The sequence below is a fragment of the Anabrus simplex genome, chromosome 6 (genome assembly GCF_040414725.1).
Source record: "Anabrus simplex isolate iqAnaSimp1 chromosome 6, ASM4041472v1, whole genome shotgun sequence".
Taxonomy (NCBI): domain Eukaryota; kingdom Metazoa; phylum Arthropoda; class Insecta; order Orthoptera; family Tettigoniidae; genus Anabrus; species Anabrus simplex.
Window position 1 is genome coordinate 266897408 of NC_090270.1, and position 288358 is coordinate 267185765.

The 288358-nt window shown below is 39.2% G+C and overlaps 2 protein-coding genes and 1 pseudogene across 2 annotated transcripts; 2 read left to right on the forward strand and 1 right to left on the reverse strand.

Moving 5' to 3' along the window:
• The first annotated feature begins 2857 nt into the window (after nt 1–2857).
• Nucleotides 2858–42322, forward strand: LOC136876430 (uncharacterized). The gene is made up of 3 exons (XM_067150402.2): nt 2858–4174; nt 35414–35599; nt 40261–42322. The coding sequence occupies exons 1-3, from the start codon at nt 4114–4116 to the stop codon at nt 40611–40613; spliced, it is 600 nt and encodes a 199-aa protein (XP_067006503.1). The 5' UTR covers nt 2858–4113; the 3' UTR covers nt 40614–42322.
• Nucleotides 42323–63460: 21138 nt separating this feature from the next.
• LOC136875969 (uncharacterized) lies at nt 63461–237491 on the reverse strand. The gene is made up of 13 exons (XM_068228283.1): nt 237275–237491; nt 231105–231256; nt 189295–190524; nt 160498–161376; nt 141917–142119; nt 128653–128859; nt 104173–104284; nt 95348–95537; nt 70291–70461; nt 70097–70215; nt 64536–64604; nt 64375–64455; nt 63461–63800 (listed from the first exon to the last, which is right to left on the reverse strand). The coding sequence occupies exons 1-13, from the start codon at nt 237489–237491 to the stop codon at nt 63639–63641; spliced, it is 3792 nt and encodes a 1263-aa protein (XP_068084384.1). The 3' UTR covers nt 63461–63638.
• On the forward strand, nt 164494–165923 carry LOC137501188 (piggyBac transposable element-derived protein 3-like; annotated as a pseudogene).
• Nucleotides 237492–288358: the final 50867 nt, after the last annotated feature.

Here is a 288358-nt window from a genome sequence, read left to right on the forward strand (position 1 = left end):
TCTCTACGTTACGCTTAGCATGGGAAGTAGGCCCCGCTGCCTCTTTCAATACATTCTGAGCACCCCTCTTTCCAGGGGGTTCCCACTACTCTCGACAACAGTCTAAAGAGTTGTTCCATCCTTACCACATAAAACTGATCCCCTGGTGAAAATGAAGGAGATTTTACCAGTTCATGACCTCTCCCACCTCGCCCCCTTCCTCTTCAAACAGGTTGCCCGCTGCTAAGAGACCATCATCTGCTGCGAGATTGATCACGGATGGTTGAAGGAGTAACTGCGTCTGTCGTAGGTGCTAAGTTCACTGTGTGCATATTTTCATTAGCCGAATTACTATCACTATCTAATATATTATCACACTGTTAAGGTATAAAATCCTCATCGTCACTCATTGCATCTATATCTGATAATGTATCTTCATCACCTGATTCGTCTTCTAACTTTTCAAGTTCTGCCAATAATTGAACAGGAGTAAGTTTTTGGCATCAAGCCATTATTACTCACTATACTACACAAGGAATGGGCACTTACTTGTCCACTGGCGACCACAGCTAGAGCTATGCTATTTAGTTACATTATACGCCCCTATAGCGCCACTTGTAAATATATCACAGGAATCAAGCAGTGAACTGAATAGAACTCTCCGTATCAAGGAAGTGAAGCTGTCAAAATGACCGATTATGGCCTTCCTAGTATAATGGACAATATCGGCGTTCCCTTATTATCTACGGATGTAATTTTTTGTGTGAATATACATAACCCTAAAATATTAAAAGTCACAAAAGCACAACCTCGTGCATAAGAAAGTACGAGCGTGGGAATACCTTGAAATTGGCTAACAGTCAAAATGACCGCTCTGGCCGTTCTAGTGTTAAGAGTAATAATGTCATAATGTCCCATCTGGACTGTTTACATATTTATTTATTTTTATTTTACAATTTTGTTTTACGTTGTACTGGCACAGATATCGTGAATGCAAGCCAACAGCTACATGACTCAAACCATGGAGCCACTTGCTCAGTATTTATTCTTCATCTATTTTATAATATTGTATGAATTATCGTAAAATATTAGTACATTATAGCCTATTTTGCTAAAAATTATTTGGAAACAAGAATCCTATTTAGGAATATTTCATATTGATAGAATGCTCAAGCAAATTCATTTGCTAAGAAAGCAGGCAATATCCAATGTGATCTTTATCTACTTCCTTATCTTCAATCACCATAAATGTCAGGAATATCTGACAACCCAGAAGTGAAAATGATAATAAGTTAGTAGGTTAACCACCGGCAGGGTTGAAAAGATTTCAGAACTTATAATAAAAGGGTTATGGGGAAATGTAAATATTAAGATAATGGAGAAAAGTAGTGCAGCGGAAGCCAGGGCTTGTACTAAGAATCTCTAAGATCCTCTTTTTCTCTCTCAAGTATATTTGTTGTTAACATTATCGGGGGTTCACGGCATTTACTTCGAGTAATGATTGGGCCCCCCCGCTTGATTAACATGTGAAATGAGGAACAACCATTAATGCAAACATTTGTATATAATAACAATATTCACAAAGAAACAAAAACAAGACAAAAAGACAGAACAATAATAAAAGCTTCTTTCTTGAATACATTTTTGAACAAGTCTTATGCACGGAGTTTTCAGTAATATTCACAAGTAAACAGAAAAATTGAACTCGATTCATAAATACAGTAAATATTTTGAAGGAATGTTTTATGTACAAAGTTAAAATTATCAAAAATAATCACAAATAAACAAATTAGAACTTGCTTCATACATACATTTTCTTAATAAATATCCTGTTACCGTACTGTATATTATGCATTTCATGATATGAAATGTGAAAAGCTCTACCACCAGATGTACCGCCAGAATAGTCTCCATAGAGAAATGTAATTCTCTGAAGTAATGCCCGCTTTTTAATCTGATTTCTTGATATAAAACCATCTACCACCTTCTCCAGATTTAACGCCTAGGCAGCCTCCGAAGATTATGAAACTCCACATTTTAAGGGGACTTAACGTCCACGAGGAGAATTTTTGGGTGGGTAAAATGGCATTCTGCCCTCCTAAGATCATTTTTGGGGGGCAGAAAACACCTGGCCCTGCCAAAGTCGGCGCCACTGACCACCGGAATTAGTATATCTGGCAATAAACGTTTAGACAAATTGTAAACAGTCTTGCTGAGTCTTACCACTTATTTGTCAAGTTTTCAAGCCCAGTTTACACTAAATTGACCATCCATGTACATTGCAAACAAATTCCTATTTCAAAATGTAGGTACCTATCTTACTCTAAATTCTTTTAACTGTTTGAAAGAGGACATCAATTTAAAATAAACAGAAAGTAGTTACATAGCACAGCAATAGTACCATTCAAAATTCTTCCAAGTTTCCCTCCTGCCTATGCATAGAAAGAAACAGATCTAGTGAGTACAATAGTGTAGCCAGGATGGACCGATTGGGAGGGGGGGTTATACTCACAAAATTATAGAACATAATGAAGGTGCTTGCGCGTATGTGGTGCGAGCATGTATGAGTGCCATTATAAGGAGACTGATACAAGTCAATTATATTGATATTCAGATTGCAGTACCAGTACACTACAAAATCTTACATTAACATACAGAAGGGTCAATAGTTTACAGTGAATGGTATGTTCAGATTACTATCTAAAATCCAACTTTCAAGGCTTCTTAGAATATACAGTAGATTCAAGAGATCTTTCGGTTTTACAATTATGCCTCTGTGAATGTTCAAAAGAGCCAACCCACTAAGTCAACTTTCACTTTTTATTGTCAGTTTCTGTATATTTTCTTTTGTAAAAATTCCAGCGGGGGGGGGGGGGGTGGTGGTATAATCACCAGTAAACCCCCCTTGGTTACGCCGCTGAGTGAGTAGCACCTCAATGGGAATTGTCCCAGAGGTGAATATATAAATAAAGCGTTCGTAAATCCATAATCACTGTGGTTTACATATTCCTCATCAACCCAGATTCTTGTTTGCTCGACTGTACACCTCTTAATTGATTATAATGTTGTTGATTTTTGGTCACGCTACTTTTACGATTTTAGGAGACGTCGAGGAGCCTGAAATTTTATCCTGCAGTTTTGTTCTTTAAAAAAAAAATACGTGTTGGTAAATGCACCGACATTAGGCTATCGTAATTGAGCAAGCGAACTGCCAGAATCGAACCCGACAACTTCTGCTCAGGAAGAATGCTACTGCCTGATCCATTCATTCTAGCTCTATTTGACTATGGGATGAGAGTTGATCATATTACAAAAAGTCCGCGAAATCTCTACCGTGAGGAAGTACACACAACCTTTGCAGGAATATCCCGCCTAGAAATCTCCCGGACAATAATATTACGTTTCCAAGTTTTGACACGCATAGAGGCGCGCCGTCAACTTATTTCTTTTAAAAAATAAAACAGAGCTACGGTATAGTATAAATTGTCGCAAATGCAAATTATAACTCATTCGCACACGAAAACCGATTAGAACAAAACATTCTAGGTACGAACTGCGACCAATTTTACGGATGTGGTGGTTATTTTTGTTTCAAGAGGAAGTCAGTGGTCCGTGTACATCAGTGGTTTGCAAGTTAAGTTAACAACAGCCTATCTTAAACCACAGAGTATGTTTTGTAGTCGATGTCGTCGTATTCCCAAGGGTTCGATTCCGACATGGATTCTCGTTCCCGTGTATTCGGCTGTCGGTACAATAAGTCGACCGGCAATGAACTCGCTATCCGATGATAATAAATGGCTAAAATCGGACCGAAGTATGGATTAATGGTGGATTAAAATCAAGGTAGATTATTATTATTCATCTTCACTTGTTATTTTAATCTATGAAGCTCGTACTAGCGTTCCGCAACGCCAAGCAGCGATTAATACGGTACACGTTTCCGTCTACACTAGCTGTCATTCTTTCTGGCATGCCGAAGGTCCTGACCATTGTCAGGATCACAAATATAGATCTACTGACCTAGACACATTGAAAATGTACGTCAGAGAGCCTCTTGACCAAAAATATCCTAAGTCACAAGGCCGTCTGAACGACGGGTCCTAAGTTTCATTCATCTGAGCGCGCGGCGAGAGCATGAAGGCGGACGTCATGAATGATGATTCCAGACTAGAAGTAGTGTCTCTATTCAAACGAGGCAAGTAAACCCTTCGGAGAGCTTCACACTTGAGACAAATTGTTCTAAATGGAACTGAGCTGAAAATACGGTATTACAGACCCGAATTCTGAACCAGCAGGGGTGAAGAGTTCGCAACAATAGCATGAAGGAGTTCGGCTCCTGGGGTCAGTTAGACTAACATTTCGCTCAATTCTATTTAGATATCGATTTAGAATCTCGTTGCAACGAAGTGTGTTGTAATAAGGAAATTATTCTCTAGGAAAACTGGAGAAGACTGTGAGTGCCTTATATTTTTCAAACGTTCCTTTTTTTAAAACTTTCTTAGCCAGAGTAGGAAACTGTTCATCAGCTGATTTTGAGACCACTGTTTAATTTTTTTACACAGAGGAAATGTGCTGGATAGAAAAGAGGATAAACTATTTATAGCAATAACAATAGATGCCAGTTGTGGAATCCTGTTTCATGGAAGAATGTGAACAACTGTCTTATTATAATATTATTGGTTTTACATACCGCTAACTATATTTTTACATTTTTCGGTGACGCCGAAGTGCCGGAATTTTGTCCCACTGGAGGTTTTTGATGTGCCAGTAAATCTACCAACATGAGGCTCCAGTAGTGGGATGTTTGAGGATCTTCGTATATCACTAGACTGAGCAAGGATTGAACCCTCAGCCCAGCTGTTTTGACATTTAATATTATCAGTTCCCAAGCAAGTTACTCTCAGCATTTTGAGTTCGATTTTACTTCATAGCAGTGAATGCTCAGGTTTATGCAGTCTCAAAATTGAAATAAGGAAGAATATGATAAACATCAGGAAACAAAATTGAGTCCTACTTCTCTTATGATCATATGATCATAAGTCACTGTGCCATTAGTTTTACATGTTCGGTAATGCAAATGACCTGTACATTCCAAGCAGAAAATATTGCATTGGATGCGAAGCTCATCAAAATTAGAAAGAAAGCTGTCACATCTGTTGGCTAAAGAACATTCATCAGTTACATATTTATGTATCTAGCATCCCTGTAGAATTTGGTGATACTTCTGAGCGTTTGCTAATTGTTGTCAAGTTATGGACAGTGGAATAAATGTTCCTTAACAATCATGGAATCATGAACCTGGCACAGTGGGCACCCACTGGACTGATAAATGCCAATTCTTAAATGCACAGCAAAGCAGTTATATTCTATCCTGAGCCTAAAATTTTCCTACTACTGCCCTCCAAGGTTTTCCTGAATGTTTTCCTCCCTTTTCATGGATATTCCTCCTTTTTTGGTTTCAGACTGTGTGGCAGTTACTTTCTTGCGGATCATTGTTATCTTTTGAGCCAAGACTATTTCAGGGAATATATTTGTGGCATCTCCTATGTACGTATGTATGTATGTATGTATGTATGTATGTATGTATGTATGTATGTGTATATGTAAGTTGGTGTTTTCCTTAGCCAATGAATCTGCTATTTCATTTCCTTCCAATCCATCTTGGAAGGGAATCCACTGGAATGCACAGAGTATATTGAGACATTTATGGTCCTTGATCAACTGGATTAAATGAACTGCATTATTCAGAGATCCAAGGATCAAATTCCAGCAATGACAATCGAGTGTCTCGCATTTTCTACATTCACTTCATATAAAAGATAGAACAGCAATGTATTGAAAGTTCCAAAGCACCTACCCTAATCTTGGTACTTACATACTTTGTATGTGTACTATAGAGTTGTCTTGAAAGTTCACATCATTTCTGTAGCTGGAAATGAAACACATTTTATGCATTACAGATTTTTATCAAAGTATCATCCATTTTTTCATGGGTTTAGCCCACCTATCTGGTAAGTTTTAATGATCCCTGAGAAGAACTGCTTGATGAGTAGGAAGACGTCCAAATGCTCTGAGAGTAGAGAATGTAGTAAATGATTTATTGTTCAAAGCATTCTGTAGAAACCAGAACAAGCAGAAGTTGCCAGGTGTAATGACATGCCAATTTGGTGGTATGGGAAGTTCCAGTAGATCTCGTGCAACTTTCTGCAAGTAACCATAGCAGTTTGATCATAGGGTTATCTTACTATCATATCCCTAGGTTTGCCCTCTTCTGTTTATTTTGGTACTAGCTGATGTACCTGTGCTTCCCTACGGGATTCTCAGAAAGACTGACTTTCTGGTTTTCCTAACTTAAGTCAACATAGGCCATTACAAAAACGTCAGTAGGAATGTAGCGATTAAAAGCAATGCTATCATATAAAATCCTCGATCAAATTAAAAGCTGCACATTTTATCATTTAACAAACCAGTACAACGGTGCCAATCTAATAGTCCCAAGTTCCAGAGCTGGAATGACCAGGCTGCAGACTGCCGTGAACACTCCTCAGCCATTATTCCGTTAAATATGCACACTGCTCATTCCAATCGGTGCCTCAGAGTAGGGATCAAATAGCTCGAATGCTATGATATTTTTTTTTTTTTGCTAGAGGCTTTACGTCGCACCGACACAGATAGATCTTATTGCGACGATGGGATAGGAAAGTCCTAGGAGTTGGAAGGAAGCGGCCATAGCCTTAATTAAGGTACAGCCCCAGCATTTGCCTGGTGTGAAAATGGGAAACCACGGAAAACCATCTTCAGGGCTGCCAATAGTGGGATTCGAACCTACTATCTCCCGGATGCAAGCTCACAGCCATGCGCCTCTACGCGCACGGTCAACTCGCCCGGTGAATGTTATGATGAACCAGTGTGTTACGTAACAGATCTCCCAATAAAAAGAAAACTATATTACTCCTATAACAGCAGCCCTGCAGTGTCTTCTTACAAGACACCAGCGCTCTGTTATCTGTATAATTAAGTCAGAAGAGGTGAGGAAGTATATACAATGAGTAACGCATGGTTGATAGCAGTGGCGATCTGGTGGAACGAAGCCCAGCACAGCTATCACCCCGGTCCCAGCACCTATTCGAGAGACATCAGCAAGCCGCGTGAAGTGGGTCGAGGGAAGAGGGACGAGAGTCTGGGCTGCAATATCAGTCTCCGATGCCTTGCTCTCAGAAATACGTGCAACGTTTTTTTCTCACAGCTTTCAAGTTTTGTAAATGGAACAATGTGTCAGATGCTTACATTATAATGTGTTTTAGACTTCCATCATTCTGAACTGAGGTTTGGGCTTCACTGATAGCCTTGGTACTCCTCAGTATACGCCACTGTTGTATACCGATTTTCATTAAGATAAGACTACTAATAACATAAATATTTGAGAATTAAATTTTAGGCCTTCCCCTAAACTACCATTTTTCTCAGCGTGAATAGAATTATTTATAGCCTAGATTGTAGCAACTTATTCTCCGACTTTGCATATCGATTTTCATTAAAATACGACCACTAATAACATAAATATTTGAAAATTAAATTTTAAGCCTTCCCCTAAACTACCATTTCACTCAGCGTGAATACAATTATTTATGGCCTACATTGTAGCGGCTTATTCCCCGACTTTGCATTAAATTCTCTTCAGCCGCTTTCTCGTGATATGTGTGCATACAGACAGACAGAAATTACAGAAAATTAAAAAACGCTTCCTTGTTACTGTGGACATGACTGATTCAGAAATATCATCCTTTTTAAATTCTGAGCAATGTACAGACAAAACTCTTATTTTATATATATAGATAATTTTCCAGTGGATGACAGTGTGTGGTCCTGTTGTCGCATCCTAGTTTGTGAACCATGGGCACTTGGATGAGTAGCCTTGTACGTGGTCACAAGAGTCAAGATACCAGATGCTATGGGACAGAAGTGGGCATCCCGGACATATCCTGAGCCGTGGCTCTCCTTGTACTGAGGTGGCAGGTTCGATCCTAGCTCAGTCCAGTGGTATTTGAATGTGCTCAAATACGTCAGCCTCATGTCGGCAGATTTACCGGCACGTAAAAGAACTCCTGCGGGACTAAATTCCAGCACCTCTTTGTCTTCGAAAACCGTAAAAGTAGTTAGTGGGATATAAAGCCATAACATTATTACTAAGACTATGTGTATGTAAGGCTACCACCCTTCTTCATAGAAATTTACCAAAAACGTTCAGAATGTTTTAAATAAGCCTCAAATCTATGGGAGTGATGGAGTCCAACTACCATTTGACAGGCCAGGGATTCCTTGGAAATAAAATGGAATGGGGAGCTATGGAAGAAAGTAGAACTGGCTGATTCAGCAAATAGGAGGAGTCTTCAAGCATTAAGATATTCACTGTTATAAGAGGGAGGGTAGGCACACCAGATCCATAATAGGCTATATCATAAATGACTTGGAATTCAGGAAATCTAATAATGCATGGGTATCCTGGGGAGCCAAGTATCACTAGACATAGGATAGAGAAAGTTGTCAGACTGCAGATGGGTAAGGGTGAAGAATCTCCAGGACAAGGAAATTAGACAGAAGTACATGGATTTGATTGGTAAATAGTTGTAAATAACAGACAGCAAGCAGGTGCAGGATGTAGAATAGAGGTGCTGAGGCTAGCCCACTGCGGCCGGGCTGACGTAACGTAAATGTGGGCAGCTTACGTAGCAAGCACACGTAACAGAGAAGCGAGAGAGCGAACACACTTTGCAGGGAAAGGAACCGTGACGTTCGACTGTCATAACGAAGCTCTCCTCTATTACTCAGCAAAATGCTGAATGGGTTACAGTATTTAAGAAAAAAATGCTATAACCGCAATAAAACCAACCTTTTCAAGATATTCTGGTTTGATTTTATTACGCTTGATAAAAACAGTCAGTTTTATTTTCTTGTATTTATACATTCAAAGAAAACTAACATGTTATAATTTTTGTGTTACAATTTACAAAGGAAATGGATAAGCGTACAAGCTACGATTTACAATTGCTTGGATGGGAATGACAGTATTCCCATTTCTTAATTTGAAAATAGTATTTAAAAGTTATCAGGTGTCCGATGATAACAGCTAGCCTCAAAATATACAATATTAAATAGAAGGAAGGATCCACCTTTCAGTACTCTGTTATTAAGTTGAACCAAACAGAAGTAACAAAATGGCGAGGGAGTTTCATCACGAGTGAGGATATAGATATTTACTATCCAAGATACAACGACAATGTAAATGTATCTACCAAATAGATGCCTTAAAATAAATAACCTAACTGATGTTATTCCAGGTAAGCATGATTGGATTGTTGGTGAGTTTATCAGATAATTTAAACCCAAGCAAGCACCTCTTAAAATTTAACAGTGAAAATTGTAATTCATAACGTACATTATAAAGATATTTGAGGTTGTAGGCCTCTGTATTGTATCCAGTCAAAATACATAAACTGCAGTGAGCATAAACAATTTTATTTCTTACAATGTAAATTGGAAATTACATGGATTTCTGTCCTCTTTTTAAAATTATCTTCACCTCCATTTCAAACTCGTGTATCGCCGCAGTGATCGAGAGTGGGAGAACTTTGCCCAACCTTCACGGGCCTGTGATGTAACCACCTCAGCGTGGTGGCCGAATAGCATACGCTGACTGCCTGCCTACCCACCCACTTACAGTGCTGAGCAATCGCAGCATGAACACCTCTGATATAGAAGAAGAATGGGTGGCATACAGTAATGTTTTAGAAAAACAGCAATGGAATGCCTAGGAACAGTTGTAGGTAATGTTAGGAAAAAGTGTACATCTTGGTGGAATGATGAAGTCAGGGTTGCTTGTAATTGCAAAACGAAGGTGTATAAAAAATGGCTCCAAACAAGAACTTCTTCCCTAGTAACCATAAATTGTATTAATTCTATGTATTTGTTAACCTCGGTTTAGTGTAAGAGAAGGCTACATAGCCTTAACTATGCCAAGCAAAATAAGATAAATAAATAAAATTTTAAAATGTACATAGGAGATTGATGTAGATGAAAGAAATAGAGTGAAACCAATTATTGTACTGTGCAAGAAGAAAACATGGGAAGATTTTGGTAAGAACCTGGAAAGGCGTAGTCAAGCAGCAGAGAAACATTTCTGGACTGCTATAAAGAATCTTAGAAAGGAAGGGAAATTGGAAATAAACAGCATTTTGGGTAAAACAAGTGAGCCCATTCTAGATCATATGGAAACGATGAATAGAGAAAAGGAATCTTTTGAAAATCTTCTCAATGTGAAAGGAAATCTTTCTATTGAAGCCATGAACAACAGAGTTCTCTGGAAGGAGAAACATAATGGCAAATGAGAAAGCTTGAAAGAGCAGGAGAGGACCGTAAATAGATTTCAGTGTCACAAAGCTGCCGGAATACATGAAATTAGGCCTGAAAGGTTGAAATATTGCAAAAAGATAGGGATGAAATGGCATCATAAAGTAATAAGGTGATGGGCTAAGTGGCTCAGACGGTTAAGGCGCTGGCCTTCTAACCCCAACTTGGCAGGTTCGATCCTGGCTCAGTCCGGTGGTATCTGAAGGTGCTAAAATATGATAGCCTCGTGTCGGTAGATTTACTGGCACGTAAAAGAACTCCTGCGGGACTAAATTCCGGCACCTCGGCGTCTCCGAAGACCGTAAAAGTAGTTAGTGGGACGTAAAGCAAATAACATTATTATTTAGGGCAGTCGCCCAGGTGGCAGATTCCCTATCTGTTGTTTTCCTAGCCTTTTCTTTGGAAATTTATTGAACATCTCCCTTGGTAAGTTATTCCAATCCCTAACTCCCCTTCCTATAAATTAATATTTCCCCCAATCTGTCCTCTTGAATTCCAACTTTATCTTCATATTGTGATCTTTCCTACTTTTAAAGACACCACTTGAACTTCATCTACTAATGTCATTCTGCGCCATCACTTTGCTGACAGCTCGGAACATACCACTTAGAAAATTCTAAATTCCCATGGAGAGAATTAGATATTTTTCACCAATAGAGCATGTCAAAAATGTCTACCGTAGGGTCTGACACATCCCACTCAGACCTAAGACGAAACGCTGGTTAATAGAGCAAACGCCTGAAAAGTCTTACATCTGATATGTTTTTGACATACAACTTAGTCGAGCAGCTTGTCTTCTTTCCCTCAGTTCTTCCCAGCCCAAACTTTGCAACATTTTTGTAACGCTACTCTTTTGTTGGAAACCAACCAGAAGAAGAAATCGAGCTGCTTTCCTTTGGATTTTTTCCCGTTTTTGAATCAAGTAATCCTGGTGAGGGTCCCATACACTGGAACCATACTCTAGTTGGGGTCTTACTAAAGACTTATATGCCCTCTCCTTTACATCCTTACTACAACCCCTAAACACTCTCATAACCATGTGCAGAGATCTGTACCCTTTATTTACAATCCCATTTATGTGATTACCCCAATGAAGATCTTTCCTTATATTAACACCTAGATACTTACAATGATCCCCAAAAGGAACTTTCACCCCATCAACGCAGTAATTAAAACTGAGAGGACTTTTTCTATTTGTGAAATTCACAACCTGACTTTTAACCCCATTTATCAACATACCATTGCCTGCTGTCCATCTCACAACATTATCGAGGTCACGTTGCAGTTGCTCACAATCTTGTAACTTATTTATTACTCTATACAGAATAACATCATCCGCAAAAAGCCTTACCTCTGATTCCACTTGTTTATTCAAATCATTTATATATATAAGAAAACATAAAGGTCCAATAATACTGTCTTGGGGAATTCCCCTCTTAATTATTACAGGGTCAGATAAAGCTTCGCCTACTCTAATTCTTTGAGATCTATTTTCTAGAAATATAACAACCCATTCAGTCACTCTTTTGTCTAGTCCAATTGCACTCATTTTTGCCAGTAGTCTCCCACGATCCACCCTAACAAATGCTTTAGACAGGTCAATCGCAATACAGCCCATTTGACCTCCTGAATCCAAGATATCTGCTATATCTTGCTGGAATCCTACAAGTTGAGCTTCAGTGGAATTACCTTTCCTAAAACTTGAACTGCCTTCTATCGAACCAGTTATTAATTTCGCAAACATGCCTAATATAATCAGAAAGAATGCCTTCCCAAAGCTTACATGCAACGCATGTCAAACGTACTGGCCTGAAATTTTTGGCTTTATGTCTATCACCCTTTCCTTTATACACAGGGGCTACTATAGCAACTCTTAATTCATTTGGTATAGCTCCTTCAACCAAACAATAATCAAATAAGTACTTCAGATATGGTACTATATTGCAACCCATTGTCTTTAGTATATCCCCAGAATTCTTATCAATTCCAGCCACTTTTCTAGTTTTTAACTTTTGTATCTTATTGTAAATGTCATTGTTATCATATGTAAATTTTAATACTTCTTTAGCATTAGTCTCCTCCTCTATTTGGACATTATCCTTGTAACCAACAATCTTTATATATTGCTGACTGAATACTTCTGTCTTTTGAAGATCTTCACATGCACACTCCCCTTGTTCATTAACTATTCCTGGAATGTCCTTCTTGGAACCTGTTTCTGCCTTAAAATACCTATACATATCCTTTCATTTTTCACTAATATTTGTATGACTGCCAATCATGTTATGCTTAGCTGCCTTCTTTGCTAGATTCAATTTCCTAGTAAGTTCCTTCAATTTCTCCTTACTTCCACAGCCATTTCTAACTCTATTTCTTTCCAGTCTGCACCTTCTTCTTAGTCTCTTTATTTCTCTATTATAATAAGGTGGGTCTTTACCATTCCTTATCACCTTTTAAAGGTACAAACCTGTTTTCACATTCCTCAGCAATTGCTTTAAACCGATCCCAGAGTCTGTTTACATTTTTATTTATCGTTTTCCACCGATCATAGTTACTTTTTAGAAACTGCCTCACGCCTGCTTTATCAGCCATATGGTACTGCCTAATAGTCTTACTTTTAAGACCTTGCTTTCTATCACGTTTATTTTTAACTACGACAAAAACAGCTTCTTGATCACTAATACCATCTATTACTTTGGTTTCTCTATAGAGCTTATCTGGTTTTATCAGCACCGCATCCAAAATATTCTTCCCTCTAGTTGGTTCCATCACTTTCTGAATCAGCTGTCCTTCCCATATTAGCTTATTTGCCATTTGTTGGTCATGCTTCCTGTCGTTCGCATTTCCTTCCCAATTGACATAGGGTCAATTCATATCTCCCACTACAATCACATTTCTTTCCATGTCGTTTCCCACATAGCTGATTATCTTATCAAATAATTCTGAATCCGTGTCAGTGCTACCCTTTCCCAGTCTGTATACTCGAAAGACATCAAGTTGCCTATTATATTTAGAAATGAGCCTTACACCTAGAATTTCATGTTTCTCATCTTTAACTTTTTTGTAGCTTACAAATTCTTCTTTCACGAGAATGAATACTCCCCCTCCCACCATTCCTATCTCGACAATACACTCTCCAGTTCCGTGAGAAAATTTCTGCATCTATAATATAATTTCTCAGCCATGATTCAACTCCTATTACAATATCTGGTAAATAGATATATATTAAATTACTTAATTCTATTCCTTTCTTTACAATACTTCTACAGTTCAACACCAACACTTTTATGTCATCCCTACTTGACTTCCAGATCTCTGTACCCTTATCACCCCGTTCCCTGAATGTACCTCCCTATTACCCTTCCAAACAAATTTCCTAACTTATACGTACCACTGTGGTTTAAATGAAGGCCATCTGAGCGCAGATCCTTATCTCCTACCCACCCATTAGGATCTAGAAATTTCACTCCCAGTTTCCCACATACTCACTCCATAGTCTCATTTAAATCCCCAATCACCCTCCAGTCAGTATCCCTCCTACACAGTATTCCACTGATAACAATCTCCGCTTTCTTAAACTTCACTGGTGCTGCATTTACCAGATCCCACACATCCCCAACTATGTTGGTACTTATATCAGCTTGCCTTATGTTGTTGGTACCAAAGTGAAACACTACCACTTTCTCCTTCCCCTCCTCCCTCTCTTCTACTTTCCTCAACATCTGCCTCAACCTAATTCCTGGATAACACTCTACCCTGGTTCCCTTTCCTCCACACACTTTCCCCACGTGTCTAACGATAGAATCCCCCATGATCAGAGCCTCAACCCTACCTACCTCATTTGATCCCCTCCGCTCCTGCTCAGCCCTATATTTCCTGATAGCTGCAGAAGCTACTTCCTCCTCCCTTTTCTCCTTCCCATGACCCTGTTCCACCTGTCTTTTCTTACCCTCTACTCTACATTTCCCTTTCCTACCTTTTCCCTTCTTCCTACTTTCACACATCTCAGCAACAGTTCCCTGTTCCTCATCTTCCCTCTGTTGTTCTACCTGGGGTGATTTGTACCGATTTCGCACAGACACCTGTCCTGAATTCTAATCCTGAATAGAGCCCTTAGCCTGTAATCTCCTTCCCCTTAGAACATTAGACCACTTCTACAACTCCCCCCTTTCTTTCCTCTTCCTCTTGTACACCTACTGTATCCTGTATATTGCTTGAGGGAGGCCTATCTTCCTTCCTGTCTTCTGTGAGAATCCTAATTATCTCCCTCAAACTCTCCAACTCCTCTCTCATACCCTTCAGTGCCTTGCCACACCCACAGTTCCTACACTTGCACTCCTTAGCCATTCTTTATGGAGAAAATGAAAAGAAAAGGAAAAATAAAATAACTTATGTGCAAAAAAAAAATTAATGGAGGGATATATTGTCTGGGATAGTACTCAAAGATCACACAACAATAAGGTAATTAATATACTACTACACTACAATACTACTTAGTCGAACTCTACTTTTATCCTACAACACCCCAACAGGATAAAAAACTGATGTTAATTACTGAGTACCAAAAAGAATACACAAGAATTACACAATTCTAAACTGCAATAAAGCCTATCCTAATTACAACAACAAAATTTTAGTAACAGAGTTTCTACGGATACCTCTACTATACCGGTACTACACAAATATTTTACAATAATAAAATAAGCACACTAAATCCTAATAAGATATTACTCGTATACTACTGTACAGTACACTACAATAATTTTAAACTATGTTCAGACGTATCCTTATTACAATACTGGTACCGTATGTCACTACTAAGCACAAACAGAAATGAAAATTGCAAGTTTGAAATGCAAGAACTACTGTACTCAAAGATTACCAACAAAGCTCAATGCTTAGACAAGTTATTATTAGTACTATGCTCTAATAGATACACACGAATATAGCAAGCAAGATACGGTACTATCTAAATATACTGTATCTACACTACAATTCTCAGCTGAAATGTGGTTATATGAATTTTTACCGCTGGTGGATTACTATTATTTTCTCTACTATGCGGAACGGAGAATAAAAGTGTCCTTAAATGCTGAAAAATAAGAGGTTGTCTACAATAATTTCTGTCAAAACTATGCCGGGGGCTTGAACTGCAATATTATTGGGATATGGGAATTTTATTATTAACTTTTATTTGATAAATAAACGAAGGTGAAAAGTACAAAGTATGCAGGGAACTAAGACTACAAATTATCGGAATAAAGTAATCAGCTTTGTTTTGATTGGATGAAAGTAGTAATTGCACCAATTCATAAGTAAGGGAACAGAAAGGATTGTAACAGCTATCGAGGTATTTCATTGATAAGTACACCAGGCAAGTTGCTGACAGATGTTTTAGAAGAGAAGATGTGACCAATGGTGGAGTGTAAGTCGTTGGAAACAAGTGCAGTTTCTTATTACAAAGGGGCTTTGAAGACCAGATTTTCAGTATGAATCATCTGAAAGAAAATGCTATGAGCATTATGCTTATATTCTGTAGATACAGAAAAGGCTTGTGACAGAGTAATAACAGAAAATATGTGGCGACACTGAGGGATTACAGAATGAGGGATAGGTTGTTACAAGCAATCAAAGGCTTTTATGTTGACAATCAAGGTCGGAAGAGAACAAGAGTTGACCAAAAGAGGCCAGAGAAGAAAGATGAAGATGAGGAGCCTGACATAATTGGAAGCAATGCCAGACTCAGCCAATGGAACTGCAGTCGCTAACCCATGGTCCCAAGTTGAAAGCCCCTGGTCTGCCTTTTATGTCAGGCAGGGGTAACGGAGATAAATAAATGGAGATAGTTTGAACATTTAAACAGGCTGGAAGAGGAAAGGATATCAAAGCCAATGACGGAGGTTAAGTTTGAAGGAAGGAGAACAAGAAGTAGACCCGGACTGTAGTGATTGGATGTTTTAGGAAGGCAGTGAATGAAAGTACAATAACCATTCTGTGCTGTCAATATTTTTTTGCTCCTGTAAATGTATTAAGTTACCTTATGAGATATTACTTCTGTTTTAATAGTTTGAGTGATTGTATGTTACTGGGTTATAAATTTCATATTTTGAATAGTATTGGTGGTCTACAGAATTTTTTTGTTGGTAATATTAAGAAATCAGTGTCGGTGTGGGTTTATTGTTTATATATCCTATGGTGCTACTGGCCACTAAGGATCTTTGGTCTACCAAGTGACGGCTGTTCAGTCCAAAGGGATGAAGATTATGTGGTGACGCGAGGTCAGCGTAATGAATCCTCTCAGCTGTTATTCTTGGCTTTCTAGACCGGGGTCACCTTCTCACCATCAGATAGCTCCTCAACTGAAATCACGTAGGCTGAGAGGACCTCAGACCAACCCTTAGGCCCAGGTAAAAATGGCTGACCTGACCGGGAATCAAACCCAGGGCCTCCGGGTAAGAGGCAGACAAGAGGCTTATGCGATGCTTTCACCAGCAGGTGAAGTAATCCTTGCAGGAAAATATTCCGGTACCACTATGTCTCTAGAAAAACCACTTCCAATTGTTGGTATGTTAATATCCTGTCCACATTATTCTTGTTATTTACTCTGTTATTATTATTATTATTTAATTATTTATTAATTATCGCTGCAACAGATGTCTAATGTAATTATTGAGAGAAATCAGAAATACTTTTAAGAGGAGAAAGTTAAAAAAATGTTAGAGGTTCATTGCATCTCCTTTTCTCATTAGCTTCTTCACGACTGTGTTGAAAAGGTTTATACGTGTTCTGATATAATTTCATATTTTAGGATTCTAATAATAATCCAATGGGCTTCCAGTAGCAATAAAATATCTATTAAATAAACCAGAATGTTGTTGCTTCTTGTTACAGTTGCAAAATTCTAATGACTGATTCTTTTTTATTATTTCATTGGTTTCCGGTACCTAGAGGTCAATCTAATCACACCATTAGTTAAAATTATGAAACAGTATGTTAATATGACTCAAAATGGCCTAATGATGATGACTGCTGCCCACTCGTACAGCCTGCAGATATTAAGGTGTCACCTGGTCTCTGTCATGACTCCCTCAGCTGTATTACTGTACTTGGTATTCTCGACCGGGTTTGTTCTCTCATATCAGATAGTCCTTCAATTGACTCTTAGCTCAGAGTTGAAATTGAATCCAGGGCCTTCGGGTAAAAAAGGCAAACAAGTTATGTCTTCACTACGGGGCCAGCAATATTATGGCACATTATCATCAAAATAATGGAATATCTGCCTTTGGCCAGTCTTCTCATCTTGTCATATTAGCTGATTCAAATATCATCCTGGTCTCAAGAGCAAAGATGTAGCTAAAATACTAGGCAGCCGTCAACTAAACTATGGAGATCCAAGACTGCTATCTGGGTTAAAGGCACATTATGTACTGTATACCATTCTAACTTAGAGCTCCTCAACTAAGTATTTCAAAGTGAAAACATATTATTTTCAAAACTGATTGGTATAAGAATATTGTAAGTTTCTTAATCAAGAAATTTCCAAGGAAAATATGTTTTATTTCTAGATTTTGGTAATGAAAATTATGAAAAGATATCCTTGAAAAAAAAAAGCTTTAATTACAAGGAAATATTTAAATAAAATGGAGTTTTCATTTAAATTAAAAGAAAATACACTAGGATATTTGACACCTAAAATGAGGAAAAGATGAATAATGAACATTACATTCTTCTTCAAGAAAAATCAATACCACAGCTTCTCAAATAAGGAATGAATGAAAAAATAAAGGGGGACATTGAAAACAAGAGGTCTTTTTCTTCTTCAATAAGACAACTGCCATCCCTCGTTTTCCTAACTTAATTGGGTATCCCAGGGATGGAGAAGATCAGAGAGCTGCAAATACGAGGGTGCCTCCTAATGCTGTCCCAAAATTCAATGGTGCGTACCTGACACGACTCCCAAACCTGAACCATACAACATGCTTGATGGGATTGATACCTTTGGGTGCTCTTGGAGCGAAGGATATCTATATATAAAAAGAGGTTACTAAAAACAGCTTTGGCAAATCCATCCGTCCATTCTACTGGATCAATTTGCTTCATTTTTGGTTTATTCTCTCCAGAATTGCCTGCCGGTGAATCATGAGACACTGATAGGCCTCTAAAGTTCAGCCAACTTTGAGTAATCATAAAATCGAAACATTAAATGATCACTCCAATAATTGAAGGCGAAGGTTTACCCTAATCCACATTCTGTACTTAGCAGGTTGCTAAGCGACTATCACTTTCATTAATATTTTGATGTAATTTTTATCCTTAGTAATGTCATTGCATGCATCCATGTTTGATTACTACCTGTCAAGCCAGAGAGTACACACGTCCTCTGATCATGGAAGAATACTATTCCCTGCTAGATACTCTTTGATTCTCTAACCTTTTCCAGCTTCCAAATATATTCAACAGATGGCAAAGCGTTGCTAATAACTTACATGCTGCTAAGACAAAAAAGTCTACGTACAAACAGACCCCATCATGACATATGCCTTAGACATTATCTGGGAACACCTATTAAAAAACGCTCCTTCGAGACTAACCTATGAGCTCTCAACACAACCGTTCTATATAGAAGAACTGTGATTTAAAATACCATTGCTTTCTACAACACAATACCAAGCTTGACATCAAGTACTGCAGGATAAAAAAGCGAATACATGGGTAGATTTATTACCAAACAGACTGCATGATGACGTCAGAATGGATGACTTCCAACTACGAAATCTGGTATACCATAACACGCTTCTTATTAAATGTTCATAAAACCAATGAAAAAGGGCAGGCAAAAGAATATGACTAAGACAGGCACATCAAGATGAGTTACCTGACCTATTTATAATGAATGCTGCGGAACAGTACGGGTCCTCCAGTAAGTATATAAAGGAAATAAGGATATAAAAAATTCAAATGCTAAAAAGTTTTAAAAGTCATTAAAATATCACTTTTAGCAGTAGAGGCTTCTACGGCTGGTGCTATAAACAATGTCTGTATTTTCCAGGCTCCTGGACCATGGCCTACAAGCATGAAAAACACAGATATTGTTTAAAACATCACTTGATTAACAGGTGCCTGTATTCCATAAATGGACTGTAAATCAGAATGTGTTTTTAATGTGTATATGAATTATAATACACTCGTGACAAAAGAATTGAAGCACCCAGAAGAAATGGTCAGATGTCAATGTAACTTTGTTCACATACACATCATCAACAGGCATGTAAATGATTAGAGTTGCAATTCTCTGTGACAGGTAGAACGGCCATCAGAGTGCATTAGTGTTGTTAGCAGGCCTGGTAGGGTATACAAGGGGTGTGAACAACGTCACATGTTGAGTGATCATTGTGAAGGACACCAAGATGCTGCATACTCACGCAAGACAGCGTTATCAGCACCTGACAGAGTTTGAAAGAGGCCTCATTGTGGGTCTATATTTGGCCAATTAGTCGAATCATGCAATGTCCAGATTTGTGGGGCATTCAAATGTGACAGTGGCCTGATGTTGGATTGGATGGGAACATAAGGGCAAGCATACTCATCATCAAGATTTTGATCAACCAAGTCTGATCACCACAAGGGAGAATCGCCGTATTGTGAACCAAGCAAATTGTGACCCCTTGATATCTGTGCCTGCCATCCAAGAAGTAATGGACTCCCTGTATCATTCTGTGTCCTCCCGCACCATTGGTCAGAAACTAGCAGCAGCTGGACTAGGGAATTACCGTCCCATGTGTATGCTGCCATTCACACCACAGCACAAACGGGTGCGTTTGGAGTGGTGCCATGATCAGGAAGCATGGACTGCTGATGAAATAAATCACGGTTCTGCACTGCCTCGGATGGCCTTCGATTGCGAGTATGGTGGTGACCTGTGGAGAGGTCCCATTCTTCCAATGTTTTGGAGAGGAACAGTGGTGTTACTCCTGGCGTCATGGTGTAGGGAACCATCGGGTATTACTTCAGGTCTCGGCTGGTTGTAATTGTGGGAACTCTGATGACACAACGGTACATCATGGACATCCTGTGTCCTCATGTACAGTAGTGACTGATGTCACAGATCTCGAGACTGATTCTCTTGTGTTGCAAGCTGTGCGATGTCCCAGTAATCAAGAGTGTAAACTTGATAGTATATCATCAGCGGTTACTGTGTGATATAACGTTCTTATATGGAAACGTGTGTGCTGATAAATTTTGTCAAAATCCTGGAAAAGTACTGGATGTTCAACTATGAGCAACTTAATACAGTACCATTAACAAAAGTGAAAATAGAATGTCAATATCTAAAATGGTATGTGAGTTATTTGAGGTTAACATCTTAGCTGAATAACCCTCTATAATTTGTTAATAACGATACCTCGTAATTGTTGTCAGCAGGGTAGCTTCTTGTGATACAGACCAAGCCAGAGGTGTTCTCTGTGACAATTTTCTTTCAGTGATATTATGTGTTTTTAAGTGTTGGATCATCCCAGAAGTATTTCTGCTGATGTATTTTACTTCTTTTGAACAAACATAATGGGCTGGCATCTCTTCAAAATAATCCCACGTCCACGACATCGTCTTAAAGTTATCGTGTACAATTAGACACACTTACATATTGCACTATCATATACTGAAGTACCTAATTATGACGCAAATACTCTTTAACATTTTAAGGAATTATTTCCTTCGTCACCATGTGAAATGGATATCGAATATGAGGTCTGTTAAATTATGAGTGATAACGATGTAGACCTACAGTAGCCATCTGTTTCTGTACATAAGCTTCTCATTAGCTGCCTCTATGGATAAGTGGTAGAGTGTTGGCCTCCAGATCCCAAGATAGCGGGTTCAAACCCGGCAGAGGTAGTCGGATTATTAAAGGGCGGAAAAAGTCCATTCAACACTCCATGTCATACGATGTTGGCATGCAAAAGATATCTGGTGACAGATTTGGTGTTTACCCGACAAAATTCATTAAAATCTCAGCCATAGACGTCCAAGAGAGTATTGGTTTATTCGGTATGCCATCTAGTTGGCCTAGAGTAAAACGGAACATCGAAATTGATGAGCAGACAGCCAGATGGCGTCAAATTGAAATGTCTGCACATGGTAGCTGAGGCCATACGATTATTATTATTATTATTAGCTACTCATTCGTGCACTTACACTGCATACAATGCTAGAATGTGTATTATTTATAATTGTTAAACTGCATCAAAACAGTCCTTGGTAGAAATGGAAGAAATTAACACCCTAGTCGCTTCTTAACGCGTATTTACAGAATGGAGAAAGCCTGTGGTTGGCTATTCACATACTCTGCAGAAACATCATTCAGCTTCGTCTACTTGTAGGCTTACGACACGATGCTCCCTGCACAATGCACTTGAGATATCTCAAAATTTCTCGTGAGAAACAGTGCTTGCTCTAGTCTCAAAATCTCAAGACCCCATCTCAGACTGTCCATCCTTGTGTGCTACCTCTCATGCGACAGTATCATGTTGCCATTTTTCAACAGGACAATGCTCGTTCACACATGGCACGTGTCTCTACGAATTGTCTGTGTGATGCTGAGTTACCCCCATGGCCAGCAAGATCCCCAGATCTGTCCCCAATAGAACATGTGTGGGACCAGCTCAGACGTCTACCCCGTCCCAGTGACAGTTTACAGGATATCAAGGACCAGTTACAACAGTTGTGGACCATCTTGCCTCAGGAGAGGATACAATGGCTTTACGACACCCTTCCCAACCGAATCAGTGCATGCATCCAGGCCAAAGGGGGTGCAGCGTAATACTGATGAGTGGGCTCGTACTTCCAAGTTCTTTGTAAATATGACTCGATTTTGTAATCACTAAAATAACATCACACACCCTCTCAACATGTTAAGTTTCATTTAGTTTCCTCCTCCTCTCCTGAGTGCTTCAATTTTTTTGTCATGCAGTGTTTTGTTTGTTGTTGTATGACGTCTGACAACTGTAAGGTCAGTCCGGCTCCACGGTGTAGGGGGCAATGTGTCTGCCTGTCACCCGACGGCACCAGGTTCGATTCCTGGCCGGTCAGGGGTTTCTAATTGTAAACGATTAATATCCCTGGCCTGGGGACTGGGTGTTTGTGTCGTCCTTAACGTTCCTCTCCTCACTTTCAACACTTTACACTTCCGCCATTTACAAAATAGATTCACAATTAAGTATTTATTTATTTTCCACCTAGTCGATACAATGATTGCTTAAGGCAATTTAATGGTTAAAAGTGGTACATGTTTCGTATATTATCAACATCTTCAGCCACATAACACTATTTTTCATCTAAACAGTGTTATGTGGCTGAAGATGTTGATAATATACGAAACATGTACCACTTTTAACCATTAAATTGCCTTAAGCAATCACTGTATCGACTAGGTGGAAAATAAATAAATACTTAATTGTGAATCTATTGAAGTGCGATACGGACCATGAAGCTGATTTTATGTAATTTACAAAATACACGCAGGTTCCTCACACAGGGTGCAATGCCCCGAACAAATAGCATTCTTTTTTTAAGTGCTAGACATAAATAACAGTTGAACTTGAAAAACACTTCATTTCTGGCAGGCCTGCAATGGTGGATACCAGAAGCATGTAGATGTTGACAGACTGTCATTGGACACACTGGAAAATTGCAATTGCTATAACTGGGAAAAATGGATTCCTATTGCTGGCTTCAGCAACGATGCTATCCTGCACATCTCCTTACCCATAGCCTCCCAGTTTTTTCTAAGTGGCCAACTGCTTAGGAAATACTACTTTTTTTTTTCTTTTTACAGACTGCTGTATGTTGCACCAATACAGGTAGGTCCTATGTCAACAATGGGATAGGAAAGGGCTAGGAGTGGGAAGGAAGTGACCATGGCCTTAATTAAAGTACAGCCCAGCATTTGCCTTATAGTTTCTCATTTTCACACCAGGCAAATGCTGGAGCTGTACCTTAATTTAGGCCAACAGTCGAGTATCAGTCGAGTTTAGGAATTTTGATTATAGTACCAGGATCCCTTGCCTATTGCTATTCACAATCAAGTTCGAGAGTTTCTACTATACTGGCAGGTTCACTTGCCTACTGCCACTTAGTGATGGGATATTCGATTCATTTTACTAAATCATGCATTTGATTCCGTTCACATTACTGAATCGATACAGTGATCCGATTCACGGCATATTAGAGTCACTGTTCCTATTGCATCTGTGTAGTGTGTACTGTTAAGACAGCAGCAACAACATTCAATGCTTGCTGCTGCCATCTGGTCTTTTTTTCTATGAACTGCTTTCCCATGCGTCATCTGCCTTTCAGATTTAGGTTTCTCCCGCAGCCACCTCTTCAAATCACATCAAGTTTCGATATTACAAAGCCTTTTCCCCAAGTGCTAACTCCATTAAATAAATATATTGAATTAGATGAAAAAACATTTATACACACAATCATCAGTGACATCAATGATCTGCATTTAGAGCTGCCGCCCAGGTGGGAGATTCCCTATCAATTGTTTGCCTAGTCTTTTCTTAAATTATTTCAAAGAACATGGAAATTTCATAGTATTCAAGATAAGTAGATATTACACAACAAATAAGTTAAAAAATGAAATGCAGGAAAATATAGGTACTTGTGCAGTACTATACTGTAATATTACAGTACAACTCTTACATCATTAATAATAATAAAAACTAACAGACTCAAATTTTATACCTTCATTTGTGGTTTTACATGGTTCTCAGGAAGTAACAACTCCATTGAATATACAGACTTAGGAGTATAAATGTATGTATTCCCAATAATTAGCTTACGTATCAATATAAGACAAACAAGTTAAAATAAAGTACATGAAAAAATACCTATCTGGTATATCAATACCTTTCTCAGAGGACAACTCCACTAAATATAGAGAATTAGAGGTAAAAATATCTGTGTTTACAATAAGTAGCCTACATATTAATATAAAACAAATGTTAAAACCATCTTAATGGCTGCCAACCGCAGGATTCAAACTGACCATACCCCGCATGCAAACTCATAGCTATGCGACCCTAACCGCATGGCCAACTCGCTCGGTCATCTTTGAAAATACGTCTTTTTCTATCAGCAGAGGATTTTTTAAATCGTCATACTTTGTATAGGCTACTCGAGATGTACAGAAGCCCTCTGGTTTTCTGATTCAACATCTTTTTATTTAAGCTAGTACGTCAGTTGGCTCACTTACTCTCTGTCCACGTACACCAGTAATCTCGTGATTTGATTATTGATGTCTTGTGCAATTATGCGACATACGAACTGAGAGAATACTGAGCGATTCTTCCCAATATAAAACAGACATTCTGGAGTGGTCATGAGCATGACTCATAGTCATAGGGTAGGCTAGAGAGTTCTGCTAGGGGCTTTACGTCGCGCCGACACAGATAGGTCTTATGGCGACGATGGGATAGGAAAGGCCTAGGAGTTAGAAGGAAGCGGCCGTGGCCTTAATTAAGGTACAGCCCCAGCATTTGCCTGGTGTGAAAATGGGAAACCACGGAAAACCATTTTCAGGGCTGCCGATAGTGGGATTCGAACCTACTATCTCCCGGATGCAAGCTCACAGCCGCGCGCCTCTACGCGCACGGCCAACTCGCCCGGTAGGCTAGAGAGTTGGGTTCAATTAACTGTCAAATGTCAACTAAGGCATCTGATTCATTTATATATATATAAAATAAGAGTTTTGTCTGTACATTGCTCAGAATTTGAAAAAAATGGTACTTCTGTATCGGTCAATTCCATAGTAACAAGGAAATGCACTTTTTACTTTTCCGTAATTTCTGTCTGTCTGTCTGTCTGTCTGTCTGTCTGTCTGTCTGTCTGTATGTATGTATGTATGTATGTATGTATGTATGTATGTATGTATGTACGTATGTATGTATGTATGTACATGCATCACGAGAAAATGGCAGAAAGAATTTAATGAAAATCGGTATGTAAAGTCAGGGGATGAGTCACTACAATCTAGGCTATACATCATTTTATTCATGCTGAGTGAAATGGTAGTTTGGGGAAGGCCTAAAATTCAATTCTCAATATTTATATTATTAGTGTTCCTGTCAATACAACTACAGCCGGACTGAGTGGCTCAGACGGTTGAGGCGCTGGCCTTCTGACCCCAACTTGGCAGGTTCGATCCTGGCTCAGTCCGGTGGTATTTGAAGGTGCTCAAATACGTCAGTCTTGTGTTGGTAGATTTACTGGCATGTAAAAGAACTCCTGCGGGTCTAAATTCTGGCACCTCGGCGTCTCCGAAAACCGTAAAAGAGTAGTTAGTGGGACGTAAAGCAAATATCATTTTTTAAAAAAAGAAAATATAACTACATAACTAAAGTTACATAGAATTAAATTTCTGATCATTTATGTATTATACATTTTTACCGTACCGGCTATGATAAGACAGATATTCATGAATTTCGATTTTTGTTGCTAAGTCCATACCAACGCCGAACCTTGAGAAAATGGGTTAACAGAATTGAATAAAAATCGGTATATAGAGTTGGGGAATAAGAAACAACAGTCTAAGCTATAAAGAAATTTATTCACCCTGGATGAAATTGTAGTTTAGGGGAAGGAGCCTAAAATGTAATTTTTAATACCTATGTTATTGGTCCTATCGAAAAGTATTACATAACAAAAGTTATAGAAAATACAATTTCCGATCATTTACGTTTGATTCAGTTTTACCATACCGACTGTGGTAAGAGTGGTATTTCAGAGTCGGAATAAAACTAAATGTGAAGGCCACCAATATTTTTTTTTTTTGCTTTACGTCACACCGACACAGATAGGTCTTATGGCGACGATGGGATAGGGAAGGCCTAGGAATTGGAAGGAAGCAGCCATGGCCTTAATTAAGGTACTGCCCCGGCATTTGCCTGGTGTGAAAATGGGAAACCACAGAAAACCATCTTCAGGGCTGCCGGAAGTGGGGCTCGAACCCACTATCTCCCGATTACTGGATACTGGCCACACTTAAGCGACTGCAGCTATCGAGCTTGGTGCCAACAATATCGAAAGGGTGAGGGTGGTGGTGGTGGTGGTGGTGGTGGTGGTGGTGGTGGTGGTGGTGGTGGTGGTGGTGGTGGTGGTGGTGGTGGTGGTGGTATGGCCTGGTCTTGAATAACAATTTAGGCCTATTCCAAATTATAGCACCACAATTCACTAAATAACTCAAAATTCAACCCTGAAAAGAGCCGTTTCTTAAGAAAAGCTTCTTCCTCTTCACCTTTATTAAATTCTACATTCATTTTATTCCAAATTAGCAGTGAAGAGGGGGTTTCTCCTCTGGCTTGGAGGAAAAATTTGCCTCCAAGTCAGATATATTTTTCTGCCGCCAGTGTAGTGAATTTTTTCCGACTCATCGTATACTCCTAGGAAACAAATTAGTAGGATTTTGCCCTGAGAGTCACCCCTATTCGACCCCTACCCACCGAAAAAAAAACGAAGTGTTCACGGATCACGGCTGTCTGCGGCTTTGATCATTCCAGCTTTGGAACTTTGTACTGTTAGATTGACAGCATAGTCCTGTTCGTTAAAAGTAGAAAATTGTGGTTTTTCATTTGATCGAGTATTTCATATGAAGGCATTGTATTTAATCATGCCATTCCTACGGACGTCATTGTAGTGATGTATGTTCATTTCAGTTGGGAAAACCACTAAGACAGTCTTTCTGGGGATTTATATTAATGTAGGTGGAGAGTGAGTGTCTACCATTATAGACTAATGAAATCTCCCCAACCTGATTGTGACTGATGGTAGGCAAGCGGGCCTACCATTACAATGAAATTTCCCTATATCAGTCTTCATATGAGAAAAGATGTTTGGTGACTTCCCCGTCGCATTTCTAGGGTAACGTTAAAAGAGCTACGCAATTTGATACAATCTTGCTCACAACGTGTACACTACCTAACCTAGAATTCTGTATGCAACGTAAAATTCCGTAGCGAAGCACGGGTACATCAGCTAGTTAAACTAATAAATAGAATGCAATAACCTAATAGCCTACCTATTTACTAGCAAGGTACTTTGGAATTATGTTTTGACTACCTTTTTAACACTACAATTAAATCCATCTATTAATTAAACCTCACTGTACAAAGAGGACAATGAATGCAAGTGAGTATTATTTTCAAATGAGCTGAGAGCAGGAGTCCATTACAGCGTACGATTCTTCAGTGTGCCATGGCTCTGTATGTCTCGCTGCAGCAGGAAGTTTGGCTCCCCGCCAATGTCCAGTGTACCGATAATGAGTTGTGTGTGTCTTGTATCTCACTTATCCATGATTGCGTACGATTCTTTCTGTGTGTCATGGCTCTGTATGTCTCGCTGCAGCGGAAGTTCGGCTTCCTGCCAATGTCCAGTGTGCCGATAATGAACAGTGTGTGTGTGTTCTGTCTCACTGACCTGTGAGTGAGCCACTCAGCACTGTCTGCTCCCAGTCAGCTGAATCGTGTGCCGTGTGTCACCGTTCCTGTGAATCGATTCACTCGGACACTTGAATGAATCGATACACTGCTTTTAATCATACACTCATTAGCCAACACTACTGCCATTCACAATCGAGTTGGGAGTTTTCATTATAATGGCAAGCCCCCTTGCCTACTGCCAGTGATAATTGATTTGCGAAGTTTTCATTTCAATGGCAAGGATGGAACCTGCTGAAGACATTGTATGAAGACAAAAATACTATCACACATCCTAGACTCTTGTCTGCATGGTAAACTCTTAAAGCTATCCATGATTGAATTAGGAGCAAGATAGTGGCTTCTCTTTCTGAAAAGAATTATGAAGCTTCTGAGGAAGTTCACTGTTTTGATGATAACATAGTACAAGAAGAGTAGACATCATTGCAATTAACAAGAAAAACAAGTCTGGTTTCATAATCGATCCAACCATACAATTTAAAATATACTCTGGTAGCAGTCGAGTTTTGATTATAGTACCAGGACCCACTGTCTACTGCCACTGACAATGGAGTTCAGGCAGGCTCACTTGCGTATTGTCAATCATAATCGATTTGGGAAGTTTTAATGTCAATGGCAGGCCACCTTTCCTACTTCCAAACCCATTCCAGTTGAGGAATTTTCATTATAGTGGCAGGCCTTTTCCCTACTGCTAGTCAAAACTGAGTTGTTGTGTTATCATTATAATGAAAGGCTCTCTTTCCAAATGCCAGTCACAATCGAATTGGGGAGTTTTGATTATAATGGTAGGCACACTTACTTACTGTCAGTCACAACTGAGATGGGGAGTTTTGATTATAATGGCAGGCCTTCTTGCCTATTGCCAGTCACAATCAAGTTTAGTTTAGTTTAGATTATTGCCTTCCTTATACGGAGGAGCTCAGGCTATGAAGCCTGCTATTAGGCCAAACCATATTATACAACAGCTTTATACAATTTACAGAATAATGTACATAAAATCATTTTTTACATATATTTCTAAAACTCACTAAAATTAATTTACTTAACCCCTATAATTTTGTATCCTTATTGATAATTAAAAGCTAATTATTAATTTTTTATGTTAGTGAGATCTACTTTTTACATATTTGAGTACCACATTAAACATTTCCTTTTAAATAGCTCGGATTGCCTATGCCTCTAATTTCAGCTGGGATTGAGTTCGAGGAACGTATGGTAGCAGGTATGAATGAGTTGTTGTACGAGTTACTGTGGTGAATGGGAATGGACAAGAGGGAACGTGTGGATGACCTTGAGGGAGCTCTATCGAAAGGGGAGAGATATTTCAAGTCTGTTCTAAGATAGTCTGATTTGCTTGTTTGCAGAATACTGTGGAGAAGGGAAACAGCGTGGTATTTACGTCGTTCAGTCAATCTTAGCCATGACAGCTGAGAGAGGACAGGGCTAATATGAGTTTGGATTGGGATATTTAATACGAATCGAGCACAAGCATTAGCAGGCCCCCTTTTGTACTACCAGTTACTATCGAATTGGGGTGTCTTTGTTATAATGAGAGGCACTCTTTCCTACTGCCAGTCACAGTCGAGTTGGGGAGTTATCATTAGAACAGCAGGTCATCTTTCCTACTACCAGTCACAGTCAAGTTGGAGAGTTTTGATTATAATAGCAGGTCCCTTTGCCTACTGCCAGTCACAATCTGGTTGAGGAATTTTGTTTATAATGGTGGGCACCCTTGCCTGCTATCTTTCACAATCGGGCAGGGGAGTACTGACCGAAACTGCAGGCTCCCTTGCCAACTGGCAGTCGAACCGAGTTGGGGATTTTTCATTACAATGGCAGGCCCCCTTTCTTACTGCCAGTCACAGTCAATGTGGGGAGTTTTGATTTCAAATGCAGGCCCCCTATCCTACTGATAGTCACTATCAATTTAGGGCATTTTAATTATAATGGCAGCCCCACCCCCCTTTTTAGATTGCTACTAATTAACTTCCATTTCAGATATACAGAAGTACAGGGTGAGCAAGAAGTCCATGTACCCCTGTAACTGTTTAGTATCAAATGTTATTTAGGTTATGTTACTTACGTATTAAGTGTCCAATATACCTGTATGTTCCCCATCATGCTGTAAACACAGTTCTGTATGCCTCATGTTCTTCTTGACATATTTCTGAGCATGTCCAGTGTTATAATATGAAATGCATCCTCGACATCATTGCACAGTTCTTAGTTTGTAGCATAACGACATGCAGATGCATTCACCTTAACGACTCCCCATAACGAGTTGTTAGGTGTGGTGAGGTCAGGACTTCTTGGTGGCAATTTCAAGGGGGCTGGTGTTGCTAGTGAACCACAACTTCTCCACCATCCTGGGAAATGTTCGTTTAGAAACTTGCACACTCCAAAAGCGTAGTGGTCTTGCTGCAACCGTATGCTTTTTGTGAGGCCCCGTTCCTCAAGCTGGGGTATTAACCATGTTTGAACATGTGTAAATAATTTGCGCCATTCACAGTCCCTTCAAGAAAGTACAGTCCAAGCAGATGTTGTGATGTCATCGCTGTCCATGTCATTACGTGAGGTGGGTTCCTTTAGAACTCAACTCTGTAATGACGATTCTATTTTGCCCACGTGACAACATTTCTGGTACGTGAGCTGTGATGAATAGCACATCCGTCTGAAAACATAACCTTTGCACGTTTCACTGCATTTGGGAATTTAGTTAGCAAAGCATGGCATGCTAAAACGTGCTCATTCCAGTCTCTATCCGATAAGTTGTTAACGAACGTTGGTTGAAAAGGTCTGACTTAAGGTCTTTTTAATGCAATCTCACATTGTTGTCCTTGGTATATAGAATTCCAAAGCATGTTTACATGTTGACTTCATGGGAGATTGTTCAGTCAGAGCATAGACTCGAGCATGTTTCCTTTCGTATCTTTTTCCTTCCACTCCACGGCCTGTCTTTAACACTGCCTGAGACAAAAGCATGTCTGTCCCAATCGGCAAGTGTTGCTTTAAGCGGTGGAGCCTTATTAAATCTTTCCTGGAATGCACCCATAATCTGCCTCATTGTCTGCCCTGTGTGTTGTCATTCGTGCACCCACACACTTGCCACTAACCGCTCCTCAATAGTGTAACTCTTACCGCTCACATCTGCCATGGCTTCACACTAACACTTGACTGCGACATTTTGTATTTCAACACTTGATCTCTATAGGTTGACGCCCCGAACAAATAGCGTTTATTAAAATTTAAAAATTAAAAAAAAACTGTTCTACATTCTCTAACCGTTCTCCGTCTATGTTTACTTGGCTTATCTTTCTCTCTTTTCCACAGTGAATGACTACAGTTTTCTTTTTACTAATTACCGTTCCAAACTCCAGATTTTCATTCCAAATGTCCGGTGTCCTTTGTACTTCCTTTTCTCCCTTTCCCCAAATCACCACATCATCTGCAAATACCAAAGCATTCATTCATCACAAATGATACTCTGTTTTACACGTTTTATTATTTCACCCATCAATATAATAAACACTAATGGCCACAGTGCACTTGCTTGCTTGAGACCTTTTTTTGTATAAAATATTTCAGAGTCACTTTTACTCTCAAGATACAACATTTTAATCTTGTTAATTAATGATTTTGCTACATTCCTTTTCCATAGGCATTCCTGTACATGTTTTCTCTTAACTGTATCATAACCTTTTTTCAAATCAAAAAATACGAAGATAATTTCCTTCTTTCCTGATGTTTTCCCATTATCGTTTGCACTGTAAATATCAAGTCTATTGTTGATCTATTTGGTCTAAAGCCATATTGTTCTTCCTCTAACTGTGTTTCTATTATATCCCTCTGTCTTTTGTCTATGATTTTCTCCATTATTTTGATCCCATGTGATAATAGGGTTATACCTCTATAATTTTCACATTTCTTCCTATTTCCTTTTTTGAATAGTGGTACAGTGCTTCCTGGTTGCCAATCTTCAGGTATCCTTTCATACTTCCATATGGCATTGAGGGCTCGGTATAGCCACTGTAGTCCACTGTTTCCTGCTGCCTTAATCATATCAGCATTGAATTTGTCTTTTCCACTTGCTTTACCTTTGGTCATTGCTTTCACTGCCCTTTCAAATTCCAACTATGTTATCGGATTCTCTTTTTTTTCTCCATCTATTATTTCCATTTTCTTATCTCCTTCTTCCTCCGATCAGTCATCCTCATTATAAAGATTTTCAAAATATTTTGCCATCACCTTCTGAAGACCCTTTATGTCATGTACTGTGGATCCATCTTCTCTCTCTAATGCCTTGATTTTTTCTTGATTTATTATTTTCGATTTTATTACTGTGTATAATAGTTTATGATTTCCTCAACTATCTTACTCAATTTTGTTTGTAAACTCTCTCCAACATTTCTCCTTTTATTTCTTGATACTCCTCTTTACATGTACTTTCAATCTTTTGTATTCCACATGTAACCTTTCTATCTTATTCTTGTTCCTCTCATACATTATTTGCTTTTCCTTATTCATTTCTTTCTTCACTTTGTTCCTTTCTTTTATTTTGTCTGTCCACCACCATTCCCTTAACCTTTGCTTTTGTTTTCCCACATACCTCAATTGCTGCTTCCACAAATGTCTGTCTTAAATTGTCCCACTCTTCTTCTCCACTTCGTATTTCTGTGTTAGGCAACTTCCTTTTTATCCAATCTTGGAATGCCATTCTTTTATCCTCATCCTCCAATTTCCAAATCCTGATCTTTGGTTTCTTCTTCAGTACAATTTTAGAGATTTTTACGTGTTTTAATTCCACAATTAATAATCTACGATCACCTTCCATACTTTCACTGGGGATTATCTTCGTATTCATGACATCTCTTCCCCATTCTCGGTCTGTTGTTATAAAATCGATGAGTGTTCCATACTGTCCATCCCAACTATATCGGCTGATCTTATGGCTATTCCTCGTCATAAACCATGCGTTCTTTATTATCAGGTTATTTCTGATACAAAAGTCCAACAGTTTCTCTCTATCTTAATTTCTATTGCCATACCCATGTGGGCCCAGAACATTCTCATATGCATCCGGATCTCCCATTATCATGATTCCATCTCCAACAATGTGTGTTTCCAGTTCACTGAGGAAATCTTCTTTTTCTTTTTGCTATATCCTGCCTGTGGAGCATACACCTGTACTATCTTCAGTAGTTCCTTGTTTACATGTATGTGCATTATTATAATTCTTTCTTTTACATACTCAACTTCAGCTATTGGTTCAACATTCTGATTCACTATAAATCCCACTCCATTTCCTTTCTCTTTACTGTTACCCATCCGGTACAAGATGTACCCCTTTTTCGTTTCCATTTTACTTCACTTAATCCCAGGATGTCAAGTTTTCGTTTCTCCATTAGGTCAGTCAATTCATTTTCCTTCCCATTCATAGTTAAAATATTTATTGTTCCAAATCAGGTTTTGTTCTCTGATCTAACACTTGCACGAACATCAGCATTACCATCATACTGTGAAACTGTAGCCAAAGACATGTCAATTCCATTTCCATTTTTAAACTTCCATCTGAGGCTTGTATTATAGTTGAAAGCAAGTACAAATTTACTCATCTGCTGACCTGCTAAGCCTAACGCATTTGAGGATTTTCTCTAGGGGTTTACTTCCTTAGCCTTTGAAGATCCCTCTTCTCCACAAGGCAGTGATTTCCTCTTCTAATTTTCCCCAGAGAGGATGGGTTGCCTCATCCACCATCTTCACCATTCCGAAGGTCTCCTTCTCTGGCTAAGATGCTGTTAAGGTCTTCACCCGTAACCCTGGGCATGGGTTCCACGTTATACTCCGTGAGACTGTGTCCCTGCCTGAACATAGCTCTCTTTCACACCGGCCAACTGATGTGGAGGATACCCAACCCCGCAACGTGGATGTGCCAGACAGGAATTACTAAAGTGAAGGATAGGGAAAGTGACCCTATCTCCCTTGAGCCGGGTTAATGGTTGTGTAAGATGCCACAACCAATGTAAATGACTCAATGTCCACATTTCATGAAAATCCGTGCAGGGGTATAGGAGTTATTCCATGGAGGAGAGCCATCAGGTGATGTCAGTGCCAGAATCGTATTTAAGAGGGTCCTAGGATCGGATAGTCGGTATTTGTCGTTCAGCATCTGGAACGCCGTTTGTCAGGCTTGCCACATATCACCGCAATGCTGCTCAAAGTGCTAAAGTCTGCCGGAAAGTCTATCGAGTGAACCATCTTATGTGAGTACAGCGGAACTTATAAATTCAGATACCAACGTGAATGCAGAATATTTCCGAGTGCTTAAAACTTTCAATGAACTCAGGAACTTATAATTTTGTGCGCCAACGTGAACACAGAACATTCCAAGTGTTTAAAACTTTCAACGAACTGTGATACTTATAACTTGCACGATCAAGTGTTTGAACATGTTAAATTATTTCAAGTGAAATATAGAAATATTTCACATGACTCAGTGAACATAACTTAGCATGTTACAATTTAAGTAAAGAGAACTGTGACTTAACTGTTATAAATTAAAAAATTTCTTACACACTTGACATTAATTTCAAATTCAATTAGTTAGACATTACTGTCCGATTCAACAAGTACATATTTGAATAACACAAGTGATTTAAAAACAGTTGTATCATGAACAGTGATTATTATCAGATATATGAACTTGTTATTTTGTCCCTACAGCAGTGTCTAATCATGAATAAACTCTTATAAATCTAGCAGTGTTCATGTGAAAGATAAAAGCTTGCATTTTGTGATAGTTATCTGTTGTTCAACAACATTCGAACTTAGTCATTTTTCTTCATAAGGTGGTAAGGCACCACTACCATTTTCATATTTAATTTCAACATTTGTAGTCAAAGTGATTGTTTGAGTTCAGACAGTTAATTAAACATACAGTGAACCTGTTCAGGGGACTTGTATAAAGTGGACACTCATGCTAAATCATAATTGCGAGTGATGTGACACCGCATCAAGATCATCTGGAACTTCCCAGTCTTCGCTGAATCGGAATCCTGTGGTAGTGAATGGTCGCCAATGGATCATGGTGCCATGGTGATGGGCAACCTACGTGGGACCGTGGCACCATGGTGGGACAACTCCAGAGGAACCAGCTCAGAACACGAACAACAAACCTGTAGTGAGGTGATATGTGTTTATTATTGCCAGTCTTGAATAAATTGAAGTTCAGAAAAAACTGTAAAGGAATGTAGTTAGAAACTCTCCCTCTCTATCATGCACTAGCACACCCTGATTTAAATACGTGCTCTAAAAGCAAACTTTAAGCTAGTTCGGGCGATTTACTGGTACAATACTTAACGAACTCCATAAATTGATTGTATTTCTGACCAAAAAACTGGCAATTCCACTATTCTCTAACATATTATGAATCAGTATGACTTTACAATCTACATATTAGCTAATGTAAATCCTTAGCTCTGATGATGCCCTCATGCCTTCTTGCAAAATTAGTTTTGTATATTTTGTTGTTGCAGGTGACTGGCAAACACTTCTCAACCTAGTGTCAAGAGGTGAGTTAGGAGAACTCTACCTATGGGTTCACCCCACAGAGCAAGATCTTCACTACCTTGCCCGTGAACTGACATCTGCAGGGATTCAGAGTGTGCTCAGTGTAGGCTGTGGTACTGGACTCTTAGAATGGCTACTGCAGTCTGTGACAGGTATTATCAGGTTCTCATAAACCTTCCTTTATATGATTAAACACTGCTGGCAGTGGAATCAAGAAAGAAATATAATTTGCAAATTACATATCCCATAAATACTTCTTGGATGTATCTTTAATAGTTAGACAAACGTAGACTTTTGAGATATTTCCTAAGACTTCACCTAAGTCATACAGCGTAGGATACCACCTCATGCATATCCTTACTACTAGCAAAATGCATCTTCTTTGTTTTAGCCTTTGGATTTCTTTTCCCACATTCCTCTGTTAATATTGTGTAGTTTTGCTGTTTTCCTTGGTTTCTATTGGTTTTTATGTCTCAATAACTACTTTTACAGTTTTCAAAGCTGCGTCTCTGTTAAGTTCAGGGTTATTTTAAATTTTATCTGGGTCTTTTGCATCTATCTTCTCCCTGATTTTTCTTGTTTCTTTGCAATCTTGTAGTTGGTCTGCCACTTCCATATCTTCATTGCATGAAATACACTGACTTCCTTATTTTTCTTGTCAAAGGGCTCTAGTTCACTGGAAGTGATGAGGAGTTTGCAAGAAAGAAAATGGCTGAATGATTCAAATCACTGGAGTCAAGCTGAACTGTGTCTATTAGAATCATCAATGTCACTGAACACACAAATACCTTCGAACTGTGAAATATGCAGATTGGTTTGGATTTTTCAGATGAAGAGCTGTTTTTTGCTATGGATATTGACCAGCTGATACTCTTCGTACAAGATATGAAGCATTTATGCGACCAACGAGAGTCTAATTATCACATGTGGAATGTGCAGAAGAAGAAATTGAGTTAGATGGCAAGGGAAACGAATGAACTTAGTAAATTTCATTTTATATATTTTATTCACTTACTTATTTTTTAATGTTTAAAAGTTACAATTTGCTTCATGTTGCACCGAAACAGATAGGTCTTATGGCGACGATGAGATAGAAAAGGGCTAGGAGTGAAAAGGGAGTGACCGTGGCCTTAATTAAGGTACAGCCTGAGCATTTAACTGGTGTGAAAATGATCTTCAGGGCTGCCGACAGTGGGGTTCAAACCCACCCTGCAAGGCCAAGTGTTATATGCATCATAAACTTTAGCATTATCTCTATTTCATCTGGTGTGATGTCTCCACCAAATATTCAACCATATCTGAATCATCTTTTAGTTCTGACAGTGATACGATGTATTTTAATCACTATGAGTCTTTTAGTATTTTATTGTATTTTAGTCATTAATTTAATACATAATAACAAAGAAATTCATATAGGCTTATGTTGAAACATACCTGCTTTCTGAACACTTTACTTAAATCATTGTCACCAGTATCTGAATAAAAGAAAATGAAGTTTCAAACATGTTATAATTCTGTGACCTGCCAACAAAACTTCACAGATAATCCCGAGTGGTTGCAAAAACATACTCAGCCTGTAATAATATTTGAACATTCACTGGAAAAAGAGAATATTTCCTTTCCCTGATAAGAAGGAATGTTAAAATGGAGGAAGAAATAAGTAAGAGAGAAATTCCCCAGAATCCCCCCTTTAAAATGAACATTGCTTAAAGTTAGACATTTTTCAAGTGAAATACTTTCTCAAAAGTTACCGTACATCTTCAACTGATTTTGCGTTTTGTTTAATACGAAGGCCAATCAAATATAAACAGGATTTTTGTTCCTGAACATCAACAGTTGATAGGACTGGCCCCGCGCTTCTGCTATGCTTAGACGGGACCGTTAGGAGTGGGGAGAGCATGCTGTTGGATGTTTCCCACCATTTCATCAGTAACGCTCACGATGTCAGTGCAACAGGTGCACTCCTTCACTGCGCAACGCATAATTATAAAATTTCTTGCTCATGAAGGAGTTACAGCGGCGGAAATTTGCCTGAGATTGACTGCACAGTTCGGTGAGAAAACACTGTCAAGAATGTGTGTGTTTGCCTGGCATAAAAATTTCAAGGAAGGACGAGGACATGTGGAAAATCAGCAACACGATCATCGTCTTCGGACCAGCATTACAGATGAAAACATTAGTGTGGTTAAAGACATTATTGACAACAATTAACGTGCATGAGCAGCACACAATCATTGCTGCTTACTAATGCGAACTGTTGAACAAGGCGAGGGTTGCATATCATCACAAAAGATGAAACCAACCGTTTTGACAGGTCATCCTCCTCCACGACAATGCGCAGTCCCATACTGCAGCTCTAACTGTCTCCAAGCTACAGGAAATGCACTGGACTACACTTGATCATCCTCCTTACAGCCCGGACTTATCGCCCTGCGATTTCCATTTGTTCAGACCGCTTAAAGAAGCTCTAGGAGGGCAACGATTTGAAGGTGACGAGAGTGTGGAAGACTTCGTGCACAACTGGCTGGTGTCATGACCCTGTTCTTTTTATGATGAGGGTATTAAAAAGCTGCCCATACACTGGGAGGAATGCATTTCCAATGCAGGAAACGACCGGTATGCGGAAAAATAAATTTAAAAATTTAAAAATTGTAATTGCCTTGTTTTTCAATAAATGAATTTAAATAAAAAATAAAATTCAGTTTATATTTGATCCTCCCTTGTATGTAACAAAATGTTTCATATTTCAAGCAAAAATAACTGACGATGATGATTGTTGTTGTTTAAAGGGGCTTAACATCTAGCCCACAAAATTAACTAAAGTACTGTCTCTCATGCTTTTCTAGATCAGCTCATGTATGTGAAAATTCATCAAATATTTGTCTTTTGGATAAAATATGACTTACACCACTCCTGTCTCCTTTTTTTTGGGGCTCTTCTTCTTGTTAAGAGAGGTAAATTTAATACATAAAGACCACACAAATCATGAGGAAGCACCATTACTTCAGACAAATAATTTGGCCAAATACACAGCTAAAGAACACATATGGTACACACGACTGCAGACAGACAAACTTCGCACAGATTAGTCTGAACTCACAGGTTCCACTTCCAGTGAATGAGACACCTTATGGCTATATTCTTATACACTCCCATTAACTGTCACAATATACCTCTCATTTCCCTTTTAGCTACCATTTCAGTTGTTATTGTCATATTTTTACTTATTTTTGGAGAATTCTACTTGTGTTCTCTTGCCGGTATATTCAGTTCTTATTGTCTGTCTTTGTCTTTCTATGTCTCCCGATCTTTGGACCACATACTTGCACAATCTTCTGTGATTCGTTGATACATTTTTCTCCAGCAGTATCCAACTACTAATTAATCTTTGTTTGTTCACCTTTTTTCCACTCAGTTTCAATTGGTGCTGGTATGCCATCCTTAGAATTTCACCTCCTGTCCCTGTTTTTACTCTCACCCAGTACGGTACTTCACTACTCATTTAGGAACACCTTCCCATCAAACATTATTACCTCCATTGCTGTCTATCCATCGCAGTGCTTTAATTTCCTGTAGGACTTTTCCTGGATGTTGTCCAGCATTTAATTTCTTTTTAAAAAATCATTTATCATGCTTTTTATTCTATCCTTCAGCAAACATTCCCTTATCAAACGGAGTCCAGTTCCAATTCATTTTTCTCTTTCTAATAATTTGTATCATGGACCTTTTTTTCCCCAACTCCTTGCACAACCTCTTCATTCCTTGCTCTGTCCTCTTTGGCTGAATGGTCTGCATACTGGCCTTTGGTTCAAAGAGCCCCACGTTTGATTCCCGACTGGGCAAGGTTTTTTAATAGTAATGTTATTGGCTTTACATTCCGCTAACTACTTTTACGGTTTTCGGAGACACAGAGGTGCCAGAATTTAGTCCCGTAGGAGTTCTTTTACATGCCGGTAAATCTACCGGCACGAGGCTGTCATATTTGAACACCTTCAAATACCACCAGACTGAGCCAGGATCGAACCTGCCAAGTTGGGACCAGAAGGCCAGCACCTCAACCGTCTGAGCTATTCATCCCGGCAACATGCAATAGTGAATACATACTTTCACGTAGGGTTGGTGGTCAGGAAAGGCATCCGGCTACAAAACTAGGCCAAATCCACATCAAGTGCCAACCCCAATAAATTGGGAAAAAGGCCAGGTAAAAGAAAAGATTCCCCTTCATATCCATATCTCTGGTACTTCAGCATTTTCTTCATCTTCTTGCCTTAACATCTAAGTCTCTGCATCATACACTGCAAATACCCTAGTCATAAACACATCGCAAGCATCTTTTTAAAATTTTTATTCAATGGCCCACATACTAATTTCCTCTTCCTGCTGAAACCTTCCTTCACCATTGCAATCCTTTCCTTAATTTCCATTGTACATTGTACAGAACATACTTTCACTGATCATACTTCCCAAATACTTCAGGGTCTCTACTTGCTCTATATCCTCTCCTTCTATCTTTATCCAACTATACTACTTCTTCCTTTGACATCATTCTTTTGCTCTTTTTTCTGTCTTTTCATTTCATATTCTTTTAGATTAATGTTAAATCCAGTCATTTTTTCCAACTCTTGTTCACTTTTTACCAACACAACCATGTCATCTGCAAATATTATACATTCCACATTACTTACGACTACATGTTAAAATGAAAATAGCCATGAATAAAGATATAAATATGAAGCAGTATTTTGAGATCAAATTATCTTTGTTGCAAAATATGACTGCTTTGAAATAAAGACAACCTTCTGTATTGTGACAGGTCTGCAAGTACAGGGACTGGAAGTGGACCGCTCTTGGTGGGAGTCGCCCTATTCTCCTCCCACCTTCATCCCATTGCATTATGCTGACGAGGACGATGTGGTCTGCTCGCCCCAAACTGCTCTGCTCTTCTGTTACTTCAACAACAGGCCTGCCTTCTTGAACTACGTGGCCTCATTCACAGGAAAATGTGTGGTGGTGATTGGTCCAGACGAGGGGTCAGGCAGGCATACGGACCCCCAACCATTTGACTCCCAGCTGCACGACATGGGTTGGACCGTACAGAGTGCGACAAAGATTCAGAACACAGTGGACTACATTGTCATTTATAGGCCACAGTCATTACCACACTGATCTTGAAGTCACGTCTGGTATGAGACAAACATTCTCGTAATGGTTTTCTTCATGTATTATACCACACTTATTTAGTAAAGAAGTAAGCTGTAAGACAGTGGTCACAAAATATCACAAATTAATTATATATTATGAAATATTAACCACTCGACACAAAATGAAGGCTAAAGGTATTGATCTTTCGTTGTAGTGAGTGAGAACATAAATATGCACTGTGAACACCATCTCTACCATCAGTGTTTACAACAACGAGAAGAAAGGCATGAAAAACTGTTTTGTATTAGACCTATATTAGATTAATCTGTAATCACTGTAGGAGTTACCTCATTAGTAGCCACTGTTAGTTGTGCATTAAGGTTGGTATCTGCTAAGCAGGTTCTTCTTCATGATTTTAAAGTATTCATTTTTGAAAAAGAAAAAGATAAGGGAAAAATATTGCTCACAAATACAGGTGGTCCCAAACACACTTGTGATCCTGGTAGCAAATGACCTAAAAAATAGGTATTTAGAGGGTTCAATATTTTTAGAATATCTAAACCAATAGTCTTTACAACTTACTTTTTACAAGGTACAGTATTTTGTAGGTGAGCCACTTCCCATATAAGTCTAGTTGTATTGGTACATTTGCTATGTCTATAGCAAATGGATCTGCAAATTGCACAAAATCATTTTCCACTTGTTTGAAACTAGCAAATCATCTAACTTAAAATTCTGCAACTAAACTTTCCAAGATGTTGGCGTATTTATTTATTCTTGGTTCAGAAACATCTGTGAAAAGGATTTAGTAGTTTTCTTTTAGTTGCACTTTTAACCTTCTGTCATTATGGATAAAAATTTCACTGCATCGTACATGTGAGCTATGCTGATCATGTCTTTGAAGTTGAAGTGATTTTGACTCTTGCGCATGTCCTTACAATGAATTATTGAGAAATTCATGCCACCATGCCGTCAGGTCACAAATAGCCGATGCTCTGCATCACAAGCCCTATGTTATAAAGAAGGCAGTAATCGGAGGATTGACACACTTACAAGTGGTAAATCTCATACCTGGTTCCGTATTGACTTAACAATTTTTGATAAAATTCTTTAGAAGAATTTATTTGTAGTGGTTCACCTGTTCAATACAATGTTCATACAAGCCACTTAAAACTAAATGGTATGTACACTCATAAAACAAGAACATGTTTCAATCCTTTTTTTTTGGGGGGGGGGGGTAATTTTCAGCTAGTATATATAAAAAATGAAGACACCTTAAAATTCCCAAAATGAAATGTGTGGACAATGAAACATGATTAATGGAAAGGTTAAGTGTTGACGTATTAAAAGCCTTTCTTTTTTTTTTTTTTTTTTACAAAACATCATGCATTAAAATTCTAATGTGAGAAACATTAAGAATCCTGTAACTTTCTTATTTTTCAACCAAAATTCATGGTCCTTTTACTAAAAACCTGTTCATTCTCTGTAGTTTCCACTAATAAATTCAAAATCAATCCGTCACCAATATACTATGGACAGGAGAAAGAAGTTACTTTATGAGCAGTGTCCTTATTGTTCTGAACAACACTGTATGTTTAAGAGAGCTCCTTTACTCGCTGCATGAATAATGTCTAAATTCTGATTAATAGAAGAAAATGAATTACTGTATTCGCTCATATGTCTGGCCAATGAGGACAATTTTTGTGTTATATGTTCTTTTTATCGTACAAATGCAAATAAACATAGACGTTTTTTAACAAGTTTGACTCAAAACCAAAAACAATTCCCTGGTATGTTAAAGTCAAGAAAGATCTCAAAGAAGTGGGCCTATGACCAGAAGACACGCCCAAATGAGACCTTTTCTGAACAAGCATTGTGACTTTTGGGACTTTCCAAGATGAGAAGTGGACAACTGATGCAAATTGGACAAAAGAAATGCTGTGTTCGACACAGCGATTTAACGAAAACCTACTGGATCATATGAAAATTGAATAAACATCAGAATGTACAGGGAGAATAATTTAAGAGTTCAGACTTCTGCTCACATGCCATGGGAATTCCCGAGCGAGCGCCATATGGCTTGTGTTAATACTGGCGAGATAAGAAGTGTTCACTGCCAGCGCACAGCTGTTTAGCATTCTGTCCCTCAGTTCACTAGAAACTATTGGACTTTTAAGGTGTGTTGTATATTATCATGATGGCTAAATACATCATAGAGCAAAGAATATTTTTGGTCGAGTGTTATTTGCACAAGAAGAAAAAACCAGTTAAAAGGTGCCTTCGAAAATTCCGTAGACAATTTCCTGGTGCGACAGTACCATCAAAATGTTACGTACATCAGCTCGTTTACAGGTGGCATAGTACTGGTTCCGTAAGCAATAAGAAAAACAAGCGAAGGAGAACAGCTCTCACATGAAAAATGTTAGAAGATATACAGGCATGACTCCAGGTCAGTCCACATGAGTCGATAGGAGAGTAGCTCAGAAAAGTGGTACTTCACCTTCTTCAGCACATAATGCAACATTTACGATCTTATCGGACTCATTCAGTCCATAACATACTGCCTACAGATTTCAATGCAAGAATACGATTTTGCAATTGGCTAATGAATAGTGTCCATGACGGTATTGTGGATCCGAACTTTCTTTTTATGAGCGACGAAACCTGGTTTCATTTGAATGAATATGTCCATTCACAGAACAATAGAATCTGGGATACAGACAACTCGCATATTTTACAGCCGAGACCTCTGCACGATGTGAAGGTGGGTGTGTGGTGCGCTATCAGTGCCCGACGAGTTATCGGTCCAATATTTTTTCAGAACACAATTACTTCTGACCATTATATTCACAACATTCTGGAACCATTTTTTGCTGAACTGACTGAAGAAGAGAAAAGGTACGCCTATTTCCAGCAGGATAGTGTAACAGCCCATATGGCGTGTAGCTCTATGCGACAGTTACGGGAAGTGTTCGATGATGATCAGATCATCAGTAAAGGCTTATGGCCCCCTCGTTCGCCTGATTTAAGCACATGTGATTTTTATCTATGGGGAAATCTTAAAAGAAAAGTTTACAGGAATAATCCTCAAATTGCAGAAGAATTAAAAATTGAAATTAGGAATATTTTGCGTTCTATCGGTGTCCATGAACTACAAATCTCATTACAAGATGTGAAGCTTGCATTGCTGCTGAAGGAGATCAATTTCAGCATTGTCTATAAATACTGGTGAGTTTAGTTTAATTTCCTAGTTGATTTATTTATTTATTTATTTATTTAGTACTGGTGAGTTCAGTTTAATTTCCTAGTTGATTTATTTGTTTATTCAATTACTTATTCATTTACTTATTTGTCCAGAGCATCTATGTAGCCAGTGAGTTCAGTTTCGTTTAGTTTCTATAGGCGTAATCATGCCGCTTCTTTGAGCCGACTATGCCTGCTTGTCATTGCGGGCACTGCGCTCACTGTCTCCGCTTCCCAGCGCGCCTATTCCTCGGCACTCCGCTCTGAACTTTTAAATTAATCACCCTGTATAATGAAACTTATCGTGGTCCCCAGTTGGCTCATTAGTGAAGAATAATAATACATACATACATCATTATAGACCGTTATGCCTTTCAGCATTCAATCTGCAAGCTTCTGTGAATTTACTAAATGTCGTCGTAATCCTCTATTTGCAACTAGTGCTGGGGTGTCATTTAGTTCTATACCCCTTATCTTAAAATAGTTAGAAACTGAGTCTAACCATCGTTGTCTTGGTCTCCCTCTACTTCTCTTACCCTCCATACCAGAGTCCATTATTCTCCTACGCAACCTATCCTCCTCCATTCGCCTCACATGACCCCACCACCTAAGATGGTTTATGTGTACAGTTTCATCCATCAAGTTCATTCCTAACTTAGCCTTTATCTCCTCATTCTGAGTATCATCCTGCCATTGTTCCCACCTGGATGTACCAGCAATCATTCTCACAACGTTCATGTCTGTTACTTCTAACTTATGAATAATATATCCTAAGGCCACCCAGCTTTCGTTCCCGTAAAGCAAAATTGGTCTGAAAACAGACTGATATACAGATAGTTTCCTCCGGGAGCTGACTCCCTTCTTACAGAATACTGTTGATCGCAAATTTGAGCTCACTGTATTAGCTTTACTGCAACTTGATTCAATCTCACTTACTATATTACCAGCCTGGGAGAACACACATCCTAAATACTTGAAATTATCTACTTGTTCCAGCTTTCTATCATCAATCTGACATTCAATTCTCTTGGATTCCTTACCTACTGACATCAATTTAGTTTTGGAAAGGCTAATTTTCATACCATACTTATTGCACCTATTTTCAAGTTCCAAGATATTAGACTGCAAGCTCCCGGCACAATCTGACATTAAGATGAAGTCATCAGCATAGGCCCGACTGCTTACTACATTTCCACCTAAGTGAATCTCTCCCTGCCAGTTTCTTTCAGCAGATGATCCATGTAAACTATGAACAACAAAGGTGAAAGATTACAGTCTTGTCTAACCACTGTAAGTACCCTGAAACAACAACTCATTTTACAATCAATCCTCACTGCTGCCCAATTGTCAATGTAAATGCCTTTGTTTGATTTTAATAATCTATACTTAATTTCGTAGTCCCCCAGTATGGCAAACATTTTTTTCCCTTGGGACCCTGTCATATGCTTTCTCTATATCTACAAAACATAAACACACTTGTCTTTTCCTCACGTAGCATCTTTCAATTACCTGGGACATACTGAATATCTGACCTTGACAGCCGCCCTGTGGTTTGAAACCACACTGGTTTTCATTCAACTTCCTCTCAATCATTGACTGCACCCTCTCTTCCAAGATGCCAATGAATACTTTGCCTGGTATACTAACCAATGAGATACCTCGATAGTTGTTGCAATCCTTCCTGTTAGCTTGCTTATAGATAGGTGCAATTACTGCTTTTGTCCAGTCTGAAGGTACCTTATCAACACTCCATGCTAAAACATTATTCTGTGAAAACATTTCATCCCTGCCTTCCCACTATACTTCACCATTTCAGGTCTAATTTGATCTATTCCTGCTGCTTTGTGACAATGGAATTTATTTACCATTGTTTCCACTTCCTCAAGCGTAATTTCACCATCATTTTCCTCCTCCCATGAGATCCATTGTTCGCCACACCACCATGAAGATTTCCTTTTACGTTGAGAAGATTTTCAAGATATTCCTTCCACCTGTTCAGCGATTCCCTGGGATCTATTATGAATTCACCTGAATTACCCAAAACACTATTCATTTCCTTTTTCCCTCCCTTCCTAAGATTCTTTATTACAGTCTAGAAAGGTCTCCCTGTTGCTCGACCTAGACTTTCCAGGTTATTACCAAAATCTTTCCATGACTTCTTTTTGGATTCAACAACTATTTGTTTTGCTCTATTTCTTTCATCTACGTACAATTCCCTGTTTGGATCAGCTCTTGTTTGGAGCTGTTTCTGATAAGCCTTCTTTTTACGTTCACAAGCTGCTCTCATTTCATCGTTCCACCACGATGTTCACTTTTTCCCATCTTTACACACAGCTGTTCCTAGGCATTCCCTTGCTGTTTATATTACAGCATCCCTGTATGCCACCCATTCTCTTTATATATCCTGAACCTGCTTACTGTCCAGTGTTTGGAACTTCTCACTAATCATATCCATGTACTTCAGTCTAACTTCCAGGTCCTGGTTCTATTCTTATTCGTTTGCAGACAGATTTCACTTTCTCTATCCTAGGACTAGAGATATTTCGTTCTCTACAGATCAGACAGTGGTCCGTATCATCGAAAAATCCCCGAAAAACCCATATGTTCCTAACAGATTTCCTCAATTTGAAGTCGGTTAAGATGTAGTCTATTATGGATCTGGTACCCCTACCCTCCCATGTGCAGTGGTGAATAGCTTTATGCTTGAAGAATGTATTTGTAACTGCTAAACCCATACTAGCACAGAAGTCCAGTAAACACTTCTCATTCCTATTAGCTTCCATATCTTCCCCACATTTACCAATCACCCTTTCGTATCCTTCAGTTCTATTTCCAACTCTCACATTGAAATCTCCCATTAGCACTATCCTATCCTTGCTGTTGATCCTAACTACAATGTCACTCAATGCTTCATAAAACTTGTCAATTTCATCCTCCTCTGGACCCTCACATGGTGAATACACTGAGACAATTCTCGTCCTAATTCCTCCAACTGCCAAATCTACCCACATCATTCGCTCATAATTAAAAAATAAAATAATGTCCGACTCCTTGGCTGAATGGTCAGTGTTGAGGCCTTCGGTTCAGAGGGTTCTGGGTTCGATTCCCGGCCGGGTCGGGGATATTATTGCATGATTAATTCTTCTGGCTTGGGGACTGGTTGTTTGTGTCTGTTCCAACATTCATCATCATCATCATCATCATCATCATCAATGTCCCACTCCAGTCGCCCAGGTGTGGTTAACAAGCCTCCTCCACTCCTTTCTGTCCTTCCACTTTTCCTGCTCCATTACTTCTGCCACATCCAATCCAGCTTCTCTAATGTCCTTCCAAATCTGATCAATCCACCGTCTTCTTGGTCTTCCAACTGGTCTCTTTCCCTTAACTTCTCTTTCCAATTCCGTTCTTGCTACCTGTTCCTTACCCATTCTTTTTAGATGTCCGAACCATCTCAGTCCTGCTTTTTGTATGTTCTGTACTAACGGTTCTATATTTAGCTCTTCTCTGATTTTAATAATTTAATTCTATCTCTCCTTGTCTTTTTAACTGATGTTCTTAAAAATTTCATTTCTACTGCTTGGATCTTACTATCTTGTCTCCTATTAGTTACCAGCGTTTCTAGTCTGTATGTTACAATTGGTATGAAATACTGTTTATATAATGTTAATTTCGTTCTCTTGGGTACTTTGTCATCCCATAAAAGCTCTCTGACTTGATGATAAAATGTTGTACCTTTACTTAGTCTCCTCTTCATATCCATACAACACACTACACTACCAACCACCACAGAAACACTCAATAGTTAGTACATCCCTCCATATAGGGTTGGCGTCAGGCTGAGCATCCAGCCATAAAACAGGGCCAAATCCACAAGTGCGACACAGTTCGCACCCGCGACCCCACACGTAGTGGGAAAGGTGGTAGAAGAATAATTTAAAAAATAATAATAATAATGATAATAAACATTTTGGCTGCACAACATTCATATGCCATTTCACCACCTCTAAGTATCACTGGACTGAATTAGGATCAAAACTGTCATCTTGCACTCAGAAAACCAGAGTTCTACTATGTGAGCAAGGCTAAACACAACAAGAAGTCAGTGTCGGAAGAGACAGCACTGTAGTAACTTTCTTCTATTGCTCCTTCCTACATTGACCTGCCATTGTGTTTATCCTAATACTATGTTCCTATATCTCTCTTATTTAGTGGTTCTGCGCAACTGCAAAATTCTTAGAACAAAATTCTTTATGGAAACATCATGCTGATAAACTTAAAAGATAAAAATATGGAACAGAATAGAAAGCCACTTCTAGTTAGTTCAGGTGACTTACCAGTCAAGAACGCAAGGATGAATCTTGCTCCACTGTTGAGTTGTAAGAGTATAGAGCTCAGCTCTTGGCCACTGACTTTGAATGAGGTCTTCTCAGAGCAGGAGTCTGCATATGGTCTTGGTTATTTTTAATGATACACCATTGTGATGTGAATCAAAACTACATGCATATTACCAATTATCACACAGCCTTCTACACATTCTACAACATTATCTACACTTCCAATAGCCATAACATTCAGAGAAGTTATCTACAAATACGTAATGAAGTAGCTGATGAAAGGCAATGGAACACTGCAGTTATTTCCTGTCTTGAATTTCCTGTCTTCGGCCCTGCTGTTCTTGTCAATAAACTTTTATCACCGAGTCATATAAAATGAGACAATTTTTTGTGTATTAAATTAGGCAAAGCACGTACTAGCCATTAAATAGATGAATGATTATCAAATCATGCAACTAAAAAGATTTTCATTTTCAGCCAGCAGACACCTGGTGATAAATAATCATACTGATCCAACATGCATTTCGTTGAGATCACTTGTATTGGTGCTCTGTTACTAGGGAATAAATGAAGATATAAGGAAAGATTTTGTATTCAAGTTACTGAAGAGAAAGGAACATGATAGAAAATGTTTCAATTACTTCCACATGCGCAAAGAGAGTTTTGATAACTCTTGGACCTTGAATTATGCACCAGACTGCAGCAATCTATTCCCCCTAAAGATAGACTGGCTGTAACATTAACACAAGAAGTTATGACAATAATTCACTATTTATTACATAAAAGTAAGAACTGTACAGGTGTCTTTCATTGTTAAACACTAATAGACATCAATAACAAGATGGATGAAATTTCTGAGTTCTGGTCTTCTAAAATATCTGGAAGCCAATAGAAGATGAGACAACAGATGACATCACTTCACCTTGATTGCACAACACAAACTGCATGAACATTTGGATGGTGTTATGCATCACTTGACCAAGTGCAAAAATTGATAATTTTTATTATTATTGCTCCATTTGGTAGCTTTATGTGTAAACTTTATAATTTACTGTTTGGACTTTTGTTCTCAACATGGTTCTGCGGGAAATTAATTTTGATCAAACACCAACTCCTCAATCATTAAAATTTTGCATCAAGGACTAACTGCCATTTCTGAGATTGAATTATGCATCAAAATTACAGGCATTTGTGAACGAGGTCTGTAGATGAATATGATCAATATAACACATGATATGGCATTTGACAGAATAGAACTTGTACTAAAATGGGCAAAAGAATTTGTTGGAAAGTAACATTCTACATTGTACTGAATTTTTAAAGTCAAATCAAACCACGAAATGACAATTTTGTTGGTTCTTAAGTGATGCAAAACAAAAGAACTAAAGGTACCACAGTAAAACATCAAGTGACCAAGTGTCATTATCTAAGATTATGATAATATATTTTAAATATCACTAATGTTAATACATTAACAAGACAATTCATGTTTTTTATTGCATTTTGGTATATGACACTTTATCTTTCACAGGAAATATGAATTAATACAAAGGATTTTGTGTTTGTGTAAATATCTTTGAATCTATTTTTGGTGCTTGGCCAAGTGAGGCATAATACCACTGAATTGACAGCGCAAGAGCTCTGGACCGTCACTGAGCATGAGCAAGGACAATGAGTAACTAAACTATTACTAGTGTACACTGACACATAATAACCTGTGTTTTATTTCTGCAAGCAACAGCTCCATCATCAAAGAAATAGAAGAAGCAACATTTTAGTTGCTGTGATTACAAAGTTGTCAGTGCACGTCCTACCATCCATTTTGGTGTATTCTACAGTATATTGGCAAATAAACAGTAGCTCAATCAAGCAACTATTTAATCGCTAGTGCATGCTAGGTTATTATTTATTTATACTTCCCATAATTGTGGCCTGCCTACTATGGCAAAGTATACAAATTCATATTTGTATGTCTATTACAAAAGATTAAAAGATATTCTAAATAATTCAGTGCATGTGTAAAACTTGTGAAAACTGTTTCAAAATGGAATTTTAAAAGTGGCATTCAGCTAAGGGGGGAATATTAAATAAACTGATCCCTTAATAGCCAAAATAACTAGATCTAAACAAACAGATTTTGGTACTGTTACTGAGTTTAAGAAGTTAGCAACAGATCGTGGGTTTGTCGTCTGAGTGCCTGTTAACAGTCCAATTACTCAATATTATAAATGCGGTAAAGTTCTTTGAAATATTGAATTGTAGGCTTATAAATCACAAATGAATACATTCCAATGAGAATAGTCTCGGTCTCCGGCATAGTCAATGGTGGTTTCACAGTAAGTCAGTCATTACCCAGCAGAAGTCTTCATATACAGCTTTTACAATATTAAAGAGCAGAATGTGCTTCTTATGTACTGCTTGTCCTGGATAAGTGTACCCATCCAAAGAGCACGGGATTTGGATTTAACATGCTCAACAACATGCAGAAAAACGATCTACAAAACGTTTGAGAGGAAAGGCTGTTTTTGATGCACATCTCATGAATAATGTTCTGAATGAAATTTCGGTTCAAATCAAGTATATGACTAAATCTTCAAGCATATCTGATTCATCTTCAAAGAGAACACAAACTCAAATGTACCAGTTTTCCATGTCTTAACAGTATCATGTAAAGTCTCCCCCAGATGTACTGTATGTTAATTGACAGAAAATGTCTCTTTTACCTCACAAACATTCTCTATATGGATCCTGGAAGTAATCAATACTGATCTGCATTTAGGGCAGTCGCCCAGGTGGAAGATTCCCTATCTGTTGCTTTCCTAGCCTTTTCCGAAATGATTTCAAAGAAATTGGAAATTTATTGAACATCTCCCTTGGTAAGTTATTCCAATCCCTAACTCCCCTTCCTATAAATGAATATTTGCCCCAGTTTGTCCTCTTGAATTCCAACTTTATCTTCATATTGTGATCTTTCCTACTTTTATAGACGCCATTCAAACCTATTCGTCTACTAATGTCATTCCACGCCATCTCTCTGCTGACAGCTCGGAACATACCACTTAGTCGAGCAGCTCTTCTTCTTTCTCTCAATTCTTCCCAACCCAAACATTGCAACATTTTTGTAACGCTACTCTTTTGTCGGAAATCACCCAGAACAAATCGAGCTGCTTTTCTTTGGATTTTTTCCAGTTCTTGAATCAGGTAATCCTGGTGAGGGTCCCATACACTGGAACCATACTCTAGTTGGGGTCTTACCAGAGACTTATATGCACTCTCCTTTACATCCTTACTACAACCCCTAAACACCCTCATAACCATGTGCAGAGATCGGTACCCTTTATTTACAATCCCATTTATGTGATTACCCCAGTGAAGATCTTTCCTTATATTAACACCTAGATACTTACAATGATCCCCAAAAGGAACTTTCACCCCATCAATGCAGTAATTAAAACTGAGAGGACTTTTCCTATTTGTGAAACTCACAACCTGACTTTTAGCCCCGTTTATCAACATACCATTGCCTGCTGTCCATCTCACAATATTTTCGAGGTCACGTTGCAGTTGCTCACAATCTTTTAACTTATTTATCACTCTATAGAGAATAACATCATCCGCAAAAAGCCTTACCTCCAATTCCACTCCTTTACTCATATCATTTATATATACAAGAAAACATAAAGGTCCGATAACACTGCCCTGAGGAACTCCCCTCTCAACTATTACAGGGTCAGACAAAGCTTCACCTACTCTAACTCTCTGAGATCTACCTGTGCACTTGCCCACTCCATTCTTTCTGCATATTCTTAAACATAAAATATTTGCCATGATATGAGGCACTGTAGTAGAGATGTCTAACTGAACTCAGTAGATGGAGTGCGAGTCATTGTGCTCTCCCCTGAACTCCTGTTGTTATCTCTAACAGTGTCATAAAATAAAATTGTACTGCTAGCTTAAAGAAAGACTATTGATTTCAAAAGAGCAATAATTTTTATAAATCATAACTTTAAATAATTTATGAATATAAAAACAAAAAACAGTAAATTGAAATCAGAAACTTATGTATTGAAACTGTCAATAAGTGAGGATTTGCTTTTTGCTTTCCTGGCCAGAAAAATTTTGTCTGTGAGGAAAAATGTAGGAAAATGTCCAAATTAAATCTGCCTGAAACATATTTTCATGGGTCATTTTTAGTTTACCCAGAAATTAATCATCTAAATTTCATTAACTGAGGTCATTCACACAAGCCAGCACAAGACATGGTATTTTCATTATCCACTATTAATCTGTGTTGATATTATTAAAATACTGAACAATATGGTGATGATTGTTATTTTTTAAACAGGCTAAACAACACAGATCCTGGTAGCATCTAGGATCTGTGAGATGTACAGCAGACCACAGTATGATGGGAAACAGGTGGAGTAGTCAGGTTCTAAGTCTCACCAAGAGGAAAAGTCCTCTCAGTTTTAATTACTGTGTTGATGGGGTGATAGATAGTACCTCATGAGGATCATTGTAAGTACCTGGGTGTTAAGATAATGAATGATCTTCACTGGGGTAATCACATTAACGAGGTTGGATCTTCACTGGGGTAATCACATTAACAAGGTTGTGATCTTCATTGGGGTAATCACATTAATGAGCTTGTAGGTTACAGATATCTTCCATGATTATAAAGGTATTTTCAGCTTGTAGCAAGGATGTAAAGGAGAGGGCATATTAAGTCTCTGGTAAGACCCCAATTAGAGTATCATATCAAGTAATCTTCAACTGAAAGATTCAAGAATGTTATTTTAATTTAAACTGTATGAAGCAGCTGAAGATGTCTCCTAGGAGTGGAAACATGTACTGCATGTTTTTAGAAATATAATGAATCGCTAAGTGATTAAAAATGGTATTGATTGGGTGGAAATCCTCAAATCTCTATATATTCTGAAAAGAGTAGTGTTACAAAAATGTTGCAAACTTTGGACTGGGAACATTTTGAAGTAAGGAGACGAGCTGCTCGACTAAGCGGTATGTTCCAAGCTGTCAGTGGAGAGATGGCGTGGAATGTTATTAGTATACGAATGAGCTCGAGTGGAGCTTTTAAAAGTAGAAAAACTCATAATATGAAGATAAAGTTGGAATTCAAGAGGACAAATTGGAGCAAATATTCATTTATAGGATGAGGAATAAGGGATTGGAATAATTTATCACAGAAAATTTTCAATATTTTTCCAAGTTCTTTGAAAATATTTAAGATAGGGAATCTGCTACCTGGGCGATAGTCATAAATGCAGATTATGGATGACTGATTTGATTGACTGATGAGGTCATCAGTCCTTGAGCTTGCTTTTAAAATCTATTCAATCAGGCTAAAATAAAATGAAGTGAAACTATTGTTGAAAGTGGCAGAGGGCCCAATGAACACAAGATTCCTGTACTAATTAAAACATGAGGTTAAACAGATATAATAATAATATTAAGTGAGAAAGTGCCTTCTAGTGGTTACAGACATGAGAACCTATCGTAATGAGCATCATTTTCAAACAGACACGTATTCAGCACTACTCTTCACCCCTCTCCTACCACTGTGTTCCAAACAGCTAAGTGCACAGCTACTGCCAGGATCTGTACAACTTATAGCAAGACTACTATGACATTTTTACCATGTGCAGAATATGAAGTTGACTATGCTCCCACAAAATCATAGTTCAGGTACTTAGAAAACAGCATTCTATTTTTGTGACAGCCAGCTGCAGTTGTCATAGACTTACAAAATCTTAAATACAGTATATACAAATAGTTAATTAAAATACTGCAAGTAATATTTCAAGTAAACTACTGTTTAATGTACATTGTCTATTTATTTCTACATAAAATACAGTCTTACAAAAATAAGTTTAATACTTTGTTTAGTGTGCTAGCAACACAGTTCTGACACTTATTGCACAAAATGCAGGACCATATGACAGGATCTCCCACTTAAGCCAATATATAACTGTATGTACTCTTATGAGGAAAAAAGTTATAAAGTTTCTTACTGCTCCACCACATGAAGAAAAGAGTCATGTTTAAGAGCTAAAATTACTTTCAAGTGCAGAGTAAAAATTCTACTCACACCAGACTGAAACTTCCAGATACACGTTAGGTGCAGTTCTGTATGTTTCAACAGAGCAAACATAATTCAAAATCAAGGTGATGAGAAGTGGTTCAAATTAAGAATACACACGCATTTCGCTTCTGTTAGTTTTCTTGCCTGAACATTAATGTTTTGGAAAGTATGACATGATACTGATTGAGCAAAGGAATCTTCCATTGAGAGCAATTATGAAATATGTCTTGATATGTGATATTATTTGAAGTAAATTCTTTTCAGTTTCAACTCAGTCAATTTATAAGAGTTAGTTACTTCAGTCAAAACTAATTTATGGAATAAATAAATTTAGAAACTACCTGAAAAAGAAAATATATGATAGAATTATATCTGGAAAAGAAACATCTTAATCTATATGGTACAGTATATAAAATAAAAGTTTTGTCTGTACACTGCTCAGAATTTAAAAAGAATGGTATTTCTGTATCAGTCGTGTCCACAGTAACAAGGAAATGCACTTTTAAAATTTCCATCATCTCTGTCTGTCTGTACGTGTATCACGAGAAAATGGCCGAAGAGAATTTCATGAAAATCGGTATGCTCATTTTGGGAATAAAGCACTACAATCTAGGCTATAAATAATTTTATTCACATGAGTGAAATGGTAGTTTAGGGGAAGGTCTAAAATTTAATTCTCAAATATTTATGTTATTTAGTCGTTCTGTCGATAAATACAACATAATTAACATTACATAGAATTAAATTTCTTATACAATTTTCCCATACCGGCTATGATAACAGAAATATTCATGATTTTAGATTTTTGTTGCTAAGTCCATATCAACACCAAACCACAAGAAAATAAGTGTACAGAATTTAATGAAAATCAGTACATAAAGGCTGGGAATAAGCTGCTACAAACTAGGCTATACATCATTTTATTCACACTGGATAGTTTAGGGGAAGGGGCATAAAATGTTATAAATACCTACACTATGTGATCAAAAGTATCCAGACAGCCCCAAAAACATTAGTTTTTCATCTTAGGTGCATTGTGCTGCCATCTACTGTCAGGTACTCCATAGCAGCGACCTCAGTAGTCATTAGACATCATGAGAGAGCAGAATGGGGTGCTCCGCGGAACTCACAGACTTCGAACGTGGTCAGGTGATTGGGTGTCACTTGTGTCAGAAGTCTGTACGCGAGATTTTCACACTCCTAAACATCCCTAGATCCACTGTTTCTGGTGTGATAGTGAAGTGGAAACGTGAAGGGACATGTACAGCACAAAAGCGTACAGGCCGACCTCTTCTGTTGACTGACAGAGACCGCCAACAGTTGAAGAAGGTCATAAAATGTAATAGGCAGGCATCTATCCAGACCATCACACAGGAATTCCAAACTGCATCAGGATCCACTCCAAGTACTGTGACAGTTCGGTGGGAGGTGAGAAAACTTGGATTTCATGGTCGAGCGGCTGCCCATAAGCCACACATCATGCAGGTCAATGCCAAACGACGCTTCGCTTGGTGTAAGGAGCGTAAACGTTGGACGATTGAACAGTGGAAAAACGTTATGTGGAATGACAAATCATGGTACACAACGTGGCAATCCGATAGCAGGGTGTGGGTATGGTGAATGCCTGGTGAGCGTCATCTGCCAGCGTGTGTAGTGCCAACAGTAAAATTTGGAGGCGGTGGTGTTATGGTGTCGTCATGCTTTTCATGGAGGGGGCTTGCACCCCTTGTTGTTTTGCATGACACTATCACAGCACAGGCCTACAATGATGTTTTAAGCACCTTTTTGCTTCCCACTGTTGAAGAGCACTTCGGGGATGGCGATTGCATCTTTGAACACGATCGAGCACCTGTTCATAATGCACAGCCTGTGGCGAAGTGGTTACACGACAATAACATCTCTGTCATGGACTGGCCTACACAGAGTCCAGACCTGAATCATAGAACACCTTTGGGATGTTTTGGAATGCTGACTTTGTGCCAGGCCTCACCGACCAACATCGCTACTTCTCCTCAGTGCAGCGCTCTGTGAAGAATGGGCTGCCATTCCCCAAGCAACCTTCCGGTACCTGATTGAACGTATGCCTGCGAGAGTGGAAGCTGTCATCAAGGCTAAGGGTGAGCCAACACCATAATGAATTCCAGCATTACCGATGGAGGGCACCACGAACTTGTATGTCATGTTCAGCCAGGTGTCCAGATACTTTTGATCACATAGTGTATGTTATTGGTCCGATAGAAAAGTATTACATAACAAAAGTCATAGGGAATACAAGTTCCGATCATTTATGTCTTGCACAGTTTTACCATACCAACTATGATAACAGAATTCATGAATTTAGACTTTTGTTGCTTAGTCCATGTCAATGCCGAGCATTACTAACATGGAAATGTTGTTTAATCGTGTTAACTGGCGATGGTTTTTGTCATGATTGTCTTAAGGCGTAAAACTGCGTGGTCATTGGTCAATATCGACAAGAAAAATAATATAAAAGATGAGAAAAAATCGTAAAGGAACAATCGTTTGAAAAATAAGAAAGGAAGGACTCCCTTTACATTAGATGCCCTAATATCACAGATTCGAAAGAAAACTGAATGTGAAGGCCTACCATATCGATAGCTCACAAAACTGATCAACAATAACATTACATTGACCAATGTTGCAATGAGATTTCTCTCTTCTGCTGCCACTCATCTCTCATAGATGGGATTACTGCTGAGTCCCAAGTAAAACAGCACGCCTGAATATTGGCGTAAAGTAGCTGTGGAGTTAGATAACTTTGCTCATGCTATATGATTGTCCCATCAACGATGGGTACTACAGCTAATTAAAAATAAAATGACATGTTTCGTTCTTGAAAAATCATCATCAGATTCCATCAAATCACAAATTAAAATATTTAGAAATGTGTAAACATTTATGTTTAAATCCTTAAATACTTGAAATTTGAAACTTATCTTAATGAAGTCCTCAAATGCTAAAGTGGAGAGAAGTGAGAACGGAACATGACATTCTATTTTAAATTAAGCTGTCTCTTTTTCAGGTATAATTCTGATATGATATGTTTTCTTTTTCAAGTGGTTTCTAAATTTATTTATTCATAAATTAGTTTCGACAGATTGAATAATCTAACAGTTACAAAATATATCTGAGAACCATCATGTGATGAACTGATAACCATTTAATACATTCTTACAAAAGGTATTTACTGATTTATATCTATTAGAACAATAAAAAATTGACCGCTGTCATGGGAGAGCCATACCCTACAACACTCACTGTTGATAAAAATTATAGCAGAGGGCTACATTACTGGAAATAAACCAAGAGGAAGGCCAAGGAAAATATTCATAAACAGATCATGAAGGATATACGGACACAAATTAAGTACATAACAGTGAAGAGAGATGCCAATGATTGTGCCATCTGGAGAAATTTCATGGCAACAGACAAGTCTTAGGGCTGTATACAAAAAAAGGAGAAGGATAAATATGACATTTTTCTTTTTCTATAAAAAATGTACTGCATCTTGAAATCCAATGCAGATGACAAACTTCCTCAACAGTATTTTCTAAGCTATGACTTTTTTGTACCATGTGTAGAATATGAAGTTGACTATGCTCCCACAAAATCGTAGTTCAGGTACCTAGAAAAAAAGCAATTTTGGTGACATCCAGCTGTAATTATCACAGACATATAAAATCTTCAATACAGTAAATAATATTTCAAATAACTATCTCTGGTACTCATAGACAGTTTTGTAAACTTCACTGTTACTACAATCAGTTGGTGAAGAGAGAGCAGTTTAAGTGCTGTAACATCTTTAGTCGGGCCGATGACCTTCGATGTTAGGCCCCTTTAAACAACAAGCATCATCATCAACAAGCAAGCAACATCTTTAGTATAACATACAAACTGAATGTGACTGAGGTATGCTTTGCAGCCTTTAAATATATTTTATAATTACAAACAAAATTTGATAACACTGTCTGGTTACACCAGACTAATATATTTAAAAACTGAAATTGCATTTTACAATAGAAGCAAGTACCTATTGTAATGAAGGAGAGAGAAGGACCAGATAATGGGAAAATACGAATAATCTGTTCCACTTATTCTTACCGTATTTTTATCTTCTCAAAGAAGTTTGTAACAGCAGTTTTTCTTTGATATCCATCCTAATTCTCCAGAGTAAAATAAAGCCCAAGAATGTAGTGTCTGCTTCTTCCTCCATAAACTGGATGAAAGTTTCTGCTCATTCAAATACAGTTTGCAGAGGAATATGGGATTGAAGTACAGTCTCTTCTTCCTCAGCATTTCCACGGCGGGCAATTTGCCATTCTCAAATCTTTCAGTTGTTCTAATTTTAATAATTCATAAATTAATGTTATTTGTTTTACAATCCACTAAATGCTTTTACGGATATCAGAGACACCAAGATCCCACAGGAGTTCTTTTACATGCCTGTAAATCTACCGACATGAGTCTGACGTATCTGCGCACCTTCAAATAACATCGGACTGAGCCGAGATCAAACCCGTGAACTTGAGCTCAAAGGTCAGTGCTCTACCATCTGAGCTAATCAGCCCAGTTGTTCTAGTTTTAGTTTCAATGTCTAACAGTGTGTGTGTGTCCAACTCATTTCTCCAGAGAGTTGGATATGAAGTGAGATGAATCTTCATAGCAAGATTTTATGACTGAATGCCCTTCCTGACATTTATCTCATCAGAGGGGTTAATGAGATGAAATGAATTTTTTTATATATAGGACATGATAGGAAGGGAGAGGGTGAAACCCAGTGTCAGCAGACAGCCTACTTCTGTCAAATAGCACCAAGGGGCCTGCTCAAGGCTTAATGTCTCCATCCAACAGATAAATCACAATCTACACCATCATATGCCCTCACTCCAAGTGAACACTGCGGAGAGGTTTGGAATTGAATCGAGGCTTTTGGCATCCAATCTAGTGATCAGAATTGTATACCAACACCTCTTCTACCTTGCTGGTCAACATTCTGATGATGAAATTTTTTCGACCAACAGGACTTGAACCAAGAGATCCTATACACTTGACGCTTTAACGACCATGGCTATTAAGTGGGCTCAATGTCTGACACTTAGGTGTTTTTTCTTATTTAACTGTTTTGAAGACACTGTATTGCAGAAAGCATTTACAGTATGCTTAAAGCTGAACTGAGTATAGTTGATGAGATGAAAACTTGAAATCGACTTTTAAAAACATTTGTGATGATCGATGATGTTCAATAGGCTGATTTCAACAGTAACCAATAAAGCTTCTGTTCACTTACCAGGTGAGACTACCACTTGTTGTGAATTTGTGAGGAGATATGTTTTATGTAAGAATCAACCTGTTTAAGTCTCCAGAAATACATAAGCTAAGCTAAGTAGGAAGGATTTTAGAGAGAAAAAAATGCTGATGGTGAGTGATGAATAACTATCGTATCATTATTTTTCTCTTTCTTTTTTTTTTTTTTTCCATCATATGCTGAAGAACTTGATTTGTTGGTAAATTCAGATATGTTTTACTTCACATTCCATCTGCACACATACACTACTACTGAAAAGTTTCTGAGCACCTCTTATTCTCATGATTTATTTGAAAAATCAGGTTATCAGGGTTTTGTATTTATTGAATGCAACTAATGAAGAAAAGTTTTAAATTTTGCTTTCTTCAAAGTACGCTCTCTTTGCTTTGATCACTGATATCCTTTGATCCTTTCTATCAAGCATGCCGAAGTTTCTTTGGAAACGTCCCTCCATTCCATCTGCAAATGACTCCACAGTGCATGTACATTAATCAAGAGTTTCTTCCTGGCCTTTCTCTCCAAATGATTCCAGAGAAGTTATCAGATTGCAGCAAGGGCTCTGAGGGGGCCATACCATGTTTTTCAGTTCTTTTCTCACTTCTAATCGTTCAACGTACTTCCTGTATATTGAAGATGAATGTTTAGGATCATTACTTGCTGCAGTTGAAACCCTTACCAATTAAACGTATTGCAGATGAAAAACCCAAGTATATTCAAAAATGTTGAATAATGTACGTAACTTGTCAGTGGGAATAATAACTTGTCAATCATAGCATGTTAAGTTTATTCAGTGTTTTGTAAGAAAAAAACTTTGCCATTAACATTAAGTTGCAAATTATAAGAATTCTACTCACCTTACTTTTATATATTTTGTCACAGTATTTATGATAAATCATAATACATTTGCATAAATACTGTACACAAGTACACTATCTGATCAACAATATCTAGACATCCCTATACACTTTTGAACAACAACAAAGGAGGCAGGGAGTTTTTACCCCTCAGTGCAACTATGGAACAGCAACATGGGTAGGTCAGGGGAGCTTAGTGACTTTCAACGTGGAGTAATCAGTGTTACAAGAAATGAATGTCACTGTATTTGTCAACCTTGAACAAGTGTTAAAGGATTTTATTGAGAATAAATTCCACCTTTACAATACTTAATACTTAGGGTAATCATTGGTTGCCACATAAGCAAGAAATTTTTAAGGGACATTTCTAACCTTACAAATGTATTCCCATTGACTGTCAGAGTAAAGTGGAAATGTGAAGGTACAACTACAGAACAACCACAACCAGGTCAGCCACATATACATATACTGACACCCAGGGACCAATGAACATCAAATTAAAAAGTGTGGTACTAGAAAATCATCTGTTGTCTGTAGAAAGAATCCCCAGGGAATTTCAGTGTGCTACGCAAAGTACAGCCAGTCCCATGAATGTGCAACGGGAATTGAAAAGAATAGGGTTTCATGGTCAAGTAGCTGCCCATAAATCATCTTAATGAAACAAATAGTGCTGCATAGTGTGGTGTAAAGAATGAAACCACTGGACACTGGAACAGTGGAAACAGGTAAATTGGAGCGATGAACTGCGTTATAAATTGTGGCAATGTTCGGTGATGACTATTGCTTATACCAACATGATAACACTCAGGGTCATAAATTAGACTCCGTAAGCCAATGGTTTAAGGATAATAATATTGTACAACAGTACTTGCCCACCCAGAGTCCCGAAATAAACCCAATAGAACACCTGTGAGTTAGAATTCATTCCAGATCCCACCATGACAGGGCGAGTTGGCCGTGCGGTTAGGGCCGCGCAGCTGTGAGCCTGTCTCCGGGAGATAGTGGGTTCGAATCCCACTATCAGCAGCCCTGAAAATGGTTTTCCGTGGTTTCTCATTTTCTCACCAGGCTGTACCTTAATTAAGGCCACGGCCACTTCCTTCCAACTCCTAGGCCTTTCCTATCCCATCATACTATAAGACCTAACTGTGTCGGTGCGACGTAAAGCCGCTAGCAAAAAAAAAAAAAAGGTTCCCACCATGCAATACCAACATGTCCTCTGGCTATGACTCTTTGGTGAGAATGGGATGTCATTTCCGCAGAAATGTTTTAACATCTGTTGGAAAGTCTCCCCAACAGTATAACGGCTGTGATAAAGGCAAAAGGTAGGGGGTGTGTGTGTGTGTGTGTGTGTGTGTGTGTTTTTTATCAGCAAATTTTTTGTCTTCAGTTTGAGGTAGGTATCCAGATAGTTTTGATCACATAGTGTCATTTCTACAAATTTTATACTATTTTTCACAAATTTGAATTTCTTGCATAATTTATGCACCTAAATTTTGTTACCTTTCTGTTAAAGATTTGTAAATTTAATGAGTATTTACAACATTAATCTGTCGTTAGTTGATATATGAACATTTTGTTCACAATGAATTTGGAATTGCATTTTCAGGAAAATGGTGAAGGTCACAACTTTGTCTCTCCCTCTACCGGAATTCCATAATGTTGTCTAAAGATGAAAGAATGAAAGATTTGAGACAAATCCTTTTAACAATTAGACAACATTATGGAATTCTGGTAGAGGGAGAGACAAAGTTGTGAAGTAAATACTTTGTCTTTAGAATGCTACTTCTTTCAGTTAGAGGAGAAGTGTAAGTATTTTCCCCAGTGGACCAGTGGTGACTGTCTTCCTGCTTCCACAATTATATGTCCAATTTATATTAATATTTTTTATGTATTTTGATTTGCCATTATACTTTTCATGACACTTTCCTATTTTATCTAACATAACAAATGCAATGGTATATGTATACCAGTTCCAATTTACAGCCCTCTAAAATACTTTGTTATTCTGCTCACCATCTCCCACCAGGGGAAATTCATAATAATATTATTGGTTTCATACTCCACTAAGTACTTTTTGACAATTTTTGGAGATGCCTGGGCAATACATTTTGATGTTGGAGTCCGACAAATTTCCCAGATTACAAGCCCACCTGATGGCCATAATCGTTATGGCATAAAGTCTCTATGGTATTTTCACCATCAGAATGTTGGCCAGCGAGGTAGAAGAGGTGATGGTATACAATTTCTACTCACTAGATTGGATGCCAAAAGCATAGATTCAATAGTTCGAAACCTCTTTGCAGTGTTCATGAAGGCATAGGACGCTGTTGATGATGACTTGTCCGCCAGACACTCCTGACACTAAAAGGCATATGCTAAATAAATAGAAACAAATAAAAAATACAGGTTAAACATGAATATTACAATTAATAACTCTCATTATTGTTCCGTATTGAAGATGACGTTAGGCGTAGATATCAAGGATAATTTAATAAATAGGTGGTTTTTTATTAAATTATCCTTGATATCTACGCCTAAACATGAATATGTCGATAACTGTAAAAGGAAGGTTGAACTCCAGAAAAAAATAAGATTGTTATCACATTGGCTTATTCATCTAGGCCTAAGGGTTAAGAAATCCTTTGAAATATTGGAAGGATTTAATGTCTAAAGCTACTAGCTGTAGCCTTGGCAGCGGCAGCGGTGATGGTTTTAAGGGGAAGTACAAGTAGACAACTATCATCTATCTTGACGATGAAGTCCAAACAATGAAAAGTATGTTATTTGATCACCAATAGTTTAACCAGATAATAGCTGTAACTGATAAACCTCATAAAACTCACGTGGGACAAAAAGCTCACAGATGACGAATCACGCAACATTAGACACAACAGTAGGTTAATTTACCAGATAAGAATATTCGAGCAACCATTTTAAAGTGATGACCAACTGAAAAGTTACTTTTGGTAAGGCACCATTAAAAAACATGACTTCTGGTAGGAGTCCTTTCATATAATCCTGTTTTATTTTGCCTGTACTATAAAACATTAAGTAAAAGACCACATGTCCTATGGAATGGTTGGACAGTATCCTATACCCACTGAGCTAGTGATTTACAAGGCTTTCTTCTAACACTTTACACTGTACAACATACAAAATATGCCAAGAAATATTTTGTCACCTGTATTGCTACAGATCCTCCTCTTTACGGATTTTGAACTTGAGCTCGACAGGTTCTGAGACATTGCTTGATTCTTTAATGTCCCCTGTAATTTCTTCACTGGACTCGCATATATCTCCTGTGATCTGCTCAGTTTCCTCCATTTCATCCACTCCAAATGACACTGGGATCTTTAACAAAAGCAAGTTTCTAATTCTCTCACTTGTAATGAAAAATTAGTTACATTTATTATAACATTGAGCAGGAACTAGGAATAGAAGCAAAACACCAATGAACATATTTCAAGGTTTGGGCACAAAGGCAGATTATGGCTTTGAGGATCCAACCGGCCTTCGTGTTGAAGACTTTTTTTTTGCTATTTGCTTTACGTCGCACCGATACAGATAGGTCTTATGGCGACGACAGGATAGGAAAGGCCTAGGAATGGGAAGGAAGCGGCCGTGGCCTTAATTAAGGTACAGCCCCAGCATTTGCCTGGTGTGAAAATGGGAAACCACGGAAAACTATCTTCAGGGCCGCCGACAGTGGGGTTCGAACCCACTATCTCCCGATTACTGGATACTGGCCGCACTTAAGCGACTGCAGCTATCGAGCTCGGTTTGAAGACCTAACAGACGACAGCGCTGATGATGATGATGATGATGCTGATGAATGATGACAGGAAACAGTAACATTGTAGCATAAGTATGAGACAATTGATAGGAGTAAGATGAGGTACTATTAAAGACCCACAGAGCAACTTACCTCAGTAGGATTATCAAGGTCCTCACTCCTCAGCTCGGTGATGTAGGCCAGTCGAACATTCATGTCAGATTCCTGGAGGTGCTAGAACACAGGTAAACAGCTGTTCTTTCTATCCAATTATACACAGTACAAAATGCAAAAGTAACTGCTCAGATACTTACAATGACAGGCAGCTGAGCACTATTCTTCTTCTTCTGCTGTTGCTGTTTTTTCTTGGCATCCTCTTCACCCTGTAAGAATGTTGATATCAGGACAAAATGTCTGGAAGTCATGCTGTTTACCACGCAAATACAAGCATGGCTTAGTTTCATATTTACACTATAAAATTAACATATCATTAAAAGTTACTTGAATTAATTCTGTATTCTGTAAGAAGGAAGTTAGCTCCCGGACGAAACTATCTATTTTGGTCTGTTTTCAGACCAACTTTGCTTTACGGGAGTGAAAGCTGGGTGGACTCTTGATATCTTATTCATAAGCTAGAAGTAACAGATATGAAAGCAGCAAGAATGATTGCTGGTACAAAAGGTGGGAGCAATGGCAGGAGGGTAATTGGAATGAGAAAATAAAGGCTAAGTTAGGAGCAAACTCAATAGATGAAACTGTACGCATAAATCGGATTCGGTGGTGGGGTCATGTGAGGCGAATGGAGGAGGATAGGTTACCTAGGAAAATAATGGACTCTGTTATGGAGGGTAAGAGGTGTAGAGGGAGACCAAGACGACAGTTGTTAGACTCAGTTTCTAACAATTTAAGAGGTATAGAACCAAATGAGGTCATAGAACTTACAAATAGAGAATTGTGGCAGCGGTTAGTAAAGTCACAGTCACAGAGGCTTGCAGAGTGAATGCTGAAAGGCATAACAGTCTATAATGAAGATGGATGGACGGACGGATGGATGGATTAAGTCTCACTGTAGCCCAACAGTGAGCAGCAGTTATGCAATGTCAACCGGGCTGAAAGTGACTGCTGCTGTGCATGCAAGTACCATCAGAAGGCTGTAAAAAGCTATTTTTTGCTATCTGCTTTACGTCGCACCGACAGATATGTCTTACGGCGACGATGGGACGGAAAAGGCCTAGGAATTGGAAGGAAGCGGCCGTGGCCTTAATTAAGGTACAGCCCCGGCATTTGCCTGGTATGAAAATGGGAAACCACAGAAAACCATCTTCAGGACTGCCGACAGTGGGGCTCGAACCCACTATCTCCCGATTACTGGATACTGGCCGCACTTAAGCGACTGCAGCTGCTGTAAAAAGCAGTGTGTGACATGTGATCGGAGTGCAAAGAATACAAAGAACCTCACTGAAGATACTGGATTTCATACCCAAAAAAAAGATCATTTGTAGAAAGTACTTGCTTTCATCTCAAGAAATCTGCTGCTAGAAGTCACCATTTGCTAGGGAAGGGCAATGGGAGGCATGCTGTCAAAGATAATGATTTTTTCACAGTGGACAAAGAGCACCCTGGTCAGACATTAATGGAAGACGATTCCTATCCGATGCTCAAAGAGTCATCAGAAACACTACATGTCGATGAGTCAGCTGTTAGGAAACATTTTAAGTAATAGGAATGATCCAGAAGTTTGGTCCCACATGAATTGCAGGAAAGAGACATTGCAAAACGTTCAACCTTTCGTGAAATGCTGCTGCAAATACAAAAACGGAAGTCATTTTTGTACTGAATAGTAAGTGACAACAGAAAGTGGATTTATTACAGCAATCCTAAGCACAAGAAATCATGTGTGCATTGTGGTGAACTATCAATCTCAATGCCAAGTTAATGTTGTATATTATGAGCTGCTGCAACCAGGTGGAACCATTAATGTTGAGTGATACCAGTAACAGTTACAACAAGGTTATCCTTCTCCATGATAACACCAGAAAGCATACCACAATTTATGAATTTCATCTTTTTTATTATGCGTGCTGACTATGATATCAAATAATCAAATGAGAAGATCCGTCTAATTCAACACAATTTTTGTTACACTTTTCAATTATACATCATTCTACAATAATACAGGTTTCAACCCGTCATGGGGATGTCTTCATTTCCTTAATGCGAGACTCAATATTACAAAAAATACAACAAGCACATTTAAATACTTAAAATAGGTTTTTTTTGTGTGTGTTATATTGCACATGTAATACCTATGATTTTTTTTCCTGCGTTGTTGCTCTCCTGCAGTTGTCAAATAAGGTAAGTAGTACCAATAAGCACCAGTATTTGTAATGTGTGTAACACTTTGTCATATAATTTGTTGAAGAAGTTAATTAATTTATTATTAATAAAAATGAAGTGAATTGAAGGTATTAAAATCCTTAAAACAGCCGTCCATTAGGTGTGGTGTTATGTTCCATTAGAATTATAGTTAGTATACTAGCAAGGAAAAAATCTCAGATGATAATTATAATCTTCAGAAACACAAAAGCTGTGTTGTCAGCGATTTATTTTAGTATATAGAGAGTCTAGAAAAGAATGAATATTGTGTTAAAGGAAAAGTGTGAATGTGTAATGAGGTATTAATTGGTACTCACTTCCCCGCTGCTTCCTCCGCAAAGGTGATACATGTGCACTGTTATATGGCACTCATGATACTAACAGCCTGTCTCATCGAGTTGGAACAGCTATTAAGGGGGAGGTGATATATAAGCGGAAAGGGTGTGGTTACGATTGGGAGGAGCGTGAGGGGAGTTGTTGATGTCATTCATACATTTCTGTTGCGTGTATCTTTTGGTAATAATTTGTAAATTTCTTTGAATAATATATTAATGTTTTCTGTAATTTTGTTTATATTGTAATTGGGATTGGTTCTCTGATCTCGTTGTATACAAATTTAATTACTTTGCACATGGCAAATAAAGGTACCTTAATGAATAGCCTAGAAGACATTTATATACAACTATACTGCCTGATGAAAAAATTGAAACACCTATACTAGTAATAACAAAAGTTGGCGTTTGGCATTTCTTAGAGGGAGTCCGTTTACTGCCTGCTGGGGCGGGATAAAGGGAGTGGCAGTATGGTTGCCATGGAAACGAGGGTGGGACGACTGCAGTTGCCATGGAGATAAAACTTCTGGGCAGCTCGTCTTGCTGGGAGTTGCCAAACCTCTCACTTCACTTGTGAGTTAGATATTGTCGCAAGCAGTTCAGTGTGAGTGGCATTCTATTTCTGTTTTGTGGCCGATAGTAAGTTTCTGATTGTATTTTAAATACTATTTACGTACATACAATCATCGTATTTTAATTTATATTTCGAGTACGATGAAACGCACCAGGTACTCTACCGCTGGGTGGTGTGGAAAAGAGTACACATGATTTATGACTCCCCGTCCTCCCTGCGCACCCTTTTCCCCTTGAACTCACTTTTTCTTATTTGTTTTACATCCTGTACTTATGCCAATAAGGTGTACAGAGACAAAGTATAGGACAAAGGGCATGTTGAAGGATTTGTCAGGCTATAGGCACCACCCCTGTTAAAGAATAATAATGTTATCGATTTTACGTTCTGTAGCACTTTCAAATACCACAGGACTGAGCCAGGATCGAACCTGCTAAGTTGGGATCAGAAGGCCAGAGCTCTACTGTCTGAGCTTATCAGGCTGGTCCCTGTTAAAAACAACCAAGTCAGTCACAGCAAACTTTGTCCCATTTGCGATCACTCCCATTACAGTGGAAAACAAGAATGTGAAGAAAGACCAGTTCATGTCACAGCAGTCAGAATGAAGGAGGGAACAAGTGAGCCGGAAGCAAGGGGTAAGAGAATGTAGAAAGGAATGCTGGAATGTGGCAACATTGTGAAATGGCACGTGCAATGCTCCTCCCTCCAACCTTACCTGTCAAACGCCAACTTTAGTTAAGTCTAGTATAGAAGGGGAGGAGGAAACAAAATGAAACTTCATGTGTTGAGAGGGTATTTGTTATTGTAGTTTTCTCTAATTATTTTCATAACTTCTTGTGTAGAACTTATCAGTCGTATTTAACTACCAGTCTGAAACAAACATAATTTCTGAAAGATCCGACCACCACCTATCAAAGAATACATTCAAAGGTGGCAATTACAATGGTTCAGTCATCATTCTTGAAACGAAGACCACTTGACCATCACACCAACTCCTCCGGTGACAACAACCAACCCAATGGAAGATCCAACTAATTGTCACAAAAAAAAAAAAGTGGCTTAAGAACACTGAGAAAGATTTAAAGGACCAGAGTCTGAACATCAGTTACGGCAAGGGCCACCAACCACAAATAATGGAAGAACATTGTTAACATTGTTCAGAGGACAGTGGCATCCACAGCAGTGTGCAGGATACAGTACAGGGATTGACCCAACAGCCAGTCACCAGGTAGGGATCAACGAAGAAAAGACGAACTGCATCTCTGATGCACTGGTTAGTAGTCGAACATTATATAATACTGATACATCCTTGGAAGTGCCACTTCCAAAGGTAATACAATAAAACAAGAAATACTTAATAGGACTCAAAAAGCTCCTCAATTTTATTTTCAAGTGAGAAATCTACTTTGGGAAGATAAAACATCCCAGAAAACAAAATTGACCATGTTTCATTCCTCCTTCATTTCAATTCTCTCACCTATGGACTCGAAATATGTGCCCTACACAACAACGCTAATAGTAAAATCCAGTCAACAGAAATGAAATTCATCAGAACAATGGACCAATAGAATGGGAAAGACAAGATTAGAAATGAAGCGAACAGGAAGAAGGCTGGCATTAAAATACCTATTACCAAGCTTTAAGGAAGACACAGACCACAATGGTTTGGACATCTAATAAGGATGAACAGAAGGTGAACAGCAAGGAATTATTTTGACAGAGAAGTGAGAGGGAAGAGACCAATAGGGGGGCCAAGGAATCGAAGAATGCATACAGTGAAATCAGAGGTCAGCAAGAGAAAAGTCAAGTGGGAGGAAAAAGAGGAACAGAAACTATATTCTGACAGCAATAAGTGGTGAGTGCTTGAACACCACACCCGGGAAAGTAGAGCTGGAAATGATGATGATGATGATGATGATAATGATGACGATGACATCCTCACAACAAATCAAACTTTTAACATTTTTGAGAAATGTATGTGCCTGTCTTCCCTGTTTACAGATATCTTTCTCGTTTCCTCCACCTTCCCATCTATACTTCCTAAGTATTTGAAATGTTCCAATTTCTTCACACCTTCTCCTTCAAGAGGTCGACCTATCTTTCTAGTTATCACTTTTCTTCTGAACACTGAATTTCAGTCCATTCCGTGCTGTTCCACTACTTCTGCCCATACATTTAGCTGCTCCTGTACTTCTTCTTCTTTATTACTCTATACTATCACATCATATCCATCCCAATACAAAAAAAATTAAAAATTTAGAAAATAGAAAATAAAATTCCATCAACTATTGTATGCTGTAGCCCTTGAATGAGTCTACCTTTCTGATTGTCACCTGTAAAAAATACTGCTATGGCAAATTGTATTACAGTTATATCCAGGATCATTTTGAATGCCTTATATAACACAAAATGTGAACTAACATTACACATGAGAATTTACTTTTTCCCCTTATGTATATTTTAAAAAATAAGACATAAAGTTATGGAAATCAAAGAACAGTGAGATGGCTATACTCTTATATACAGGAAAGCAGTCATTTTAAGTTCAAATTTAGAGTCGTAAGAAAGTCTTCTGAGAATTGTATTTTAAAGTCACCTGTTTCAGTCTGACATTGGCACCAGGTTTGTGTTCTGCAAGATGTGCAAGGTAGTTCTTCTCCTTGATAGAGTGGAATGCACACATAGAACAGCTAAACATGAGACCATCATCCATACCTGTAAGGAGAACAGAGAATGGTAAAAGCGAGGTCCAAATATCTTCTCTCTCAACATCGTAGGAACACTTCTCACCTGGATGTTTAGTCTTCAGATGTGCCTTGTATGTGCTCGACTGGATGCAGGCATATGTACAGTGAGGGCACTTGTAGGGTTTGTCTCCAGAGTGTTGCATCTTGTGGCGACGTAAAGAGTTGTGGTCTGCAGTGCGGTAGGTGCACTGATCACACCGGAATGGCTTTTCGCCTGCAGAAATACACATCATTACACACCTAGTGCATTTTACAAACAAGAAAAAACATTCTATGTCTCACTTTATATGATTATCAGTGCTCTGCAATTAGTCTGGATAAAAAGAGGTGGTAAAATATGTCAAAACCAGTATTCTATAAAATAATACATAGTCATATACAGATTTTCTTTTCTTAGAATTTGCTTTACGTCACACTGACACACATAGGTCTTATGGCGACGAAGGGATAGGAAGGGGCTAGGAGCGGGAAGGAAGTGGCCATGGCCTTAATTAAGGTACAGCCCAAGCATTTGCCTGGTGTGAAAATAGGAAACCAGAGAAAACCATTATCAGGGCTGCCAACAGTGGGATTCAAACACACTATCTCCTGAATGCAAGCTGACAGCTACGTGCCCCAAACCACGTAGCCACTCGCTCGATCGAGGTAATATATATATCTGCCTTTGCTAGTGAGACCTAGTGTTTACTGTGCATTATGCCTTCTGGTATGGGCAAGAATAAATTTGATACTTTCATTGACCTATCTCATCCTTGAAATTGACAATATGTAAGTGACTGAGGTATGAGCAACGTTAGTAACATCGTTCCTTATGCAGCCAGTCCCTGCTATGAATGGTATAAAAACACCACTCATAGGGTTGGCTGGTGTGTGCATTTCAGTAGACTTGGCAGAGTGACATGTGACAAAGTGACATTATGTCTGAGCAAGGAATAGACAATATGAACACATTTACTCCCACAGATCACCAGAACATATCAAACTCTCTTCTCATCAAAGAAACGCCGCTTTGCTGCCAGTACACTTTTAACTATTCTCAGCATTCTCAGAACAAGTTTTTCTAACAATGATGCAGGTATATTTTGCCAGGCATTCTGCAAGATGTCCCACAGCTCTTTCGATGAAGGAGGACACTCTTTTTGGACTTGCTGATCCAACTGCTCCCACAGCAGCTCAATTGGATTTCAGTCCGAGGATTAGCGGGGGGGGGCATTCTATTAAAAACAATCCCCCAGAGCTCTGTTTGTTTTGCAGATAATTCATGAAATAATGAGATGTGTGCCTGGGGTCATTGTCTTGTTGGAGGGCAAACCAACGCTGCTGTCCAGACGGAAGAACATAACGAGATAGGATAGAATGGTAGTCGTTTCTGTCCAGTGTTCCTTGAATTTGGTGCAGTCTATCAGCTCTACTGAATGTGAAAAACAACCCAAACCATCACAGAGCCCCTCTCCATGTTTCACTGCAGGTGTTATACAGTAGGATGCATTTTTTCCGATGCTGAACATCGAACATAAATTCGTCACCGTTGCCCGAAAACCTTCGAGAATTGGTTACAGTAATATATTCTGTCATTAAACAATCATTAAACATATTTGTGCAGGTACATATGTTTTGTCCGGAAACTTTTGGCCGGCAGTGTACATACATATATACGTACATTACATACTTACAAACAAAATGACATCTAAGAACAAAAACCTTTAAGTCCAATTTGATTAATTTTACAGGATAAGCAAAGAACTGTTTTTCTTTATATTTCAAAGTCTCTTGTAACAGGTTTATTGATAATTACATTCCAAAATATCGTAGAAACATGCAGGTATTTACATCTTACAAATTCATCTGGACATACAAGTTTTTCATATTTTTGCAGTTGAGTGGTCCTAGGTTTGCATTATATTTAATTTAGGTGATTGCAGCAGGTAATTTGACAACTTTATATTTCATTAGTTGTTTTATTACAGACAACTAAATCTAAAATTAAAATGTTTCATCACTGGTCTGCGATGACTCTCCAGTCTTGGTGAAAATTAATCATTTCTATGAAAAACAGTGTTCTGATTTCAAAAAAGTAAACAGTTTTGTCTTAACACAAACAGGTTTTATGTAATTTGATATTAAATTAATTTTACTCGATACTATACATAGCTCGTCATTATTGTGGTAACAGTGATACAGTTATATCAAAATACAGTAGAAGTCCGTTATAGCGAGAATTCACAACCGCAGAAAATTTACTCGCTATAGCACATTGTCGTTATATCCAATTTTTTGTATAAAAGTCGGAAAATCCCCCATACACTTTAAAATCGGTAAGAAACGGCAATCAGTTTGGTTAAAACTTGCGTTTCCGCGGATAATATCCACACGATGACTTAATTGTTTGTTATTTTTCGAAATGCGATACTACGTGAAAGTGTACTTTTAATTTTATTCTGAAAAAATTAGTTCCGTATTTCTCGGAATCTAAGACGAACCCCACTTTTTCTTTCAAAAAGTTTAAATCAGGCTCAAAAAGTGCTTTGTAAAATCATATGAATGCCTTCGTTGTACAGTACGCATTTGTATACTATTTTAGACGCTGAACATTGGCTTTCGTTATGCCGCATTTTTTGCGACTGCAAAATTATTCTTTATTTCCGCGGGTTTAATGACCATTAACTTAAAATAGGCATCATAATACCGAACAGAACCCGTTGAAAATTTGCCGGCAGTACCTATTCCATGCGTCTCTACAATACGGCGATCCATCAGGAGAATATTAGTGCTGTCTATAAAACTGTAACGGTACTTTTACTCAGAGTCAGATATAACCGGCTGCCGCTACATGCACGTCTCGCTTGCCAGGTTCGGCTAACTTCAGCGGCTAGCGATGTATAGGCCTAATCGCGGACGTTAAAGGTCAACGAACGAGTTTATTGCGCCACGATATGGCCTTTCCGCCCTTGCGTTTTTCGTGCACATACCGGTACCTTACAATTTAATTTTCGACTTGTTTAAAGCATCCTTGTTACGGACCACTGAATGCATTTTTTGTATCTTTGCCTTCACGCTGACTCCAAATATTGGCTTTAGTTTGGCCTGTGCCATATTTTCTTGCGGCTGCACAATTATTCTACATTTCCGAGTGTTTCATAACCATTAAATTAAAATTGGCATCATAAAATCGACGGGAAACCGTTGAAAATTTGTTGGTAATACCTGTTCCACATAGGTATCTTTACGATTATCCATCACGAAAATATTCTTGCTGTCTATAAAACTTAATTTTACTAAGAGTCGGGTACAGTGGACGCATTATAACTCTGCCACTGAGTAGCCGTGGCCTTTCTAAGAATTCGAAGACTGGCATGTTTTGATGTCATTCTGCACATTTGAGAAACGTTTTTGTAGAGCCTAATAGAACGTCATTAGCTGGCCATACACGGACAGATTCTTTGGCAGGCCTCGCCTTTGGGGCCAGATCCGACAGACCGCTTGCCAGGCTTGACCTTCAGAGACCCGGCCCGCTGCTCGCCATCAACTGTGACACCAAGCCTCTCGTGTTGTGCAACATAATCTGTCAACATTCCAGACCCTCTCATTAATGGAATGATCCCTTTGTTCTCAGCAGGCCAAGCCTCATCTGCTGGCCTTTCAAACTAGTTTGAAATCCTTGCCGGTCGGGTCTGCCGTACTTAGAACTGTGCGATGGACATCGAAGCAGACGGTGTCCAGAGGGGAAAAAAATGCTGTTGCGGCTGTTGGAATGCGCATTTTGCTATATGTTAAATCATGAAAACAAAAAAATCGATCGAAGTGGATAAAATCATGGATAGGAGAGCGAGACAGCTTTAGTCACATGAGTCTGATACAACACCTGAGAGAAAATGAACCGGACGATTACAAGAATTACTTGCGAATGGACCACAGCGATTATGATATGCTGTTAGGTAAGCATGTACCGGGCGAGTTGGCCGTGTGGTCAGTGGCACGCGCCTGTGAGCTTGCATCCGGGAGATAGTGGGTTCGAATCCCACTGTCGGCAGCCCTGAAGATGGTTTTCCATGGTTTCCCATTTTCTCACCAGGCAAATACTGGGACTGTACCTTAATTAAGGCCACAGCCACTTTCTTCGAACTCCTACGCCTTTCCTATCCTATCGTCGCCATAACACCTATCTGTGTCGGTGCGACGTAAAGCAACTAGCAAGAAAAAAAAAAAGCACGAATGGATTTTTCTCATTATTACGTTAAATGTTTGATCCTTCTCAGTCTTATCCTTGGCTTTGACAATATGAAAGTGACTGAGGTACGAGCGATGCTAGTAATACCATTCCTTATGCAGCCAGTCCCTGTTATGAATGGTATGAAAATATCACGCATAGGGTCAACTGGTGCGTGCATTTCAGTGGGTTTGGCAGACTGATATGCGAGCAACTTCTGGCTCGGTGAGGAAAGCAACGGGAAGCTATCTCACTCCTCATTTCCCTAGTACGCATCTTCCAGTGATGCCTAGGCTTCTATGACAGCTGTTGGCATAACTGTGGAGGATCAGACCAGCCTTCGGACTGAATACCAAACATACACAACACATACATAATGGACTTGTTTACCGGGCGAGTTGGCCGTGCGGTTAGGGGTGCGCAGCTGTGAGCTTGCATCCGGGAGAGAGTGGGTTCGAATCCCACTGTCGGCAGCCCTGAAAATGGTTTTCCGTAGTTTCCTATTTTCACACCAGGCAAATGCTATGGGCTGTGCCTTAATTAAGGCCACGGCCGCTTCCTTCCAACTCCTAGCCCTTCCCTATCCCATCGTTGCTATAAGACCTATCTGTGTCGGTGCGACGTAAGCCACTAGTAAAAAATGACTTGTTTTGCGTAGCTCTTACTGGAGAACAGTCTAGTTGAAAGCGTATTTACCGTGGATATTGTAGCTTCTAAGCTGAAGAAGGATGAAAGGAGGATACTGAAGAAAGCTTGACTGCGACACCTCATGTTTTAATTGTCAGAGACACAGCCGCTCTTTGTACATTTCAATAAATTTCCCTAGCAGTGCCTTTGTCCACTCCAGGCTTTCCTTACAGGAGGCTTGATCTGTGAGGCGAGGTCTTTCCGTTGAGGTGCTGACAACAGATCTGGTCTGTAGCGGATAACGCCTCAAACTGACCTTGCTCACTAACGAGCAGCCCTAGCCTGTCGGTATGCGTCACAAAAGACCTCGCCTGTCAGAATTCCTTTCCGTGTATGGCCGGCTATTCTCTCTTCACTATTTCCCGAGATCCAGTGACATTACACACACAGGCATTGTACAACCGGTTGTCATGGCTAGCGATGTATAATAAAAGGCGGCCGTTTATTGTCAACGACTTTTGCGTGTGCGTGCGTGTGCGGGGGTGAAAAGAAGCAGCGTGGTTACCGCGAAAGTTTCCAGTGGTATCCATTTCTGTTAGGCCGCGAATGCAAGACGACCCTTGGTATTTCGCATGAGATTCTGAGGAATAAAACGCCGTCTTGGATTCGGAGAAATACGGTATCACTCCAGAGTTTTCTTCTTCAAATGGCATCACCTAACCCAACCGTATATGTGTCATGAAAACACAGAAATGAGTTATACTCGGTAACATTTACGTGTGAATAGCCTTTCCGAAATTTAACTAGACGCGAGAAAATATGAACTATCCTCTGAAATCAGTGATGTATTCTGCCATATCTTGAGGTGTATCACATTCTTACTTAATTTCAGTAGGCTACATAACATTAAAATTACGAGATCGTTTATAGTACGCGAATCTTTTCTTGAGCCTAAGTTCCCATTCAGCACTATGGAGCTCAGGGATCAAGAAAAGGTTTGCGTATTATACTTCAACCGTTATTTTGAATGAGTTAACAACTGCTATCGGCCACGTTATTTACGCATTTATTACGAAAACTTGTTATCCTCTTTCATTTCGAATTTTCTTTAGAGAATAGCAGGCGTTGGGTATTAGTAATCGACTCCCAACATCGCCTTCGAATGCAGACGAGAGAGCTCGCAAATGCACACAGTGAGAAAACTATACCGTACCAAAGATGATCGATCGCATTTTGTGGCAAACTATTCAGTTTCCTTATTCAAACAGCGTCACCTATCCTAACTTAAGCGTACTATACGTATGCTGAAAACATACTTCAAGCGCCATTAGAGAAATTATAACCTTCTCGCTATAAATTTACATGATAACAAGCCTTTCGTAACTTATCCAGACGCGAGAAAGTATAAACTAACCTATGAAATCACCTATGCACTCTGCCATATCTCCAGGTGTACCCCATTTTTACTTAATTGCAGTATTTAACATTAAAATTAAGCAATCGTTTAGTCAGCCTTTATTTTTAACGAGTTAAGAACTGTTAATATAGATGTTGATTCCCAAAGGGAATTTAAAATATTTGTCCCGAATGAGTAAATTTATAATACCATGGACATTATAAATTTTTTTCCAGCTAACTCATTCTTGGTTGCCTGCGTTTCGCCCTCGTGTGCTAAGTTAGGCTCATCAGTTGGGACTTAGCACACCACCCAAGACGCAAGGCTAGTGCATACCGTGGAGGCCACTGCATAGGCTACTTGAAGCCACCAGCAGTGCCAATGCACTATGAGAGCTATGTCTCATTTCCAAAATTTGATGCCTGCCTGGCCATCAGATAATATAGATGTTGATTCCCAAAGGGAATTTAAAATATTTGTCCCGAATGAGTAAATTTATAATACCATGGACATTATAAATTTTTTTCCAGCTAACTCATTCTTGGTTGCCTGCGTTTCGCCCTCGTGTGCTAAGTTAGGCTCATCAGTTGTGCACTATGAGAGCTATGTCTCATTTCCAAAATTTGATGCCTGCCTGGCCATCAGATAATATAGATGTTGATTCCCAAAGGGAATTTAAAATATTTGTCCCGAATGAGTAAATTTATAATACCAATATAATAATATAATAATATTATAAATTTACTCATTCGGGACAAATATTTTAAATTCCCTTTGGGAATCAACATCTATATTATCTGATGGCCAGGCAGGCATCAAATTTTGGAAATGAGACATAGCTCTCATAGTGCATTGGCACTGCTGGTGGCTTCAAGTAGCCTATGCAGTGGCCTCCACGGTATGCACTAGCCTTGCGTCTTGGGTGGTGTGCTAAGTCCCAACTGATGAGCCTAACTTAGCACACGAGGGCGAAACGCAGGCAACCAAGAATGAGTTAGCTGGAAAAAAATTTATAATGTCCAATAACAGACCATTATATTGGTATTAAGAACTGTTATCGGACACGTTATTTTTTACGAAAAAATGTTCTTCATGTCGAATTTACTTTACGGAACAGCAGTCGATGGGTATTACTAACAGACTCCAACATTTATTTATTTTTTGCTATTTGCTTTACGTCGCACCGACACAGATATGTCTTATGGCGACAATGGGATTGGAAAGACCTAGGAATGGGAAGGAAACGGCCGTGGCCTTAATTAAGGTACAGCCCCAGCATTTGCCTGGTGTGAAAATGGGAAACCACAGATCTTCAGGGCTGCCGACAGTGGGGTTCGAACCCACTATCTCCCGATTACTGGATACTGGCCGCACTTAAGCGACTGCAGCTATCGAGCACGCTGACTCCAACATCGCCATCGAATGTCGACGAGAGCACTCGCTAGTGAACATAGCGAGGAAACGGTACCGAAGATAATTGATTGCATATAATATAATCGCTGGGGTGCATAAATATCGATAACGGAAGAAATCGCGCGCGCATAATCGCTCGTAATAACGGATGCGTCAGTGATAGGGCTCTCGCTGTAACCAAATACACAGTTTAATATAGAAATTTTGAAGGGACAGCAAAATATTGTCGGTATAACGGGGTTCTCGTTATATGCCATACTCGCTATAGTGGACTTCTACTGTATAAATTATGTTAGTACACACAAGTGATACTTCATGTATGTATATGTCTGTACCGAACAAACCATCCCTCGTCTGCTTGCACATCATTGAATTGCTTATTTTTAAATTGCCATATGTTTAAAGTTTCAAAAGTGCATGTTATATTGTCAGTACATGACTAGGAAATGAGGAATAAATCTGTCAGGAGAAGAGTGCCGATCTTGTACATTTATCTGTTAAGATATTATAAACCCAGTCCTTAAAGGTAATTATGTCCTAGCATAATACCACAAAGCTCTCAGATGCATTCCATTACTTGCAGTTGTCGGTAGTGTAGTATCCTCTTATTAAATGTTAACTGTTTTGTGCTGTTTTTAGTCTTGTTTTGAGTTGTGCATGAAGTGCTATAGAGTTAACAATAATATGGCTTTTCTCAGTGGAAACAGCAGGAAACTTTTTTTTTTGCAAGTTGCTTAACGTCGCACCGACACAGATAGATCTTATGGCGACGATGGGACAGGGAAGGGCTAGGAGTGGGAAGGAAGCAGCCGTGGCTTTAATTAAGGTACAGCCTGGTGTGAAAATGGGAAACCACGGAAAACCATTTTCAGGGCTGCCGACAGTGGGGTTCGAACCCACGATCTCCCAAATACTGACAGCAGGAAGCAATGTATGAACAATCCCAATAATTTCTGTTACAGAATATGTGGTTCATATTTGTTATAAAGACAGAAAATAATTATTTACACAACTGCCGCGGAAAGTAATCTTTTATGTTATCAGTGAGATGTTTATGCCCGAGTAACGTAAACTTAACGAGTGAGATGTTTACGTCTAACGTAAACTGATCACTTCAGTGGCTGTTGCATATAATATTTTATTTCATACTATGGTGAATTTACTCATTTTAAATTAAATATTTAATTATAAATCAATTTGTCATGTCACGTAAATCATCCATGATTGACTCATGCAGTGACTTTTTTTGTTTCGTTGATAGTACTTTGCTAAGGAAGATATAAGAGGTGTATACATGGAGTTATGTGGTAATAAAACATCAAATTAATGTTATTTGAAGCAGTGAACAGTCTACTAAGCTACCAGAGTCTTAAACGTGATCATCTGGTCCAGGATTAACGAAGGTAATACAAAATACGCACCGCACCTGGGAAACTGGACACGGTTAACTGATGATGATGATGATGAATACAAAATATGCAATTTACATTGCAGGCTCAACCTTTTTCCTCTAGACCTTCCATGTTTCTGCTCAGAACTGTGGTAAATAAATAATACTAATTTATCTTTCGGAAATGGATTTATGTATACATTAGTTAACATGGTGATGGTAGGAAATTACTTGAGCTGGGAATGTAGAGACGCCGTTTTTGTTGTAGATGGGTACGGAACCACAGTGCTGCAGTCAGACGGAGAAACTATTCAACAAGGTTAATTTAGGTGTTTTCTGATTCATAATCTCTCTGACTATCCGTGTTTAAATTACTGTGAAGCGGAGCAACCAATCAGACACAATTTCTAATAAAACAGTGTGGAAAGTAATTACATTATGGTAAAGTGTCATTTTCCATATTCTTTTCAATATGGAAAGAAGGCAATTACATCATAGTATGAAATAAATAATATTACATGAATTTTGTGTATTTTAATATTAAACTTGGAGACCAGGATAAGAAGTGGGCTCCACATCCTGTGGGTAAACCCTGTATTGAAGCAGTAAGGCACTGGTACAATGGAAAATGGAAATCCATGCCATTTTGGATTGCTGTGATATGGTATAAAAACTACTATGATGAAGAAAAAAAAAATCACTATGATGATAGTTACTTCCAGTTGAGCGATGTACAAGTGTACAACGAAATAAATAAGTATAAAATTAAATACCCAGAAAGCTTAGTATCAGCTATAAGACCTGTGCCCCATGAATCAGATCTCTCAGTTCCCAACCCAATAAGAGAATGTAGAGAATTCATGTTCCTCTGGTCTATAGAAAATGTTAATGTTGATGAAGATTTCTTATGAACCACTGAAACCGAGTTGAATGATTTAGTGTGGGATTTAAGACTTGACATGAACCAGAGCAAAATCCTGAATTCTAGATTAAAGAAGAAAATCCGCTTGCACCAGAAATCACAATTTACTGGTAATAAGAATCAAGAACAAGAATTTACTATGTTCTTCGAAATGGAAAACCAGTTGGCTTATTGTTGTGACATACAGTACATTGTTTAATTCTTCAACTGGGAGAGAGGGATGCGTACTAGTGTAATTGCATGCCTGTGTGTGAGTGATTATTAAAATTAGTTAATAAATTTTGAGTAATGCTACCAGTCATTTATTTGTTCATCTAACAATTATTATTAATATTATTATTATTATTTTGCTATTTGCTTTACGTCGCACCGACACAGATAGGTCTTATGGCGATGATAGGATAGGAAAAGCCTAGGAAGTGGAAGGAAGCAGCCGTGGCCTTAATTAAGGTACAGCCCCGGCATTTGCCTGATGTGAAAATGGGAAACCACGGAAAACCATCTTCAGGGCTGTCGACAGTGGGGCTCGAACCCACTATCTCCCGATTACTGGATACTGGCCGCACTTAAGCGACTGCAGCCATCGAACTTGGTATTATTATTATTATTATTATTATTATTATTATTATTATTATCATTATCATTATTATTAACTAATTATGTTTTCTGATGGTTTTCAACCACTGGACCACTAAACATTTATCAATATTTTGATATTTTTTTACCAGTAGCTACAGTTCAATTGATATATTATTTTCAGAGAACATAATATCATATTTCAGAAAGCACTGGATTATTTTCAGAGAAGCTAGAAGTACAGAAAGCACTGGGTATACTAGAGGCAGACGAAAATGTTAGTGATATAGAGAGATTTTTCGTAGAGTTCCCAGTTACAAACATTTTTTTTGTCTGTTGAGAATTGAGGGAAGGAGGGTGGTGACAGATTTATCGGCAACCCAACTGGGCCATCAATTATCGAGTGAAGCTGAGCTTGTGTTCAAAAATTTCATGCATTTAGAATAAGAATGTGATGTTCTTCTAAATAAAAAAATCACCCAGTTCCAAAAACAACAAAAAAAAAAAAATATATATATATATATATAAATAACTGTATGGAGTAAAGATGACATCCATACAACTTATAGTATGTTCCCAAAGCCAGTTTACACGTCACTTCGTGACAAAACTTCTATTTAAATTTTTGAATTAATTTTTAATGAAGATGCTGTAAACTGTCAAAAGAGTGTAGTAAGTCTGCATTTTTTTTAAACTCCAATGAGCTAAAGATCAAACCAGAAGAAATCAAAATTGTTTTGGCAGTGCTTCTCCTCTCTAGCTTGTACTCCCTATTCGTGATAACCCAGTTAGGTTTGGATATAATGTCTGGAGTCTCAACACACCTTATAAATATAATCTTATAACTTATAAATTTTGATGTTTATTAGGACAAGAACCCCAACGGTAAACTGGAGTATGAGGAAACCTTTTGAACATGTGCTGTGCCAATAGCAATAACGTTGGATGATCTTCCAGATGGTCTGGAAAGAATGAATTTTCACATTCACTTTAATAGTTTACTTACTGGATTGTTACTGCTTTGACATCTGAAGAGTAGAGGATATGGTAATCTATGAGAACAGGATTCCGAAGAACTGCTCCCTCATTCTATCAAGGGTGATAAAAAAAGAAGATGCATGGGACATGAATTATCCACAGTTTCTGAGGATGGGATCTGTACTGTTCAGTGGGTTAACATAACAATTCAGTTGTAACAATTGCATCCACGTGCTATTAAGTTGAACAACTTCCTAATGTTTCCTAATATTCAGCAACAGAAAAGAAGAAAATCTGTGTCAGTCATCCTTTTGTTTTTGGAGAATACAATTCATCCACAGAAAGAACAGATAGAATGGACCAGAATGTAGCATACTGTGGCATTAGAATTCATGGGGGAAAATAGTAAAGATCTCTGTTTATGTGGATGATAAATGCAGCTTCTGTGGAGTGGTGGAGTGTCGGCCTCTGGATACAAAGATAGTGGGTTCAGACCTGGCGGAGGTAGTTGGATATTTGAAGGGCGGAAAAAAGTCTGTTCAATGCTCCATATCATAAGATGTCAGCACGTAAAAGATCTCAGGTGACGCATTTGGTGTCTACCTGATAAAATTAACTAAAATTCAGCCAGAGATGCCCAAGATTGATTCAGTTTACTCTGCCATCTAGTAGGCCTAGAGTAAAACAGAACATTGAAAATGACGAGCAAGCAGTCATATGGTGTTGAATTAAAATGCTTGCACACAGTAGGTGAGGCCCTATGATTATTATTAATTGATGTAGGTGTGCGCAACTTGTGGATTCTGATGAAAAAATCTGGCGGTCACACTTCACGAGTAGAGTGCCGTCATCATGCTGCGCATGCTATCTTGTAAGGTACAGAACTTGCTAAGGATACGTGTACCTCAGTCTGAAATTGCCAGGGATCAGTGCAGTATAAATGATATCCAACTGGACGGAATAGGTCATTTACTGGCTCCCTGTAATAGGAGTCACTGCAGAGCAATTTCCTCCACATAGGATGTGAAATGTAATGTTGGACTGCGTGTGTCCTGTTTCATTCCTTTCCACATCAAATGAACATTATAAACACAATGAATGATTCATTATAACAAATGATGATATTGATTACAATAATTATCTTTCATAGAGAAAGTGTAAGAATGAAAATAGGCCTCATTGTCCATTTTTATAACATTTGTGGCCTTTACAATAATATAAATTTGTTATTTAAACTGAAGTAAGTAAATAATTTTTAAAATATGCTCATACCGGCATCAACGCCTGCCACAGTTATATGAACACAGGATCTGGTGACAAAACCACTGTACCAAAATGGCTACAATTCATCATACAGTTCTCTTAGAGTTCCAGATATGAAAATATCAAAAGCTAGAAGTACAGGGCGAGTTCCGCAAGGTAAGAAACCCATCCTACAGGCTATGTATTGGTAAATAAGAGCAGGGTCACTATCATACCATTCCTGTATGCCCACAAAAAACCCATCAACTTTGATGAATGGATAATCAGATTGAAAAACAGATAGAAAAACAATAGAACTTACCCCATTACAGTAAGTGTTGAAAATGCTCTCCTTCAGTGTAGACAAGTGTTGTAGCATGTGATGATATTCTGGTTCACTCTCTGCAGTTCAACCTCATGTATCTTCAACATTTTGGTGAAAATTTCATTTTTCAGTTCTTAAATAGAAGTTGCAAGGATTTAAATCAGAAGAGCAAGCTGGCCATAAACCTGCACTAATTATTCTATCCCTGAAAACATCACGCACTGCATTTATTGAATTACAAGTGATATATGCTGTAGCCTTGGTTTGATGGGAATATCCAAGTGACCTTTCCTATTCAGTCTGTTGAGAAAAAACCTTGTTCGGTATTAATTCTATGTATTGGTCAGAATTTAAAACTTGGCCCAACAATTCTTTCAGCACTAATAGCACACCAAACTCCTATTTTAAGGTCATGAATTGGAGTTTCATAAATTATTCTAACATAACCAAAACTGGTTATTTTGCGAATTTACACATCCATGCAAATGAAACCATGCCTCTTCAGAATACAGCACTAATTCAGGATTTAATTCAACACTGTTGATTGACTGAAGAAACCAATTGCATTAATGTTTTCTTGCAGCTACTTTTCACTTCTGTGACTTCATAAGCCTTAAATTTCAATTTTCCTGCTGCCTCCATGTGGAGAATATGAAACCTCAATTTGCTGAGCAAGTTTCCTTAATGATTTTAGAGAGGATCGCTCAAGTATTTCACAAATATCCTGAATGTTCTTGTCAGTTGAGACAGTGAGTTTTTGAATTTGTTATTAGTTTAGCACTGAACCCACAGTTTTGAATTTATTCACAATTTTCTGAATTCCGTAACATGCTGGCTCTCGTGTTCCAGGAATTTGTTAGCAGAATTCTTAATTCAGAAGACATGGAACACACTAAACAAATCAATCACTGCTGTACTCTGTATGGAAGCTTATCACAGACTAGCTGAGACCATGATATCACTGGATGAGCTATTTGAGTTAGGTAGCAATTGCATCATCCACTCACCTAGACATGGCACAGGGAATAACCAACTTCTCAACTGTGGCTCACATTTAAAACAAAAAATTCTTGCCATTTTTATAAGGTTTAAGGAGAACACAAGCAATATCCACAGATGACATGTAATTGTACAGTTTTTTTTTTACAGTGCTGCCATAGGTCTTACCATGTCTGAGGGAGATCATATTCTCATTACCAATGCTGACATCGATGTGGGCATTGTAACTCCCACTAATGGCCACCATGCCTGTCCTTGTCGATCTTTGTGCTTGATTTTAAGCAAATAAATACCCAAACACAATGCAGTGCCACAGCTAACCCACACAATTAACCAACGGATAACTTTCCATTTACTGGATATCCTCTTCCTTCTTCTCTTTTTTACAGCTTTACCATTCTTTATACAGGGTCGCTTTGTTTGATGAGATTCCTCCACTTCTTCCATTTCTCTCTGTCAAGTGCCCACTGCTCAAGTAAGTTGTTCTTCTTCAGTTATTCAGAGATTACTCCTTCCACCTTCTTCTGGGTCTCCCTACCCTTCGTTTACTCTCAATTTCCAGTTCATCACCCTCTTCTCTTCTCATGATTTGGCCAAAGCATCAGAACTATGGCAATTGAATTTTTCCTGTTCTTTCTGAAATTTTCACTGTCCCTCTGATCTGACAGGGTCCATTCTGATTATTCCACACATGCACCTCAACATCTTCATTTCTGCCACTCTCCTTCTGTCGATTTGTCCTTTATTCAAAGACAAGGTTTTGATGTGCTACATCATTTCTGGCCTCAACATTGTCTTGTATACTTTTCCTTTATGCCTGGTTGGCACTCTTCTATCACAGAGTCTTCTTCCAGTTCTTCCAGGCTGCCTGTGTTCTGCTGGTGAGTACCAATTCAACATTTCTAGTTTCTTCCAAGATTGACCCAGTTATTTGAAGTGGCTCACTCTCTTGGTGCATTCAACACTCAGTATCAGTTTTCTCCATCATCTTCTTCCTCAACATGAAGACAAAGATATTCTGTTTCCGTGCTACTGGCCTTTAACTCTCTGTCTTCAGAGCTATGCAAGTTCCCTAAGAACTCCTTTTTTAGTCCCTGAACACAGCAGCACATCATCTGCATACATCGTACACCATGGTGCCACTTCACTCAAACAGGAATAGACTCAAAGCAGATCCCTAGTGCAACCAAACTTTTATTTCAAAGTTCCCTGTTTCTCCAGTAACTTCTTTGGATGTTTGTTCTCATATTTCTGTACAGTTCCTGTTCCAATCTAACATATTTATCAGGGGCATTCCTTTGCCTAAGATTTCTCTACACCTCTTGTCTGGGCACTGTATCATAGGCCTTTTCAAGCCTTTTCCAGATCTATAAACACCATGTGAGGGTCTCTATGCTTTTTCCAAAACCTTTCCATAGTTTGCCTCAGTCCAAAGATTGGGCCAGTTGCGTTCCTGCCAGGCATAAAGGCAAACTCTTCCTTTGATATGGTAACTTCTTCTCATAAGCTTTCCATCTAGAATCCTCTCAAATACCTTCATAATGTAAGATATCAGTTTAATCACTCTATAATTTGTGCAAGTTTGGGTATCACCTTTTCCTTTAAAAATTGGTACAACTGTGATGTTCTTCCATTCAGTTGGAATTTTGTCATCTTGGTAAACTTTTCTTATCAGGTCCCAAACAGTTCAACACCCTCCTCACCTAGTGCCTTCCTTGCTTCAACTGCTTTTCTATTCTTAATTTTTCTCAAGGGTATTATCACCTCTCTGTTCTCAATGCCTCCTGTCACCCACTTTATTGGGTGTTCTAGCTCCTGTGTACTTCCTTCCAATTACTCAGATTAACTTTTCTATTTACCGGGCAAATTATTATCAATTATTTCAGGTACACAAGTAGCTACAGGAGGGAAGAAGGCAGGGATGAGCTAATGAAGTCATTTATCATTATTAATTTGCTTCTACTTGCAAAGCATTCAAACAATGATTTTTTTCAGCTGTTATATGAATTCATTCTAAGCTCTGTCAGTTATTTTAAAATAAACTGCCTATTAAATTTATCCCAGAACACTTTCCTTTTACATGTTTAAAAACTACTGGAAATAGTGTAATTTCCTCCACGAAACCATACTGTTTAATGATGTGCAGAGATACTCTTCTGCTCCTTGCAACAGCTTGACTGTCTTCTGCAGTAGATCTGCTTTTCCACATCCAGCTAAATGTCTTTTTATTCATAGGCTAAAATTGTATGGTATTCTTAAAAATAATCAGATAACTATTAATATGCCTGCATAGGTTTTAAAAGAGCTATGTGTAGTTTTGTAGTATGTACTACAAGAAGAACTTGTTGAATCTGGTGGCAACAGCAATGTGAGTAAGTCTCATAGTCACTCTGACATGTCAAAAAGAACTACTTTATTTAAAGATAGAACTTTCTAATTCAAGTTTTATATAAACCTATCCTGAAAGTTGGATCCTGCCACATCTCTTAGCTGTTTGTGCTGTACTATGTACATAGAAAATAATGAAAATTTTTCCAAATTTCTCAAAAAATATTCTCATATAAAGTACCTTCTTCTTTTCCACAGCATTTATTCCATGAAATTGCAGGGTCAGCTTTTCTGCGCTTCACTTTCCATCACTTTCGATCTTTGGCATCAACTGGATGTCCACTAAGCATATGTCTTGCCGCAGTGCGTCAAGCCATCTCTTTCTCTGACGTTCCCCATGGTGGACGGCCCTCAGGGTTCAAATCTAGTACCATCTTTGCAACTGAGGTACTACTGCTTTGCAGTACATGACTATACCATCTCAGGCGAGTCTCCCACTTTTTATCAGTAACTGGAGCCACTCTGACATCCTGGTTTCTTACGTGGTCCAATTTAGTGAGTCCCAGAGGCCATTGAAGCATCCTCATTTCCATGACATGGAGATGATGTTCATGTCTTTTCATGATCGGCCAGCACTCCGCCTCATATAGTGCTACTGGACGAACATCCATTCCATAAATCTTTGATTTTAAGTACAACGGGACTTCTGGTTGAAAAGGACTCCTGTAAAATTGGCACCACTTCATCCAGGCTGTGCTCACTCTGTTCTATGCACCTGGCAGTGTACCAAAATATGAAACAATATTTAAGCTGATTTGTTACGAAGATCAGCGCCACCTACGTTTATGGACCCATTTCTTTGCTCACCACACTCCAAGTACTCCGTTTTCCTAACGTTAAGTCGCAGTCCATATTTACCTAAGTGACTTTTCCAGTGTTGGACTAGCTGTTGTAGTTCTTGCCGAGATTTGCAGGAGACAGTTATATAATCAGCATAAACTAGAGTGCAAGGATGTGGTGTTTGCAACTCTGCAGTTATGGTGTCCAGATATAGGAAGAACAAAAGCAAACATAAAGCTGATCCCTAATGCATGCCAACTTGGATGTTAAATGGTGCAGAGATTCCTACAGCACATCGGACATAACTTGTGACATTCCAATTCAGGAGCTGGATCCATCGAACGTGGATTTCTGGTACTCGGTACAATCTGAGTGCATGCCAAATAAGATCATGTGGCACTCTGTCAAATGCCTTTACAAGATCCAGGAATGCCATATAGAGTGGTTTCTGTTTCTCTTGATAGCATTTCATTAGGAGGCGTGTGGCATGTATAACGTACTATATTTGACCAGCACTGTTTATTAATACAGTAAGTCAACTGGCATAGACATATTTCAAAATAAATAGACTTATATTTTGTGCTAAGGTGTTTTCATATTTCTACTATATTTCAACACGAGGAAGACTTTTTTTTAAACATAAATCATTCTCATATTATAATATTGTATATTCTAAGAAACCTTCCTCTATATTACATGTGTTGTCAATGAACGTAGGTCACCTATTGAAATATCTACTTTTAAGATTTCTGTAAAAGAAAGAATCCACTAGAACCTACTAAAAGCTGTACTCCTTTAAATATATGAAGCTTACACTATATACAAACTGAATCATCCAAGAATCAAACGCTTTATAAAGAGGGAGTGATAATAATTATCAATGATTTTTTTTTACTTCATACAGGTCTTCAAAGTGTATCAAGATTAGAAAAGAAAATCTTATTGGCAGGTTGTAACCAGTTTGCTAAGAAAGCTGCCTGTATATTTATTACAAAGCTTCCCAGTAATTATATTTGAATGATATTAAGCATGAAAAATGCATAATATGATCAATCATGGTAATGATACGTGTATAAATACCATTCATATTAGACTACAAATAGTAGGCTAACTTCCTGGGCAGAGGAGCTGAATCCATTGTACCTACACTTCAGTGACCCTGTGAGAGCAGAGAGCGAGTGCCAGAGGAGATTGCATGGCACTCTGTCAAAGCACTTCTTAAGACCCAGAAATGCCTTGTGAATGGGCCTATTCTTCTCACAGTGTCACTCCAGAAGTCAGGTAAATAATGTCTGTTGTCCTACTGCTCTTGAGGAACCCGCACTGGTTGGGACTGATGGAGACAGTATGTTAGAGTCAAGCATCTATCACACATTCAAACATTTACTTCATTGCATAACACAGCAACCAGATTGGATGAAAATTAGTATACTTGTGACGTCACCCTTGTCCAATGAAACTGTAGAGAGCAGCAGAAACCTCTTTTCTTAGCTTTTCATGACCTGGAAAATGCATTTGATTCAGTTCTGAGACCAACCATGGGAGCAGTTACTAAAACACTTTGGCTGTCCTCAGTATTTTGTTAATCTCATCGAAGCTCTCCATGATGACAGGTCTGGGCAGATTCGCCATCAAAATAATATCTCAGAGGATTTTACAATCATTCATGGGCTAAAACAGGGGGTGTGTACTTGCTCTACCCCTGGCAGTCATGCTGCACGAAACATCAGACAACCCAAGTGTAAATGTTAAGTATCGTTTTGAAAGAGGACTCTTTCAGTCCAGCAAGACTGCTGGGTAAGGCCATTTCAGAAAGTGCAGATGATGTTGCATTACCTGCTCTTACACCCGAGGAACTGCAAAAATCAGTTAACTGCTACGATAATGCATATGATCGCTTTGGCCTCTCTACCAATGTTAAAAAAACCAAAGTACTTGCTCAACCTTCACCTGGCAAAATCCTCCCAGATTTCAACATGTCCATGTTGGATATAACACCAGAGTACCTTGGAAACATCTTATGCAAATCATTTGAGTATGTTGCCTCTGTTCCTCCTCCAGAAGGTAGCACTGTGTAAGTAAATTTCTTATAGGAAGAGGTGGTTTTTATTAAATATTGTCAAACCAGTAATTGTGCAGATTCTGTTCACATCTTGTCTCATTTGTTGATGTATGGAAATAATGCAGGTACCATGGAGAACTGAAACTGAAAGAAGAAAAAAATGAATATGCTATCGGTGGTCCTTATGAAAGCAGTGATAACAGATAAATGAGTGCCACTGGAGCATGGATGATCCAGGATGTACTTAACGGAATTATTTCTGTTTTGGTACAATTTTGAGATGAACTCTTAATGATGATGATGATGATGATGATGATGATGATGATGATGATTATTGTTGTTTAAAGAGGCCTAACATCTAGGTCGTTGGCCTTTACTCGTACAAGATGAGACGAAATGTAATGACCATTAAAATTCCAAAATTCATTCACTGACCCAGAATTCAAAACACGATGATGAAGAATGAATATGAATTTAAAATAATCAGCAGATCCAACTCACAATATTGAAAGATAAAATAATTCCAAAATCCATCCACTGACTGGAATTCAAAAGGACGACAATGAACAATGATTATGAACTTAAAACAATCAGTGGATCCGACCCGCAACGCCCCACCTTCCTATAAAATAACTTAAAATATTGGTATAAACTGAACAAGGGACTACTTCCAAAGCAAAATCCTAAATCGATGATGCTGGTTGTCTAAAGGGGTCCAAAATAAGGTCACCGGCACCTCAAAATGGTACTAATCGCTGGTAAAGTAGAACCATGGTGTTCCTCATGAAGCGGCGCTAATCACAAGTAATGTAGACTCATGGTGTTTCTCACATAGTGGTACTACTCACAGGTAATGTATTACTCATAGGTAACACAGACCCACGGTGCTCCTCACATAGTGGTAGTAATCACAGTAGCAGCCCAGAACCATGGTGTTCTTCACATAGTGGTACTAATCACAGGCAACGCCCAGACCTGCGGTGTTTCTCACATAATGGTACCAATCACAGGTAATGCAGACCCATGGCATTCCTCACATAGTGGTACTAATCACAGGCAATGCTCAGACCTGTGGTATTCCTCACATAGTGGTACTAATCACTGGTAAGAAACAATCCATGGTGTTCTGCATATAATGGTACTAATCATAAGTATTGTAAATCCAATGTGATCCATCCACGACAATAACCAATCACAGAACCATGGTAAAGTCGACCCATGGTGTTCCTCGCATGACGGTACTAATTAATCTCATGATTCAAGATCCATCATCCCTCGGTTGCCTCTTGTAGTCGCCTCTTACGACAGGCAGGGGATACTGATGATTGATTGATGATTGTTGTTTAAAGGGGCCTAACATCTAGGTCATCGGCTCCTAATGGTACGAAATGAGACGAAATGGAATGACATTAAAAGTCTAAAATTCTCCACTGACCAGAATTCAAAAGCGTGAGAACGAAGAATGAATGGATGGACATGAATTTAAAACAATCAGTGGATGCGACCCGCAAGGTCTCATATTCACATAAACTGACGTGACAAAATAGTATTACTGACCAAGGGACTACTGCTATAGCATAACACAATCGATTATGCGTGCAGTCAACAGGGCGTCCTAAATCGAAGTTATCAACCCCTCATAACGGTACTGATCGCTAGCAAAGTAGAACCATGGTATTTGTTCTGTTGCGGTACTAATCAAAAGTAGCAGAGACTTGCGGTATTCCACACACTATTGTACTACTCAGAGCTTATGAAATCCGACATAGAATACAGACCTATGTTTTTCTCACTTTGCGGCGCCATTTACAGGCAACGCAAACCTATGGTGTTCATCACATAAGAGTACTAACCACAGGGACCTCTCCCTATCCCATGGTGTTCCTCATATAGTGGGTACTAATCATAGGCCAGGCAGAACCATGGTAGCTATCATCCCATGGTCCTGCTCATATGGTGGTACTAATCACAGGTACTGCAAAAGCCGACCGCACGGTGCTCCTGTGTGCTACTAATCACAAACCAATTTCGTACCCAATGTAATGGTACTACGCACAAGTAAAAGCAACCCTTGGTGTTCTCCGCGTGGTGGTACTAATCACAAGTAGTTTCATGGTTCGAATACAATCAACCCTTGGTCGCCCCTTTTAGTTGCCTCTCACGACAGGCAGGGGATACCGTGGGTGTATTATTCGTCAGCCTCCCCCACCCACAGGGGGTGTGTGTTTGGTCCGCGAGAGGTATTTTATTTCCCTCAAGTCCGCCGGCAAGCCGGTTAGGACCCCCCTATCCGCCACCTGGGACGCGCCACGTGGGAGTATCACCTCTCTCCCTACTACACCTGCGTAGCAGGTTTGTGGCAGGGGATACTGTGAGTGTATTCTTCACCTGCGTCCCCCACCCACAGGGGGTAGACGAACTCTTAACGTCAGGAATAATTTATGCAAATAAAGTACAATTATAGAAACAAAACTGAATGCTACACTTCCTGATAATAGGTAATCACTGTCCACAAAAAATGAATGTGAGACTTCAGCTGCCAGGTTTACCTTCTGAAGTAATGGTATTGGAGTGACCTGCATACCAATTTTGATGATTTGATTGCACAGCTATCTAGAAGCAAATGGAAGCTTAGCAGATGGTACAATGACTAAGTTAATTTCATCTGTCATGTGGTACGTCTGTGTTTCGTAGTTAAGAAATGTCCGCTTCTGTAGCGTACTGCAGCTCTGATGATGACACAAAAATAGGTGAACAGTTTCGTATGTCTGACCCACGCATTGTAAACATACATCAGTCATGCAATATGTCTGTGTTTTTTAGTTAAGAATGTCCGCCTCTGCAGCATAACGGTTAGCACAATTAGCTGCCATTTTCAGGGGTTCTGAGTTCTATTCCCGGTACTGCCAGAGAATTAAGAATGGCAGGAAGGTTGGTATGTGGTAATATGATACATGCAGCTAACCTGCATTGGAGGCATGCCTGAAAAGAGCTGCATCACTTCAGAATGAGGACACGAGTTTAAAGAAATATTCATAGATGTTGCTATTAATATGCCACACCAAGGCGTAGCATGCCTACTTCTCACCCAGAGGCCCTGCGTTCGATTCCCAGCCAGGTCAGGGATTTCTACCTGGTCCTGAAGGTTGGTTCATGGTCCACTCAGCCTACATGATTACAACTGAGGAGCTATCTGACTGTGAGATGGTGACCCCGGTCTAGAAAACCAAGAATAACGGCCAAGAGGATCCATCACACTAGATGCGTCACCTTGTACTCAGCAGGCCTTCGAGCTGAGCAGTGGTCGCTTGGCAGGCCAAGGTCCATCAGGGCTGTGGAGGGTTGCTATTAATATAACAGGCGAGATCATTAACACTGTGATCGTTTAATGTCTCATAAGTCAGGCCAATATAGTTATTTTTCGGAGAAGTAGGTTTAAAACTTGATAGTACCATGAGAAAAGGAATGAATTATCCAATGGTAAAAGGAGTTGTTATTGTTAAAAATATAGTGAGTGTGAAAATGCTGTAGTGCTTTGTGCAAAGGCGTCAATCTAGTTACAGGTCAGATAAAGGTAAATATTTCTCCTCACCACCTGAAAATGAGAAGCATTCTCTAAGTGGGCTAGAGCAGTTCCAAGAAAAGACATGCTACTTACACATCTAAGATTTGTGAATGTCACTTTTCAGAAGATCTCATTACAAAGGTAGACTAGTTTACTGTTAATGGGAACCATGTTGAAATTCTGAGAATAAGGTGGAGCTTACAGGCAGGGGCTGTCCCACACATTTTTCCAAACTTGCTGTCCTATTTAAGCAAGTCCCAAAAATTCAAAAACTCCTATTGGAATGAGATATTAAAAAACATATTGGCAATGACAAAATTTATGGGGGAATATATTTTTTACATTTGGACACCATAGACTCTATTGTTGTGTGGCCCACAGACTGGCTGCAGCAGTGATCACAAGTATAACCTTCTGGGAAAATTATAGTGTTTCATAACATTAAGTGCCACTTCTTCCATACGAAGGAAATAAGGAAAGAGTTATTATTGTCCAAATCAGCTATATCACGGAAAGTTTTCCAAGGTTACGGACAATTAATGCCTTCATGGGTGAGTTAAACCTTTTTATATATGCCTTAGATAATGTGAAATGCATAATAGTTTAGTTTCAATTATATCTTAATACTTAATGTTCAAATCTTTTCAGAGGATAACAGTAAGCCATTAAATTGAATTCCTCTATTCAAATAATCCTGGAATGTACACAAATGGCACATGAAAGGAAATAGTTCAAGGTCATTCTGTCCAACGGACATCTTACAGTTTCTGTTTTGCGTATTGCTGCACCTGCTTAATGTATAAAGAAAAGCAGCACAGTGCAGCCATAGCAACACCAATGCAGTCTGCCACCACTGCCTAATAAGTACAAGAGAGCACTCACTTCCTCTTTCCATATGTTATCCTTGCAATTAAACATGGCTGGTGATAACATGCTCTTACAAGGGGCATAACATACTGAGTCGCCAATGACGATTGCATTCAGCTATATCACTCGGCACTCTACTTCTGATCCACGAGCGCTATTTTTTAATTGAGGACTGCTTGCCAGTATCTTTTGAAATCCCGCATGCACACTGACTCGGAGCATTCCTTGCCACAATCAGATGCCATTTCGAGCCACTTCAGTGTGTGCCCTTCAGACTACATTAAGGAAATGTTTAAGATGATCGAGCAGCTTATAATCAGTTATACGGTTCTTGACAGCACGAAAAATAGCAAAGGCAGAGGTTCATTACAAGATCTGTGCAGCTTATGGCCACAATGCTATGAGTGAGGGCAAGGTTCATAGTGAGTGAGGACATTCAAGAATGGTAGAGAGGTGTGCATAACGAGCCACATTCCAGTTAGCCATCTGTAATCACAGATGATATTGAGCGTCTGGTAGACACCAAAATTTGTGAAAACCAATGATTCACAATTTCCACACTGGTATGGCATTTCCCACAAGTATCAAGATCTGGTTCTGTACATAATTTGTGTCAGAAAACTTAGACTTCAGGAAGCTGTGCAATCAATGGGTTTAGAAGATGCTGACAGAGAAACTCAAAATGGAGAGATGTGCCAGTATTTTGACATGTTTCATCTCAGTACAAAGGTAGAACTCTCCTTCCCTGTGGGGAAAGTGCTCTTCCAGCTCATTTTAAGCCTCTGATCTAGTATCATGAGAAAGGGGATGAATTACTGGATTACATCTTCATGGGGATGAGATATGGGTGTCTCATACAACAGACTCCCGGCCTGCAAATATTTCATCTTCTCATAGAACATGTATCACTGCACTCAAGCAAGTGTGCTGTGATGTGTGATACATTGATGTGCATGCGCGTTACCTCACCTATTTTGTCTCTAAGTCTACCTACTACAGACTGGATGATGACCCATCATCTTTTGGTGTAGTAGTTTGAGGATAGAACTTTGACGTTTCATCTCAGCACAAAGGTAGAACTCTCCTCCCCTGTAGGGAAAGTGCTCTTCCAGCTCATTTTAAGCCTCTTATCTGGTCTGTGATAGCAGGAGGCCATGATTCAAGAACAAAAACAAAGTTAATCATTGGTCACCACAATTATTTATCTGATGCGCTGATCACATCTTTGTGTGACTCTTTTATGAAGAGTGGTGAAGCAATAGACTGAAAAAGAGCGAAACCACATTTATTCTGCTCTGAATACCTAATTTGATAACGAGAGATAATAATGATGATTTAAATTAACTTTCAGAGTATACCATACCTGTGTGCTTCCTCATGTGCATCTTGAGGCTGCTCACGGAAGAGACGGAGTAGCCACAATAGCTACACAAGTGTGGTCGAAACTTGTTGTGGACATGTTCCATATGCAGCCTCAGCATGCGCTTGTTGCTGAATGACCTGCTACAGACTTCACACTCCATTAGATTGGCCACCTTTGGTTTGTGTGTTGCCTACAACAATTAATCACAATTACAGGATTGGATTTTAGACACCTCTCTAGTAACTACCGATTTTTTATTTCTAATTTTTCTTCTCCCCTTAAAAAAAAAAAAAAAAAACAACATATATATTAAAGGTTCTGTTAAACTTACATATCTCTGATCCATACAAGCCTTAATCACACACCATTTAGAAGCTGGTTGGTTGGTCAGTTTATTTGTTTGTCTGTTTATCAATCAATTAATTAAAATTATGGCAAAGAAATATCAGTATATAATTATAAAGAGAGGTTATGCTAAGTGATCTTTAAGAGATCTAGGTTTGTCGATATGTAACGTACAGTACATTACATAATAAGTGCATTGCCATTGAAGCCACAAATGTTTAACTAAGAGCACTCTTCATTACTAAACAAACTGGGCATTCCTAAAATTCTTTAAATTAGTTGTAATTGGGGACTCTACCACCTGATCGACTGCACTAAATGCAGACCAGTGGTGACTGATAGAGAACTATGACCGAGGAAGGAAAAGACACCAACAGCTCAATTGCTATCTTTGATCATGTATATACAGTAGAAGTCCGCTACAGTGAGTACTGCATATAACGAGAGCCCCGTTATAACGGCAGTTTTTGTCTGTCCCTTCAAAATTCCTATATTAAACTGTGTATTATCCTTTGGTTACGAGAGCCCTAGGAGAGCCCTATCACTGAATATCTGTTATTACGAGCGATTAAGCGTGCAAGATTTTTCCCGTTACAGATATTTATGCACCCCAGCTATTATGTTGTATGTGATCAATTATATTCGGTATAGTTTCCTTGCTGTGTCCATTAGTGCACTCTCTCGCCGACATTCGAAAGTGATGATAAAGATGTTGATTCCCATGGGGAACCTGAAATATTTGTTCCGAATGAGTAAATTTATAATACCAATATAGTTGGTCCATTCTTGGACATTATAAATTTTCCAGCTAACTCATTCCTGGTTGCCAGCATTTCACCCCAGTGTGCTAAGTTGGGCTCATCATTTGGTAAATAGCACACCTACCAAGACGCATGGTTAGTGCATACCGTGGAGGCCACTGCATAGGCTACTTGGAGCCACCGGCAGTGTCAATGCACTATGAGAGACTTTGTTTCATTTTCAAAAATTGATGCCTGCCTGGCCATCATATGATAAAGATGTTGATTCCCACAGCGAACCTGAAATATTTGTTCCGAATGAGTAAATTTATAATACCAATATAGTTGGTCCATTATTGGACATTATAAATTTTCCAGCTAACTCATTCCTGGTTGCCAGTGTTTCATCCCAGTATGCTAAGTTTCCCTAAGGTTCCCTATGGCCAGGCCAGGCAAGGCAGGCATCAGTTTTTAAAAATAAGACAAAGTCTCTCATAGTGCACTGGCACTGCTGGTGGCTCCAAGTAGCCTATGCAGTGGCCTCCACAGTATGCACTAGCCATGTCTATGTGTCTTGACAGGTGTGCTATTTACCAACTAATGAGCCCAACTTAACACAATGGGGCAAAACGCTGGCAACCAGGAATGAGTTAGCTGGAAAATTTATAATGTCCAATAACGGACCAACTATACTGGGATTTGAAAGTGATGTCGGAGTTGATTAATAATACCCATCGACTGCTATTCCGTAAAGAAAATTCAAAATGAAAGAAGAGAACATGTTTTCATAATAAATTCAAATTAAATTAAACATACAGTTTCATGTACTATTGGATTTTGAAAAATAACAAACTAGTAAGCCGTAGTGTGGATATCACCCGTGAAAACGCAAGTTTTGAACAAACTGATAGCCGTTTCATACTGATTTTAATGTGTATGGGTTTTTCCTGACTTAAACGGAAAATCTGATATAACGACAATCCGCTATAGCAAGTAAATATTTCACCGTTATGAATTCTCACTTTAACGGACTTCTACTGTAAATTTATTTTTAAACCACTAGGTTTGTCTCTACTTCAAAGCACCAACAAACAAGAAGAAAATTAGTACATTAATATACACATTTACAATATATAATGAACCCTACCATTTTTGATCCCCCATACGAGGATACCACCACCACCACCACCACCACTGGCCTGAACTGTACCCTGCTGGCCAAAGGGATCAATTGCCTCATGGTTGACGATGCACTCATTCCCAGCCATCAACATGTACCAACTGGTACCTTGACTCATTTGTCTTGGAGATATTATTCCATGCTTCAAGCATCCAATGACGTTGTTCCTTTGCCCACGTCAGTCACTGTGCCTTGTAACGGATGTTGAGCAGAGGTACCCTTGTGAGACGCTTGCTTCTGTATCCTATGGCGAGATGGTTCTGGATGGTATGGCTGCTCACACATCATCATTGTCCAGTGATTTGTTGCATAATGGCCCGTCTATCCGCTCTTGTGATCTGAGCTAACCGACAAGACCCCTGTCATCAACACATTGACCCTGGCAGCAGTGGTTTTGCCCGAATCCACATATTCACAGTAACCACTGTTCTCCTTCAGCACCCTGCAGGCGACCTCTACCTAGAACAAGATAATGGTCCAGCCTATCGCTCCTGAATTGTATCTGTTGGTTGGATCAGCATTCCACGGATGAGAAGGTGCTTGCCTGGCCCCTGAGAGGCCCCAATCTCAATTCCATTGAGCACAGCTGGGATACTGTCGAGAGGGAAGAGCAGAGGTTGCTACACACTACTAGCCAAGTATATCTCATTCCATTGTTCATGACACATGCTTGTTCCTTTCCAATACTTAGATAGATCTCACCATGCAGTTCAAGAAAGTTTGTTTCCCACTGTTTGTTTGTTTGTTGATTGATTGATTGATTGATTGATTGATTGATTGATTGATTGATTTATCGCATGTCCTTTAGTGCCACAAGTGTCCGAGGACATATCTGGCTCGCCTGGTGCAGGTCTATTTGACACCCATCGGAGGCCTGCGGGTCTGGATGTGGGATGACGATGATGCTGAGGTAGGAAGAGGGTGAAATCCAGTGTCTACTCCTGTCTAATAACACCAAGGGGTATGCGCAAAGCTTTACACCTCCATTCGACGGACGAATCACCATCAACAGCTTAATATGCCCTCACTCCGTATGAACATTGCAGGGAGGTTTGGAATTCAATCTAGGCTTTTGGCATACAATCTAGTGATTAGAAATTGTATATATACCACCACCTCTCCTACCCTGCCAGCCAATATTCTTAAGGTGAAATTTTTTTCATCCAACGGAACTCGAACCGGCTAACCATGGTGTCAGACCATATAGACTTAACCGCCTTAAACACCATGGCTACCAAGCAGGCTTGTTTACCACTAACGAGATGGATGTCCTTTGCTTGAGATGTATCTTGCATACTGCCCATGGTATCTGTCAGATGACACCATAGATGTCTAAACAAATACCACCTAATATAGGAAGGATTTTAAATATCTTGTAATGTGGCTTGGTCCCTTACAGTCTTCTGATTTAGTTTACTTGAGAACAAGGGTGATGGAGGGATAAATTGCGAAGATTCTGGCTCATCTAATCAAGATTACGGTATTTCCCGGCATTATCGTCACACTTTTTATACCAAAATTTTCGAAAAAATAGTAGGGTGAGACCATTATACGAAGAATTTTTAATACCAGTATTTATATTACTCAAAAAATGTATTTATAACTAAATTGTATTTGATACAAAATTTAGATGCACGTAATACTCGCGTTTATACATCAAAATAATTAAAATAGTCTAAAACAAAATTCATAATTATTCACAACAACTCGGCGAACGTTTTTCCAACCTGAAAATAAAAATGAACGTATTAAGTTAATTGTCATTAATTTGAGTATTAAAGTTAAAATATTACACTTGCAAAAAATTATCGCTTTGTTGTGAAATACGACTTTCCTCTTGAAAATGATGTAAGGCGGCAACTTTCTTCCGTCAGCTGTAATGGCTAGGATTGCCGTGCATCACAACTTCTCACTACCACTGGTTTTCATTAATACACTCCGTGATCTTTTTAGCGCAAGAGTGCTGTTGCGAGGCATATTAAAAAAAAATTGGAGTCTGATCGGCATTATCAATTTGAGAAAGCAAGTACGAAGTTTCCTTGCGCAAACGTATGACAAATCGGTGAAAATTTACAATCTTGTCCGTGTAATCAGCAGGCAACTTTTGGTTTAGTGTTGTTCTCCTTCGCATTGACTGATTGTGTCGTCACATGAACCCCTTAATCCACCCACGACTCGCCTTAAACTGAGTTATGTTGTGTTTGCGCGCTACCTCCCGTCCCTTAATTTGTAACATTTCATATGATACAATGCAGCCATTGCTACGTATTTCATTGACGTACATAAACACTTCTTCGTCAATTATAGGAAACTTCCCTGTTTTAGGACCTCTAAATGCGCATCTAGAAGGGTTTGTGCTTTTTAGCTTGTTTTTTCATTTCCGCCAGTCACACATCAACTTTTCACTCACTGAAAATTTTCTTTCTGCAGCTCTGTTCCCGTGCTGTTCAGCGAAGGCAATTACGCTTAGCTTGAAGCCCGCAGAATAGTTTCTATATTTACCCATAATTGCTTATAAATGCTTCACATGTTAATGTTTTGCAATGACTTTCCATAATTGCACACTATTAAAACAATTATTTCTACAAACACCCCAAACACAAATTAAAAACTTAAATTCTCACGCACACATGTCTACAGAAATCACGTCAGTCACAAACAAATAAATGCATCTATGATCTGTCCATTCCCGAGCAGCCAATACTGTTAGGCAGCAAGGAAGCATGCAGCAATTTGTTATCAGCTGAACTCGTTGGTTGCGACACACTAGTGCGCTTGCGCGAAGCTCGCAAACCGGAGCAAGGACGTCTTCATACATCGCTCTAGCTAGCGTGGTGTAGACCTACTGTAGTTGACTGTGTTCCGAGACGTCAGTAACAAACATTCATTTTTTCAATTTCTTTTAAACATACGGTAACTAGGTTAATATTTCTTCCCAGTTATTGATGATTTTACATTACATTACTGACGAGTTTATAAAATAAAACTTTAATACAATTGGATAATAATTATCTTGACTGCTTGGGTAAAAGTTTTCATCCCATGCCCGGACATTTCTGACGTAGTAGTAAGATAAGAGTCTAGTGATGACAACTGAGACATCGTAAATAATTCGGCTGACCGTGAGCTGAATAATTCCGTGGAAATCTGCGTTATCGTCTTGGATTTCACTTTGTGCGCAATAACGCAGCAGCCGGCCCCATGGTGTTGGAGTAGCGTGCCTGCCTCTTACACGGAGGCCCCGGGTTCAATTCACGGCTGGGTCAGGGAATTTTACCTGTATCTGAGGGCTGGTTCGAGGTCCACTCAACCTACGTGATTACAACTGAGGAGCTATCTGATGGTGAGATAGTGGCCCCGGTCTAGAAAGCTAAGAATAACGACCGTGAGGATTCGTCGTGCAGACCACACGACACCTCGTAATCTGCAGGCCTTCAGGCTGAGTTGCGGTCGATTGCTAGGCCAAGGTCCTTCGCGACTGTTGTGCCGGGTGGTTGTAATAACGCAGAATTCTATCAGACCTCTTGTCTACTAGAAGACAAGTGTGTGTTGGTACCGGTATTTCCTGGCGACATTGCTGATACGCGATAACTTACAGCCATACGCATTTCAAATGAGAACTCATAATATGTAGGTGGTGAATAAATTGTACACTGTCTCGCGACCATGTTGTCAAACTGCCGATAGCCTACCGGTAAGCCATGTGGCGTACATATGCCGGTATTATTTATTTATACGTTGTGCAACATCTCGCAAATGTGACTGTGTTACCAAATTGCCCATAAACCATACACGTATTTAAATTGCGCATTCATGTGCAACTTACATTGCAGTTCCATTTACCTTTTAACCAGATTGGTGAACAAAATTTGGACGTGCAACAATTATGCGATTAAATGTTTAAAGTCCGATTTTTGTATTGAAAATAAAGGGTGGGACGATTACGTGGTAGCGACGATTATGTGGTGGCGACGATTACGCCGGGAAATATGGTATACAAACACACAGTGAAATAATCTTTACAGTCTCAATTTCCCAAAATTTGCTGCAAGAAAAATGCTGCAATGAGTTGCATATGCAACATATGCCATGATTTTTTAAATACTGAGTTAACGGCAGCATAATTTTTTTAAAAAAGTAATAAGTATGAAAACATGTGAATAGAGCAGTAATTTTCTGCTTTGAAAAATATCCTTGCATATAACAAAGTGTGACTATTGAAACAAATCAAAACCAAACCCCATGGTATTACAGCCCTGTTGGGTCTTGTCTTACCAAGCGACTGCTGCTCAGCCTAAAGCTTTCAAGTTATGAGTAGATGCATGTTCAGCGCAATGAATTCTCTCAGCCGTTATTTTTTATTTTACCAGAGCAGAGCATTATCTCAGCTTTAGATAGCTTGTCTGTTGTTCTCATGTAGGATGTGTGGACGTCGAACCAGCTATTATATTCAGGTAGAAATCCCTGACCTGACCGGTATTCGAACCCAAGCTTCCAGGTAAGGGCCAAGCTCGCTACCCCTAGACCGCAGCACCACCACGAGTGTTAAAAACCTTGAAACAATTTTAGTTTCATTTTGTAAGCGGGGAAACTGGTAGAGCAATTCTGAACATCAAAATTGACGCACTGGCAGCCTACGTGGTGTAAAATTTAAATGCCTACAAACGGTACCTGAATTAGTATTATTTATCATCATCATCTCCTGTCTGACATAATAGCATTTAAAGCGGAACCCAGGGTTTCTCAACTTGGGGTTGGAAAACACAAGATCTTTAGTTGAGTCTGGGATTGCTTCCACTTACTTGTGCCATACTCCTCCTTTCCATCTTTGTTATCCGACTGCCCTTGGTTAACTCTTGTTCTTTTCTGATCCCGGCGGTATTAGTTTTGCGAGTACTCATTTTCACATTCTTAGTGGCTCTTCCCTTTCTTTTGCTGATATCATTATTCTTCTAAGGATTGGACTTCTTCCTTTCTTCCATCTGATTATAGTTAAGAGCGGATGGTTGCCCAGCTGTATTTCCTCTTCAAAGAATAATCACTACCAACACCAGAATGAAGGTATCGGCAAAAGAAAAGTAAGGACTACGACAGGCGCGAAACTGAGAGTCCCTAGGGCTCACAAACCTAACACACTTTCAGGGTCAGAAAGGAACAAGAGCTAACCAAGGGAGATAAGATAAGACAGATGAAGGTAAACAGCCTGGCACCAGTAAGTCAAAACAGTACCAGACTCAACTAGGTTCTTGCAATCACCAACCCTCACTCCCACTGCTGGGGCCAGTGGATGTATTACCGGTATATCACCTCAGCCACATGGAGAGTGCAATCAACTGCTCGTACAACATTATGAAGTGGGTAGCTTTCTTGCTACTTGATATTTACATTTTCTAATGCTTTAGAAGTTGTTGGAAATTGCATCTAGGCTTCTGCTTGTGACCTAATTGCTCTAAGTGTCTGCCAAAGTGTTCTGGCCGAACTTCGGGTACACTACACCTCTTTGAAACCTGGGGTCACCTATGTTGTGATCACAATTAAATACGGATCAAAACCATGAAGTTTATATCCTATGATATGTCAAAGAAAAATATATTTCTCCTTGTTTGTAAGAGCTCCACTTCTTTTCTCATGTACTGGCTCCAAAACAGTGTAATAATCAACATTTTCTCTAACGAAACCCATAGGGATCTTTGTGTTCAAGGGAATATATTTTTCCTTAAATTTTTCCTTTGTTGATAAACCATCATAAAGTCCACTATCTCATTTCAGAGAGACAAAGCTCCCGTTTTCAACTGGAGATGTATCTCCAAGAGGATCTACTAATGATATACAGCTCAGGGGGCAGTGGTCACTGCTGAGACGAAGTGTTTTTATTCATCTTTATGTAACGTACATCTCAATATTTGTGAGACAGAAGATGGACCTCAGGCTTATTCATATAACCCAATGAAGCATGTGCTTTAGACTATGGTCTTCCCTACATTCACACTAGATCTTGTCAGTATTAATGCACTCCCATTTCGCTAAGGTCAGCTACTGTAATCTGTCCAGAAATGTTGAGAGTTCTTGTGCTCCATAGCAGTAATCTTGCTTTTTCAGCTGAGCCAATTAGTTTCTGAGACGTGAGGGGGGAATAGGTTGTTGTTGTTGTTGTTGTTGTTGTTGAATTATTTTATTGGATTCAGCAACAGCAAATTCTCAAATCATTTATTTTTTTTATTTTTTCGCTATTGGCTTTACGTCGCACCGACACAGATAGGTCTTATGGAGACAATGGGATAGGAAAAGCCTAGGAGTTGGAAGAAAGCGGCCGTAGCCTTAATTAAGGTACAGCCCCAGCATTTCCTGGTGTGAAAATGGGAAACCACAGAAAACCATCTTCAGGGCTGCTGTCAGTGGGATTCGAACCCACTATCTCCCGGATGCAAGCTCACAGCTGTGCGCCTCTAACCGCATGGCCAACTCGCCCGGTACATTAAATTTTACAGACGTGAGATTACACATCAACATAATGCCAAAAATGTTCCAACTAAGAATTAAAAATAATTATCAACGAATACCTTGTGGTTGCGGAGCTGCTTGCGGTTCTTGAAGCCCTTGCCACACGAGTCGCAGAGGAATGGACGCTCTGTACCGTGAATCCATTTGTGGAGATTAACAAGTTTCCCGTACCTGTTAGGACAAAGAGAAATTCTCATCACTTAAGCAACACTGTCAATTTTGAGCTTCATTCACATCGCAGTTACAGTGCTTAAATCTGTATTACAGTACTCATATAAAAGGAAGTCTAAACATTTTGTAGTCAATGGTATTTTTAAAAACTATCAAAAGGATAATACTGAATTGTTGAGCTGAGCTTGTTGACATCTACAGTATTTTTGCACTAATATTTATGTGTAGAGCAAATCCTTAACTTGAAAAACTAATATCTTATTTCCATAATACTGTCAATAAAAAGCATATGACACAGAAAGGAATGTTACTGTAGTGGGCGATCTCAATTTACCTAATATTATCTGGGAAAGGAATATGAACAGCAGAAAGCATTACCAACAAATGGTGAATAAGTTAATACACGAAGGACAGCTGAATGAGAAAGTGACTAACCAATTAGAGGGAAAAATATTCTAAACGTGGTGCTAATAAAACCAGATGAGCTCTATAGAGAAACTGAAGTGATAAAGTCAAAGTCCCCTCTGTACAGGCCATGAAGGCCCTTGGAGGAGTGGAAGGTAAAGGCTACCACCATTGTTAACCTCGGCACGTGATGGGGCAGATTGGTTAGCTCTACGCCCGGCCGCCTTTGACCCCAGGAATTAACCTGGTACTCATTTTTGGTGTAGGCTGAGTGAACCTCAGGGCCATGTGCACCAAGAGAAGTGGAAATCTCGTTTCTTAAATTTTACGACTTCCTGACAGGCATTCGAACCCACGTCCTTCCGGGCAAACCGAGCATGCCTTTACCGTCTCAGCCAGGCAGCCCCTAAACTGAAGTGATAGGTGGTTTAAATGATGATGAAGCTGTTTTTGTCATAGTTAAAAGTAAATGAGATAAAAAGGAAGGTTGTAAAAGTAGCACTATTAGACAATACCACATGGCTGATAAGAGAGGTATGGGGAAATTTTTAAAAAGCAATTGTGATTAATGGAAAATGGTGAATGAAAATGTAAAAATGTAAAACAATTGTTGAGGGTATTATCATCATCATCATCAGCAGCAGGAGCAGCAGCATCAATATCATCATTATTATTATTATTATTATTATTTTGCAGGCCTTCGGGCTGAGCAGCGGTTGCTTGGTAGACCATGGCCCTTCGGGGGCTGTTGCGCCATGGGGTTTGGATTATTATTGTTGTTGCTGTTGTTGTTATTATTATTATTATTATTATTATTATTATTATTATTATTATTATTATTATTATTATTATTATTATTATTATTATTATTATTATTATTATTATTATTATATTTTACATTTTATGGCCTTCATTGGACCACTCTACCAACTTTATACAAAGAATTTTTCAGTTTCCTGTCAGCCCAGTACTTCTTCATTCTCTTGGATCTTATCTTTCTTTTTTGGAATGATCATGAGCATAAGCCAGCTCTTCCTATGCTATGTCATACTTTTTACAACATCATTGTAAGTTTATATGTATTGTTTGCATATTCTTACACTTGTTTTTTTTCTTTTTCTTATTTTACAGGTGATCGCAACAGGGTTCCATAACTTTTTAAAACCTATTTTAACTCATTTGATGACATTCCGGTGGAATTAAATGTTTTAAATAATTTTACCACTGATGATGGACCTTAGAGTCCAAAACTGGTTTTGAATTAAAATAGGGTGCTGATACGACTGTATGTGATTAATAATAAATGCATAGACCTAAAATGCTCAGGGAAAAATAAATTCAGTTCATATACAGGTCTATTCTGATTTTTTTGTAATTAACTCGTTAAAAAATATGGAAGCCATTGATATGTAGATGCTTTTGGGTGCGGTGAGCTCTGTCGTGAATGGCGGTTCGCGACGTGCCTTTCGCATGTATCAGAGTGAGCGCATGGACTCGAATGGGATTCGAATCCGCAACCTCCAAGGTAGAAAGCCTGTGATTTGAAAAGTAGCAGGCATATAAACACATGTATATATAAAGGGAAATTACAGGAGTATTTGTATATGTCCATAATTCATAGTTCATAAATGAAAGTGATAATAATTGTACCGGGCGGTACACCTCCACGCCGCTTATTTAAACTTTGCGCCAGTTGAAACTCCCCTACTGGAAGAAGTCTGAACTTTGTCCTATGTGTTAATTTTCAAGTTACCCTGAAGATGCCACTACTTGGAAATTTTGAAGTTTCTGAACGGTGTTGTTTTCGACGTATTTTTGTTTTGCTTGTAGTAAGAAGTGTGAACATTCTCTTCTAGAGGACACTACTGAAGATCAACAATGGTGCACCCTAGTGCGAAGTGAAAGAACTGTTTTTTGGAGAATTTTTTTTTTTCAAAAGTTTGTTTCTTGTTAAATTTCTTTCTGTTATTGTTTAAGTTGGCTGTATACCCCTTTCTTTCCCCTTGTTTTGTATTTAGCCAGTCCCGAATTTTTAAAATTAATTTCTAACCAATCAGGTGTATCTTCTCCAAAGGGGATATGTTGCTGTACCCTGTAACGTGCTACTGCCTTAACCTCTCCATCGACGTTCTACGAGTTTCTGCAAACTTCGTCGCATGTACATCTCCACATACTCTACAAGTTTATGTTTCTACAAGACTATAATGCTATTATTATTGTCTGCTCTGCTTATCAATACTTCTTCCTATCATCAGAATTACCTTACTTTGCTCACCTGTCGTTACCCTCCGACTTTTCTCGACACACTGACCGCTGTCTTTCTGTCTGCCTCGCACCTACTACGTCATCTGCTACGTCACTTGATCTTTCTCGAATGAACTAGTCTTCGCTTCCGGGCGTGTATATATTGGACTGCTTGGCCCGTCTTCGGCAGACTGGCATCATCCTTTGTAAATAGTGTGTGTGTGTGGAGGGACTACGGACCTCGCACGGCTTGCCGTGTGCTGCGCCATTTTCTTCCCTACGAGCTGATGGAATTATTCTGAAAGGACTTTGGTGAGCTAAACATATCATTTGCTAAACTTGTTTTTGGAAACTTTAATACTCGGCCTGTTTCGGCATGTTGAGTGATGGCATGCTATGAAAACTTTCAAGGCCTTGGTTTCAAATTTAATTTATTGCCACCTTCAAAACTGATTAAGTTTAATTGATTCTTAGTGCTGAATACTTGGTGATGTGGACTGAGCCTAAACATCGTCAAACAGAAAATTTTCACAACTTTAGACGATTCTAAAAAAATCTATTGGCAGATCAGACATTCTCCAGCATTACGCAGTCGGAGTTTCCTTTCTTTTCATCCTCACTTGTCCTTGTTGTACTGATCCTCCTTTTTACCCTACCCTTTTTTTCTTATATTAGGTGTGTATGTTTTTTTATATTAGGGCGCCCTGGAGGCGTATTTGGGTTTTTTTAGTGTGGCCAAATATTTTTTGATCTTCATGGTAAAAACTGTACTTGTTGCCTCGAAATTTGATCAGATAATAATATTTAGAAATATCTTCTGAGGTGATTGTGTGTGTGACATCTCTCTATTCAAAATATAAATACTAATATTTGAGAAAACTGGTTTTGGTCGAGATTCACGCTGACACAGTGATTCTATTGTAACGATTTTTTTTTAAAAATATTTTTGTCCTAACTTATCTGAGGGTTAGTCCCCTTTCTAAAACGGGGACCCGAGCTGTTTTGTCTTTGTAATCAATGCCTGGGATATTTTTCTCGGACTATATTTTCTTGTTCAACAAGGTGCATATTATATATATATATATTGGTCAATTTTATTCTGTAGGATCTGTTTTCTCCAAGAATGCTAATGTATACTGTATTCTCTTTAAAGCTGCTGTTTCCAATACACTTGGTCATCTAAAAATTTTTAGCAACGTGGTGTTCTTTTTTGATTTTCTCTTTTGGTACCATCCACGGTAAACCTCTCCTACTATCCCTCCCCCAGTACTGCTTCTGCTCACTCTGCTGCTTTCTTGTTTTATGTGATCGACTCCTCGCTGCAGTGTTGCCTATGCACAGACCTCGTTTTGGTGGTTTAAGTGTGATGCACAATACGTCACAACCCTAGCCAATAAATGATTGTAGGCGGGTGTTTTTCTTCCTGAAACGCCTCGAACTTTCTGTGAGAGTATATAAACTGCTGATTTTAGGGTCTCTGCGCCACTTCTGTACCATCTTTCAGTGTGTAAAGTATGTAGCAGGGGGCGGGAAGCGCCTCTTTCTTCAGGCAGCAGCTAAATAACCAGGTAATGGCCTTTTAATAACTTCTTTTCTTGCTAGCTCAGCAGTTTAACTCTCGGGGCGGGTCCGAAGCGTTTCCACCATGTAACCTTTTCCTAAAATGTAACTACTCTTAGCACCTATTCTCTTTTAAAGCTACATATTGGGATAGAGAGTGCTTAACCCTCTCGAGCTCCCACTCATATTGCTTTGAGGTGAACTTATTTCTCACAACTGATTCTTCCTTAATGTAAGGTAAATTGTTCTTTTCTAAAAAAAAAAAAAAAAAAAAAAAAAAAAAACCAATTAACTCTACCGCCTTACCGACTATCAGCAGTAGAAGTTAAACATGGACAAGAAAATTAAGTCAATAGACACCAAAATCATTAATGTTAAACACTTACCGTTACATAGGTTTACCCAACAGTTACCCAGAGACCATGAACCGAAAATTACCCTTGGTATGGCAATAAGTTGTTTCAACACTACTAAAGAAAACAAGATGTTCTTTGAGAACAAGATACCTAATAATTTATTTAATAAATAAATAAGGGTAAAAGTAGTCATAATTAGTATAAAATGAATAGATGAACGCCCTCGAAAAGAAACTATAATCTACCTAAAACGCAAGGGTGAAGTTAAAATATAAAATGTTCGGCCGAACGAAAAGAAAATAATATACTTTCAATATTCCATAAAAACCTCCCAGAAATTGAGGACTTAGTAACCTGTTTACACTTCAACAGAGACCATTTCTTTGCTTAAATTATACTCTTAATAGTTTCCAATAATTAAATTTTCTTTCATTATTATAATTATTATCAATTTGAACAGTACCAACTACAATCCAGAGATTCCACCAGAATTCAGTACATATCTCACTGCCAGAAAAGGTAATAAATCAAACCACCCAGGGAGAGCGTAGAATAAAACAATTCCCAGAGAAAAATAAAAAGGGAAATAAAGAAGGAAAAGGCAAGTAAAACAAGATAATACCCCACCAGGATGTAGAGTCAACCCAAGACATATAATTAGAAAACGACGTAAGGACAGAAACCCACCCATGAAAATAATAATAAAACAGCAGCAGAGAACAACCCAACCGGTTACTATGGAAACGAAAACATCCCATGCGTCCATAGCAACCACAAAAACCAACAAGAGCAACAATGGTACAAATACAGGAGGGAAAGAAACCCCAAAAACATAATTAAAAAGAACCCAGGAGAATAAATAAAATTAACCAGAATTAGAATGTGGCAGAAAAACATTTCACTGAAATTCAGGTGAAACCTCTCGTGCTCTATAGTTTATAAACAGCGTAGTTACCTTTCCAATTACACATAACTTTCCGAAAACGTTAGATAAATATAAACCAATTTGCCTTTACAAATTAGAAGAAATATGAAAACATAATTCTTTTTTGGAAGTAACCTTAAATTTCACTACCCACGCCTTTCAGAAACAGATAGGCGATATTACCAAAATACAATAGGGAACCCGAATAAAGAATGCCCTAACTAAAATCAAAGAAGATGAGGGTGGACGGTTTTAGAAGTTTCACACACCAGGAATCTTGAGACACACAGTTTGTACACCACCTTCGATAGAATCCAGAGGCCAAAGGAAAAGAATTTATGAAGAGACTTACATGTTGGTTGAAGCTGCAGAAACACGTTACTTACATAGAGGTTCAAGTACATTACACATTATTAGAAAACTAAATAGCTCAGAGGACGTTCAGTAGAAAAGTGGTTGAGAAGATTTTTGAGGGCAAGCCCTCAATACCAAGCCATCTATCCAGGCTTCATGTCGTTTTCAGAACCCAAATGCCGGAGCGGAGTAAACACACGTCCTTCCTCCATCATACTCAAGGCAAGACTCATGGCGGGCCACACCGATAATGAGCATGGCCCCACAGAACGGAAAGCGAAAGTCATAGACTCGCCCACCAACTTAGGGCACGTAATTTTACCAGACCAAGATTAAGGATTGCAAGAGAAAACTTTACAGCAACATAATCTCATGATGACAATGACGAAGATGGTATCAATTAAATAAAGTGGGCAAGGCCACGTAGAAGGTACTTGTAGAATACAAGATTGAAATAATTTTGATTGACACAATTTTAAAGAAACACAAATGCAGGTTTCGAAATATGGTTGGGGAGAGCTAATACTCGTCACCAACGTCACAGCCTCCCCCCCAAAAACCACACATAATGCTCTTACCATACAGTGATCAAACGAACAAGAAATTTTTGTAGTACCAATCACACGAGAGAAAGATCAGTGAACCAATTTTTTGTACCACACTTGCAACATGCATAATATACCACCATTCTCATATTACTTAGACAGTTTACAATGTAAAATAAGGTCAAATGTTCAGCATACTTGTAGCCAAAATATAAATTCATAATTTATATTAGCCCTCCTTTTTTTTTTTAACTTTTCACCATCAATATCTTTTTTCTTTTGAACAGAGTTCCTTTAAGAAAGTTCTACAATACACATTCTTGTAGTTCCAGATATTTGTTATACCAAATGAAAGTTAATTTTCATATTAAAGTTCAGTAGATTTGATTTACTTAGTTACACTAAGTTGTTAACCATAGGCAACCAAAAGAGCATAATCACCAGCTAGGCATACAAAAGTTCTTACATATTGTTAGGAGGATCACGCCTTTTTAATTTAGCATCACACGGGTCCAGCACGTACCATGAAAATCATTACCAATAGTTTATATCTTCATTCCTTTATCATAAAGTTCCTATCAACATGCGTCCATCTTTAGGCTTCAAGATTATCATCATAATATTAATCCTATCTATCGGGTTTCCATGGTAAAAGAGCGCAATATCTTGTTTCATGGCAGAACAATTAGGATTTAAAAGGATAAAGGAAACGCAAAGGCGCAAGGGGGGGCAAAGGAGACGCAATTGGTGAATGAACTACAGAATAACCAAATTCAAAATTTAGATCAACACGGGTTATTACACTTGATTGAGTCAGGGCCCAAGTGTACCACTCAAAACACAGAGAACACCAGAAGCCCACACTTCAGGGGGAAATCGATAGCGTAAGTACAAGTAGCACAAGGAGTACCCATAATACAGCAATGGAACAAGGAACGTTACATATCATCAAGTCAAACGGGACTCATTAATCCATCACTCGGGTCGGTAGCAACCCCATACCCAGGTTTAGGATCACCACTAAACAATAACTCGCAATCAAGAGCATCAATCACAACTTAAGATACCACAAACACAGTACCAAAATGACAACATCCCACGGTCGGCCTAACCAGATACTCAGAGTGAAACGACCAAGATTACAGGTACCATAAAAACAGTACACCACCTTACAACAACCGGATAAACGTAAGTTAATATGACATAGATCAAAGGAAATATTCCCCGGAGAAGAAGTTATTACATAGATAAAATCCAAGGAAGCAGGGTCAAATTCAAAGTTTAGAGCTTAGCAGATACCGGATTACGACACGGAGAGAAAACAATCATTAACAATTTCCAAAATACACTGGCAAGAGGGTCAAGTAAATTTTTCACGAACACAGGTTCAACTTCCCACATCAGAATACATCACCTAGTTGAATAAGAATAAGGACAAGCTACCAATAGGCCATTAATAAATTATACTTCAAGGTACCAGAGATAGGGTATTAAATATGAAAAATCCAAGGCTTAATAGATAAACAAATTCATAGCAAGGGAAAAGTAGGCACGATCGGTTGGAGACCACTAGTACTATTAGGTGTAGGGGGCGCAATCAGGTTTGTCATCAACAACTAATCAACCAACTAACACCAAGCGAACAGACACTTCATTAAACACTAATAAGCAACATGGAATTACCAGGACAGAAATAGGGACAGAAGAATCACAGGAGGGAACACAATCTGGAATCAGGTAACTAACCTACTGCATGGAAACATAATCACAATTCATTCCACAAAGGGACACCCAATCAAATTAAAAGGAAATTTAAAACCTCAGATCAGAAGACCCCAAAAGGAAAATAACGAGCACTGACCAACACAGCGTACACTACCGGTTACCCAATAGGGTCTCAGCATTACCTGGTCTATAAATATGTGACTTTCCGATCACACTGTCGCTCTACAGCCAACAGGTGCCTCCCCCTATCTCCCAGGGGAGCAGGCAAATAAAACATAAGTGGCAGAATACGAGGCAAGTCCATGGAAAATGCTCACAGAAGCATGAAGAAGGCAGTTCTCAACTAATAGACCCCATAATCAATTAGCAGGAAGATTCCAGTACCGACTAAGGGAGCACTACTCCGTCCCATACCAGAGTAGCAAACCCAGAGCACGGTAAGATGATAAACACCAATGTCAACAGACACAAGAGATCCACTGAGAAAAATTAAACACCATAGAGTGGCAGATAAAATTAAAATGAGCTTTACAGTAGAAGAAGTTACAGACACAACGACATCAGATCAATAGGAAATGCATGGAGACAGGGAAAGAAAAACCCGAGCATACCAAACAGACACATTACTGAAAACCAACAAGCTAATTCTGAGAGTAGTAGATTCATGTAGAAGAAATGGCCATATCCACAATCCACAGGACACAGAGGTAAATTAAAGACAGACACGAACACTGCCCATACCAAGGTGCCAACATCACTAAATAATACAACACAACAAGAATAACCCAACCATGACCAACCACACCGGACATGTGTCAGCTCCACAAAGGGATTAAAGGAACACAAACATCCTCAACAACATGCCGTGAAGTTCTCATGCCACCCCAAAATAAATACCCAAAAACAAACCACGCTCTGCTACCAATTAACTCTACCGCCTTACCGACTATCAGCAGTAGAAGTTAAACATGGACAAGAAAATTAAGTCAATAGACACCAAAATCATTAATGTTAAACACTTACCGTTACATAGGTTTACCCAACAGTTACCCAGAGACCATGAACCGAAAATTACCCTTGGTATGGCAATAAGTTGTTTCAACACTACTAAAGAAAACAAGATGTTCTTTGAGAACAAGATACCTAATAATTTATTTAATAAATAAATAAGGGTAAAAGTAGTCATAATTAGTATAAAATGAATAGATGAACGCCCTCGAAAAGAAACTATAATCTACCTAAAACGCAAGGGTGAAGTTAAAATATAAAATGTTCGGCCGAACGAAAAGAAAATAATATACTTTCAATATTCCATAAAAACCTCCCAGAAATTGAGGACTTAGTAACCTGTTTACACTTCAACAGAGACCATTTCTTTGCTTAAATTATACTCTTAATAGTTTCCAATAATTAAATTTTCTTTCATTATTATAATTATTATCAATTTGAACAGTACCAACTACAATCCAGAGATTCCACCAGAATTCAGTACATATCTCACTGCCAGAAAAGGTAATAAATCAAACCACCCAGGGAGAGCGTAGAATAAAACAATTCCCAGAGAAAAATAAAAAGGGAAATAAAGAAGGAAAAGGCAAGTAAAACAAGATAATACCCCACCAGGATGTAGAGTCAACCCAAGACATATAATTAGAAAACGACGTAAGGACAGAAACCCACCCATGAAAATAATAATAAAACAGCAGCAGAGAACAACCCAACCGGTTACTATGGAAACGAAAACATCCCATGCGTCCATAGCAACCACAAAAACCAACAAGAGCAACAATGGTACAAATACAGGAGGGAAAGAAACCCCAAAAACATAATTAAAAAGAACCCAGGAGAATAAATAAAATTAACCAGAATTAGAATGTGGCAGAAAAACATTTCACTGAAATTCAGGTGAAACCTCTCGTGCTCTATAGTTTATAAACAGCGTAGTTACCTTTCCAATTACACATAACTTTCCGAAAACGTTAGATAAATATAAACCAATTTGCCTTTACAAATTAGAAGAAATATGAAAACATAATTCTTTTTTGGAAGTAACCTTAAATTTCACTACCCACGCCTTTCAGAAACAGATAGGCGATATTACCAAAATACAATAGGGAACCCGAATAAAGAATGCCCTAACTAAAATCAAAGAAGATGAGGGTGGACGGTTTTAGAAGTTTCACACACCAGGAATCTTGAGACACACAGTTTGTACACCACCTTCGATAGAATCCAGAGGCCAAAGGAAAAGAATTTATGAAGAGACTTACATGTTGGTTGAAGCTGCAGAAACACGTTACTTACATAGAGGTTCAAGTACATTACACATTATTAGAAAACTAAATAGCTCAGAGGACGTTCAGTAGAAAAGTGGTTGAGAAGATTTTTGAGGGCAAGCCCTCAATACCAAGCCATCTATCCAGGCTTCATGTCGTTTTCAGAACCCAAATGCCGGAGCGGAGTAAACACACGTCCTTCCTCCATCATACTCAAGGCAAGACTCATGGCGGGCCACACCGATAATGAGCATGGCCCCACAGAACGGAAAGCGAAAGTCATAGACTCGCCCACCAACTTAGGGCACGTAATTTTACCAGACCAAGATTAAGGATTGCAAGAGAAAACTTTACAGCAACATAATCTCATGATGACAATGACGAAGATGGTATCAATTAAATAAAGTGGGCAAGGCCACGTAGAAGGTACTTGTAGAATACAAGATTGAAATAATTTTGATTGACACAATTTTAAAGAAACACAAATGCAGGTTTCGAAATATGGTTGGGGAGAGCTAATACTCGTCACCAACGTCACAGGTTTTAAACAAAATGTATTAGGAGCGCAGATCGCCTCCTCTCAAGTGGTTATTTTTGAGGTCATGTAATTAACCTTTTTCTTACCTAATAGGCCTCAGTAGGTTGGGTATTTTACCCCTGTATCTATGTCCTTAGAGGACAACTTGAAGGTGGAGTTTGGTGTGGCCTTTAATAGGCTTAATGTTGAGAGCAAGTGGCTCTTTCTCGAAAATTGAGTGTTGTATGCCTCGAGGAGGCTTTACTGTGTAATTCGGAGCAAGTGCTCCGGGGCATGATTGGGGTCTTCTGCCCCTTTGTTGAAGTTCTGTATATCGTAAGATTGAGCTAATTGTTCATGTATTGTGGGTTTGGCTCTCGGAGCCCATCCTATAACTCTGTAATTGTACATTCTCGAATAGTGGCCTTGCTACTCTGTACCTGCCATGCTTGTTATTTCTTAATTTTGAAAAGAAAATATAACCTTGTTAAATTTTAAATTCACTTTAATTTCGTAGCCTGAGACCTGTTCACCCCCCGCACCTTCTTTCACCTCTAACTACCACGGAAAACTCCGTAACAATAATAATAAGAGAAATAACAGAATAATCCAAAGAAGGATTTAGAACTTTCGATGTGGTATAGAAACTCGTAAGGCAAGAGCTTTGTGTCTTAATGTTGTGAAATATTGTGTAAGTTAAGTGTGCACTTCTTCTGGGTTAGTCACGTGTAACAGACATAGAAACAGCTTCCGAATTGTTCTAAAACATCACATGTAGTTGCCGCGTGACTGGGAGGTTTTATACTAAGAAACCAATCAGAGAACAGTGATGCTGTGATGTGTACGAGTGGCCAGTGGAGATGGTATTATTCAGTGGATTATTCGAGAAGAATAAGAAAGGCTATATAACCTAGTACCACGTAAACAACAGGGCTTTTTGACTCACAGCACTCGAAGAGGGCTTTATGACTTTCATCCCTCGAAGGAGGCTTTTCGACTGTAGACTCTATCGCCGAAAGAACTGTTAGTGTGCTGGTAGACTTAAAGACACTCAGAAAGATCTGAAGTTTGAGAAGGGATTGAGATTTTAAAAGGTGTCAGAATATATTGTGCTTAAAATTGTACATGTAACTTGTATATATGTGTGTGTGTGTGAATATACTTGGGTTATAGAATATAATTAATATTCAAACTTTGCCGATCTGACTATACGCTACCTTCCAAACCCGAGTCCTTAGCCTGTTAGAATCCTTACGATACGACAGGTGGACTTTAAAAAATTTGGTGTGCAGATGTGGCATAACAATTAATTACGATAAATTACTAGAAAATTCTGATGTTCATTTGTTGTGAATATATACAAGTGTAATTACGATAACTTCAAGCGCTGTTTAGTGATCAGGGATATAAGTGAACTAAATTGTAATTGTGTCTGATCACTGTTTCAGGTACACTGAGAGGAAGGCAACGGTAAAGGAAGGAAATTCGAGTCACTTGGAGGCAGAACCAGCAAGAAAGCAGAAAGCAGGTTGTAGCAGCTGTCAGGAACAGTCAATCCTGCTCGAAGTCCAGTGGTTATTCCGAGAGGGTGAGTCAAAAGCCAACTCATAATGGAGGGTTCAGATAGAAATGCTAGTCCTACCCCTAGTAATGCAGAAGTAATGCATGATGCAAGTGCAAATGTGCAGGCTCGCTTCCTATCAGTGATAGAAGCTTTAAAACTCATAGGGGCTGAATTTGACGGCTTGCAGGAAGAGAGATTACAAGAATTTTGCAAAAATGTTGAGATGGAGATAGGGTTAATTAGGCCAGAAGAGCGCGAACTATTTGAATTACGAAAGATGCGCGTAGCAAGCTATTGGTAAGGGCCGATGCAGAAAACAAGTTATTGGTAAGGGCCGATGCAGAAACATGGGATGATATAAAGGCAGCCTTACAAAAATACTATTCTGAGAGGCGAACTGTAGACTTTTATGCCTGTCAATTGTTTTCCGCAAGACAGGGTAAAACAGAAACTATAACTCAGTGGGCACATAGAACTGACCATATGGGAACCGAACTGCGATATGCGATGGTGCAGGGTGAACCATTGCTCGCCAGAGAACACCAAGCACGGGCAGTATGTAAGCTAGTAAAGGCCAGCTTTGTACAGTACGTAAGCTATTAAAGGCCAGCTTTGTACAGGGTATCAGAGATGAGAGAATACAATCTCTCATTAAGAGACGGGACACACAAACATTAGAATACGCCGCCAATATTGCCACGGAGGAGGAAACAGCAATAGTTTCCGCACGGGCTAAGCAGCAACTCATGGGTCAGGTTAGGAAACCCGCCGAAACAAGAGCAAAAACATACACATACTCAAATAGATAGTCACCGCGAATGTCCGGGCAAACATCTGGTAAAGTAACAAGTAAAAGGGCAAACATTAGAGTGATCTGCTATAACTGCAATTGTGAAGGGCATATAGCTAGAGATTGTAGAAAACAGAAAACTACCAACAAAGGTCCACCTACCTGCCAGTACTGTCAGAAAGTAGGACACATAGAAAATGATTGTAGAAAGAAAGTTAGGGAAAAAGAAGAGGATAGGTCACAAGAAATTCACATTTGTGCAATAATTCGATGCTATAATTGTGGCAGGATGGGACACAAGCAGTCCCATTGCCGTGAAAAATCAAAGCAACTCAGGGAAAGAAAATGCTTCATTTGGGGACGAAAGGGTCACTTGCAAAGGGACTGTTGGTTCAGGGAGCAAAGAAAAAAACAGTGCAAAAAGAAAACAGAAAATCCAAACCTCACGAGTACGAGAGAAAGGGACATGAAAGGGATAAATACCTAGACGGGCCGAAAAAGTATGCGAAAGGAAAAGGGTCTCGTAATAGAGATTTAAACTAAACAGGGACCGCCATAATGGGCCTAAGGATGAGTCAGGGAAAACCAACCTCCAATTATTGTGAGACCTTATAGATTACCTGAGGCTCAAAAGGAGGAAATTCAAAGACAGATTGACAAGATGTTAGAGGACGAAATAATTGTACCTAGCAAAAGCCTGTGGTCTGTGTCATTATTACTTGTTCCAAAGAAAATGGATGCTTCAGGGAAACAGAAATATAGAGTGTGCATTGACTTTCGAAAATTGAATGAGGTGAAGATAGGGAGAGTATTCCCGATACCTCTCATATCAGAGTTCTTAGATGCTTTAGGGAAAGCACGGTATTTTTCTACCATGGATTTAGCATCAGGGTACCATGAGGTGCTAATAAAACCAGAGGACCGCAAAAAGACGGCATTCTCAGCCTTAGGACGGCATTACGAGTACCTGTGCATGCCGATGAGTTTGAAAGACTCGCCGAGTACCTTTATGCGGCTCATGATGACAGCAATGCCAGGCCTAGACGGTTAAATACTTGATTTAAATGGATGCCGTTTTGGTGTATGCTAGCTCCATAGAAGACCATAATCAAAGATTACGGGAAGTATTTCAAAGACTCAGGGAACACTGATTAAAATTACAGCCAGATAAGTGCGAATTTCTGCGACCAGAGGTAGCATTCCTAGGTCATGTCATTACTGAGCATGGAGTGCAGCCAGATGAGCGAAAGGTTGAGGCGGTAAGGAATATTCCTAGGCCTACAACCACAAACAGTTGAAGGGATTTCTAGGCTTAAGTGGATATTATCGGAGATTTATTCCTGAGTATAGTAAAGTTGCGAAGCCTCTGTACGAACTCTTGAAGAACAATGTCCCCTATGTATGGACAAACAAGCAGGAGACAGCCTTCAAAATCTTGTAGCAGAAGTTAACTGAGAAACCCATATTACAGTACCCAGATTTTGAGAAGCCATTCATCCTCACTACGGATGCAAGCGGCGGAGCTTTAGGCGCTATCCTCTTACAGGGAGAGCTAGGGAAGGATCTACCAGTGGCATACGCAAGTAGAACTCTGAATAAAGCAGAGAAAAACTACTCAGTCACAGAGAAGGAACTACTTGCAATTGTATGGCGTATAAAGTATTTCAGGCCATACTTATTCGGGAGACACTTCACAGTAGTGACAGATCACAAGCCACTGAAGTGGGTATTCAATGTGCAAGACCCGTCATCCAGGTTAATAAAATTCAGATTGAAATTAGTCGAATATGATTTCACGATACTGTACAAAACGGGCAAAACGAATAAGAATGCTGATGCATTGAGTAGAATTCCCGCTGTACCTGAGAAAACAGTGCAAGTGGTGAGTTCAAAGGGAACTATTCCCCAAGGGACAGGTGAAACAGGTGAAACCAAAAGAGTAGATACTGAGCGGAATCATCTCGTGGATGCAAGAGCAGTGAGGTCAGGAAAAGAGTTACGAACCGAAGACTCCAACTCCGAGAACGCAATAGCAGAGGAGAATGAGTCCGAAGAAGAAAGTGATACACCTGTTAAAGAGCAAAAAGACTTAACCGAGGAAGAAAAATTAGCAATATTACCTGAAGCCCATACGCCCCTTGTAGGCGGACATCAAGGGATCACAAGAACGTTAGCATGAATTAAAGATGTTATACAGTGGCTGAATATGAAGAAGGATGTAGAAGCGTTTATCTGCTCTTGTCCTTCATGCCAGAATTTAAAATTATGGGTCCAGAGGTTAGAGCGCCTATGATTATTACAGACACGCCTAGTCAGGTATTTGAAAAAGTAGCAATCAACGCCGTGAGCCCCCTAATTACAGAAAGACAATATAAATACATACTTACTTGTCAAGACCAACTGTCAAAATATTTGATTGCTAGTCCAATGGTCAATCAAGAAGCTGAAACGGGGGCAAAAACACTAGTAATGAACGTAATCGCCATATTCGGGATTCCAAGTAAAATTCTAACTGATATGGGAAGTAATTTCATTAGTCAAACCTTTAAGAGGTTATGTAAGATTTTGAGAATCGAAAGGATTCATACAACGGCATGCAGGCCGCAATCAAACGGGAGTATCGAGCGATCACACCGCATGATCATAGAATATTTACGTCATTACGTACGTAAGGACCGGAATGATTGGGACGAATATCTGCCAACAGCTACTTTTGTGTATAACACTTCCAAACACAGTAACACAGGGTTCACACCATACGAACTAATATTTGGGCGAAAGGCTCACATACCAGGAATTTTGCAGAGGAAACCAGAGCCTACTTATAATGAGATTCAAAATGTAATCGAAGGCCTAACCCTTAGATTACAAGAAAACCATGAGATCGCACGAAAGACTCTGATTCAGAGCAAGGAGCAAGAGAAAAAGAATTACGACAGAAAACAACAGGAAATAATTTTTCAGGTAGGTGACAAGATATTATTAAGGGATGAAACCTTGAGACGAGAGAGGTCATTGAAATTTGAACAACCATATAGAGGACCTTATGAAATAGAGTGAACTGATGGTGTCAACTGTTTGTTGAAGGTCAACATGAAAGGTAAATTAATTAAGGTCCACAAAAATTGATTAAAACTTTATGTGTAGAGGGTCAAAGTACAGACCAAAGGGTTGAGAATTGGCTCCAATTTAGGCTGCAGTAAGATGATACTTATCCTTACTCCAACAGCGCTTCGGAAGTTTTGATGATTGCTGATAAGGTTAGTATGAAATACATCATCAAATCACGTCCTAAATTTCAAGAGAAGGTCTTAGAGATTTAAACCTGGGTAATCGAGGGGCCAAGAAATAATTAGTGGAACAGAACACATTGCGTGTTATCGCGAAACCCTTCAGAAAGGTTGTGGTTGGTCACAGCCTAACCTAGATATCATCTCACACATAGGGAATCGAACCGAGAGTCCGATCCTACAGAGTGATGATAGAGGTTAACAGGGAGATATAATAATAAAATGTGTGCATATGACAAGGTGAACAGAAAACTCCAGCTTAATCAGAAAGAAAAGTTATACTACTAATAATAATAACAGAAAGCGAGTCCACTGAACTGGGAAATACAATGTTGAGTAGAGCAAAGGGATATTTGAACTTAGCCAGTCCAAGTTAACATAACGACACTCAACAGATAACGAAAGTACTTAGCCAGGGACACTGTCACAACACAGCAGCCAAGCTGCTACAGATAACAGGGGAGTGAGTCTAATGAACCTTGAGCGAAAGTGTCCTTCAGTAACTGCGTATACGGGAGTAAAATGACCTAATAGCTCAACAGGGGTACACAAATTAAAGAACTGTATGAAATATGGTGGTGGCTACAGTTAACAAAACCACATACGGGATACAAACCCCAACACGGGAAATATTCATTAGGGTGATACCATGTACATACCATATGACATGATGAACATAACTTGCATTAGAAGTGAGTTACTATGAGTTACTATGATAGTGTTTGAAACATTTGTAACTGCAAATTTTGCATAAATGTAGTACTCCTTTCTTTACAGGTCACCCATAAGGAAACAAAGAAGAGACACACTACATTCAAGATGTATTGGATAATTTATGTAGTGCTTACAGTATATTTTCCAGGAAAAGTAGTTGGAGATGGAATAGATTTTCAGGTAACTCCGTATGAGAAAACGCCAGGGATATATTTTAAAGATGAAGGAAACGTACAGTTGTCTACTACAGAGTGGAGATTGGTCACTTATGTCAATTTAAGTAAATTAGCAGAGGCATACACAGTAATTAGAAAGAACATTAAAAAAACACCTGTTATGCTATCAGTTACAAAGTGAATTAAATTTTACCTGCCGACACGAAGTGCAGATGGAAATTAATCGTTTACAGAGAGTACAAGAATTAAGGGACACTTTGAAACAGTTTACTAAAAATAATGTAAAATGTGAAAAGAGAAGTCTATTTAAATTTATAGGCACATTATCGAAAACGTTGTTTGGAACGCTCGACAATGAGGATGCTGAGATGTATCAAAATAAAATTTCAGAATTAGAGAAAGAACAGCTTTCAACACTTAAACTTGCAAAGGAACAACTTACTGTCACACAATCTACATTAAGTCATTGATTAATACTCTGTACGATGTAACAGCTAATGAGCTAAAATTAAACAAGAATATAGAACAGATAAAAGGGTTTTTGGGAAACTAAACAAGCCAGTTAAAATGTGAGTTCACTCAATTACATATTGAAATTGCTATTAACCGACATCTAATAGAGATAGAAGATCTCATTTCACAAGTGTATGATCAATATAAGGTGATATCATCTGCGATAATGCATGCACAATTAGGAATTATTAATATGCAAATTCTGAGCCCTTCTGAGATTTTAAAAGCTTACAGGAAATCCCAAGATCAATTTCCACAAGGGATGACCCTCCCATTAGAGTTGGATATGACTCGAGAATATTTGATTTACAAGATTGCAACAGTAAATGCATTCATAAATAAGAATATGCTGGTTTATCTAGTAAAAATGCCTCTAACCGACACGAAAAACTTTCAGTTGCATAAAATACTTCCTTTACCTACGCTAATAAAAGACAGTGATAACAATGTAAACATTGTAAAGGAATATGTTCATATCTGGGTAGAAAAAGACTTTATCATCATTGATTCAGAACAACAATTGTATGCATATTTAACTAAGGAGCAAGTGAGAGACTGCAAACAGGTAGATAAAAATCATAGAGTGCGTATATCTAATATTGTGTTAAAATTGGTACATGGACAAAAAGACTGCATCTTAACTCTATTGAAAGGGACAACAATAATACCAAGTGAGTGTAACAAAAACATAATTAAAGTCAATCAGCTTGTATGGTTACCTGTAAGTGACAATAAATATTTATATTTGACTCCATCACTTACAAGGATAACAGTAGTTTGTGAGGAAACTCATAATGTAAATTTGGTAAATGTAGGGATAAATACAATGTATCAACCTTGTACCATTTACGGACCAGATAGTAAGATACGGTCCACAGGTAGCGTTAACACCACTTACAAAAAATATGTGATACCAGATGTTTTACTACAATATGAATGTTGTGAATATCTTAATACCGGTACCGGTAGTGATATAAAACTAAACGATCTACCTGAGTTAAAAGAGGTACCATTACACAGTCTGCTCACACATATAGGTGATGTGGAAAATGTAATATTGGAAAAGGAAAAGGAGTTGTATACAAAACAATTACATGCTGATGTAAATGTGTACAGTCATAGTATGGACAATAGTGGCTATAGTTGCTCTAGTAATTTTCTTGACATGTTGCAAATGTTGTCCTTGTTCTTCAGGAATTTTTAAGAAAAAGCATTGGGATCATGCTACTGGTTGTTGTACACGAATATGCTTTAAGCAGAAAATTATTAATGAAAATAGGGTTAAAGAAAAGTCATCAGATGATGACTTAGTGGTCCATTTTGAGAGACCAAGGTTAGCGGGTAGTTGCCCCAATATACACAAATCAGAAGTCAATGTAGTTGAGGTTGAAGACACAGCAACAGTGCAAACATCCAGCACCTTGAGATATAAAGAAAAGGGTAGAGTTTAAAGTAAGAATGCCACACAGGGAAGACATTCCATATGCAGGGAAAGTGTAAGCAAACACAAGTGTCTGACAGCGTCCTCTTGACGCAAACACTTCTTCTCAGGCGGAGGAGGTGTCGTAAATGGCAGTTTGCGACACGCCTTTCGCATGTATCAGAGTGAGCGAATGGACTTGAATGAGATTCGAATCCGCGACCTCCAAGGTAGAAAGCCTGTGATTTGAAAAGTAGCAGGCATATAAACACATGTATATATAAAGGGAAATTACAGGAGAATTTGTATATGTCCATAATTCATAGTTCATAAATGAAAGTGATAATAATAATAAGAAGAGAAATGACAAAATAATCCAAAGAAAGATTTAGAACATTCGATGTGGCGTAGAAACTCATAAGCCAAGAGCTTTGTGTCTTAATGTTGTGAAATATTGTGTAAGTTAAATGCGCACTCCTTCTGGGTTGGAAATATATGAAGTCATGAGTAAGAGGCATAGAAACAGCTTCCAAATTGTTCTAGAACATCACATGTAGTTGCCGCGTGACTGGGAGGTTTTATACTAAGGAACCAATCAGAGAACAGTGACGCTGTGACGTGTACGAGTGGCCAGTGGAGATGGTATTATTCAGTGGATTATTCGAGAAGAATAAGAAAGGCTACATAACCTAATACCACGTAAACAACAGGGTTTTTTGACTCACAGCACTCAAAGAGGGCTTTTTGACTTTCATCCCTCGAAGGAGGCTTTTCGACTGTAGACTCTTATCACAGAGAGAACTGTTAGTGTGCTGGTATAATTTGAGTAAGAACCGCGAGTAAGTAGCTGAAAACTGTTAGTAAGTTAAAGGGACATTAGGCTCTGAAAGTAAGTGTGATTCGTCAGTGGGTGATCACAAGGGTTTACCACACCGATTGTCAAAGTAGGTGTTAGAATATAATCATCGTCCTAAACTAGTAAAATACTTATATTTGGGAGAATAACTCTTTACCACGAAGAGTGACGGGTTTCAGGGATATCTACACAGAAGAAAGAAGAGACGAAGAAAGAAGACTTTGATTGGATGGACTCCAATTCCACCCCGTAGTTAAGTATTCAATCAGTGAATGTACTTAGTATTGTGTGTAACATAGAGACTTAAAGACACTCAGAAAGATCTGAAGTTTGAGAAGGGATTGAGATTTAAATGGTGTCAGAATATATTGTGCTTAAAATTGTACATGTAACTTGTGCGTGTGAATATACTTGGGTTATAGAATATAATTAATATTCAAACTTTGCCGATCTGACTATACACTCCCAAAATTCCGAACCCAAGTCCTTAGCCTGTTAGAATCCTTAGGATACGACAGCTCATTGCAATAATAGCCTCTGTGAAGCGTCAAAGGGCCAAAACAAAGAACCAAGGAGTATCCCAGAAGCGATATGCATCTCTTGTGTCTTTGGGGAGCTGGGAGATGTGGTTGGAGGACAATGATCCACAGGCTGACCCACAAGCTCCCTGGATATCAGTGTCGGCAGAAGAAAAATTAGAGATATATCCGTACCAGACTTCAGCTTAGTCAGTCCAGTAGGCTGAGCATGAAACAGACACCACCTTATTTTAAGCCATCACACGATTGTTTCCAAATAATTTTGCAAATATATCTTTAGGGCAATATTTTGAAATAAAACATAGTCAGTCATGTGACAGTTCCCTCTGAGAATGAAATTCCACCCAGTGTTTCACACATGATGTTGTTTCAGAAGCCAGGCAGACACACAGAAGTCATTTCATTTTAATACATGTCACACTCCCAAGAAAACCATACCTGAAGTTGGGCAGCATGATTTTACTGGAAAAGGATAAATATGATGTGGTGAGAAATATTTCTTTTTCAATGTAAGTAATAGTAAAATTTACCAGAATTTCATATCTGAAATTGGCTCTAGCAACACACAGGCAGAATTACTACACCTTATACTAAAATTCGAAGAGGTATATGACACAAATGCATACTGCCTTCTCTTGTAAGTCAAATACAGAAAGACAGGAACATCGAAAGGAACAGGTAATAGGATAAACACAATGACAGGTCAGTGTGGGAAGAGAAATAGGGGGAAATACAAAGGGGCACAGACAAATCCATGGCTTCATACAGTGCCATATTCAAATAAATTGGCTCCATTCTTCTACATCCATTTCCTTTCACCCCTTAACTGTTCATTTCTACTTCCCAGCTTCATCAGGACAGTGGTCTTCAACACTCAATGAGGGGCCATCTTGACAGATCTTAAGTCAAGGTGTTGGAAGGGTAGGTTAAGAAGAAAGCCAGATAAACACTGGAAAAAGGAAGGGAGAAAAAGGTAAAGATGAATACAGCTGGCAAAAGACCATGCACACAGAACAAACAAAAAAGGAGATGAACCCAATGGTACAGGTAATTACAGGTATTTTTTCTCTCAATAGGTTGACCACTTCACTGTTATCAAACGTTTCAGTGCAGCAGATGGCTGAAAACTATGGACTTCGTTTTCATTGTACTAATATTAAATCTCTAATACCGATGAGACTGATCTTGTTTAGCAAGGTTTAGAGAACATCAGCTATTTAACTTACAAGTACCATGTCGTCTGCATATCGGAACGAGTTGGTGTAAACTCCATTGTGTTTTACACTCAATTCTGAATTTTCACGAGCTGCTTTGAATATTCTATCTGAATTTAATTATAAGGAGAGACAGTATACATCTTAGCCCAACACCTCTCTGAATTTTAATATCCGATGTACAGTAGTAGTTTTGTAGTAGATGGGGGATTGTTCAATCTGGCTAGACTTCGCTCTCTAAAGCTCACTATGATTACCTCCGTTATGGAAATGCAATATGCAGATGACGCTGCCCCACCTGCTCTCACACCTGAGCAGCTGTAACAGTCAGTTGTTTCAAGAGTGCTTGCAATCGTTTGGTCTCTCCAATAATGTTCATAAAAATCAAAGTACTTTCATAACCTGCACCTAATTGAACCTCCCAGCTTTCAATATCTTCATTGCGGATACTCCAGTGGAGCAGGTCAACCACTTTTTATATCCAGGAAGTATCCTCTCAACAAATGCTAACTGCTCACAAGATGTGATAGGAGAATTGGTGCTGCCCACTCAGCATTTAGATGTTTATCCCATCGTGTCTGCATGAATAAGGACCTTACAATGCATAACAAGATCATGCTTTTATCATACTATTGTCATATCAACACTAGAGATGTGTTGTTCCTGACTGAACTGCTCCTAAAGAACTGCTCCTCGGCATGAGTAACTCTTCAAGGAAGGACTAGCTACAGAGTTGTAGTTCTTTAAGTTCCAACCGACCAATGAGATGCTTGCATGCGATACGAGCGGGACATGGTGGAACTAAGAGCAAGAATAAGACTAATCAGAACAGAAGATTGGCCAGTGATTAGTGAAATGTAAATTTACTAGTGCAGATTGATTGTATTATGTGATACAGGTTGCAAAACCATAAAACTTGGCATATATTTATGTAAGTGTCGACATAATCTTTTACATTTTCATGTCACGAGACTAGCTATGGAGCTGTAGTTCTTTTAGTACCAGCCGACCAATGAGAGGCTTGTATGTGATTTGAGTGGGACGTGATGGGACTAAGAGTAGGAATTGGAGTAAGAATAACCAGAAGTTTGGCCCGGGACTCTTCTATAGAAGTGCGCGGAGAGAACTTTCTAGTGCAATGTAAATTTACTTCTGCAGATTGACTGCAATACGAAACACCAGTAGGGAAACCATAAAGCTTGGCCTAAATTTACGTAAGTATCGACACAATTTTTTTTTTCATTTTTGTGTTCATGATGTAAAGTACTCAAAGCTAAAATAGGCCTAATTTGTGCGGTGTTTAGTGTGTTTGAAATCATAGCCCAAATTTCATAATCAAAATATTAATAATGTGGAATCTTCGAACCTCATTGCTATGCTTTAAAATAATCATGATCGTTAATTTTTAAACGTACATTCGGCTGCGGTGCTGTGAAGCGCGAGCAGGTATAATATACCCACGTGCTGGTCATGGGCCACTGTTGGCAGCCCAGCCGCCTGGGACTTTGTGAGTAAAGTTACTGAGGAGAAGAGTAGGAACTGAAAGAACTGCTCCCAAAGAACTATTCATTTCAGGGACTGAGCAGTTCTGACACCAGTCCTTCTGGAAAACTACTCTTACCTATCTCTAATCAACACTGCTTTATGGTTGCAAAATTTGAACCCTCTACTGTCAGGATATCAAAAAGCTTCCATTTGCAAAAACATAGATCCATCTTGAACATCAAATGGGAGGACCGTGTCACCTATCTTGTCGTTCTTGAGAAAGCACATGCTATAATCATTGAGGCCAGCATCATTAGCCACCGTCTCAGATGGACAGGGCATGTCCATCGCATGCGTGATACCAGGCTTCCCCTCATCAACTCCTGTATGGTGACCTCTGTTCCAGTACAGACTTCGTGGAGCTCCTCTGAGACATTTCATGGATCAGCTAAAGCATACTACAGTATGAAAAGAACTGGAATTAACACTCAATCCTGGGAAACACTTTATGAGAATTGTTCACTTTGGCACCACACTGTTTCTACATAAGTTGCTATGTTTGAAGAGGAATGACGTAGACCTGAAGAGGGCTTAACAACAAGCACGGAAGCTCCCTTAAGCCCAGACCTGCCCTCTCCCTGCCATTCCATGTGATTCGTGTGGACGTATGTTTCATACCAAGATTGGGCTACTAAGTCATGTGAAATATATTCATAAAGCATTGTGAGCGTGAAAATGTAAACTGCTGAAGAATATGTTTACTTGGATGTGAGTTGCATCTGACAACAACAAAGAGTAGTTTTGCCAGTGTGGTGCTAGAGCCATCAAACAGATAACTTACCTATTATTCACCTTGTTCAATATAAAGACAAAGTAGGAAATCAAAATGTACAGAAATACCTGTTAGTTTTGAAGTCACACTGATCACACGAGTACAGCTCCATGTCTATGAGATGACACCGCCACAAGTGCATGGTCATGTTACTCCACTGTTTGTGGACATGGTCGCACTCTGGACAAGCAAACTCTGTTCCACGGTGACACCGTCGATGGTATTCGATATTGTCATGTGACCGCAGGGACACTGCACAATTATTTATATTACATCTGGATACAAAGAAAAAGCAAAAATGTTATTCAGTATTGATACAATTATAAAAAACAGCATGATAGGTAAACAAATTTACAATATTGAACCTTTTGAATCTAGGGCCACTTTCACTGGCTCTCTCGAAAACATTTTATGCTACCTTCACAGTTCTGCAGCACTAAATATAAGACAGTAATGGGTAAATAAGTATCATGTGCGCAATGGAAAAATGACACGTACAGTATATAACAAATAAATCATTGGAAAGAGTATGTGGGAAACTGGGAATGAGATTTGTAGACCCTACTTGGTTGGTACGAGACAGGAATCTGCACTCAGGTGGCCTTCACTTGAACCATTGTGATACGTATAAGTTGGGAGGTTTGTTTAGAAGGTCTGTAAGGAGGTGTATTCAGGGAAACTGGGAGGGGGGTTGGGAGTGATGATGAGAGTACAGGGAGCTCAAAGTCAAGGAAAGATGATGTCATAAAGTAGTTAGTGTTAAACTGTAAGGAAAAAAATAGAACAGAATTAATAATTTAATAAATATAGACTGGTATTTACTAGATACTGTAATAAGAGTTAAATCATGGCTAAGAAGAGATATCACAGATACAAAAATTTTCTCCTAGAACTGGTACGGTATGTTTATCATAGAGACAGGATGGATTCAATAGGATGGGGAGTATTCACATTGGTGAAAGGACAATTTGTAAGGTATGAAAAAGTAAAGGATGAGAAACACAAAACTACAGGTGTAAAGCTCACCTCTAAATAATAGTCAACCTAATGTTTTTGGGGTGTACAGACCTAAAAGAGGTGAAGCTGACTTATTTGATAAGATAATCAGCTATGTTGGAAACGACACAAAAAGGAACATGACTGTAGCAAGTGAACTCAATTGACCAAATGCTTACAGGGAAGATAATGAAAATGACAGAATGCATGATCAACAAATGGTAAATACGTTAATCTGAGAAGGAGAGCTGAATCAGAAAGTGATGGATTCCACTAGAGGGAAGAATATTCTAGACGTGGTGGAGATAAAACCAGATGGGCTCTATACAGAAACACTTTTTTACAATTTGCTTTACGTGCACTAACACAGATAGGTCTTATGGCGACGATGGGATAGGAAAGTGCTAGGAGTGGGAAGGAAGTGACCGTGGCCTTAATTAAGGTATAGCCCCAGCATTTGCCTGGTGTGAAAATGGGAAACAACACAAAACCATCTTCAGGGCTGCCAACAGTCAAGCTCGAACCCACTGTATAATAAATGCATGCTGATAGTTAAGTGAGACTTACAGTCGCTATAGTAGCCCCAGTGTACAACGGAAAGGGTGATAAACATAAATCAGATAATTACAGGCTAGTCAGCTCGATATGTGTTGCTTGCAGGTTGCAAGAAAGCATTCTTTCTGATTATATTAAACATGTTTGCAAAATTACTAACTGCTCTGATAGAAAAAAGTTCAGGTTTAGAAAAGGCTAATCCAGTGAAGTTGAAATTGTAGGTTTCCAGCAATGTATAGCAGATATTTTAGATTCCGGAGGTCAAATGGACTGTATCACAACTGACCTATCCAAGGCAACTGACAGTGCAGATCATGGGAGACTTCTGACAAAAATGAGGGAAATTGGATTAGACAAAGTGTGACCGAATGGGTGAAGCATTAACTGATCCTGGATGTTACGGGGATTTCATCGCGAAACACACACATATAAATATTCAAACATGCTTCGCCTTTGTCACGTAAGTTGTAAACACACATATTCAGCCTCCAACCTAGTAATACACCATGTTCTTCTGGCTTATACAACACAAATGCATGATAGCCATCGGGGTTTACAGAGGTGGAAGAAGGTGCGGGCATGTATGGGTGGATGTACGAAAATCGAAAGAATGATTTGAAACTTCAAAATTGGCAGTTTTTTTCTTTCCTTGACCTTAATTTGTTTCTTTTCAAATATTAAATACTAGCTGATGTACCCGTGCTTCGCTACGGAATTCTAAATTTTATACAGAATTCTAGGTTTGGTAGTGTAAACATTGTGAGCAAGATTGTATTAAGTTGCATAGCTCTTAACGTTGCCCTAGAAACATGACGGGGAAGTCACCATATGAAGACTGGGTTAGGGAATTTTCATTGTAATAGTAGGCCAGCTTGCCTACCGTCAGTCACGATCAGGTTGGGGAGTTTTCATTATAATGGCAGACACTCACTCTCAACCTGCCTTTATAGATTCTCAGAAACTCTCTCTTAGTGGTTTTCCCAACTGAAATGAACATGGGTCATTACAATGACGTCAGTAGGAATGGCGCGATTAAAAGCAATGCTTTCATATGAAATACTCGATCAAGTGAGAAACCACACATTTTCTCACTTTTAACGAACAGTACTATGCTGCCGAACGAACAGTCCAAAGCTACTGAGCTGGAATGACCAAGACGCAGACATCTGTGATACGTGAACAATCTCCATCCTTTTTTCGGTGGGGGTTCGAATAGTGGATAGTCCCAAGGCAAAAACTATGACCGTTTACTTATCTGTTTCCTGGGAGTACCTGATGAGTCGGAAAATCTCAATTCACTACACTGGCGGGGGAAGGAACTATCTGACGTGGAGGCAATTTTTCCTCCAAGCCAGAGAAGAAACCACATCTTCGCTGCTAATTAGGAATAAAGTTAATGTAGATTTAATAAAAGTGAAGAGGAAGAAGCATTTCTTAAGAAACGGCTCTTTTCAGGGTTGAATTTTGAGTTATTTAGTGAATTGTGGTACTATAATTTGGAATAGGCCTAAATTGTAATTCTAGACCAGTTCATACTACTACTAACTAAGCCTCTGACTTAAGTGCGCACACTGCTCATTCAAAACAGCGCATCAGAGTAGGTATCGAATAGCTGGCATACTATGATGAACCAGTGTGTTACGAACCAGCAGTATCAGAAAATGTACAAACCAGAGGAATGGCATGCTAAAGAAGAAAGTTATCTAACTCCTCAGCTATTCCCGCCAATATTCAGTTAGGCTGTTATACTCGGTACGCAGCAGTAATCCCATCTATCGGAGTTGAATGTCAGCATAAGAGACAAAGAACATTACAACAAACAACGGTCAGTGTAATGTTATTGTTGATTAATGTTATGCGCTTTCGATATTGTAGGCCTTTACATTATTAATTGTCTTCCGGTTCTGAAATACCACTCTTATCATACTCGGTACGGTAAAACTGAATAAAACATGAATGATTGGAAATTGTATTCTCTATAACTTTTGTTATGTAGTACTTTTCCATAGGACCAAAAACATAGGTATTTAAAAATTAAATTTTAGGTGCCTTCCCCTAAACTACCATTTCACCCAGGGTGAATAACATTGTTTATAGCTTAAACTGTAGTTTCTTATTCCCCGACTCTATATACCGATTTTCATTAAATTCTGTTTACGCATTTTGTCGGGGCTCGGCGTTGATATGGACTTGGCAACAAAAATCCAAATTCATGAATATGTGTGTTATCATAGCCGGTACGGTAAAAATGTATAAGACATAAATGATCAAAAATTTAATTTTATATAACTTTAGTTATGTAGTATTTATCGATATGACCACTAATAATATAAATATTTGAGAATTGAATTTTAGGCCTTCCCCTAAACTACCATTTCACTCAGCGCGAATAAAATGATTTATAGCCTAGACTGTAGCAGCTGATCCCCCGACTTTACATACCGATTTTTATTAAATTCTCTTCAGCCGTTTTCTCGTGATGCGTGTACATACATACATACATTACGGAAAAGTAAAAATTGCATTTTCTTGTTACTGTGGACATGATCGATACAGAAATACCATTCTTTTCAAATTCTGAGCAATGTACTGACAAAACTCTTATTTTATATATATAGATTTACACTTTGCTGAGCAATTAACAATAAACCAGGAACAAGACTAGTTCGTAATCTTGCATGCCAAAATTTGAAGAGAGAAAAAAAAAAACTATTTACAACATGAACGTGAAGCTTCCAATTTTTAGACTTTACACGAGCACAACTGCTCCCTTTCAATCAATAGTCAAGGAGACAAGCACCCATTGTACGAGGCCTTTGGTAAAAACAAGAGGTTAAAGTTACTGGCCCAAAAACCAAAATGGTGAGGAGGCGAACACTTGCACTCCTTAAACTTTACATTAAATGCGTAAAACCCTATTTGGGCTTATGGCCCGACATTACAGGGGCTAAGCCTATACTACTGAGGTGACCAGATGGAGAAAAGTTACAATTTACAAAATCATAGTCACTTCAAAATCAAGTTGAAAGGAAATACGAGAGGGTATCTCAATCTCTATTTCCTGATTTCGGTTTTGAAATTTACATTTAAAAGGTTGAAATTTACATTTGAGAAAAGAAAAGTTATATTACTAAAGACTGGAAACCTTCGCCTCAAGCTAGTTTTCAAAGACTATCACATGGTTATACGGATTCTACCATTACCTTGAGCTGGTGGACCTCCCGAAGATGGACGAGGCGCCCCCCGCCTCCGTTACTAACACACACTCTGTAGACTGGAGCGATCACAAAGACAACTTGGTCCAAAAAGTGCCAGCTTTTATAGTAGGGGGGAAGGTTGTTCCAGAAAACTCTGGGCTAAGGCCCGACACACCCCCAATTCTTATTGGGTAATCAAATAAATACCAGAAAAATTTTGATTGGTAGAAAAATAAAAGTATAAAATTTTTCATTGGATAACATCTTAAGTTGGCAGGAAGAGATAGAAGTGGTGTAAACTTTGACACACCGAAAACAAAATATAAACAATTCAGTTTAGGAAACCTTAACATACCTACCAAATTACTGTAGAATTTTAATAGTTCATCTTCACACCAGAGGGCACAACATAAGTTTTATTAGCGATATCTGTTGAGAAATATTCAAACTTCTTGTAATAGTCGTTTCAAACTTCACTTTAAAGAGGGCCTTATCAAAGGCACTTAATTTAAATGAAAGGGGCGGGTGTACCTCCAGTATACTGGAATTAATAAGAGGGGTTTTCACAAGGTAGTTCTATTGGATCTTTATGTTTTCGTACATTTATAAACGATATTAGTAATGAACTGGAATCACAGATACCACTTATTACAGATGATGGTATACTGTATGGAGTAGTAAATAAGTTACAGGAATGTGAAGGACTGGAAAACGATCTCAATAATATTGCAAGATGGACAGCAGACAATAACATGATGGTAAATGGGGTGAAAAGTCAGGTTCAATCATCAATGATGTGCATTTAGGGTGGTTGCCCAGGTGGCAGATTCCCTATCAATTGTTTACCTCATATTTACTTTTATTTATAAGTTCACCCAGCTTTTTCTTAAATATTATAAGTTTAAGCAAGCAGTGAAATCCTCTCAATTTTAATTAATGTATATTGTTGGGGTGAAAATACCTCATGTGGATCTCTGTATGTACCTAGATATTAATATAGAAAGATATTTTTGGGGTAATTACGTAAATGGGAGACATAAATGGGATTGTAGGTGAAGGTTACAGATCTCTGACAGCAGTGCATCAATGTCGACATAGTGGGAACTTGATGGAACACACACATGTTAAGAAGACTTGGTTTGACCCCAGAGGACCACCAGCAGGAAAGATCATTTAATCATGTGTCAGGCTGTAAGTACTCATGGGTGTCGCTGCACACCATCCAGAGACATGTTACAGCAGCTGGGGATACACCTGTATCTACCAGGACTATATCCAGGCAGCCAGTCACAATGTCTACCATTGCAACTGGACATTATGGCAGCTTGCGGATTAGTGATGACTGGTATTGAGTGACGAATGATGGTTCTGTCTGAGTACAGATGACCACCAAATTCAAGTCTGGATATGGCCTAGCCCGCACAGTGATCCACGCTTCATTGCAAGTCAATAAGTATTACAAAAAGAGAACACACTTTTTATTGAATGTCGTATGGCTTTTAGTGCCGGGATATCCCAGGACAGGTTCGGCTCACCAGGTGCAGGTCTTTCTATTTGACTCCCGTAGACGACCTGTGCGTCGTGATGAGGATGAAATGATGATGAAGACAACATATACACCCAGCCCCCGTGCCGTAGGAATTAACCAATTGAGGTTAAAATCCCCGACCCGGCCGGGAATCGAACCCGGGACTCTCTGAACCGAAGGTCAGTACGCTGACCATTCAGCCAACGAGTCGGACACACTTTTTATTGATATCATTTTTCAACAGTCACCCTGCTTGTCAATACACATGGTCCACCATTTCAAAATCTTTCTGATACCTTCTGCAAAAAATGCTTTTGGTTGCGCAGCAAGTCACGTATGCACCGCTTCCTTCACCTGTTGATCGGAGCTGAATCGACGGCTTCTCAGAGCATTTTTAAATGGACCAAACAGATGGTAATCCAACGGGACGAGATAGGGACTGTACACAGGATGCTCCAACACCTCGAAATGCAGCATCTACAGTGGAGGTATGTGGACACACATTGTCATGCAACTAAAGAACTCCTTCCAACAATTGACCTCTGCGTTTGTTGTGAATTGTAGGTTTCAGCTTGTTTACCAACATATCACTGTAACATTCACTGTTTACTGTTTTCCCCTTTTCCTCATAATCTCCCAGGATTGACCTTGAGAATCCCAAAACACTATGAGCATCACTTTTCCTACAGAAGGTTGACTCTTGTATTTCTTTTTGACTGGGGATCCGGGATGCTTCTATTCCATGCTCTGACGTTTGCTCTCTGGTTTGAAGTGGTGAACCCATGTTTTAACTCCAGTGATGATCTGTTTTAGAAACTTTTTACCTTCGTTAGCATGGCGGTCAAGTAGGTGCTGACAGATTCTCACACGATTGCGCTTCTGCTCTTCAACGAGTTGTTTTGGAACCCATCTCAAACAGACTTTGTGAAAGTTAAGCCTGTTATGCATGATTTAATATGCAGAACCATGGCTAATGTGCATATGGTTCGCCACGTCATCAACAGTCACTCTTCTGTCATTCAGGATCATATCACGCACTTGTTCAATATTGGCATCAGCTACGACTGCAGGTGGACACCCAGATCTTTCCTCATCCTTCACACTCGTGCGACCCATTTTGAACCGTTCAATCGTCTGGTAAACACTTCGCTGTGTCCCTATATTGTGCTGAGTCTTCTATGAATTTCTGCTCCTGGTACACCCTCAGACCACAAAAAATGGATTACAGAACGCTGTTCTTCCTTGGTGCAAACAGAGAGTGGCATGGCCATCTTTACGTCGCAACAGCGCAAGCTGTACTGATCTGATAACACTGAAACCTACCACAGACGTAGACAACGGTGCCATCTAGCGGCTGGTAAGCACACAATGCCATGGAGCTAATCTAAAGACAATTATAGCAAAATTGCAGATACTTATTGACTTGCCTACGTAAAATAAAACACTGCTCCAGTGGAGGTGTCCTGGTGTGGGGTACCTTTTCTATAATTCCAACTGCCCACAGGTGGTGACTGAAGCTAGCCCAACAGTATGGCAATGCATCCCAAAAATCCTGTGGCTTTGTGTGCTTCCCTTCCTGGTGCAGGTGGATAATCCCAGTTTTCCAGCAGTGTTATGCCCAGCCTCATACAGAGCAGGTATCTCTGGCCAGCCTCCGTGATAACGACATGCTTCCTTGGCCAGCAAGTTTGCTAGATCTCTTGCTCATTGAGAATGCATGGGACCAGATTGGATAGCAACTTCGGCTAGCAGCAACTACAGCAAATGTGGAGGGTCAGTTACACCAACTGTGGCAGGATTTTGATGTTTTCTTTATACTACCATGTCCTGTGCCTATACCCACATATGTGCCCCTGCAATGGCTCCTTAATGGTGCAAAATTTTATTTTATTTTTGACAAAGGAGTGACAATGAAAAGTCAGTGTGGGAAGAGGGAGAAAAAGAAAGAAGAGAAAAGGACGACATGAAAACACAAAAGGACAAGGACGATCTCCAATTCTCAAACAGATGGGCCCTCTCCTCATGAATTCCAGTTCCTGTACATCCACCTCTTCTCAGCCCCTGACGAGCTCATTTCTGCTTCCCAGCATCAACACTCCTACCCACAGTAGCATAAGCAGGATCAGCCGAAGGCGGAGGTGTTATAGTTACAAAATGATAAGAGAGAGAGAGAGGGTGTGTGTGTGTGGGGGGGGGGGGGGGCAAACAGTTTTATAGTGAATGGTATGTTCAGTTTACAATCTGAAATACAACTTTCAAGGCTTCTTAGGAAATAAATTGGTTCTAAAATATTACGTCTCTGAATGTTTATTTAGTTTATTGTCAGTTTCTGTTCCTTTTGTAAAAATTCCATTGGGGGCGGGGTCTAATGCCCAGCAAACACCCCCTGGATACACCTCTGTCCACCAATCATCTTGACAGACCTTCAATTTTGATGGGGCAAGTACAGAATAAGAAGAGAGTTGGACAAAGATAGGAAGAGACATGAGATAAAGGTGAATAAAGGTGGTAAAAGACATACACATACACATTATGAATTTACTCATTCGGGGAAAATATTTCAGGTTCCCTATGGGAATCAATTTCTGAAAATACTGTAGCTATCAGACAGCTGCTTAACACTAACAGCCCCCTCTGTTATCCTGTTTTGACACATTGTTGTACATTCCAAGGACTCTAGTACCTATTGCTGTGAATCTCGATGCAATTAGGTCTTTGTGTATTTCTTTGTCTGTGAAGGGAAATATGAACAGACTGTCATTTCATATTTCTTTAACTATGGCAATTAAAAGTAGTGGAGTGCGGCATAGTGTGAACAACAATTGAAAGGTCAGCAGGAAAAACGCTTCCAGTCCATATCTTACTGTTTTGAGTTTTTGACGCTGGTTCATAGCTCGGTACTGTCCCTTTGAACCACAAGACTTGCCATTAGCAAAAACGCTCTCGGTCCGCTGTAATAGAGGCAGAAAGATATGGCATGAGCGGGAAGAATGGTTTGAGTCACAGCGCAAATGGAAGAACGATCAGGGTCCTAAGAATGCGGTGGGGAGGTGCAGCTTAGCAACAGACAAACAGTAGCGTGGCTGACCTTGTTCAGATGCAGTTCATTTTTTGTGTGTGTATTCACGTAAAAAGTTATTATTGCGTTAAATTTACAGTTGTGTTGTGTTGAAAAAATGAAGTGACACAGAGCTTAGTTTCGTCACTTAATTGGTGGGGCCTCTTATTTTGCTTACCATTTCCATTGGGTTTTACAGAACCAGTAGAAACCAGTGTGTTTGAAAGTGAGGGAAGTTCAACCGATTATAATTTTTCATTTGGCTACCCCCATAAAGACACATATAGTATGTGTGACACTAACAAGTCACAAAAAGCTGCCTTGGAACAATCTATTTCTACCACGATGGTGGAGGGAAAGGTTAAGTTGGAAGGAGACTTAAATAAGCTGTTAACAGAGGAAAACCTTCATTTATGTGCTGCATTCTACAATTTAAAGACAATGTACAAAAGGAAAGCTAGGAAGACTTATGACATGGAGGCCATTGCTATGGATTTCCAGAAAAATTTACATACTCCAAACATCGCTACAAATGATGTTTATTATAAGCGACAGTTAAATTTTGTATCATTTAATATTCATGTTCTCTCTGATCAAACATCTGTGTTTTACACCTATGATGAAAGTGTAACTAAAACAGGTGCAGATGAAGTGTGCTCAATGACTGGCCATTCTGTGACTTCCATTTTGCCTAAGACTGTTCGTAAACTAGCAATTTTTTGCGATAGTTGTGCTGGACAAAACAAAAACTATACAGTGATACGTTATCTTCATTATTCAGTGACAAAACATAGGCCTTTTGACAATATAACAGTAATCTTTCCTATCAGAGGTCACAGTTACTTAGAGTGTGACCGTGACATGAGTCTCGTCAATCAAAAGTCCTATGTCGAGGTTCCAGAGGAATGGAGGGAGGTTATCAGAAATAGTCATGCAAAACCATCTCCATTTATTGTGGTCGACTCTAAACAAGAAATGTTAAAAACATGGACTAAGTTTTAAAAACCTATGTACCAAACCAAGTGCCCTCTACCGACAAGGCCAATCAGATGCTTTTATGCAGACATTTCGACACCAAGGTTAGTTCATCACCGTTCAAATTTCTCTGGTAGTTACTACAGCCATGAGATTAGCATTAAAGAAAAAAAAAAAAAAAAAGAAAAAAAGGAATAAGGACCATCAGCAGGTGAATGGCTTACCAATCCAAGAATTGAAAGTTTTGTACGAGGCTCCAATCCCAATCTCTCGACTGAAGTACAGTGACCTGTAGTCATTAACCAGATTTCTCATCAGTACTGAAGCCCAAGCCTTCTACAACAATTTGATGTGGGATGGACGAGAGAGCAATGAGCAGCATGATGTTGTATATCTGGACTTCATCAACGAGCATGATGAGTAAAGGTAAATTTTTCTGCACTACAATCTATGTTACCTGTTTTTACATGATTTACCTGTTTTTACGCAATTTCACATTACTATGCACAAATATCAACATTATTTTTATATACCGTACACACTTTGTACGCTGATACTCACACTAGAACTGGGTTGTTTCATAATCCTGCCACAGTGACAAGGGAGTGCAGTTAGAGGTGAAGATAAACTTTTTTTTTTCCAAAGCCCATTTTAACATTCCTGACACAAATGGTTTGTTTTCAGTTTTATGTAACATGTACCATGATATAAAATTAAAATCAAGTTAATAACAAAGTAATGAAACATTATTTTTGAAGACAAACTTTGTTTTTAGTCTCTTGAAAAATTGTGCTGAATGGACTGAAAGCGTTTTTCCTGCCAGCCCTTCAATTACATGTGAGAAATTAAAATTATGTGGCCAGTGTGAATGTACTCTGCTGAACATAGGTATGGTATTGTTATTTTGTATTTATTTTTGTGTTTTTCGTTGTCACAAACCTCATATCATATTGCACAGTATCCTGTCACAAATTTGGCCTAACTCAGGGTAAAAGCGCGTGGTACGTTCGGAAGTAGGCAACAACAAAAACAAAACCACTAAATTACTAAATTATATTAAAAGTATATGGACAGCAAATACGTACATGTAACTACTGAATGAGAATGAAGGTATTCAGGTAAGATGGGTTTATTAATCTAAAAACATGAATAGAGCTCATACTAATCAAAATATCAAATGAAGTTAAAGAGGTCCGAAAAGTGATATGCACATTTACGCATTAAAAGATATGTGAGCATAGGTTTATACAATGAAACACAGGTAATGGCCCAAAAAATTATCATTACAAAATATTTACATGAAATTTGGAACATGTTACATTATTTGGATTGAATGACTGCTTCGTTAAATCATTAAGTCCGTTGCCCGTAGGCTCGATCTAAAACCGTCCATTAGATGCCCAAGTAATATTCGATACATTAGTAATTGGTCTGACTGTCATATATACATTCCGAATACTCGGACACAAACATATAAAAAAAATCTGTTCCAAAATAACACAGATTCTAATCATACGGGTCCGTACCCATGTCAAAGGATCAGGATTGAAACCTGACTTCCCTCAAATTAGCCAGCGGGCTAATGTATCCCCTTACGCAACAAAAGACAACATCACACACAAAAAAGGAAAAAAACAATCAATTAACACGACAAAATAAACAACACAAGGTACACACACAAAAATCACTGTAAAATAAACACACACGAATATCCACTGACGTTGGTAGGGGAGTCGGGATTCGATTCCGACGCATTCAGATTCTGTAGATTTGTGTCTTAAATGGACACGGCATGGCCGTCATCTCTCCATGCGGCCTGGTCAATCATCTGTAGGAAACACGGCTGATATGGGAAATTCTACCTGAGAGCTTTAACAAATGGTTGGGACCCTGGCCAACTTGTTATTTCTATCTTGACTGATACTGAAGTCTCCTGCTTTTGCATTCAGCCTTGGAGCCAAAATGAATGATAATGAAACATGTAGAGATATTTTAAACAATTTTGGCCTGAATCCTTGTGAAAGGAGAAGACCAATCAGACAAGGTAGCACAGGGGAGGAGAGCCTATATATTTGAAAATAGCAGTGTGTGAAGGTGATTCTCTTCATCACCTTTCTATTGCTCCCTCTTCTGATGCTATCTCCTATTATAAAATAGATTTCTATATGATAATACTAATGGCATGTGGCCTCCAGAGAGGCCTGGTGCAGGTCGTTCGAATTGACACCTTATAGGCGACCTGCGCGTCGTGAGGATGGGCCCCTATCTATGATGAATTCTAATGCTCAAGATAGCATACACACCCAGCCCCCGAGACAACAGAATTAACCATTGAAGGTTAAATTCCCCCATCCAGCTGGGAATTGAACCCAGGACCAAAGGCCAACACGCTAACCATTTAGCCATGGAGCCAAACTGTATGATAATGAAACATGTAGAGATATTTTAAACAATTTTGGCCTGCCATTTAGCCATGGAGTCAACTGTATTATATTGAAACAAATAGAGATATTTTAAACAATTCTGGCCTGCGTCCTTGTGAAAGGAGAAGACCAATCAGACAAGGTAGCAGAGGGGAGGGGAGCCTATCTATTTGAAAATGGCAGTGTGTGAAGGTGATTCTCCTCACCACCTTTTTTATTGCTCCCTCTTCTGATGGTGACCTGTCATTGTCTTTGTCTTATTATGTATTCCTATTCATGTTGCTGCCTTTCTATACTTGATGAAGGTTTGTTTTCTTATCGGTGTGCTATCCTATCACTGTATCTGGCTGTATCACTGTACTTGCTCTTGAGAGAAGAAAAAAGGATTCTACATATAGATCTCAAGCTTTTAGATCATATACATCAATAGTAAATTTATCTCTGAACTACTAAAATTGTATTTCCATATCTCACTTGGACACGTGAAAATTAATTATACTTTTTGGAACGAATCGGCATAGAACAAATTATGCATTTCAGAGACAAAACTAATATGCTGCAAATCAGCAATAAAAGTAGTAGCAGTATTATCCACCTTACCTGTAACCATTACCAGCCATTTTTGGAAGCATGACACTGCCCATTGGCTTGTTTTTGGAACCCCTTGGTCGACCACGTTTCCTGGTGGGGGCTGGTTCCTCCACTCTCTCCTCCTCTTTGAACGATATCAGAGATGGAGATATGACAGGGTATTCACACACATCGTTGACAGAGTTTGTAGCTATCTCCCCATTGGAGACATTCTGTATAATAGAGACCTGCATGTGTTATTCTTTTCTTTTTATTGAACAATGTAAACTTTGATTAGGAAATAGCAAATATTCAATGGTCTGCAAAACGTAAGGACAAAACAGGTTTTCTTCTATACTGCCTTACAGGAAGTATCTGTGAGAAAAATCATAACAGATGTAGTGTACTTTATAAGTTTAAGTGATAAACAATAATGTATAGAAAATTTTACAATCATATTTTGTTCCAAAATGGTTACACAGCATTAACTGACATAACACAGATGCAGCTATGCCAGAAGTGTAAAGAATGGAGCAGTGGTCATTAGTAAGGTACCTGATCACCTCTAACAGGTACGCATACACTGGAGTATCTCTCCACACCTTAGACAAGATTGTTCAAGAGTTCTTGTGATAACATAGCCAATTTCTCTTTCACCACCATATTCAGCTGTTGTAAATTTTCTGGTAGGTGTTTAAGTTCTGCTAGCCATTTTTCCATAATTTCCCACATGTTTTATGGGATGTAAATTGGCAGGCCAATCCATCCATCTAATATCTTTGATTTCCAGCAGCTTGTCAACAATATGGTGTGGCCTAGCATTATCACCAATGAACAAAAACTCAGTGCTAGCAGCACATCTGAATAGCTGTATAGCCACTCAAACAAAGGAGGAGTACATGGTATTATATGTTCCCTGCATTAAATATTTTATCAGACTTAATTTTAATTATTATCAAAATATTATTCACCTCCCATGTACATACAAATCCTGTGGATATCCACAGCAAACATTATATTTGTAGGTTCAATTGTTTCTGAGAAAAGTGTACCTGCAAGGAAATTATACAATACCATGTGCTCATTCATTTTATTTCTTTTCTTCTGCATTCCAATATCTGAAGCTCTGTACATCCATCCGCATAATGCCTTCCCAGATGAGACTGCCCACCACTGTCATATCTGTTTGTGGGACAATACTAGTGCATACCATGGAGGCCAAAGCGTAGCCATGCATCCTGGTAGGTGTGCTAAGTACCAACTGATGAGCCCAGCCTAGCACACTGGGGCGAAACGCCAGCAACCAGGAATGAGTTAGCTGGAAAATTTATGATGTCCAATAACAGACCATTTATACTGGTATTCTTGGTTCAGGGTACTTACAGGGGTTAGACCTTTGCTGTTTGTAGTCTACATGAATCACCTGTGGAAAGGTATTAAGTGGCAGGGAGGGATTCAGTTAGGTGGAAATATAGTAAGCAGTCTGGCCTAGGCTGATGACTTGGTCTTAATGGCAGATTGTGCCGAAAGCCTGCAGTCTAATATCTTGGAACTTGAAAATAGGTGCATTGAGTATGGTATGAAAATTAGCCCTTTGAAGACTAAACTGATGTCAGTAGGTAAGAAACTGAATGGAATTGAATGTCAGATTGGTAATACAAAGCTGGAACAGATAATTTCAAGTATTTAGGTTGTGTATCCTCCCAGGATGGTAATAAAGTAAGTGATATTGAATCAAGGTGTAGTAAAGCTAATGCAGTGGACTCACATTTGTGATCAACACTGTTCTGTAAGAAGGAAGTCAGCTTCCAGACGAAACTATCTTTACATCGGTCTGTTTTCAGACCAACTTTGCTTTACGGGAGCGAAAGCTGGGTGGACTCAGGATATCTTACTCATAAGTTAGAAGTAACAGGCATGAAAGTAGCTAAAATGATTGCTGATACAAACAGATGGGAACAATGGCAAGAGGGTACTTGGAATGAGATAAAGGCCAAGTTTGGAATGAACTTGATGGATGAAGCTGTACGCATAAACCGGCTTTGGTGATGGGGTCGTGTGAGGCGAATGGAGAAGGATAGGTTACCTAGGAGAATAATGGACTCTTATAGAGGATAGGAGAAGTAGAGGGAGACCAAGACGACGATGGTTAGACTCAGTTTCTAACAATTTAAAGATAAGAGGTATAGAACTAAATGAGGCCACAGCACTAGTTGCAAATCGAGGATTGTGGCAATGTTTAGTAAATTCACATAGGCTTGCAGACTGAACGCTGAAAGGCATAACGGTCTATAATGATAATGTATGTAATGTATGTATGTATGTAAATATTTTCTATCATGAATTTGTGTATTTGAAGACTAGATCTAATTTCCAGCATCAACTGTGCCTGTTAATGTCTGTGGGCTATTTTCTTTTTAATCTATTTTGAAAGTTAAGTTGATTATGTTTACTAAAGCTATTTTAAGAAACATGGTTAACTGGGTTACGTTCTCGACAGAGTTGTCCAGCATCTTCAGCGTCCTGTTCACTGCCTGTCCCTGTTTCCTTCAGTTGTCCTTGTGTGTGTGTGTGTGTGTGTGTGCGCGCGCGCGCGCGTGTATGTATGTATGTATGTATATATATATATTGGTTCATCTTTCCTTATTTGTTTACTATTTTCTGGTACAGAATTCACTAGAAAGTGCAGCAGTGAAGCAGGTCCCTCAAAAAAAAAATGAAAATGTATGAAGAAGCCGACTTATGATAACGGATGCAGCACTGTTACTGCGGCAGAAGAGATCGAAAGGGATACCAATTTTGGGTGCTGTGTAGGCTGAAAGAGCAAACTTTTGTCATGGGACCTTAGGCTTGAAAGGTTCATTTTGTGCATCACCAGGTTGGTTTACATTAAAAATGCACAATATCATACCATCCACATTTTCAGTTATCTGTGCGAATCTGTCTGGTGATTACCCCGCATAACCAAAAGTTTGCTGTACTTGTTTTAGTGTTTATAGCATGGAAGTAACCTTTGTTCTAATGGGAATCTTCTGTCTCCCAAGTGGCTTTACCTCATATCTTCTTTGTTTTGATTTTCGTTTTTGGGTGTATGAAAAAAAAAGGGGGGGGGGGGGGAATGAATTAAATTTGTATATTGGAATTTATTAATACCTACTATTTCTATCTCTATACCCTTCTGCCTCCTATTTTGTTAGCTGGTATTTTTATATATATATATATATTTTTCCTAGCTATCATTTTAAAATTTATCTGTTTTTGTTTCACAAAGTCTCATGACACTAGTACTACGATTACGAAGACAAGTTTTGAATGACTTTCCGCGCAGTCAGCATAGACCAATCATTTATAACAAATATATTAACATCCCTGTTGTAAGATCTATATACCAGGCGAGTTGGCCGTGCAGTTAGAGCCGCGTGGCTGTAAGCTTGTATCCGGGAGATAGTGGGTTCGAATCCCACTGTCAGCAGCCCTGAAGATGGTTTTCCGTGGTTTCCCATTTTCACACCAGGCAAATGCTGGGGCTGTACCTTAATTAAGGCCACGGCCGCTTCCTTCCAACTCCTAGGCCTTTCCTATCCCATCATCGTCATAAGACCTATCTGTGTCGGTGCGACGTAAAACCACTAGCAAAAAGAAAAATCTACACCCCACCCTCGTTGGAACTTTCAGAAAGCTGACTGGGATTTGTATGCCAATTACAATGATGCCAACATTAGATGGGCTACACCAACACCTGAGAACTATGACCAATTTGTTAGTTTAATCAAATCTGCTGCCAAATAAGCATTCCTAGAGGTTTTCGCAAAGACTATGTCCCTGGCTGGAGTGAAGAAACATCTCAATTAAGTTGTGAATTTGATAAGAACAGTAGCCATGAAAAAGCTATTGAATTACTGAAATCCTTGGACAATGCTAGAAGAGAGAAATGGCCCAAGACTGTTGAAAACTTAAACTTTACACATTCAAGTAGAAAAGCATGGTCCCTAATACAAAAACTGGATTCAACATCTGTACCTACAAGAAAGTATTCCTTTATCAACGTACAATCCATAGCTAACCACCTTATTTCTACACCCAAGACAGACAGAGACAAGAGGTTTAGCAGACAGGTACGATCGGAATTCAACAAGTTAAAACGAGAAATCCAATCATACTCATTTTATTCATGGCAATTGTCTTCAGAAGAGATACAACATGTATTGGATGCTCTTCAGACTGGAAAAGCAGCGGGATTTGATGTGTATATCCTGATTTTCTCAAGAAATGTGGTCCAGCTACGAAACGATGGCTTGCAAACTTTTTCAATTCCATTTTACAATCCGGACATTTACCATGATCTTTCAAGAAGACCAACATCATTGCAGTACTGAAGCCAGAAAAAACCCCCAGCTGCCTCAAAGTTACAGGCCAATTGCCTTACTCAGCATCACCTATAAATTACTTGAAAGACTCTTACTGAATAGAACTGCTCCTGTAATTGAGCATGTGATTCTCGCCGAACAAGCTGGATTTCGCCCAAAACATGATTGCTCTGATCAAGTCCTTGCCTTAGCTATGTTTCTAGTAACCGGCTTTGAGATGAAAAGTGTGTCTCTGCCTTTCTGGACCTCTCAGCAGCGTATGATACCATCTGGAGCAAAGGACTTCTTCTCAAACTCATAAAGACAATTCCTTGTCTTAAAACAGTCACTCTCATCAACAATACATTGTGTAACAGGCTATGCCAAGTTCACAGTAAAAATGCCAAAAGCAGGTTCCATTTACTCAATAATGGTCTACCACAGGGATCAGTTTTATCCCTTATCCTATTTAACTTGTATATTCACGATCTGCCAGAAACGGTATCCCGTAAGTACATCTATGCAGATGATATAAATCTTACAGTCCAGAGTACCTCCTTTGAAGAAGCAGTGAATATTTTGAATGAAGACTCTCAGAAGCTGGATGTTTATTTCAGAAAGTGGTGTCTTCAACGAAGTCCTTCCAAAACTGAGGTAACCACATTTCACCTTACCAACGTGCAGGCAAAATACCAACCTACAGTGATGTTCAGGAACCAATATTTGAAATACAACAGCTGTCCTAAGTACTTAGGAGTGATATTGGACAGAGCACTGGCTTGCAGCCATCACATTGAAAAAACGGCTGCAAAACTAAAAAGCCGTAATAACCTACTCAGTAGGTTAGCCGGAGTACTGATGCCAACACTCTCAGGAATACTGCTCTGCCTGTCGTATACTCTCCAGCTGAATACTGTGCAGGAATATGGTTGAACAGCTCCCATTGCCAACTGATTGATATCCAACTCCGCCAGACAATGAGGATAATCTCTGGCACTCTTCACTGCACTCCATCTCAATGGCTACCTGTACCATCTCAATGGCTACCTGTACTGAGTAATATTGTTCCCCCGCACATCAGGAAACAGCAAGCTCTTGTCCGTCTGAGGCGTACAATAATGAAGAATGACGGTCTCCCAATCCACCAAGACGTCAACCAAATCACTACATTCAGGTTGAAATCACGAAAACCAGCATATAGGACGGCTATATAACTTACTTCAACTTGGTTTGATCCCAAAATATATGAAAGGATGAATGGTCTAAATCTACACCTCGTGGTCTGATTGAAATCCATGACCCCACCATAAAACTAACAGGATTTGATTTCCCTCGGGCTATCTGGCCATGACTGAACAGAATTCGATGTGACACTGCCCAAACAAGTGCTACCTTACATCAGTGGGGCTGGATAGACTCGCCTCATTATGACTGTGGATATGTAATGCAAACCATCAAGCATATCGTACAGGAGTGACCTCTACATATATATCCTGGGTCCTTGGAAGATCTTCATGCAGCCAATCCAGAAGCAATTGAATGGATTAAATATCTATCGATCCACATTTAAAGTTATTTTCCTTTTGGTCCTAATGCTATAACAGCAAAGCAAAGTCATCACCGTACAGGCCATGAAGGCCCTTGGAGGAGTGGTTGGTAAAGGCTTCCACCATTGTTAACCTCAGGACGTGATGGGGTAGAGTGGTTAGCTCTACGGCCGGCCGCCTTTGCCCCCAGGGATTAACCTGGTACTCAATTTTGGTGTAGGCTGAGTGAACCTCAGGGCCATATGCACCTCCAGAAGTAGAAATCTCGTTTCTTAAATTTTTATGACTTCCTGACGGGGATTCGAACCCACGTCCTTCCGGGCGAACCGAGCATGCCTTTACCGCCTCGGCCAGGCAGCCCCTCCCTAATGCTATAAAGTGTATATAATTTACATATTCTTTTATTTTTACTGTCTTCTATGCATCATACGCTAATAATAATATTTCCTCACAATGGTAATATGTCCTCGAAAACATAACGCTCGTAGTACATGGACACAGCAGGATATGGCAGTGTGCTGGACAGGTACCAGGCACAGGGCGATGGGTCTGCAGTAGTGAGTAAGGTTCCATGCAGAATGGATGTGATGAATGAATTTAGGCCAGGGCATAAGAACCACAGCTCAAAAGCTAGTGTACAGAATGGCAACATGCAGGATCATTATGAAGACAGATGTTCCAGCAAAACTCTCCCCAGCATGAAGCTGATGGTCATTGTAGCTTATGAAGTCAGATATGTGATTACATGTCACTTTGTTCCACACGGCACAATGATGGTAGCAATATACTACAGAATCTTCCTGCACAGATACTTACGTCATGCCATTAGGAAAAAAAGCCCGTATACTCTTAACAATGTCATCCTCCTCCATGACAATGCCAGACCGCATGCTACAGAGGTTGTACAGAGGAAACTTCAGCACTGGGGGTGGGGAAAAATGGAACAACTGCCATGCTCAATGGACCTGTCTCCATGTGATTTTAACCTCATCCCCAAAGAGAAAGAACCATTACAAGGAGGCAGTTTGGAACACAAGAGGACACTGCCAACGCTGTGAAACATGAGATTGTAAAATTCACACGTGGCGAAGCATTGGCAATGTGTTGTGGACTACTCTGAGGGGTTACCGTAAAGGTTACTCTACTTCCTGAGAATAAACATTATGTAGCAGATGCATTTCATGGTTGACAGTTTCCTCGCTTATCTTACAATGGTAAACCTATGTTGTAGGTCCGATATCCTAATTGTGGTAAAACCTTCAATAATCTTATTTAATATAATAGATAAAATAATAGGAGTTACAATGATCTATACATTGTGTTAATATATTAACGTTTTGTGTCCCTGGACGTATAACGTCCACATACTTATCCTGCTTATATATTAGCATGCTCAGTTTACGATGAATAAGATACCAGTGGACAGGATTTTTAAAGACTTATGGCATAGTAATTGATGTATTAACACACAAGGACTTCCAATATGGCACCAAGAAACATCACCAATAGGTGATTCTTTGTAGATTGTTAAAAAAAAAAGAGTGCGACTGTTTTTTAGGGAATAAAAAAGATAACAGAACTGCGAGAATAAAAAAGAACGATTGAAGAGAACAGTATATGTATCGTAGTGACAATAAAGTTGTTACACAAAGAAGTAAACGTGTTCTTGTGTGATATTTTTCTTTCATAAAAAATATCGCATATTGAGAACGATAAATTGGCGACCGCAACAGGATTCGAACCCGCAATCTTCGGATACAGTAGCTTTGTACTACACTTTGAAACAAAAGCTGCTCTGCTAACCGACTTCCTCAATAAAAACATACCATTTAAATGGACCCAAAGGGTAGAAACAGCCTTCCAGGAGCTAGAGAGATCTACTTGTGACGCTCCAAGTCTAGCTTATCTGGATTCAAGCTGGGAGGTCTGCTTGCAAACGGATGCAAGTGACATCATGGGGCTGTACTGTTCCACAAGAGAGAGAAGGAGGAGGCAAGAAACTATTGTACAGCCAAGAAGGAGGGATTAGCAGTTGTATGGACTGTCGGAAAGTTCAGAGGTTATCTAGAAGGAAGTTCAGACTCTTTACAGACAACTCTTCACTTCAGTGGTTGAACCAAGTTTTTGGAACTAAGTCCAAACTGATGCGATGGGCCTTGATCCTTGCAGATTTCGACTTTGAAATTTGTCATGTTCCTGGCGTAGCCAATCAAGCTGCAAACGGTCTATCAAGAAATCCTAAGGACGGACAGAAATCAGCCACAAAATTATTAGAGAGAGAGATTCCTGGGCCAACTAAGATGTCTCAAACCGATCCTGTGCTCCTTGCCACCAGGCGAGGAAATAATGAGATCGATCTAGATTTAATAAGGAACTGGCAGAGTAAGGACATGCCCTGTAACAGAATGGCATCCTGGATCAGCAAATGCAGCAATAATTGTTGATCTGTCACAGTTCAGTTTAAGATGTGCTACAAGAACTTCCAACTCGAAGATGGCATACTTAAGTATACTTCCCACCTGTCTGGATCTTCTCCAGTCAACGTCATTCCAAAGTCACAAACCATGAGGATTTTGAACAAATACCGTGATAATCTAGAAGCCGGTCATCCTGTCAGGAGGAAACCTATTTGCTGGCAACCAGGAATGAGTTAGCTGGAAAATTTATAATGTCCAATAACAGACCATTTATATTGGTATTATAAATTTAATCATTCGGGACAAATATTTCAGGTTTCATATGGGAATCAACATCTATAACATACCACTTAGTCGAGCAGCTCGTCTTCTTTCTCCCAAGTCTTGCCAGCCCAAACTTTGCAACATTTTTGTAATGCTACTCTTGCACCGGAGGAAAGGGAGTTCAGACCTGGAACACTAGTTCTTCGTCGAAACCATCCCCTCAGCAACAAGCTTCAAAAGTTCCACGCTGGGATGGCTCCAAAGTGGTTCGGACCTTTTGAGGTAGATAAAAAGTATGCAAATGGTGTGTATCTCCTGAAGACTACACCACAGACGAAGGTGCATACGTGGGAATTCAAGGCATTACCTCGACCCCTACAAGAAGCCGGAGAGACCGGAGAGTAGACACACTCTAAGGGGCTCCAGAAGAATGCGGACTCCAGGGAGGGTCAACACATACCGATACCTACCTTGGAGGATAAGAGAGAGGAAGACATAGATATCAGGACACCTAGATATAATTTAAGACCTAGAGAAAGGAAGGTCCAGGATAGATATTGAAGGTTTTAGGAGGGATAATTGTCATAGGTCCGATATCCTAATTGTGGTAAAACCTTCAATAATATTATTTATTATTATTATTATTATTATTATTATTATTATTATTATTATTATTATTATTATTATTATTATTATTATTATTATTATTATTATTATTATTATTATTATTATTATTACATTTTATGGCCATCACTGGACTACTCTAGCCGATATTATACAAAGAATTTTTCAGTTTCCTGTCAGCCCAGTACTTCTTCATTCCCTCTGATCTTATCCTTCTTTCTTCATCAGAAATCACCCTTCCTATTGTCTGTTTGTTGATTCTAATTTGCAGTCTGGTTTGTTTGTCTGTGAGTTTCATATTTAATAAAATAGATAAAATAATAGGAGTTACGATGATCTATAAATTGTTTTAATATATATTTGTTTTGTGTCCCTGGACATTTAACATCCATATACTTATCCTGCTTATATATGAACATACTTAGTTTATGATGAATAAGGTACCAGGGGACAGGATCTTTAAAAATTGTGACATAGCAATGGATGTATTAACACACAAGGACTTCCAATATGGCTCCAAAAAACATCATTGGTGTGAAACATGTATTGTGTTTTTTTTAAAAAGAGCGAGTGTTTTTTAGAGAATAAAAAAGATAACACAAGTGTGAGAATAAAAAAAAGAACGATTGAAGAGAACAGTATATGGTATATGTATCGTAGTGACAATAAAGTAGCTGCACAAAGAAGTAAACATGTTCTCATGTGATATTTTTATTTCATTAAAAAAAATTGCATACTGAGAACAATACCTATTATTTTTATGTTCCACAGCAGCTGATACTTCCCACATCCATATCCATTCATGCGGAAAAAATAGTTGACATGACTTATACTTCAACCCTTGAATTTCAACCTTTCTTGTTATTATTTTACTGCCCCCATCCAGACCTGAGGCCCTCCGCTTCATACATTGTTACACGAATAATGAGGATACTGCTTGAATTAAGAAATACGATATGAGGCAAGAGTAAGGCCAAATGATGAGTTCATATCCTTTATTAGCCCGTAGACTAATGGATGGGAGAACTCCACTCACTTGCATGAAATCAAGTTCCTGAAGGGCTGAAACATCATTAAGTTTTTTCTTGGTAAGCAGGAAATATATGCTTCATTTCTCTATTAAACTTAGTGGAAACTGGAAGAGGGAGCAACAGAAAAGGAGACAAGGACAAACAAGAAAACACAAAAAGAAAGGGACAATCTCCATATCTTTAAATAGATTTGCTCTCTCTTCATCAATCCCAATCCTTCTCAGCCCCTTACAAAATTGTTTCAGCTTCCCAGCTTCATTACGAAGGCAGACATCAATATACATTGAGAGGCCATCTTGAAATATCTTCAGTTTTGATGTGGGAAGAACTGGATAGGAACAAAGCAATATAAACATAGAATTTATTTAGTGTACGATGGCATAACAACCATTACTAACATACAACAGAGAAAGAATGAAAAAGTTACTAATTTCTAAATTATTGATATATTGTAGAGCTTCTGGAGCAACATCCAATGTTTTAAGGGGAAGGAGATTGCAGGCTAAGGGCTCCATTCAGGATCAGAATTCAGGACGGGTGTCTGTCAGAAACCAGTACAAGTCACTGCAGGTAGAACAACCAAGGGAAGATGAGGAACAGGGAACTGTTGCTGAGAAGTGTGGAAGTGGGAAAAAGGTAGAGAAGGGAAATCTGAGTAGTGGATAGGAAAAGACAGGTGGAACAGGGTTATGGGATGGAGAAAAGGGTGGAGGAAGTAGTTACTGCAGCTGTCAGGAAAGATAGGACTGACCAGGAGGTGAGGGGATCAAATGAAGTGGGTAGGGCTGAGACTCATGGGGGATTCCATTGTTAGACATGTTGGGAAAGTGTGTGGAGGAAAGGGTACCAGGGTAGAGTGTTATACAGGAAATAGGTTAAGGCAGATGTTGAGGAAAGTAGAAGAGAAGGAGGAGGGAAAGGAGAGGTGGTAGTGTTTCACGTTGGTACTAACATCATAAGACAAGCAACTATAAGTACCAACATAGTTGGGGATGTGTGGGACCTGGTAAATACAGCACAGGTGCAGTTTAAGGAAGCTGAGATTGTTATCAGTGGAAGGTGCAGTTTAAGGAAGCTGAGATTGTTATCAGTGGAATACTGTGTAGGAGGGATACTGACTGGAAGGTGATTGGGGATTTAAATGAGGCTATGGAGTGAGTATGTGGGAAACTAGGAGAGAGATTTCTAGATCCTAATGGGTGGGTAGGAGATGGGGATCTGCGCTCATATGGCTTTCACTTAAACCGCAGTGGTCCATATACGTTAGGAAATTTCTTTAGAAGGGTCATAGGCAGGTACATTCAGGGAAACGGGGTGGCCTAGGGAGCGGTGGTAAGGGAACAGGGAACTGGAAATCAAGTAGGATGACATAAATATGTTAGTGCTCAACTGTAGAAGTATTGCAAAGAAGGAATAGAATTAAGTAATTTAATAGATATATACTTACCAGATATTGTAACAGGAGTTCAATCATGGCTGAGAAATGATATAATGGATGCAGAAATTTTCTCATGGAACTGGAGGGTGTATCGTAGAGATAGGATAGGAATAGTAGGAGGGGAGTATTCATTCTGGTGAAAGAAGAATTTGTAAGCTACAAAAAAGTTTAAAATGACAAACATGAAATTCTAGGCGTAAGGCTCATCTCTAAAGATAATAGGCAACTTGATGTCTTTGGAGTGTACAGACATGGAAAGGGTAGCGCAGACACGGATTCAGAATTATTTGATAAGATAATCAGCTATGTGGGAAACGATAAGGAAAGGAACGTGATTGTGGGCGGTGATCTTAATTTACCAAATGTCAATTGGGAAGGTAATGCAAACGACAGAAAGCATGACCAAAAATGGCAAATAAGCTAATATGGGAAGTGCATCTGATTCAAAAAGTGATGGAACCAACTAGGGGGAAGAATATTCTGGATGTAATGCTGGTAAAACCAGATGAGCTCTATAGAGAAACCGAAGTAATAGATGGTATTAGTGATCATGAAGCTGATTTTGTGGTAGTTAAAAATAAATGTGAAAGAAAGGAAGATATTAAAATGAGGACTATTAGGCAATACCAAATGGCTGATAAAACAGGTATGAGGGGTTTTTAAAAAAGTAACTATGATTGGTGGAAAACGGTAAATAAAAATGTAAATAGACTCTGGGATGGGTTTAAAGCAATTGTTGAGGAATGTGAAAATAGGTTTGTACCTTTAAAGGTGGTAAGGAATGGTAAAGATCCACTATATTATAACAGAGAAGTAAAGAGACTAAGAATGAGGTGCAGGTTGGAAAGAAATAGTTAGAAATGGCTGTGGAGTAAGGAGAAATTGAAGGAACTTACTAGGAAATTGAATCTAGCAAACAAGGCAGCTAAGGATAACATGATGGCAAGCATAATTGGCAGTCATTCAAATTTTAGTGAAAAATGGAAAAGTATGTATAGGTACTTGAAGACAGAAACAGATTCCAAGAAGGATATTCTGGGAATCATTAATGAACAACCGGAGTGTGTATGCGAGGAACTTCTAAAGGCAGAAGTATTCAGTCAGCAGTATGAAAAGATTGTTGGTTAATAGGATAATGTCCAGATAGAGGAGGTGACTAATACTAAAGAAGTATTAAAATTTACCTATGACAACAGTGACATTTACAATAAGATACAAAAGTTGAAAACTAGAAAAGCAGCTGGAACTGATACGGTTTCAGGGGATATACTATAGACGATGTGTTGGGATATAGTACCATATCTGAAGTACTTATTTGATTATTGTTTGGTTGAGGGAACTTTACCAAATGAATGGAGAGTTGCTATAGTAGCCCCTGTGTATAAAGGAAAGGGTGATAGACATAAAGCTGAAAATTACAGGCCAGTCAGTTTGACATACATTGCATGTAAGCTTTGGAAAAGCATTCTTTCTGATTATATAAGACATGTTTGCAAAATTAATAACATGTTTGATAGAAGGCAGTTTGGGTTTAGGAAAGGTTATTCCACTGAAGCTCAACTTGTAGGATTCCAGCAAGATATAGCAGATATCCTGGATTCAGGACGTCAATTGGACTGTATTGCGATTGACGCATCTAAGGCATTTGATAGGATAGATTATGGGAGACTAGTGGCAAAAATGAGTGCAATTGAACTTGACAAGAGAGTGACTGAATGGGTGGCTCTGTTTCTAGAAAATAGAACTCAGAGAATTAGAGTAGGTGAAGCTTTATCTGTCCCTGTAATAATTAAGAGGGGAATTCCTCAAGGCAGTATTATTAGACCTTTATGTTTTCTTATATGTATCAATGATAAGTGTACAGAAGTGGAATCAGAGATAAGGCTTTTTGCAGATGATGTTATTCTCTGCAGAGTAATAAATTAGTTAGGAGATTCTGAGAAACTGCAAAATGACCTCGATAATGTTGTGAGATGGACAGTAGGCAATGGTATGAGATAAACAGGGTTAAAAGTCAGGTTGTGAGTTTCACAAATAGGAAAAGTCCTCTCAGTTTTAATTACTGCATTGATGGGGTGAAAGTTCCCTTTGAGGATCATTGTAAGTACCTAGGTCTTAATATAAGGAAAGATCTGCATTGGGGTAATCACATAAATATGACTGTAAATAAAGGGTACAGAACTCTGCACATGGTTATGAGGATATTTAGGGGTTGTAGTAAGGATGTAAAGAAGAGGACTTATAAGTCTCTGGTAAGACCCCAACTAGAGTATGGTTCCAGTGTATGGGACCCTCACCAGGATTACTCGATTCGAAAACTGGAAAAAATCCAAAGAAAAGCAGCGATTTTTTCTGGGTGATTTCCGATAAAAGAGTAGTGTTACAAAAATGTTGCAAAGTCTGGGCTGGGAAGACTTGGGAGAAAGGTGACGAGCTGCTCGACTAAGTGGTATGTTGATATAGATGTTGATTCCCATAGGGAATCTGAAATATTTGTCCCGAATGAGTAAATTTATAATACCAATATAAATGGTCCGTTATTGGACATTATAAATTTTCCAGCTAACTCACTCCTGGTTGCCAGCGTTTCACCCCCATGTGGTAAGTTGTGCTCATCAGTTGGTACTTAGCACACCCACCACAACACATGGATTGTGCATACCGAGGAGGCGTCTTGGTGGTTGTGCTAAGTATCAACTGATGAGCCCAACTTAGCACACAGGTTAATAAACTTAACCATGATAGGTTAATATTGTGTTTGGTCCGTATTGACTGGTCTGAATGTATAATATAACTATTTATAATAGTTTATTTAAATCCGCCTTGATCAATACACTCATTAAATGAAAGAAACATTATTAATTAAACCATACATGTTTCGGGAAATCTCAACCATTCCCTTCATCAGTGGTTAGATCATTGGAAATGTCTGTAAATTTATGAAATTATTACATTCGACCAAAAAGGGAAAACTGATGAATGTTTTGGAAAATTTAGAAATTTACCTTACACAAAAATGTAATTCTGAATCAAGTTTAAATGAAAAAAGTACAGAAGATAACCCACTGTTTAGGCTAGCATATAATCATTTAAGGAACAAAAAGAAGAAGAAAAGAAGAAAAACTTGAAGATCCTAAATTTGTATAGTGTTCTCATTCAGTTCAACCAAAATTGTATGTATTGATCATTTTTATAATATTTCATAAGTTCTCTTTACTCTTTGATATGATGTATTGGGACACAATACTCCTTCAAATTTGAAAAACAAAAGATTGTATCATATTGTGTTATTCTTTGATCTAACCACTGATGAAGGGAATGGTTGAGATTTCCCGAAACATGTATGGTTTAATTAATAATGTTTCTTTCATTTAATGAGTGTATTGATCAAGGCAGATTAAAATAAACTATTATAAATAGTTATATTATACATTAGCACACAGGGACGAAACGCTGGCAACTAGGAGTGAGTTAGCTGAAAAATTTATAATGTCCAATAACGGACCATTTATACTGGTATTATAAATTTACGCATTCGGGACAAATATTTCAAGTTCCCTATGGGAATCAACATCGATATCATCTGATGGCCAAGCAGGCATCAATTTTTGGTAATGAGACAAGGTCTCTTATAGTGCATTGGCACTGCTGCTGGCACTAGGTGGCCTACGCAGTGGCCTCCACGGTATGCACTAGTCATGCGTCTTGGTGGGTGTGCTAAGTACCAACTGATGAGCCCAACTTAGCACACGGGGGCAAAACGCTGGCAACCAGGAGTGAGTTACCTGGAAAATTTGTAATGTCCAATAACGGACCATTTATAAGTGGTATGTTCTGAGCTGTCAGTGGAGATATGGTGTGGGAGGACATCAGTAGACGAGTAAGTTTGAGTGGTGTCTTTAAAAGTAGGAAAGATCACAATATGAAGATAAAGTTGGAATTCAAGAGGACAAATTGGGACAAATATTCGTTTACAGGAAGGGGTGTTAGGGATTGGAAATAACTTACCCAGGGAGATGTTTAATAAATTTTCAATTTCTTGGCAATCATTTAAGAAAAGGCTAGGAAAACAACAGATAGGGAATCTGCCACCTGGGTGACTGCCCTAAATGCAGATCAGTAGTGACTGATTGATTGAAAGTAAGAAGACAGGGTTCCTTGTTTGATCATTTGTTGGGCAAATCTGGATATTTTTAAAATGATATTTGTTTGTGGCGTCGACCTCTGCAGATCTTTTGTCACTACTTTCACCATATGAGAGGAACCTGTGTGTAAGTGTAATTGCGGAAGTGTAAAGTGTTGGATGTGAGAAAATGAATGTTAAGGATGACACAAACACCCAGTCTCCGGGCCAGGGATATTAATCATTTACAATTCTGACCGAGCAGGGAATCGAACCCGGGGCCGCCGGGTGACAGGCGGACATGTTGCCCCCTACACCGCGGGGCCGGACAGGATCGTCCCCTACTTGAACAACAGGTCAGCATATCTAGCATAATTTGCTTAGATCCTATTCAGTGTCGACTACATTCTGCGGGATACATTCAGAGTATCAAGTTTAACACTGCCTTTGAAAAAACTATGTAGCTCTAGTGGAGAGCTGTTAATCCATTCTTGTTTCCAGGACAGACTGATGTAAAAGTTGGTGTTTGCTAGGTCCTTAGCTGTCCTGATTGGTGGATGCCTAGAACGGAGCCTCTTGCCTTCAGTGCCTGCAATATCCTCATGGATAAGCAGATCAGGTTTGGTTTTCATCTTCTATTACTCTCTGACTAGAGCATGTTTTCTTCACAGGTGAGGTGGAGGAATATGACTTACAGCTAGCAGTCAGAAAGCTGGAGTAGATTTCACTGCGCCTGTAATGAAGCGCATAGTTTGATTCAGTAGGACGACGATCTGTTTTGAATGACAACTATTTAGCCAAATAGGGAACAATATTCTGCAGTTGGCTGATGACCTAGCTGTTAGGTCCCTTTACACAGCAAATAAACAAGTATTCTGTTGTAGAGTAGACAAAGGCTGATGATCTCAAGGTGGAAGCAATAGAACCCAATGTGGTACAACACAGTTTCTGGATGATTATATTCCTACATTTCAGTTTAGCCTGCTGTCCTGGTTAGGTGTTATTTGAAGGGCAGTGTTCTTTCGAGTGTGACCCCAAGATACGTTGTATATTTATTACAAACTAGGCAATTGTTCTCAAAATGAATATTCAGCTCAAAGTTGGCAAACTTGTTGCTGAGGTGAAAACATGCTGCTTCAGTTTTATAAGGCTTAGGCTTAAGTTGCCATGGTCGAAAGTATTTTCCTAAAACAGGTAGGTCATTCGTTAAGGTGTTCTTGGTGACCTCCATAAATACATACTGTGTTCCTGTCTCCTAATCAACTGTATACCCAAACTTCTTGGTGTGTGTTTCCGGCATATCAGGTAAGTACAAGCTAAAGAGTAGAGATGCTAGTAAAGAGTAGAGATGCTAGTACTGAACCTTGAGGAAGACCATTATTAAGGGTCCTCTGATCACTGATGGCATTTCCCATGATTACTTGGAATGGTCTCAAGCAGCAAATTTGTTACGTTGGTGTCCGATTTTTCTTGTAAGGCATATATGCGAAGCAATTTATAAATTATACCCTGTATCTATACAGTGCCTTATGGTTCAGTCAGATCATTAATATAGCCAAGTTTTAAGATACTTCTGGAAACCAGTTTCTACATAGGTTATGAATGAGAGAACCTGATCTGCACAACTACGATTTGGGTGAAATCCAACTTACTCAGCCGGTACAGTTCATAAGTAATTCAGCACTGATTCTGTTGTTTAACAATCTCTCAAGTAACTTGTAAACCTTTTCCTTTTCTTTTTAAAATGTTATTTGTTCAGGGCGTCGACCTACATAGATCTTTTGCCCCTACTTGCTCCATGTGATATGAACCTGCATGTAATTGGAATGGAGGAAGTGTAGTGTGTTGAATGTGAGGAAAGAGTAATGTTAAGGACGACACAAACACCCAGTCCCCAGGCCAGGGATATTAATCATTTACAATTAAAAACCCCTGACCCAGCCGGAAATCGAACCCGGGGCTGCCGGATGACAGGCGGACGCGTTGCCCCCTACACCGCGGGGCCGGAGTACTTGTAAACCATACTTAGAAGAGCTATTGGACAAAAACTCTGAGGCATGTTAGTTTGTTTGCCTGGTTTTAGATAGCAATAATTTTTTTGCTTTTCAGAACCTGTGGAATGGAACATAGGAAAAGGAAAAAGACCAAAAGATAAAGATTATACAGGTGGATAAAGATTTGGAACTCAGGACAAATCTTTCTATGTATAACCTGATTTGTCACTTGATTTTACTCTTTTTCATACCTTATACTGACCTGTTTAGTTCTTTTCTTCTTTTTGAGTTTGACCTGTTTCTCTAATATTTTTTTCCACCTGCATTCATCATTATCCTTTTATCTTTTACCCTTTCCTGTCTTTATCTGGCTTTCCTCTTACCCAACACTTCCCACATCAAGACAACATCTGTCAAGATAGCACCTCAATGAGTGTTGAAGCTCGCCCTACTGATGATGCTGGGAAGCAGAAACAAGCTTTCTGGGAGCTGAGAAGAACTGGATGTAGAAGAACTGAGACTAATGAGGGAATTGCCTATCTCTCTGAAGAAGGCAGGGTATGAAAAAGGAGATTGTCCTTGTCCTTTTCTGCTTTCATGTTAACCCAAGTCTTCTTTTCCATTGTTCCCTAGTCCAATGTTGATCTGTCACTGTGATAATTCTATGTTCCTATTCCTGTACTTACCTTTCTATACATGACAGCCACTGAGGGTAAAAAAATTCCTGGGTAGATTTTGACAAATATACATAAGCATATGACAGCACTGAGGATGAAAAAATTCCAGGGTAGATATTGACAAATATGCATAAGCAGAAGCTTACTTACAGGAGGAGGAACAGGAGGATCCATAGCAGAGGGTGATGCTTGTCTTTGATGAATAAGAGGGTCATTTCTATCTTTTGGTGCACTATTCTCCTCAACAATAACCATAGCTTTCTGGCGGGCCACTTGACGCACTGCATTGTTCATAATGATCTGTAGTTCTTGCTCAGACACCTCGTGATCTTGTGTCAGATGAACGCTCAAAGAACTGGTGGAGAAGAAGACGTTAGAACAACCAGGACAGTTCATTTTCTGCTTTGCACGCAACACTTTGGACACATGTTCCTCGTTAATATGTTCCGTGACTGTGGCTTGGTCGAGGCTAAGGAAAGGACAGAACTTACACTTAAAACAAGCTACCTCCTCCATGAAATGTTTAGCAATACTGCTCTCTTTCAACTCCTCCCTCTCCTCCAACTTCTTTAACCTTTTCTTAGCTTTAGCACCTCCTTTCTTGAGTTTCATTCCCTCCTGCTTGACAACCACTGTTTCACTGTTTGAGTTTTCTCCAGACCACTGCAATAACTCACGTGATGTGTTCTTCTTAGCTGGGCACTTCAGATTGTTGGTGGCAACCAAGAAATCCCGTACACTGATACCATGCGAAGGTTCATCCAACACAGGTACCAGTTTCTCAATGGGTTTGTCTGTACCATCAGTATGTTCAGATTTTGAGTCCTGCCCACTAACTGGGTTATTGACAACCATGGCTACGAAACGAGGAGCAGAGGAAGTAGGCTTTGTGCTGGAGGCTTCCGTTGGGGCAGTATCCTGTTCCACAAGGTGCTCCATGACGTGCTGGACCATGAGGGAGTCATCCCCACCCACCAAGTCATCTGTCTGAGTGAGAGTTGACACCTTGTCTGCATGCAACACCTGCAGCTGAAACATATGGTAAGACAGAGCTTAAAGACAGATATTTGACTGAATGCCTAGTGGACAATAAATTAATTACTATGTCACAGAAAGATTAGAGAGAATAAAAATTACAATAAAAATCAGTGACCGCAAAATGTGTACTCGTGATTACCTGCTCCTGGACTCAGTCGAGCATAATGTAGACATCATAACTCCCCCTCCTTCAAAAGCTCACCACCCTTCACATAACGGGCAAGCCTGCAGCTCTTACAGCAGCAGCGGATTTACCCCTTATTCTTGCTTGGTATTGCATTGTTTACAATATTTATTGCTGTGTAATAATTCCTTTTGAAATGTTTGTTTCAAAGCCTAAATAAAAAGGAAATCCACAAAAATGTGTATTTTAAGCAGAATGATAAAACAAATAAGCTCACCAAGCAAAAATGAGTCACCCCTGGAGAAATCATTACAAGCATCATTTAATACCGTGTAACTCCACCTCTGGACTTGATAACCGCTTGGATTCAGTTAGAAAGCGAGTCCACGAGGTTGTGCAGGTAAGTCACATACAGGTTAAGGCAGTCACTAAAGATTTGATCATGCAATTCCACCAAATTTTGGGGATGCTGATGTCAGTGTTTTACCCGCTGTTCCAACATGTCCTGCAGATTTTCGATGAGGTTCAAGTCAGGTGATTTTGCAGGACAATGTTGACGTACACTATTCGCTTGGAAACATCAATGTCTCACTGATCGCTACTGTCTTACGCTCACATAGAAGCAGTGTGCATGCGGTTGAGCATGGGACTCGATCGCTGCACCATATGTACAGGCTTAACGATCCATCTGTACATGCGCACTAGGATGACTAATGTTTCGTCCAGTGGGTTTATTTATCTTGAGCTCAAGAAGAAAATGTTAACTGTTACACACACATTCTAAAATATTAAGGAGATTGAATGGCATTGTTCTACATGCAAGAAAGATTGCAAATTAATTATAGGTAAATATGCTATTTAATGACTATAATAATTTAACATGTTGGTGGATAGATAAATAAATATACAACTGGTAGGGTTTCCTCTATGATTTATTAACTAATACTTACTGCCCATACAACTACATAGGCACACAATTTTACCAGTTCAAGCTCTCCCCTTACTCTCACTGCTTAGTCACAGTAATTGTACACGCATTCACTACTACTAGAACAATCAGACTACACACTCTTCCACAACTCACACTTATAGTCTAAATCAGTTCCACAGTTATATTCACTGTCGCTATCAGATCCACTCAGATCACAGCCCTCACACAATACTCTGTATGATGTAAACTGTTTGTTTATTGTCCCTTGCCAATACCCAGTCGAACAGTCTCACACTGCACCAGAAACACAATGTTCACTCACAGCAGCCAGACACAATAGACTCCAATCCTCGGCGACAGACAGAATGAACTCTCAGTTCCATGCACAGAACACTTACAGAGACTAACACACAGACCGCCTCCTCAACTCGGGCTGAACCTTAACTCGAACTGTTAGTATCCAAAGCAGCACTCACTCTCAGACAGAACTGAATGCACTCACCCCAAACTCGTTTGGCCTGTCTCAAATACGTAGGGCAGTGGTTCCAAAACAGTCCGGAAGCTGAGTATACCCAGAAACCTCTCAGGCTCCCAATCATTCCGAGGTTTCCAGTAGTTACCAGAGGCTTCCAGGAGACTAGAGCGGGGCCAGCACATCCCACTACAAGCCCCTCCTTCCTAGAGTGAATGCAAAGGCAGCAGCCAATGGCCGTACGTTACATAGCTGGCTGGTGGGTGGGCCCAGACCAGCTCGCTTCTCTAGGCTCAGAATCAGCATGGCAGACACCCTCACATTAATATTACAGCAAGCAGAAAAGAATGTAACATTCGTGTCAAGGTACCTAAAATGTTTTGTTTGCGCACATGATTTTAACATCTATGTAAAAAAATTTACAAACTCGTTTTCGTATTTACACATATGGTATTGCATAAATTAATTTGTATTCTTCTTTATTCAGTATAAGCCATATAAGGACCATGTTAAATAACTATGTTAGCTTTCTTCTTCCTCCACCACTTCCTCATCCTTTCACTTGCTCATTCCAGATGCTGTTTCTATACGTACGCTCCTGGAAACCCATCCACATTTTGAGTTCTCTGATTCTTAGTCTGCTCTGTATATCTGCATTTTGAATGGTGGTTTCTTTAATATTTTTATATATCTCTAATATCCAAGTGCAGTTTGCCTTTGGGTCGTTGCTGAAGTGGTTGAATAGCCTCTTGGTTACCCTATTGTCATTCATTCTTACTAAGTGTCCATAAAACATCATCCCTGTTTTTTCATTGTATCCGTTATTTTTCCAGTATTTCTATATCATTCATTACTTCTCTTAACATAGATATCACCTTTCTTACATGCACCTAAGATTTTTCTCAATGTTTTTCTTTCTGATATCTTAAAATTCGTTTCTCCTATTCATTGCCAAGCATCCTGCTGAGTATAGACACCCTGGTGTGACCACCATATTTAATTTGTATTGTGGTATCAGAAAAACCTAAATATCCACTTAACAGAAAATTTGCTGTCAGAGCCAGAGCTATGTTTGAGTCTACTTATATCTGCAAACAATCTTTTTTTTTTTTTTCACAGTGGATTAATTAAAATTGCAAAAAAAAGAACCTGTTTAAGAGATGTCAGTCTTCTTGCTCCATTAACTGTTGCTACTTACGATTTAACATCTAATTATGATAGCCTTGTGTGATTTTTTTGTTTCAAGTAAAAAAAAAAAATGAAGAGCTGAAGTACTGGCAGAAAAAAACATTATAAAGAATAAATGTACTGTGCTGCTTTCTTTCCTTTTTTTATTGGGAATAATGTAGGGAGGGATATTTACAGTCAGTCTGCTCTATGTTGCCACTCCATAACCTCTTGAGTCCAGAAGTGTACATATGTACACCTTCAATTTTTATTTTATTTCGACACATTGAGGTTTATGTTTGTGCCGTGTGCCGCACGTATGTTTACCTTATTAGTTCCAAATAAAACCACTAGGAGCCCTATATACCGGTTCAGCTGTGAGCCAGACCACATGGAATTTTACATTTGGCCAAGATGGCTGCTAGAGAGCAGAGCAAGAGAAGTAAGTACCGGTGAAAATTATATTTAACGGCATATAAATGAAATAACTATTGGAATACGTTCAGTTATATTTAATAATTGAAAACACATAGTATTTAATGTGTTGAAGTTAATATTTCGGTATGTTTTTATCCGGTAAAAATGAGGTGTACATTTGTGCACCTCAGGTCCCTACAACAATATTCTCCCTCTTTGAGGTTATGATTTTTTGCTATGTTTTCTGCATCATTAAGCAGTGTTTTACATTTACAGGCATCCTTACTACAGATGCATTAGTAGATTTACTGAATAACAGTGATGCCGAACTGTCGGACACAGATGATGAGTTATTTGAGACAGCAATTATAGAAAACTCATCCACAGACTCTGAATCAGAAAATGAAGATAATGTACATTTAACAGCTGCTACTACACCACTGCAAGTAAACACCCGTTTGATGAAGTGGAAAACAACAAGGTATGTTCAAAATATTCTATATTTTTATATTGAAGGAACTCTTCCCATTATGTAAAGCATGCGCATGTACCTGTAAATACAAAATGAGTGTAGGCCTAATTTACGTTTCATAAATGGATGTTAATTCACACTAATTTGGAATGCTTTTCAGAATGGAGAGAAGGGGGCCTGAATTTGAAGAGGAACTGGAGGTCGATGAAAATGGTCCTAAAGGAGTACAAGAGGCCTTTCATGAATATCTGCCAACTGCTTTTTGGGAATTGTTGGCTGAGCAAACAAACCTGTATTCAGTGCAAAAATGTGACTTGCGCTCTGTTCAGACCACAGCTGTAGAATTACTACAGTTTACAGGGATTCAGATTTTGATGGGTACTCTGAAGCTACCACAGGGAAAAGTATACTGGAGCAGGGAATTAAAAGTGCCTTTAATTTCAGAATGTATGCCTCGAGATAGGTATTTTGAACTCAGGAATTACCTGCATTTCACAGACAACCTAGCTGAGCATGACCTGTCTGATAAACTGTGGAAAATTAGGCCAATGATAAATATTGTTAGGGATAAGCGTCTGACGTTGCCAAGGCCTGCACATCTGTCGATTGATGAACAGATGATACCCTTTTCAGGAAGCTGCAGTTTTCGCCAGTTCGTCCCCTCAAAACCTAACCCACTTGGACTTAAAAATTTTGTCTTGGCAGCTAGAGATGGATTAGTATTAGACTTTTGTATATATCAGGGGAGAGGAACTGTTTGTGAAAATGACATGAAAGAGCTTGGTTTGGGTGGCAGCATTGTGAAACTGTTAAGTGTGACAGTGCCAAAGGATGGACATCATGTCATTTACACTGACCGTTTCTTTACCAGTATGAAGTGTGCAGAGTTCTTGATGAGTAATGGCATTCATCAAACAGGAACTGTCTTGAAAAACAGAATTGGGCCTGTGGTTAGTAAGCTGAAAGGTGACAAACAGTTGCAAAGAGGGGAGTGGGATGAGAAAGTTAGGGAAGATGGAAAAGTTTGTGTTCTGAAATGGAAAGACAACAAATGTGTTACATTTTTGTCAACTTGTGTTGGAAGTGAGCCACAGGCCACATGCATGCGTTGGTCCAAACAGGAAAAAAAAGAAAATTGAGGTACCACAGCCAACAGTAACAAGGAGTTATAATCCAAACATGGGGGGAACTGACCTCTGCGACAGATTGTTGGCATACTATAGATGTACTGTACGAACAAAAAGATGGACAGTACGAGTCTTCAACCATTTTGTAGACCTTGTCCTTGTCAACGGCTGGTTAATGTACAGAAGGGCCTGCTGGAAATCAGATATCCCTAAGAGAAAACAAATGAGTCTCTTACAATACCGTCTCCATGCAGCTAATGCCCTGATTAGATCTGAAACAATTTCACAGTCAGTCAGACACTCACCGAGAGGACTGCACACTGTTGGCATTGAGGATTGTGCACAAAGGGAACAGGAAGAACAAGAACCAGCCTCTAAATACCGTAAAGTGAAATCACAGCCTATTCCGGAAGTCAGATTTGATATGTACGGACATTTCCCCAAGTATTCAAATGACAGCTTTCCATCCAAGTGTAGGTTCCCAGGATGCAAGTCCAAATCAAGAATCATGTGTGTAAAATGCAATATGTACTTGTGTGCCCTCAAGAACAACTGTTTCATGAAATACCATGTTAAGTAATGATTGAGCATGTAATTACAATGTAATATGTACAGTATGCTTGCATTTTTCAAGTATTTTTAGAGTTATAGGTTGGTTTTGACACTGTCGTCATGGTTATTGAGGAACATCTTGCGTATTATTACATAAAGTTCTCATGTCAAATTTATACCTTCTATTTTTAGTTTAAGGCATTTATGTAATTCTGTGATTTAATCTGGGTGTAAATGTACCATACTTTTCAACATTAATAAGATATATGTATAATTTTGTTAAATATCTTTATGTAATAAAAACCATCAATTTTGGACACCCTATCAGTAGAATATTTTTTCTGGAATTTTCTCAACATCTCTGATTCCCTATTATCCACTCTAGTGAATATCACTGTCAGAATCCAAATTTTTGTCTCCTGGGACAGAAGAGCATGTATGCAGCCCCTCTACTGTTTCCTTTTTTGCTTTTATGCAGGCATTTTGTCATCAATTCTTGCTGTTCTGTGACCACTAATATAAATACTTAGGCAGGAAAGGTTGTTATTATTGCTACTGTTTCCTTTTAGATGATTGGGGCATAGTGTTCACCTTTGTAGAGAAATGTTTTGCACTATTAGCTGTTGTCCTTGAAGACTTGGGTTTGATTCCTGGTACTGCTAGAAATTTGAATTTCGCAGGAGGGCTGGTAAGCAGTTAAAAATGAAAGGTACAATAATCTCACCTCCATTGGGGGTGTGCCTGAGAAAGGAAGCATCAGCTCGAGTCATATGAGGACACAAGTTTACTTTCTTTTAAAGGGACACAATCAAATCCATGTGACGCCATCGGTACAGTGAACCAAGTCCAACTGGAATAGCAAGGGGTTGGAAAGTGTTTCTGTTTTATGTAAGAATGATTGCTCTTTGATCCTACCCTGCTACTATTTCTCCTCAATAATTAAAAAATTAGCTTTTATGAAACTTTTATTTGAAAATAATAAAGTATGATGGTTAATGTAATAGGAATTTTCAGTCCTTCTAGAAAATTTAAAAGTACCGTAGAGCAAGCAGATGTAATTATACACTACTATGAATAAGAAAATAGGGCAGCGGGTAAGCTACTACGACCAGCATAGTGAAAGAATTATTGTCGTCAAGATAGACACCAAACCAATGCCCACCACAATAGTGCAGGTCTATATGCCTACTAGTTCAGCGGATGATGAAGAAATCGAAAGAATATATGAGGAGATAGAAGATTTAATACAATATGTAAAAGGTGACGAGAATCTAATTGTGATGGGAGACTGGAATGCAGTGGTGGGCCAAGGAAGAGAAGGTAGTACAGTAGGAGCATTTGGATTGGGACAAAGGAACGAAAGAGGAAGTCGGCTGGTTGAATTCTGCACTGATCATAATTTAGTCCTTGCCAATACTTGGTTGAAACACCACAAACGACGGTTGTATACATGGACGAGACCTGGAGACACTGGAAGGTATCAAATAGACTTCATTATGATTAGGCAGAGATTCAGAAATCAGGTGTTGGATTGCAAAACTTTCCCAGGAGCAGACGTGGACTCTGACCACAACCTGTTGGTCATGAAATCCCATCTGAAATTGAAGAAACTGAAGAAAGGAAAGAATGCAAAAAGATGGGATCTAGACAAGTTGAAAGAAAAGAGTGTGAGGGATTGTTTCAAGGAACATGTTGCACAAGGACTAAATGAAAAGGCTGAAGGAAACACTATAGAAGAAGAGTGGAGAGTCATGAAAAATGAAGTCAGTAGGGCTGCTGAAGAAATGTTAGGAAGGAAGAAAAGATCAACTAAGAATCAGTGGATAACTCAGGAGATACCAGACCTGATTGATGAACGACGAAAATACAAGAATGCTAGAAATGAAGAGGGCAGAAAAGAATACAGGCGATTAAAGAATCAAGTGGATAGAAAGTGCAAGGTAGCTAAGGAAGAATGGCTGAAGGAGAAGTGCAAGGATGTCGAAGGCTGTATGGTCCTGGGAAAGGTAGATGCTGCATACAGGAAAATCAAGGAAACCTTTGGAGAAAGGAATTCTAGGTGTATGAATATTAAGAGCTCAGATGGAAAGCCACTTCTAGGGAAAGAAGACAAAGCAGAAAGATGGCAGGAGCATATCCAACAGTTGTATCAAGGTAAAGATGTAGATAATTTGGTTCTGGAACATGAAGAGGCTGTTGATGCTGATGAAATGGGAGACCCAATTTTGAGGTCAGAGTTTAACAGAGCTGTGAGTGACCTAAATAGGAACAAGGCACTTGGAATTGATGACATTCCCTCTGAATTACTGACTGCCTTAGGAGAAACCAGCATGGCAAGGTTATATCATTTAGTGTGCAAGATGTATGAGACAGGAGAAGTCCCATCTGATTTTTGGCAGAATGTTGTTATACCTATTCCCAAGAAAGCCGGTGCTGACAGGTGTGAAAACTACCCCACCATTAGTTTAGTATCTCATGCCTGCAAAATTTTAACACATATTATTTACAGAAGAATGGAAAAAAAAGTTGAAGCTGAGTTGGGAAAAGATCAATTTGGCTTCAGAAGAAATGTAGGAACATGTGAAGCAATCCTGAATTTACGTCTGAACTTAGAGGATCGAATCAAGAAGGACAAGCCCACGTACATAACATTCGTAGATCTAGAAAAGGCATTCGATAATGTTGATTGGACCAAGCTGTTTATGATTCTGAAGATGATAGGGATCAGATACCGAGAACGTAGAATTATCTACAATCTGTATAAAAATCAGTCTGCAGTGATAAGAATCGAGGGCTCTGAAAAAGAAGCAGCAATCCAGAAAGGAGTGAGGCAAAGCTGCAGTTTGTCCCCTCTCCTTTTCAATGTTTATATACAACAGGCAGTAAAGGAAATCAAAGAAAAATTTGGAAAGGGAATCACAGTCCAAGGAGAGGAAATCAAAACCTTGAGATTTGCCGATGATATTGTTATTTTATCTGAGACTGCAGAAGATCTCAAGAAGTTGCTGAAAGGTATGGATGAAGTCTTGGGTAAGGAGTACAAGATGAAAATAAATAAGTCCAAAACAAAAGTAATGGAGTGCAGTCGAACGAAGGCAGGTGATGTAGGAAATATTAGATTAGGAAATGAAGTCTTAAAGGAAGTAGATGAATATTGTTACTTGGGTAGTAAAATAACTAACGATGGCAGAAGTAAGGAGGGCATAAAATGCAGACTAGCACAAGCAAGGAAGAGCTTTCTTAAGAAAAGAAATTTGCTCACTTCAAACATTGATATCGGAATTAGAAAGATGTTTTTGAAGACTTTTGTGTGGAGCGTGGCATTGTATGGAAGTGAAACATGGACGATAACTAGCTCAGAAAGAAAGAGAAGAATAGAAGGTTTTGAAATGTGGTGTTACAGAAGAATGCTGAAGGTGAGATGGATAGATCGAATCACGAATGAAGAGATACTGAATCGAATTGGTGAGAGGAGATCGATTTGGGTAAATTTGATGAGAAGAAGAGATAGAATGATAGGACACATCTTAAGACACCCAGGACTTGCTCAGTTGGTTTTTGAAGGAAGTGTAGGTGGTAAGAATGGTAGGGGTAGACCAAGGTATGAATATGACAAGCAGATTAGAGCAGATGTAGGATGCAATAGTTACGTAGAAATGAAAAGGTTAGCACAGGATAGGGTGGCATGGAAAGCTGCATCAAACCAGTCTATGGACTGATGACTCAAACAACACAACCCTTAGAGGTCCTTCTCTTTCTTTTTTGTCGATTCCTTCATACTTCTAAGGATTGAACCTCTTTCATTTTCATTTCTGGTTAGTGTTAAGAGAGGATGGTAGTCCAGTTTATTATGGCTTTCAGCATTCAGTCTGCAAGGCCTCTGTGAATTCACTAAATGCCTCCACAATAATCTATTTGCAACTAGCTCTGAGGCAACATTTAGATCCATACCTCTTATGTTTAAATCATTACAAAGTGAGTCTAACCACTGCCATCTTGGTCTCCCTCGACTTCTCTTACTCTCCATGACAGAGTCCATTATTCTCCTAGGTAGCCTATCTTCCTCCATTCAACTCACATGACCCAACCACCTAAATTGGTTTGCGCATACCGCTTCATCCATTGGGTTCATTCCTGGCTTAGCCATTATCTCCTCATTCTGAGTATTCTCTTGGCATTATTTCCACCTATTTGCACTGGTAATCATTCTCTCTACTGCCATGTCTGTTATTTCTAGCTTATGAATAAGACATCTTGAGTCCACCCAGCTTTCACTCACGTAAAGCAAAGTTGGTTTGAAAGACTGGTGTAGAGAGAGTTTTGTCCAGAAGCCAACTTCTTTCTTACAGAATAACGTTGATCCCAACTGCGAGCTCTGTACAATAGCTTTGCTGCACCTTGATTCAATCTCACTTACTATACTACCATCCAGGGAGAATACATGTCCTAAATACTTGAAATGATCTTCCTGTTCTAGTTTTGTATTCCCTACCTGACATTCAATTCTCTTAGGTATTTTCTCCCCTGACATCTTGGAAAGGCTAAATTTCATACCATAATCATATCACCTATTTTCAAGTTTAAAGATATTAAACTATATTACGCTTTATGCACAGTTTGCCATTAAGACCAAGTTGTTGCCATAAGCCAAACTGCTTACTACATTTCCACTTAACTCCTAACTGAATCCCTCTCTGCCACTTTATACCTTTCAGTAAACGATTCATCTAAACTATGAATAACAAAGGAGAAAGATTACAGCCTTGTCTAAACCCTGCAAGGACCTTGAACCAAGAGGTCATTCTACTATCAATTCTCACTGCAGCCCAATTGTCAACATAAATGCATTTGATTGCTTAATCCCATAATCCCTCAGTATGCCCAACATCATCTCCCTTGGTACTCTATAGACCATGCAACATTCCACAATCATTAAAGATTAAAGACCTGAGAATGAATTCTCCATTTCTCTCTTTGTTTATATTCTTTTCCCTGCTCTGAGTCATCAGGATCCAAATAATATAAAACATTGATTTGAAGGCTCTCTTTTGTAACAATAAATGAGCTCAATGAGAACTGAAAAGAAATGGATGTAAAACTGGGATTGATGAGGAGAGAGCCTATTTACATGAAGGTGAGTATATAAAATATGGAGATAATTCTTGTCCTGTGCTTTAACATTTCCCCTTGTCTCTTTTTTCTGTTATTGCTTCTTCCTAAAATGGCCTGTCACTGTGTTGATTCTCTGTGTGTTCCTATCTTTCCTTAATGCCATTGCTGGTGATACCTAGTGTTTCACTACACTATGTCTTCTGGTATGGGCTAGAACAAATTTGTTACTTTCTTCAGTGACCTGTCTGTCTGTCTCAGTCTCATCCTTGGCTTTGGCGATATGAAAGTGACTGAGCAATAAGCAATACTAGTAAAGCCATTCCTCATTCAGCCAGTCGCTGTTATGAATGGTATGAAAATATCACTCATAAGGTCAGTTGGTGCATGTATTCCAGAGGGCTTGACAGACGGATATGTAATAGCAACTTCTGGCTCGGTGAGGAAAGTACACACTCTTCATTTCGTCAGTATATCTCTTCAATGACTCCTAGGCCATCTATGACAGGAGATGGTAGAGCTATTGACGATCAAACATTTTTTTTTTACAAGTTGCTTTACGTCGCACCGACTCAGACACATCTTATGGCAACGATGAGACAGGAAAGGGCTAGGAGTAGGAAGGAAGCAGCCGTGGCCTTAATTAAGGTACAGCTCCAGCAGTTTCCTGGTGTGAAAATGGGAAACCATGGAAAACCATCTTCAGGGCTGCCGACAGTGGGGTTCAAACCTTCTATCTCCCGAATACTGGATACTGGCCGCGCTTAAGTGACTTGCAGCTATCGAGCTCGGTGAGGATCAAACTAGCCTTCTGACTGAATACTTAACATACAAAATCTCTCTTTATTCCTAGTTTGTTTATTCCTTTCACTAAAAACAATGTATAGAATTGAGACGAAAGAAGCCAGTGTACAGATATACCGTAAATAAAGATAAAAGGCAAGGAACAAAGATAGGAACATACAAAAGATCAACTATAGATCACTGGGAAAAGGGAATAATAGAAAGAAGAGACAACAGCAGCCATGAAAACACAAAAGGGCAAAGACAAATGTCAGGACTTTTTCCATTCAATCACTCATCAACGTTTTACATTCAGGGCTGTCACCCAGGTGGCAAATTCCCTATCATTGCTTATCTAGCTTTTTTTTTTTGAAAGAACTTATTTTTCCTAGCATTTTTCCCATGATAGTGTAGAGTCCGCTACTTAGCTGCTACTCTCCATTTGGTCCTATTAAGAGATATTCACGTCCAATTCCCATGATCAACATGTCTTCCTTCAAGCGGTCAGGCCACCATTTCTTGGGAGGGCCGCATGGCTGATTTTCTTCTGTATTATATTGGAGGACTGTCTAAGTAATTGATCATGTGTCTCTTCTCATAATATATCCATACCATCAAGTTTCTCGCATCTTGTCCAAAATTGGTGAACTCCCTTCTGTTGTCTGATATAGTCATTTCTTGTGTGGTTGAATTTTGTATGTCCTGGTTGAGTTTTGTATGTCCTAATGACCAATGCAGCGTTTTCATTTCCATTCCATGGAGGCTGTGCTCCTGTCTTACTGAGGCTGGCCAGCATTATGAACCACAGAGTGAAAAGGATTGAACCATGGATTCGTACATTTTCCCCTTAATGTGAAAAGGTAGTTTCTTGTCACAGAGAACTCTGGTGACAAGCCGCCATTTCAACCAGGTTCAATTTACTTGTGCTCGAGCATCCAGAAGAGTTTCATCATAAGAGCTATGTAGGAACCGAAGTATTTAAATTGTTTGGTTTTAACGAGATTTTAACCTTCAGGGTGCTATCCTTTTGTGAATCACCTTCATGGAAGTCAGCTTTCTTAACAATGAACTGGTGCCCATTTTCACTCGAGCGATCGTTCCATTCTAAGCTCTGATACGCTTTATCAGCAAGAAACACACTGTCAGACTAAAGATTGTCCATGGAAGAATTGCTTGGATGACTGACATTTCTGTGCCCATGCAGAGCAGATGCAAAATTTCAGATCCATAGTAAATCCCAACACTGATTGGAAATAGATGTAAAGTACCTACTGGGCAATAAACCATATCTTGACATCTTGGTACAAAATTTGGGCTCATCGTGCATCTACTGTCATCTTTATATTGTTGCACCTGCAAAAACTGCTATGCGATGATGCTGTTGGAGAAATACTGAACTGCAGTACAGATATCAGTAAGAACAAGGATTCCTTGGAATAACTGGCAAAGTATTAAACCTAAGATGACAGAACCTTATCGGCCAATGTTTTAAGTTGAAATATTTCACATAGCATTTTTTGTTTTTTGCATAAATAACAAAAATATACTGTAGATGGGCTCTCTCTATGTCAATCTCTGTTCTTCTGGACCCATTTCATATCAGTGCCTAACAAGCTTATTTTCACTTCCCAAAAGAGAGTCTGGTAATCTGAAGATGAAAGTGTTTGAAGATGTAGAATTAGTCCTGTATTTTTATGCATATACTTGTTTCTCCTTTTAGTTCCTTTTAGTTCTTTTCACACTGATCTGTCATTGTATTGATAATGTTTTAACTCTGTAGCTTTCTACGAGTATGAGACAATGGAACCTCAATTATCCATTGTAATGAAGGGGAGGGAAGGCAAAGATAATTCATTTGACATGTTATTACCATATTTTGACATTCTTTTAAAAAAGTCTGAACTTCTAAACTTTAGCTGACTTGACTAGGTGCCATCAAGTTGACGTTGAGTCCTCGTAACTGCATGGATGGAGTGTAACAGAATGTTTCTGTTTTCTACAAGGCCTTTCAGATCTTGCAAGGACATAATCACTGCAAGTTTGATAATACCTATCCATCTCAATGCCGGCTGTCCTCGTCTTCAAGTCCCTTCCAACATTTCAAGCATAACTGCCTTTTCCAAGGAATCAGACTGCCTCCTAGTATACCCAAAATAAGACAGCTGTAACCTTGTAATGAATGCCTCAAGAGATATACCTGGATTGCTGTCCAAGGCATATGCAAAATCCTTCTCCAGCACCATAGCTCAAATGCATCAAGGCACTTTTCTGTTATGTTTTTTATAGTCCAGCTTTCACATCCATATGTTACTATGGGAAAGACTAATGCCTTAATCATTCTGACCTTAGTATGCACAGATACACCTGATAATCTGAAGATGTTATGAGGGCCTTAAAATGCCGCCCTGCCCAGTGGATCTCTGAACTGCCAGAGCCGTTATTACTCATGGTTGAACCCAGCGAAAAAAAAAAAAAAACTACTACTTTGATGACTTTGTCATTTATCTTGATATCTGCTGTGTACCTGTTGTAAGAATCTTCGTCTTACCAATATTTAGATGGAGTCCCATGTTCTCACTTTGCTCTTTCACTTTTAGTATAAAAGCCTTCACATCGTCCTTACTTCCAGCTATCAAAGTGGTGTCTTCTGAATAACATAGCTTACCAATATTTAGATGGAGTCCCATCTTCTCACTTTGCTCTTTCACTTTTAGTATAAAAGCCTTCACATCATCCGTACTTCCAGCTATCAAAGTGGTGTCTTCTGAAAAACGTAGGTTGTTCATATTCAGATCACCAATCCCAAAACCACTAAGTCGCATATAGTCCAGCTTCTCTCATGATGTAATCGGCATATACCGTATTTCTCCGAATCCAAGATGACCCAATTTTTTCTTCAAAAAAATGTAATCAAGCTTAAAAAGTGCTTTGTAAACTCATATGAATGCCTTTCTTGTACAGTACACACATTTTTAGACTATCTTTGTTTTCAAGCCAATGCCAAAGATTGGCTTTTTTTTTTTTTTTGCTGCACAATTATTCTTTATTTCCATGAGTTTAATAACCATTAACTTTAAAACTGGCATCATAATATCAAAGAGAATCCATTGAAAATTTGCCAGCAATACCTGTTCCACATATCTTTCCAATACGATGATCCATCACAAAAATATTCCTGTTGTCTATAAAACTTAACTTTAATAAGTGTCAGTTACAGTAGACGTGTTATAACTCTGCCACTGATTAGCCGTGGCCTTTCTAGAAATTCGAAGGCTTGCATGTCTGCAGATCTGAGAAACAATTTTGTGATGTCTAATCGAACGTCATTCTCTCTTCACTATTTCCCAAGATCCGATGATGTTACACAGAAGCACTGTACAACCGGTTGCCGCGGCTAGCAACGTATAATAAAGAAGCGGATGTTGATTGTCAACAAGTTCTGTGTGTGCGAGTGTGGGGAATGAAAAAAAGTAGCATGGTTACCGTGGTAGCTGCCAGTGGTGTTCATTACTGTTAGGTTGCGAATGCAAGATGACCCTTGATTTTTCACATGAGATTCTGAGGAAAAAGTCTTGGTTTTGGAAAAATATGGTAAGTTGAACAGATAAGGAGAGAGTATGCATCCCTGCCTTAACTTCTTACCAACTGAAAATCAGTTGTTTTTTTTGTTTTTGTTTTGCTTTACGTCGCATCGATACAGATAGGTCTTATGGCGACTATGGGACAGGAAAGGGCTAGGAGTGGGAAGGAAGTAGCTGTGGCCTTAACTGAGGTACAGCCCCAGCATTTGCCTGGTATGAACATGGGAAACCATGGAAAACCATCTTCAGGGCTGCCGATAGTGGGGTTCGAACCTACTATCTCCCAAATACTGGATACTGGCCGTACTTAAGCGACTGCAGCTATCGAGCTCGGTAAAATCAGTTTGTATCACCATGCTCAGTTATAGCCGTGGCTTCTTGTTGCAGATAGAGTTTATGCATCAGGACAATGTGACGTTCAGGTATACACATCCATCTAAGGACATTCCACATCTTCCTATGATTTACATTAACAAGGGCCTTTTTATAATCAATAAATCACATACAGAGATCTTTCCTTTGCTCTCTCTACCATCCAGCACATATCACTAATGATATCTCTGGTTTCTCTGGCTCTCCTAAAACTCAAAGATAGTATATAACTGGTTACCCACAACGGCTGGCTTGCAGTCATTGGCTATTCGAGCGTGGCATCACACAGATACCTGCTCTCTGATCGTGGGAGCGCTTTTCAAAGGAATTTAGTGATTGCGAAATATTTTAACCAAACAATTATTAGCTCGTGTGCCCACTGTACCTGCTCAAACTGACTTTATAAATAGTAGATAACAAACAAAATAATGTACAATACAAGAGCTAATCGTGTCACAAGACCGTGGTTATTGCTAATAGGATTTTAGTGGCTACACTATGCTATTAAAATCCAATAAAATATTCTGAGTTAAACAAAACTGAGCATTAAAAATGACCAATAAACAAGCAAATGAACAAAAGAACGAACAAACAATTCTATTATGATAAAGTGAATCTTACCTTAACTGGTAAATTTCTTAACTTCCTTTATCTTTTTGACTTTCACCTCCATAACGTTGACACGCTTACTGCCACTTTTTCCTTTCTCCTCACATTTCTTTAAAAATGTTATACGAGCATATGTCCTCATTTTCACAAACATGGCTACCAGATCACTAAATCAGGATTACTTGCACATATTAAAGAATTTAGGTTCTGTATTACTCCCAAACCTCTTTGGACTGCAAGTCCATGACAAGAACAGAAACGTTTCTCCATATCTCGTACAGTTGGTGATCACTCAGCTGTCGGCTCTGTAAGACCACCGTATGACAGACTTCGAACCCAGGACCCAGAACAATGTGTACTGTCGTATGTTCCTTCTATGCCTGTTTGGGAACCTAAGTGTGGATGAATGCTTTCATGTTTTTAGCCAATCAACCTGCAATGTAATTCAAAACTTCATTCTCCTTTTCAGTGTCAGTTCCACCGGCAAATGTTGGAACAGTATCATATTTGCCTTCTTCAAAATAGCTTTCAGCAGGAGAATATTCTAACTCATGACACGTTATTCTACACTTCCTCAGCATTTGTGATGACAGATATTCATCAGAGGTTTCTGTTCGTGTGTTCTTGTATTTCTCTATTTTCCCGGCATTATTTCCGAGAATAATGATTCGAAGACGATAAAGAGCGTTCACCAGTGTAGGGTGGTCGTATAATCCTCCTCGAGAACGGATCTGAGAAAACAAATTCTTGAGTGGATCTTAGTTCAGTCGGTGGGTTAAAATGTACTTCATTCCTATTGTACAATAACGTACAATACAAAAGCTAATCGTGTCACAAGACCGTGGTTATTGCTAATAGGATTTTAGTGGCCACACTATGCTACTGAAATCCAATAAAATATTCTGAGTTAAACAAAACTGAGCATTAAAAATGACCAATAATTGTAATTCATATATTTTTATTTTCAAGTACTTACTATGTTGTAAATAATGATTTGACACCCCTAGTTCGTATGGCATACTATTTCAAGGAGGAGACAGTCACAAGGATAGCTTTCTGGAACACTTGCTTAACCTTTTTCCCCTTGCAAGTCATATTGTTAATGAGGCCACACATTTTATCTAAAATTTCGTCTTGATGTTTTAATTGAAAACCATACATAATTTTGCTAGGGACTTTAGAAATTGCCAGACTGTATGAATTCATGAGATTGTACCAATTATCAACAGTTTCAATGAATTCACTCGTGCTTTCAGCAATTTCATCATCTCCTAATCTGAAATGACGTAACGCTGTAGCTACACTGTGCGACATTAATTCTGCAGCTTTTCTTACGTTCATCCTTTCTGTGCCCCTACAGTTTAAATGACTGTATTAATTGTCTAGTATGTCTTTTACCATCTTTTTATTGAAATTGGCATAAATTACTTGCTTCCAATTCTTGAACAGTCCTCTCACTTGCATGGCTTGCAATTGTGAACTGGGACCTATAATTTCATCCTCAGGGGGTCATATTCAAAAGCACTTTTAACACGCATTTTGTCAAACAGGAGGACTGCAATTTTCTCGTGGTCTTTATACGAGATAGCAGCAATCTTCATCATACGCAGAATATCTTCCAGGATTTCACTTCCGTTTTGCATGTCACTGAAGCCCATTTTTCCAACGTTGTCAGTCCAGGCAGAGGGTAATGCAGGTTTTGTCTCATATAAATGTAAGTTGTCTTCCCTAGATACCTTAAAGTGAAAGCTACCAATATGTCTTCATCAGTCCAATTAATGTGTTTTAGCTGGTTTGTGAGTACCTTTATTTGATTTTCAGTAAAAATTCCTTTCAAACCGTTCACCAGTTTTGTATGGATGCTCTGAACAGAATTTTTTAACCTCCTAAATTTAATTAACTCCTGACCCAAATTACAGATATGCGACTATGATGTAATTTGCTTTCCGCTGTCTCTAATTTCAGTTTAAGGAGATCGTTAGTTTTTCTTTCATCATCTAACTGTTTTTTTCAAACTTTCAATTTCTTCAATCAAGGCTATAGTATTATCACAGACCTGGGTAGGTAGAGTGGCTGGAGGAGGTGGTGAACTTGCCATAGTCGTGTTATGTTATGAATATTTTAACAATACGTCAGCCATTTTCCTATTGCCCTTCCTTTCCTTCATTCTTAATCTATCATGCAACAATTGTTCTATGCTACACAAAACATCCAAATTTCTAGAGGGAACAGCGTTTTTGTTAAGCACATGTTTGGGAGGAAGCCCTAACAATTCGCCCTTTAGATCCCTTTCAAAATCACAATCAGAAAAATCTACTTTCCACTTTCCATCACACCTACATCTTTGGATTCACTTCTTCCTTAGTTCCTCATTTTTTGGGAAACTGAAGTATTTGATATGACTTTTGGAGGGATCTTTCCTGGTTTTCACCCAGCTATTATTGCACACAGCAACTGTACACCTCGTACCAGGCATGTTTATATGCAACCCAAACAAATCAATTCACGTCAAACACAAAATAACACTGGCATAAGAAAGCAGCTATTCACCACAAGGACTAGTCATAGAAAGCACCATGAAACTATAAAATCAAAACTACAACTCACTTGCACATATTAAAGAAACTCGCACACTACTCACATACAGTATTACTGCACAGACTTTTAGCGAGACTGGCGGTCAAGGTTACTAACCTTGGTGGTGGGTAACTGGCTGATGTCATAACCAAGTGTAGCCAAAGCCCTCCAAATGCAGAAACCCCTGTTCTGGACAACTTGTTATATATTAACCTTGCGTAAAACCAGCTTGAGTTTTGGACAGTTTACTCTCCATGTAAGGTTCTAATCTTCATTGTATGAAATGGCATATGGCTTTTAGTACCGGGAGTCGACAAGTTCAGCTCACCAGGTGCAGGTCTTTTGATTTGACTCCCGTGAGTGACCTGCGCGTCATGATGAGGATGAAATTATGATGAAGATGACCCATACACCCAGCCCCTGTGCCAGCGAAATCAACCAATGATGGTTAAAATTCCTGACCCTGCCGGGAATCGAACCCAGAACCCCTGTGACCTAAGGCCAGCGTGCTAAGCATGTAGCCATGGAGCCGGACTCTTTGCTGTATGATCTTTAACAACACCTTACTAGTATGCGATATTAGCATAAATTGTACAGTAGTTTGTGCAATCCAACAGATCTCTCTCTTTTTTTTAAAAATAAGAATGTAGATGGATCATTTCCAGTTACTGGGTCATGTTGCAGTTTTCCAAATCTGCTGACATGATGCTGTTAAAACTTTTCCCAAACCTTCTTCTGTACCTTGTCATATCTCAGTTGGAATCCCATCAATCCCAGAGGTCTTTTGGTGTGCTAATAATTTAAGAGCAGATCTTACTTCATCTTCCAGCACTAGAGGTTCCAGATCCACTGGGCTATCATCAAATACATCTTGTTTGTACAAGTCCTCAGTACACTCTTTCCATCTCTGTTTAATTCCTGATTCATCATTAACTGATCATTAACATACTTGACCATTCCCATCCTTGGTTGAAACTTTTTTCTCAAACTGGATGTATACTTGAATACCTTTCTCGTATTGCCTTTTTTGTTCTCCAATTCAGGACAGATGCTGTTATAGTACTCTTCTTTATCTTGTCGAACACTTCTCTGGAACTCTCTGTTCATGAGTTCTCTGTCCTTACAAATGTTAGCTTCCTTTCTCCTTTTAGCTATTTGTATTGTTCCATATGACATTCATTTTGATTTCTTCTTCACTGTAACACTCTCAGTAACGGCCACAATCCTCCTTGATGAAGTCCTTAATTTCACACTACAATCCAACCGGCTCCCAGTGGAGAAGATTTAGGGCTTCAAAATGATTTGTATTTAAGGCTTCAAAATGATTTGTAAATGATATTTTAAAACTTGCTGGGATGTTTTCTAGGTCTCTGCATAAGGGCGGGTACAGACATGTGCGCCGAACTCTGTAACATAACCACGTCACGCGCCAAGGTTAAACGGGGCAATGTTACGCACTGCGGTTGCGAGGTAAACTTTTCTTCCCCGCGCCGCAGGTCATAACGCGTAACCTACCAGCGTTCCGCCAGTTGAGACAGTGCAGCTTTGAAAGTTGGACATAGCTGCAGCAGCCTATATTTATTTGCATTATGCAACCAAACGGAAATGGAAACATAGGTGATGGTGGCAAACTCAGCTATATTCACATAGAACTACATATGCTGGTTCAAATTTGCTGGCTGACATGAAGTTTCAGACAGTTAGTGGGCATTATAAAAATTTTACTGGAATGTCACCTACAGACTTTGAATACCTCATCAATTTGATAGGGCCTAAAGTTGCTAAGAAGGATACCACATTCAGAGAGGCTATCTCGGTGCAAGAGAGACTGTCAGTGACAGTCCGATATCCAGCAACCGGTCATTCATACACTAGTCTGCAGTATATTTTCAAAATATCCAAAGAGTCGATTAGTGTTATCGTACCGGAAGTATGTCAAGCTCTGCTTGAAGCACTGAAAGAAAATATAAACGTAAGTAAGGTATTTATTGCTGGGATATTCAATGTTACATACATCAAACACCTATTTTAATTGCTTATTCAACACAGAAACACTACTTTGTAAGTCTAATCAAGTCCTGAAAATCCATATCCACATCGTGGGAATTGCTTATTGTATTTGACTCAGTGGACAGATTGGAGTTGGAGTGAGGAGAATTGGGTGTAGTAGTAGTATTCAGTGAGGATAGGGAAGCTGAAGGAGTGGGTGTTGAAACAGTGTAACCTTGAAAATGTGATGGGTTCGGCAGCTGATGAACATTATGCTGTGCAGCATGATGGGGATATTGGGAATACAGTTGAACCTGCTTTATACGTAACTCTATTCTGCGTAATTCATACTTGAACGTAATTTCCTTTAGGTCCCGGCAAAATGTAATTTAAAGGCGTGTTATTTAAACCTTATTTATACGTAATCCGTTTATACGTAATTCGCTGTTATACGTATTAAGTGTCAGTGAAATATATCAGTTTTGCGTAATTGTAATAAGCACGTGCTTTTTTAAAAGAAACTACTGTATTTACGAAGTGTCCACATTGTCAGCGAAGGCGGAAGTAGAGCGGTCTCGTTTCGGTGTTGAAACAGAACACAAAGAGTTTCGCCGAGTGACATGATTGACACTTACTTATTGACAGCTTAACAAAGGCCAACCGATCGAGTCCTCTTCGCTCTCTATCTCGCTCCTCTACCTTCGTCGTTTTTGACAATCACAATGTCGCCAAAGATTAAGTTACATTACAAGGAAAGTGAGCGGTTTCGGTGCGGAAACAAAAGAAAATACAGTAAATTTGTTTGAATATGAGAATTTCTTTCGTGGGAACAACAGAGAAGTAAAATGTCCACGGTGCCGGTACGTGGTGTTTACTGTTGAACAGCAGTTTTGTCACACAGTTGCTTTTGATTAGCCATGGAGAACAGAAAAAGGAAAAGTTATACCATAGATGAAAAAGTAAAATTTATACGAGAAGTGGACGCTAATCCACACAAAACAAAAAGTGAAATTGCTTCACACTTAGGGATTGCTTATACCACGCTATGTACATTCATCAGTAAAAGAAATGCTATTTTGGATAAGTTCTTAAAACTGGGTTCTAAATCAGCAAAGCGCAGTCGTCAGCAAGAAGGACGGTACCTAGATTAGGAGAAAGCACTTTTCACATGATTCCAGCAAAAGCGGGCTGCAGCTCTACCAATTAGTGGCGACATGCTGAAGGCAAAGGCGATAGATTTAGCTAAAAAGATGAGTATCACTGCTGATTTCAAGGCTTCATCAGAATGGTTGCAAGGATTTAATGATCATCATGGAATCACAGGGAGAACAATTTGCGGTGACTCAAAAGCTGTGGATGACATCGCAGTGCAACACTGGAAAGAAGAGGTTCTGCCGGGTATCGTAAGCGATTATCAGCCTTCAAACATCTACAATTGTGATGAGACCGGCCTATTCTACAATCTCCTTCCCAGTAAAACATTAGCGGAAAGAGGTGACTCATGCCATAGAGGGAAGAAAAGTAAAATTTGTGTAACAGTACTTCTCGCCACCAATGCAGATGGATCTGATAAACTTCCTCCACTTGTGATAGGAAAATGAAAGAATCTGAGGTGTTTTAAGGGTGCGAAAACAAAACCTACGGAATATGAATCCAACAGAAATTCTTGGATGACTATGTTTCTAATGGAACAGTGGTTGAAAAAACTGGACATTAAAATGAAAAAGAAACAGAATAAGATCCTTCTTCTTATGGATCGATGTGCAGCACATCCACCTCAAATCGTTCTGGAGAATGTCCGAGTGGAAATTTTCCCTCCTAACTGTACCAGTGTTCTACAGCCGCTTGATTTGTGTATCATTGCAAATTTCAAAGTGCATTATAGAAAAATGCTGGTTCAACATTTGATAACACTGAGTGATGCAGGAAATGAACTTCTCTCCATTAATTTGTTACAAGCTATGGACTTTATTTCGACTGCCTGGAAGCAGGTGTCATCCTCCACAATCAGCAACTGTTTCCGCAAAGCTGGTGTCTTACTAGAAGAGGCTGCCTCCAATGATGATTATGGGGATGAAGTTTTGTCTGGCAACGAGCTAACGCTACCGGAGGGTGTAGAATTCGATACTTTTGTGCATTTCGATGATAATCTGTATATGTGGAGAACTACCGGATGAAGACATTATTGCTGATGTATGTCAACAACGCGGTGGAGATCGACCAGCTACAAGCGATAGTGACAGTGATGGAGATGGAGATAACGACTTGAATCTTGAAACACCTCTATTTGAGTGAAGTGTTAAATGCAATCGATGTGTGTAGGCGTTACATCAGTGAGAAAAGTTGTAGTGAAAATGCTTTGAATTCCTTACTAAGTTTTCAAAAGGAGGTTTATACTCTTAATGCAAGAAAAGTGAAACAAGCCAAACTATCTGATTTTTTTTAAGGCTGGACCAAGTTCAAAATAATATTTTCTGTCTTAATGTATTTATTATTTGCAAGGATTTACCCATGCAGGTCTATTCCATTGGTTTTTCAGTAAATGTATTTATTATTTGCAAGGATTTACACATGTAGGTCTATTCCATTGGTTTTTCAGTAAATATGTGGTGTATTGTGTAAGTCTGATTTCTAAGTAATTCTGAGTTACAAGTAGATGTTTCTCTTCCCTTTGATATACGTATAAGTCAGGTTCAACTGTATGTAGAGTGAACCAGAGAAGGTAGTGGATGGGGAAAGTGGTCATACTGTCCCCGGTCTGCACGAAGTAAAATGTCCATCATAGCATGTTCAACTTCAGCTCGAGTTATTGGAGAATATTTCTGCATTCTTTTGGCAACCAAATTCCCGAAGATCTGGCATTCGTCCTCCTCTTTACGTTCGCTTGCACTCACATCGTAATATAGTCCCACACACACACTGTTTAAAGCAGAAAGCTTAAGAATGCGTCGTCGCATTTAAAGTCTGATGCCATATTTTGTAAGTAATATTACATAGTTTTCTTTATACACACCTGACCCTGTTTCCATGCTCTTCTTTATTTTGGCTTTCTTCCTTCGGGGTGAAGAAAGCAAGGACGTCATTTTCTTCTGGCATTCCTCGGCCGTTGTGTTCAGTTGCATCGCCAGCTCCTCCCATGCATTACTCCTTAAAAGTTTGTTGAAATGCCTGGGATGGCTAGCTAGCCACAAAGTTTCCTTAGCTCTGTACATTTCAATAAAATGCAGTGTTTTCTGCTCGGTCCACTCCATGTTTACTGATCAAGCAGACAGAGGCGAATGCGTGTTACGCGCCGAGGTCCTGTGTACGTCCAAGCTTGCTGTAACTTCCGTGCGCGCAGTTCTTTGATGTGACACGGGAAAACCGACAAGCAGTGGAACGCAGCGAACCTCGTTCCGTATCGTTCATGTTGCGGGCTAAGATTCCGCAACGAAGTTATGCAGTACTGTCCAGACAAGAGCACGACGCGGTTGCGTTACGATGTTCTGTTGAAAGTCTGGACGCGCCTAAAGTCTGACTTGTAATTTACACATCAGCAATACATAAACCAATCCATAATTTGTGCCGTTCCAAGTTTTTGCTGCTGTAATAGCATACCTCCATCTTCTAGAACCAATAATATTGTCAATCTGATTTGTATATTTTCCATCAGGTGATGTCCAGGTGTATAAGTGACAATTTGGCTGCTTGAAACATACAGTATATTATTGGCAATGAATAGATTGTTGGAATAATAGAAGCTAAAAAGCCATTTTACTGCTTCATTTTGGATGCCTAATCCATATAAACCAACAACATTTCCTTCTGTGCCTTTTTCAATTTTTGCATTTCGAATAAGTCACTGTCGATCAGTGTTAGTACGAAGTTCACTAGTTTGTTGTTTAGCATCAGTTTATGTTTACTGGACACAATGGACATGAAAAAGCATAGAAAATCCTATGATGCCTCTCTTAAACTCAATGTGTATTTTTAGAATAGGTGCATATTATAATTTGCTGGTATCTTTTCTCTTTCTGGATTTTAGCATCAAAAGGTTTAGGATATGTATTACATTTGATAGTGCAATATATTTAAGTAAATAAAGTAATTTCTAGCCGGAACACAGAATTTTAACTGGAATTATTGAAAATTATCGATTATTGGAAGAAAAAGTTTGACTTTTTGACTGTTGGCTTGATTATGAGCAGGAAAACTGATAAGATTCATCTCCAAATTCAATGCCAATGTCAAATACTTAGGCAGCTATGTCTCTTCCAACACAATGAAACATGAAATTGGCAATAGAATACAAGCATCTCACATTTCTACCACTCAGTTCATCACCTTCTGTAGGATATTCTTCCCCCCCCCCCCCCCCTAGCCTCCAAAGTTACACTGTATAAAATCTTATCTATTAGCAATCTTGACCTACGAACATGAAACAGCTACCACAACAGCATCAGACAACAGTAGACTCGCAGAAACTGAAATGAAGTTTCTACAATATTGTCTAGAAAAAACAAGAACAGATAACAGATGGAATGAAGAAATTTGCCAATAGCTTGGCTTGGGAAGGATATTGCCGACGTTAGAACAAGGTAGACAGAGATTGTATGGTCATATCAAGAGAATGGTCCTTAACAGGACCCCAAGAATGTATTTTGATCAGAATGTCCCATTACAAGATATTAGAATCATTCCGTATTGACGGTTTTCACATTACAAAGGTGAAAAAATAAGAGTATCCTCCTAATTCAATACATCATCTAATGATGGAATATATGATGTATTGAATTAGGAGGATACTCTCATTTTTTCACCTTTGTAAAGTGAAAACAGAATGTCCCAGGCAAAGACTACAAGGCCTAGATTCATTTGGAAAAACAAATCTTAAGAGACTTAGTCAAAGAGAGATACAGGATAGCAACAAAAACTGGGGAAGCAAGTGTGGCGATGATGATGCTTGTTGTTCTAAGGGGCCTAACATCGAAGGTCATCGGCCCCTAATGGAATGAGATGGACAACATGATATACAATAGTTAAAATTTTAAAATGTATCCACTGACTAGAGTTTAAAAAACTGGTGATGAAGAAAAATGAGTATGAGATTAAAACAATCAGTGAATCTAATTTGCAATGCCTTATTTTCTAATAAAATAAGAGAAAATAGAAAATAAGAGAAAATACAGAAAACAAAGGAATAAGGCATTGCCTAGAAGTACAAATATATATACATAATTTACGTTAGACGTTAAAATAACACAATAAAATATGCAACACAAACTAAAATGAAGTCAATGGGATAAAAGCGAAATTGACACAAAAACACTAGGGCAAAGGACATCATTACACACGATAAAACAAACCACTATCCCTCATGAAGCGGATGACGAGGTCTGCTGACTGCTCATCATCTCGCAAGATAAGGGAGACTGTACTCGGGAGGTTAAGACTACGGCGCAGATCAGCCCAGTCCACACACTCCGTAAGGATGTGTACCACGGTACGATGATCACCACAAGTACACACCAGAGGGGGTTCTCCTTTCAATAGACGGGAGTGAGTCAGGATACCGTGGCCGATCCGAAGAAGACATAATACCACTGCTTCCCTCCAAGAGGTCCGAAGGGAAGTCCTCCATACCTTCGTAGTACCTTTAAATGCTCTCAGCTTATTTGGAAGAGGAGTGGCCTGCCACTCCATCTCCCAATGGGACATAACCAGATGTTTCAGCTGAGAGCGAATATCACTTGCTGGAACCTTGAAAGGCAACAGGGGCAGTGTAACTGCCTCCTTCGCAGCCTGATCTCCTAACTCGTTTCCCTCTATGCCCATGTGGCTTGGGAGCCACAGAAACATGATTCTGGTGCCGGCATCCAAACACCCGACCAGCAGGTCCTGGATCCGCTGCACCAGAGGGTGCCAAGGGAAACAGGTATCAATAGACTGTAGCAAACTCAAAGAGTCAGTACACACAAGAAAGTGTCGGCGCTCATTGGACAATGCGTACCGCAGAGCTTCATAAATAACATAGAGCTCTGCTGTGTACACACTACAGGTTTCCGGGAGAGCAAAAAGAAACCTATCATTGTCGACAACGAACGCATAACCCACCTTCGTTTCTGTCCGTGAACCATCCATGTAGACGATGACTGAACCTGGATATCGGCCAACAACGGACAGGAAGAGCCTCCGATAAATCGAAGGGTCTGTGTTTTCCTTCGGGCCGGTGTGCACATCCAGGATTATTTCAGGTCGTCGTACTTTTTTTGCTAGGGGCTTTACGTCGCACCGACACAGATAGGTCTTATGGCGACGATGGGATAGGAAAGGACAAGGAGTTGGAAGGAAGTGGCCGTGGCCTTAATTAAGGTACAGCCCCAGCATTTGCCTGGTGTGAAAATGGGAAACCACGGAAAACCATTTTCAGGGCTGCCGATAGTGGGATTCGAACCTACTATCTCCCGGATGCAAGCTCACAGCCGCGCGCCTCTACGCGCACGGCCAACTCGCCCGGTGGTCGTCGTACTAACCGCGGAGGTACCCCACTTGGTTGTCTGACAAGGCAAGGTTCCGAAGGTACGTGAAACAATCTGTGACTGCTATTCAAGCGTATTCCAACCGGCTGCGTTGCTCGAGGACAAGCAGCATACAGCAAACGGTTGCCATTGTTGAACATGCAAGGATAGCTTGGATGAAGTGGCATCTGTCGCAAATTAGCAGCATACGAAAGAAGCATTTGCTGGCGCCTCAGGTGTAAAGGCGGCATACCCGACTCAGCAAGCAGGCTAGCTATGGGGCTTGTACAAAAAGCTCCCGTTGCCAACCTAACCCCGCTGTGGGGGATGCTTTTCAGCTTCACAAGGACGCTTGGTCTTGCTGAGCCATATGCTGCACTGCCGTAGTCTAGCCGGAATAAAATATGTGCCCTATAGAATCGTAGGAGCACCGTGCGGTCAGCACCCCAATTAGTGCTGCTAAGAAACTTCATGATATTCAGCTTCTTAGTGCATTGCACTTCCAACTACCGCACGTGTGGCTCCCACAAAAATTTGCTATTGAAAAGGAGCCCAAGAAATCAGTAAGTATCAACAACTAAAAGAACGACATTTCCTAAATAAAGCTCAGGTTGTGGATGAAGAGTACGGAGCCAACAAAAGTGGACAACAGAGGACTTTGCGGTGGAAAACCGAAAGCCATGTTCTAAGGCCCTGTTCCACTCTCCTAATAGCTTGCTGTAATTGTCGCTCTGCGACTGCCATATTACGCGAGCTATAGTGCAGAGCAAAATCGTCCACATACAGCAACGGCCAGCAGCAGCAGAAGAAGCAAGTGTGGTTTGATCGAACAAATTGGAAGCAGCTCATTGATACCCATACCTGGCTTACTGGAGCAAAGAAATGATGATGATGATGATGATGATGATGATGACAACAATGATGATGATGGATTGATTATTTAAAATATGGAAAGACTGATCAGTAAATTAAGAGATGGATGATGTTCTACAGTATACCAGTAAAAACTACATTTTATTCTAGCCAGAGTCAATGGACAAATGTAAAATGATTGTATCCAGAAAGAGAAAGCAGCAGGCAGATTACTCCCATTAGTGTGCCAACAATGGTGTTAATTTTACAGTTCTTACCTGAGCTGGAAGCATCTCAGTGTGGTGGCTGGCATCAGTCTCCAGGTCCATATGAGAGTCAGAACCCAGAGCTGACAGTACTGATGACACCTGACTGCTGCTCATTGCTGGTAGGACACCTGCTTTGGACAGCTGAGAAAGTATCTCTGTTGGTGATTGCAGAGCATAGCAGCTGGAATCCTGCGATGAGCTAGATGTGAAGGGAACAATGCTGGGCAGTGTCGAGATGATGGAACGGGTGATGCAACTGGACGATACAACTGGAGATGAGGTGGAACTGGGCCATACTGATGTGGTTGTGCTGGCCGCACTGCTGTTACTATTTGAAATTGAAAGAGGCAGAGGGAGGCTATCATTTGTGCCTGGAGGTATAGGAATTGTCAGAATGTGGCTCATGTCTGCAGAAGAGTTGGTCTGCCCTTCTCCTTTAGATAAGATCAAATCATTTGACACAGGGATTACAATATCAGATGATGAGGAATTGTCACTATGAAACTTGATGGGGAGTGAGCCAGACATTGAAGTTGCATGACTAAAATCAGAGCAAGAATCAGAACTACTGTCCAATTTGATGGGAACATTTGAAGTAGGAATGTCACTGAAGTGAGAATTTTCACCACTTTCTTTAGCAGGGTCAATACTAATGATGGTCTGCTCATTTTTATTATGCTTTTCACTTGTCTGCGGATGAGTAAGTATACTAATGTGATTGGCAAGACCAGATTTTACTTCTGACATTGGTGGTAGAGGCAAATTAGTAAGTGGTGCATCCAGTTTTGGAATAGTAGAGTATATAACAGTGAGAGATTCATCTTTAGAGGGAAGTGAGGACACTAGCTGATAACCAGATGTTATAACTGTTGCTGAAGGAACGGATGTCTTAGTGTCTGATGACTCTGGTAAACTGTTACTCAAAGTATGAGCAGCAGGAACATCACTAACAGAAGAACAAACCCTGAGTGGAATGGCGCCATTGGACAGCAGTGTTCCTGGGGTTAGTGTGCTGAAGGGAATAGAGACAGTGAGAGGTAGGGAGCCTGTGAGAAAGGCCGTGGCCGGAAGGGAACCCAGTGGGACTGTCTTGTTGGAGGCCAGGTCTGAGGTGGTAGCAAGAGACAGTCGGATATCATCCACAACTCCAAGAGAGATCTTGCGCACAGCAATGTCTTGATCAGTTGCATTCACATTGGGCTTCTCTTCCTGCTCTATGGAGTTGAAAGACATCAATGCCTGAAATGGAAAAAGAAAGAAAAAACCTTTATCACAACAAACTCCTCTGAAACAATCAAGCATATGCTTGTGTGAAACAAGTATATTCAATAATTTCATCAAATATGAACTTGCCTAGAATGTAATTTCTAGTTATTAATTTATTAATATTCAGATACTGTTGACAAGACAAATGAATAGGGGTAATGATTTATTGCAACAGAGATATTATGCAAAATTCTTATACTGAAGAACCTTATACTTATTTACATTTTTCATGACCTATAAACCATTTTTAAAGGTGTTTTGAAAATGTGAAAATACTCAAAGTGAGAAATATATATATACAGTGACTCACATAATTATTCGGACACGTTAGTAATTGTAGCCTTTGCTACACACTGTCCCTATATTTCAGAGAAAATATTGTACACGCAAACTAGTTTCTGACAGAACCCAGTTTGACAGATTCAACACGGCGTTGAAATGTGTACTTTTAGTTAACAGAAGAGAACCAGTGACTCTGGAACCTCAGAACGCAGTTAACGTGCTTCAACAAAATTATTCGGACACAAGTCAGTTGCCATGCAGAGGTCATGTACAGAAGAGCCACGGACAGTATGAACGTAAGCATTCAGTGAGTCAGAGTACCGTGTACAACTTAAGAGAAAATGGACTGCAGAGGAAGAGAGAGCACAATCGAACAGCGGCACCTAGTAATTTTTCCACCATGCCAAAGGTAAAAGTTGTCGTCAAATTGCTGAAATGTTACAAATGAAGAAAAGTACAGTCTCTGATGTTATCACAAGATTCCGGGAGGAAGATAGGATTGAACATCTACCGCATAGTAGACGTCCAAGAACTTTCTCTGTGAGAGAAGAGAGTTATATCACCAGAAAGACAAGAAAGGAACCCAAGACAAGTGCTCCAAAACTCGTTACGCAGATTGCCGCAGACACTGGAAAGAAAGTGCAACCCTAAACAATACGGAGAGTGCACAGAAGAGGTAACTCTCACGGTCATATTGCAAGAAGGATGCCCTTCATAAATCAAATAAATCGAAGAAAGAGAATGCTGTTTGCCAAAGAGCATGTTAGAGAGGACAATGAGGGGTGGAATGACATTATATTTTCTGATGAGAGTAGATTTAACATATTTCAGTCTGATGAGAGGATAACAGTTTGCCGGCGTCCTAATACTGAGCTTCAAGAGAAAAATCTGAAAGCAACTGTGAAGGATGGCGGTGGGCATGTAATAGTGTGGAGGTGCATGTCGACGAATGGAGTTGGTGAAATGGTTTTTATTGAAGGTAAAATTGACCACTTTCAATACCTTAGAATACAGGGGGACAATATGAAAAAAGTGCCGAAAAGATGGGGATTGGTGAACATTTCAAGTTTTACCAAGATAACGACCCAAAGCATATGACCTGGAATGTAAGGATGTGGTTATTGTTTAATTGCCCAAAGGTGCTTCATCCTTCCCCTTAATCACCGAACCTTTGGGACAAACTTGATAGAGAAATAACGAAAACAACAATCACATTTACAGAACAGCTGAAAAACCAACTTCAAGAAGAGTGGCAGAAGATATCTCCCGATTACACCCGGAAATTAGTGGAAAGCATGCCAGATCGACTCAGGGAAGTAATTAAAATGAATGGAAAGACAACCAGGTCCTGAACCTTTAGGATCATAAGTAAAAAGGAATGTGTCCGAATAATTTTGTGCAATATTGGTTTTGGTTTTATTTAGTTTTTTAATTATTATATTTTCATTGATAGTGTTCATTAGAAGAACGATGGACGTTTAGTTTGTATATTTCTTACATAAACTTGTATTCAATTTATATCAGTGATTTATTATTACTGAAATCACTAATACAAAGGAAAATGTAATAAATCATGTCTGTCCGAATAATTATGCGAGTCACTGTATATATATATATATTTATATCTACATATATAAAATAACTTGTCCTGACTGACTGACTGACTGACTGACTGACTGACTGACTGACTGACTGACTGACTGACTGACTGACTGACTGACTGACTGACTGACTGACTGACTGACTGACTGACTGACTGACTGACTGACTGACTGACTGACTGACTGACTGACTGACTGACTGACTGACTGACTGACTGACTGACTGACTGACTGACTGACTGACTGACTGACTGACTGACTGACTGACTGACTGACTGACTGACTGACTGACTGACTGACTGACTGACTGACTGACTGACTGACTGACTGACTGACTGACTGACTGACTGACTGACTGACTGACTGACTGACTGACTGACTGACTGACTGACTGACTGACTGACTGACTGACTGACTGACTGACTGACTGACTGACTGACTGACTGACTGACTGACTGACTGACTGACTGACTGACTGACTGACTGACTGACTGACTGACTGACTGACTGACTGACTGACTGACTGACTGACTGACTGACTGACTGACTGACTGACTGACTGACTGACTGACTGACTGACTGACTGACTGACTGACTGACTGACTGACTGACTGACTGACTGACTGACTGACTGACTGACTGACTGACTGACTGACTGACTGACTGACTGACTGACTGACTGACTGACTGACTGACTGACTGACTGACTGACTGACTGACTGACTGACTGACTGACTGACTGACTGACTGACTGACTGACTGACTGACTGACTGACTGACTGACTGACTGACTGACTGACTGACTGACTGACTGACTGACTGACTGACTGACTGACTGACTGACTGACTGACTGACTGACTGACTGACTGACTGACTGACTGACTGACTGACTGACTGACTGACTGACTGACTGACTGACTGACTGACTGACTGACTGACTGACTGACTGACATCATCGCCGAGCAAAAACAACTGGACATAAAGAAATGAAATTTTGGGGATACATTCATATTAAGATGTAGGTGCTCGCTAAGAGAGGATTTTTGGATATTCCGTCGCTGAGGGGGTGAAAAGGGGGGTGAAATTTTAAAATGTGTGTAAATATATCTCAAAACTTTAAAACTTTACAGATGTAAAAATTGGTATATAGAATCATCTTTAAAAATAAGGAAACATGTATTTTTTTTTTTTGTTTTCGGAAAATCCCAATAGGAGGGGTGAAAAAGGGGTTGAATGCCTTTAATAAGGATACTTATATCTCAGAAAATGAAGATATTACAAATCTGAAAGTTGGTGTTTGAGATCTCCTTTAAAAATAAAGAAACACATACTTTTTGTTTTTGGAAAATCCAATTAATGGGGGGTGAAAAGGGGGTGAATTTTTAAAATGAATGTGTCTATATCTAAAAACTTTTGAAGTTTATAGATGTAAAAATTGGTATTTAGAATCTCTTTTAAAAATAAGGAAACACGTATTTTTTTGTTTTCGGAAAATACCAGTAGGATGGGGGTAAAGGGTGAAAAAGGGGTTGAATGCCTTTAATGAGGATACTTATATCTCAGAAACTGCAGATATTACGGTCCTGAAAATTGGTATTCGGGATCTCCTTTGAAAATAAAGAAACACGTATTTTTTGTTTTTGGAAAATCTAATTAATGGGGGTTAAACAGGAGTGACAAATTGGGGTGAATTTTTAGAAAGACAATATCTACAGTATATCTCAGAAATGTAAGATGTTACAGACGTAAAAATTGGTATTTGGAATCTCCTGTAAAAGTAAAGAAACATAGGTGATTTGTTTTTGGAAACTCCTCTTAAGGGGAACTAAAACGGGGGTGAAATTTCAAAATGAGCATTTCTACAGTATATCTCAAAAACTTAATATGTTACCGAAGGGAAAAATAGTATTTTTTATCTCTATTGAAAATAAAGAAAAATGTATTTTTAGTTTTCTGCAAAACCACTTGGATGGAGGGGTAAAAGTGACTGAAAATGGGGTTGATTCCTTTTAATTAGGATACTGATATCTCACAAGCTTAGATGTTACAGACGTGAAATTTTGTATTTGGAATTTCCTTTAAAATTAAAGGAATATGTATTTTTTTGTTTTCGGAAATCCACCTAAAGGGAGGAGGGAAATTGAAAAATTAGTTGAATTATTTGTATGAGGATACTATTATCTCAAAAACAAAAGATTTTGCAGGCGTGAAAATTGGTATTTGGATTATGCTTTAAAATTAAACAAACACGTATTCTCGGAAAACCCAATGAAGAGGGGAAGTAAAAATTGAAAAATTAATTGAATTAATTGTATGAGGATACTTACATCTAATAAAAACTAAAGTTGTTACAGATGTGAAAATTGATATTTGGATCTCCTTTAAAAACAAAGAAAAAAGCGTTTTTGGGCGAAATCATTTTTGGGGGGCGGGGTGAAAATGTGCTGAATTCCTTTTATGTGGACACATATCTCAAAAACTGAAGATGTTAGTCGTGATAATTGGTATTTAGAAGATCCTTTATTATTAAAGAGACAGGTATTTTTAACGGGAAATTCACTTAGGGGGGGAGTGTGAAAGGAAGTGAAAAAAGTGAATTCTTTTTATGGGGATACTTATATCTCAGAACTGAATGTAACAGACGTGAACATTGGTATTTGGAATCTCCTTCTTTTTTTTTGGGGGGGGGGGGGTAAATCAACTTATGGCAGTGGGGTGAAAAAGGAGTTGAGACCAATTGATTTTACTGTTCATAATGTACTTATTCTGATCATAAACTGACCATTTTTTATCTTTCCTGGGTTTGTTTTCAAGAACCATCTTTTCCTTTGGAGTACATAAAGTTAGATTACAGTAGATTCTTCTAGCATATAAATAAAAATTTAAACACATTTGAAATAAACGATATGAATCATATTGACTGTGCAATTGTTCACCTCTATAATAACGTCAATAATTCACGGAAGTATATCATTCGTGTCGCCAGAAATCTCGCGCACTTGCCTATGCGCGACGATGGTGCTGGTCACATTGTCAGCCATGATGCAGGTGTAATTTACCACCAAGTAGCGGTCTTGCATTTTGCTATGGGTTCCAGATCGTCAATAATAATAATAATAATAATAATAATAATAATAATAATAATAATAATAATAATAATAATAATAATACAAATTCAACTAATATCACCCATCCTAAGAAGAAGAAGAAGAAGAAGAAGAAGAATGTTCTGGACCGTCATCAAAATGTGCAGACCGCGCTGGAAATGGGACCTGGCTGGGTAATGACTACGATTGCAGTTTGGCCGCAGGCTCAGTACCGCCAAGGCAGCCAAGACGACACCACGCCGGATCTCCTCAAGGATTTGATCCATATTAAAATAACTTATAGGAAAAGATCGCAAAGATTTAGGCATCCAACCTGGACCTAGCCTGGGAAGTACGAAATCAATTGCTGGAAGGAAAGATTGAAAAATGGGAGGAACTTTGCCGTAATCTCTCAGAAAACGTGTCAGATCACGAATTTTGGCGGATTCTCTCAGAAAATGAGTTAGATCGCGAATTTTGGCGGATTATATATAAAACGTTAAGCATTCAATTATAAATTTCATTATAATACCGTAGCGAAGCACAGGTATCTTGCTAGTATGTGAACATATAGTGTCTGAAAATAAGTTATGGAAATTGTAAGAGGACATAATGTTCTCAAACAAAAATCAATCTGTGACATTTTTTAATTTCCTCCTAGTGAAAGCTCACTGGAAAATTGACAAAGAAATGTAAATTCAATCGTGAGCAACTTATGTGTCAGCCTATGAAGCATGTAGCTGGCCAAGCTGTCTTGTTTGATAACGCTGGGCGGTGCGCTACCGTAGTATACTGACGTGTCGCATGCTTGTATGCAACCTTGCTAGTACTGGCAGTGTATCACTGAGCAACAACTGATCATCATGCCTGGATTATGCAGTGCCTTTATTCTCATTATTACACTGACTGACAGAGCAAATGCAACACCAAGAAGGAGTGGTCAGAACTTTATGCCAATTGCAGGGTAGACTGACGTCACTGAGGTATGCTCATGATGTGAAATGCACCGCTGTGCTGCGCACGTAGCGAACGATAAATGGGACACGGCGTTGGCGAATGGCCCACTTCGTACCGTGATTTCTCAGCCGACAGTCATTATAGAACGTGTTGTCGTGTGCCACAGGACACGTGTATAGCTAAGAATGCCAGGCCGCCGTCAACGGAGGCATTTCCAGCAGACAGACGACTTTACGAGGGGTATGGTGATCGGGCTGAGAGGGGCAGGTTGGTCGCTTCGTCAAATCGCAGCCGATACCCATAGGGATGTGTCCACGGTGCAGCGCCTGTGGCGAAGAAGGTTGGCGCAGGGACATGTGGCACGTGCGAGGGGTCCAGGCGCAGCCCGAGTGACGTCAGCACGCGAGGATCGGCGCATCCGCCGCCAAGCGGTGGCAGCCCCGCACGCCACGTCAACCGCCATTCTTCAGCATGTGCAAGACACCCTGGCTGTTCCAATATCGACCAGAACAATTTCCCGTCGATTGGTTGAAGGAGGCCTGCACTCCCGGCGTCCGCTCAGAAGACTACCATTGACTCCACAGCATAGACGTGCACACCTGGCATGGTGCCGGGCTAGAGCGACTTGGATGAGGGAATGGCGGAACGTCGTGTTCTCCGATGAGTCACGCTTCTGTTCTGTCAGTGATAGTCACCGCAGACGAGTATGGCGTCGGCGTGGAGAAAGGTCAAATCCGGCAGTAACTGTGGAGCGCCCTACCGCTAGACAACGCGGCATCATGGTTTGGGGCGCTATTGCGTATGATTCCACGTCACCTCTAGTGCGTATTCAAGGCACGTTAAATGCCCACCGCTACGTGCAGCGTGTGCTGCGGCCGGTGGCACTCCCGTACCTTCAGGGGCTGCCCAATGCTCTGTTTCAGCAGGATAATGCCCGCCCACACACTGCTCGCATCTCCCAACAGGCTCTACGAGGTGTACAGATGCTTCCGTGGCCAACGTACTCTCCGGATCTCTCACCAATCGAGCACGTGTGGGATCTCATTGGACACCGTTTGCAAACTCTGCCCCAGCCTCGTACGGATGACCAACTGTGGCAAATGGTTGACAGAGAATGGAGAACCATCCCTCAGGACACCATCCGTACTCTTACTGACTCTGTACCTCGACGTGTTTCTGCGTGCATCGCCGCTCGCGGTGGTCCTACATCCTACTGAGTCGATGCCGTGCGCATTGTGTAACCTGCATATCGGTTTGAAATAAACATCAATTATTCGTCCGTGCCGTCTCTGTTTTTTCCCCAACTTTCATCCCTTTCGAACCACTCCTCCTTGGTGTTGCATTGTCACTGTCAGTCAGTGTATTATTATCACGGCGCTAAGGTATCCTGACCCGACTGTCATTCAAAACTGGAGTACTAGTAGTAAATCCCCTACTGGTTTCGGGTGAGCACAGTGCATTAGTTTTATAAAGCATGTCAGTAAACATAGTAGGCTACATTTCGTATATGTCAAAGTTCGCCACACTACAAAATAATTACTGAAATAATATTCCCATGTAACATTATTTATGTAACAAAAGTAAACATTGCAAGCACATCCTATGGCATTGACAGGTGTCAAATGCTGTTTAGAATAGCAATCCTAAGATATAGGCTAATAAAGCTTAAGTCCAAAGTAGATCCATAATGTTATATTTGCATTTTGATAGGTATTAATCAGAAATGTACATCACTATTAATACCAAATACCTTCTTCACATAATCTGGATTTCCTGACGTAACAGGCCGGGCCTTACCTCTCGACTTTAGAGCCCTTAGGCCATTGAGGAGATACGTTAAGTAATAATTCAATTCTGTTAATTGTTTATATATCGTACATACTGTGAATATTAAACTTTTTTATTTTATTTTTGTGGTGTGTTTCACATGGTGCAGGGCACGAACGCAAATACCTGTAGGAAATGAGGCTTTAAATTTACCTTTCCCAATGCCCTGCTTGTCCACTCTCCTCCGCTACATGTGCTGAGTCATGCAATATGTAATAATACATATATCACACCCTCGCACTATATGTAGAAGTGTGAGATATTATTGTCAGTATTCGATTTTTTATTATTATTATTATTATTATTATTATTATTATTATTATTATTATTATTATTATTATTATTATTATTATTATTATTATTATTATTATTATTATCATCATCATCAGTATTTCATTTGTATATTTTGTCATTTATATTTGTAAGCTGGGAGATATCTACATATGTAGTATGAGTAATTTGTTTTGCATGAGTGGGAAAAGATTGCTATCTTGGACTCTGGTAATTCGTATGACTCATGCGGACATCCCAGTGTCTGATGAGATGTGTTTGTTAATGTTATTGTACTACGAAAGTTCTATGAGTCATGTGATATACCCCAGCGTTTGTTTATGTCTTGGGAGCATGAAGAAGTTGAGGGCAACCCTGAACGGTGGATCACTCATGATTGGCTGGCAAGGACCAATCCAGACGTATCATCTGAGAGGAAGGGAGAAGCGGATGTTTATATAAACTTCGACATGACTGTATGAGGGAACCACAACTGACACACTGTAGGGAAGGAAGTGGTGCTGATACACGGTACTGGAGTGACACGGCTGCAATGGACTGGACTTCAAACGTTCGTGGAGCGTAGTCTTGTTACGTTCGTGGAAAGTGGCTGATCGACGGATTGTGCAGTGCTTGCGCATTAAGTATTGTGGCACTTGTGGCGGCCTGGCATTATATGTTGATGAAAGCTATCTCAGACTTTCCATAATTTATGTTCAGGGTCGACAAGCGTGTGTTACTTAAATGTATATATCTTTACAACAAGTGTTAAAGTCTGTGAACACAGTATTACGAGGTACAGTATCTGTGTGATGTTAGAAGTGCTGATTATGAGAATTGGCAAGTAGTATTGATGCAGAGACAGTGAAGGGTATTTGTCTACATGTATGTACATTGTTCATCGGACTATCTACAAATGGCAGTTTAGTTCTCGCTTTCGTTTTTCCACTGTTTTCATTGTTGTTGTTGTAAATATGGAGTTTTCCAGCAATATTTTGTGTGTGTATTATATGTATAATTTTGTGTGTTGATGAGGTGCTCATGCACGGATTTTGTTAAGAATATAGGTAGCTATTTTAGAATCAGTGGAGTTATTGATGAACCTAGGTGCAGTTCCTACCTATTTAGTCATTTTCAGGAGGTTAGGTAAGGCCTGCAGCAGATGTAAAGTACACAGCATTATGTACACGCCCTGGGATATAAAGTTTATCATGCTCTATCAAAATTCGAGGGATCCATTCTGGTGAACTCTGGCGCCCATACTACGGACATTTCGGTTCATTATGTTTATTAATTTTATTAAGTTTTTGAGTAATTTTATTTATATATTCTTATTCATGATTTTATTTATTAGTATTCAAAAAAAGTTTCACTGTATTGCTTGTCAACTGCACAGCTCATATAAACAACTGAAACCATGCGTTCCTTAGTCACATGCTCATGTCTGTACTCTGTTCGCTAGAAGATATTCTGATCATTTCTGCGTACCCCATGCATCATCCTTGAAATTTTGAATGCTACTACAGCAGTGTCTTGTTAATCTGAACTAACTGGGACCGGAGACTGTTCGGATTACAAAATTTTTGGATTAACCGGAAAATAGTTTCTAATAATAATGTTATTGTTTTTACGCCCCGCTAACTACTTTTACGGTTTCCGGAGACGCCGAGGTGCCGGTATTTTCTCCCGCAGGAGTTCTTTTACGTGCCAGTAAATCTACTTACATGAGGCTGACGTATTTGAGCACATTCAAATAGCACCGGACTGAGCCAGGATCGAACCTGCCAAGCTGGGGTCAGAAGGCTAGCCCTTCAACCGTCTGAGGAAAATAAGTTTCTACAATACAGTACAGTACATACTGTAATTTGAAATTCCATTCTTTAGCAGTTAAATTAATAAAATACTGTATAAATTACAGTAGGGTAGTTAAGAACCCGTAGAGGAGAAAACGACAATGAAAAAGACATTAGCGAGTGGATGGAAGCTGACTGCCATCAATTACAAACAGACCAAGAAATTACACCTATGGTGGAGAAAGAATCCGGAGTTGATGACGAACAGAGCGACGAAGAAGAAGACCACAATGAACAACTAGTGTCACATTCAGATGCCGCGGCCGCCTTAGAACTTATGAGTAACAACACAGTAAAGGTTTCCACCTATTCAATACAAAATATATTCACAATATTTTAAAATTACATGGTACTAGTTTCGACCCATCTAGGGGTCATCATCAGCCACATCAAAGCAAAGATCAAAAGTGATCTTTGCTTTGGTGATCTTTGTTTTGATGTGGCTAATGATGACCCCTAGATGGGTCGAAACTAGTACCATGTAATTTTAAAATATTGTCAATATATTTTGAATTGAATAGGTGGAAACCTTTACTGTGTTGTTACTCATATGTTATTCTCAGTTCAATACGGACCAACAACATGAAATTTATAACCCTTAACGCCTTAGAACTTGCCGTACTCAATATTGAGCAACACTCCGCTGCTACGCCCACTGATGTGATGTTTATGAGGTGCTGGTTTAACACTGCATCTTCGAGTAGGTTCCAATCACTACAGCAAAAGAAACTAACAGACTTTGTATAGATAAACAACCAATGATTGATGGTTTATGATGTGTAATTATGTTTACATTAAGTTATTCTAGTAAAATATGACTAATAAAATGCAAATATATATTCATTCTATAATATGTTCTTTCATTTCAATAAGGAGATTTCTTTTAAAAATTGAATATTTCAGTTCGGATTAACGGGACTCTAGTGTATTAATACTCTTCACTGCTAACGTTCTGTTGTGAATTCAGTTCATTACTTCTCAGGACATAAGAGATATGAACCAGTTACTCCTGGCGATTAACTAAAGGGTTTAGGATTTATTATGCCCATATATTTTCTGTAACTTATTTTCAGACACCCTGTTCATACATTTCATACATAAATTTCTCATATTGAGTATTTTCACATTTTCAAAACACCTTAAAAAATGGTTTATAGGTGTATTTATACAGGGTGAACAAAAAATGCTGCACTCTGAGGTCGGCATGGGATTCCTCATCCCATTGCAAGACAAAAGTTTTCATAGCCAAATCGGATCTGGTGCTGTTGGAAAACAAGTTGAAAACAAGAAGCTGGCAACACTGTCACATCCTGCAGGGCATCAGAATGTAATAGAGAAACGTGCATATACCGCTCTACCGCACCCGCCATCGCAGCTCACTGAGTAGACGGCTATGTTATCAAACCCACATGCACCATGGAGCTACGGCTCGAATCTACGTCAGGCTGTTTTTTTCTTTTGTGTGTGTGACGTCAGGTCCCTAGTTCCCGTTGTGTGACTGCATTTGTAAGCATGACATCCTATTGTCACATGACAATGGTCGAACACATGACAGTGTGATCCATTCAACTGAATGCATGAGTCGACTAACCACGCAGTGCACAACCATAACTGGTCCTGTCAAGTGCATGTAGGGCAGCATCCTGATGGAGTACACAAATGGCGTATACGTTGATATGGTTTTAGTGATGGATGCATCCGATAACCATGCTTCTGCTGCTGTTCGTGAGTATGCGGCACTTTCAATGGAGAGAAATTTGACTTGATCCATCTTTTTATTTCAATACATAATATGTTGTTAACATAATCACAACATTTTTTATTCAGTACTGGTTTCGGTGTCTATGGACACCATCATCAGCTGAAACAGGTTGTATGAACAAAGATAAACAAGTATGTAGTACATATAATAGACTTTAGTAATAAGTAACATTGATAGGATGAAGTAAAAATACAATTCTTAAAAGAATATAAACAAGTTATGAGCTTGTTGGTCAAGTATAAAATGAAAGTGAAGATGTTAACAAATGTTTAAAGACTTGATCACTTTGGAATGGTTAACCCCTATGCACCCGTAAGCGGACTGATACACGCTCGAGCGGCTGGGCCAGGACTCCACAAGCAGACTGGTAAGCTGGGATGCAAGGTCGCATATTGGAGACGTTTGTGACATCTGTTGGCTTTTCCCGGAAACATTTCTAATTGAAATCTGTTCTTGGTGTCTCAAAGTGTCACCAGAGTGCTCTGGTATGCTTCTTTGGCAAAGAGAATTGATTATAATATCGATCGAGAAATCTGTATTCTGTTGTTGACAAGATGGCTGAGAAGGAAGTTGCTTGCTCGCATGAAATACTCAGTAATAGCAAAATTCATAGCATATTTGATGTTTTAGGCTCTGATTTCAGCAGTTAGTGAGGAAGAAGTTATTAGTGATCCTGTGCATGAATGAACACGAAATATATCACCAGAGATCTTTCGTGTAGTCATATCGTACGACATGGAATGCCGAATGAACTTTCTCCCGCCCTTCAAGATCCGATTGCGACTGCCGGATTTGAACCTACGATCTTGGTACCTGGATGTGAACACTTTACCACTGATCCTCAGAGTGAATCTTAATAATAATAATGGTGGCGCTTCCGCAAGTGGACTGGCATTGGTAATCATTAGTAAAGATTGAAAAGGAACGTTAGCTTACTCGTGATTTGTTTCCCATTAGTTCCTTATTTCCAAATCAGGCATATGTTAGGCTCATGTCATATTGGTTTCCTGTTATTTCCTTATTTCAAAATCAGGCAAATGTTAGGCTCGTATCGTATAATTAAGGCCATAACACACACTAAAGAACTACCGAAGTGAGATAAGTTATGAAAAATTTAAGATTTCAAAGGGATTTTTAATGTGTTATATTTCTGTATTGTTCTGTTTTTTGTGTCATGAGCAATAGTGTGGAATTTCTCAATAATATAAAACAGGTCCCGTGATAATACGCACAGTCGATCACCCACTATACTGTTTTAACCAAAAGCTTGCAACACCCAGGTTGCAAAAGTTGGCGGATTCCTAGCAATGTCAGAGCAAAGGGCGGGTGGGTGCATGTGGGTTAAAAAGTCTCAAGCGTAGCACTGCTAAACACTAGGTGAAAATAAAACACGGACATCCAAAAACTGACATAGGATGCAGTCCTTCCAAAGAGTATTGATAATAAAGTAACATAAGTAGGTTTGATGTTTGATGGTGGCTTGTCACATCAAAAGAAGCCATCATTTATGAGGTACTCAAAGAAGTGGATCATATTGCAGGCAAAGAGAAAGTGGATATTTGGCCAGAAAGTTCTCAATCCAATTCAGAACCTCAAGAGAGTTTTCCTGCATTGACCCCGGCTCTGTTAACTCTGATTTAACTTCTTCTTTCACAGCTATCACTTCTCTGATACATGTTCAATATTTTCAAATGATGCATTTGTTGTTCCTTCAAGCCAGGCTGGTTCCTCTTTGATCTTTATTTCCAGGTCCATTTCACAATACAACTGAAGTAGTTAGAAGATACTGGGACAGTTTATTACTTCCAATTACCTTACACATTAAGTCATTTCTTTCTGAAACTGCCATCCGCATTTCTTCACCTGTGTAGTTCTTCAGAAATATTCCTCATTCCACGACAATGTGTTAGAGGTTGTGGACACAGTGTGAAATGATAGAAATCACAATTCCTCAATGAAGAAAATCCATAACACAATTAACGGAATAAGCTGCACAACTGGCTAATTACAACTGGCTACAAGCCACCATCAAACCTACTTATGTTACTTTATTATCAATACTCTGTGGAAGGACTGCATCCTATGTCAGTTTTTGGATGTCCATGTTTTATTTTTACCTAGTGTTTAGCAGTGCTACGCTTGAGACTTTTAACCATTCCAAAGTGATCAAATCTTTCATTTGTTAATATCTTCACTTTCATTTTATACTTTGACCAACAAGCACATAACTTGTTTATATTCTCTTAAGCATTGTACTTTTACTTCATCTTATTAATGTCACTTATTACTAAAGTCTATTATATGTACTACATACTTGTATATCTTTGTTCATACAACCTGTTTCAGCTGATGATGGTGCCCATAGACACCAAAATTGGTACTGAATAAAAAATGTTGTGATTATATTAACAACACATTATGTATTGAAAAAAAAGTGGATCAATCAAATTTCCCTCTATTGTATGTTATTTCCTTTCAATACAGACCAGATATGAAGTTTTTAATGTTGGAAGTATGCAGCACGGTACCCTCAAAGGCGCCATCCCGATAAGAATGTTTTTCATCGCGTTGAGCAATGCCTGCGGGAAACCGGTCATCTTCGTCCAAGACAGAGGTCGTCCAAGGACTAGACGTACTCCACAAACAGAGGACAACATTCTTTTCAACCATCACAACAGCCATTATTGGTCTGACCACAACCACTTTAGGCATACCGGCCATAAACAAATATTTGATGGCCTTGCCAACCACACACAACACCAGACCTTGACTTATATATCTCCACTGATATTAACAGAAGAGTGGACATCAATTTTATCTCATTGTTTTGTTTTATTATATATACCAAGATTTTTACTCTCATTCATCAGACCAATTTTATTGTATAACTAGCTGATGTACCCGTGCTTCGCTATGGAATTCTACATTGTATACAGAATTCTAGGTTAGGTAGTGTACACATTGTGAGCAAGATTGTATTTAATTGTATAGCTCTTAACGTTACCCTAGAAACACGACGGGAAGTCACCAAACATCTTTTGTCATATGAAGACTGAGTAAGGGAATTTTCACTGTAATGGTAGACCCAATTGCATACCATCAGTCACAATCAGGTTGGGATGTTTTCATTATAATGCCTTTTTACATCCTCAGAAAGACTGTCTTAGTGGTTTTCCCAACTGAAATGAACATACATTACAATGACATCAGTAGGAATGGTGAGATTAAAAGCAATGCTTTCATATTATGAAATGCTCGTTCAAATGAAAAACCACACATTTTCTCACTTTTAACGAACAGGAATACGCTGCCAATCTAGCAGTCCAAAGTTCCAGAGCTGGAATAACAAAGCCGCAGACAGCCGTGATCCGTGAACACTCTTCGGCAGGGAGAGGGTCGAATAGTGGAGACTTGCAGGGCAAAAAGCTATGCCCACCTGTATCTGTTTCCTAGGAGTACCCGATGAGTCGGAAAACATCAATTCACTACACTGTCGGCGGAAAAACCTATCTGACTTGAAGGCAAATGTCTCCTCCAAGCCAGAGGAGAAACCCCCTCTTCACTGCTAATCTGGAATAAATTGAATGTAGAATTTAATAAAAGTGAAGAGAGAGAAGCTTTTCTTAAGAAACGGCTCTTTTCAGGGTTGAATTTTGAGTTATTTAGAAAATATTGTGATGCTATAATTTGGAATAGGCCTAAATTGTTATTCTAGACCAGGCCATACTACTACTACTACTGCTACCACCACCACTAAGTGAAGCCCTGCCTTAAGTATGCACACTGCTCAACCAAAACAGCGCGTCACAGTAGGGATCGAATGACTGAAATACTATGATGAACCAGTGTGTCACGTACCAGCTGTATCAGAAAATGAATGAACCGGAGGAATGGCATGCTAAAGAGGAAAGTTTTCTAACTCCCCGGCTATTTCCCGCCAGTATTCAGTCAGGCTGTTATACTTGGTACGCAGCGGTAATCCAATCTATCGGAGTTAAGAGGCTGCATAAGAGACAAAGAACATCACAACAAACAATGGTCAATGTAATGTTATTGTTGATCAATGTTATGCGCTTTCTATATTGTAGGCCTTTTCATTTCGTTTTATTCAGACTCTGACACACCACTCTTATCATAGTCGGTAGGTAAAACTGAATAAAAGATACATGATCGGAAATTCTATTCACTGTAACTTTTTATATAGTACTTTTCGATAGGACTAATAACATTGATATTTAAAAAATTCTATTTCAGGTGCCTTCCCCTAAACTACGATTTCATCCAAGGTGAATAAAATTGTTCATAGCTTAGACTGTAGTTTCTTATTCCCCGACTCTATATACCGATTTTCATTAAATTCTGTTAACCCATTTTCTTGTGGCTCGGCGTTGATAGGGACTTAGCAACAAAAATACAAATTCATGAATATCTGTGTTATCATAGCCGGTAAGATAAAAACGTATAAGACAAATGGTTGGAAATTTAATTCTATATAACTTTGGTTATGTAGCATTTATCGATACGACAACTAATAATATAAATATTTGATAATTAAATTTTAGGCCTTCCCCTAAACTACCATTTCACTCAGCGTAAATAAAATTATTTACAGCTTAAATTGTAATGGCTAATTCTCTGACTCTGCACACCAATTTTCAATGAAGCAGGACCACTAATAAGTAAATATTTAAAAATTAAATTTTAGGCCTTCCCCTAAACTACCATTTCTATCAGCGTGAATAAAATTATTTATGGCCTAGATTGTAGCGACTTATTCCACGACTTTGCATACCGATTTTCATTAAATTCTCTTCGGCCGTTTTCTAGGTTTTTTTAATATCGTGTGGCTATTTCTAGCCGAGTGCAGGCCTTGTAAGGCAGACCCTCCGATGAGGGTGGACGGCATCTGCCATGTGTAGGTAACTGCGTGTAATTATGGTGGAGGATAGTGTCATGTGTGGTGTGTGAGTTGCAGGGATGTTGAGGACAGCACAAACACCCAGCCCCCGGGCCATTGGAATTAACCAATGAAGGTTAAAATCCCCGACCCGGCCGGGATTCGAACCCGGGACCCTCTGAACTGAAGGCCAGTACGCTGACCATTCAGCCAACGAGTCAGATGTTTTCTAGTGATACGTATACATACATACATACATACATACATACTGTACATACATACATACATACATACATACATACAGACAGACAGACAGACAGACAGACAGAGAGACAGAAATTATGGAAAAGTAAAAAGTGCATTTCCTTGTTACTGTGGACATGACTGATAGAGAAATACCATTTTTTTCAAATTCTGAGCAATGTACAGACAAAACTCTTATTTTATATATATAGACATCAATGTACCATATTAGACTGTAACGCCTGTTATGCATTACATTACTCCATCATATTTTACCCATTGTTCATTTAGCTCTAAATGTAAAAAACTGTTAACCATTTGTACTTGGCACTGCATGTATTATGTACACAGTTTTATGTTATATACCCTGCCCACCTTGTAACTTGTAACTGAAGATACTATGCGTCAAAACCGGTACTAGAAACAATAAATAACATGTTGTAAACATCTTATACGACATACTTGGTATCGAATAGGTTGAACCTTTCCTCAATTCTAATTGTGAATCTCAGTTTAATACGGGAAAATGAAGTTCTTAACTTAAAATTCCTCTCCTCAACGCTAGATGGGGCTTCCATTCCTAACCCAGTTAAACGACTGGAAACAGGCTATAGATTTTCATTTTTCTTTACCAGAGTAATGGCCATAACCTTAGTGTAATAGTTAGCACTATTAGCTACCATACTTGGGGGCCCGGGTTTGATTTCCGAAAAGCCAGAAATTTAAGAAGAGTGTTTGTATGTGGTTAAAATGGTACATGCAGCTCACCTCCATTGACGGTGTACCTGAAAAGAGCTGCACCATCTCGGGACGAGGACACGAATTTTCTTAACTACAGAAATAACATGGTTAGATGTATTGCTCTAATATGTTTAAAACTATTTTTGTTTCATACTGTTTAACAATTAAAACTGAAAAAACACACACTTTAGTACATAAACACAACTTTAAATTACACATCCATCAAGTGCGTGTAAGCGATTTCAATGTCCGTCGTTCACAGGTTGTTAATAACAATAAGCGCTGTTCTAGTTGCTGTATAGCATAATCAATTCGTATTCTACATAGAATATTATACGAGATGCTTGTGGTGACTTCAATAACTACCCATTTATAAATATACAACTACGGTACCAGTTACTGTTGCACGATATCAAACATTACAGATTTTCAACTTACATAGAAGAACAAGTAACTAAAGCTTATTTATTGGAATTAGACGGGTTTGCCCTTTATTACTGTATTAAGATACCTTAAATTCCTGGCACATGCAAAATCATTGAAGAAATACCACAGTACTCTTGTATCTCTACATATATATTTTCATTTCTGTAGCAACTTCATCTTTAAGCTTATCTAAAACAAATCGATTGTGGAGTTGTGTGCTGCGCCCTTCTGGTCTCACAGAGCAATACAAATGAAAACAGCACTAATTAACTGATCGATATCCATATTACAGCCAAGATATAAAAGCAGCAAAGTCAAATTATTTTGAACGCTCTGCTTTGCTCTCACCTCATGAAAAAAAAAGTGATACTCTCCTCTCCGCTGCACTATGCAAGCTCCCACTTGCAAACATGAGTTTGATTTCGCTGCCTTGCTCTTCGCTCTGCTCGCTACTTTGCTCATGGCTCGACTATGTTTTCAGCCTTACTCCAAAGTCTTCCCAGCCCAAAGTTTGCAACATTTTCTTAACACTACTTCTTTGTTGGAAATCACACAGGAAAAAATCGTGCTGCTTTCTTTGGATCTTTTCCAGTTCTTGTATTGTGTAGTCCTCATATGGGTCCCATACTCTAATTGGGGTCTTACCAGACTTATACATCCTCTCCTTTACATCCTAACTACAACCCTTAAATACTCTCATAATCATGTGAAGAGATGTGTAACTGTCTCAACAATCTCATTAATATGATTACTATCAATGAAGGGCATTCCTTATATAAACATCAAGGTACTTATATGTACTTACAGTGATCGCCATAAGGTATTATCACCCCATCAACACAGTAATTAAAAATGAAAGGACCTTTCCTCTTGATGAAACTCTCAACCTGACTTTTCATCCCGTTTACCATCATACCACTGTCCGCTGTCCATTTCACAACATTGTGTAGGTCCCGTTGCAGTCGCTCACAATCCTGCAAGTCATTTACTACTCGAATACAGTCTAATATAATCTGCAAATAGCCTTATATGTGACTCCAGGTGGCGGTGGCAATGGCGGTGGCGGTGTTGTTGTTGTTGTTGTTGTTGTTGTTGTTGTTGTTGTTGTTGTTACGGGGATACCCGTGGAGCAGAAAGAGGTTAAAGAAGGTGCCGGGGTGAACGGGTCTAACTACAATGTCAAGAATAGAATTTAAAACTTAAACTGAAGGTTATATTTTCAGGGCTTAAAACTTAACAATTTTTTCATGACAATATTACAGGTACAAGTAGCAATCATTAAACAAGATTGGGAAAAAGTCCAAGATACAGAACCTTAACACTCTGAGCATTAAGCCCCTAGTTTTACAATTTTACAAGGAAGAGAAATTACTTAATGAGGGGGAGAAATCCCCTAATTCAAGAGCACTTACTCCCTAACTCACAATATCTACCCCCCCCCCCCTCCAGAAGCACTTTACAGTTACAAGATTGGAAAAGAGCTAACAGGCTCTCAATTTTTCAAGGCAACATTGCATGAAAATCTGGCAATCACTGGCCTTACAAGGCGCAAATAGCAATATTATTACACAGAGGTATCTAGTACCCAACCTACATGGCCTTAGTGAAAAAGAACAGGTTAAATAAGCGGCCCGAATACAATCTGACTGGAGGGGACAACTGTGCTACCCAACAAAAAAAAAAAAAAAATGAACACCTAGGGTACTAGGCCGATGAAACAGGGGCTAATCCCAAACTACTGAGTTTGCACGGATGGAAATAATTAATACATAGCAGAAACATGGGTACCTCAAACCAAGATGAAGGGGAACTTGAGAGGGTACATCACTCTCTATCCTCGATTTACAGTTAAAGATTTTATGAAGTTTTTACATTAGCCGGCAGAAAGTTACATTTTTAGAAAAAGTAGGTTACATAGTTAATGGTTCGGACCTTTCCCTCAGGTTAAACTGCGAAGTTAGCAAGGAAGAACGATGTTATGTGGCATTACCTTGTAGATGTACTGCTGACCGATAAAAGAGGCCGCCCGCCTCCTGCTTTGACACACACACTCAATCACTCAATAAGATGACGATCAATTGGCCAAGAGACGTGAAAAGCTGCAGTTTATAAACCCTCGGGGAAGGTTTGAGATCCTTCAAGATGAATCAGGAAACGCCCTCTTAATTTTTATTGGCAGATACAAAGTGAAGAAGAAATACGAGATTGGTTGGAAATTAATTACAAAAATTAGGGATTGGCTAGATTCAAAACAGGCAGAAAGAAAAGGAAGAATTGCCAACCCAAAATAAATGAGCATCAATCAGTTACAAAAACCTAGAAATAAAAAGCTTTAAATCATAAGTTCTTTCACTTCGCACCAGGGGGGTGATCATAGTTTTTTTTGGTAGTGTCATCTATGGGAGAATGTCCAAACTTCTTGATGAATGTCAAACAAAACAAGTAGAAATTCACTCAGGTTAGGAAACTGCACAATAACAAAATTCCACAATATTTAGGTGGTGACATCTTCTGATTAAAGTTCCAAGTAGGTGTAGTTTCAGTTTCACTGTTTTACCAATAGAGGAGTTTTCTAGGCGCTGAATATGAATGCGCGGCGTTGGGGTGTACCTCCCGGTAAAATTTTATTATTATTATTATTATTATTATTATTATTATTATTATTATTATTATTGTAACATTATTGATTTGCAAGCTACATCAGCTGTGACATGGTAGTGTCAAGTGCAGCACATCAGAGCAAACGGCACAGTAATTTGGCGTAGCTGAACTGCATGTGACATACAACAGTATGTCTGTTACCTTCAAGGAGCATGTGAGTCTTCCTCACTCATTCTCCTCTCTAGTGTGTCTTCATGGTTGAGCTTGGGGGGGGGGGGTTAGCAGCTAAGTACCTTCCCCTCTGTGCGTGATTGGTTCATGCTAGATCTGCTGTCCTGTATAATTGATCATGAAGGTGTTTTTGTCGTAGTTAAAAGTAAATGTGATAGAAAAGAAGGTCTAAAAAGTAGGACTATTAAACAATACTGTATAGTTGATAAGAGACACATGGGGACATTTTTAAAAAGCAATTATGATGAATGGAAAAAGGTAAATAAAAATGCAAACAGCCCATGAGATGGGTTTAAAGCAATTGTTGAGGAGTGTGAAAACAGGTATGTAACTTTAAAGGTGGTAAGGACCCATTATGTTATAACAGGGAAGTAAAGAGATTAAGGAGGAGGTGCAGATTAGAAAGAAACAGAGTTAGGAATAGTTGCAGGAGTAACGAGAAATCAAAGAAACTTACTAGGAAATTGAATTTAGTGAAAAAAGTCAGCTAAAGATAACATGATGGCAAATATAATTGGCAGCCATATGAATTTTAGGGAGCAAGGAATGATATGTATAGATACTTTAAGGCAGAAACAGGTTGCAGGAAGGATATTCCAGAAATCATTAATGTAAAAAAGGGGAGTGTATATATGAGGACTTACAGAAGGCAGAAGTATTCAGTCACCAGTATGTAAAGATAGTTGGATATAAGGATACTGTCCAGATATCATATCATAATTATCTTTATTTTCCTCCAGATCTACAGTATTGCTACCTTACTGATCCATTAACGGAGAGAAATAATAAGCCCAACCTAGACAGGCTTTTATACTAACATACATATATAATAGATTGTCATAAAATAAATGAAATAACATTAAATTAATTATTAACTATAACCAAAGCGATATATTGGTAAAACTAACAAGAAACTAAATTATATTAAATTAAATAAGTGAGCTAACAAAATAAGATAAATTAGGATAATTAATCATCACCATGGCAAGGTGGCCCCTGGCCAACTCCTAATGGAGATCTGACCGCCATGGCAACACGTCACCAACTAAAGTATCAAAACAAAATTTAAAAAGTATATTACAAAATTACATGGCAACTAAAAAAAAAACAGTAACTAAGCAATGGCAAAACAAACAAAATTAAGCTCTGATTTAACAGTAGCTGGCAACTCAGCATAAGTATAAAATAAATTCCGGTAAGACAGAACAAAACAAAATAAGAATCACACACCGGAATACCATGGAAGGCTAATGCCCTTCCTCATCCTGTGATGTGAGCAAAACGCAGCTATCTGCTTCCTCACTGACCCAGGATAGCTGACACCAACTCACCTCTTGCTCAATCTGCTGAGTTGTGCCTACCTATGCAACAACATATGCACTGTTCTACTCTAAGTTACCTCTTGTTATTCCTTATGACTTCAACCTCCAACGTCTTACCAATAAGCTAAATTATTAACTCTAATCAAACTGGAAACACTTCCAGGCCGTAATGACTCAAACTCCATATTCAATTTCACACTAAATAACTTATTCACTCTTTACTCAAATACAAACACACTCCACTACCTACCTAATTTGGCTTCTTAACAGTACATCTAATCAGACCAACTTCCAACCACCTTGCCGCTGCCCTTTATTATAACACCATACTTCATAAATAATCACTTTCACAAACCAACAAATCAACCCCTTACAAATAACATTACATCCATCATTATCTTACTTCCTCTTGTCAATTCACAAACACAACTCTAATCACTCTTAACCCAAACTTCTCTTATCATTTAGATACATCTATCACTCTTAGCAAACCGGTAACACTTCCAATCCACAATGTCCCAAACTCCACATTAAATTACACATTAAATCACTTTATCATCATCACTGTTACTCGCTATGTCCTCATTATGTAACTTCTTGCTCTATTACCGTTCACATATACTTAGCTATAATATCACAGCCTCTATAACTTCCTCCTTCTTAACAACCGAACCATCTTTCCTCGCTAACAATCACTCCATTATCTCAAACTTTCAACTTTCTCGTTACCCCTCGTTGCTCACTATAAACACACATATCACCAAATCTCTCCACCTTCAACACTTTACCAACCGTACTCCACTCACCTTCCAACTATATCCTTTTCACCTTTCCTTAAATATCATCATTCTTTACGCTCCATTGACACCAACTCTTAATCATCCTCCACATTCAATTATACCACCACCTCTTACTCCTTCAATAATTACCATACCATCCCTATAATTTAATTACTCTTATCTCAACTACACCACCAAATCTTTCTCTTTCAAATGACAATACATGTCTGTCTGTTAGGTCATCAGCCCAGAGGCTGGTTGGATCCTCAAATAGCATCACCAAAGACTATGCAGTTACAGGGAAACCACAAAAACCAATGGCAGTACCAAAATGAGGCATACTAGACAAGATGAGGAGTGAGGTAGTTTGCCATTGCTTTCCTCACTGGGCCAGACAATGCTATTGTAGCACAACTAACCCTATGAGAAACACCTTTCATGACACTCGGACACACTGGTTGTGCTCTGAATGTCATTAATCAGCACCACCCATACCCCAGCAGCTTCCATATTGTCACAGCCATGGATGAGACTGGGACTTCAGTGGAAGCTACACTTTGCTCTGGCCTGTGCCAAGAGATGGATGCAAAAGTACTGTATCCATCAAGAAATGACAGCAGGCAGTGACAATACATTTCCAGCATAAATTTACTTCCTCTTATACAACTAACATAAACACTCTACCACTTACCATAATCTCTCACATATCACCAAATCAACCCCTTATGAATAACAATCCAATTACACCAATCCAAACTCCACATTCGAGGAGTGAAAAGAAAGCGGGAGTCAGTTTTTTTAGAAGTGAACGTTGCGGTATATGAGTGGTTCAATTGTGCTCGAATAAAGAAACTGTGTGTGAAATGACCAATGTTACAAGAAAAAGCTCGAGAAATCGCAAAATAATCTGAAAGTTGAGAATTTTGTAGCTAGCAATGGTTGGTTAGATTGTTTTAGAAAACATCATAACGTTAGTTTCAAAATAGTGTGTGGAGAAGGTGGTGATGTGTCTGCGACTGAAGTAGCGGATTGGAAAGATAGGTTACTAGACATTTTGAATAGTTACGAACTGAAAGACATTTTGAATGTTGATGAAACTGATCTGTTCTTTAGGGCGATCCCGAAGAAGTCACTGACTTTGCCGAATGAAAGTTGCAAGGGTGGAAAAATGCCAAAAGAAAGAATCACCATCATGTTTTGTTGTAACACACTCGGTGAAAAGGAAAATCCTCTAATAATCGGTAAATCCTTGAGACCCAGGTGCTTTAAAAACATGGACTTAAATTGTCTTAGTGTCGAATGGCATGCGCATAAAAAGGCACGGATGACGTCAGCAATATTCGAGAATTGGCTCCTAGCTTTGGATTCCAAGATGAAGGCCAGAAACCGTAACGTGATCTTATTGCTAGATAATACTACGTGCCATCCAGAAATACGGCTTTTAAATGTAAAACTCTTATTCCTTCCACCCAATACCACTTCTCATCTTCAGCCACTGGATCAAGGAATCATTCAAGCATTCAAATTAGACTATCGTAAGAGGGTTTTACGGTCATTAGTGGCACACATGGATGAAGCAGACTCAGCTCTTGATTTGATGAAGAAGATCAATGTTGGTGATGCAGTTTTGTGGACAAAGGCAGCCTGGAATGCAGTCAGCAAAACCACAATCAGGAAATGCTTTGCAAAATGCGGCATCGTTAATTCTACAGTTGAAGAACAAGCAGAGGTAGAGGTTCGAAATGAATATGATGAACTTCAGATTTTAGCAACGACAGCTGGATTGACGTATGATATTGAAGCCAAAGAAGAGAATATTCCTTGCTGTGACGATCTCAAGGGCGACTGGCAGTCCCGACTCCAGGACGCACTTTACGGTAAACTTTCTGTGATATCAAGTTATAGAGTAATTGTGTGTTGCACATATCATACGGTCCTGTTTGTTTGCACCTGAACTCCTCATTCATTTTCTTCTTGTGATAGACAGCTTTTCATTCTTTTAAGCTAAATTTTCAGCTTTCATTTAATTCACTGCATTTCATAAATATTTCTAGCTATCCATAGCAGCCTTCATTAGTCATACAAAAGGACAATTTTGAATAAAACTTTTTATCGTTTTACAGAGCCCAAATCAGGAACAAAAAGTGACGATGACAGTGAGGTGGAAGAAGAACAAGAAGTTCTGGCAATGAAGCAGGGACTAAATATGCTTAAACAGATAAAGAATTTGTGTATCACGCTGGACCGCGAGTACGGCGAGAACACTATGGAACCATTTAACAGACTTTATTCCATTTTTGAGAATATCGCAGTTAAGAAAACGTGCTAAATTTACACAGACGAAGCTTCACGATTACTTCACGAAGCTGTAATGCTTGTAAATGATGTAAAATCACTTATAATAACTATCTATGAAATACTAACACAGAAATGACTTAGAATAATAAAAATAAAGATATGTATGCTTATATTTAAGGTGGATGTTCTTTCCTGTTCAAATGTTTGATTATTTTTACAAACTTGTTTTAGCGGACACCTCTCGAAACGGACATTTTTCCTCGGAACCGACGGTGTCCGCAGAAGGGAGGTTCGACTGTATACTTGAATCCACCATTAAGTTGCTAAAGGTATATTCACTTAAAATACCATCATTAATTTACTGATAACTCACTCATAATTGCCATACAATTGCAATTAACATAAAGACACATTCACTTAAAATATCCTACTTTTATCTTGACAATATCAAAACCTCCCTCCACTATAATTTCATCATTCTTCACCAACCAAACCCTAAAATACAGACACATACGATCTAAAACTACTCTACTATCTTTCCCTATACTATCACGATGTCTTCAGCCACTATTCCCTTATTTACTTAGTAACTTAATAGAGTTTTTACTTCTTGTGACTCTACCCTCTTCATTTTTCTTCAATCCCCACATGTCTCTTAAGCTCCTGCTTCTTCCTTTGCTCATATACAGCTCTATTCTCTGCCTGGTTTCCGCTGCTCTTTCCTCTTCACTCTGCACATCCCTTCCTTCACTGCATTCGCCTCTCCGACTTTCCTCTTCTCTGACTATGTCCATAGCTGTATCCCCAAGCCTTCCTATTTTCGCCCCGTTGACGACTGCACTTTCCTTTTCACTATGTACGATCGCACTTTCACTATGCTTATCTCCCTGCCTTTCCTCGCTTAACTTCCTGCTTCCCTTAGTTATTTCTTTATCACCATGTCCGTCTTCTCTAACACTGCTGTCCATAACTTGCCTTTCTTCCACTCTCTTCCCCACATCTTCTTCTCTCTTCACATTCTCTTCCAATTCCCGTAGTTTCGTCACTGTCCAAAACCTGGTCCAACGGCCACTGGTTACCACTAGTTGTTGACCCTTAATGTAAGCTCTTAACCCTGGAAGTCTGGCACGGACTAAATGTTTTTTTCAGGCTATTTATATTCCTCATCCCTTCTCTTCCCATGTCGCTTTTAATCCAGATTTTTGTGCTCCGTAGATTATCCGCGCCTCTTATCACTATTTCCGCCATCAGGGTGGAAAAAACTTCACTTTTATCGGCCTGTTGCTCCGTGCTTTACCTATCCTCTCTACACTGTCTATATCAACTTCACTGAAGTTAATGTCCGACTCGTTGGCTGAATGATCAGCGTACTGGCCTTCGGTTCAGAGGGTCCCGAGTTCGATTCCCGGCCGGGTCGGGGATTTTAACCTTCATTGGTTAATTCCAACGGCCCGGGGGCTGGGTGTTTGTGCTGTCCCCAACATCCCTGCAACTCACACACCACACATAACACTATCCTCCACCACAATAACACACAGTTACCTACATATGGCAGATGCCGCCCACCCTCATCGGAGGGTCTGCCTTACAAGGGCTGCACTCGGCTAGAAATAGCCACACGAAATTATATACTGAAGTTAATTTTCATCCTTTTTTGGATAAGATCCAAAACCTTGTAAATTGTCAACACTTTGTCCTCTCCTTTTTCATCCGGCACTCCATATATAAATAAGCATTTCTTCCTGTGTTCTTGGCAGCTGCTTTCTATTTCAGCCTTTAGCTTCACCACCTCCTCCTCCATGTCCCTTATTTTCTCCGTAAGTGACGCAAATTCTCTCTCACTGATTCCTACTTCGGTCCTTGTTTTGCCTGTTTTTCCCTGTATCCATTGCCTCATATTCTCAAATTCTTTCACTTCTTCCTTTATCATATTTTTAATTTGCTCAAATGGACATACTTCTTCCACAACCTCCCTAACCACCCTCGTTATTACCTCCATATCTTCCCAGCTCATGTTGCCATTGGGAGTCAGTCCGGGGTTTACTTCCACACCCCCTATGACTAGCAGTAGCATAATCACCATAGCCACCAATACCATCTCACCCTTCAATCTTGATTCTATTTTATCTCCTTCACTCCTGGCTGTTTCCTTCTTCCCTTGCCCCTGCCAACTTCTGATAACTGCCTGATATTGCTCGACACCAATCATCTTCCTCTTCACTCCTGTCTTCCTTCTTCCACGCACCGCTCGCACTCCACTCCCGCTGTACCGGCACACCCGACTCAGCACGTCTACTCCTGCTAACTGTCTAGGTAAGACTGTGATAATGTCTAGATAGAGGTGATGACAAATACTGGCAAATTACTGAAACTTACCTATGATAAAAAATACATTTACAAAAGGGTACATAAGTTGAAAGTTGGAAAAGCAGTTGAGATTGATGAGATTTCTGGGAATATATTAAAGGCTATGGGTTGGGATATAGTGCCATATCTGAAAGACTTTCATGATTATTGTTTGCATGAAGGAGCAATATCAAATGAATGGGGAGTAGCAATAGCAGCTCCACTGTACAAGGGTAAGGGTAAGGGTAATAAACACAAAGCAGACAATTACATGCCAGTCAGCTTGACACGTGCTGTTTGTAAGCTCTGGGAAAGTATTCTTTCTGATTATATTACACACGACTGGAAAATTACTAACTGGTTTGAAAGAAGGCAGTTCAGGTTTAGAAAAGGTTATTCTAGTGAACTTGAACTTATAGGATTCCAGCAAGGTACAGCAGATACTTTAGATTCAGGCTTTTGATAGGGCAGATCATGAGAGATTACTAATGGAAATGAGGGCTGCTGGACTAAACAAAAGAGTGGTTGAAAGAGTGGCTACATTTCTAGAAAATAGAACTCAAGAGAATTAGAATAGGTGAAATGTTATCTGATCCTGTAAAGATTTAGATGAGAGTCCCACAGGGCAGTTTTATTGGACCTTTATATTTATATATGTAAATGATATGAATAAAGAACTGGAATCACTAGACTGAGCAGCTCAGATGGTAGAGTGCTGGCCTTCTGAGCCAAACTTGGCAGGTGCGATCCTGGCTTAGTGTGGTGGTTTTTGAGGGTACTCAAATGACAGCTTCATGTCGGTAGAGTTACTGGTACATTAAAGAACTCCTGTAGGGCACAATTCTGGCACTGCTGTGTCTCCAAAAACTGTAAAAGTAGTTAGTGGTACTAGTACCTTAAATTATCATCCTCTTCTTCTTGGTTGACAATCTACAATGTTCCTAGTGCCTGAAATGAAGCAACAACAAATGACTTTGTATTGGGAGCACAAGACAGAAAGGAATGAGCACATCTGGCACTGAAGATATGAAGACCTAAGAAATTAAATGTCACCAGCGAGTGTCATGATTTCTTAAAAGCATGCTTTCTTTCCGCATGATAAGGGGGAAGTCTTATAATGGAGCAAGAAGAACATCAATTTTGAAAATCAAGTTTCATGAGTGCAATCAGACACTATAGTTCTAGCCTGTATATTTTCGGGTCAGAAACAAAATTTCATGGGTCGTAAGCCAGTCGACCATACCTGTTTTTTGTTTGTTTTTTTTTTTTGTATGAAGAATTTGATTTGAGGTTAATTTCAGCATTGTGGTATGGATTACAATCATTGAGACAGACTCAGGGGTATTCATATAGTTTTAGCCACTTTGCAATTCATTAAGTACATTTTGCCATGGTAATCTCCAGACTTCATGCCCAATTTTAATATGAAGCGAGCATTTGGGAGAAAACCCTCCTCCCCACCTGCATGCACAATGATAGCTCACTACGCCTCAGAAACTGGATCTAGAAGACCCCTGCATTCTGATTATCACTCGACATGTGCTTCTTAGAGTGTGATGCATGATATTATTATCAACTGCCCATTGTTTCTGTACAACGCTCCGGATTGTTTGTATTGGTCTTTCTTAGTCTTCTTTTATTGGGAGTAATAAATGCTTTTTCCTCTAGGAAACACTTCTCTCTTTACTTTAAAATACTCTTAAAGCTATCACTGAAATACTGTAGCCTAGGACACATGCTGCTGAATTGTATACGCAGGATTTTTTGTTTTCTTGTTGCAAATATTGTAGCCTATATGTTAGACACTATTTCCCTACTTTGGCTATGAAGAACTAATGCAACAGCTACACTTAGCTTCAAACACTACTACAGATTCCGCACATGAAGGTCCATCAATACCCCATTTCCTCTTTCCCCACTCCTTCTGCAACCATCGCACTGTGGCCTTGGTTTACTACGCACCTCGTTGATTGGTTTTTGCTACGTCTTCTGACCAGTGCCATCTGCCACTTCAGTTTCTCCATAGAGGTCGTGTGTTTTTATCAGCACCACATCTACAATATATTTCCCTCTAGTTGGTTTTATCACTTTCTGACTCAGCTGTCCTTCCTATATTTTAACTTATTCATTATTTGTTTGTCATGCTTTCTGTTGTTCGCTTCCCTTCCCAGTTGAAATTTGGTGAATTTAGATCACCCACTACAACACTACAATAACGTTCCTTTCTGTTTTCAATGAAAGTCCCTTAAAAGATGTAGGGCCTACCATCTAACACTATAGGCCTATCAGTTGTATTAAATAGCCTGTTTTTCTTATTATTTCAGAACTAATTTCAATCCCTATATAGGACCAACTTCGGCTAACATACATAAACTTAAAAGACTTTATATATATTCCAGGCAAGTTGGCCGTGCGGCTGTGAGCTTGCATCTGGGAGATAGTGGGTTTGAATCCCACTGTCAGCAGTCCTGAAGATGGTTTTCCATGGTTGCCCATTTTCACACCAGGCAAATGCTGGGACTGTACATTAATTAAGGCCACAGCCGCATTCTTTCAACTCCTAGGTCTTTCCTATCCCATCGTCGCCATACGAACTATCTGTGTTGGTGCGACGTAAAGACACTAGCTAAAAAATCTTATAAATAGTATACATACATATAAAAAAACATAATACTATATTTAAAATTCTTTAAAAATTTGCACTTCACTAAAATGTTCCCAAAATCACCTCCATGGAAAATGTACAGGTCTCCTTGATATTGATTGTTGGTCTAGTAGTGTTCTTAAAAACTTAAAATCCATTGAAGCTGATGTATAAATAATATATTGTGGAAAAATGTATCCTTGTTATGGAATAAATATTTAACACTTGCTCACATAAAATTATAAAGTCCTTTTGCTTATATTTGTTGGAACATGAATTGGTATTTAGACTCTGTACACACTCTTATTTAATGCTAATGTCTTATTATTAAATTAGCATAACACATGGCTATTATTTTGCAAGGAAACGTCCTTTACAGCTGTTGCTTACATTTTATAGCCTATATCAATGACTGCATAGGAATTAGGAGATCAGGCAGCGTTGAATGACTATAGTATAAATGCAAGTTCAAGAAGAAAAGTGGATGCTCTCTTTGTCCCATGTTGACCTGTTGCTAAAGGTGTTGAATGTTCATATATTATTTACACATTAGTTTCAATAGGTTTTAGGTTTTTAAGAACACTACCAGACAAACAAACATGACCCCTTAATTAGAGAGAGTGTTTCCACAACATGATGAACTATAGGTTGCAAGAAACATATTATGGACACATCAGTGATTAAAATTTCTATCAAGCTTTCAGTATTTATGATGACATTTTAGTGAAGTGTGAATTTTTAAAGAATTTTTTTGTATGTATCTGTGCTATTTATATGATTTTTATGTTTGTGTATGTTAACTGAAGATGGTCCTAAATAGGGACCAAAACTAGTCCTGAAATAAAGAAACAGGCTATTTAATACAAGCGATATAGTGTTGATTAGGTGGAACATCCTTCAAGGTTCACCGATACAGAGAGGTCTTGTGGCGATGATGGGATAGGAAAGGCCTAGGAATGCAAAGGAAGCGGCCGTGGCCTTAATTAAGGTACAGCCCCAGCATTTGCCTGGTGTGAAAATGAGAAACCATGTGAAACCATCTTCAAGGCTGCCGACAGTGGAGTTCCAATCCACTATCTCCCGATTACTGGATACTGGCCGCACTTAAGCGACTGCAGCTATCGAGCTCTGTTTTAAGGTATTAAGGGTCCTTCATGAAATAAGGAAATCATCAACACAGAACATGAAAATCATGAATTATGTTCCTTTCTGTGTCATTTCTCACATAGGCCTAGCTGATTATCTTAATAAATAATTATGCATCAGCATTAGCGCCAGCCTTGCCAGGTCTGTACACCCCAAAAAACATCAAGTTGCCTGTTATCTTATGAAATAAGTCTTACACCTAGAACTTCATGTTTCTTATCCTTAACATTTTTGTAGCTTACAAATTCTTCTTTCACCAGTATGAATACTCCCTAACCTGTCTCTACAATAAACACTCCAGTTCTGTGAGAAAATTTCTGCATCACACAATTCCTATTACAATGTTTGTCCAACCCTTGTCCCATTTTACCTATGGGGTCAGGTATGAGGCGAGATGAATCTGTCATGGCGGGTTTTTTATAACCGGATGCCCTTCCTGATGTCAACCTCATCAGAGGAGTTAATGAGATGAAATTAATGATGTGATATATGATAGTAGGGAGAGGGTGAGACCCGGTGCCAGCACATAGCCTACTCCTGTCGAATAGCACCAAGGGGTCTGCTCAAGGCTTAACGTCTCCATCCGACGGACGAATCACCATCAACAGCATCATATGCCCTCACTCCATATGAGCACTGCGCAGAGGTTTGAAATTTAATCCAGGCTTTTGGCACGCAATCTACTGATAAGAAATTGTATACCACCACCTCCTCTACCCTGCCGGCCAATATTCTAATGGTGAAATTTTTTTCGACCAATGGGACTCGAACTGGCTAACCTCAGTATCAGACCGTTTAGACTTCAGAGCCTTAACGATCATGGCCACCAGGCGGGCTCAATTCCTATTACAATATCTGGTAAATGTATATACAGTCGAACCTGCCCTAACGGACACCCGTATTCAGCGGACACCTCACTATATGGACAATTTTCCTCGGAACTGATTTTATTTTATATAAGACAAGTGTTAAATTGGCCTCATTTAAGCGGACACCTCGAACTCCGGACAGTGGACACCGCCATTTGTCCCATCCACTTGACTTGAGCGTACACTTTGCACGTTGCAGGACAATTGATTACGCCGGACCACATGTCATCTCTTTTTTTAACCATTCTTCAGACGTATTCACTGGCATCTTGCAAGGGAGGGTGTGATCAGTCATTGAGAGGAAGTTGGATGAAAACCAGTGTGGTTTCAGACCACAGAGAGGCTGTCAGGATCAGATTTTCAGTATGCGCCAGGTAATTGAAAAATGTTACGAGAGGAATAGGCAGCTGTGTTTATGTTTCGTAGATCTAGGGAAAGCACATGACAGGGTACCGAGGGAAAAGATGTTCGCTATACTGGGCGACTATGGAATTAAAGGTAGATTATTAAAATCAATCAAAGGCATCTATGTTGACAATTGGACTTCAGTGAGAATTGATGGTAAAATGAGTTCTTGGTTCAGGGTACTTACAGGGGGTTAGACAAGGCTGCAATCTTTCACCTTTGCTGCTCGTAGTTTACATGGATCATCTGCTGAAAGATATAAAATGGCAAGGCGGGATTCAGTTAGGTGGAAATGCAGTAAGCAGTCTGGCCTATGCTGACGACTTGGTCATAATGGCAGAATGTGCCGAAAACCTGCAGTCTAATATCTTGGAACTTGAAAATAGGTGCAATGAGTATGGTATGAAAATTAGCCTCTCGAAGACTAAATTTATGTCAATAGGTAAGAAATTCAACAGAATTGAATGTCAGATTGGTGATACAAAGCTAGAACAGGTCGATAATTTCAGGTATTTAGGTTGTGTGTTCTCCTAGGATGGTAATATAGTAAGTGAGATTGAATCAAGGTGTCGTAAAGCTAATGCAGTGAGCTCGCAGTTGCGATCAATAGCATTCTGTAAGAAGGAAGTCAGCTCCAAGATCTTTACATCGGTCTGTTTTCAGACCAACTTTGCTTTACGGGAGCAAAAGCTGGGTGAACTCAGGATATCTTATTCATAAGTTAGAAGTAACAAACATGAAAGTAGCAAGAATGATTGCTGGTACAAACAGGTGGGAACAATGGCAGGAGGGTACTCGGAATGAGGAGATAAAGGCTAATTTAGGAATGAACTCGATGGATGAAGCTGTACGCAAAAACCGGCTTCGGTGTTGGGGGTCATGTGAGGCGAATGGAGGAGGATAGGTTACCTAGGAGAATAATGGACTCTGTTATGGAGGGTAAGAGAAGTAGAGGTAGACCAAGACGATTGTTAGACTCGGTTTCTAACGATTTAAAGATAAGAGGTATAGAACTAAATGAGGCCACAACATTAGTGGCAAATCGAGGATTGTGGCAACGTTTAGTAAATTCACAGAGGCTTGCAGACTGAACGCTGAAAGGCATAACAGTCTATAATGATAATGTATGTATGTATGTATGTATGTATGTTCAGACGTAAGAAAATACCTTTTCAATGTTTGTACTATTTCGAGTGCAAGGGGAGAGAATGTACATCGGAATGCAGTTCTACCTAGTGGTGTATAGGAATATTCCGAGAATTCTAATTGCCCAGAAACGCTGCCAGAGTCTGTTGACTCAGAAGTTACCTGGGGATTTTCTTCCCCTCTTCCATCATTCTATTCATAACTTGGATTGTCGCTGATAAGGTCGAGTTCAGGTAGTCAACTTGAGAAGGAAAAGACAGTACAGGTGCTAATTAGTGAGGCCGAAATACCATAGCATTTCAGTTGTCTGTTAAAAATGAGTAACAAGAGGACGATCATTTTTAGATCTCGAGGCAAGAAGAAATGTGATTGTAGAAAGTAGAAAGCTTGCCGAAAAATACAATTGCGGAAAAACAAAAATTAACACTATTGTGAAGAATAGAACTGAAATTTTAAAGAAGTGGGAGGAAAATAAAAATCGAGGAGTGAAAAGAACCCGGGAGTCAGTTTTTCAGAAGTGAACATTGTGGTATATGAGTTCTTCAAGTGTGCTTGAGTAAAGAAACTGTGTGTGAGTGGAACAATGTTACAAGAAAAAGCTCGAGAAATTGCAAATAATCTTAAAGTTGAGATTTTTGTAGCTAGCAATGGTTGGTTAGATTGTTTTAAAAAATGTCATAATGTTAGTTTAAAAACAGTCTGTGGAGAAGGTGGTGATGTGTCTGTGACTAATGTAGCAGATTGGAAAGATAAGTTACCGAACATTTTGAATAGTTAGGAATGAAAGTTGCAAGAGTGGGAAAATGTCAAAAGAAAGAATCACCATCATGTTTTGTTGTAACACACTCAGTGAAAAGGAAAATCCCCTAAATCCTTGGTAAATCATTGAGACCCAGGTGCTTTATAAACATGGACTTAAATTGTCTTGGTGTCGAATGACATGCGAATAAAAAGGCATGGATGTCGTCAGCAATATTCGAGAATTAGCTCCTAGCTTTTGATTCCAGGATGAAGGCCAGAAACTCTAATGTGATCTTATTACTAGATAATGCTACGTGTCATCCAGAAATACGGATTTCAAATGTAAAACTCTTGTTCCTTTTACCCAATACCATTTCTCATCTTCAGCCATTGGATCAAGGAATCATTCAAGCATTCAAATTAGACTATCGTAAGAGGGTTTTATGGTCATTAGTGGCACACATGAATGAAGCAGACTCAGCTTTTGATTTGATGAAGAATATCAATGTTGGCGATGCAGTTTCGTGGACAAAAGCAGCCTGAAATACAGTCAGTGAAACCACAATCAGGAGATCCTTTGCAAAATGCGGCATCGCCAATTCTACAGTTGAAGAACAAGCAGAGGTAGAGGTTTGAAATGAATATGATGAACTTCAGACTTTAGCAATGTCAGCTGGATTTACGTGTGATACTGAAACAGAAGAAGAGAATATTTCTTGCTGTGACGATCTTGAGGACGACTAGCAGTCCCGACTACAGGATGCACTTTACGGTACGCTTTCTGTGTTATCAAGTTATACAGTAATTGTGTATTGCACATATCGTAACGTCCATGTTTGTTTGCACCTCAACTCCTCATTCATTTTCTTCTTGTGATAGACAGCTTTTCATTCTTTTAAGCTAAATTTTCAGCTTTAATTTAATTCACTTCATTCTGTAAATATTACTAGCTATCCATAGCAGCCTTCATTAGTCGTATAAAAGGACCATTTTGAATAAAACTTGTTATGGTTTTACAGAGCCCGAATGAGGGACGAAAAGTGACAACGGTGAGGCGGAGGAAGAAAAAGAAGTTCTGTCAAAGAAGCAGGGACTAATTATGCTTAAATAAATAAAGAATTTGTGTGTCAGCTGGACCGCGAGTACGGCGAGAACACTATGGAACCATTTAACAGACTTTATTTCATTTTTGAGAATATCGCAGTTAAGAAAACATGTGCTAAATTTACACAGGCGAAGCTTCAAGATTACTTCACAAAGCTGTAATGTTTATAAATGATGTAAAATCACTTATAATAACTCTCTATGAAATACTAACACAGAAATGACTTAGAATAATAAAAATAAAGATATGTATGCTTATATTTAAGGTGGATGTTCTTTGCTGTTCAAATGTCTGATTATTTTTACAAACTTGTTTTAGCGGACACCTCTCGTAACGGACATTTTTCCTCGGAACCGACGGTGTCCGCAGAAGGGAGGTTCGACTGTATATTAAATTTATTTATTTATTTCTTTACAATACTTCACACACATGTATGTATATGAATGAAATGAGTAAAGAACTGAAATCACAAATAAAGCTTTTTACAGATAATGATATACTATACAGTACATAGTAGCAAATGAGTTGCAGAACTGTGAGGTCGCAAAAAGATCTTGACGTTGTTGTGAGATGGACAGCAGGCAATGGTGTGATGGTAAATGGGATGAAAACTCAGGTTGTAAGTTTCACCAAGAGGAGAAGTCCTGTCAGTTTTAATTACTGCATTGATGAGTGGAAGTACCTAATGGAAATCATTGTTAGAACCTATGTGTTAATATAAGAAACGATCTTCAACGGCAAGACCACATTAACCAGGTTGTAAAAAAAAAGGTTACAGATCTCTTCAGGTGGTTATTACAGTATTTAGGGGTTGTAGTAAGGATGTAAAAGAGAAGCCTTATAAGTCTCTGGTAACACCCCAATTACAGTATGGTTCCTGTGTATCGGACCCACGCCAGGTTTAGTTGATATGAGAACAGGAAAAGGTCCACAGAAAAGCAGCATGATTTCTTTTGGATGATTTCCAACAAAAGAGTAACTTATTGTTGCAAAAATGTTCCAAACTTTGGACTGGAATGACCTGGAAGTAAGAAGTAGAGTTGCTCAATAAAGCAGGATGTCCCAAGCTGTCAATAGAGAAATAATGTGGAATGAAGTTAGTGGACAAATAAGGCTGAGTAGAGACAGGAATGAAATTGAAGTTGGAATTCAAGGGAACAAATTGGGGCAAAGTTTTTTTTTTGCTTTACGTTGAACTGACACAGATAGGTCTTATGGCGACGATGGGACAGGAAAGGGCTAGGAGTGGGAAGGAAGTGGTTGTGGCCTTAATTAAGGTACAGCCCCAGCATTCACCTGGTGTGAAAGTGGGAAACCACGGAAAACCATCTTCAGGGCTGCCGACAGTGGGGTTCGAACCTACTATCTCCCGAATACTGGATAATGGCCGCACTTAAGCGACTGCAGCTATCGAGCTCGGTGGGGCAAAGATTAAGACTATAGGAAGAGGAATTATGGAATGGAAAAATTTATCAATGAAAATTTCCAAGTTCTCTGAAGTCATTTAAGAAAAGACTAGATAAGCAACTCATAGGGAATCTGCCACCTGGGCGATAGTCCTAAATGCAGATCAATGATCTATGATCAGTGGTTGGTTGTTTCCAACGCCGGCAGAAATAATACCTTCTGATGTGCGAAAACCTATTGCACTCCTTACAGTATTACAACATATGGATGAACCAACAGACCATATTGGAGGACAATGAAATAAGATATAGATATTTAACTGTGATGTATGTATGTATGTATGTGTGTCCAACCCTTGTCCCGCTTCTCTACAGCATTGGAAATGAAGTGAGATGAATCCTTGTAGCGAGTTTTTACGACCGGATACCCTTCCTGACGTCAACCTCCTCAGAGGAGTTAATGCAGGCCTTTCCAACTCGAGCACTTAGTGCCGAGGCGCACCAGCGCTGCACTCAGCAGCACCGTTCCCCTCCTTCCCCACCTACCCCATGCAGTGGTCGGTGCATGTGTACGTAAGAGACAGTACATTCGTTCTCATTCTCTCTCTGTGTGTGTTATTCTCAGTGGAATCTATTCGATAGAACAGATAGTGGAGCAGTTGGTATCACCTTCGTTAAAAATGTCGTTTAATCCTTCGTTGCTGGATTCATATTTTGTTCTCAATACCGAAGGGAAAGCTCAATGCTTAATTTGTCATGTCATTTTAAGTGTAAAGTCTTCAATCGTTCGACAACACTACCACAATAAACATGATGACATTGTTGGCGCAGAAAGAACCGAACAAATTGCTAAGTTAAAATCGGAATTGCCAAGTTCTTCAGAGATACGTAATAACTTAGTCATTAGGAATTTTTTTACATGGAATTTAGGAGATTTGTTTTTATTTTTTGTTTTGTATTATTAAGAACTGTTTAGAATTAGACTTAGATGTACTGCTAAGAAAAAATACCGGTGGAGTTGGCGGCGCGGTTAGGGGCGCTCAGCTGTGAGCTTGCATCCGGGAGACAGTGGGTTCGAACCCCTCTGTCGGCAGCGCTGAAAATGGTTTTCCATGGTTTCCCATTTTCAAACCAAGAAAATGTTCCTTAATTAAGCCCACAGCCACTTCCTTCCCATTCATAGCCTTTTCCTACCCCATCATCGCCATGAGACCTATTGCAAAAAAGAAACCACAAAGATAACTATTTTAAATTTTATCTCCCTGTCCCACAGATACTTGAACCCAATACTTTAGAAGGCGCAGTTTGAGCACGTTATGAGCTATTGTTGCTCTGAAAATTGAAAAAAAAAAAAAGCCAGATGTTTTCAATTCTGATTTTAATAAATGGAGAACTAGTACTTCTCTGCCTGATGCGGACTGATAGAGGTTGTACTTAGAGTTTCTACTGCCAAATTGATTGTACCCATTATTGGTAAATTAGTTGCCGCAAAACGATGTCAGCAATCGACTTAAACGCTAAATGTACATTAAGGCAAACGCAAAGTATGTACAGAATAAATTGTGTGTTTATGTGTTCACAGAACTCTCATAAATAATATTTTTAAGCTGCGCGCTGACTTGACAACCTATGGTTCTGCCTCTGTCACTTCCCCTCCTTCCCCCACCACCTCAACGGTGCTTTAGCACAGCACCGGGGCTGCTGCTGGGGCCGGCCAGGGCCGTGGAAGCACCTCAGTTGGAATCGCTTGAGTTAGTGAGAAGAAATTAATGATGTGATAGACCTATATAATAACAGGAAGGGAGAGGGTGAAACCCGGTGCCACCACATAGCCTACTCCTTTCGAATATCACGATGGGATCTGCTCAAGGCTTAAAGTCTCTGTCCGACAGACTAATTACTACCAACAGAGGCACATGCCCTCAACCCATATGAACACCGCAGAGAGGTTTGGAATTGAATCCAGACTTCACACAATATAGTGATTAGGCCTATGAATTTTACACACCGGGCGAGTTGGCCGTGCGCGTAGAGGCGCGCGGCTGTGAGCTTGCATCCGGGAGATAGTAGGTTCGAATCCCACTATCGGCAGCCCTGAAGATGGTTTTCCGTGGTTTCCCATTTTCACACCAGGCAAATGCTGGGGCTGTACCGTAATTAAGGCCACGGCCGCTTCCTTCCAACTCCTAGGTCTTTCCTATCCCATCGTCGCCACAAGACCTATCTGTGTCGGTGCGACGTAAAGCCCCTAGCAAAAAAAAATTTTACATCACCACCTCTCCTACCCTGCTGGCCAACATTCTGATGGTGAAAATTTTTCTAACCAATGGGACTTGAACCGGCTAACCATGGTGTCAGACAATATGGTCTTGATACCTTTACGATCATGACCACCAGGTGTGGCTAGACATTCAACTGTGATATGCTTCTAAAATTAGTTCTTAACAAAGTTTACGCCTAGGCCTATATGTTCTAGGTCAATGTTATATTAAAGGATCATTAGCATACATTACATAATAAATCAATCTTCTGTTGTATCATATCAAATCACCCAATTTATTTACAAATATCTGCACATCAGGACTTCTCGGGACGCCATAATCACCACTGTAGGAGATTTTTTCATTTTTTTTTGCTAGGGGCTTTACGTCGCACCGACACAGATAGGTCTTATGGCGACGATGGGATAGGAAAGGCCTAGGAGTTGGAAGGAAGCGGCCGTAGCCTTAATTAAGGTACAGCCCCAGCATTTGCCTGGTGTGAAAATGGGAAACCACGGAAAACCATCCTCAGGGCTGCCGATAGTGGGATTCGAACCTACTATCTCCCGGATACAAGCTCAAAGCCGCGCACCTCTACGCGCACGGCCAACTCGCCCGGTCACTATAGGAGATTGAGCAGCCTTCACTGCAATTTCAGGATATGATTTTGGATGAGGAAACTCTTATTTGAGGGAGAGAGGGGCAGGGGATGAGATGACAGCACTGTTTACGGGCCAAGGGCGCCCATGCCTGTGGGCAAGGTGGGGCCGCAGCGTCCCACTCTAGCTCTCAGGGAAAGGCAAAAATCTAATGTAGTCAGGTGTTTTTCTTTCAAGAAAATGATTTAAATGTCCGTATTACGTAGAAGTTGTAGTACCGTCCCCCAGCAACAGGCAGGGGATAGCATGGGTGTTATTCTACTGCGGAATACAAGTCTCCATCTTCCAAAATTTTTAAAATACTACATACCCCAGGTCTAGGCCCCACTGCTACAAACTGTCATATGGGTGCCCATGGTACGGGCATCAGTATTCCTCATCTTAGTATTGTATGCTTAGTATTGTAGCATTGTATTCTCTTTATCTGCATCACACATCAATCTTTACCAAACGATATAGAAGTCTAAAGGGCTCTACCCGATTAATCTGACACTGTTAGTGTGGATCCAACCAACCTTCAGGTTCATGATACAAATTTAAATCCCGCGGCAGTTGCGGAGGAATTTCCAGCTTAAAGCTTGTGTGCTCCAACTAACCCAAACTGCTAAGCAAGATTAATTTAATTCCCACAACTCTACCAATACTCACCTGGCGAAGTATTCCGGCAGAAGGCCACGACACAGCTGTGGTTGAAGATGAAGGAATAGACACAACCGGACTTTCGGTCTCTACCTCTGGAGAATGGTTCACTTTGGGCGTTACTACTGAATTAGATAATGTTTTACTACGGTCTTCTTGGTCTGCATTAAGTACAATAGGTGAATTAGTATTAATTGCTTTGGGACCAACTGAACTTTTGTATTTCCTATCTGTACCATTAGATCTGAATTTCTTCATGGTTAGCGGTTCTTCTTTTTTTACTTTCATTTCGCGCAACATGCATATAGGCTAGTTTTGTGTCACCTACACAGTTATAAACAGTCAACAACATCAACAGCAAAATTATTTCAACCGTGTTATGAATCGAGCATCTTTTAAGCATTTTTACGTTGAGGACATCAAATGGTTAGCATGGAATTTTTGGCAATAACTGAAAACTGACATTACGAAAATACTGCCATGATGAGTTTTTCTAGCCAGTGGCAGTGAAATTGAGGTTAGGGGTCCATACATGTAGAACGGAAATATTTTTGGAAGGGCGTAAAATTCTTTCCATTTGTGACTTACAACCTTTGCCCTGCATTCCATAAGTGCTACTCTCCCGCCTATTTAAGCGAGAAGTGATCTCCGTCAATAAATACCCTGCGATGAGGCTAGATAAAACACTTGTAAACTACGCTTCGTATACCGGTAATATTTGAATTCACCTATGTGCCGACTGTCACGTTTCTTTCACAGTTATAAATTATTTACATAGTCCTGAAAAGTAAATACAAGCACGTGAAGCACTGAAGAAACAATAACCGCAAGAAATCAATGCATAACCGCCATGTTTAAAAGGACGTTCTTCAACCATGACCTTGATACACGAGGAGAATATTTCCGATTGGCTAAATTTCCCAGGAATTTGTTGGGTTGAGATTCAGCGCGAAAAAAATGTTTCAAATGACGGGTATAATACGTCTGACTTCCCTGGTCTCTGCCTAATTCCTGCCGCCAACCTTACGTGAAGGGAAGTATTCACTATTGTGTGTTAACTGTGGTGGTTGGTAATGTCAACTGCCATGTGTTGTTTGTAGATTGAATGAAGACGATCACAAACACCCTGCCCTTGGGCTAGAGGAATTAACCAAATGAGGCTAAAATCCACGGCCCAATCGGGAATCAAACCCGAGACCCTCTGAACCAAAGGCCAGATCGCTGAACAATCTGTGAATTGTAAAATACTACAGTCAAACCAGGGGCATTGCCAAGTTGAGGATGAGGGGATACAAAATCCCCAATTGAATTTTTTAAAAAGAAAATAAACAGAAACTGACAATAAGCAAGTAAAAGTCTACTCAATGGGTTGGCTGTTAGACATTCAATTGTAAAACCAACAGATCTCTTTAAAATATTTTCTAAAGCCATGAAAGTTGGATTTTAGATTGTAATCTGAACATACCATTTGCTGTAAAACTGTTGACCCTGGTCATATTGTCCACGTTCGGTATTTTAATGTAAGATTTTATAGTGTACCAGTACTGCAATCTGAATATTAACATACCACAATTCACTTGTGTCAATGTTCTTATAATGACACTCATGCATGCACGCACCACACAAGCACAAGCACCTTCATTATGTTCTATCATCATTTTGTAACTATAACCCCCCCAATCGGTCAAACTTGGCTACGCTACTGAGTCAACCAACATAACATCTGAACCACAAACATATGAGCAGGGTGTGAAATCGTAAAACAATGGTGGGAAGAAGGGTTCTGATTTTTACATACCTTTCTTTCTTTTTTTTTTTTTTTTTTTTTTTTTTTTTTTTTTTTTTTTTTTTTTTTTTTTTGGAAAATTACAGCTATTTTTAAATATTTCAAGTCAAAGAACTTATAAAATAAAACTAAGCTTACCTCGAAGAAACTCGTATTTCTCCTCACTGTTTTCCTTCAATGAGCAGAATTTGTCTGCCAAGTGATGTTCACAAGTGACCTAGTTATCTGCTGTAGTAACAGCATCTCATAATCTCAAAGGTAGACTATTAGTTTAATTGCCATCAGGGACTGTAAAGTGTTCACCAACAAGTCATTTCTTTTGGCTGTTTTGATGTTATGAGCAACACTGAAACCACATTAGCAAGTGACAGTTGACATTGGCACTGAACACAATTTTTCATAGTAATGCTTTCAGAACAATCAAATCATTTATAACGGCCTTAACATCATTCTAATATTTGTATAACATGTATTGTTGTTATTTTCTTAGAAATACATCTCATAAAATACATTATTTTCAGTAATATTTGTTTTGTTTGTTATTCATATCATTTTGTAAAGAAAAGATACACCCCTCCAGAAAATTTTAGTTGCATGGAGGCTTTTTTTTTTTTAATAAAATCGTTGGTTGGGGAGAACTTTACCATCCCACACCATAATTTTTCACCCTGCAAACGAGATTTGGTAAGCGGCTGAACTAGTGCTAGCAATGGTAGGAGTGAAGCAGAACAGTTATTTCCACTGAAACTCTGGAGATCTCCAAAAGTTCTTCCCTTGAATTCAATGGCACATACTTCAAATGATAATGTCGACCGACCGACCACTGATCTGCATTTAGGGCAGTTGCCCAGGTGGCAGATTCCCTATCTATTGTTTACCTAGTCATTTCATAAATAATTGAAAATAATTAGAAAATTTATGGAACATCTCCCTTGGCAAATTATTCCAATCCCTAACTCCCCTTCCTATAAGTGAATATTTGCCCTAATTTTCCCGCTTGAATTTCAACTTTATTTTCATATTGTGATCTTTTCTACTTAAAAACACCACTCAAACATTTGTCTATTAATGTAATTCCATGCCATCTCTCCACTGACAACTCAGAACATAACACTTAATCGAGCAGCTCGTCTCCTTTCTCCCTAGTCTTCCCAGGCCAAACTTTGCAACGTTTTCATAATGCTACTCATTTGTCAGGAATAACCAAGAACAAATCAAGTTGCTTTTCTTTGGATTTTTTCCAGCTCTCTAATCAAGTAATCGTCCCATGCACTGGAAACATGTTCTAACTGCGGTCGTACCAGAGATATGCTCTGTCCTTCACATCCTTACCAAAACCCCTAAATACTCTCATAACCAAGTGCAGAGATCTGTACCCTTTAGTTACATCCCGTTTATGAGATTACGCAAATGAAGATCGTTTTATACATTAATACCTAGGTAGTTACAGTAATCCCCATAAGGAATTTTCACCCCATTAACACAGTAATTAAAACAGAGAGGACTTTTCCTATTAGTGAAACTCATAACCTGACTTTTAACCCAATTTATCATCATACTATTGCCTGCTGTCAATCTCACAACATCGTCGAGGTATTTTTTGCAGTTGCTCACAATCTTGTAACTTATTTATAGCCTACTCTATGCAGTATAACCTCATCTGCAAAAAGCCTTATATCTGATTCTAGTTTTATTCTCATATCATTTATAGGCTATATATACACAGTGGATTCTTTTTTCTGGAAGAAAGGTAACCGGTACTCACTCGATTCATCTCAAACATAGAACACTGTAGTCGCAGGCTACAGTTTGTATGGTGCAAATGGTGCTGTAAATTACTGCAGTTAAAAATTAATTTAAAACAAATAACATCTAACCCAATGTATAGGGTAAAACACAGCTTAATATAATCTTTACATTAATTTTCAGAGTTCAACATAGGTAACTAAAATGTTAAAAAAAATAAAGACATGATGTTAATAACTTTTTCATTACAGTAACTTCCATATTGAGCCATGATGCTGGTTCTGCCACCTTCATCTGAACGTTCTTTGTTTTTTTGTGTCAATCACTATATGTCTTCCTTCCAGGTACTAGGAGTTGTTGACATGTGGAAGGTCGAAAATCTTGTAGAGGTGGACCTTCCACCTTGATAAAGATCCATGTACTCATAGTTGTCGGGTGTAGAGAAGCCCTTGTTGGTGTCAGTATTTAGTTCATTTGTGAGAAACCACATTCACATTCAGAAGTAGAAATGAAAATGCTGTTGATGGATTTTTTTTTTTTTTGCTATTTGCTTTACGTCACTCCGACACAGATAGGTCTTATGGCGACAATAGGAGAGGAAAGGCCTAGGAATGGAAAGGAAGTGGCCATGGCCTTAATTAAGGTACAGCCCCAGCATTTGCCTGGTGTGAAAATGGGAAACCACGGAAAACCATCTTCAGGGCTGCCGAAAGTGGGATTCGAACCCACTATCTCCCGGATGCAAGCTCACAGCTGCGCGCCCCTAACCGTACGGCCAACTTGCCCGGTGTTGATGGCATTTACAGGTTGTGGTAGTGACACTGGAATTTTCTTCTCGACCAGGAATTCATGATAACCTGTTAAAACTTGTATGTCTTGAATCATTAATCGCCTACACAAATTTTGTACATCAGCTTCACCAAAAATGACATTTTACTGAACATTATCTGGCCAACATTCAGGATACAGTACTTTTCTTCATTCTGGTATTTATGTCTCTTCTTTTGTTAACAGATGATTTTCTACCCGTCGTCTTAAGCTGTCACAGAACATTTCAGGATCAAGAGAGCTTTTTGCATTGGCAGGTAGATTTTTCTCTCTTTTCTAAGGTAACTCCCAGGAATTTCAAATTCTCAGGTGCACTTCAAGTTTCACGACAGTAAGACCCACTATTAAATTTCCTATCTCAAACAGAACAATCTGCAAGGATATTACTTTATGAGCCTTATAAATAGTCTCATCGCGTGCTTGTGATTCAACGCTGAGTTCTGAAAACTCTTGAAGAGCATCACACATAAAAAGGTCAAGAATAAAATCAACATTCAGAATTATTTTAGGAGACCACATACATAACTCTTTCACTCTTATCCCTGTTCTCAGCCTGTTTTGCTCTTTCAATATGTGCCTAATCCATAGTTTTCCCAAACTGCCGACAGTTCTGTAATTTGAAGCTACCCAATATGGTACAGTTGCTGGTCCATATCGTCAGAAATATTTCTCAGTTCTCTGGCAGTTTTAGCTGACTGGTGATATAATAAAATTTGTTGAGAAATATCTTTAGTCTGTCAAGGAAAGTCCTTCGTAACTTCATCTACACAGAAATTTCAAGTCTATGATTTGTGCAGTGCCAAAAAAGGACATGTGGATATTGCTCCTTAATCAAAATCATTACGTCCTTATTTGTCCCTAACAGTGGCTCCATCAGATGCTAGTGCAATAAGGTTTTCTTTCAAAAATTCTTGGGAGAAGCCCACATCATTCAAAACATTAATCAGACATTGAAAAATACCTTGGGCAGACACATTTTCCATCTCAAAAATATCAATAAATAGATTTGTATGTTCAGCCATTATCAGGAAGCATTCTTCTTCTTCTTCTTCTCCTGGTTTTTCCAGACCTATATGTGGGGTCGCAGGTGCAAACTGTGTCACACATGTTGATTTGGCCCTGTTTTATGGCCGGATGCCCTTCCAGACACAAAACCTATGGTGAGATGTAATCACTATTACGTGTTCCTGTGGCGGTTGATAGTGTGATGTGTTGTCTGAATATGAAGGGGAGAATGTTGGGACAGATACAAACACCCAGTCCCCGAGCCAGAAGAATGAATTAGAAGCGATTAAAATCCCCGACCTGGCCGGGAATTGAACCAGGGCCCCTCTGAACTGAAGGACAGTACGCTGATCAATCAGCCAAGTAATTGGATCATATCAGGAAGCATTGTCCTTACATATACACTGACTGGCCAAAAGTCATGGAAGATACTGAATGTGATGTTAATAGCGAGTTGCTCCTCCACAAGCCCTCAAAATAGCAGCAATACAGCAAGGCATCAACTCTACTAGGTTTCGAAATCATTCTGGAGGGATCTGGACCCATGCATCGTACATTGCTACCCACAATTGGTCTTGTGTAGTTGGTGTGGGTTTCATGAAGCGTACACCAGCATCGAATGCATCCCATAATGCTCGATTGGATAAGATCCAGGGATCTGGAGGACCAATCCATGGTCGTAACTTCAATGGAGTGTTCCTCTAACCACCTGCGTGTCACCACAGAGTGGAGACATGGCGCATTGTCCTGTCAAAACATGGCATCTCCATCAGGGTACTCTAGGACCAGAAAGGGGTGCACACATAATGTGCACCTGTCAGTGCTCCCTGCAGCTGGACAATGGGGCCCAATTGGCACCATGAGAATGCCGCCCAGACCAGAACTAAGCCACCTCCCACCTGGACACAACGTTGTAGACATGCGGGATCCATAGCTTCATGGGGCATACGCCACATTCTCATGCCCAAATCAGCTTGATGCAACTGGAACCAGGATTCACTGGACCATACCACACACCGCCACTGTTCCATGGTTCATTGCCAAGGTTCGTAGGCCCATGCACTTCATTGAGCTCTGCGTCGAGGTGTCAGTGAAGGGACACGAGTTGGTCATCGGCTGGCGAAGCCTATGTAGTGCAGTTGCCTCCTTACAGTCCTGGTAGAGATGTGTTCCTGGCTCCCAACATTCAACTGGTCGGTGATCTGACTCACAGCAGCCCATCGAGAACCCAGTGTGGTTCTGCAAATGCAACGTGATGTCCTTTCGTTAAACACCTGTGGTCTTCCTGTGCGGCAATTTACGTGGGTGGTAACATTCTCTCTGCAATATTGAAGATCCACCCTTGACACTGTTGACCTCGGAAACTCGAATTTGTGTGTAATCTCCGTAATGCTATGACACATGCAGCGTGCGCCGATGATCATCCCACGTTCAAAGTCGGTTAACTTGTGATATGTTGCCATCTTCACGACACTGGTGTCTGTGACAGTCTGCTCAACTACGCCGCCGCTAGCCACAACATTCAGGGATCATACACGGTACCTTTCGTAAGGAGATGCCCCTTCCCATGACTTTTGGCCGCTCAGTGTATTATTAAAGATGATAATTGTCTGATAGATATTCTTTTGTCAATTAGCAAAGAAATCTTACAATTAGATTCCATTATTTTCTTCATTAGGATTTTCTTCATATAAGCTCCAATAGGCTTAAATACGAGGGTAATCCCAAAAATAAGGTCTCCTATTTTTTTATAAATACAGAACTCTGTTCGTGTGGCTGTTGCTCACAATATTGTGAAGTGTGTTTCCCGCGCTCGCATATAAACATGCGCACACCACGCTGAGGCACTCAGTCTTGGCTTGGCAGCCGTTGAGAATGGAGCTCCCGTTGGATGTTACCGCCAAGTGCGAAGTGCACGCAGTTATTTGTTTTTTTAACGCAAAAGGTACTGAACCGATTGAAATCCATTGCTAATTGACGGAAGTGTATGGTGAGTCGTTCATGGATGTAAAAAATGTTCGTAAGTGGTGTAGATAGTTTGCAGCCGGTTGGACTGAAATTCACGACGAACAAAGGAGCGGGAGACCGTCAATTTCCGTCGAGACAGTCGTGAAGGTTGAGCAAATCATGCGTGAAGATCAGTGGATCACCCTGGATGATCTCTGCACTTTGGTTCCTGAGGATTCCCGAAGCGTTGCTCATTGAATTTTAACAGAAAATTTGAAATACCAGAAGGTGTGTGCAAGATTGGTGCCGTGTATGCTGACTGAAGACCACATGTGGCAACAAGTTGATCCTTCTCGCGCATTTTTTCAATGCTTTGCAGCCGAACAGGACAAGGTTTTGGACTCAATTGTCACGGGTGACGAAACCTGGGTGTTCCACTTTAAACCTGAAAACCTGAAACCAAGCAACAATCATGCCAGTGGCAGCATTCCTCTTTGCCAAAGCTGCAGAAATTCAAGAAAACACAGTCTGCCAGTAAAGTCATGACAACTGTGTTTTGGGATCGAAAAGTGTTATTGTTGGTCGACTTTATGCCTGCTGGGACCACAATTAATGCTGACAGGTCCTATGAGACCCTGAAAAAACTCCGAGAGCCAATTCAGAACCGGAGAAAAGGAATGTTGAGCAAGGGTGTAAACATTCTCCATGGCAACGCTCGCCCGCACGTCGTCCGGCAAACCGTTGCTCTCCTGCAACAGTTTCAGTGGAACATCATCACCCATCCCCCCTATAGTCCCAACTTGGCACCCAGTGGCTATCACTTGTTCCCTAAGTTGAAAAAACATTTGGCTGGAAAACGATTCAGCACCAATGACGAGATGAAAGATGAGGTTCACAACTTCCTGAACAGCATGGCGGCACACAGTGCGTAATTTCAGGAATCTAGCCGGCCAAAAATCGTATCTCGGAAACTAATGGACCGATTTACATAAAACTTAGTATGTAACTGCTATTATTGGAGATAATTAAGTGTGTGGTCAACCAAGTACAAAGAACAAATTACTACGCCAGGAATAGAATTAGTAATCTTTGTAATTTTAATAATTTTTTGTTATAGCTTTAAGAAATTAAATAGATGTTAATAGTAGGACATGCTGTTTAGAATGTTTAAAAACAGATACAGGAATACATGTACTTGCCAAACAATTTATTCATTAGATGCAGTTACATCAGAATCGCTATCGTCACTTTCATTATCTCCTTCGGCAGAACGAGATACAGGAGGCTCAGACAGTAAGTTGAGCACTTCTCGTGAAACGGAATCAACTTCCTTCTCCTTGATTACCCTAAACTGGTAATATAAGGATCCGATGATAAAAGCTGTCTATGGAAAAGGTCTGTATTTCTGTCTTTCTGGAAGGTTTCCTATTATCTTTATTCCTGGTCTCCTTGGCTTCCTCAGAGAGGTGTCCAATAGGTATAATACAGTGCCATGACCCAAGAGTTTGTGCAAAGTTACAGGCATGTAGTATGATTTGTATTTTTGTAAGTACAATTGTATAGTTTCCTTTGCGTACATGCCAAATGTCACCTTATCAATGACATACCCACACGTAAGAGTTTCTACTATGGCACGTAGATGGTTTATTAACCCCAGTAATATCCGCAGAAGTGGAAGCCTCTCTGAAGAATCTTCTAGCGGTTTCCATCATTGATATTGCCAGCACTTTGCTTCGGATATCAACCAATAGACACGTTTCCTCCCTGAACTTCTGTAGTGAAGACATCTACAGTACTTATTTATTGCGTGTGTATTTTAGGCTTTAAATCAGTGCATAAATGTATTGTGTTGAATGAGAGTTATGCGATAAGCCTATGTGTGTGATTTATTTCTTTAAAATTAATACTGTGATATTTTGTAAACATCTGCAGTATTTATTTACTGCGTCTGTTTTCTACCTTTAATTGTCTGGATAAAATTTATTAAATGCCATTAAATACATCACCCGTCCCTCAAGTCCATACAATTATTTGTCTATTTTATCTCGGCATTTGCCTTATATTTCAGTGCTGAAGTTTCTTACGTGCCATAGTTTACCTCTGATTCTGTACAAACCAGAAGTGTCCCCTTCAGTTCATAAAAGTAATTTGTAGCTTAGTTTCTTCAGCCTTTTGTCTTGAACTTACATACTTAATTTCACAAATTTATGTGCCACCGTTTTCCCGTCATGGCGTTGAGTGGAGCCGTTCGATATGGCAACCCTGCTGTCATAAGAGCAATACCATTTTCTTAACATGGAATGAGCTATAGTAGGATAATGGCAGGCTCATCCTGACATTGTTGTGATGCACGTCCTTCTGCAAGGCTCATTCTCGCTCGAACCAACTTTCATTGTACTTCAGCAATTTGTCCCTTTTTCAACTATATTTTGTCCAGCATGATCAAATTTTGGCACACAAAATACAGATTTCCTTATTGACTTGGATATATCCTCGGAACAATCCTCAAAGCCTAAATGTTCAATTACAATATTCGCAATATCATCGTTCCGCTTATATTCCCTGCTGTTCCTCAACAGCTCGAAAACCGACCTCTGGGTTACAGAGTACATGGCTTCTGAAAGAAATGAATTACTCTCATGGTCGTGCCTGGTCGCAGTAAAAAGTCATAGTTTTCTGTTCTCTAAAGTATAGATAACTCATCAATAAGACTTTCATTGTGGAAATCAAAGGCAATCCATTTTGAAAGTCAGCTCAAATTTGTACAATTAGATAGCACTTGGACACCATGTACCTGAATTTTAAGTGCATATAATCGGACAACAATATAGTAATTTTCAGAAAATGCTACATACTGTATAAAAATACATACCTTCATCTAATATGACCACATTGAAAGCTAAAGAAATACTTAATTCTGACGTCTTTACTGAGCCCTCACATAATAATAACTAGCACTCGCCTCGCCAAAATATGATTCCCTAACGGGGGAGAGCCACTTGAGGCCTTCGGTGAGATTAGATAATCAGACAGCGCGACTTTTCAATACTTAATTACTGTACCCAAGAGTCTAATAAACACGACTCACAGAAAATGCGCACCAAAGACAAGGGTTGAAAATATTATTTTTGGCTGGCTGGATGCTAGAAATTACCCACTGTGCAGCGAGCTGGTATGACATGAACATACAAAAACTGTCACAGCGTCTACAAAAATGCATCGACCAAAATGGTGATTATGTAGAAAAATAGCTAAATATTCAAGTTGTAAAATGATAAACCATTGTAGAAATAAACAGGTCTATGTATTTATAAAAAATAGAGACCTTATTTTTGGGATTACCTTCAAATGTTGATACAAGCATTGGTCAAATGAAGAATTCAGCCCATGTTACTTCCATTCACTTCTTTAGATGAACTTCATATTCAAAATCGTTGATTGCTTGATTTTTCTTTGCAATTTTATGGGTTGTTCTTAAGATTTTAGAAGTTATCTCTTTGTCATGTTCAAAAACATGAGTAAAAGAGACCTCCAACTTTTTTCTTTGGCACCAGTTAGTATGTTAGTTGCCACCTAATTAAATGAACTAATTTTAATATCATGGATTTTTTTTAGTGAAGAAATTTGATTTTTTTATTTTCACCATTTGCCCATGATTTAAAAATATTCATACCTTGTTTGTTTCTGTCCAGGTCCAAATTTATTTCTTCTTGACATATTGAGAGTTTTTATTTTTCATGATTAACCAGTCATTTTTCTGCAAAAATCAGGTTTTTTTCTGTGGAGTCCAACAATCGGGAAGATTTTTATTCACGGCTGCATGTTCGGTAGCCACAACCACGTGTTCAGCTTTTACAGATTCGATCGTAGCATTTTCCCACAAACTTATTTTCAGCACACTACATTCACTCTTCAGTCTCAGAAATGTTCAATTTCTTCTCTTCCAGAGAGGAAGGGAAGAACATTTTTTTTTTTTTACAATTGGCTTTACGTCGCACCGACACAGATAGATCTTATGGCGACGATGGGATAGGAAAGGCCTAGGAGTGTAAAGGAAGCGGCCATGGCCTTAAATAAGGTACAGCCCCAGCATTTGCCAGGAGTAAAAATGGTAAATCACAGAAAACCATGTAACATGCTCCTGACACAACCTTTGTATCTACGTTTCTACGAGTTTCTGGAGTAATCTTCGCATCTACGTCTCTACATGCTCTGGCAATATCTTCGTATCTACGCTTCTACTGGATCATCTACTTTCTACCTTTAATATTTCAACCTGCTTTTCTCATCTACGCTTCTACGTATTAATGGTTTAATCATATTTTGTGCTCACCCATCTCTCCGCTCCTGTAACTCACTGCATACTGACTGTGGCTCTGTGTCTACCTACCACTACCTACGTCATCTGCTATGTCACCTCAACCTTCTCGAAATTACTAGTCTTCGCTTCCTTGCGTACATATAATGGACAGCCCTGCTCGTCTAACCAGCCTGGCATCGATTTTTGTACAGTGTTTGTGTGTCGAGAGGCCACTGACCTCGTGCGGCTTGTTGTGCGATGCAGATTTCTATTCCGTCCAACTGGAAACTTAACATCGTCAGATCTGGGTGAGCTAAAAATTCCACAGGCTAATTATTGGAACTCTGAGCTAAGCCCTTCAGGCGTGCTGGCTGTTTATTACCTCTAGTTATTGAAGGCTTTGACCTGTGCCTTAACTCTTACTATTTTCTCCTGTTTTAAATTTTTACGTCATGAAAAGTTTTAATGTGGACCAAGGGTGACCAACGTCAACATAATTTATTCAAGCATTCAAAAGAGGACAGTAACGGGTGGATGAACTCTCTCAACTTTGCGCAGTCAGATTCCTACTTTTTTTTTTCCTCTCTTATCCTTTCTATTATTGTCTTCCTTTTTACCCTTCCCTCTTTCTTTCATTTAGATTGTTAGAATTTGTAAACACCCTGGAGGTGTTCTATTTAGATTGTGGCCAAATATTATTGATGTCATGGTAAAATGTTGTTCTTTGAAAAATTTACGCCTGTTTTCCTGAAAGGAAAGTTATATAACACATGATTATGTGTGAACTATTTTGAAAATTGAAAGTAATCCTGGCTAGCAGTTCTTTTTACTCCCCTCTTATTGGTGAATTGTCGAACTTTGTTTCTCTTTAATAAAAGTAGGAATTGTATTAATGGTCTCCAACTAGGTTTATCTCGAATGTTTATAGATCCTATATTCATCTCTGTGTACTGTCCAAGGTTATTTATTTAATACAGTTGTTTATCTGAGCTATCGAATGGTGGTCCTTTCCTTTTGTTGGGTACCTACCATGGAAACCTCTCCCTCTATCTCCTAGCGTCGCTTCCTGTCACTCTGCTCACCTTCTGAATTGTATATGAAAAAAGTTGATGAAATCAAACTTGTTTGAGAAATCGGTGGAGCATTATTACCATTGCTTGAAAGTCGTCCTGTTTCCTAACAGCGGTGATGAAAATATACTATGCAAAAATAACTTATGTTGTAAATATCTTCACCACAACCATTTTCAGAGCTGCAAACAATGGAGTTCGAACCCACTATCTCCCGGATGCAAGCTCATAGCTGTGTGCCCCTAACCGCATGGCCAACTTGCCCAGTAAGAGAAGAACAGTGATTTTTTAGTTCATTGCTTTCGATAAAGACCATATGAAACAAACAAATTAACATATAGAATTTATAACAGATGCAGCCAAAGCACACAAAGCAATAAAGTTAAGTGAACAGAAATGAAGTGAAGCTGATCACAGTCACATGAAGGAAGTTTCCAAATTTTAAGCGGCAAGCACGTACAGTCAAAGAGTAATGCTGTAGAACTGGATCGGTATCATGTGATACAGTCGACAACTATGGATGAAGTTAATCTATTGATGCTTCCTGACACCATCATTCAACATCAAGAGATGACAGCAGCACGTATAGGAAGACACATTTTTAACTAATGAATCCAAATCCTTCACCACAATTTTTACAATTTAAAGTTTACTGGTACGCATACCAGAGCGTATCATTAGAAGAAAAGCCGAGTGTGTATGTGTGTGTGTGTGCACGCATGTGAGAGAGAGAAAAACAAACAAACATAAAGGCCCTATAAGACTGCCTTGAAGAATTCCCCTCTTAATGATTACAGGATCAGATAATGCTTCACCTACTTTAATTTTCTGAGTTCTATTTTCTGGAAATATAGCCACCCATTCAGTCACTCTTTTATCTAGTCCAGTTGCACTCAGTTTTGCCACTAGCTTCCCATGATTTGTCCTATCAAATGCCTTAGATAGGTCAGTTGTGATATAATCCTATTGACCTCCTGAATCAGAAGATACCTGCTATATCTTGCTGGAATCCTACAAGTTGAGCTTCAGTGGAAGAATCTTTCCTAAACCAAACTGCCTTCCATCAAACCAGTTATTAATTTTGCAAACATGTCTAATGCAAACATGATATAAGCTTTTGGGTTTTTGTCATGTCAAGAAAACAAGGTGAAATTCTTTACAGTTTGCAGAGAACTTTGCTCTATGTCTTCACAAGAAAATCTCCGTTGTTCTTAAGGAAGACTTCTCCAATAATAAAGGTTTGAATTTAAGAATGCTTTACCATTGATCTAAGTGGTACAGTCATTCGTCACCAGATGGCACACTGTATGCTAGCACAGTGCAAGCATTCCAAGTGGGAGATAATGACACCATCCAGGCTTCAATTAAGATTTATCTTGTTACATGATATGTGCATTGCAAAGTAACAGAAAGGTTATCAGTTTCAATAATTCAGAGAGATTAATAGCATTGTCACCTCTGTGACGTGCGTGAGATAAGGTTGCTTTTGATTGTTTTATGTGATATCGACCAATCCTAAGTGAAACAGCCAGGAAGGGGAGTTAGGGATTGGAATAACTTACCAAGGGAGATGTTCAATAAATTTCCAATTTCTTTGAAATCATTTCGGAAAAGGCTAGGAAAGCAACAGATAGGGAATCTGCCACCTGGGCGACTGCCCTAAATGCAGATCAGTATTGATTGATTGATTGATTGATTGATCTCATTTAGATAATAATCAAAACACTAATAAATTATATCGCAATTGAGGCTTTCATGGCCGGTATTACAAATCATGTCAGTGGTTTCCGGGCATATAGGCCATGGTCCAGGAGCATATGATGATCCTGACGTTTCACCAAAAACTGCGTTCGGTATTGTCAAGTGTTCCGACTGACTTCGATAGCAGCGAAGCTCGCAGTGGAATGAAGTTCTGTTGTAATTCCACTTCATTATATAATGCAAGCTGCGGTGTGCTGCTTGCCTATTGGTCCACCATGCTGGAGGTGCGGTCACGATTGGCTGTTCTTCGGCCGATGGTTGAAGCATCAAAGAGCCCTATGTACATCGACCTGCCTTGGTGGAGACAGGCAACTGATCACCCCTTGGTTTTTCTGTTCTGCCATGGCCATCGTGACTTTCAGGATTTAAGGCTTTCAGGACTGGAAACCAGGCTTTGTTTACCCATTCAGATTCCTCCTTACGGTTGAAGCTGTTAGTGTGCATCAGGATTTCAATGGCTCTCCTTTATGGCCGGGCATGATAAGATACAGTTGTTGACAGTACTTTGGTGTTACTGTACTGTATGTCATGGCCTGCTAGCAGCGAGTGTTCGGCGACTGATAATCTATCTGCTTGTCCCACCTGGCTATGTATGTTATGCTCCTTCAATCGTGTGGTGATGCTGCATTTTGTAGTGCCTATGTACACCCGGCCGCAGCTGCACGGGATCTTGTAGACACCTGCTGTGGAGAGGGGATGGTGCTTGTCTTTGACAGACCTATGTAGTTCCTGGATTTTCTTCGTTGCCTTATATATGGTTTTTACCCCATGGACTCCCAGTAGCCTCCCTATTCTGTCAGTTGTTTTTCCAATATACGGCAGAAATGCTTTAGCTGTCGGCCGTTCCTCTTCTTTCTCCCTGGTTGTTGGACATCTGGGATGGAGTGCTCGCTGAACATCTTTATGGCTGTACCCGTTAGTGAGTGGGGGCATATTGAGGTGGCTGAGCTCCTCATTTAAGTGCTGAGGTTGACAAATTCTCCTAGCACGGTCGGCTAGCGTCTTAATCATTCCGTATTTTTGTCTTGGGTGGTGGTTGGACGTCTTATGAAGATAGTGGTCTGTGTGGGTCGGCTTACGGTACATCCCGTGTGGGTGGAGGTGGTGGTGGTGGTGGTAGAATAACACCCACGGTATCCCCTGCCTGTCATAAGAGGTGACTAAAAGGAGCCCCAGGGGCTCTTAACTTGGAAGTGTGGGTTGGCGACCACGGGACCCTCAGCTGAGTCCTGGCATTGCTTCCACTTACTTGTGCCGGGCTCCTCACTGTCATCTATCCTATCTGACTTCCCTTGGTCAACTCTTCTTCTTTTCCAAACCCGACGGCATTAGAGCACTCGAAGCCTAGGGAGTCTTTCATTTTCACGCCTTTTGTGGCACTTGTCTTCCTTTGGCCAATACCTTCATTTTTTAAATTGTCGGATCCCTTCCGTTTTTTTCTCTCTGGTTAGTGTTGTATTGTGGATGGTTGCCTAGTTGTACTTCCTCTTAAAACAATAATCAACACCACCACCACCACTTGCGGTGCACTACGTGTTCCAATTTTAAATCGGCCATCTTCATTACCAGAACATCGAGGAAAGGGAGTTTTCCTTTATTTTCTGTCTCCATAGTGAACTGAATCTTGGTGTTAATACTATTCAGATGCTGTAGAAACAGCTATAGTTGTTCCTGTCTGTAGTTCCATATCACAAAGGTGTCATCTATGAAACTTATCCACACCTCAGGTTTCAGTTGGATAAGAAATGGTGGAGAGATGGGAGAAAGTGGAGTGGGACCATATCTGCCCTTACCTGGTGTGATCTGGAAAAGGGGAGATCATAATGATGAACAAATGTTGCTTTTGATAAAGTTTTATAAGGAGTGGTTTGTTCATAAAGTGTAAATATATTCACTAATATGCACTTCATTACATGGTTAAGAATTATGCATTTTGCTTGAGTAGAAAAGCTTTGGTAAAAAAAAGGGTTAATGAATGAATAAATTAATGAATAAATAAATAAATATTGTTAAGCAGCAAATTTAACTATCTGTCTGAAATTCTTTCTTGAAATGAATACTTAATTGAGATTTATTGGATTTCTGACCTATTTCCTACTGCAGGTATTTGTCCATTCTGATCTATTCACTTAGTATGATAGTGTATTTAATTATTATTTAAGTAAATGAAATGGCGTATGGCTTTTAGTGCCGGGAGATCCCAGGATGGGTTCAGCTTGCCAGGTGCAGGTCTTTTGAGTTGACGCCCGTAGGTGACCTACGTGTCGTGATGAGGATGAAATTATGATGAAGACAGTATGTAGGTACGGTATCTGGAGAGTAATATTTGTAATATAAACTTCAGTCTTTGTGCATCAATTGACTTTCAAGGTTATAAACTTCATTACTGGTTCCACATTGAATTAAGATTACATACAATATACAAAGTTTATTCCACCTACTCAATACTGCACAGTAATTGCGTTTATAAATAAATTACAATATATTATCAAGGTACTAGTTTCGACCCTATATGGGTCATCATCAGCCTAACTAAGATACACTTATGGATATGCCAAAATCCTAAGACAGAATTACATTGTGGAAATAAGATTTAAAAGAATGAACTGTGTATGTGATGCGATAATGTACATATAAAATGGTGGAAAGATGAACTGTTAAGGCCGGTCTCCACTGTTTAACATTTATAAAGGCCGGTCTCCACTGATTAACATTTAACAACAACATGTTAAATGTTAAAAGTGTTAAATGTTAACTGGTGACACCATTAGCATGTTAAATGTTAAATGTCAAAAACTGTTTCATTTAACATTGTGTCCACACGTAATAAACATGTTAAACTTGACATCCTTTGTTTATATATAGGTAATTCATCATATCAATCGTCCGACTCTTTGGCTGAACGGTCAGCGTACTGACCTTCGGTTCAGAGGGTCCCGGGTTCGATTCCCGGCCGGGTCGGGGATTTTAACCTTAATTGGTTAATTGGTTAATTCCAATGACACGGGGGCTGGGTGTATGTGTTGTCTTCATCATCATTTCATCCTCATCACGACGCGCAGGTCGCCTATGGGTGTCAAATAGAAAGACCTGCACCTGGTGAGCCGAACCCTTCCTGGGATATCCCGGCACTAAAAGCCATACGACATTTCATTTCATCATATCAATTTATGGTAACACATTTAGAGGGTGTCTAGTATTTTTAATTAAGGACAATGGACACAGATGAAGAGGAATTGGCCTTTGTTATTGCCACTGCTGCTTCTTGTTATGATTTAGAAATGCAGTTTTATTAGGCACATTTCCTCCCCTCACTCTGCTCATTGCTTCAAAGGCAAACCACTTTGAAGTATAAACTTCGTCCGCTCCCGACTACCGAATTTTCTGAACTTTCTGCAATTCTCGACTGTACTGGGAGCGGAGGGACGCTAGTTTTTTCTTTGATTTACTCGCGGGAACAATTATATTTTCGAGTTCCTGGAAACTGTCGGCTTTCTTCGCTTTATATCTGTATTCCTCTGATGAGACATCCCACAAATAACGCCATTCTATTATATCATTAATTAAGTCCATAGTAATCTCCTTGCTCTACACCATTTCTGACTATACATTTTAGTATAGTGCAGAGAGAACGACACACGTGCGAGTACTGTATTTGCAGCTTATAACAAAGAGAAGGAGTGTTGCGGAGTGTTGTAATTATAATCTATTCTATCCTCTTTGATTATAATCCTACTTCATGAGGAGTACGTCGTTTGCGTCGTTTAGGTTATGTAGTGGCATGGAAACGTCATGGAAGTTACCGAAGCTGTGCCGACAACGCACGAACAACGAATTGACTTGACATGTTTTCCACTAAAATGATGTTGTGCTTGTCAGTGACAAATAATTTTTTTAGGATTTACGTCAATTACAATTAGACTGTAAGAGTAGTTATCATACAATTGTTACAATGATTAAAATATGCCCTTGTTAGTGAATACTCTAAAATTGCAATTTTAAAATGCAATATGCTGGTTGAATGTAAAGTCCAGATGCTTCTATTGAATTCTAGAATTCCGAGTGCATCTTTAGGTGGAGAATTGAACGTTGAACATTGACACAGAGGGTATTTGTCTTGTTTAGAAATTAGATGTAGATAACACCATGCAACCTTCTTATAGTCTAATGAATTCTTGCTGCAGTGTGAGGAATATTCCCAATCTAAGTTGGAACCAATAGAACCTTGCGCGCATTTGCATTCCACCGGTCAGGTTGTTCACATTGCATGCAAGGTTCTATTGGTTCCAACTTGGATTGGGAATATTCCTCACACTGCAGCAAGAATTCATTATACTATAAGAAGGTCGCATGGTGTTATCTACATTTAATTACCCTATCAGAAATATTGGACCTCAAACAAGACAAATACCCTCTGTGTCAATGTTCAACATTCAACATTCAATTCAATTCATCTCAATTCAATTCAATTCAGTTCAATTCAATTCAATTCAATTCAATTCAATTCAGAGTTTCAGCAGTAGAGGAGTACTTTAAGGCGGAAAATTCAAATGTGACAGATTGTTTCAAACTTTAATTTTCGTTGCCATTTTTGGTGCAGATGACCTCTTAGTGTTCTATTCTAAACTTGCATTCACTTTATTTTGACTTTTATGGTGCATTTCTTTGGTATAAGATAAACCCCATTGTTATAAAATTCTAATGATTGGATCTTGTCCCTTATTAGCATACTTATTTTTTCATTTGAATAAATCACGTAAGAGTATTGTGCATTTGCTTTAAAACTGGCTCCCAAACATGTAAAGGGACACGGTAATGTTTTCTGTTAAATAAGATGAGGAATTAGAACTGTTGTCACAAGTAGCCAAAATATTGAGGAGAATAATAGAAAGGAGGATGAGAGGAAGGGTGGAAAAAAATTTAGAAGAAGAACAGTATGGATTTTGACAGGGCAGGTCAACAATAGACCCTATATTTACTATGAGTTTATTGACGGAAAAACAGTGGGAATATGGAAAAGATCTAGTGATGGTATTCCTTGATCTAGAAAGGGCATATGATAGTGTTATTAGAGAAAAGGTGTGGGAATCCCTGGAAAGAAAAAGATGTGAAAGGCAATCAAGGGAACTAGTAAAAGCAATGTATAAGAATGGTTTCAGTTGTATCCAGACTCCAGTGGGGAGAACAGATTGGTTTAGAAACCAAACTGGACTAAGACAGGAAAGATTGTTGTCTCCACTTATGTTTATAATGGTTATGGATCAAATTCTAACGGAAACAAAGGTAAAATATGGAGGGGATATGAAAATAATGTTGTTTGCAGATGACATAGTGATCTGGGGAGACAACAATACAGAAGTGCAAATCCAACTAAAGGCTTTAAATGACAATATTGAGAAATATGGCATGGAAATCAGTGTGGAGAAGAGCAAAATAGTGGTTATAGGAAGAGAAGGAAAGAGAATCGTTAGTATCAGGGGACAAAACCTTGAGGTTGTTGAATACTTCAAATATTTGGGAAGTGAAATAATGCGAGATGCAAGAGTGGATAGGGAGATCAGCATAGGAGTACAAGCGGGAAATACGTTCTACCAGAATATAAAGAACCTGGTGTGGAACCGATAAGTTTCTATGAAATGTAAAGAGATAATGTACAAGATGTACTATACCCCTGTATTAATGTACGCATCAGAGACTTGGACTTTGACAGCAAGAAATGAGAGTACAATTCAGGCCAGGAATAAATTGAGATGGTTTGAACATGTTATGAGGATTATCGTATTCACAAAGACGCACACACGAGATGCTGTCAATTGTGTACACAGTTTTATTTAGAAGTTATATACACATTAATAGTTACACATCAAATGAACCACCATCTTGAACTCAATCGACTACAGAACACTTGACAAGATCACATGTGGTACCAACACAACATAACTTCAACGGCAAAACCACAACATCAGTTCACATACTTAACCTGACTAACGGCTCTCAATAACAGTTCAACTCCTCAAGACTCTCCTTTTATATACCTTGCCTGGCCAGGCTTCAAGAAAAGTATGACAGAACATGCTTTCTCGTATCTCCTCGAGTCTCCAGTTACCTATATACAAATGAACAGAACATTCTGTAGAAGTCGAGTGACAAAGGTGCATTGTTCTAGACTATTACCCTGTGTTGCATGACATTACATCGAATTTATACATCATATTTACAGGTAATAATCAATTATATACTATTAAGTATGTGTTCTTACATTAAATAAAGTCGAATTAATAAACATACAGCAGAAGTATCATGACATAACCTCAAATGTTCTGTTACACAAGACAGATCATACAACACACAAATAATAAATGATAAGACCACGATTTACACCAAGTAAAATCCGTACTGACAATCTGTCGTACATAATTACGTAGATACTAATAATAACAATAGACGTAAACAATTTCACAAATTGAATTACCAGCATATATAGCCACACCTGACAAGTAATAATAACAATAATAACAAAAAAGGCCTACTAATTGAGCTCAATATTCTCACTATTTATCCATGGGTTTAGAGAATTGTTTCCAAGTTATACTAGTCCATTACACACTTGCATCATGGATAGAGAAGAATGAATAGAGATGGTTTGAACATGTTATCAGGTTGGAGGAGGGAAGGATAACAAAACAACTGTTGAAGGCTAAGATAGAAGGAAAGAGAGCAAGAGGGAAGCCCAGACCAAGATGGATAGACTGTCAAGAAGAGTACAAGAAAACAAAGACTAGACTGGAACACAATTACTGAAGAGAAGTGGTGGAAGGAGAGGCAATGGTGGGGAAGTGCCATCAACACCCCGACCTGGAAAGAGCTGGACAAGGGGAAATAAAAATGATGAAAATGATTATGAAGATGATTCATAGGATGAAAACATGACTCTTTTCTTGAATCTGCAGATTTACACTGTGTGTGACTAATAGTGCAATCATTCTCGCGCAGTGTTTTATAGGTTAAGGAGATGAAGAAGGCAGCATCAGCAGCTTACCGAGTTTGAACAAGGCCATGTAATAGGGCTAAAGAAGGCGAATGTTATCCCATGATATTGCAGAAAGACTAGGCAGGCATGTATCCACAGTGTAACACTATGTAAACCTCATCGAATCATTTATCTCTATTCCCTGAAATGGCTGCATAAAATACACATCACATAAATATACACAACTCACACGGGCTACGAGTGCTAATTTGGAATTGCGAAGGAACAGAAGCCTTCCTCGTAAAGCACAAAATACATGTAGCGTTAATCACAGAGACATTTTTCGCCCTAGGCTCGAAACTAACAATTAAAGTCTAGACATTACACAAGTACGACAGACCTACACCCAGAGGCGGCGTGGCAGACCTGGTAAGAAGGGACCTAAAACACATGGAGCTTGAAATTCCATAATTAGTGGCAATGGAAGCATGCGCAATACGCCTACTAGTAAGTGGGACGCTAATTAACATCATAGCAATGTACTCCCCCCCCCCCCAAAGACAGCCAACACAGACGACATTGATATACTCCTAGGACTAGCCAGGAACACGATAATAGGCAGAGACATCAACTCGAAACAAGCTGGGGTTGTCTAAACCTAATAAACAAGGCACCACGCTGTATGAACACATGATCGCCCGCGAATACGTAATAGCATCATCCAAGGAACCCACCTTCCTAGCTCCGAGAGGGCAAACTTCTGATATACTCGACATTGGCCTACTCAACCACATCCCTCTGGAATACAGTATGAAGGTGATAAATGACCTAGCATCAAGACACCAGCCAGTACTTCTAACCCTGGATGCTGACCCTGGGGGATACGAACTAAATCCCAAGCGAAGGCTAAACTACAAAACAGCCAAATGGGACAAGTTCGTAAGGAAACTTGATTTTCTGTTACTGGGAATAGAAAATACCACCCCTGAAAGTCCAGCCAAGATTGAGGAGACAATCACAACCCTCATCAAAGCAATACAAACAGCAATGGAAGCAAGCGTACCAACCCACACATATAAAGAGCACACATTTGAAATTCCGAACAACATAAAGGATCTCATTCGAAGAAGGAACCGGCACAGGCGTAGCTTGGCCCGATATCACTATGATATAGACAGGGAAATGAAAAATCAGCTGAACACTGAAATTCGAAATGTCCTAAAAGAACACCGGTCCAACGAATGGAACAACAAGCTGCGAAAATTCGACACGAACAGCAGACCAGTCTGGCAACTATCCAGACACTTCATACGTGAACCACACGTAATTCCAACCATCAAGGGACCGAATGGTCCAGTATTCGACACACAGGAGAAGGCCGAAGTCATAGCCAATGCATTGGAGGCAGCCTTCACACCGAATGACGACCCTTCGGATCCTGAATTCACACGGCGAATGGAAGCAAGGGTAGAGGAATTTCTCAACAACGCACCCAGGTCAGACGTTACAAAAACCAATTTCCACAAAATCAAATGGATCATTGAACACCTCAACCCCAAAAAAGCCACAGGGCCAGACGACATCATGAACATAGTCCTCAAGAAACTAAGCAACAAAGCCCTCACAATAATCACCAACATATTCAATGCCATGTTTAAGTTACAATATTTCCCAGAACAATGGAAACTAGCAAAAATCCTAGTATTTGGGAAGCCAGGGAAAGATAAATCGGACCCTTACAACTATAGACCCATAAGCCTGCTAGCAGCTATAAGATAAGTATTTGAGAAAATCCTGCTAAAAAGGCTCGTAACCCACATCAAAGAGAAAGGAATACTAAGGAATGAAAAATCTGGGTTCCGTAACGGACATTCCTCTACACAACTCCTCATGCAGTTCCTAGAACATGCCTGCTGGCAAAGCTGATTGACTACAAGTTCCATCCTGGTTACGTAAGGCTCATAAAGTCATACCTAAAAGACAGAAAATTTCAAAGTAGACGTACACAGCACTCTATCAAGTACACGAAACATCAGAACGAGCATAGCCCAAGGCTCACTAATAGGGCCGATCCTGTTTTTCCTTTATACCAATGATATGCCGACAATGGAGCTCAGCACCATGCACCTCTATGCAGACGACACAGCAATTACCGTCCAGCATCCTCAGCTGCTATGCACTAGAAAGAGGCTCCAGGTAGCACTGCACACACTAGAATTGTGGCTCACTAAATGACGCATCAAAGTCAATGTAGAGAAGTGCCAAGCAGTGATGTTCACCCGTAAAAACAGACACACCCACCAATCTGCCAACATCAAACCAATGACACTATTTAACAAGCACAAAAGAACTAAATATCTAGGGATAATCCTGGACAAAAAGCTAACGATGCTACATCATGTAAGAGACTTAAGGCGAAAAGTTCACATACGGCTTGTCAAACTGTACCCCATACTAAACAGTAAATCCAGCATAAACACCAAGGTAGCAGTCAACATGCATATGGCTCTAATCAGGCCAGTCATCATGTATGCTGCCCTAGCATGGGGATACACGGCCAAAACCAACATTAACAGCCTTGAGCACACACAAAACAAATGCCTGCAGGCAGCGGCGAAACTCCTTTACAGGACAGTAATAAGGGACCTCCACACTCTGAAACACTCGCTCTATAAGACACCACCTTAGAAAGCAAACACTACGAATGTACACCAAGGCGTGGGGCGACAGAATCAATCCCTTAATCAGGAGTACTGGAAGGTACGACCCAGACAAATACAAAAAGTACCACACAACAAAACAAATACTATTCAGCCATAGGAACAGAAGATAATGGGCTCGCCCCACCCCTCCTCAGGCGTCCACCACCACCACAACAACAACAAAAAAATCTAACGAACACCACTCAAACATCACTTACACAAAAAAGAATATAATATAATATAATATAATATAATATAATATAATATAATATAATATAATATAATATAATATAATATAATATAATATAATATAATATAATATAATATAATATAATTTAATTTAATATAATATAATATATTTTCCTTTTCCTTGTATTTCTATGTGTATGTTTCAGTAACATGAGGGAAAAAGAGCCGACCTGCACTTCAAGAGGCGCACACGGACAACAATCCATAAGATTGGTTGCGGCGACAAGAGAGCGGAACCCTGAGTCCGCACTCAAACTTAGTGTACAGCAATCATTATATTATAAAGCATGTGTGTTCTTGTTTGTTTATGTTTATCTCTAGAATAGAAGTGACATGAGTGACCACCACTGCAACGCTGGGACACACCCAAGGGATGAGAGAAGAAGTCGTTACAGAAGACGTTAGCCCCAGCTATATAGCAGGCTTGGCTTATCCCTTCTCCGTAAAAGGAGGCTTGGCACCAGGGAACAGTGGCAGCTGGACAATGGGACTTTTCCTGTAGTCCCAAAGCCCAGACGCTATTGGACCCGCGCATGGAATCCCGCAGTGCCAAGAAGGCTGATCCCCTACAACAAACAAACATGGCAGGAAAATGGACATGACTTGTGCAGTGTACATACTCCTCACCAACACAACCTGGAAAATTCCAGCCCACATCCTTGTATGTGCTATCTACAAAATGTCAGGTTTTACATGTAGGCATCTTTCTATTTCCACCTATGTGGTTTTGTCCTGACACTTATTACCCGATTACACCGCTATTTGATACCCATCACCACATCTGGCCTGGTAGCATGCTGAGCATGGGCACAGGCAGATACTCCTGTATCACACTCCCACTCCTCCCTGCTTTCTCTTCTTAGAACTAATAGCATGTTGGAGGCAATGTAGAATAAGACGATTGTCACGCGGGGGGGGGCTTCTTTTCTTTGGCTGTAAGGCTGTTTTGTCTTAAGTTATGTAATTTAAAAAATAAAAAAACCAAGGCCTCACTGGTATATGTGTTTATTGACTGTACAGTTGAAGGTGTCCCGTAAAACTACCTCTGTCTACAATATTTATCCATTCATACAGGTGAAAAGTTATATGTTGCCTAATAGCAACAGTATGCAGTAGAGGGTTAAGTTGTGCACAGCAGTCTAGTACCATACTGGGATATATATACTGTACCGGGAAATGATTTTGGGGTTTGAGCATGGGAAGAATCTCAGGTAGTGTCCGGTGTTTTTTGGAGCAGGTACAGAGATGGATAGTATCACAGGGCGAATAATAGATGGTAATTCTTTTTCTCTAAAATTTATTAATAATAGCTACAGATATATCACCCTGCACTTGCAACTCAATTTGGTAGTTAATATTTGCCAAAATGTAAAAGAAAAGATATATGTCATGATTTTCTTGATGTCTGTTTGTTGAGAATTTCAAAAATAATTACTGTTCTTCTATAGATCATGAATAGCCTACAGTATTTCTAAATGTTAAACCACATACATATTACTTAGCACCTTGGAAATTGTCAGTTCATCATTTATGGTGCTGACCTACAGTCTTTCTAAATTTTGAAACACAAAATAAACACACACTTGTCATGGAAAGTTTGATAAATTAAATATTTGAACTCTTGCAGTAATGGTATGTCTTTCAGTTTGTTTAAATTGAAAAAAATGAAACGAATAAAGCACTTCAAATAATTAATAACTCAGAAAGGAATTTACAGCAAAATATGAATTTTAACTGACGATGAAATTATGAATTAATATCCACACGAGGCACTTGTAAGAACACTGTACTGAACAAAGTGCTTTGGTAAAAAGTCAGTCAGTTGTGATTACTCACTCAGATTACAAGAAGATCTGCTTACTAATGTTGGAGTTGTGCTGTACGGTGTCTGGAACATTCCGCGGAGTGCGGACGAAGACTCGAACTCAGCTCCGGCGATGTTCAGTGAAGATACCACGTCAATCTCCCTAGTCGACGTCCCTCGATGGGTACCATAACTGAAGAAACCATGTAAATCCCTCGTTGGAAGCGACGTTTAATGTAGCAGGATCTCGTAGCACTTTTGCCAAGATTTCCGTTGTTCTTGGAAGTAATGTCGGAACATGGAAAGTTCAATTGGCACTATTGAATTCACAAATATTGTGGATATTAATATTACACACCGTCGTAATGCACAGTTCTATTTTTATATTGATTTAACGGTGTCGAATTAACATTCTCAGTCCATGCTGTAGAAAACACAGTTTTTATATACACAGTTCATAAGCACTTGAAAACGTGATCTATCACAGTTTCTATCACAGTCTCTGAACAAATATTATTAACAGATTAAGGCGGTTTTATGGTTGTATTCACACCACACTAGTCCGTACTACTTAATATTATTGAAAAATGTCCTTAATGTTCACTGGATTTCTCACCGTAGTGATCGAAAGATCGAGACAGTGCTCAATGAAAATGGTTAATTTTTACCCTGTTATGGGACGAATGTTGAGTAAATACAGTCTCACACAGTTCACTGTAAAGGAAATATGTCTTAGAAATGGTTTTAAATTACGATTTCAGTTTACCACACGCAATGATTTATGATATTACCACAGTTTAGAATTATGTGGAATTACTACAGTTCACGGTGTCGTATTTTAGTCAGTGAAATATTAGACACTTCAATTGTTACTTCCTATTATAGCTTCACCTTTATAATAAATTTGCAAGTATTATATCATGCTAATTCACCTTGAAAAAACGTCTAGAATCTTACAGTCGTCGCGGCGCGACGGAAATTTCACGTAGGTACGGTGCACGTCCTTTTACTACTACAACAGCGTTTGAGTACGGCCACTATTATGTCCTCGCGAATCGTGACGGAGCATACTTTCTACACACACTGTGCACACATGACTCTGTACACGGGACTGCACTGACTATGGCCTTGGCCCAGTGGCCTATACATACACGTCTGGTGGGCAGCGCTTGGAATCAGGTGATGAGGGGCTAGTATTTCTCCCAAATTTAAATTGTCATATCTCGGAAACCACTGGACGGATTTACTTCAAATTTACAGGGTTTAATTTCCAGAACATTAGCTATAATTCGGCGATGGTCTCGTGTTAATCGGTCCAGGCGTTAAAAAGTTCGTTAAAATATAATCGAGAAACTTCGGTAGGGGAAGTAAGCTTCAGGCGGCGGTGACGTCACTTGACCTTGCTTGACTCGCCTTCTCCCTCGTGTCGTGCAGTAGATAAGAGAACATTATCTCACACAGCTGTTCATGAAGCGGAACTGAATTGTATGCTAGAAAATAAAATTTATAATTTATATGTGCCAGGGCCTATGCCTTCCTGGTACAATACAGTATACACCCACAATTTTACGCTAAGACCGAAGATTACTGCCTATTGGCCATGGGTACGTATTGCAAAGCGTGAGTATACTTGCACGATCGTAGTCTTTGAGGTTGAGCCAGAAGTACTCCTGAAGCCTGTGGCAATGTGATGGAGAGGGCCCACGTAAAATAAACGGTGGTTGGTACGCGTGGATGTTGACGGGATGGAAGGAGTACCTTTGGTTGTAGGGCAGTTATGTCTTATGTTATGTAAAAAAACCAAGGCATAACTGGTATATGTGTTAAACTGACTGTACAGTTGAAGGTGTGCTGTAAAACTACTTCTGTCTACAATATTTATCCATTTATCCAGGTGAAAAGTTATATGTTGCCTAACGGCAACAGAATGCAGTAGAAGGTTAAGTTGTGCACAGCAGTGTAGTACCATATTTAAAGTACTTATTTGATTACTCTCTGCAGGAATGAGCTATACCAAATGAATGGAGATTTTACCCCGCCTGTGTCCAAGCCGACGTAAAGGGTTCCCAGTCAGCTTCTCAGGGGAATGCCATAGTTTCATTTAATTTTTCTCGTGTGATCCGAGAAAGATCATCTTCCTGTCATTTCGATATATGATATCATCAATCACAATCCTGCCGATGGACGTCTCCGTCCGACACACCTTGGTAATGAGCCAAACAGTATATATGTATATCTTAGTATATCTTAGTATATCTTAGTCTATCATAATCCTTATAAATAATAGAACAAATTAATTATTATTTCTACTTATTTATTAAATATAATTTGAAGAAAAGGAAAAGGAAAATATGGGAAGAGAACAATGCAGTCCTGTACAAGTAATTATCTCTGATAACACAAACATCCACTGAAAATTTTCATCTGTTCAATAGCTCTTCGCATTTACATTTCATCTCCTTCATATTCATAATTGAAATACGTTCCATTGAATTAAACTAGTCGGTCATCCTCTAAACTTGACATTACACAACATTCAAAACCTACTTTTCTCATTCAGATCTTTAGTGTACACCTCTATCAGAAAATTTGAGTTTAACATCACTAGTATAAAGCCCTACCTAAAGTATAATCTATTTAGATTGACTAATATGAACCTTAATAATTAATTGATCTACATCACATAATTCTGATCTTTATATCTGAATCTCATAATTTATCATCATTTATCATCTTTATTATATGAAATTTTACTAACTGGAACTCTATCGTCTGCAATGTTTTCATCTGGGACCTTATTATTTGGTATTTTATTATCTGGAAGCTTATTATGACTTTCATTGACTTTTGAGTTTCGGAATGCTTGATAAGTTTCTCGTACACAACCACTATCTGCTGTTATAACTTTATCATTGCCAAATTAAATATATACACCTATCTTTTATGTTATAAATTCATGTCACATTAGCAAACTACTATCTGCGCACTTTTTATCGATAGATTTGTGTACAGGTTTGAGGATTAAGGAGGGAGCAATTCCGGCTCCAGTAGTATTGCCTACTGAATGGAAATGAAATCTGAATTGAATCGATAATATGATCGATCGATATGAATTTTGCTAAGCCTTTGTTATCTTGAGCCAACAGCTGTGTCACACACACACATTATATAACATTTCTCGATGCGAATCTTATTCCTAGAGTGAATTCTATAGTTTGGCTTTGCTGTGTAAATAACAACAGTCCTAGTACGTAATGTGTACGCCAGATGACGCACTGTGATGCATAAGCGATTCATAGTTTGTGTTTCAAAGGTTCCCAGAACGAAGATTGCCGAGATCGACCAATTCAGCACTAGGGTGTAAATCTACCTAGAAAAGGTGCGCAGATAGTACAACATGCCAGGCCTATCTTCCATTAACCATAAATTAGTGTTAGAATCCAAATATGTGCCAATATATATTGTGCTTTCTTTCTTGGTAAATTATAATCTATAAGTATTCAGTTGTGATATTTACTGAATTGCATAGTGACCTCAGCCTTAACTTTATTTGGGAAGGAGAAACTCTAAATATGTTGTTTATTCCTACTACAAATCCTTACATCATCACCTATTACAAATATGGACGCTATCAACATTACGCCGCCGTCTCGATCCTCTTATACTGCCTGCTCCATGTCACTAGTATAACATAGGAAGGCGCGACTACCAATATTTCTCCAAGTCGCCGTAAGAGTGCAGCAGTAGACGCACAATCTTGTCTGTCAGTGTGGAGTGTAGCACTATGTTATTGGAGCATGAATGTGTGTGAAAACCTGAGTTATTTCGTACAATGATAAACGTGTCTGGTCAATTCCGTTCGTACATGAGATATTTTGTATAGAACTGTGAAATGAATTAATCATGTTATGCTTATAGATATTTAAAAAGTGATATTAAGGTGTTGGTACTTGTTTCTTTCCGTTCATGCAAGGCATATTTTTCGTAGAACTGAAACTTCAGATTCTTTCCCCGAAATATTCAACACTTGTGTACCATTTTGCCAAACTCGGCAAGGTGGTTCGCAGCCAGAAAAGGTACGACTCCATGAAATACCGTCTAGAAGGGAATTAATAGAAAAGTGGCTTTCAGCTTTATCTCGGCAAGGGCCTAATAAAGGAAGAAATTGGATATCCTCAGATTACCCTCGCGTCTGTACCTTTACAACTTATTTCAGAAGGTGATGGAGCCTCCGCGGCTCAGGCGGCAGCGCGCTGGCCTCTCACCGCTGGGTTCTGTGGTTCAAATCCCGGTCACTCCATGGGAGATTTGTGTTTGACAAAGCGGAGGCGCGACAGGTTTTTCTTCGGATACTCCGGTTTTCCCTGTCATATATCATTCCAGCAACACTCTCGAATATCATTTCATTTCATCTGCCATTAATTAATCATTGCCCCGGAGTGCGACAGACTTCGGCAGCCGACACAGTTCCTATCCTCGCTGCTAGATGGGGCTTCATTCATTCCATTCCTGACCCGGTCGAATGACGGCTTTTTCCAGAAGGTGAAAAAAGCCGTGGAGGATAGTGGATTCCTTGTGATAAGAACTGTGAAGGACAATCACAAAACAAACTCTTCATGTCTAGACATTTTGGACAACCTCAGATATCCAGACGATAATATTCCAATCAAACTAGGAACAGGAAATCAAATTCTAATTTGCGGGTACTAGGTTCGTTCGTGTTGTTGAAGAGAGGATGGAGTGTGACGTTTGTTTCAGCAACATCTCACTGCCTAGAGTTTCGACACCGCTAAATGGAACTCATTATGCATCAGGACGGAGGAGGAGTTCGAAACCTTGTTTTGTTGCTTTGGTGAAACATCTGCAGGAGTTCGTTTAAGCTGCTGTGCCCTATTGTCGAAGTCCTTCAAACGTACGAGCGTAATACGAGAACTTGCGACGTCTTCCCTTTCAGAATACCGGGCGAGTTGGCCGTGCGGTTAAGAGCGCGCAGCTGTGAGCTTGCTTTCGAGAAATAGTGGGTTCGAACCCCACTGTCGGCAGCCCTGAAGATGGTTTTCTACGGTTTCCCATTTTCACACCAGGCAAATGCTGGGGCTGTACCTTAATTAAGGCCACGGCGGCTTCCTTCCCATTCCTAGGCCTTTCCTATCCCATCGTCGCCATAAGACCTATCTGTGTCGGTGCGACGTAAAACAAATAGCAAAAACCACCTTTCAGAATGTGTTGTGTAACAGTTTGAAGTCAAAGAACACCAGCAAACTGTTAGTGATATTAATCCTAAGAAGTTCGTAAGACCTCTATTATTTGATATAGCGTTGGCAAGAACACAAAAAGTACGGTGCCACTCCAAGCCTTCCTCCAAGAAAATCTTTAAATTGTGCATGAAGAGGCCAACTGCGACTTCATACAGGTAATATGGCCGATATTTAATATTACTGATGTAATTTACGAGCTTCAGTGAACATATGACCATACTCCATAGTATTTTGTAGGCTGTCGTCATTAGAATAAGTTTAGAACATTGTGCGTCTATGTCTGCCATCTAGCGGATAAATTTTGTGGCAGCGTAGTCGCAAAAAGGCTCGCATAGAGCAGGCAGTATAGGAGGATCGAGGCGGCGGTGGTTCATTACTACGTGTTTCTATTTAATATGGGAATCCGCAATGATCTTATGCGTATAGTATCTTGATATCAACGAGCTAGAAAGAGGACTATAGAGTGGCTAACATGGCTGCTACAGTGCTCTGGGTGGTGCCAAGGCGAAATAGCGACTCCATAGTTTAAGCGCCATTCATATAGTTTCTCCGCATACGGTGCGATACTTCTAATAGATTAGATCGAAGAAAATATGCTCTCTACGTGTGTGGCATGCAATTGCATAAATTGTAGAGAAAATACGAAGAATAAATATCATATTTTAGATAAGATTCTTTTTTTACTAAAGTACACAGTTTTGGGCGATTAGCAGAATTACGTTGCCTGTGTAGCACAATCCAGCACGTGTACATTAGGCCTACTTTTATTTTCTTGTATTTGGTATTTGAAGGTGCTCAGATAGGTTACCTTTGTGTCAGTAGATTTACCGGCCCGTAAGGGAACTCCACCGGGGCAAATCTCCGGCACTTCAGCTTCTCCGAAAACCGTACTAAGTAGTCGGTAGGACGAAAAACCAATACCACTATTTATTATTACATTGTATCCTACAGAGCACATTTCCCCAGCATTTTGAAAATAAATATAAAGTGAACAACGATGTTACAAGACGCCTGCTGTCCAACGCCACACCTACAATATTTAGAATTTCCTAGTCACCTCATCCCCTTTGCCAACGATACGGAGTAATATGAGGACTTTCAGTCCTACATCACCACTACTACTGAGCGAGTTGGCTACGTGGTTCGCGGTATATAGCTCTTAGCTTGCATTCGGGATATAGTGAGTTCTAATCCCACTGCCGACAGCACTGATAGCTGGTTTTCCGTGGTTCCCATTTTCACATCAGGCAAATACGGGGGCTGCTGTGCCTTAATGCCACTGACACTTCCTTCGCAGTCCTAGCCTTTTCCTATCCCATCGTAGCTATAAGGCGTGTCTGAGTGGGTGCTACATAAGGCAAATAAAAAATCGGCGTTACCATAATCTTCTTCCAAAGATAATCGAAGTGAATTATTCAGGAAAGTTAACTTATGTGATTTAAGATCATTATCACAAGAAGAACTGTTCTCTTTTTTAGCAATTATTTCAAATTGTTTATCCTACAAATTCTTGTTCTTATTTTATTGTTATTATTATTATTATTATTATTATTATTATTATTATTATTATTATTATTATTATTATTAAGGGATACTTTATTACACCATTGTTCACTTCCAACCTTGTACCCCACGGCTCTAGAATACTTATTTTTCGTAAATTATTATTAGTTTTACGCCCTACTAACTACATTTTCGGATAAGCCGAGGTGCCGGAATGTTGTCCCGCAGGAGTTCTGAGGGATTTGAGCACCTAAATACTATCGTACTGAGCCAGGATCTAACCTGCCAAGTTGTTTAATGTCCGGCTTCTTGGCTGAATGATCAGCATGCTGGCCTTTGGTTCAGAGGGCACCAGATTCGACCGGGTTGAGCATTTTAACCGGGTAGTCGACAGTTAATTCCTCTGGATCCGGGACTGGATATCTACACACAACATAACATTCTACAAACCACAACAGAAGCACGCAATAGTAAATACATCACTCCACCTAGGGTTGGCGTCGTCAGGAAGGGCATCCGGTCGTAAAATTAGGCTAAATCCATACAAAATGTCAATTCCAGGTAAATGGAAAGATATCAGGATTTGTTATTATTATTATTATTATTATTATTATTATTATTATTATTATTATTATTATTATTATTATTATTAAAGTTATATGAATGATTTCTCGATTTGTTATATTGCTTTGCTCAATGTTTTCTGTTCTATATTTTCATTCCCTGTAAGTGGGTCTAAATTTTTGGCAATGTCTTGTGATTTGTTTTGTAATTCGGACTAGTGGAAATGAGCTAATTTTCTTTCTTTATACAATATGTAAGTACGTAGCCTGTATCTTGTATTTTTTAATGTCCTTTTAAACAGACATTGCGCATCTTTGAGTGCTTCCCTAATAAAGAAAACTGTGAAACGGTATTTATTCACGCAGCCTCTGTAGGCCTACTTGCTTCATCACAAGCCCACTCGATTTGGTCGCTTACAATATGGCGGACGTGACTTTCAAGTAGATTCAAATATGGCGGTCCAATAGCCACTCTATAGTCCTCTTTGTAGCTCGTTGCTTGATATCTATCATCCTCCCAAACCATTCGCCTCTTCTACCCCTCGTCCGTTCCAATATATCCATTGGTGGGATAAGGAATGTCACCAATGAATATTAACCCGCAAGGCTTTATTCCGCACATATCGTCGTTCTCTAACGCGAGATAATGATTTACGTTTGAAGAATCATATTGCCAAAACAAAACTTATCTTTAATCAGAAAAGACGTGCTGCGTAGAAGTCGTTCATCTCCTCTCTGAATTCCCATATGTCAGCTCTGCATTTATGGAACGCTATTAGTATGTTGTCGCGTGCCTCTCAACATCAAGTACATCGAATCATCCCACGTGATATCAATAAGTTTCTGCATTCTCTGACCCCTGACTATGTGGTACCTTATTTTGAACTTCCCTCATATAATGTTCACTCACAGTACACCACTCTTCTACAACCCATTCAATTAAGTGAAATATCAGCTGTCCTTCATTCCGCCTCTAAATTAGTGATGGGCAGAATCGAATACTTTACAGAATCGAATACTGTGCATCCGAGACCTTTCAAGAATCGAAACTTGCATTCGAAACCAAGTTCTCGAATGCTACATAACTCGAGTACTCACCACAAGGGTCACGATCAGTGAGAATCTAGACGGCAGTGGTAGAACCATAGTCTTTTGAGCAAAGAGGATAGCGCGGTCCGATGCGCTTTTGTTTGAATTACAGCTGTAAAGTGTAAACCAACAAGGCATGTGAAGTTAATTTTTATTACAGTTTGGTGAATTTTCTGTTTTTTGTATAGTCAAGTATGGAAAAAGGCGAGAAGAGGATGCGTGGTACTCTAAATGCAATAACAATTGTACGTGCCTCAAACCACAGGGCCAACCTCTCGATGAAATAAAATTTTAATTAACACAGTTGATATAGTATATACACATATGAATGAAAATATACACTAGATTTGGACATTTTGACAGCAACCAATGGCATGACATCAAATTTATACAAAATAGCTGAAGCTCCCCTTAAACTTACCAAGCAAAATAGTTGGTTATGATTGCATTTCTAAATGCAATAACAATTGTACGTGCCTCAAACTACACGGCCAACCTCTCGATGAAATAAAATTTTAATTAACACAGTTGATATATAATATATATACACTAGATTTGGACATTTTGACAGCAACCAATGGCACGACATCAAATTTATACAAAATAGCTGAAGCTCCCCTTAAACTTACCAAGCAAAATGGTTGGTTATGATTGCATTTCTAAATGCAATAACAATTGTACGTGCCTCAAACCACACGGCTAACCTCTCGATGAAATAAAATTTTAATTAACACAGTTGATATAGTATATACACATATGAATGAAAATATACACTAGATTTGGACATTTTGACAGCAACCAATGGCATGACAGCAAATTTATACAAAATAGCTGCAATTTAAAAATCCTTATTTGTTCATCAAATAAGGCTAGATTAACAACAATTAGCCTTTATTAAAACATTTCCTGGGCACTGAATTTTCCTGATGTCCAGAGTTCACGTACATTTCAGTAAGAATTTGTCCTGGGTATGCTTATTCACTTACAAATCTTTTATCTTCAGACTCTTTCTTCTATTAATAATCTGACAATTTGTATCAGATTACACACACGCACATGTCATACAATGTAACATTATTTGTTCTGCATACATAGCGCCAGGGACTTGGCACAGGACACAAAATAAAATATTGAAGCAAAAAATGGTACTGACACAACAGCGTACTCATGTTTTACGTGAAACAGTTGTTGAGAAAGATAATTTTGTCTACAAGTTTGGGGGCGAGTCTGTTTCTCCGAGAATTTGTCAGCTGACCAGTTTTTGAAAACACTCTTTCTGATGGAACAGATGTTCCAGGAATGCAGAGATATTTCAGCTGCATCTCATATAACTCAGGAAAAGTATTCTTATGCAGTTTCCAAAATTCCAGTGGGCTTTTAGATCTTTCAAGGTATGGCATTTCCATATATTGGCGAATGGTTCAGTTAACGGAGGTAGTTGGAGTCACAGTAGTTTTAGCATTTGCTAATTTGGCGTCGAACTGAAGCCACAGGGAGTCACTGTCATTTACTTCAGCAAGCGTCGGATTAGAGTCAGACGAGGACATATTTTCTTCCGTGATGGATTTTTGGAAAACAGAAGTAAGTTCCTCTGCAATCCACCTCTGTGCATTAGAAGCATTTTGCTCTAGACCAAATGCCATTTTCTTCAATCTTGGATCTAAAAATGTGGCCTTTGCAGCAATTTTGTTTGTTTCATAAACCCCTAAACGTCTCCCAATAACATCTAGCAATACAGCCTTCAAATTATTCCCAGTTTCAGTCGCAGCTTGTTTCATCCTGATGCTATACTGCAGTCCTCTAATTAATGGGATTATCAGTGACATTGTCGGGTATTTTTCTCCTGATAACTCAGTTGTCAATAATTCTACAGGCTTCAGAAGTGGAATGCAATCTGCCAAGATGTTCCATTCATCAGCCTCCAAATTGGATGGTGCCTTGGGAAGGTGCAATAGTGCCACAGACAATGGATCTTTGATTTTTAACAACCGTTCGATCATGATGAGGCTAGAATTCCATCTCGTACTAATATCTTGCTTGACCTTCAGGATAGGCAATCCCATTTGTTCTTGAAATTCCTTCAGTTTCCTGCATGCCAAATCACTGTGTTTAAAGTGGCTCACTAAATGTCTGCACTTAGCGAGCAAATCGCGTAGCAATTCAATTTGATTGATCGCTTCATTCACGCTTAAATTTAAGACGTGGGCAATACATGGATGATGATATTTCTTCAGATGTTCATTCACTGCATTCTTCATGTTAGCTGCATTGTCCGAGACGATAGCGGTGATCTTATTTGTAACTTTCCAGTCTTCAAATACGGCAAGCAGAATTGTTGCAATGTTCTTTCCTGTATGCGCTTCTTGAAGCTCCCTGGTCGCTAAAACTGCTGAATTTAATTTGTCCTCAAAAATGAAGTGGCATGTGACAGTAATATAGGATATATTGCTTTCTGATGACCACATGTCTGTGGTAATAGCGACATGATTCACACAATTTAACATAGACACAACATTTAACTTAATTTTGTCATACACTTCTGGCAGTAATTTTGAGGATAATAATTTCCGACTCGGTAATGTATACAAAGGATTCAGTTTCTCAGTATACTCCACAAAACTATGATTTTCAACTAAAGAGAGAGGTTGGTAGTCCACTGTAATCATTTTAATGAGGCACAAGTCGATGTCTTTCCTTTTAGCATCAGAAAGCACGTTTTCACTAGATCCAGTTAACCTTAATTGGCGTTGACAACGACGTTTCGCAGGAGGGGCAGGAATAACTGTAGAATCTTGGTGCAGTTCAGTTCCGTGTGGTGCTGGAGCCTGTGGATTGGGATTCATTTGGGACGAAGAGCAGGTGCTAGGAAATGTCTGTTGGTTTGCCTCAGATGAACTCCTGTGACTGCTAGATGGTTGCGTGGTTAATTCTAATGTCCTACTAGTAGATGGCTGTGATAGTGTACCATCCATATGATCGAAATAATCAGATTCTGTAGGCCTACTACACGGTTGTAAAACCAAAGTTGGGTGAAGTCTTTTCAAGTGCAATTGTAAGTTTGTAGTATTTCCGAAATATTTAAAATCTTTTTTACATACCAAACATGTCACATATTTTTGCTCCTGTGATTTTTTGAAATAGTTCCAAACTTCAGATCTTTTCGAACCTGGCTTCATTATGCACTAAATATTTGAAAGGTAACACTAAATAAATTTTAATAACAAACTAAAGGTAATACGATACAAATCGTTACGATAAACAAACGACTTACACTCTTTGTCCAAACTTCAGAATGAGAAAGAGACTAATTCAATGCTTAAACCGCCAAGAGCAGTGGACAGGAAATAATACATGTAATTTTCCAATTTGACATCTCAATTCTGTATACACAAGGGTAGTTCTAAGTTACGTCCAGAGATGGAGCTACTATCCTTACTGTTCTCGGTTATGATAATCCGAGACCGAAACCACATTGGTCTCTCCCGTAAGTGAATACCTCGAGTGAAAGTATTCGAATACTTTTATCAGGATTCGAGTAATCTTGACATCGTGAATATAGAGGTAATTCCCAGTTACGTCCAGAGATGGCGCCACAGTCTACAGTAGTCGCTGTTCTCGGATGTTGTGACAATCCGAAACCGAGACCACATTCCACATTGGTCTATCAGTAAAATACTTTGCCTCGAGTGAAAGTATTCGAATACTTTCATCAGGATTCGAGATGTCTCGAGAACTTTTAAGAATCGAATTCTTCGACATTTTGGTCTCGAATACTCCCATCACTACTCTAAATCCACAACAGGTCCGGTCTATATTTCATACACTATGCTCCGGCTCTTACCCTTGTGAGCACAAAATGCACTTCTAAATTCTTATAATGATATTTTAATGAATACGCATATTCCACCGCATTGGACTGAATTTTTCTGATACCGATCCTCAAACCACAAAAATCCCCAACAGATCCAAACAATTATCGTGGTATTGTACTTGAATCTTGTATTCGTAAGACATTCTTAAAAGTATTATTACAAAGGCTGTTACGTACTATTGAGTATTATCAGTTAATACCTAAATATCAATATACCTTCCTTAAAGGAAAAAGCACCCAAGATCCTATTAATATTTTTACTATTGACCTGCTCCTAGCAAAGAACTCTTTCTATAGGTTTGGATATCAAAAGTGTATATGACTCGGTTTTACTCCACCGTCTTTGGGAAAAATTAGCTGCGAAAGGCATACCTCCCGCCTTTATTGTTATCCTGCAAAAATTATATACATATCGCTCATTAAATATTAAATCATCGTATCATCATGTAGTGAAAACCTATTGAAATAGCTTAATTTTGTGTGTATCTGATTTATTTAGTGCTGTTTATATAGTGGTGTTTAGTGCTTGTTGGTAGAAATTGGGAGTAGTGATATTTATTTAAATTTTGTAACAAGTAATTCAGTCAGTCTTCAGTAAATTACGTTTTCTAGATTAAGTAGGCTAGCTAGGTGTACCTTGTTTCGAATTTAGGTTTAGGAGATACTTTTAAGTAATACTATTAACTTTAAAAATATTTGTAAATATCTGTAGATTCATTGGTTGTACTTCTAAAGGCAGATTATCATAAGGAATAGTACCGTAACTTCTGCAGCAACTTCTCCGGTATTTCGTATAGATATCCGTTCAAACTATCGCGAAGGATATAATTTACTACATTAAAAACACGATACGCCTGTAAACTTCCATTTAAAAAGAAGTTAAAGAGATTACACGGTAATAGTTAACAGTCGTTGTATTGTTATTGATTATTGTCGCTCCTCATATTCAAATATTGCATTGTTCGCTACAGTCGTGAACAAAGGGTGTAGTGTAGTCAAGTAAATATAAATAAAAATCAGCTGACCTTGTATTCCATTCATTTGTACTTCTGAGTAGGTAGTTAGTATCCGTAATTTATATTTCGCTCCCTCGATCTTTCAGTATTTATGAGCGGTTAGCTAATAATAATAAAGTTCATATATCCCAGTAATTGCAGTTCAAGTCCCTGGAGTAGTAACAGTAGTAGTTTTGATAGAAATATATGAGAAATTATTGTAGACAACCTCGTATTTTTCAACAGGCCTAATTAAAGACACTTTTTTTCTCCGTCCCGTGGAGTACGGAAAATAATAGTAATCCACCAGCCGTAATAATCACATAACCACATTTCAGTAGAATTGTAGTGAAGATAAGGTATAATATATTAGATAGTATCTTGCCAGTTATATTCGTGTTTTTCTTCGTGTACGGCAAACCTTTTGATACTTAAGCATTTAACCAAACGCAGTGTAGTGTAGTGTAGATACATTGTAGTATAGATAAAGTACATTTAGATAGTGCCGTATCTTGCCTGCTATATTCGTGTGTTATCTTTCGTGTGTATCTATTAGACCGTAATACTAATAATAATTTGTCTAAGCATTTAGCTTCGTCGGTAATCTTTGAGTACAGTAGTTCTTGCAAATTTCATTTCTGTTGTGCTTAGTAGTGACCTACAGTACGGTACCGGTATCGTAATTAGGATACGTCTGAAAGTAGTTTAAAAATTACTGTAGTGTACTGTACAGTAGTATATGAGTAATATCCTATTAGAATTGAGTGTGCTTATTTTATTATTGTAAAATATTTGTGTAGTACTGGTGTAGTAGAGGTATCCGTAGAAATTCTTACTAAAATACTGTTGTTGTAATTAGGATAGGCTTAACTGCAGTTTGGAATTGTGTAGTTCTTGTGTATTACTTTCGATATTCAGTAATTAACAGCAGTTTTTATCCTGTTAGGGATTGTAGAATTAAAAAAATAGAGCACGACTAAGTAGTATTGTAGTGTAGTCGTATATTAATCACCTTATTGTTGTGTACTATCCCAGACAATATATCCCTTCGTTCATTTATTTTTTGCAAATAAGTTTTTTATTTTTTATTTAATTTTTTCCCCGTAAAGAATGGCTAAGGAGCGCGAGTGAACTTATTGCGGGTGTGGTGAGGCATTGAGTGGTATGAGGGAGGAGTTGGAAAGTTTGAGGGAGATAATTAGGATTCTCACAGAAGACAGGAAGGAAGATAGGACTCCCTCAAACAATGTACAGGTTACAGTAGGTGTACAAGAGGGAGGGGAAGGAAAGGGAGGAGTTGTAGAAGACAGGTGGTCTAATGTTTTAAGGGGAAGGAGATTGCAGTCTAAGGGCTCTATTCAGGATCAGAATTCAGGACAGGTGTCTGTGCGAAATCGGTACGAGTCACTCCAGGTAGAACAACAGAGGGAAGATGAGGGACAGGGAACTGTTGCTGAGATGCGTGGAAGTAGGAGGAAGGGAAAAGGTAGGAAAGGGAAATGTAGAGTAGAGGATAGGAAAAGACAAGTGGAACAGGGTCATGGGAAGGAGAAAAGGGAGGAGGAAGTAGCATCTCCAGCAGTGAGAGAAGATAGGGCTGACCAGGAGGGGAGGGGATCAGATGAGGTGGGGAGGGTTGAGGCTCTGGTCATGGGGGATTCCATCGTTAGACACGTGGGGAAAGTGTGTGGAGGAAAAGGAACCAGGGTAGAATGTTATTCAGGAATTAGGTTGAGGCAGATGTTGAGGAAAGTAGAAGAGAGGGAGGAGGGGAAGGAGAAGGTGGTAGTGTTTCACGTTGGTACCAACAACGTAAGGCAAGCTGATATAAGTACCAACATAGTTGGAGATGTGTGGAATCTGGTAAATGCAGCACGGGTGAAGTTTAAGAAAGCGGAGATTGTTATTAGTGGAATACTGTGTAGGAGGGATACTGACTGGAGGGTGATTGGGGATTCAAATGAGACTATGGAGTGGGTATGTGGGAAACTGGGAGTGAAATTTCTAGATCCTAATGGGTGGGTAGGAGATAGGGATCTGCGCTCAGATGGCCTTCATTTAAACCGCAGTGGTACATATAAGTTAGGAAATTTGTTTGGAAGGGTAATAGGGAGGTACATTCAGGGAAACGGGATGGCCTAGGGAGCGGTGATAAGGGAACAGGGAACTGGAAATCAAGTAGGGATGACATAAAATTGTTAGTGTTGAACTGTAGAAGTATTGTAAATAAAAGAATAGAATTAAGTAATTTAATAGATATATATTTACCAGATATTGTAATAGGAGTTGAATCATGGCTGAGAAATGATATTATGGATGCAGAAAATTTCTCACGGCACTGGAGTGTGTATCGTAGAGATAGGATAGGAATGGTGGGAGGGGGAGTGTTCATTCTGGTGAAAGAAGAATTTGTAAGCTACGAAAATATTAAAATTGAGACACATGAAATTTTAGGTGTAAGGCTCATTTCTAAAGATAATAGGCAACTTGATACATTTGGAGTGTACAGATCGGGAAAGGGTAGCACTGATGGGGATTCGGAATTATTTGATAAGATAATCAGCTATGTGGGAAACGACATGGAAAGAAATGTGATTGTAGCGGGAGATCTGAATTTGCCAGATGTCAATTGGGAAGGAAATGCGAACGACAGGAAGCATGACCAACAAATGGCAAATAAGTTAATATGGGAAGGACAGTTGATTCAGAAAGTGATGGAACCAACCAGAGGGAAAAATATCCTGGATGTGGTGCTGATAAAACCAGATGAGCTCTATAGGGAAACTGAAGTAATAGATGGTATTAGTGATCATGAAGCTGTTTTTGTAGTAGTTAAAAATAAATGTGATAGAAAGGAAGGTCTTAAAAGTAGGACTGTTAGGCAGTACCATATGGCTGATAAAGCAGGCATGAGGCAGTTTCTAAAAAGTAAATATGATCGGTGGAAAACGGTAAATAAAAATGTAAACAGACTCTGGGGTGGGTTTAAAGAAATTGTTGAGGAATGCGAAAACAGGTTTGTACCTTTAAGGGTGGTAAGGAATGGTAAAGACCCACCTTATTATAAGAGAAATAAAGAGACTAAGAAGGAGGTGCAGACTGGAAAGAAATAGAGTTAGAAATGGCTGTGGAAGTAAGGCGAAATTGAAGGAACTTACTAGAAAATTGAATCTAGCAAAGAAGGCAGCTAAGGATAACATGATGGCAAGCATAATTGGCAGTCATACAAATTTTAGTGAAAAATGGAAGGGTATGTATAGCTATTTTAAGGCAGAAACATGTTCCAAGAAGGACATTCCTGGAATAATTAATGAACAAGGGGAGTGTGTATGTGAAGATCTTCAAAAGGCAGATGTATTCAGTCAGCAGTATGTAAAGATTGTTGGTTTCAAGGATAATGTCGAGATAGAGGAGGAGATTAAGGCCAAAGAAGTAATAAAATTTACATATGATAACAATGACATTTACAATAAGTTACAAAATTTGAAAACTAGAAAAGCGCCTGGAATTGATCAGATTTCTGGGGATATACTAAAGACAATGGGTTGGGATATAGTACCATATCTGAAGTACTTATTTGATTATTGTTTGGTCAGATGAGCTATACCAGATGAATGGAGAGTTGCTATAGTAGCCCCTGTGTATAAAGGAAAGGGTGATAGACATAAAGCTGAAAATTACAGGCCAGTAAGTTTGACATGCATTGTATGTAAGCTTTGGGAAGGCATTCTTTCTGATTATATTAGACATGTTTGTGAAATTAATAACTGGTTCGATAGAAGGCAATTCGGTTTTAGGAAAGATTATTCCACTGAAGCTCAACTTGTAGGATTCCAGCAAGATATAGCAGATATCTTGGATTCTGGAGGTCAAATGGACTGTATCGCGATTGACCTGTCTAAAGCATTTGATAGGGTGGATCATGGGAGACTACTGGCAAAAATGAGTGCAATTAGACTAGACAAAAGAGTGACTGAATGGGTTGCTATATTTCTAGAAAATAGAAAATAGATCTCAGAGAGTTAGAGTAGGTGAAGTTTTGTCTGACCCTGTAATAGTTGAGAGGGGAGTTCCTCAGGGCAGTGTTATGGGACCTTTAAGTTTTCTTATATATATAAATGATATGAGTAAAGGAGTGGAATCGGAGGTAAGGCTTTTTGCGGATGATGTTATTCTCTATAGAGTGATAAATAAGTTACAAGATTGTGAGCAACTGCAACGTGATCTCGGAAATGTTGTGAGATGGACAGCAGGCAATGGTATGTGTTTCACAAATAGGAAAAGTCCTCTCAGTTTTAATTACTGCGTTGATGGGGTGAAAGTTCCTTTTGGGGATCATTGTAAGTATCTAGGTGTTAATATAAGGAAAGATCATCATTGGGGTAATCACATAAATGGGATTGCAAATAAAGGGTACCGATCTCTGCACATGGTTATGAGGGTGTTTAGGGGTTGTAGTAAGGATGTAAAGGAGAGGGCATATAAGTCTCTGGTAAGACCCCAACTAGAGTATGGTTCCAGTGTATGGGACCCTCACCAGGATTACCTGACTCAAGAACTGGAAAAAATCCAAAGAAAAGCAGCTCGATTTGTTCTGAGTGATTTCCGACAAAAGAGTAGCGTTCCAAAAATGTTGCAATGTTTGGGTTGGGAAGAACTGAGAGAAAGAAGAAGAGCTGCTCGACTAAGTGGTATGTTGCGAGCTGTCAGCGGAGAGATGGCGTGGAATGACATTAGTAGACGAATAAGTTTGAAAGGCGTTCATAAAAGTAGGAAAGATCACAATATGAAGATAAAGTTGGAATTCAAGAGGACAAACTGTGGCAAATATTCATTTATAGGAAGGGGAGTTAGGGATTGGAATAACTTACCAAGGGAGATGTTCAATAAATTTCCAATTTCTTTGAAATCATTTCGGAAAAGGCTAGGAAAGCAACAGATAGGGAATCTGCCACCTGGGCGACTGCCCTAAATGCGGATCAGCATTGATTGATTGATTGATTGATTGATTGATTGATTGATTGATTGATTGATTGATTGATACCTAGCCGCTCTGCTTGTAATGGTTTGCCTCAGGGTGATATATTAAGTGGAATATTATTTGCGCTTTATATCAGTGATTTGGAACATCTCATTTCACAATATCTCCGAGTACTTATTTATGCAGATGATATAGTTCTATACACATCGCAAGTGATATTGCACGTCAGCTGATGAGCCAGGTCATGAGTCTTTCAAGATAATGGCCTTCAAATATCCATCGAGAAATGTGCGGCAGTGATATTTACTCATAAACGTTCTTATGATCACCCTCCCTTTACTTTTGAGGGATATAATATTCCTCTTACTACTCATCACAAATACCTCGGCATAATCTTTGATCAAGAACTCACCTGGCAACGGCATATTACATTGATACGTCAAAAGTTGATGGATTTATCAAAATTCTTAAAACTGTAGTTCGTCGTAACTGGGGCGCCGACCTCAATACTGCTCTTTCCTTATACAAAGCATCTATTCGCTCCATTTTTGATTATTCAGCTCATATAATAGACATCGCTTCAGTTACCTCGCTTATTCCACTCAATACCCTTCAATTTCAAGCTTTACGCCTTTGTATTGGAGCACTTAAGATTACTCCAACCAACGCATTATTAGTGGAAACGAATAAAGTCCCACTTGTGATAAGGCGTTTACTACTCGCACAAAAATATCTGATTAAAAGGCTTGCTTATTCATCTTCTCATTTAATTCCAAAGTTACAGCTATTACAAGAATGCTATCAACAATGTCCGCCTAGATCGGGACGCGTTCCAGCTATATATACTGCATATATCATTATAAACAGATCCTGCACTTCGATCCTCAGGACTCCTTCCATACCCATGTATTCTACTCCATTTGCAAGCTTACACTACACACCCACAATTATTTTCTCTCATAAATCTTTATTAACAGGATCGTCAGCCATCGCTGATTGCTCCCTCCCCATGTCAAAAAAATGCGCATTCTCCCTCTGTTATCGGTGTAGACTTTTACACAGATGGGGCAAAACACCCTCAAGGAGTCGGTGCTGCGTTTGTTATTAGAGACTCCACAACAATTGAACGTTTTCATCTTCCGACTACTTTCTCCATCTTTTCTGCAGAGCTATTTGCCATCCAACATGCATTAATTTACATACAACAACATTCCTTGCCAAAAGCTACTATTTATACCGACGGTAAAAGTGTATTACAGACATTATCATCAGTTACTCCATCCTTAAATTCATATATATTGTGACCGTTCACAACGTCATATATGGTATGTCATGATATCCAGGAGATGAAATATGCCGTTTTCCGCCTCATTCTACGATAAAAACTGCCCAAGTTAGAGTTTTCCACCCGCTCCAGGACTCGATTTGCAGTATCCAGAGTCGCGCGACCCAGCTCTAGTTGCTGTAATTAGCAGCAAGGCGGTGCAAGAGCGCTTGTACTCGAAGTTTTCTCACTCCAACCGCGAGCGAGATGAAAAGAGACGCGTTATCACGTGACAGAGAATCTAGGTCACTAGCTGAGCCCAGAGAGTATATCCAACGTGAAAACTAACATTATACCCTGTTTTCCTCGCTCATTCACCACTGCCAACTTATCGCATTCAGCTGTTTTCTTTCTGTTAATTTTTATAAATCGCAAAATACTCAATGGATAATTAAGCGCAAACTTTCATTTGAATCAGGGAATTTTACGCATAATTATGAGACCGAGAAGTGCTCTACTTAACTGACAGAGCGGTAACTACGCTGTAAACAAGGGCGCGTCTTAATGACTAACAGATGTTGGATCCCAACCGTGCCAGCGAACACAAGGGATCCCCTGTGCTCGTCATCATTTACTGACAGAAACAAGAGGATGCTTTTAAGATTGCTTGAGAATCTACGAAGCTATTTCAAAAACAGTCACTCAGTGGAAATGGGAATACAGGAGCTACATTTTGATACCCTGTTCGTTACTCTACGTTGCATATTACCGGACCGAATTCTGAGAAGAAATTGCATTTTACCCCCCACCCTCAGCATCCGAGTCTCTCGCGTAGCTCGCCTATATATTCAAGATTGAGAGGCAGACACTACCCTGTTCATTTCAGTACAACGCCAGTTCGGTAGTGGTTCGTCGTGATTAGTGCGCGAGAGTCGTCTGTGGAGAAATAATTTTTATAAAGTGAGCAGTGAAACGCAGTGATTTACTAAAGCCTGTGAATGCATGTGGAAATAACCACAACCTAATTAAGATGTTTGCGCGTACAGTGTGCCGCTAATTGATATGGTAGGAACGGTACGAAACCGTAATGACCGCTGTCCGCGTATAGAAGAGGTCGTGCATTGATTCCCATATAGAGCCTATGCCTAAACTGAGACGGCTAAATTAATATAAATAGGCATGTATTTAACTAATCATATAAACCCATAGCGCAGTAGAGAGCCTGACCTACGCATGACTTGGGCCTAGAATAACTGTCTGCTGTTTATAAAAGAATAGGTATATGAGAAGGGAGCAGTGTCGGGCTACAGAGACATTACCGGCATTGGGTTGGAATGCTCGTGCTATTGAGCAGATCCAACCATATATTCAAATTGTGATGTGTAATAAACTAACGCATTCACATGTGATAACTTCCCCTCATTTACATGTCTATGAGAACGTCGACATCCAGCTGAATGCCAGAGTTTTGCCTGTGTACCGGAGAGAACGAGACATCTAGCTGTTTGCCGGAATTTCGCCTGGTAGCGGAGAACGTCTGGAACGTCGCTGTCATGTTCGTGACCTGCCAGGAAGTCATCACTGGTCTTCGCATCGCTGATGACGTGATGGAAGCCGAGTAAACCATGGTTGCCTCCCTGTAAAGCTGTGTTCGCGGTATCCAGAAAGGCTAAGTACACTTCCAAAATACTAAGTAGCTTTGAAAGTCGTTTTCCTATTGTAAATTTAAAAGTAATGTTGCATGCAGATATAATGCAGATCGCCAATATCCTATTTCAGAGGGATAATAATAATAATCTCATTTCTTTTTTGTTTTTATTAAATACAGTCGTCATGGTTTGGGAATAACCATATTTTACTTCCATTTTTTGTATATAAGGGTTAGTAATGCATGACGTAATTATAAGGACCTTAGCTTAATTAAGTGTGAAGCGCTGTCAAGAAGAGAGGGCTTAAATATTCTGTAAAAATGACTCTAGTTATCATCTTTCCATAGCATATACGAGTCATCAAGATTTTTCAGTAATTCTTTTTTTGGTGCGCTTCACCTGGTAGAGATCCCTCCTAATTAGTAACTAAGGCACCTGGAACAAGGCATCGAGACGGTGGGTATCTTACATCGTTAATTATTTAGTTCGCGAGTGCGTGAGGTAATTTGGACCCTGGTGGCAGGAGATCATCATTAAATCTGCATCGTAGTCAATGTACCGAGAGGAGAAACGAGATGGCTGGACAGGTTGTAGCCATAATATATAGTGTGAAATGGAAATGTGAAGTTCCCTTGGAATCTGTCATTAAGATACGCGAGGTGCATATCGCGATGTGAATATGTTGATTACGGCCGGATATAGGGCCGAGATTTGTGGTGATGCCATTGTGGCCCGAGAGAAAGAAGTGAGATAGATTATTTGGCGTGAAACTATTGTCCGAGAAGGCTTAGTGGACCGCTCTTTGGAAGTGTGTCACGGGCAGCTAACAGCGGGAGTTTGATGAGCCCCTTTAAACGGGGGAGTGAAGGCGTTTTCTTCAGTGAAATAGAACAGATACAAGTGGCGAGTTTTAAACTTTCGGCACAGAGATTACGTGTATTAATTTAAGTATTGTCTACGTCGCATTGATCCCAATATGCATTAAAGGAAGGGTCCCTCCAATTTATTTTCTTAATTATTTACAGCGTGCAGGGAATTCCAGGTTAGATATACCCCGTCTCAGAAGACCCTGGGTTCGTCCAGGAGACAGTGAAAGTTTATGTTCACTGTTACCAACAGCGGGTGGCTTGTACCATCTGTGATTCATTGTGTGTGTGTGTGAAATGTATATATTCTTGTCCATTTATCGCAGGTAGTGCTATGATACTTTGTTTATGATGTCTGGTATTGAAGTCGCTAAGTGCTTGTCCATAGGTAGCAACGTTTTGTAAATAATGTCCTGATATATGTATTGATAAAAATCCTAATGAAATGAGCGTGTTTATTATACTGCATATTTGGCAACGTTTAACTTAAGGAAGTGTTGTAACGCGACTTTCGAAGGATTGGGAGTGTAAATTGCCTATTTCAGTTCATCCGATTCTAGCAAACTTATATCATAATTTGATGCAATGTGAATATATTAATTCTCGGCAGGTAAACAGATTTACAGCGGGATGTGTCCATACTGATTAAATATGTGTGTGATTTAATGTAAGTGTAGATTGAAATAATTCGAGAGGAAGCGCCCCTCTAAACCTGAGATAGTGTAAATAATCCAAGAGGGAACGCCTTCTTAAGTTTGAATATTTGAACGTATAATGTAGTGTAGAAAAAAGACTACCGAACATTTAAACGTCAAGATCACCCAAATTACTGTATGTAAGGTGTTTGTATGGCATATCCATGTAAATAATATGTGTTTCACTAGTATAAGTAAAATTTGTTATACAAGGTATAGTTTCTCTCCTCATTAGTAATGAAATAGTATTCCTCTCATAATTAACTTTTCTCCCTACTATAGAGACTATTACTAAAGAACTTACCGCCCCATCGGACGGTCTACAGACCCTAAAATGCGATACCGACTCAGCTAGCGAATTATTCTAGTAGGGGAGGGTGAGGCTTCGACAACCGGGCTGAGTTCGAGGCTCACCGATGGTGCTCCATTCTAACGTCATATTTATGAACAATGGTAACTGGATCATGTACTGATGCCTTGGAAAGGTACAATATATACTGTCAAATCCCTACTTTATCAACTTGAACAAAATGGCATATATATTACGCTTGTATGGTTACCGGGATATTCCAATATTGTTGGTAATGATCTAGCAGATACTGCTGCTAAAGAAGCTAGTCGTCTCCCAACGCCCCCTCTCACAGTAGCTATACCACCTCTTACTTCTATCCCAGTCTTAAGGACACTGCCTACAGCTCCTGGCAAGATGACTGGAATCAATCTGCGCGTTATAGAGGCACGTATTATTATCAACTCCAACCAAAAATTACCACAAAACCCTGGTTTGCCAGGGGGTGCATACACACGTCGACATATCACTAACATAATTAGATTACGTTTCAATAATTCCCTTACGCCGCAGTACAAGTTTCATTTTCATTTAGTTAATCAGCCTAACTGTGTATGTGGTGAGTTAGAAGGGGATAGTAACCATCTATTTTTTCAATGTCCTGTCTATTCTGCACACCGGCGTAAGCTACTCACTAGTCTGACACGAATGAAAATTCCCTTTCCTACAAGTCTTACTTGTTTATTAATCAGTGGCGAAGCTATTAGTTAATGAATGGGTAGGCAGGAAATCTTACCTTAAAGTTTTTGTAGGGTAGTTCCAAACGTCGGCCTGCCCCGCGGTGCAGGGGTACATGCCTGCCTTTTACGCAGAGGCCCCGGGTTCGATTCCCGGCCACGTCTGTGATGTTTACCTGGATCTGAGGGCTGGTTCGAGGTCCACTCAGCCTACGTGATTAGAATTGAGGAGCCATTTGACGGTGAGATGGAGGCCCCGGTCTAGAAAACCAAGAATATCTGCCGAAAGGATTCGTCGTGCTGACCACACGACACCGCATAATCTGCAGGCCTTCGGGCTGAGCGGAGTTCGCTTGGTAGGCCAAGGCCAAGGTCCTTCGGGGCTCTTGCGCCATGGAGTTTGTTTTTAGTTCCAAACGTCGAGTTTTCTTGGTTGCAAAATGGTCAATCACGCGGTCCTTCAATATTTGATCACTCATCAATTCGTTCGCAAGCTTTTTCTCGACAGAAATGGTACTAAGACTGCTGAGTCTTTCATTGTTCTTGTATTACGCTAGTATGTCTTTATCGTCTTTAGAGTGCTGATACTTCTTTCCAGAAGATGAGCTCTTTTTGAGGATCTGCTAAAAATGAATGAAACGCTGTCAGATTATATATAAAGAGCCTGACTGATTTTATTGTTTCGGAGCAATGGAGAAGAACGAGGTTTAACTTGTGGGAATAACAGTGTAGAAATATTGCCCTTGGGCAAACTTGTTTAACGTAATGCTCAACACCCCCATGCTTTCCTGCCATTGACATACGACTTTATCAAACGACCCCACGTTGGCAGAATATCGACAATATTAATTCTGATAGCCTGATGCGGTCTTATCAATCGAAACATCATAAAAGCCTATTAATCTTTCTGTGGGACCCTGTTTTGGGCAGAACCGGAATATCACACTAACTTGATCTGTTTGATACATCTAAGGTCTCATCTGCCTGAATACCAATGAAATCACAAGAATCTAAATCTGCTTTGATTTTCTCCTGAATTATGGCAGTTTCAGACTCAATTAATTAATTCATTATTTCACTTGATCTGCCTTTAAAGCTCGATGTGGACTGGAGATGATTTCGAATGTACTGTTCCTGTTTCGAAAGAAGATCTAACAACTCTAGCTAATTGCCCCTGTTGATCGAGTCTTCCCCTTCAAAATGACCTCGAAATACAAGCTCCTGTTTCCCAAGAAACACACAATGTCAACAAGTCTCTCAACAACAAGCCGATTGTATTTCACGATTTCGTTATATTTAACGGCTTGAATTCTTGCACCTTCAGATAAAGAATGCTCTATCCTCCCGCGCCCCAGTAAACGGAATTTCACTTCATTCTGAATATGTTTATTTGAATGTTGATGCTTCTCTGCTTTTCTAAGAAAGGTTTTTGTAACGATTACCCCATTTAAAGTCCATTCCTTTTCACCAAACAAAACACTCTTATAATATAAAAGCTTCTTGCTTTCGGAATAGGCTCTTAACCGCGAATATCGTGTATACCAAGAAAACTGAAATGTTCTCGCTACTTTACAGTCAAAATACTTAATGTCCAAATTAGGCATACATCTTTTGTTTTTGGCTTCACACTTCTCTTCGAAAGTCCAAGATGGTAACGGTTTTACGGGTTAAAGAGTTCAAAAGACTCGTAAGTTCCCGAAGGGGCCTACTTCACTCTAATGAGTTTCAACTAGATGATGTCAGTCTTGTTCTACACTACTAACAGTCCATGTGTGAATTGTCACAAATAAAGCCAATAATGCAGTGATTGCCTACTAATTCAAAAGAATAACACGCAGTCAACAATACGGTATTTCACTGTCACCTTCGCGCGGGGAATTTCTGCACTCTCAAATAACAGACGAAGCATGTCTCTCTGGGGTCTAGACCTTGCGGAGAGAGGAGCGCGGGCGGTAACCTATCTTTCTCTGCCACCCCGCTCCAGTCGCCAAGCTGAAGGAAGGGAAACGAAACAAAAAGTCCTGGGTGAGACAAGTTACAGACTGCCTCCCTGTGAGACCAAGTAGTCCGCTGTCGCCATCTAGCGGGGCGATCAGCGAATCACATTACCTGTTGTCATCATGTAGCACATATCAAATAGAGATTATTGTTGATTTAACGCAATAACAACAGCAGGCAAATTTGTTACGATATTTACACTGACTGACAGAGCAAATGCAACACCAAGAAGGAGTGGTTCGAAAGGGATGAAAGTTGGGGAAAAAACAGAGACGGCACGGACAAATAATTGATGTTTATTTCAAACCGATATGCAGGTTACACAATGCGCACGGCATCGACTCAGTAGGATGTAGGACCACCGCGAGCGGCGATGCACGCAGAAACACGTCGAGATACAGAGTCAATAAGAGTGCGGATGGTGTCCTGAGGGATGGTTCTCCATTCTCTGTCAACCATTTGCCACAGTTGGTCGTCCGTACGAGGCTGGGGCAGAGTTTGCAAACGGCGTCCAATGAGATCCCACACGTGTTCGATTGGTGAGAGATCCGGAGAGTACGCTGGCCACGGAAGCATCTGTACACCTCGTAGAGCCTGTTGGGAGATGCGATCAGTGTGTGGGCGGGCATTATCCTGCTGAAACAGAGCATTGGGCAGCCCCTGAAGGTACGGGAATGCCACCGGCCGCAGCACATGCTGCACGTAGCGGTGGGCATTTAACGTGCCTTGAATACGCACTAGAGGTAACGTGGAATCATACGCAATAGCGCCCCATACCATCATGCCGCGTTGTCTAGCGGTAGGGCGCTCCACAGTTACTGCCGGATTTGACCTTTCTCCACGCCGACGCCACACTCGTCTGCGGTGACTATCACTGACAGAACAGAAGCGTGACTCATCGGAGAACACGACGTTCCGCCATTCCCTCATCCAAGTCGCTCTAGCCCGGCACCATGCCAGGCGTGCACGTCTATGCTGTGGAGTCAATGGTAGTCTTCTGAGCGGACGCCGGGAGTGCAGGCCTCCTTCAATCAATCGACGGGAAATTGTTCTGGTCGATATTGGAACAGCCAGGGTGTCTTGCACATGCTGAAGAATGGCGGTTGACGTGGCGTGCGGGGCTACCACCGCTTGGCGGCGGATGCGCCGATCCTCGCGTGCTGACGTCACTCGGGCTGCGCCTGGACCCCTCGCACGTGCCACATGTCCCTGCGCCAACCATCTTCGCCACAGGCGCTGCACCGTGGACACATCCCTATGGGTATCGGCTGCGATTTGACGAAGCGACCAACCTGCCCTTCTCAGCCCGATCACCATACCCCTCGTAAAGTCGTCTGTCTGCTGGAAATGCCTCCGTTGACGGCGGCCTGGCATTCTTAGCTATACACGTGTCCTGTGGCACACGACAACACGTTCTACAATGACTGTCGGCGTAGAAATCACGGTACGAAGTGGGCCATTCGCCAACGCCGTGTCCCATTTATCGTTCGCTACGTGCGCAACACAGCGGCGCATTTCACATCATGAGCATACCTCAGTGACGTCAGTCTACCCTTCAATTGGCATAAAGTTCTGACCACTCCTTCTTGGTGTTGCATTTGCTCTGTCAGTCAGTGTATGTATGTTTAATCGTATTTCCTAGGGTAGGCATTGCCTCAAATGACTCCAAGTAGTTTCGCCACTGCTATTAATTGATCTCTCATCTGATATCATTGCAGTTCTTAATCAATTTATTGACAATGCTCAATTGATCCTATAATCATTCCACGCTCATGGTAATTTAATTACATATTTCACTGGTGTATACATTTATTCACTCCTTTCATTTGATCTTAGTTTTCTTTTGGCTCCCGATATACTTAACTTTAGTTGCTACTGTTTATCTCGCTACTATCCACAGCTACAGTCTTTTGTTACTCCCGTTCCTCGCGCTTCATACAATATCATACGTAATTCCGCTACATTCGTCTTTCACCAACTAAATGAGAACATTGCGCATTACTGTTTTTAGGTTAGTACTCTCATCTCTGCACTAACTTCTCTGGTATATACCTCAACTCCTCCATACTCCTTCAATTAATACTCCTATTACCTTTAACTTTTCCTTTCTCCCTACTACATTTTTCCTATGTGTTTGTCTATCCCAATTGTAGGCCCGGTGTTGTTTTGAGTAGTAGAGAAGTCGCCAAGACGGGCCACGTCGGCGTGAAGTTTAGTACCTTTGTGTCCCTGTGCTTTTTTTCTGTGTCACACTCCCTTATTTCCCCCCTTCTCACCTGCTTCAAATTATTACGTTCCATACGAGAATTTACATGACATTTTCGCAGCTCGATCATATTTACTGGTGCTCAATATATTTTGCTTTCTCCACAAGTTCATACCTATCATTAGACGATCTGTTCTGGCTTCCATCTTTGAATCCAGTGCAAGTTTTGGTTGTATATGAACAGTGAACCCTTAGACTGCACACAAAGACATTCGTTTTTCAACCCTCTATAATATGTGCAAAATGCTCTTATCGTATGATTTTTAGACTCTATCTGGCGTGTGATCTCTTTTATACGCATAGTGGCTGGACGACAGTAAAAAAGTCCATAAGTATCAAGAAGAAGAAATCTTTTGTGTATGCACTCTTCTGGACATACACCTTGCCATACAATGCATATTAATTACGATCCTATTCTCATGTGCCATTTAATGTCGCAATATCTTCTTTTTTTTCTTCCTAATTCTCGATGCATACATATTCGTATCTTTACATTTCCATAAATATTAAATTCAAATCTATTTCATCATAGTCTCTATTTTTCTCATCTTAAATCTTCTTCATAACATCTCATCCATCATAATATTAACCTTCCCTCAACGATATTGCTTCTGCATTTGCCCACAATTCATATAGGACCTATCTCTTCTTTGCATTATATAGCCGCAGTAATATCTGTCAATCTTATTGCCTCCTAGAATCCACCTAAATCTCATATAACATGTAACCTTCCCAATACTTTCTGAATTACGACAGCATAGCCCTTCCATATAAATTGGGATCTTATATCTATATGTAATACACTCTTTTATGGCATTAACACAACTATGGCTGAGGTTAGAGTTTACTTAAAACGATGACACTTCCTTCACCAAATATACATATCAACTAGCACAAATATAATTTTACATGACATAAATTAGTTTCTGTTGGTCATGTTTTGCACTTGGATTAAATACGACTGGCAACTGAGACAAAAAGAACGTTGTCTACCAAATAATACAAAGAATTTTGAAAACAACAAACTTATCTCCCATCCGTCACCCTTGCGAGTTGGCTTCTTCTTCTCAGCTGTTACATGCGATCATTGCGGCCGGTAACGGGTCCTCTGCACGCCATCTCTGGTCATAATGAATTGTCATCTTGCACCTCATTATGTAATCCTGGGCAATCCAGTCCGTCTTAGAAAGACTCCATGGTGTCACACTCATTCATGAAATCACAAAACAACATTCGAGTTACAGAATACATAATTATACTCTTCATTTAGCCTCTTATATTGTTGGGCTACTTGTGACGTGTAAAAGCATATGGATATAGCTTCTGCTTATTAATTGTAATTTCTCTCAGCTAATATGAATCTTAAGTAGTTAATCCAGTTCTTTTTTTCTTTTAGTGGATTGCCTAGAGGTACGAATAGACCTCTCGTTTCTTCCCGATGTAACGGTCCAGATATCTCTTTCTTTTATTATTTCTTTCTGAAATATCAGTTTTTTCTCTGCGTATTTTTCTGTTCATATGCTGTTTGGCATAAAATTCTTCTTCAATCTTAGATTCAAATAATCCTCTTGATACACAGTGACGATATGATATTATATTATATTTTCTTCTTCTCAGTTCTTGCGTGCTGTTCTTTTCTTAGTAAAGAATGTTTTCGAATTAAATTATTTTTTAAAATAATTCAGATTCCGCCCTGATGTTTTCCTACATGGCCGTCACGATTCCGTGCCTTCTATAATGAAGTCAATTTGAGTTTCGGTGACATTTTGCGTTCGTTTATTCTGCTTGGAGTCGCCGTCAGCCATTTTATCTGTCCCGATCTCCTTTATATTTCCACATTAACTATAGCATCATGGTACACTATACTAGCCCCGTGTATAAAGGAAACGGTGATAAATCCGATAATTACAGGTCAGTCAGTTTGACATGTGTTGCATGGAAACTTTGTGAAAACATTCTTTCTGATTATATTATATAAAATTACTAACTGGTTTGATAGAAAGCAGTTGGAGCTTAAGAAAAGTTATTCCACTGAAGCTCAACTTGTAGGATTTCTATAGCCGATATTTTATATTCAGGAGGGCAAATGGACTGTATCATAATTGACCTATCTAAGGTGTCTGATAGGGTAGGCAAGTTGGCCGTGCGCGTAGAGGCGCGCGGCTGTGAGCTTGCATCCGGGAGATAGTAGGTTCGAATCCCACTATCGGCAGCCCTGAAGATGGTTTTCCGTGGTTTCCCATTTTCACACCAGGCAAATGCTGGGGCTGTACCTTAATTAAGGCCACGGCCGCTTCCTTTCAACTCCTAGGCCTTTCCCATCCCATCGTCGCCATAAGACCTATCTGTGTCGGTGCGACGTAAAGCCCATAGCAAAAAGAAATGATAGGGTAGATCATGGGAGACTACTGGCAGAAACGAGTACAGCTGGTCTTGACAAAAGAGATACATACTGAATGTGTGGCTAAATTTCAGTAAAATGGAACCAAGGGAATTGGGAGTAGGTGAAGCAATATCTGATCCTGAAATCGTTAAGAAAGGAATTCAAAGGAGTATTTAAAAAAAAAATAAAGTAGGTAGGTATTTAGAAACTAGCAGTTACCTGCGGCTTCACTCGCGTGGATTTTGTAATTTGTTAGAAGTAAACATTCCTCGGTGCTGAACTAAGACATTATCTGAAAATTACTACGGTATAAAAACTCACTGAAAAATTGAGACCCCACAAACTCTTTGAAAACCATGTTTGTAGTATTACCTTTGGGGGCTAAGATGACCATGCAACACAGATGAGGAAGTCTTTTCTCAAGTCGAAAAATGTTCCTTTATTTTTAAAAGAGACTCCAAATACTTTTTTTCACGCCTGTAACATAAGTAATAATAATAATAACTTAAATGTTTCCACCTTTTCAATACAATATATTCACAAAATTACAAAATTATACGGTACTAGTTTCGACCCATCTAGGGGTCATCATCAGCCGTATTGGAGCAAAGATCATTTGTGGCGAAATCCTAAGACAATATTATTTTAAAGAATAACAAGTGAAATGAGATGTTATGGTAATAGTTAA

Excerpts from the sequence above, each read along its gene's own strand:
- LOC136876430 (XM_067150402.2), top strand. The coding sequence starts at position 4,114 with ATGAAGGCGGACGTCATGAATGATGATTCCAGACTAGAAGTAGTGTCT. Across the intron at positions 4,175-35,413 it reads AGTGTCTCTATTCAAACGAG|GTGACTGGCAAACACTTCTC; the intron begins GCAAGTAAACCC and ends TTGTTGTTGCAG. Across the intron at positions 35,600-40,260 it reads GCTACTGCAGTCTGTGACAG|GTCTGCAAGTACAGGGACTG; the intron begins GTATTATCAGGT and ends GTATTGTGACAG.
- LOC136875969 (XM_068228283.1), bottom strand. The coding sequence starts at position 237,491 with ATGGAACAGTGGCGGTGTGTGGTATGGTCCAGTGAATCCTGGTTCCAG. Across the intron at positions 95,538-104,172 it reads AGCAGCTCCGCAACCACAAG|GCAACACACAAACCAAAGGT; the intron begins GTATTCGTTGAT and ends TAATTGTTGTAG. Across the intron at positions 63,801-64,374 it reads ACCTTGATAATCCTACTGAG|ATCCCAGTGTCATTTGGAGT; the intron begins GTAAGTTGCTCT and ends CTTTTGTTAAAG.